Below are 214,865 nucleotides of genomic sequence, written 5' to 3'. Positions count from 1 at the left end.
GAAAAGCATTGATCAGTGGGTGGGAACAGATCGGTAGGTGGCTGTACTTGGCAGGACACTTCCCCAAGAGTTCTGGTTTCTCGATGGCTTTGTGAAGGGGGCACAGAGTAGTACTTTCAGTGATGCATCCTAGGTTGCAAGAGACACTGGTGGACCTCCTGCCTTATAACATACTTCCAGGTTTACATGCAGTTTCCTGATTTTTATTTTATTATTAGTCTGTTAGTAAAAATAAGAATGCCAGACCCTAAAGACTTTTCTCTTTGAAAAAACTGATACTTGGAGCACAAACTGGTAGCTTGTGGAGAAGATGCATGATAAAATTATCTTTTCAGGCCTGTTTTTAGTTAGAGAGCTCAGGAACAGTTAGTCTTCTGGATTTTTATAATCTTGTCAGCATCACAATGCCTTTCCTTGTTTTGCTCAGATTGCTTTTGTCACTTCACTGCTGTCTTTTTAATACCTGCTAAAAATACTACACTGCCTTCCTAATATGCTGCCTTTAAGGTGACCTGCTGAGGGAGGATGTAACAGACAGGAACAAAATCTTGCATTTGGGGAATCCCCAAAGCATGAACCCAGGATTTGCATTTGAAGCTATAGGGAGGAGGGAACTGCTGTCTTCTGTGCCAAAACCAGGTGGGAAACTTGAGGGAATGTGATGGTAGAAGGCAAGAGCAGAAGGAGCTGGCTTGAGGAAGAAGCTCTGGTCTTCCATTTGTTCAGAGCTACTATCAGGAATACTCATTAACTCTGTAGAGACAAACTTCCACTGTTTACATAGAGGAGTGAAAGAAGACTCATTAACTTGACAAGCTGGAGAAAATCTGATGGGATCTAAAAGAAAACACAAAGGTCCTGTCTCTCAGTAGGAATAACCTCATGCACCAGTGCAGGCTGCGGGCAGACTAGCTGGAGACTGCTTGGGCAGGAGAAGTGTTCCTGGTGGGCAAGCACCTGACTGTGAGTGAGCAGGGTGCCTTCACAGCAAAGCAAGCCAGCAGTGTCCTGGGGTGAACTAGGCAGAGCATTGCCAGCCGGTGGAGGGAGGTTGTCTCACCCCTCAGTGCTGGAGAGGCATATCTGGGCACTATGTCCAAGTCTGGGCTGACTAGTACAAGAGAGCTGAACTGTCGCGACGGAGGGGACACAGTCACTCAATATGAGTGATCAGCAGACTTCGTTTATTGTGCCTTACAGTCACCTTTTATGCCTTGTTATAATTAGCTCATACATATTACAAAAGTTAAGCTCATTATTGGTTAGTTGCCTAAATACCAAGCCCGCCCCTAGTTTCTCTTCTGTAGTTATCTGTTCCCACCTGCAACATTCTTTTCCCACCGCAACCTTCCTGTTACTGTGTAACAAGAACAGCCAAGGATAGTGTATTTTTGCTTTACTTCAGGTAAGCTGAGAGCGATGTGCATTTTTGTCCAGCCAGCTGGACTATGTCTATGTGACCCTTTTCAGCTAGCCAGTTATCCATTCCTGAACATTCTGGGATGACTCCAGGGAAGGGCCACAAAGGTGATGAAGAGCTTGGAGCACCTGTCTTGCAAGGATGGGCTGACAGAGCTGGCACCGTTCAGCCTGGAGAAAGCTTGGGGCAGGGGCTCAGGAGAATGTCATCCATGTGTCCACATTCCTGATGGGGTGGGTGGGGAGTAGAGGAGGCAGAGCTGGGCTCTTCTCAGTGGTGCCCTGTGCCAGAAGAGGCAATGGACATGAACTTGAACCACAGGAAAATATACTGAAATATTTAACTGTGAGGGTAGTGAGACACTGAACAGGTTGCCTGGAAGGTTGTGGAGTCTCAATCCTTTAGAAAAAACAGACCTGAATTTTTTTTTAGGTTTGCACTACAGGCTTCCAGAGTTGCCTACCAGTCTCAGTGGCTCTGTGGGGACAAGTGGCAGCCAGAAACCGCTGGGAGGAGCAGAGGCCGGATTTGCATGGTTACCAGAGTAGTTTAGAGGGACGTGTTCTACCATTTTTTTTTAGGTTTCAAGGTGTTTTCCTTTGGCATTCAAAGAGGGTCCCCCGTGGAGAGTCGGCCAAGTCACAACAATCACACCAATATGGCTACATGCCGTGCTCCCTCTATTAAGCAAACAGGTCATATTTATAACAAACCGACCGCTCACCCGACTTTACACAGAGGTGATTGGATAAAAGGTTCTGGTCACGCGGTCCGTGTCGCTGACGGGTGAGCATGCTGCAGGCGCCTGGTCAGAGTGTGCTGGTCAGAGTGTGTTGATTCCGCGGTTCCCAGGACTTGCCCTGCACCTGGCTTCTTGTTCGGGCATAGCTGGTTTTCTTTCTCACACTGCTTGTTCCAAGGACAATTTAAAGTTGCTCAGCAGCTTCCACTAACAGGCCTGGGTTGTCCAACCCAGACAATGGTAACATATGTCCTCGGTCCTTCAAAAATCCCTCTACATATCCCCCTTTTTCTTTTTGGACAACCCATGTCTGTTTCACAATAGATGAACTTTTTCGAGGACTGTTGGCTTCGGTGCCATGCAACCAGGATCGGAACGGTTGCAAATCATCGTTAGTGAGTCTCTTTGTGTGTCATCAGGGTGTAAGGGAATCGTGAAAAAGACAGAACAGTCTTTCAAGTCTATTACAACAATTTGCCAAATCTGAGGGACCGTCATAAAAGGTGGAAGAGCAGGTTGCAACACTCCCATCGCTAAAATCTGATCATTAACCTTCCATAAATCATGTGCCAGTTATGTGCATCAAGATTATTAATCAGTACCGGACAAGCTAACGAGCTGGTCACCTGCCAGTCACCCTCCAAAACAGCATCACGAACAATACTGAACCAATGCTGTAGCACTGGATCTTTGCTCGAGTTCAGCATCGGCGGGGTAGCTGGGCTAACTGGAGGAATTGCAGGTATTGAAGTAGTAGGCAGGTTCACTTCAACTCGCTTTTCCAGTTTTCTTAATTTATCCATTACCTCCTGTAAAGGTTTCTCTGTACTGTTACCACAAGGCTCCTCCCCGCCTTCCCCCTCAGGCCCGCCCGATGACGCTCAGGAAGAGGAGGGTGCGTCACCGCACGGCGCTGCGGCCCGCCCTGACGTGACTGGTGCCGCGTGACCCGCTGCCCCGCCCTCCTGGGGCGGCCCGGCCGCCTCTTCCGGGTTCGGCTCGGTTACCGCCGGCTGCCGAGGGGGAGCTTTCGGTTTGGCCGCTGTCTTATCTAAAAGCTCCGGCACTGTTGAACGCAGCGGCGGACATACCCTTCATAGGACGAGTATCCCCAACTCCGAAAAGTGTAGCCAAGAGAGAAGGCTTCGGTGAATCACCCTTCTGCTCCACCGGCTTTTCTACACATCTCTCCCCAACGCTTCTATGGCTGCCGCCGCTACTTTTTTTTTCTGCCTTCATAGTTTCCAGAGTGTTAATTATAGACCACCACGTAGCTCCTAATGCTTTAGCTTCTTCTCCTTCTTTACCTCCCTCAATCGTAGTATCCCTGAGGCAATTTCCCACTTCTCTCCATTCTGTAATACTAAACAATAATGCAGGCTCGGGAATCTTATCCTTTTTTCGTGCCCAGCGAACTAAAGCCTCCACTTCTGTTTCTTTATTGCTCTCGCCTCTCTTAAAGAGGATACTAGTTAAGAGTTTAATTGCTGCATCTAATTCTATTGCGGTCTTCCAGAGTGCTCCCCCCTCTCTCAGAGGTATCAGCGGAGAGCCCTGCCGTGTCTTATTCGTCAGGGCCTTACCACCGGCGGGGGTGCGATCTGCAGCTCTACACCAAACTCTGGACTCCGCTTTTCGCCTTCCAGGTTCCACCCGCCTCCGACCTCCAGCTCCCTAATCGGACAACTTCCCTTCGGGTCCAATGCACGGAGACTGCCGCATTTAAAAGCAAACAGCATTTAAGTGACCAAATGGGTCCCTGTTTGGGCGCCAGATGAAGAGGGTCCCCTTGGAGAGTCGGCCAAGTCACAACAATCACACCAATATGGCTACATGCCGTGCTCCCTCTATTAAGCAAACAGGTCATATTTATAACAAACCGACCGCTCACCCGACTTTACACAGAGGTGATTGGATAAAAGGTTCTGGTCACGCGGTCCGTGTCGCTGACGGGTGAGCATGCTGCAGGCGCCTGGTCAGAGTGTGCTGGTCAGAGTGTGTTGATTCCGCGGTTCCCAGGACTTGCCCTGCACCTGGCTTCTTGTTCGGGCATAGCTGGTTTTCTTTCTCACACTGCTTGTTCCAAGGACAATTTAAAGTTTGCGGCGAATGAAGAGACGGGACACAGCAAGCAAGTTGTCCATTTATTAGTGATTTTCTTACAATTATATACGTTTCTACCATCTACATATTACACACTGATTGGTTAAATCTTAAGCGTAAAAAACACTGATTGGTTGATATTTAAGGCACACCGTTAGAACAATAGGAACTTACTAGTTTACCTTGACATAGCAACAGTTTCTATTCCAAAGTAAGGGAGTTTCTTTCTACGCGGCTTTCTTGATTAACAAAGTTACATATCGGCGCCATCCGTTCCCTTACCTGGCTACTTGTTTCTCTGTCCGTCTGGTTGCCTCCTCAACTGTAGCGGCTCAGGGGTCTGCAGTTAGCTTGTTCCTTTGTTCCCAGGGCTTGTGCCCTACAAGTTCTAACAAGTCTCTATTCATCAGGCTATCAGTACTTGGACTCTTGTCATTGAGGCCTTGTCCTACAAAAGTTGCTCAGCAGCTTCAACTAACAGGCCTGGATTGTCCAACCCAGACAATGGTAACATATGTCCTCAGTCCTTTAAAAATCCCTCTACAGTCATTTTTTTCCTCCTTTTTTCCTGTAGTGTCATACCATCTGAATTCAGACTGTGCCAGTTTAAAACTGATTGTATTGGTCTTATGTGTGTTCTGTTTCTTTGGGTTGTTGGACTTCAGCAAAGCGTTTGACACGTTTCCCACAGCCTCCCCCTGGACACACTGTCAGGGTACAGCCTGGGTGGGTGATCTGTGAGATGGGCAGGCAGGTGTCCCACAGGCCACACTCAGGGTGCTGGTCAATGGCTTTTACTCAGGCTGGCAGCCTGTCACAAGTGGGGTCCCCCAGGGACCAGTACGGGGCCCTGTGTTAAACATAAACGATCTGGACAATGGCAGGGAGAGCATCCTCGCTGGGTTTGCTGGTGTCACTGAACCAGGTGGCAAGGTGGAGGTGTCAGAAAGCAGAACCATCCTTCAGAGAGCCCTGGAGAGGCCGGGAGGGTGGGCTCGCAGGAACTGTGTGAAGTTCGGCAAAGGCAAGTGCAGAGTCCTGCACCTGGGACAACAGAGCCCAGCACCGGCCATGAGCTGTGGCTGGGCAGCAGCATTGCTGAGGGGGACCTGGGGGTTCTGGAGGAAACAAGCTGAACAGGAGTCAGCAGAGTGCCATTGCGGCAACCAAGGCAAACAGGATCCCGAGCTGCATCCTCAAGGGCATTGCTAGCAGAGATAGAGATGTGATCGTCCCACTCAACACTTTTCTGGCTGCACGTGGAGTACTGGCTCCCGTTCTGGGCCCCGCAATTCAAGGTGCAGACTGGAGAGGGTCCAAAGGAAGCCATGAAGATGATCAAAGGGCAGGATAAAATGCCCCATGAGGAAAGACTGAAAGACTTGGGTCTTTTCACCCTGGAGAAAGCTCAGGGGAGATGTTATCCCATATTCAAAGCAGACAGAAGCCCTCTCTTTGAAAGGAACCACAGAAAGAAGACAAGGGGCAACAGGTACAAGTTGACCAGGAGAGGTGTCATTTCAATGGAAGAAATTTTACAGTGAGAATGATCAATCACCTGAACAACCTCCCCAGGGACACAGGTGATTCCACATCACCAGAGGTTTTCAAGACATGACTGTAGAGGGTACCAGATAATGTCATCTAGGCTCTCCTTCTCATGAAAGTTGGACCAGATGTCTTTCAAGGTCCCTTCCAACCCTTCTACAATTCCAAGACATGGTATACCCAATTTGCACTTGCAAACTGAGGACTGGAGAACAAAGCAGCACAGGAACCACAAAGGAAGATTCAAGAGAACAACTGATGGGAAGCAGTACAGCAAGGTTTTTGTTATTGGGGGTTAGGCTGTATTACTTCCTGGCTCTAACAAGGCCACACACTCTCACCCACAGCTTAACAAAAATAACCAGCAGCTCACCCGCTCTTCTTACCCACTAATACAACTGGGTATCAGTTGCACTGCTTTTAAAAAAGACTCATTAGTAGCCCATAGAGTAGGACATCTTTTTTAGGACACAGGTCTCTTTAGACACTTACATCAGTGCTTGGTGACCTTGACCAATGCAACTGCCTCTTAATTCCAAGTACCTTTTACTAGGATGCAAAACAGAAGGCTGCTGTGTTAAGGAATGAGTTGTGCATTTCTCTCCTGCATGTTCCTGTAAAATTTCCATCATTGTGAATTTAGCGAGTGCTAATCTCATGCTTAGATGTGACTCCCTTTTGCTTAACAGAGCCTGGTGATAAGACTTCTTTACTGTAAAGATTTGCAATGTAGGCAAGTTATTCAGTGAACGGGTTAGGATTGTCATATGAAGCATATCTGCCAGATGAAATGCAGATTTAATCTGTTTTCCACATCAATTTTTGCAGCTGAAAGACTAGCACTAGATTTTAAGTGGATCTGTGAAAGATACACTTCCTGTGTTAAGTGAACCTCAGGCTTAACAGGGCCTATATAGCTATCTTCACTACTAGAAGTGAAGAACCTCATGTTTAAGGTGAAACTGTACGTCTTTAACATGGCCTCCATACATTGGTGTGGTTTTTTGGAGGTAAATTTTGTTCATTTCCTGTAAAATGGTATCTTCTTAAAATTTTACAAAACTAGCCAGCATTCTTATTTAACTCATGCTGAACTGTTGCTGACTCTCTTTGCCTTTTCTCATTATGTAGTTGATTTGTCACTCAAAAATAATCTATTATTATTCCACCTGAACAGCTATGTTGTGAAAGGCCACTTAAAATGGAAGCCTGGAGTAACTGCTTCAGCCAATTCTCTTGGTCTGAGGCTTCTACTGCACATAGATGCTTCATAGCAAATTCTACCCTTGTCAGAGATCTGTATACCATCACCCTAACAAACCAAAAATCCAAGGATGGCAATTTGGTCATTCTGTGCCCAGCATCTACTGTCAGCAATTCTCATGGTTCTGCAACACAAATTCCATTCAGTGTGTTAAAAAATTGCTTCTAGCCAGTCAGGTGGGGGCCTGACGTGAAGAGCCTTGCCATGCACACAGGAAGGTAAAAATAAAAGCTTCCTTACTTCTTAGGCTGTGATAAAGCTGAATGTATTGAAGCGTTTATACTGGAAATAGAAGCACCTATCTTGACAAAAACTGAGGTGGATCCCAATTACTATTCTAAGAACAACTAAGACTAGCTGCAGATCATTCTAACGTGAAACACTTAACATGCATTCTCAAGTCAGAGCAGAACTCCCATCACCCTTACCTGGTACTAGATCTGCACAAAGTAGTCTGAATACATAAAGGGTACTGTAACGTTTCTGTCCTTAAGTGAAGTCAAACCTTTTAATTGCTGACTTACCCATGCTCACTATTCAGCACCAATTTCAAGAGCAGAATGCCAAAATACAGCACCACAGATTATCTAAAGTTGTAATGGGCCCATAAAAATCATTAAGTTCAACTCCCTGTTCCTTGCAGGGCTACTTAAACTAAATGATATGACACAGTTATGCAGACTCTCAAATTCTTGACAGACTTGGTGCTACGACCACTTCACTGGGAGCCTGACTGACTTAACTGCACTTAATTCTGCCAACCATCGGCTCAAGGCTTTGTTTTACAAATCTTACAATCAAGAGTGAAAGCAAGTGACATGATTCCTCATCTGGAAGACTATCCTGTACTCAAGATTAAACAAAGCCCAAACAAACCACGGAACAGTACTTAGTAAGTGAGTTCTACCCAGAGCTCCTGAAGATTAGCTTACATTCAGTTCTTGGGGACACTGTTGAACCATCACACAGGATTTTGCTGTTACAAGTAACTACTACTTGTAGAAAATTTAACATGCTTGCACAAGGCTATTATAAATCAGAACTTCTCACTGGAGACACGAGTATTTATTACATGTTCTCAAAACAGAACTCAATCGAGACTTAACTCTGTGATTGCAGTTTGGCCTGCATGATGCAGTTAGTCTAGACTACTATTTATTTTAAGAGACAGCCAGTAAAAATATGCACTGGTAAGTCTCACACAGAAAGTTAACCACAAAAAGGGTTTATTTTTAGTATCATGTACATCTTTACTTCTGACTTGACTCAGACTTAGATGTAGAAGCCCTCAATGAAGAAAGCCGGCGTCTCTTTGCAATCTGCTCCTGGCGCTTCTCTTTGGCTTCCTGAAAAGCAAAGCAGCACGAAATGAGTATGGAGATATTGTACATAATCAAGCACTTTGGAACATCTACAAAGTAAAAAACTAGAGAAAATACAACTTCAAGGAAGCTACCAGAAAGAACGGATTCCTTCAGTCAATAAAGCAAAATACAGTTTCCTCCTTCACAGATCAGAAGGAATTCTACAAGGATCATAACCTGTACAGACCCATGTCTTTAAACAATATGGACTGTATCCCCAAAAATACTAATGCAAAGTTTACAACATAGTAGAGGTCTATCTGCTCTCAGTTTCCATCTAGAAGTCACGGAACACTCAAGTACTATGCCAAATATTCCAACAGTATTTCTTTAGTAGTCACTGTGGTTTTAGGTGGAAGACCAAACTCATGTATTTGACTGGCAATGTTTATACTTACACTCAGGCACTGCTACTCAAAATGAGGCAAGTACACAGCAGCTGTAAGTGTACAGCCAAGTTTATCAATTCCCTTGATTCTGGGGTATGAGGTATTTGATACGTCTGAGTTACAGCGGCAAACACACCTTCATTCTCTTGGCCAAGAGCTTAGCGTATTCTGCTGCTTCCTCCTTATTCTTCTGAGTGCGCTGCTTCTTCAGAGCAATACGTCTGCGCTTATGTTGCAGAACTCGTGGGGTCACAAGTCGCTGGATCTTGGGAGCCTTGGTTCTGGGTTTCTTGCCTAAAAAAGGTATTATGAATTAGCATTAAGTGGCAGATTACCTTCCCAAGAGACCTCACGCCTCATGTGACAAACTTAAAAGCAAGTTCCATTCACTGTTATGGTAACATTATTTAGTGTACTACGCATTATAGCAACTTAACAAGAGTTCAACCTCGACAGGTTTTGCAGGAAAAGTGATCAACAACTGTCAGATGTAGCATTAACAAAATATAGTCTTAATGCTCATGATCTGTTATCGGCAATTAAGAGCAAGTAATACACCTCCAACTCCCTGCATTTTTTGTGGAAAGTTCTAGCTTCTTTGCAGTATAAATTTCCCCTAGATTTAAACACTTACGGAATATGGAAACTCATCACCTAGCTTTAGGAACAAATCATTTATGTTTTCAGTGTTAAAAAAGCTCTCTTGTACAAGTCTATACAGGCTTGTCATATGTATCCAAAAAACAGGTCTACATAGCCCATAATGAGTAAACAAAACACAACACCACAGACATCTGTACAATTTTGCTTTTCATTACTGCCTGACTTCAGAAGTCAAAAGAAACAGCCTGAGGTCCACCAGAATCACATTCTTCAATGGACAGAACAGTTCCTATGATGCAGAAAATAACAGTCTTTCACCCAACCAAGCTCTATCATGCGCTGTCTGCTAAAAATCCTCACCCTTTCCATTCCCTGATCAAATGCAAAAAACCCCAACTGAAACCTTACACTTCAAGAGACAGGCGGAAAAAAAAATAGCACGGTCCCAATAAAAGCTCATTTTGGAGACTGCCATAAGCAATGGGGAAAAATCTTAAGTGTCTTTATCATACTGCTTTTTACCTCCACCTCTCAAAAATGTTTTAGAAACGTTCCACCTCGTATTTAACTCTCCTTTATTAATAATTATTTTTGTATTATCCTTACAACCACTAGTAAATATTGTTCCAGATTCTATCAAACATTTTAAAACCAACTGTGCTACAGTAGACCATCAGGGAAGAGGTGGGTACCAGAAAGGGGCAACCAAGAAACCCCCACTTCTTATCTCTAAGTTACAGCTGACAAAGCTTAAATACCATGTGACAGTCAACTCCTGGATCTACTACTACAGTGTACTGAGTCTACTGCAGTAAGCTGGACACTTTGGTTTCACGGAATTATCAGCAGAGTTGTAAAATTTCAGTTCCTACCCTCTTTGTTCAGAGGCTTCCTCACAACATACTGGCGAACATCATCCTCCTTCGACAGGTTGAACAGCTTACGGATTCGGCTAGCTCTCTTGGGCCCAAGACGACGGGGCACAGTTGTGTCTGTCAGCCCAGGAATATCCTTTTCACCTTTAAGAACATAAGTTTAAACATGCCAATTAATTCATCATCTACTGAATGCCTGCTTTGTTGGTGATACTCAATTTTAGTTTTTAAAATGCATAAAAATGCATAAAAATGCATGATAGACAATCCCTGGGGTCCACCTGCCAACACTGCCACTGCTAGCTACTTTGCTAATTTAATGTGATCAGACTGCTGGCAACACGGAAAGCGTTTCAGTAACCATTTCTGGTTACAAGAACTTAACGCTTAGAGGGCATTTCAAGATACATTCACACTCTGAGGTTGGGACGACATTGGCATTCCACACAACTTCTCAGCCACTAGCAAGCAGTGTCTTTCCAGATGCCTACTTCTACCTATTGCTTGGTTCATCTAAACTCTTACCCTTTTTCACTATGACCAAGTTCAGAACACTCAAGTTGGCATCAACAATGCAACCACGGACAGATTTGCGCTTTCTTTCTCCAGTTCTTCTGGGGCGATAGCAGGAGTGGCCTTTGCTGAGCAGAAGGCGGACACGTCCATGAGTCAGGACACCCTGCTTCATGGGGAAGCCTTGCTTGTCATTTCCACCACTGATCCGGACAACATAGCCCTATGAAAACACAAAAATACACTTCTTAGTTGCTCACCAATCTCTACTACTTTAAGGAGAAGTGGTGGATATTACAATATACTGTTCAAGTAACAGGAACATGGTGTCTGTGATTTTGGAAAAGTCACCATTACTGCCACTGCAAACCCTGCCACTTGCAATGGTTCAGGAATTTTACTTAACAGAAATAGCTCTAGATACCACCAGAATTTACATTTATTTTACTTACCCTCCAATATACAAAAAAATTTATCAAATTTCTATCCATGCAAAGTTTCAATTAAGCTACACCTGACTAGATTTTTTTCCATTATTGTCTAGCTTTACTTTAATGCTAAAGTTAACCAAAGCCTGTTATCATCAAAAACTGGAAATCTGCACACAGCACAAGAGCAAAAGGAGTAGAGATACATGGGAAAGAAGGAAAAGTAAAGCTTTTATTGCCTTCTTTGTGGAGGCTGCAGTACAAAAGATAAATTTACCCAAATTCAGCTGGACTGTCCATATTAACACTCAAGTATTCCAAGCCCATACACCAGGCCCAACATGCTTTTCCCCATGCACTAACAGCAATTTAAACACAATGAAGGCCATTTTGAATTTGTTCAGTAAAGAAGGGATCAGCAGTTTTACGGTACAGATTTAACTTGTCCTGAAAAACAAGACAGCTCTCAAACAAGAACTACTGCAAAAAACAGTATGAAACTCAAAACACAAGGCTTAAAACCCCCCAAAACATTCAGACAAAACAAAGCAGCAGAACAGACTAGCCTCATCACCGAATTCAGTACATATAGCAAGAGAAGCTTCCAACATACCTGCCAAATGTACACCACACAGCAGGGGTCCTCAAACTTTTTAAACAGGGGGCTTGCGCACAGATTAAGTGGCAGGAAGTCATCTGCAGCTACTTGGTTTCCCCCCCGACCCCTGGCGGGGGGGTTCTGTAAATACCAGGGACCAGACTGAGGATCCTGGGGGACGGGGGCTGTAGTTTGAGGATCCCTGCCATACAGCATTCTAGTGTGACAACTGCATACTGAAGAAATTCTGTAATTTAAACTCCTTGAATACAGCTCTGACACACTTCTACACTTCTTACCTTCCACTCCTCACCAAGAGAATCGGCTGCGACCTCCGTGGCCATCCGTTTCTCATAGAATGTTCTCAGCTTGCGCTCATCATCCACTTCAATGAGCTTCTGGCAGCCAGTAGCTGGGAAAGAGATGTTCAGCTAACAATAATGAAAAAAGTTACATTTGGTTTACTTCTCATGAAGCACTGTAAAAGAAAATCAGTATTTATCTGCTTGCTTCATCTCAACATTTCAAAGCTGAAATCTCCCCATCTGATTACACGAATGCTTACTAGCTATAGCTTGTCACTACCACGCTTACAGGCAGTCAGGTCTGTCCTTGGCCACATTGGACTATTATTCGTTCAGTTACACAGCAAACAGGCTTTATCATAGCTGGAGCTAGATCACCTTCAAACAGGCCGCAATCAAGAAAGTCAAGGTGAGGGCAGCTGAAACTTGTTCCCTCTTCTTTTGCAAACCCGTCACAACACATGTTGCTGTACCAGAAAACTGTGTAAGCAACTTAAGGAGAGCAACACTTGCCGCTGGTGATTACCTGTGCTTCTTGGGGGCTGGTACAAACCCCAGAGCCTCGGAGACGCCTCCCGTCAATTCTCGCTCGAGTATGGCTTGGTAACAGCACAGGCCGAGCGCTCTATCACACGCGATGCATCCCTACTACACCCCGTGCCCCCAAAAGCCCTTCTCAACGGACTAACGACCACTAAAGGAATCCGGGTCCTAGCGGCGGCAGGGGCCCCCCTAAGAGAACGGGGCCCGCCCGGCCTCCATGTCGCGCCACCAACAATCCGCTGCCATCCGCCCCACAACGGCACTCCAGCCCCGCCATCAGGGAACACCGCCCCCCGCCAGAGGCCCCGCACGCAACGCCAAGGCCATCTGTGCCGGGGGAACCCGCACACTCGAGGGCAAAGCCCCGCGCCCCGACGCAGGGTTACCTTCATCCTCGCCGAACCGCGCCGCCACAGGAAAAGGCCGCACTTCCGCTCGTCGCCCCCACATACACGCGCCAACTCTCGCGAGAGCGGTGTCACCCGTGTCCCGCGTGGTCGGGGCTACCCAATGGCGAGCGAGGCGGCGCCAGCGGCGGGGCGGGGCGGGGCCGGCGCTGCCCCTTGGCGGCGGGTCGCTGCGGCCGGGCGGGCGGGTGGTGAGGTGTCCGTGTCACCCGCTGTGCAGTGCAAGGGGCGCGCTCCCAGGCAGCGCAGCACCTGCTGCCAGGGCTGGCGGCCGCGATAAGCTCCGGGCACCTGCCGTGCTCGTACAAGCCCCTCTGGCCGGGCTTTACCTCAGGCGGCCGCGCTGAGGAGCAGGCCGGGGCGCGGCCTCTGGCAGGAAAAAATGTTCCTGTTCCTGCCGGTTTCCCTCGCAGTGAGGAAGTGCCCCGGGTTTAGGGACGGGCAGTCCAGTCAGAGGCTGGCTGGGCTGGTGGATTCTCCTGGTTTCAGCTGGGATGGAGTTAAATTTTCTTCTCAGTAGCTGGTGCTGTGCTGTGTTTTGGATTTGGTGTGAGAACCATGTTGATGGCACATGGATGTTTCTAGTTGTTGCTGGGTGATGTTTGTACCAAGTCAAGGACTTTTCAGTTTCTCAGGCCCTGCCAGCTGGAGGGCTGGAGGGGCACGGGGAATGGGGAGGGGGCACAGCCAGGACAGCTGGCCCCAACTGGCCAAAGGGATATTCGACACCACGGGTGTCATGCTCAGTATATAAAGTGGGGGCGACGGGGGTGGTTGGGGGTGTTGCTGGAGCCTGTCGGTCGCTGCTGCAGGACTGGCTGGGCATCGGTCCATGGGTGGTGAGCGGTTGTGTTGTGCATCACCTTCTTTCTTCCTTTCCCTTTGGATTTCGTTCTTCTTCCCTTCTCCCTAATGCTTATCATCATCATCATCATCACCATTGTATTTCTGTTATTAAATTACTCTCAACCCTCCAGTTCTACCCTGCGCGGTACTCAGTTGCCGGCTGGCGTTAAACCACGACATGGATCTGCTCCAGAACTGAAAGTATCAACAGTTGGAATGGGAAACGCCATCAACGCGTGTCGCGTCCGCCCTGGATTTGCGGGGAAGACCCGGTGTTCCCGCAGCCTGAGCGGCTCCCCGGGGGTGTGCTTGCCGGGGGGCGGCGGGGCGGGGCGCGCACCCCCGGCGGGGCCGGCTGCCTGTGCCAGGCGCTGGGCCGGCCGGTGCAGGGCGCGGGGCACCGAAGAGCGCCCGTTCTCCGGGGAGGAGGGCCCTGGTACTTGGCAAAGAGAAAATGCAGCATTAGTCTCCCGCATGTCACAGAGCGCAACACGAGCACCCAGCTGCCGCCTTCGCCGGCCCATCTGCTCCCAGCCTGCATAAAAACATCCCCGGCGCACAGGCGCAGTGCCGGTGATGGCGGCGCTCCCCCTCCCGTGTCGCCTGCCATACGGGAGAATGCGAGAAGCTGCCACCTGTTTCCATCAAACTGTTTGATCAACTATTTTTTTAAGGCGTACAAAGAAGGAGGGAGGGAGGGAGGCGGGCCAGCTGGCCACCTGCGTGAGGAAGGCGACTCCTCAAAGCCGCCGGGGGAACAGGGTAGAAGCGCTTCAGCCCGCCCGGCTTGCGGGGTCCCGCCGGCCCCCGCGGACACCCTTGCTGCTCCGATCGCCGGGCGGCTCAGCCAGGCCAGGGGCTGCCCCAGGAGCGAGCAGGCCGCACCGCCCCTCCCGCAGGCCCGAGGCGCGGCGGGGGGGGTGGGGGGGGGGGTGGAAGGAAGGACGGGGCGGAGGGACCCGCCGCGCTGCGCAGGGGCCGGAGCGGCGGCCGGGCGGGCGCCATGGGCGCGCTGCTGTGGTGGGACCCGCTGCGGGCTGGCAGCTCGGAGGTGGACTGGTGCGAGGATAACTACACCATCGTGCCCGCCATCGCCGAGTTCTACAACACGGTGCGTGGCTCGGCGGGGCGCTCGCCGTGCGGGGGTACCAGCCGTGCTCGGCGGCTGCCGCGGTCGCGGAGCGGCGGGTGGGCGGGGGCTGCCGCTGGTGCCCTTGGGGCCGTCTCGTACGGGGGGTGTTCATGGGCCTGTCGAACGCCCTTCTGTCGCTGCCTACTTGTTCCTGCTCCCGACCCTGGTACGTGTACAATTAAAGCAACGTGAGCGGTTTGATTTTGCAGGTATGAAGGGGGCAGGTTTAGAGAGGGTCGTGGCAAGCTGTTGGTGCACGGTGTGCAGCGGGGCCCCCCCGCCGCGCCGAGCCTTGCGACGGCCGAGGGCAAAGCTCCAGGTGCCGGGCTGCCTGCGCCCGCTGCCGTGTGCACGGTTCCAGCCGCCTGACGGCGTGCAGGGTGGTGGTGCATCAATACAAAAACACACTTCGGCGTTTGGAGGCAAAATTGGGTTTCATCCAGGTACGTTTGGTACCAAGAAGGCAAAGCTTTCAAGAGGGTTTGTCTTGAGGTTGCAGGTTTAAGTCAGCGATATACTTTTAGGAGAAGAGCGGTCTGTCCGAGAAAGTAGTTGAAGAAAGGCAGGAGAGGGAAGAGCACTAATGCAATTATTCCTTCCTTCTAGTAAGCTGTGGTTCACCCCGGAGTCCTCTGGCGCCATCCCAATACGGCTCAGCTGCTGGGGACAACTTGTAGAGACACAGCCCCAGCAACAGAGCCAAACTGCCCTGTACCATGCATCTTGGAAGGGTAGCAATGCCTGTTACGTCCTATTGATGTAAAGAATTGCAATGACAAGTAGATCCACGAGAGTGAGACAGCGAATCAGGCTTTCTGGTAGTTTGCCTTTCCATGAAAAACACATGTCCAGGAGCGAACCTTGGAAATGCCCCATCTGTTTTCTGTTTTGTAGCAGGTGATGTGTGCACAAATGAGGAGCTGGGCGTTCTGCTTTGCCTCTTATGTACATTAAAATGGTCTTTCAGGTTTTTTTCCCAAATTCCATGCTTGCCTGAGCTCTTTCCCTTTCAAGCTATGTTTCTCTGATGGTTAACAACCAGTGGAAGAAAGAAGTAGGTGTCTGGCTTCACTCACTGGAGTGTATCATGGTGGGTGCTGCACATGACAGAGCAAATAATTCCAAGGCACATGCTGTACATTGCTAACCTGTTGTTTTTTCTTGTAGTTTTGCTGCCAAAGTCATCTGGGTGGTGGCTGGTCTGTGCCATTGGAGAACTTTCAGGGTGTGTGGGGAAACTGTCTGCTTTCTTTGTGTCTGATGTTGCTGTGCATGAACCAAAAACAAAGGGAGGAAAAGGTCAGGATAAACAAGTTTCTTGAAGACAGCAAGTGTGTTTTGGAGTCAGCTATGCAGGGGGATGGGTATCCTTCTGGATTTACTGATCTGATTAGCAGCGGTATAGAAGCTTGCAAAATGCTAGGAGGTGCAGGTATGTCCAGATGAATAACTAGGGTTCGAGGCAGGTTAACAAAGAGACACAGCAAAAAGTTTGCCCTGAAACCCACTATGTCGCGGCAGCTGTGTACAAATCAGTGACCTGTACACCGAAAGGAGAGGAAAAAAAGAGACTGCGTTGAGGATAACCATGTTTAGCCTCTCTTCAGTAGTAACAAGTCATTGTAAGGATTTGACTTCTGTGTTAGCAACTTCTGAAAATTAAGACAGTGACTTGCAATGGATTGATGGGGTTGTGCAACTGTGTCCCCCAAAAAGCCAGATGCTCACAGGACACCTGAGAAGGTTTGGCCCTTCTCTTAAAAGGCACCTTAAGTGGAGTCTAAATTTTATTCCTGCTAAGGTGGTTCAATTTTTACTATGACTCAAACCCTCTTGAAGTTTCAGCAAGGACTCTTCAGCATACCTGAATCTGGCATCTGCGTCTTTGTGCTGTAGATTAAGACTTTGCTAATCCATGTTTTAAACTGTCATGGCTGGAAACAGCATTGTAGTTGATGTCTCACGCAATAGCCATGTAAGCACAAAGCTGGAACAGCTTACCTGGAACTTTTTTTAAAAAATACCATTTATTTATTCTGCCTGGACTCAAATCTTCATCTGTTATGCCTAAATTTAACTTGATTAGTTAAAAAGCAAACTAAAGTGCTCAACAGGATTAAATCAGTAGGAGAGTATCTGTTCATCGGTTTTGTACAAATTGATCAGACTAATTTTTGAAAACGTGTGAACTAGACTAATGTGATTTTGTGTTCAGTTCTTACACTTCTTCAATAAAGAGGCCACAAAACACTTTGTAACTCAAATTGAAAGAAGAGTTACAGGAAAACTAGCTTTTTCTTTGGTTTTGGGGGTTTTTGTTCCCCCTGAAATGAATAATGTGTCCTGATGCAGTGTAACTCTACTCCAGAACATAAACAAATGCCTCCACATGGTTAAAAACACTACCCTGTGCAGAGGTATTTACAAGAAAAGCTGCTGTTCATGTTTTAAACACCTGAAAACAGTAACTTTTTTTTCCTGTTGCTAGCAAAGTCAGTACTTTGCAGTTCCACATGTTGCATTTTGTTGTGCACGTAATACATATTTCTTGCGAAATTTCCATTTCAAGGGGGAATTGCCAATGTTTTTATTACTTTTATTTTGTTCCCTAGTGGCATGTAGAAAAGAGTTTTAAAAAGCTATCAAGTAGTCTTAAGAGTGTGTGAGAATGCTCATACTCTTTCTACATCATCTTTTTCACTACAAAAGTCTTCTAGTGTACTCGAGTGGCATGCTTATGGATCAGGATATAGATTGTACAAACCCTCTGAACTCACCAAGAGCTACTTAGTTCATTTCTGCTTTCTCCTCACAAAGAATTAGTGTTCCTGTGGTTGTAGAATGCTATGTCTGCTGTCTGGGAAATGTACCAGGTAAAGAATACTAGAGATTTGGTAGGCCTGTGGGAAATATCCTGAGTGAGGACTATGGCAGATGTGAGTGAAGTTAAGAGGAAGCCCTTCACATTCCTTAGGTGGCCTTTGCCCTATATTCCTTTCATACAATTAAGTAGTTGGAAATTGAAACTAAATGTCCAGAGTTGTATGAAGCCAGAGGATGGACTGTTATTCTTGGGCTGTTTACCTTTTTTCCAGATTGTAACTTTTAATTGTATGTAATTTTGCAGGTAAAAAAGGAAATTTTCTGTACTCCTGTTACTAATTTTTGCACTAATCATAAGGATTTGATTTTTATATCATCAAACCATGCAGGCCAGCTGTGTATTACATAAAGAAATTGCATATGCAACATACTTTCTGAAGCCAGAGCCAAATGGATAGGTGCCTCGCTTGGAGAGGGTGGTGTTGGTAGTTGCAGTCTGTCTGAGGGTGGGGTCCTCTCAGGGAGCCAGGCTGATACCAGAGTGGAAACCAGCTGGGCACTTCTAATATTGATCTAGTTGACACTGAACTTGGAACTAAGAGAACTTAAGCAACATGTTTCAGAAAATGTTCTACAGTCTTGATTTGAATATAACTTGTGGAAAATACTGTTTGTAGAACATGAGAAACAGGACTAAACTATTGCATAAAAGAGATATATGATTATCACATTTTTTGTAAACTTAAAAAAGAATTTCAGCTTCTGCAACGTTAGGAAGTCCTCCTGGTGGCCATTGCAAAGAGTAACAAGTCATAGCCAAGGTCCAGGCTGCAAGGGCTTTCTTGCATTTGCAGGCAGGACATGAGCATGAACAGGGGGCTTCAGTGCCAAGAAGAGTGCTTCGGTAGGGCAGAACCACTCCTTTGTTGTCTAATCACTAGTATAAACTTGCATTGCTACAGATCTGGCAAATAGGTGTGTTTTCTTTGTCATCTTGTTCCCAGGTAGAATAAGGACTTTCTAGTCAGATTTTTGTAGACTGTGATTGCCTGATTTTCTTCATTGATCCATTGTAGCTGTAGAGGTGGAAAGGTTTTCTTCCAGCCACTTTGTTTATAACCCTCTATTTTTAACTCTTGACACGTGGCTTTGGCCTAACTGTGCTTAAAAGCCTGAAATGCTTAGAGCACTCTCAGGTCCCCAGAGGACTTGTTTGTGTTCTGTCATCTGGGCTGCCAGTCACTGTGTATGCTTCCTACCTGTTCTGGGGCGAGTGGAGCCCTCTTGCTCTGCGCTTGCATCAGCACATCATGCACTGGGATCCTGGTCCATGGCTGTATTCCCAGTGTTGCTAACAATCTCTACTGTGTAGAGCAAGTGTTCTTTTTATGAATGGAAGATGCTTGAGTGACCCTGTTAATTTAAATGTGTGGTCTGTTTTACGTGGATTAAGCAAACTGATTTGGCCCATAAAATCTGCTAAAATGGGGTATTACTTTATAAATAACTCTCTGGTCTTTACCTTGCCTCCCAAAGGTTGTGCAGCGTCCTGCGCTCTGACATTGTCAGGTGCCCGGGTTGTTAACCTTCCACCATCTTAAGTTGTGAATGATGAAGGCAAAATTTGCCACCTTGGTAGGGTGAAGGATTTCTGTAAGAAGAGTCCTTTTATTCCTGCTGAAGAGGTGCTTGTTCTATGGCACTGTTCATCAGTTGGGGCCCCCAGAGGTTTTTCACATCTGGTTTATGAAGATGGCTTCCTACTTGACAAAACACACCGGTAGGAGCTGGTCATTGGCAGAAGAACTGAACTCTTGCATCAGTTCAGAAAGGGCAGTGCAGCAGGAGGTGGCTGTCTGGCACATGTCCCTGGTGTGACTGTTGGTGCTGCCCTCTGCATTAGCAAGTCTTTCCCCAGGCTGTGTACTGTTACCAGGGTGCTGTTGGCAGAGATTAGCATAGTATTTGCAGCTGTAAGCTGTGTGTGTGGTGGCTCTTTCTAAGTATTCTGATGAAATCTAAAAGCCAAGATTTTGGAAGGAAACACGGCTTGTCTGTGAGGATGTACCTTTAGCATGAGGGAAGGTGTCAGGTGTGAAGTAGATGGTGCCAAGAAACTGCTTTTTGTGGTTATTGTCATTTTGAATGCCAGCCGAGGAGTATGTCCTGATGAGCCTTGCAAATGTTAGATGTGTCCATTTTAATCATTGTAACCTCTGTTCTCAGATGGTGTTGAGTGGTGGACAGTGGCAGCTGAACGAACAAATGCTGTCTTCATATGTCATTCTGAAATCCTTTTTCCACTAGATTTTCAGTAAAAAGTTTGTAAATCTCTGCAAAGAGGGGATCTGTCCCAAAGGAGCGCTCTTTTCCCAGAATTGTTTTCTGTGTCTCCTTTAGGAGAATGTTGCTGGGGATTATTTTCTCTTGTGCTTGGGCTAGGCAGGGAAACACAAGGAAGCTGAGGCTGGGAACTCATCCTGTCCCCTGTCCCGTCGTGAAGCAGCAGCAGTCTTTCCATAGCTGCTCAGTTAAAGTGCCATGACTGGCCTTCAGCACTGGCCACTGCTTTCAGGAAGAACCAAGTGATTGCTGCAGTGACAGCTCCTGCTAATTGCCAGTGAAGTGTTTTCAGCCTTTAAGTAGAGAATCATGCTTAACATTGTTGGTAAGCAAGAGAAAATATGTCTTTGTTCAACTCTTACATAGTAAATTAAAAAAACCTAGCAACCGTCTGAATGATCAGCCTTTTTACCTTCCTATAACTAGTTTTCAATCGTATTAAGTTGTACGTAAAAGAATAAATTGTCTGTAATGGAGAACCAAGAGCAAAAATGAAGTGTGAAAGAATTTACAGCTTCAGTCTTTCTTTACCCTGCACAAAACCAGTTCTAACTCTTTTAGCTTAGCTTTGTGTTTCAGACCTTCCAGGCAGTAGTTATTGCACAGTGAGTTGGCTTCCACAAAGCTTGACTAGCCCTGTCTAGTGCCAGTACTTCTAGTGCTTTTTCTATCCTAGGCTTGACAGCCATTGAGGGGGCAGGTCACTTGTCATGACATTCTGTTCCTCAGCTGCTTGCTCTCGTAGGCTTCCTGAATTGCAAGTCTTGACTACCTGTAGACTCTCAATAAGTTGCCTTTGGGAACAGACTTGAAAGGTAATTTAAAGATGCAACTAGCCACATTTTACATTCCTTAAAGTTTTTATGCTGTTATTAGCTTAATGATGTTAAGCAAAACGGGTTGATGCTTTGCAAAACAGCTCAGCTTTGGCAAAAGCTGAGGGCTGTAATTTGTTGAGCTGGGGCTTCACTGGATGACACAATGCTTTTCTGGATGTCTTAGGCAGTCTGTGAATATTTAAGGTTTGTTTATTTTTTGTCCTTGTGATACTGTTTTTTTTTCCCCTCTAGATAAGCAACGTCTTGTTTTTTGTTTTACCACCCATATGTATGTGCTTGTTCCGTCAATACGCAACCTGCTTCAACAGTGGAATATATTTAATATGGACTCTGCTAGTTGTGGTTGGTAAGTTGGTTAGTCTCTGTTAGCCTGCTCATGCATGAATGAGAGAGGAAATCAGTTTTTCCCGCTTGTGCTTGATTGTTTTGCAAAACAAAGCAATCCTGACATCTATGGAGGAGTTTGCTTGTACTTGCTTGAAGCTAAAGCAGCCATAGTTTCTGAAAGGAAAATGCCTTTTGCAATTTGAGGCTGGTAGGAACTTTGTCCTTAGTTCTGTTCCCTTCCTATCCTTGCTTTGTGTAACTTCTTTTATTTGTGTGTTCTCTGCAGTGGTGCTGGCCCTTCTTCCTCTGTTGTTGCTTAAACGAGAGCTCAAAGTGCCCAGCACAACTGAAGAGGGTAACAGGTTTTGCACTGGAGGGCCCAAAGGCTTAGCTATTTTGTAGCTGTGAGATTTCTTAAGCTTCTTCATTCCTTGAGGCTGTGGGATAATCAGAGCTCTGTGGGACGGTGTGATACTTTCCACCTGTAAACCTGTGTCATGAGATGCTGCTTTTCATCTTTGTCTTACCCATTCTTGTCCTATTGAGAAAATTCGGAAGCAGCATTTGGCTTTTATTCCTTAATTGGCTTTGCATTTAACTTTGACAGCTGATGTTTCTTAATGTAAATCTACTTTTCTGGTAGGAACTGGCATCTTTAGCTGCTGCTTGTGTGTTTGCTTCATAATTGATGAGCTGCTGATGATTTGGATTGCCTTCTTAGGAAAGCTGGTGTCTGTTTTCTGTTTTGTTTTGCATTTTTAACCTTCTCTAGAGCAAATGATATCCATCTTTCACAATGACATTCTGAACATGAGCATGTGTTTCAGTCTGTGCAGTACTGCAGCTATTCATATTGCCTTTTCATTGATTCTTCCAGGAATTGGATCTGTTTACTTTCACGCCACCCTCAGTTTCCTGGGCCAGATGCTGGATGAGCTGGCCATTCTCTGGGTCCTGATGTGTGCTCTCGCTATGTGGTTTCCTAGGAGATACCTGCCCAGAGTTTTTCGGAATGACAGGTAATCATAAAATCATACATGTACACTTTCATGTTTCTTGAAATTTCTTACGCTAACACCTAAACTTGCACATACTGGCACTGAATTATCATCCAACCTTATCACTGCCACCGCTATCTTTTCTCACTCCGTTCTCTTCCTGTGCTTGTATCTCAGACCATTTTGTTGAGAATTCCTGGGTCTGCAGTTGCTAATGGTGAGGTTTATGCCCTGTAACTTAAGATTTTGGGATGAGGTGACTTGCCTCTGGAAGTGGCTGTTCTTGTTGATTCTAGGGAGACCTTTACCTGAGTAGCGTATGTAAGTTGTGGCTAAAATAAAGTAAGAGAAACCTTTCGTATATCCTAAAGTGTACATACAAGTGGACCTATGGAAGTCAGCTGAATTTTCACCTGAATATTTAAGGCAGTGGTTAAGGATGGTGTTTAATTATTGAAAGGCTGAGTGTTTGTTTAGAGGCCTATTGTTGGTATAAAAGGATTTTTTTCTTTTTTGTTGCAGGATTAAAAAAAGTGTGTTGTAGCCAGTTTAAAGAATCCAGTTGTGGTTTGTCCCCCCCTAAAAAAAGTGTGCTATAATCTTTGTACATGTTGCCCTTTCATGCAATAAATAAGTTGAGGTAATGGAGGGGTTTGAACTGCAGCACCAATGTGCTTCTCTCTGAAGATTGCTAAGGCTGCTACCTCTTGCCTTCTTATACTGTTGCTGTCTGGGTTTTTTTGTGGTTTGTTTTCCTTGACATATGCCTGATGAGAAGTTGCTGTGGGGGGAAGGGGAGAGAAGGCTGGTGCTAGATTAACCATTCTTTAAAATAGCTTGCACTGAGGAAAGTGTATCTTGAATTACCGTGTACAGTGTATACAGTCTAATGGCTTTGCCATGTCGGTGTAAGTTTAGTACTTCTGCATATTGCAGCACAGTGCTATTACAGGACACCATCAACTTAAGAAGCAAACAGATTTTACTGGGGTGTTTTGGTCAATGACATGGCTTTTAGACATTTAGTTTGAGTGAAGAATAGTTCAGAGCTTTGAAGAATTTCTGTTAATGTAAATGTCTCCTCAGAAGCCTAAGGAGATCATTATATGTAATCTATCACTATCATCTGATATTGATAGTATGGGCCAAGAGGTTAAACTGTATCCTTCTTGAAAGGAATACTAACACTTTCTGGGTGAAATCCTGTTTTGATTGAACTTGGTGTTAAAACTATAAATAATCATCTCCCAGGTTATAACTGATTCATAAAAATATTGAGATGAGTTGAAGGATGTCCCCTATCCTAAATGCCTTAGAACACTTATTCCTGAGAATCTGCCAAGGCAGTTAAATGTTAAGGTCTTGATTCCTTTCTGAAGTGTGCAGAGGAAAGTATACTGGGCAAAAAACCTTAACCCAGAACAGATTTGGTTATATATGTGTATTTTTTTTTCTTTACCTAGCTAATGCTCCAATATTACATCTATCCTGTGCTCACTGCTTTGATCTTCACTTTCTTCATCCTCACCATGCTCTGGGTTTTCAGTGCTGCAAATGTTATTATCTACCATGACCAATTTGTGGTGTCTCCAGTCATTAAAGCATTCCCATCTGATTGGAACTTCCTACTTAATTAAGTTGTTGCTTCCAGTGCAACGAAAACTTCAAAGCAAATGGCAGATGGAATGAGCTAGGTAAGGTGATGATACTTGTGGCCAGGGAATGGTGCTGCACAGGTATACTGAGACCTTACTTCAAGCACAGAAATAAGGATGGAAGAGCCATGCTTGGACAGCAACTAGTTTTATAAAGCTATGGGTCAGTAGTTGAAGGGCAGTGTGATCATCCTCTGTCTGCCATAGTCCTGCCACAGACTGGAAATGGGTTTGTTAAAGTCCAGACTTGAAGTTTAAAAACCAGTTGTCATATGTTTAATTTGAAGGTTGTCAGGCTGTCTGTATAGAGCCCAATTGTGATTTAATTTATGCTAAGAATATACAAAATTGTAGTCTTTAAAAAGTGTGGGAATCTCTCACCTACTATTGAATTTTATTAAAAGAAATGCTTTTACTTACCTTGTAGTTTTCAGTATCTTTAAGGCTTAGGCGTGATAAAGGAAAATAAAACAGACTGTAACATGGCTCCAGAAGCTAGACATTAACTGTAACAAAATATCCTAAAAATCCACGTTAAAAGCATGAAGAATGATGACGCAGCACTGCTTTGAGGAAGTACAGAGCCGTGTGCAGAGGTGGTCTTGTTCCTGATTTACTGTGGGAGGAGGAAGATTGTAGTGTACCTTTGGATTTTGAAACCAGTGGTTATTACGTGTGTGCACACATAAGTATACATACACGTGGCTGCTTCAGAAGACCACAGTCTAGCCAAGGCATGTGTATATGATTAATTCTGCATGCACATGCAAATTTGTGCAAGATCCACATCCATTTTATGCACATTGTTATTGCACCTCATGGACACATCCAGAGAAACCTCAATTTTGTTACATTATTAAAATAATTTTCAGATTTCTGGTTTTAGTAATTAAAAGTTTTGAATTGAAAGCAGTTTTTCTCCCCCCCAAAACCCTATTCAGGAGCCGATTTAAAGCTGCTGTGGGTGTCCTGTCTGGTGTTACTACCTGCCTTGCCTTCATTAAGCCTGCCATCAACAACATCTCGCTAATGACTCTGGGTGTTCCCTGCACAGCTTTGCTCATTGCTGAACTGAAGAGGTGAGTGAGTACCTTTCTCCTGAATGCAGCGTCGCCTTCTGAGATCCTTAGGCTACCGTGTGATGCTGGATCTAGGTTCAGTGATTGTGGTAGCAGATCAGAAACGCTTCTCCCACATGCAAGTGCAGATCTGGTATAAACTTCAGTTGATACCAGACAAATGTCTGCCAGTTCAGACATTTTTGGCAAGGATTTTTTTTCCCCTAGGCCATTATACTGGATCAGATATTGTCTGTTTTCCTGCGACACGTCTGTTGCTGCAACCTGGTTAACTCAAATGTGTTTGTTGTGGAATCAGGGCAAGGGTTTCACTCCACTGACAGTGTTTCTGCTGTATAGTCTTTGCAAGGGTGAGGTGGTTGCCTGGTCACAGTCTGGGTACTAAATGGAATGTGGAGCGAGGCCCAAGCATGTGTGGAAGATGTTCCAACTCTGAAAGTTGTACTGTGAGTCTTACACCAATTTGTCTTCTGACATGGAGAATATGATGGAGTCAGACTGACAAAGATAAGGCTAATCACTAGGTTGTAGAGGATAGCTATCGGCCAGAGCCTTAGAAACGCTAAAACCAGAATGCAAATAGAGAAGAACCTGAGACTGATCTTAATATTTTAAAGGGTCCTACCACGATAGTGATACCAGAAGCTGTCCAGATGCTTTTTTTTTTTTTTTAATCTCTTCACCCGCTGTAAAAAGGACCAGACAAGTACCAGCATACAAACTTTCTCTGGTGTCTGAGAAGGATTTTACAACTTACATTGGCTCTCACATATTGCATATGTGCATCAAAAGGAACAAGAATAGGACCAAATGTCCTACGGCAGCATTCTGACTGCTCCTCTGAGAGCAGGGATTCTCCTGTCTGCTATCTTACCCTGTTCTGCTGCTGCTTCTCCATACAGTGGAAGCCTCTGCTAACAATGTTTTGTAAAGGTGTTCTTGAGTCTTTTCTCATTAGACATTGTGCTGAGCAGCGTTTATTTCTGTCGTCAAAGAAACTTGGGAAAGAGCACACAAGTTAGTTGCAGACAAGAAGGTCAGTCAGTGAAGAATGGTGGTATCTCATGTGAGCTGTCTACATAGGCATTTTCCAGGCGTGAGCTCCTGAGAAGCTTAAAAGGATGAATAGTTTGTGTCACATAAGTTTGAATACTATTGCGTCACATCTAGGATTGGTGTACAGATTTTGCTTTCTAGACCTCCTTCTGAAAGGTCATATCTTACTAAAATGTGTGGAGTTTCCCTGTCTGTTTTTTCAGAGAGAATTAAGGACACAGGTAAACTTTCTTTTGGATAGGTGATTAAAAAGAGACATAAAGTGACATGTAGCCCTCTTAATTGTTCGTTGAGATGATGTAATACCTATGATACTTTTTTATGAATTCTTAAGTGTAAAAGGCAAATAATTAAAGGTTTTATTTTAAGCTATGCTGATATCTAGGAGATTTAAATGAGATATATTCTTGTAAACCTAGAGGAGATGAGTAATCTCATCCCTTTTTGCAGGCTAAAAAATAATCTAAGCATTATTTAAAATGTCTGCGATTTTCCCATTCTCTACTACCACAGTCAGTAGAGGGCTACACATCTGAGTCCTGGCAGTCTGCAGCAGAAATTCATCCGTGAAACAGGTATTTGGGGAAGTAAGGAGAAGAGCCTTCAGAGTAGTTTCTTCTGTTCTGTGCTGAAGTTTGTGGCCTGTTAGACCAAAACGCCATTGTTGCTCCTGTTCTAGGCTGCCGTCAATTTTGTACAGAATGCTGGTGAATCAGAGCCACTGTGTTTTGAAACGAGAATTTTCTGTCTCTTGTTTGTCCTTGATGAGGAGATGATGTCACAAAAAAAGCATTATGTTCTGAAATGTGGAGCTGGTAGGGTGGACTGTATTGTGGGTGGGAGATGATCAAAAGAGCAAAGAGTAGTTAAATGCATACTTGTCCTTGAAAGACAGAGAAATTTAAAACTTTATTCTCATTCTGTTCAAAGAAATCACTTCATGTGTTCATTATGAAAAAAAACCCAAACCCAAAACAAAACTCCTAGGGGATGGTATCAGGGATAAAATGGATGAGGGTCCTTTGGTTTGCTGGTCCAAGCCAAATAATCATTGAAATTGCAACACCATTGAGTTAGTATGATTTAGTGAGTCATCATCAGGCATGTTACTATCTCCATGTGCAGATAGATACTAGAATGTTCTTGCTTAGCTGATATCTGAGCCTTGAGCAGTGAGGGTTTACCCTAGCTTCATGCCTGTCTGTTCATACTTGATTCTCCTACTAGAAACTGGGCTGTGAGGGAGCCCTGCTTCATTGTTGCAGGTTGCTCACAGCTCCCTTACTCCCTTGACTAAAAGTTTAAGCTAGTTAAAAATTTAAAATACTCCTTAGGGTATAAAAGGTTATACCTGTGTCAAAACAAATTAAGCAGTTAATCAACATCTAGCAACTTGCACTGGTTTGAAGAAAAACTGGTATGTTTTGTTGGGGGTGCCGTGACACTGGAAGATAAAGTTGCTGGAAGTGTGTACCAGCTCAGTCCCTCAGACAGCAAAATGGCTAGGGCACATCAGTGTTTGCAGAAACTCTGGTGTTCAGGTAACTGCTGTTTGTGTTAAACCCAGAACACTGTGTGTTGTGTAGGCAAAAGGTGCAAATGGAAATGTGAGCTTTGTGGGGTCCAGTTTCTTTCAGACGAGAGTAGGGTAAGGAGCATGTCACAGGTCTGCACACAACAGCACAAACAGCTCTTTCAGACCCTCAGCTAACAGGTTCTGTTTCAGTGGTACTTTGAATGACCATTGCCTGCGTCTATTGAGAAATAAAAGAAATGGGTTGTGTCCATGTCTCTTGCCAGTGTCCAGGTGTTATTTCCGTTACATCTTCTCATTGTGGTAAAAGCAGTGGTAGGTAGGAAGCTTTGCAGTCCCCTGCCTCCTCAGCAAGCATGTGCTCAGCCCATCCAAAGCACAGTCACTGCAGGAACTGAAGATGCTGTGGTGGGTGACCACAGAAAACTTGGGAGTATTACACAGATCAGCAAGCTGTGCTCTTACTGTGCTTGACTGCTTAGAGTAGTCTTTTGCAGTACATCCTGCAGCGTCTAGTTGTAAGTTTCTAAAATAAGTTGCAGTACCTAATGGTGGTGATGAGCAAACCTGTCATTATAATGTGTACCATTTCTATGGCTGATCTTGAACTGGAAAAATTTCTTCAAGTAAGTTTTCAGTTTTGCTTTGCAGTCTTGAAGTCTTTGAACCATGCGAGTTAATTGTCCTCTCTCCTTGGTATTCAAACCAGTCAGATACTGGTAGGCATGGCCACTAATGAAAGGAGCTGGATGTTTGAGGCCAAGCCTCTCACCTTAAATAGGATGCAGTTGCATGTTTATGTCCTTTAGACAAGTCCAGGAAAGCCTCCATGTTCTCAGTACACACCCTCTTTCCTCTGTCATGGTGCACAAGTACCCATGCAGCAGTCCAGTTTTACCTGTCAAATGTACAAGGTTGATCCAGGCATGTATCTACTTAAGTACATGGTTTAGCATCTTGCTCTTCCAAACAGTTATGCATCTCACTGAAGACTGTAAATCTGCCTTGGCATTAATAGGAGACTCAAGCATGGTATGCTTAATACAACAGTGTTTTTTGACCAGTACCAATTTTCCTTCTTCTTTATGAAGGTGTCCATGCTGTCTAGCCATTTGATAGAGGCATGAATCCTCCAGAATTAGGAGGATTCACCAGTATTAATTGTACTGATAAAACTGGGCCAAACATGGGATGTATTTCTTAATGGAGTGTCTCATAGAAGAGTGTAAAGAAGAATTTGTGTAGCTGCACGCTGCAGCTTGATAGGTAACTCAAAAATCTTACCCTTTCTTTTCTTCATGACCCTTGTAGCTTTTTTAAATGTAAAGATGCAATTTCAGAGAAACAAGCCTTTTAAAAAGTATTTAAATCACTAAAGATTGAAACTATCTTGAGCAAGCCCTGTCTCCTCTATGTCTTGGTGATTTGCTAAATGGATTGGAGGATTCAGACCTAAGAGCCATTTTGGTTTGTATGTTATGTGGAGTATTAATTTTTGTGGCAGTCATGTAGGTGTGTTTGTTTTGAAAAACAACTATTTTTATTGTATTTTAATTGTGAAGGAGATTATAGTTTAGCCAGTAGCTGAAGCACTTTTTTGAATCATAAAGATAGGTGTGATGATTTTGAATGCAACATTATTTATAGATGGCTTAAAAAAGAAATGCCAGATTCTAAAACCAACTTATGCAAAGGACACTGAAGAAAATCCTGTCACCATGATTAGGCAGTTGGTAGCTTTCCTGTCATTAATCCAGTAGCTATAAAGGTGCCTTCTGCTCCACTTTAGGAGTTTCTTAATCCCAGATGCCTGTTAAAATGTCAACTGAAATAGCATTTGAGTGAAAAAATATCCTGCAGGGAAAACTGTTATTAATTCTTCAGCTTGCAGTACACCAGAGCCAGGTATACTGCTGCTTCTGGGATGTATTCATATAAGTGTTCCTGGCAGAGCACCATGTATATGGTTTTAACTTTTTTTGTGTTAGTTGTCAAGGGCTGTCTTTTATAAAGAGGATCAGGGACCATAAATACTACTGCAGTGCACATAGTAAAATACATGTTTGCCTATTCTAGCTCCCTCCTCCAAGGACACACATTTTTAATTGCTTCTGAGTGTCACAAGGTGAAGTGTCCCTTTAAAGGACCTGTTTGCTAGGCATTGCTTACTTTCCAGATGCAGTGAATGAGCTCAGGAATTGTGTGGAAGACTGGTGATTCAGCGTCAAGTCTACTGGAGAAGAAGGGGCATGGAGACATTCCCAACAACTTTTTGGCGTAGATGTAAGGCACAGAAGATGTGTGTGGATTAGAGGAGCTCCTCTTGTAGACTTTGAGATAGAGGAAGGGATTGTGGGGCACTTGGCATTGACTTGTTCTCTTCCTAGGATGTGGAGGGAGAAGACAGGGGCTTTTAAACCTGATGAAAGCTGAGTATTCCTTGTTATACTGGCTAGAGATGTGCCTAATCAGCTTACTTTTGAGATGTAGCTCAAACAAGGCACTTTAAAGAGGTGATTCTCTCACCTTATTAGTAGGTTTGGGAGTGCTTTGGGAGGTTATATCAGTAACCTGAGAAGAGCAGTTCATTGAAGCAAGAGTTGTGCAAGAGCACTGAACGGTTCTTGGATCCCTGGGAGTTTCACAGAGTTAACAACAGCAAGAATAAAAAAAGGCAGCAAGGAAAATCCCTAATCATAGCTTTGTTCTTGCAGAAGGCAGGGAAGCTGAGCCGTGCCTTCCCTTGGCCACACAGGGCTGGTCAAGTCCTGGTCTAGCTTTAGTTTATAGATACCAGTAACAGCAGAGCTGTATCTACTGGCACCAAGAGGCCTAAACCCAAAATAGCAAGTGTAGGTAGACAGCAAATTACTGACTTTAATAGCATTTTGGGACCTGAAGATTATATCAGTGCTTCCCTTTTCCTGATTTTACTCTTTTGAACAAAGCATCATATAGGGAAATAAAATTGTGAGCTTTTGAGTAGACCTGCAACATGGGTAATGCTATGCCAGTGTCCTGGCATCTGCAGTTGTATTCAGTGATGGTTAGCTGTGGACCACACCACGTGTGAGCACAGCAGATGTTCTGTGCTTTCTTTCTCTCTGGTGTACCTTTATACGAACAAGTCAGGTTTCTTGTGGAGGAAGAGAACTGTAGCTTAGTCAGGAGGAGGAATTCTGTCTGAGATGTAGATGCCTGTGCTGTCTACTAAAGCATGCTTCTTGGGGCCCACTGGGCAGAGGGTTTACTACCTTAGAAGTTCTCTATAACTGTTACATTGTACAACACTAACCTGTAGGGGGGAAGAGTTAACTAACCAATTAAAAAAACCCCTTACCCAGTTCCTTTTTTAAACCAGTTTTTATATAGTGACAGATATGAACAAATCTGAGCACTTGCTGTGTGGCTGGTTGTTACCAGACAGCATGTATAAGTTGTCCTAGATATCCTTCCCTAGATATGGGAATGCTTTGATGTTTGCCCTCATTTGCACATTGGTGTTTAAGACAATACCCAAAACACAGCTTACTGATTAAAAGGTTTGTTTTGTTACTTCTCTACTGCCTTGCAAGTAACTAAAATTCCTCTGTCAAGGATATTTATGGTGGAGACATTTTAAAGATGCAGGCCTGGCACTATGAATTCTACCCTAAGACACATAGAGGCAAAAAGCATCAGGCTCCCATAACAAAGCAAATTTTGTCTTATTTTATAACAACTTCTTTGTGTTTCTCTCCTCAGGTGTGAAAACCTGCGTGTGTACAAACTGGGTCTTTTTTCAGGACTTTGGTGGATGCTAGCACTTTTCTGCTGGATCAGTGACAAAGCATTTTGTGAGATCTGGTCTTCATTTAACTTCCCCTATTTGCACTGTGTGTGGTAAGTGTTGTGCATAAACTGTACAGTTTGATTCAAATGTAATACATCTTCACCACATCACCTTTCTGTGCTGCCTGGTGGCTGTTTCTGGTTAGTGCTAGATAGAATTGCTGGTAAGATTATAAGCCCAGAGCAAGCTTCATACTATTGAAGGTGGCGGATTTAAGAGTCTCTTTGGCCTGACCAGATTCTTCAGACACTAAGTTCATTAATTGTAATAGAATTCCTTGCCCTACTGGTTACTAAAAATCCCACAGCGCTTCTCCACTGAAGCAGACTATGAAAGCTTAAACTTCCACTGTTACAGCTGAGGGTGAAGTGGGGGAGCAGGGAAGGGCTTTTGATGCCTTTTTTCTTTTACCACCCAGCAAATTGTGCTCTCTTATTCAAGATGCCATTATCTCAGCATTTCTACACAAATCAGGTGCAGAGAGGCCAAAAAGCTGCAACCAGTTTAGACCAAGGATAAGCTACAGTTTTGTAGTTTTCCTTATTCTCTGTGTTCTTTGCCTGCATGCAAAGGGCAGACAGCAGCCCAGTGGGGGGCTTGGAAGAAGGTGAAGGATAGGCTGATTTTAAAGCATGGTGATATATTTGATTGCTTTACTGAAGTCATGTTACTGATCTTTTTCTTTTTTTATTGGTGGGGGCTGTCTGTTCTCAGGCACATTTTGATTTGCCTTGCGGCATACCTGGGCTGTGTCTGCTTTGCTTACTTCGATGCTGCCTCTGAGATCCCTGAGCAGGGCCCTGTCATAAAGTTCTGGCCCAGTGAAAGATGGGCGTTCATTGGTGTTCCCTATGTCACCCTCCTCTGCGCACACAAGAAATCACCTGTGAAGATCACATGAAGTTGGCCATGGAACAGGATGGAGTTTCAACTTGCATTCCTGCACAGACAGTATTTAATAATGATAAATGGATAGGGTTGTATTTTATCTTCTTTCTAAGACATGTAGAACTTCAGGTGTCACAGAAAGAGAAGGCAAGTATGTTCTTTCCTCTTTCTGGAGAGGACAGAAGAAGCAGCAAGGTGGAGGATCTTGAAACTCTTAACCACTAACTTTTCTGGTTGGCTCTGTTTTGCACTGTTTTCAATGTAGCATTTCTCTCGGTAAAAGCTCTTTCCAAATACCAGGGTCAAGGAATTATGTTCCTGCAGTAGGTCACCACTGGTGCTTGATTCTGGTGCTTCTTTTGTAACTTCTGGCTTAAGGCCTTTCATGCAAAAGAAGCCAGTCCAAGATGCCTACATGCATCCTGTGCCCGTCTCTGATTTTGATGTGGTTCATTGGCCACAAGAGTGTGCTCGAAGCACGTGCTTCTCCCAGCCTGGCGGGTAGCACAGGCAGTCGCGCTGGGCATCACGCTGGATCACAGTATGTGGCTGCTTACCAAGTGCAGCAGGAGACCAGTGCAAAGTGATTGCAGCTGGGTAACTGGACCAGTGCAGTTAGGCAGTGTAAATGCAGGAATAGCTGACAGAAGATTCAGTCCCTAAAACTAAATAGGAGTTCAAGGGTTTTTAATGTTTCTGTATTGCCCCCCCAGTGACCTGTGGACATTTGTATGCTACGTATGTCCCTTTTACAGAAAGGTCACAGAAATCCTTCTCTACCTCTGCAGGCACGTTTGGTCTTGAATTTGGCGTTGAATTTCACACATAAGTGTGAATATTTCACTTCAGTAAGAGCTCAGGTCAGCGTGGATTAATAGTGGGATCAAACTATAAAAACTCGTAGGTACCTAGCTGTACGTCTGATTTGAGGGGTAACTTCTCACCAGTGCATTGCAAAGTGACATGAACAATAGTCCAGTGCTCCTCTAGTACTTAGGAAAAAAGTAAATCAACTGCTTAAAAACCAAGCTGAAGACTTAAATTTCAGTGAGCAATGAGATGTGACAATGAGTCTTGCATTCTTACAAAAGAATAGTAGATTCAAATTTCGTGTTTGTTTACAGCCTGTTTTGTAAAGAAAAGGGATGTCTAGATCCATTTAGTTTTAAGGTTATAATTCGGGGCTGAGGTTCAGAAATGGCTATGGTTCTTGCAAGCAATTCATGCTAGGTCTGTTTAAAAAATGATGCAAAGTACAGGCATGTTTGTCATGTATTAGCAACTGTAGCTTCTAATACCCGCAGTCTTGGAGAAAATAGGGTCTGTCTGCGTTCCACCTAATATCAGAACTAAGTGTGTTAAGGCTTTGGATGTGCACTTTTATTAATATGTGATATTTCCTTTTTTAATACTAGACCAGGAAATACCATTTCCTCTGTGCTTTGCTAAGATGTCTCATGTTGTACTATTTTTTTATCAATTTGAAAATGTACTGTATACAGTATCATCTTTAAGACAGTGGATTTTAACAAGAACTTTGGGGTTATTTATCTCTCAGGCATTGTAAAACAAGAGATAAGGTGTATGCTGTTACACTTAAAGTTGTTGGTGCTAGATGTAACTGTCATCTTGAGAACTTCAAAGTGGGTGGTAAGTAGCCTACTGTCAGATTAACTGACAGATCATAAAAGCAGCAACATCTGTCCAGTGGAACAATGAAGATTTATAGTACTTGCTAGTAGATTTGTCTGAGAGGAATGTGCTTTTTGGGCACACGGTCCTATAATTTTTGTATGAAACTTCTTTGTAAAAATTCATACAGTCATGTTTGTTACTCCTTGAAACACAGCTGCTTTTTCCTTTTCCTTCCTCTCTCCCCAGTTATGAAATGCTCAGTTTCAAACACTTATTGGGTATTAAGAATATCAGCTAAGGTTGCTGATGCCTGATGTGGCCCTACTTTGAGTAAGAATTTTTGATATTGCTTGCTGAATTATTATTTTATGGTAAATAAGTTATTATCAGCATTGCTTGGGGAATTAGTAACTGCAGACATAATGTACTATTCAAAATGACTGAGCCTTCCTACTTAATATTTTGTTTAAAAGCAACCTCTGACTCAAAGGGCTCTAATCAACCTGCTGTCAACTGCTTTCTTACACTCTTCAGAGTTTGATTGCTCACAGAGAAGTAATGTTATAAATTAAAAAATGGCAGTAGTACATTCAGCTATTGCAGAGGTGAATGGATGCAGGTACAGGGCAAGAATCAGATCCTGTATTTTTCCTAATCTCTAGCCTTCATACTCTTTGCGTGAAATTCTGTGAACAAAGATCACTACCTGATATACAAAGCTCCAGTGTAGAACTGGTCAAGAGTGTTCCACCATAACAGCAGCCCATCACTTTTAGGTGTAGCTACTGCACTTTATGTTAAATTAACTTGCATATTCTGACACAAACTACAGTTATTTCAAAAGAAAAAAAAATACACAGTTTTTACCAGATTCAGAGCTTTACAGATTGCACTTTGGGCTAAGCTCCAGTTCATGGTAACATTAGTATCCAAAGAAGTATGATTGACACACTGAGGGTCTGTACATTGCCCTGATCATGCTGATGAATAGACATGTGCACAAGTAGCTAGATTTTGTTGGAGTATAAAGTGATGTATATGTGCCCTCAGGTTTTAAAGCCCCAGAATGCTTTTTTCCCTTGCTGGCAGAAAGTGAGTGGGTTCCTAGTCTTTAAGTTCAATTGGTATTTTAGTTTAGTTAGTGGGATGCAATAATATGTTGAGCATAATGTAGATTCTGTGTGTTGGTAGGTGATATCCATCATTCCTTGAGTGTTAATCCTTAGGTTGTTTAAGAGAGGATGTTTAACTCTCAGTGATGGCAAACACTTGCCCAATTCACAGTCACTAAGAACTCAGTAAGTAGTAGCTAAGGAGTGATGTTGGGTTGGGGTTTTTTTCCTATCTCTATTGGAGAGTGTGTACTGAATGTTTGTGGAAAGCGTGTAATACTTTGCAACATTAAATTGCATTCAAAATAAATATTGTTTGCCTTTTCATACTTTGTGTTTGTGGAGAAGGATGCAGCTATCAGTGTAATGCCTTGAAGTACAGTAAGAGGAACTTCTCTTTCATGCAGATTAACAGCAGTTCTGACTCTTAGAGAAGGAGGGAGACCGCATTATATAGAAGAACACTAATTAATGAAATAGAGATTACTTTTCTGAAAAAACTGATCTTTTTGCAAGTAGAGCAAATACTTGGAAAACTACAAGCCCCTGAACCTACAAGGACAAGTAGCAAGAAATGGCCACAAATGAGTGGCCTGTGTTCCCACAAATGCAGGAAACTGAGTCAGAGTGAGTACATCTGGGAGAACATAGTATGAATCTTCAGCATTCCTTACCCAAGACTGTGCTCCTAACTTAGGGAGGGAGATGATGGTGGTGTAGTAGCCTTGCACCTGCCCCTCCCCTCCTGCTTCCCTTTCGCTACAGTCCTCTTGCTCCACATAAAAGACCTTTTTTGAGACATTTGTGGGTTCCCATAAGCCAGTGTGATCAGGCTTGAAATAACTGTTGTGTGAAAGTGTAGCTGTAATTCAAGAGTGTTACTCACTCAGAGTTAATGTCTGTAGTTGGCGAGATGTCAAAAACAGCTGGTGGGTTGGCTCATATATCATCCTGTCACTCAGCCAGGTCTATTTGGAGATTATTGACAAGGTTTCCCATGGAAACAAGGGAAATATCATCGTGCCACTACATTTCTGTGGGAACTTCAGAACTCCTGACTTACTTTGACAGAATCTGACAGAGGCAAGAACCTTAGAGATAATTTCCTACAAGTGCAAGACAGAAGGTCAGGTAGAGCAGCCAGGCCTCAGAGATAAGCTGTCTCAAGAACCATGTTGTTACAATAACAGAGGATTTACCCAGGAAGGAAACCCAAGCAGTGCTTATGTTCTGGGTGGGCTTTGATTGCAGCTTGCACCAGCTGCAGCATGAGGAGCCAGTTACATGTGGAAGGAGTTCCACTGGCTTGTGTTCCAGAGGTGGTGGAATTACTTCGCTGTAACACACACAAACCTGCCTTTCTCTCCAAACTTATGAGGCAGAAACTTGTCCTGGAGGGGCAGCTGGAAATCTGGTATACACCTGGCTGGCAGAAACTTGTCCTGGAGGGGCAGCTGGAAATCTGGTATACACCTGGCTGTCAGTTAAACACAGTGCGAGCTGAGAAAGACTGATGTTTTAAGGAGGCGACTTATGTGCCCACAAACTCGAACCATATAAACCTGTTTGTAAACTCCCAGCATATAATGAGGAGGCAAGTAGGAGTTTGTTGAGAGCAAGCTGTGTCTACCTAGTTCAGTTTTCTTGTACAATAGGGTATTTTCTATCCCTATGGCTATGGAAGAAACAGCATAGTTAGATTTTGACACTGATAAGATATCTAGCGCTGTCTGACAGGAATTATTAGAAAAGTGCTAGAAGACCTGGGTTTGGTAAAGATTCTGTGGATTAGTGTGAAATTGGATAGCTGCTCCTGAGCGGTTCTAGGTGGTCCACTGTAAAACCAGAAGGTGTCAGGTGGAGTTCGGCAGGGACTCTCTGCTGGGTCACCTTCTATTTAGCTACTCAGCAGTGTCCACATGGAAGGTATTAATGAGCTGAAGTCTGGGCAGGTTCACAAGTACCTTGAAAAAATAACTAAATAACTAAAATCCCAAAGTAGCTTGCTGAATTGTAGAAAATGGAACAAAATTGAGTAACAGCAAGGTTGTTACGCATTTATAGTCAACATTGACAGTGCTAAATGCAGAATAACAAAGAAAGGAGCAGTTTATTGTACAAGGAACAGAAGGGTTAGTGTAAATCAGGAGCCAAATATAATAAAATAAGGCATTACCACAATAAAAAGAAAAAAGACAACATCGTACTGAAAAAAAAATCTGTAAGACAAGAAGAAATCCTTTCCCGCTGAGAAGGGTAACAGTAAGGATTACCAGCAGTTGTAAAAAAAAATGGCCTGTGTGGACAAATAATCTTAGCTTTAAAAAGCAGCGTGAGATTTAAGTATGTAGAAGGAAGCACACAAAGATTCAGACAGGGCATTGGGAGAAGTGAGGTGCAGGAGGCAGCAGGGTGGACTGGCTGTGGAGGCTCAGGACCTCTCTCTCTTCAGGGAGATAGATAATTAAGGAGCAGTTGGAGAAGCTATAGGCATTTACACAGGCCGTGGGCATAGCTGATGCTGCCTTGGAACAGGAACACGGGGTAGCTGGTGGCAGTCCGTTGACTCAGACACAGAATTCTTTTCTTCTCATTTCTATGCTTATGCACATGGACTGGACACAGAATGGATTGTGGACAGAGCTGGAGATGACTTGGAGATGACTTGGCCTGACTGCCCTGACAGGGAAATACCAACTGTAAACAAGAGCATCTGTGCTCTCCAAAGAGACTGCACTTTGTAAATTATCAGTGTCCCAGCTTATTCCCCATAAGCATGATCATGGCTAGCTCTTTGTGTTCCTGGACCTTCCTAACTTAAGAGTCCACACAAATCACTATGGAAATTAGTTTCCAGTAATGCCCACAGTACCGACCATGGGGATGAGAGAAGGGTGGAACCCAGGGAAAATTCAGTGATGGAGCACTGTGGAGCACATATACTTTATCACCTTCCTAACCATATTCTATCTGGCTCACCCTCTCATTGCTGCTGTTACTGTCCTCAGCTGCAGAAAGTTACCTAGAGACATGCTGGCTACTCTGTGTCCAGCTTTCTCCAATATAAGAACCTTTCTTTTAAAATGTATGCATACCATTTCATTCCTGATGCAATAACCAATTCAAATAATATAAAGGCCTACACAGAGGCAGCCCAAAGCTTGGCTTTCTCAAAGTACAGGCAGAAAAAAACTTGTGTCTTCTTGCTTATGCTAACCCTCGAGCACACCGTGTCTTTTAAGCTTTCAGTAGCTGATCTGTCAGATGGACTGACATAGAATCACAGAATGGTGGGGGTTGGAAGGGATCTCAGGAGATCATCTAGTCCAACGCACTGCTAAAGCAGATTCACCTACAGCATGTTGCCCAGAATCATGTCCAGGTGGGTTTTGAATATCTCCAGAGAAGGAGACTCCACAGCCTCTCTGGGCAGCCTGTCCCAGTGCTCTTCACCCTTGAAGTAAAGAAGTTTTTCCTTATACTCAGATGGAATCTCCAGTGTTGCAGTTTGTGCCTGTTGCCCCTTGTCCTGTCACTGGGCACCACTGAAAATAGTCTGGTCCCATCTCTTTTCATTCACCCTAAAGATATTTCTATGCATTGGTGGGATGTATTACCTGAAGAAGCACAAGAGGGATATGACTGACATAGTATCAGAGCCTGTAGTGCCTGGATGCTGTCTGAAACTTAGCCTTGATAAGAAGTTGGTTGCTGGTTCCCTTTTTTATTAGCTGCCAGGACTTACTCGTACTGCGGGGCTTTCCCCTGCTGAGGAGACCTGACAGTCCTTTGTTCAATATTCTGATAATTCTAGGGGTCTCAAAGGTTCCCAGGTCCTGGATCACAATTTAATTTGTGAGAATTTGCCCCAGGAGACTCAGCAGTAAGACAAAGCATGGTATATGACATAGCTTGTTGTTGACTACAGTGTACTTGACTGCCAATTTAGAAACCAGATTGCATGTGTCATGTTATCATATACATTAATTTGTTCAATCTATTATTTACTAGAGTTACAGGATTTATCTTTCTGAAGCACTCTGTGTCAGGTCAGCTTTTGAAGTGTCAAAATACAGACTCTTTTTTCAAAGCATCTAGCTTACTACTGTGCATTGCTTCTGGAATTCAAAAAGAAGCTCTAAAATTTGCAATTTCTCTACATCACTATTAACTATTCACATTTCTTCTTCATATGCTTGACCAGAAAAAAGAAGAGATAACAAATGAGCAGAGAGTCCACACAGCATTTTTTGAGTTGAGCGGTTTTTACACCTACTTCTGCCAGAGTCTGGAATGGTCTACTGAAATAGTCCCAATTCTCTTTGAAAAACAAAGGAGCTACTCCTCCTCCATAGCTTCCTATAAAACATTGAGAAATACTGTGGTTGGTCTCTGTCCCCATTATCTGAAATGTTTTTGGTTATGTCAAGGTTCTTATCTCAATGCCAAGGTAAGTGTAACACCTTTATTTTGTTCCATGGATTCTGTTAAGTCAGTTAAACCTGTAAAATTTATTTTTAATTTACCTCTTAGACTATATGAAACATTCTTACAATTACAAAGTGATCAGTTTAATAAGTACTAAAAAAGAAAATACCTGCAACTCAAGAAAGCCAGAACAAAATTCTAAGCAAGCTGGTTTGCTGTTCATATACTGTATAAACTTGGTATCATCGGGGAACATGGAGAGTTCGAGGAATCTAAGGAGTCTACAAGTTCTTTTAGAATGACTTTCATGGGACTGGATAAAATGTAAAACATATTTTGGTCAAGAAAAAACGGTGCAATACAGTCAGGGCATGGAAAATACAAGTGTTAAAAGACACACTCAGTCACTACAGAAGTACAAAATGAAAACAAAACCAAATGGATAAAAAAGTAGACATTTAATGTAAAAAGATAACGGTTATTCTAAAATACTAGATAGATGAACTCAATATTTACATTATTGGCTGTAGGACTTCACTAGATTTGAAATGTATGATTTGTGTCCCGTTGTGTCAGGTCCTATTTTCATGACAAAAAGGAAGCTGTAAGCCCTTGCAGACGCTAGTTTCAAGTGAGAAGTGAGTGACATGGCCTGGAAGAAACTGTTTTCTGAGAGGGAAAAAAAAAAAGAAAAAAGTGCTATTTAAACTATGAACAAGAGGGCAAAATCTGCACAAGGCTGGTTATTTTGTGTGCACAGAAGTAATACCCATTATTGACATTTATGAGTATTTGGAGAAATGACATAAAAGCTGGGATGCAAAACAAGTGTCTTGCTAGACATCTGTAGGGGGGAAAAACGGGCTGTGGAGGAGGTGACTGTCAGTTTGGGGAAGGTGTTCCACTGACAAGAGGAAACTTTTAAGCTGCCTATGAGAGAAGTGGGAAGCAGGCTGTGAATGATAGCCTTACCGGCTGGTAAGAGGGAAGAAGTCATAAGCAGACAGCTGCTTAGGAAGAGACTTTGAAAGGAAGAACCTCAAACGAGAAGTGGGAATTGTAAGAGGACTTCAGAGAAGGGCAGATGACCTACTTTGCTGTAGAAACCCATCCAGCACTGTAACATGATTCTCCACATGAACATTTTGGAGTGGTGCACTCCTTATACTTTTGTCTACAGGGATGTAGTCTGCTGCTCTGCTGACAGTGACAGACCAATGGTTGCAGCACCAGATAATTTGCCACCTCTGTGAACAGAAGTGAAAGGGATGGGTTGGGCAAAAGGTGGGAAGATTCTAATTTAGATTTACTTTCTGAATTAAGCCATCAAAAAAACCCAAATCAAACCAAACCCAAATCAAAACAAAATGAAAAACCATAGCACAAAGGACTCACTAAATTAGCGGTGCCTATTACATCTTCCTGCAAAAACAGATTGGTGCAATCACAGAATGACTTTCAGTAATCCACTTTTGTAATCTGAATAAGCTGTGATCCAGAAAAAGGGATGACGTAATGGCTACTATCTTTGAACTCCCACAGAGGTAGTGATGTAAGCAGTAGATTAATTCAAAACTTTGAAGATATCTGTTTCCAGAATCTTCCCTTGGCAGTTTTATAAAACGGGACGATTTATCTTGGTTTCTGTAAACTCTTGGAAGTTATTAGGGCCACTGGAAGAATGAAATGTTAAACCCATGAGCAGGATCGTAACCTGCCCTGCCCTGCTCTTTGCCCCTCATTATATGCTCTGGATTTAATACTTCTGAAAAATTTCAGAAATGTTTAGCTTTGTAATTTGCAATGCCAATATACTGTGTCCCAAGCTCTCTATCTCCAAATACCCTGACTGGTGGCTTTTCTGGTATTTATGAAGCTGCAGTCTTACAAAGAGCTGCTGAACTGGTTTTTGTGGCTGTGTTGGTGTCCTGTCTTTGAAAGTCAATGTAAATCCTGCCTCTGCTGGCATGTCATCAGGTGGAAGTCTCCAATGCCTTTAAAAGCATACCACCAATGGGACTCCTCTGGCATATTCATGTATGTGTTTGTGTGCATCCCCTGAAATGCCAGATTCTATCATCACATTTCCATAGCCACATCCCGTATCTTCAGGGTCTTGCTGGTATGAGACCCTCAAATAAGGCTCTGGCTCACTGCTCACAGGTGATCAGGGAAATCCCCATCAAATTCAGTCATTCTTTCCTGTGCATTAGAAATCTGAGGACCAGGTATGAAGGTGAGGAAGGCAAGCTCTGGATGTGTTTTTGTGAGTCTTTCCACAAGATCATGAAAAAGTTTGTGCCAAAATGCTACACTGTTTTAAACTGTACAAAAGTAAGACTCCCTTGTGGTTTCAGGTCACACACACATGTAATCTCTCCATTCCTTGCTTTGAAATAAGCACTATGCCTTTGAGCCAGGTGTCAACAGTCCAGTTATTTCTATACAACCCTGAGGCAGAACATTAAGAAGCTTGAGTGACCAGTCCTTAATCCATTTAGGAAAGTGAAGTCCTCGCTGGCTTGTGTCTCCTGGTCTATGAACTGCAGCATGAAGTCAGTTCCCAGAGAGTGCATGTTTCTTTGCACATGGTAGGGTTGTGCCCTTGTCAAAATAAAGAGCATTTCTAAAACGTTTAAAGATAAATAAAAATCTTTGCATGAGGTTTCCACCACAGGAAGCCTTTGCTCTGCTGAGATCATAAGGAGCGGGCTGGGTGAGTGGCACCTGTCTCCTCCACAGGCACAAGGGAGAGGAAGAGGGTTAATGACACAGAGCAATGCCCCGCAGAGCATGATGCGAGGCACCCAGCGAAGGGAAGGCTGCACCTGCTGTCAGTCGAACAAGTGCTCGTTTCTTGCTTCATGCTCTGTGTTAATTCTGTGTCACTTTCTGAACTGTGATGGACAGCACTATGTATTTCCACTGAGGGAAAGGGGTAATTAGCCTGGGAAGGGAAGAAGCCTGGTGTGCCAGAAAAGAGCTGTGATGTGTGTTGCCAATACCAGTTTTAGCTCGCCTGGGGAAAGGCTCCAAGGAGGAAAAACACATAAGAAAGAACACCCCCACGCTATTTGATGTGTGGTAAATATGTGTGGTAACTGATGGTGAGAGCACTCGTGGTCTTTTGCAGTCAGAGATCACGTGGCCCAACAGCCTTGTCCTTTGGCCTCTCTGCTCAGTGCTTTTTCCTCAAATCTTTCCATGCTGGCCACCTATTTTGCTTGTGTGGTTGTCCAATTCAACATTTTGTCAAATTTTTCCTCTTTTCCTCTCTGTCTTGCTTTCTGCAGCAAATAAAACTGCTCCATGAAATGTCACTGAAGAGAACGGATGAACCTGGGAACTTGACCTTGCACGTGATAGAGACAGGCTGTGGAGGCCACAATGGTTTGGGTTCCTGAGTAAATGGCAGATGACCAGTGGAGGGTTACATCCAAGCAGCAAGGAGTTCATTAGGGCACTCTTGCCTGTTTAGCAACATCCATGAGTTTACCTGCACTAGATTTATTATCAGCTGTATGACTGTCATCTAGATGCTACTGTTCTTCAGAGAGTAAGAAGAACAGGGAACGGTGCAGTCTGATAGACAGTTCAGTTCTGTCCAAATCATGCAAATATTCTGTTTTTTGCTTTACATGAACCTTATCAGCACCAAATAGGATCTGCAAAAAGAATCTCTTCTCTATGCCTCCATCAGATAAGCTTTTAAAAGGAAGCAATAGTTCACAACAATAATTTTTCTTTCATGGTCTGGTTGGTACAGCCTGCAAATGAGTCAGCTGTATTTTGTGATCCATGACAGTAGTATTTGACAGTAGCATTTCCTGAAAAACGTAAACAGACCTAGCAGTATGATTGTCTCTAACTGGCTGAATAGGATACTTAAGAAATTTATTTCAATTTCAATGGGATTGCTTCTACAAAAAGAGTGGTGAACTACTAAGATACAGTTTGTGAGATTAGCTGGGTCTAGCAACAATTTCCTGAGCACCGTTGAGACTGCTTTGTTCTAGATGGTGGTAATTTTTACCTGAAAGGGTTGAGGATGTCTGGTTTTAAGTGTTATGGGTGTTCTTACCTTTCCCCCATTGCCAGAATGTACCCATGCCATCAAGTTTACAATCAGAAGAATCATGGGGAAGAATCTCAAAATCATTAGGCCTTGTCAGGGCAAGTCAGGAAACAGAAAATCTGTTTATTTGAGTTACATTTGGCATGTTGCCACCGTTGTCAAAATCAGTCTTGACAGCATGCAGGACAGGTTCTCTGTGAGCTAGATTGCTCATTCCTTGCTGCAAGAGGTGCTGGGCTTTAAAAGAAAATAAAACCTCCATGGGTGAGGATTCATGATGTAAACTCACTGGGCCGTTGCTCAGTGGATGCTAGGGGGAAGATCTGTTGCAAGGATTCTCCTGACTCCAGTCAGCACTGGGGTGGGGTCTCAGGTTATAATGAATGTCTTTTGAGTCTAGTTCTTTTGCTGCTAGAGATCCTTAAGAAAACCAAGGGTACTGGCAGATTACCACACATTTCTGTTGAAGTTAATTGCTAGAGAGAGAGAATTCATTTTTTTTTCCCCTCAAAACATGTTTAGCTGTATTTTAATCAGAAGACTAGGAGTTAATCCAACAAGCAAGAAAGAAGACTTTAGAAAAATGTCATCATCCATCAGTATTAGGCCTGCAATCTGGATACAACGGTCATCTTTTTTTCTGCATGTTTCCTTTCAGATATCTTCAACAGGAGAAATCAGACATCAAATTTCATTCTTAATATAAACCCTCTAGGCTTTTTAATAAAGAATGTGGAAATACTTTCTAAAATATAAGAAGTTGCTCAGCCCACTCAAATGAAGAAACTTGCCAGGTTAAGCAAATAAAGTTCTTCATAATTTTCATAACATAAATAAGTGTTAGCCTTTGGTAGTGTTTAAAAACCCCCAAATATATTCAGCCAGGATATACCTCAGAGGTGTATGTATCTAATACAGGTAGAGGAATGCCCAAATGTTAACGTGGTGCAATGGAGCGTGATGTGCAGGCTGGGTTTTTCTTGTCATTCAGAAGTTCTTACATTTTTTCCTCCCAGCAGACTGATTTTGTACTCAGCACTGCCAAACTGTTTGCCCTGCTGGGCAACGATCATCTGGGGTAGCTCAGTCCCCCTCCCTGCGCTGCCTGCTGATGGCTAGTGCCCCACCTGTGGGCTCTGGGCAGGAGCTTGTAGCAGGCAGCCTGTGTCTTCAGACCCATACCCCCCAATGCTCCACAGATATCCTAACCCCAACGCTACTTGCAGGACTGCTACTACAGAAGAGGCTTTAGTCACTATAAAAGCCAGCCAGCCAGCCAGGGAAAGCAAAGCGTGCATGGAGCTCCACAAACTGGTGGAGCTGGACTTATCACAGTTCTCTGCCTTACACACAAATTGAGAGACTTCATGTTGTTGAGGTATTTGTAAGGTCTTTGGCTTTCCCTCCCGTGACTTCTCTGTGTCTAATAGTGCAGAAGGTCATTCACCTCTTTTTAAGCAGAAGCGCTTGATAGCAACTATTATTTTCTCTGCCCTAAGGTGGCTACTTCCATGAAGCTCATGGGAAGGCACTGCCTTTGAGATCTTCACCTTTCTGTCAGATCTGAGTGAAACTAGTCAATGAGTAAAATACAAGAAAAAGTCTTGACTGTGAGAGGCATAGGGGCAGGCATCCTGCCATGTTTCATAAGGATATCATATCAGATTTTTGAAGGAAACAGGGACAACTGACATATTTGGGTAATGTGTTTGTTATTGATCCCCAATTATTTTGACTGCAGTAGGCTTCATACTTTCAGGATATTTCTTCATCACACCATGCAAGACTGAGGAAATTGTCTGAAATCAGCACTTACTGTGCTACAGGGTGCATTTTTATCTTTTTTTCCTTTTTTTGGCCTACAACAATATAATGAATTGGAACTCAATGTACTGTCTTCCCAGCCCTTTGGTTCATGTAGTACTGCACAAGTTGTACTCGTCTATGTGTGTTTTTAATCTTTTGTCTTTGCTAATGGATTTAGCTTGCTTTCCATTCTCTTGATACAATCTCTGAAAGCAGCAGTCCAACAACTAAGATGCAAAGTCACTCCTTCAGACTCACTTTTCATGCATCTTCATTTCCCACTGTGAAGCCAGTGGAGATTTTCCTACCACTGAGGGCCAGACCAGGCCTGTAGAGACTGCTTGGACTGAAACAAGCTAGCTTGATTGTTAACTCAGGGGTACAGTTAAAGGGGATAAAGAACTATAGTCTTGGCGGAAACAAGACAAGGGACAGCTTGTTCATGCAGAAATGGAAAGCCTTCCATCTCTCCTTCACTTGCTGTTGTACATTTCTCTTTTGTATTCTCTCCCTGACCTCTTCCATCTGTCACTATAGGACGATCATCACTCACGCAGCAGAGCTGTGCTGTCTGTGGCTTTGATCTGATGGCTTTAGAGAACCCTGTAATTCAGGTCTCCTGCCTGAACTTTCCCCCATTGTCCTCCAGACAAAGGCACTGAGGTAAAGTGAATAGATTGTTCTTCAGAGCTACTCAAGGGGCACTTTCTTCACCTCACCCCCCCACCCCCAGCTGTGAACCCTATCAGTCCCAGTATTGCCCTTGACCCAGATAATGTCCCACAGTTAAGGAAAGTCATGGCCTTTTTTCAGCCTCAAGGTCTGAACATTGTTTATCCGTGACAGAAAGTTTCCTGCAGACACAGCCATGTAAAAAGACTGGCAGTTACGGAAATGCACAAATGTATTGCTTTGCGTAGGTGTGTCAGGGATGAGAGATTATCATTCTTTATGGGTTCTCACCCATGCTTCCGTGCATAGAAAGCTGAAATGGACAGTGTGGTGTCAGATTAAAGAGAAGTTAGTAGCAGGAATGCTATAGTCAAGAGGTTTCTCCTACCTCAAACCTGTTTTAGCAGAAGAAGCTCTGTTACTTAGCATATGCTGCATTGGAAAATGAAATATGCACTGGTTTGCAGCACTTGATTTTTAAGGTGTAAGAAGTATCTCAGCCTCATAATGCATGTGGGAAACACGTGTGTTGTGCTAGATTTTCATCCGGTGTTAGCTAGTAGGGTGTCAGGGCAGAAAGGTGTTAACAAGGCCTGCCAATGCAAGGGAACAAAGTTTTCCTCTCCCATAGGTTTCTGTATCTCTTCATAGTCCAGAGGGAGCGGACAACTTATGCCAGAGGAGGGTTTTGCCCTAAAGAAATGCTCACAACTCATAAAGATAAGCATCGGCAGGATGACTTTCAGTAGAACAATACAAGTGATTAACCATTTCATAGGATGGAGGACAGAAGCAGATGAGAAGCTATAACCTCAGGAACTCAATGTGCTACTACTCATAGGTTAAAAAAAAGAGGTAAGACAGATGGTTACACCAGGAAAACGTTTAGGTCTACAGCAGCCTGATGAAGGTAATGCATGGGAAGCAACCTAAACACACCGAATACCTGACAATTGCAGCATAAACTACATTCCAACAGTGTATGTGAAACAAATTGTCAGACATCCAGTAACTACAGCATGTTCTATGTCATTTATATCATACAAGACAGGAGTAGGGGAGAAGGCTAAACTAAAGGGACACTGTTACATGACAGCAAGGCTTGCACCAAGGGAAGGACACTAAATACAACAAAGCACAGAAGTATTTTTAATACTTACTTTGTAATTCTGGTGGAATGAAACGTGCATTTTCAGTACTTAAAATATTCCACATAGCTGAGATCCTTGGTGCTGGTTTTGTTTGCAATTTCGGTATCACAAAGTGGATTGCATTTACCTTATCCCACAGCAAATACCTCCACATTAGCATGCAAAGCATACCTTCCCGGCAACAAACTCACATGCCCAGATGGTGTCTCCCAATTCCACGGAAAACTCCAGTTCACACACAGTCACTTGATTTCTCCTAGTTCTGGTTAGACAGGTTTTTACAGAGTCAAATAAAGGTATTATCTTCTCAGAATAATTTTGCCCACAGTAAATGAGAAGTCCAGGAAGAAGTGAAGCTTGGGCTAGAAAAATGACTTGTCCTATATGAATTTGACTTTCCTGGTTGCTAGTTCATTCAAATTGGCTGGATATTAACTAAGATTAAAGCTAGACTCTAACCTAGGGGAAAGAGAGAGAAGTTCATTAAGCCTCTTTCCTTTGCTGTTTCTAGCTCTTTGTAGGCTGACATAATCCCCTTTCCAGATTCTCAAAACATCAAAGCCTTTTTCACTCTGCTGCTGACTCACTGGTGGTCCACAGAGAAAAATCTGCATGTCCTGATGCCTTCAGATGCAAACCGTCTGGACAAATCACTCCCTGCAGCCTGCTGGCAGGTTCCAGATTGCATGGTGATTTGGATGCTGGGCAGATGTGTGCTTTCACCCAGAGCCCTCCTGCAGATGCATAGACCTTCACTGTCCCTTCCTCAGGAAATGATGGGATACATTTTGTCACTTGGTGTGCAATGGGACACAGTGAACAGGAGAAGGAAACCTGCTGAATTCTCAGCATAGAAGGAAAATACCATCTGTAGCTCATCACAGTCTTTTGGTGAGTGGTGAGGAGATTCATCCTGCGTAAGCCTAAGTGAGAAGCCACTCCTTACATGGTTGACAAAGAAAGGCAATGACCCATGTAAACCCAGGTGCTGTCTGACTTTCATGGGACTAGCGCAGGAGCCTAAAGAAACCTCAAGCTTTGTTTAGGCACTTACTCTGTATTGGCAGGTGTAGTCAGTATTTACTGCACTTTCTCTGTTATCTGTCACTGCCCTTATTCTGCAATATTGAGAATCAAAATCAATGTAGGGGATGATGCTTTTGTCACTAGGAAGGCCAGCAGGGATTCTGACTGGGGAGGAGAACAGCTGGCATAACACTAAGGGAAGTAGGTAGCTGGAGCAAGGACACAAGGAGGTGTACCACCCTGCTTACTGTGCTTGCCTTGGCTGCACATTGTTCTCTCCTGCATTAGGGGTTTTATTATTATCTCCTTGTTGTCAGCAGGGCTGATTGCCTGCAAATGTCTGCAAACACAGCTGCTTCTGGACACTTCGGTATTGATGTAATTCCAAGAAAGTGAGAGCTTCAGCAACCATGCTGGCACCAGTTATTAATCCAGATAAGCCACCTGTGCACTGAGGACCTGACCTGTTTGCATTGCAGTCCACGTACCTCCCTTGCCACTTCCCAAGACTCATGCCTCTCTGGGAGATCACCGTGCCCATCTCTTCCTGTGGCAGTTTGTGGCAGAGCTGGTGGCTGGCAGGTTTTAATTATTTTGCCCCTTCCCAGAAGTGTCTGCATACAAAGCCTACATGTTGGTGTCTGTGACTTCGGTCTGTGACTAGACAAGCTGGAGCAGGTGCCAAAGCACCATTATACCAATAAATATGCTTCTGTTTATTTCCCTCTGTAAGCCAGGAGTGGTAGAACTCACCAGGGCAGGTGAAGCAGTGGGTGCATGTACATAGTGTCATCTTGTTGTTGGTATGCAGACTTTGTCACAAACCCACTGTGAAAACAACTGAGGATGCCCTGCTTACGCCAGTTGCTCTCTGCTCCTTCCAGGATGCCTGGTGGTGCCTGGAGAGCTGGCTGACCCTTACCACTGTACTTTCAGCTGCCAAACGATACCAAAGACAACTAGAAGTAGTGTCAGGTGTGCTGTCATCTGCAGCAAACTGGTCTTGCCCAGAGGACAGCGGTGCCGGCAACATACCTGAAGAAGCATTGCATTGGCATCTGTCTCTTACACTGTCCTTTTCTGTAAGAAAAGCCCCATACTTCTTTTCAGGGATGCAATATAGTACAAAAGCACAAGTGGCCCACTGAGATACTAATTTAGGTGAAAAATGGTGAAAATTCCAGGTATAGATAAAATCAACCTTCAAGCAGAGAACCTGAGTTACACCCAGACTGTTTCATGCCGGTTCAGCCATGTGTGTGGATTTACTTCTAGATGGGTGTCCTTTCCACTGTCTTCCCTGACCCTTAGGAGGAGGAAAAAAGGCCTGAGCCCTTCACATGCTGAGCATCACTTCCCTCCATTTACTGGGGCACCTCTTGTCGCAGCATTTATTTTGGATGCTGGGCGGCTGGGGGAGCGGAGACAACAGCAGGGCTGTGAATGGGGCTGAGGACAGGGGAGGTTTCGCTCTACCATGCGTGCCCCTGCCAGGGGCAGGACACCACCATGGCAGTTTTTAAACAGGTTTTCAGCAGGACAGGTGGTGGTGGTGGGAGAGGTTGTCCAGTAAACTTTTGTTTTGGAAAAATTGTTTATTAACAATAATGAACCTTAAGGAATTTCTACTTTTCAGTTTTTGGTACAAGCTTTGCTGAAAATCATTTTTCTGAGTGGGAGTAAATTTTACTTCAGGAATTACTTTTTTATAATTAGGCTATAAAATATAACAGAAAATGGGTTTACTGACACTTTTGACAGAGGCACAAATGCTGAACAAAACAGCATGTTAGCCTAGAAGGAGCTAATGTTTCTGACACCCAAACTAATATTTCTGGAATAGTCCTGCATTTTGTGAGACACACAAGTAAAGCTCTTCAGAGCTATTTTTGGCTAGCAGTATCTCATAGCTACAAAGGATCAGGCTACAATCCCTTAGCCAAGAAAATGCAGATACCAAATGAGAAAGATTTGGTCGTTGCTGTGGGAGGCAAATTCTGAGCAGCAGCGTGACATGGTATCAAGGCAGGCAGGCAGTATGTGATGACAAGAGTAGGTCTAGATCTTCACAGGGACTTAGAAAATTCTGGGAGTAGTTTCCCTTTTCCTTCATCCTAGTTAGCAACTAAGAATAGGAACTAAGCAGGGAGATGTGTTGACAGGAAGGGAATTCCCTGTTTTAAAGGGAAGCTCTGAAGTCTTTCCAGAGGAGGGGTCAAATTCTCAGTTTTAGCAACACACGTTGCTTTTCTTCCTGTCAATAAACACCCCAAATATAACTACTTGTAAATGAAAAAGTAATAGTGAATGAACAGAGAATTTTTTTTCCCAGGCATTACAGAAAAGGGAGTGAAGTACTTGCTCATGGAAGGGGAAACACGTGGCAAGGAAACTTGCCATCATTCTCCCAGGCACGATTGCAGAGGATATTTAATATTTTTTTTCTCCTTCCTCTGCTCCCACCAGTCACATACCATCAAGGCCTGCTGTGGTAATGAAGGATTTGAAACCCCCTACTTCCTTTCAAAAGTGGCTGAAGTTGACAGGGATCTAGTGTTACCAAGCAGTGGGGTAAGACATCACACACCCACAGAGCACAGCTGTGAATGCCTCGGTGTGTGTGTATGTGTGTGTATTTGTATTCATTCTCAGATAAAGCCTCAGATGGTCTTTCTTTCAAATTCTCCATCTTCAACCTAAATGTCCCTCTGTGACTTGCAGCGTGCACCAACTTTGCTTTTTGTAGGATGTGCCTGACATTGTTTTTCCCATTTGGCAAGCATCACTGTCTCGGGACAATCACCACTCTAATTCTATTTATCTCTTAGTCTATTTGCAAATTTCTTTTGTTGTTTCCAGTCTTAAATTTTAAAGCTCTAGTATGATCAAAGATGAATCAAAAATCTCTGTCCTGAGCTCACACCTATAGGGGTTGGCACAATGCATCATAAAAATGTCTTGATTCACTGTGGAGGACAAATTCCTGGGGCTACTACGGGAAAAACTGTAACATCATCAACAGTAAGTAATGACATCTGTTGCCACCTTTTGTAACTTGTGAAGATGGAAAGTTTGATGATAGGAGATTTTTAACATTACTGATTTTCTTTTGCTGTTAATTATTCAAGATCATTCTTTTGTTTAAAAGTATCAGCCATCCAATGACAGCCTAAAAAAAGCCAGACATCCTAGAGCTGGCAAGGACAACAGATTGTGCAGCCCAAAGATTAAACAAGAAGGTGTCAAACTGAAGAATGGCATTCAAAATAACCTGCGAGCAAACATATCGGTAGAGAAAGATAGCGGAACTTGGCCCAAATGGGACCACAGGGCTCCAGATGTACACATCCCCAGGAAGTTATCATCTGGTGGATTCACATTGGGCTGTAGAAAAAAAAACCTTTTTAAACTAAATTTTAAGATCACTGGAACACAGATATTTTCCTTACTCTGTGTAAGCACAGCAGGTAGCACAGTGACATAGCATGAGGCAGTCAGTGCTGCTTGAACACCTGTGATGAAGGGCAGCACGGCAGATCATCATTCAACCCACTGCAGGCAGGTAAAATTCTGTTTTCAGAGCCACAGCACATCCAAGACAATTAAGACAGAAGATACCAAGCAAAATGATGCACTGTTAAGTCTTTTTATTAGTATTTATTGTTGTTACTGTTATACACACTTAGACAACTCAATTACATAAAGTGATTTATATGAAGTGCTCTGTATTTGTATCGTAAGGTTAGAAAGTGTACACGCCACAGTGAAACATTCTGCAGATACAGTGAAGATACCTTTGACAGAAGGGATTATTTCCAAGAGCCTACCTAAAAGTAAAGGTAACTTTCATACTATATACAAACTTACATTCACAAAGAATATACTGATTCAGAGATACAAGAGTTTCAGCTAGTGAATAATGATCCACACACAGAAACACATCAGAAACCCTGGAATTTTCAGGGGATTGCCTGGACCGGCTTCCATGGCAATGTTGGGTTTTTTTTTTTTTGAGTTTGAAATGAGTAAGATGGGGGCCTTCTTCAGATTCTTCTTGCAAAAAAAATTAAATGAGAGATGAAAGAGTATGAAACTACAAAGTGAAACAAATAAGCTAAAAAAGCTTTATTACAAAAATAGCATCTGATTGTCAATTATAACATGCTACTACTATCTTCACGTGACAATACAGTGACCTGATCTTGCCATCTTAAAGAGTGACAGAAATAATTTCTAAGCATGTGAGTCAACTCCCCAGAGTCAGGATTGCAAAATTAAAATTGTGTAACAGAGATCTTGATAATGGAAATGAACACAAAACCAAGTGAAATCCCTTTGGCATTACTTAATTTTCATGGGGGATTAAAAGAAGTGATTGATTTCTACTGGATAGCCTGACCCTGAAAACTTTAACTGTTTTGTAAAACAGATGTGATTGAAGTCACTCATCTCTTATAAACTTACTAAAATATGTGGAGCTTCCTTTACTGTGACCTCGGTGGGAGACAGCATTGGAGTAACAAGATGATTTAATTGCTTCACTGGGCCTGACTCTGCAAGCATTGTATTCCTTCTTCTGCGGTGAACAAGGATAGCAGGATTGAGCCCCTGCTGCAAAGGCAGTGTGCAGCATTTTGTACAGTCCCACAGGGAAGCTCAAGAGTATGAGCAAACTCCCCCTGACTTACTCACAGCTTCACTAAGGCAAAACCAGATCCTGCTTTATTGTACATATATTTGACAGTATTTTACATTATACCTTAAACAGAGACATGAAATGGACTCTTTACTTTAAAATTAATGATCCCCTTATTTAGAAACCCCATACTAGTCTTCTGGGTTTTTTATGGCTTCTTGCATTAAGACAACTATGTGACATAAAATAAAAGTAAAAAAAAATAGTAAAGTGCAAGGTCTTTAAAAACGCATACAAATTTCATTGTTTGGATTGGTTTTGTGTTTGATGAGCGGTGAATTTACAATAAATCCACATGAATGTACAGTTCATTTACCAATCTAGAATTACATTATTTCTTACTCAGTCTTGTCCTGGGTCACTTATGGCTCATGTAAGAACGATGTAGCCAGTTGTGCATCTGGTCTACCCATGCTCCGAGTGGTTACATGGCTTCTAGGCTGGGGTTGACCTGCATCTGGCTGGCTCTGAGCATGGGCTCATCACCATGCTAATGTGGATTACATGGCTTCTGGAGAAGACATGGCTTACATCCAGCCAGGCAGGAGCATGGGTAGGGGAACACACAAACTAGCTGCACTCACCCAGGCAAACAAGTCCTGAGATACCATACACTGACAACTAGCAACACACAGCAGATCTACAGGATGACTTCTCTGGACTACGGGGCTGTGATCCACATATGATTTCTGTATCAGATGGGTGCACTGAACTGCATAACTTCAATCTGGAAATTACTCTCCCCAGTCCCAACGGAAATGATGGATATCTCAATACTGATACTCTTGTAACTGACGGCAACAGATCCAAGAAGGATCATTTTAACATTGACCAGGAGTGAAACCTGCATCTGTTGGAGGGCTGGAGCAGGACTCTTCTTTGTTGAGTGCAAACTATCGCATTTGCTAATCTCAAAATCACTTTCTGCAGATATATTTCCAGATGCAAGTTCTTGCATCAAACTTTGCAGGACAGCAGGAAAACAAGAATCACCTGCTCAAAGTAACTAACCATGCCTATCTCTCTGTTAGTTGTGTCATTGGTATTTACAAGAGGTAAAATGGTTTCCAAGATTACAAGTGAGTGCAATTTTTCTCCTTGTACATAGCTACCAGGAAATTATATTTGTTACACAAGTGCTTTCTGTGAAATATGAGATCCTAAGATAAAAATCTGTGTCTTGCCCAAGTTAATGGCAGAAGTCTTCTGGATTTCAGTGGGGTAGTTTTTGGAGAAGGGATTATTTCTTTGTTAGAAATTAAATAAAGCCATCTGATACAGACTCATATTTGACTCAGAACATAAGATATATGGACCACAAGAACCTATTTTAAGGAATTACTGCTGAAAGAAGAATAATTAAAAACCATTGTATATCCCCTTTTTCGCAAAATATGTAATGAAGTAAAAGACAACCAGAGAAATAATCCCTTAAAAACCATCTAAACATTAAGAATATTTCTAAGCATCTATTTTTTACAGTACTTGGATTAATGACATGTTCAAACTACTGCTTTGTGGACCTTAAATCCACACACAACAGTACCATGAGTGACAATGACGATAAACTACCTCAGAGTAGTATATGTGGAAATTACATGGTAAATTCATTGCCATTACAAACATCAAATGACATCTAGATAAGCTTCTTTGTCACCCACTGTGCCTTATACTCCATGAAGGTTATGCAGCCATATCAATTGAATAAATAAGCAGAAACATACAGACACAGAGAGCCTGTCTGCACTACAAGAAAGCACTAGCTTTCAGTAAAATAGTTGAGAGTTTTGCTGAAAGATCTTTCCATGTCTACATGTAGCTCTTGAGGAGATCACCCTCATATCACAGTTTTTATCATGCTCTTACACCATTTACCCTACAGATTTGACCATGATGGCTTCTGAGAGAAGCCAGATTTTTTTTTTCCTGCCCCAGACTGATAGGCCCTATTCCTTTCTTTAATTCCAATGAAGTTAGTGCAGAAAATTTGGAAAATTTGTAAAGCAGGTTATAATCTGACCCACAATCCTGCTCAAGTGCTACTGGAAATCCCTTCCAAAAATAATGTCCAACATTGCTTCTGTTCAGTTGGCTATTTAACCTGAAGTTGTATTCTTACCTTAGTGTGTTGCCAACCTGACGTTGTCCTGAAAGCACTAAGCTAGAACAGGATCTTGATTAAAAAAAAAATAAAAAATGTATTCATTATTAATTTATGTTTCATAAGGACTATCCAGAAAGCAGCATCAAATGAATAAATGAGCACAGGCATACTGGCAGGTAGAAGAGGCTTTAACAACAACCAGCTTGCTACAGAATTTGGGCAGTTTGTGGGACGAGAACCCTAGTGAAGTCACTCAGAACTTTGAACAAAACAGAACTTTATTTTGATTTCTAGGTGTACAATGTTGAGAAATGTTCATGGATCCCACAGTGAAACAATTATGAACAATGAGAAACACTTCATGCTGGGAAGTTTGCTGCCACTGTAAAACAGGAGTGTCGCAGCAAGTGGTGTGTGTTTTCAGCTGTGCTGAGCCTGGACCACACATGGACATTCAGTCACTCGGTTGCAGCAGCTCCTGTTTGTTCTCTCAGCACTTCAGTTTAAGATTTTGAAACTCCTGCATGGGATAAGGGGCCACGCTTCCGCCTCCATCCCATTCCTCTCTTTTATATACCAGCAAAGCTGTTGCCTGTTAATCAAAGCGCACATCATGTGCAAGTATCCTGAAACAGGCTACTCCAGTAGTTATGTAGAAAGCTACCTTGGTACGTATAACTAGCTTTCATAGTCAGCCTCTGCAGAAAGTGCCACTCGGCTGAAATCTCTCCTATTACCTCTGGAGGTGAGCTGCCACTGACAACACAGTTATTCATCCATTTGAATAATGATCTGCCCAGCACATGCAAGGCAGTGGGAGCTGTGTGGTTTCTCATTCCTGAGGGGAAAAAATTACTTTTAATACCTTCCAAGATAAATATGTTGACAGAGGCAAGCAGACATAGGAAAGTAATGAGTCAGATATATTTTAAGATCGCATACAGATGCCTTTACAGGATACTAGGTTTTAACTCTACACATAAAATTCCTCCTTCAAGCAATTGATGCCAGCTTTGCACTGAAGTATTTCCAGTGTGTAGGGCTTTTGATCAGTTACTCCCTTCCCCCTACCTGCCCTCACTGGGGCAGCAGTCTCTGCTGCTGCTGCCCTCACTTTACAGACTGTACCGGAACGCTCTTACAGCTCTCAAGATCAGGCAGGGCTTTTTCCTTTCCAGTGTGGGAGTTACACCATACTGGCCATGAAGTCATCAAAAAAATAAAAATAAAAATGAGTAACATACTGAACAGAAATAAGACTCTTGCTTTTTGTTGGTTTCTTGATTTGAAATGTCAGACCAGTGAATATGGGCATCTTTGCGTATTTTAAGTGCCCATATACACAGACCTATCATGATCCCGCACAAGCTCCTTTAGATATCTGTGTCTTATTCTGCTAACTTGGGAAACGATTGCCTGTTTTGAGCACGGTCATCAGAAATAAAAGCATTTGGTGACTCCTCTGGGACACATTATACCGTGGAGTCAGCTCTGTATTTTGGGACACCTGTTCCATTTGAGCTCAGAATTTGGGTTATACATTTGCTTTTGCAGGATTGCTCTTCTTCTCAGTAGAGGGCATTGTAGGTATGTATATACCTATCCTTCCATTGTGTACACCCTGTAGCAACAAATGTTAAGAGGTGGGCAGCACTATCAGGTAGGTATTCTGGAACAATGAAGGATCTTAAACACACAGACAAATTTTTGCTCACAATGAGAGAAGCTCACACTAAAAAGCACTAAGAAGCAAGAGGTGTTGCAAATGTATGGTCAAGATAAAATATTCATTCTGAATGTAGCTAGGACTTAATACCTTAGGACAAGACATGAGTAGCAGACATTGTAATTCCTAGTTTTCATGCTTCTGTGCATTAGTAACTCACTCTTTTTCTTCATTATATGAATAATATTAACGTTTTAGTAATTTTTTAATATGTACTTTTAAATGTTTTCTCTGCCATTGTCTTCTGTCAAGTCCTTACTCTCTAATCAGATACTGTTACATACAAACACATATAACAGGAAAACAGTAAAGGACAAAGGGGATAAGTGAGAAGCAAACAGCATGGAACACAAGAAAACAGACAAGACAAGATGTGCTGAGCCTTCTGTTGCACAGCTGTGAGCATGACATTGCCATTGTGAGCATAATATAAATACAAAACAATGCTGAAACAGGTCACAGAAATGCGCTGAAATTTCATGAACTCTAACTGCACAAGAGACTCAAACAAACAAACCACAATTATCTGAAAAAATTTAACACCCATTCCAGTTCTTCCACTTATTTTTTTTAATCATCTAAACTACAGGAAAGAAGAACACTTCGTTGCTTTCTTTCTCCCTCCATATTTTTTTGAGGATTTCAGTAAAAGAACAGTGTTTTCACTCTTTCCTGGGCTTCTTTAGACATTCACACTTCCAGCAATACTGAAAAATTTTCATGTAGGTTTCTTGCAGCTCCACTATATTTAAATTGTTAGTTTCTCCTACCTAGTTTCAAGATTTATAAGAGCAAATATGAACTGCCCCAGCTTTGTACGTCAGCTGGGGATGTCTTCCAGCAATAGCTATATGTAGTTGTGAAGGTCCTTACACTGCAAGTAATAGTGAAAGATAGCCTGTAAAACATATATCCACTTCAACAATTAGGCTGTCACTTTACAACTACTGTTTTTCTGTATGAAATACTATGCATGAGCAAATTAGCCTTTTTCTTCTGACATGAAAAGGCAAACTCATAATGATAACAACATCTGAAAGCCATTGGTACTGTTGTTAGTATTGCTGCATTAGAAAAAATGTTGTGTTCACATAGTAGTTGCGTGATCTCTCTGCATGCTGTGTTGCTATTTGAGAAGAAAAGAGTATCCCCATTCTGGTCTTTGCATGTGAATGCAATGAAAATCTGCACCAGTCACGAAATGGCCAGCCAGTGTGGCCCCTTCAGTGCCAGACCAGGGTTTCTGGAATCTGAAGAGTTTTGCAAGATGTAATAAACCACTATTAACATCCTGCCAATTGCCTTTACAGACCTGTGATGCAGAGGATCAGAAGACTGATGAAGTCCCTGGCTTTGCTGAAATCACATCATATAAAGATCACATCATATATGAAGAGATATGCAAGGTCTTCCCTGTCTGTGACTCATGCACTCAGTGTATGCTTTCCACTCAGGAGTTTCAGTAGATCATCAGAAAAATCCCATACCACGGTGTGTGTGGGGTGATGCCTCCACAAAGTCAGTATTAGCATTTCTCTTAAAAGATGAGAGCTTTAAAAAATAAGCATATTGTGTGTCTGTGTATACTATGACAGAGAAAGAGAGGTCTGGGTATGTACCATAGGCATAGGAGAAGCAGTAGCTTTCACTGTTGCCGTGCGTATGCAGCATCTCCAGTACTGAGCAGCGAGCATGTTCTGCAGCAGATAAAGAAAACCTCAGCACATCTGGACTCCACCTTCATGTGTGTCTGCACTGTCCAGCAGCAGTCATTCTTCACCTTGAGATCCACCCTTTGTATCCTTTTCTTACTTTCTTTTAAAATTGAGGGAGAGGAAATTCACAAATCCATGTTTTCATAGAAGTTTTCCATTGTGGTTTTTTGCTGTTTCATTTTGAGATAAGTTTATTTTTGAATAAATATATTGGGGATTTTTTTTTTTTCTCTCAAGAAACAGCACTTTTCTCTAGATGGAGACAGGACACTGGATCACTTTGTCCTCTAGGAGGACACTGACAATCAGGAACACAAAATAAAGTCCAAACATGAGAAAGCCCAGAATTTTATTCATTCTCCACTTGCAGAAAGCAATGGAGAGGATGACGAACAGCAGCATGATGAAGAGGAGGACAATTGCACAGAACAGACCATTGCTGCTGACTGGCACTGGGATAAAGCTGTTAATCACTGCATACAGGAGCCACGGAAGAGGAAGGCTGTTAAGAAACAGAAAAAAAAAAAAAAAAGAATTGGGAACATTGCAGAAGTACAGAAAGGGGCACTACAAAGTTTCTGGAAGCACTTCAAAATACAACCAGAGGCTTCCAGCATAAAGTGAGGCAGGAAGAGTTTCCACTCTTCCAATATATACATCGATCTAATTTGTCAGCTTGCTTGGGGTTCTTGGGGATTTAGGCTCCTGACTCTTCCACCAGTTACATTTCCCTTGGCTGACAAATACCTGGTATCCTGTGAGCACTTTCATTTGTTTATGGATTTCAGACCATCACTGGAAGAACCTACTTCCATTCTCTTGCCAAGAGCTGGTATGACAGGGGAGTAGGTCACATAAAAACATGTCCTTGCCATAAAGAACTATCGCTGTGCAAGGCACTGCCCCGCAAATTTGGTCCTTAAAAGACTTGATCCGTATTTACTGTATAAACCTGTGTTAAAATATGAACTTCAACTGAACTCCAGCTTAATTTCTATTTATGTATTTGTATTTCACAGAATGAGACAACAACCTCTGGAAGATGTCAAGGAAATAAGTATTTAAGCCATTGATCAGAGTTCAGCAGGCTTAGAAAGCATGAAGAGAGTTGTCAGAAGCTCAAAACGTTCAAACTTCGAATAAGCAGCTGAAGAAAGAATAATTTATTACAGCCTCAGTACTAACTGCACCAGCCTACAGCTCAACTGTGCCATTTCTGTTGTAAACATACCAGGTCTAGCAGACTGGTATAGGACAAAACATTTCCATTGGCAGGAAGACTGAACATGTTAAGAATAGCAAGAAAAGTAAGAAAGCATTGCAAAAAGGAGATGTTTTGTAATGCACCCTACGTGCTTTAAGTTGAAGCACATGGTAGCGAACAATGTTTTCATGTATTTTACAGGTCTGCTGCTTATAGATGTTATTTCAAACTCTTCATGCTTCTGGATTAATAGGAAAAAGTGGCCCAGTTTTTCTGCTGTGTCTAAAGTACTGCCATTGGCTAAGAGATGGAGTAAAAAAGCCATTTATTATCCACTCTAACGTCAGGATCCCTTTTTGTACCTATGCAGTTGCTGATATATTTTCAGCAGTAAAAAACAGGATCTGTTGTGGGCTGTTTGGGACTATGACTAGACCTGTTCTTCTGTGTATGTGATAGCAAGTAACACCAAAGATGGAGAAACGGAGAGTATGGACATGATTCTTACTGCCTTTGTCCTGTGTTGAAGATGGAAATGTAGGAATAAAGACAGAGCTTGGTGGTATATTTCCTGCACATTTTTGAAACACAGAGGCATAGACTACAATATTTCTGGACATGATCTACTTTGGTCTCAAAAGGTCAAAAAGGAATTTGAATTCCAACCACGTGCCATGCATCATTATCCTAGAGCTGCCATGAAGCAGTGAAGTGTAAATAGCACATCTCTACAGTCTTATTTCGCTTCACATTGTAAGAGCTATAAAAAGGATCCTTTGTGTTAATAGAGAATTGGTTTGTAATTTGGGAATTCCCAGGTATATAAAAAAGTCGCATGTCAACAACAGCCTAAATGAGCAATACAAGACAATGACATTCTGTTTTTATTACAGCAAACACATTGAATACTGAAGAGGCAATGGATTGTTCCCGATCATCTTTTATAAAGAATGCTATAGTATAAGCACAATGAGTGGTAACATAAGCAAACAACAGCAACCTGACAAAATCATAAAAACCTTCAGACATTCTGTCTTGGAACAATGTTCTTGCATACTTTTTAAGTGCAATTCATTCGCCTAGGCAGCTCTGCAATGTATCAAAGGAGAATTACGCATAAATTTTTAATAATTCTGTCATAGGAATGTCTGTAAACTTAGGAGCACTTGACGTAGTAATATCCATTGCCTATTGGCATCATTCTCCTTTTTAAGTATCAACGGCAGAAAATTGCTGTAGACAACACCAGCAAAAACGCAGCAACATGCTAAGAGCAAAAGACTTGTTAATAGACAATTTTCTTGCTGTAGGACTTACCCCACTGTGATGTCAAATATGTTGCTTCCAACAGAACTGGATACAGCCATGTCCCCCAGCCCTTTGCGTGCTACAATAACACTGGTAATAAGGTCAGGAATGGATGTGCCAGCAGCTAGAATAGTCAATCCCATGATTTCTTCACTAATACCAATGGTCTCTCCAACCTAAAAGGGTTTAAGTAGAAACAGAAAAGAAGTCCTGTGGTGAAGAAATGCTTCCTGCTGTAAACCTGGTTAACCAGGGATCTTATCCTGGAGCTTGCTGACTAGCTTGGAGAACAAAGTCAAGACGGGAGAATTATTTGTTTTCATGATTTCCATGTTTCAGGAGAAAGGTAAGATTGTCAAATAGAACCAACAGGCATTGAAAAATGGTTGCTGATGGCTCTGATGTTACCAGAATGATCAAGTCCTGTGGTCAGGACAATGACAGTCTCTGAACTACTTTCTGTTTAGTGAGTAGTGATTTACCTCATCCATTGTTGCAGCTCCTAAAATAAAGCACCATTCAGCATGACACAGAAGATGGACTCCAATTCTAAATGATCTGTCACAGTGCAAACCAAAAATGTAGGGCTTGTATATTTTACCAGTATGACCTCCTTACCTGATGTGCCCACCAGACCATTAAGTAAGAAAAAAATGCAATCCAGCTGATTGAGCCAAAAAATGTGATAGGAAAAAATTTTCTTGAGCTCTGAAACAGAAACAAAGAGAAACAGTGAACACCTAAATTGAAGGCTGATAAACTGTACTCTCATTTGCTTCTCATTTTTTCTGATTACCTCTTCTGACCAACCATTTAGATGATTATCAGATGATCAACATAAATGTCAGGAACGGTAAGGAACTGACTCCTTAACACGTTCTTAACATAAGAACATAAGGAACTCCTATGCCTCATTCTTCCAACTGCTTCAGTTGTAAAATAACACCTCCTAACAACCTGCATGACAAACAGCAAATTTTGTCATTTGTATCATATTCTATTATGCTGCAGTTTGCACATGTGTTTAGCTGAATGGTGGCTTGACTTCTAAACTTATTAATAACTTCATGCCTGTTCAGAAAGAATGTTTTCAAATTGCTAAAACATATACCCATAGCTTTCATTCATACATCAGTAACTTTGTGTAATACTTTTCACAGTCAGTATAACAAAGGCTGACATACGACAGAGCTAGAAAACTACACATCTAAAATTTGTTAGGGCATTTACTTTTCTTGGGAAAACAACTTTGTTTCTCAATTAGAACAGAAGATACATTAAACACATTTGCCATGCTTTGTTTTTTAGGCTAGTTTATTATAAAACCATGTAAAACACACTTTGAGGCCCTTCAATTAATTAAAAACCTGTATAACACCAAAGTAACTTCATTTTCACATCTCTCTTACTAATGTCAAACTCCGAATAGACAGCATTCTTGCAGCCAATGAATGGGTTATATTCAGATTAATGACTTATTTTGGTTTCTGTTCTTTCCAGTCTTTTGCATCATCCGTATTTCCTATTGGCCAGCGAGACCTACGTAACCAAAAGACATCAAGTTAACTACTCAAGGAAGGAAACATGACTGTAGTATTGTACCAGGCAATCACTGTTTAAATCAAATTAGTGTTTAAAACGAAATTTGCACTGTGAATGAATGCTACCAGTCTTGAATGAAACCACAGCCTTTATGAGCATCAACCTTCTGAACACAGATTCTCACTCCAGATGACTTCTGATGTGCCACTAGCACGCTCCTACAAATTTTCATGAATAAAGAGTAGGACTGCTTGTGGAAGTAATCATATCTCTTTGAATACTTGTTCCAGCTGCTGCTCAATCCCGCAGTACATTTTTCTGTTAAGCCCTCACTAAATCCACTTTCACACTTTGCTCTGCAAGGGTGTCCAGAATTTTTGGGCAGCACACCTTGCCTGTACCCCTCTCCACTGCAGGACAGGCCCCTGCTGCACCAGGAGACTCATTGGCCTGTGGGTCATTCCTAGGTGTTTTGGGAGCAGACCAGACTGCAGAGCTTTCCCTGAACATGTCGTAGAGAAAATACAATTTGGATTCTGCCAATTCAGCTCAAGCCTCGATAAAGCCCTCTTTTTTAGGGAGCTTACAGGGCTGCACAGCCAGCTTTTCTTGTATAACAGGCACAAGAGGCATTTATATGGGACAGCCTTATGTTTAGGGATTGATCAGCATGGGTGGCTGTGGACTAAGAAGTGCTCATTAGGTGGACTAAGGGCTGGCCATCAGAGCTGGTCAGGTGGAAATAAAACTCTTTTGTCAGCTGAACCAGAAAAGAGCGAGGCTGGTCTGCAGCTCATTGAAATCATGTAGCCTCTTTCTGCTGATGTAAATGGAATGAGATCTGATCATTACCGATGGGGAAAAAGGTAAAGTCAGCAATGGCAATTGTGCACACTCATCTAAAGGACGGGACAATTAGAAGGTCCATATTGGCTTTAGGAGCAGGTGCAGCTGTAGGCTGTGCTACAGAACACTTACACACTCCCTGTGAGCACTCTGCATAATGCTAAATGCCTTCCTGAAAACTGAGCTTGTAAATGTTGACTAACACGACCTATACAACTCTACAATTGAACATACATAGGAACAGGCATTAAAGACAGTACAGATTTAACAACACTCCCCAATCCCCTCTTTAAATATAGGCATGAATCGCCTCAATGACACCTGGAAACATCCCTTTCACATTAATACCATTACTGTTAACAAGCCCTGTTTCTAGAACTGCCCAGGGTACTTTAAGTGATCTGCTTCTTAAATCTTTACAGAGCAAACGGAGTTACTTTTTCAAAAGAGAGTTCTACTTTTTTATCAAATTAGAAAATCTGATAATAAGTTTCCAATGTTTAAACCTACTCAGATGGACTTTTTAATTTTAGAATCAAAACTTTACGTGCAATGGGGGACAGAAGACCTTAGGTTGAAAAGGAACACAATTTGAAAGGAACACAAAGATGGCTGTTAAAATAGTGCTCTGACACCAGTGGGATCAGAACTGAGCCCAGAAGGGCTAAATGAATCTAACCATCAACTTCCTTTAATTAAATTAAACAGATAGCACTTCTTCTTCAGTATTCTCAGTAGCCAGATCTTTCAACTTTTAATATTTTTTGTCTTCCTTGTAAAAACTGGGATTTTCTGGCAACACATATGGTGAATGGGATGATGAAGCAATAAGCTTGTTGCAGCTGGTCACAAAAACTACACAGAGCACCTTGTAGCAACGCAATTTGAGTAATCACTATGCAACACTCAAGATGTAGGCATACATTTGCTTATGCAAAACTAATACAGCAAGAGCTGCACCAGATAGTAATAGCTCTCTGTCAGTGCAATTATATGTACAAAATGTTTCTTGCAAAATAACAAGACATTGCCTATTTGAGTCAGACGCCCCCAGAATTCAGATGGCTAAGAATTATGTCAGTAACTTTGCAACTTGTGTATTCCTTGTCTGTCTTAGCCAATCCTTTCCCAGTAAAATCAATTGATAAGCAGCAGTTCAAGAGTAAGACTACTTCCCCCCCCCCCCCCCCCCCCCAAAAGGAGAACATTTAAACTTAAAAAGGACAGAATTTAAAGCTTGTACATATTACAGGCAATGAAATCAAGAATGGACTCCATAGATGCTGCTATATAATTTGCACATAGATGACATTTTAAAAAAGCAGTAATGAGAGTGCTGATTCTTTTTCAGATGCTGGATTTTATTTCCAGACTATAATAATACTCATGCTTATTTTGTAACTAATTACAGCATTCTTTTGAGATTTATCTCATTGCAACTCCCTAGCTCTTGGAAATATAGAGAGCTGCCAGTTCCAAGCATCTTCCTAGAAGAATTAGTCAGAGACAGCAGACAGCAATACTTCTCTCCACCTTTTCTGGTAGCTGTTGTGACCGTTGCCTTGTAAAGACGGAGAGCTAAGTTTATTACCAATTGTTGTAATTGGTAATAATTGTTGTGGTCATGGTAACAGACAATTGAGAAAAGTCATGGCTCATGCAGTTCACATGCTGTTTTCTTTCAACAAAAGAGGAAGAATTTTGTAATTTCACTGTAGATCGGTTGGGTTGGTACTGTTCCTGTCTATCAGCAATCTTAAGGACATTTTTCTTGGTACACTTCTGTATTGATTTCATGCCAGTGTCTGAAAAACAGGACTTTAAGTGGCAAGAATGATCCAGGTATGAAGGTTTTTATTGTCTAAGAGCCTGATGCTGATGGATAGTGAGTACTAAATAATTTGCAAAGTAACTAGCTTAATTTTAGCCTGTATCATTACCAACATATTTACTTTACACTTAACCTGAATGAATCATATGTTTATCTTGTATATAAATTTATCTGCATTGCAAGCTTTGATTTTCCTTTCATACTTGACAGTGCTTAAATCTGATTACTCAGAACCTGCTCCTGTAACTGGATCTGTGCAGGAACATCCTGTCCTTGTCCCCTTGGTAACAGTGCATCTCTGTATGGCAACAAGAGTTCATGTAAGTTGTACCTCTTAATTGGTAATGGGAATTTGCAGAGAAACAACGAACTGCCCCATATGGGTCCAGTGACAGCAGGACTGGAGCCCTGAGAGCCATTTTTCTGGCCTGTAACACAGAGGGATGGACAGTACAGTACGGCTATAACAAAAGATGGTGTTCAATATCTGCCACTGACCCGCTGGGCCACCTTGGTCACGTCATTTTCCTTTCAGTCAGTCAATATCCCTTACTGCAGGAGCTGGACAGTTACATTTGTGGCCTTTACGGACACACTGGGGAAATAAGCTATTGGTACAGGAACAATACCCATTACTGTTCAAAACATCTGAACAAAAAGTCAGGTACAAAATTCCCCAAGGGCACACATACCTCTGGTGTACTGCCAGCAACGTTATTGATGTTACAGTAAGGATTTTAATATATACTGGCTTAATGTAAGCATGTATTATTAAGGCACTAAACACACATTAGAACATGTCAGCTATTGAATCAGCTGAAAGTTAGTTGGAGTAATGCATAATCTACCCTAAGTATATAAAAATCTGCATGTATGTACATCAGAGCATAAGACAGCAAGGATTTTTCTAACTTTATAAGCAGAGACCTTGGATATGAAATTTTTTTTCTAGGGCTTCTGAGTTTCATGTGGCTAAATATAGCTTGGTATAGTACAAATAAATGCAGTCAAACTGTCTTCATTATGTGGAGATAAAATATATTTCAGAAAAGAGACTCTAGGAGGAAAGCTGAACTAATTTTTGAAAAGTGGACACACAGAGGATGTCAAAGGCTCCATATGGTCTCTCAAATCAATAGCTAGCACACAAGTATTCATTTTATATACCCACATTCTGATCTGAGCATCCTGATGAAGAATTTGGGTTGCTGGCTAAAATTACCATACTTGCAAATCAAGCCCCTCATGACAGGCTTACCTACAAAAACTATTTAAGTATTATTTTAGGTTTGTTTTAATTTTTGCCTCACAGATTTAATGGAAAACTGTTTTCTGATGCACATGCTGAGCTGTGATATTGGGGTTTGGTTTTGTTAGGAAGGGACTATCAGGGATGGCACACAGACAAAAGTGAGGCAGTATTAGAGACAAACACACTAATAAAGAGTCCTTGCAAAGTAGACAGTTTATGCAGTCATCTGGTTAATTCTTTGACAGCAATGTTCAAGGTAAGCAGCTTGTCATAGTGACACAGCCTGGTACCTACTTTGTTATTACTACATGCAATTACAAACGACATTTCTTTTACTGCTGTATAAAAGCTACTCCTTTCAGCCAATGACTTTTTAAAACTCTGTTGCCTGTTGACATATCTGGCATATACAACTGTGCTTATCTTTTGGGTTACCACAGGGTATTTTAACTGCACGTTGTCAGTATGTCAGTTCTGTTGTGAACAATACTAGTGTTAATAACCATGCACATCACACAGTTGCATGCAACTTCTTGAGATACTTGCTTTCCAAACCCATTATTTTAACAACGCTTCTCATTTGTATAGTACAGAATACTGGATAAGGCTAGATGTCTGTTGATGTTAACTTCAGATTTCCAAAATTCAAAATAACGTACATACTTATTTCTTAGCAGTACTTGCTCATTCTGGGTCAAAAAATCAAAAAAATGACAGGGATAACTTTGAATGATAAAAGGAGGGTATAAATACAGAAATAAACAATCTTGAAATTCATGTAGTATGCTCTCTGTGTTAACAAACAAGTGTTTATCAGAGTTATCTGAAAAGTTAAAGCTTAAAGACTGGAAGGGAAAACATCAGTTTATATCCTTTGAAAGACAACTATCTAAAAAGAAATCAAGAGGTCTTATTTTAGCTTGTTTCTTGCTCCGAATTGCAGTTTTCCAATGCGTGGGATGGGAAAGTTTTTCAGTGTGTGTGAGGAGGAAAAAAGAATTCAGGATGTTGATTTATAACATTATAAGCTGTACATCCCTCTCACAGCAGTTTTAAATCTATTTTTGATCCAGAACAGAAAAGAGATTCAAACACTACTAAAGGATCTTTTCAGCTCTTGACTTTTTTTCTTTTACTTTCCATGAGCCTCCCCAGTCAGGTCTATTTTTATATGTGAATATGAAAGTGGTAAGATTTGATAACTTGTCACAGTAAGTCATTTGTATTAATAGCCTTACATCAAGCTGTGTTTGGGATGAAACTAGCAAGTATTTCACACATGGAAGGACTTAGGGATCTTGTTCTAATACAAAAATCAAAAGATGACAACTAGAAGACAAAGGTCTAGTAGAACATGCATTTAAGAGAAATGTGTATCATTACTTTTGAAACACAGAGAAAATTTAGACAGTCTAAAATCTTTCCAGTTGTACTCTTTAGGGCACTACAGATGAACAGACTTCCTCAGCACTTATGTGATATTCAGTGGAGATCTAGACATGCAGATGTGAAGGCCCCAAAGAAGTTCTAAAATCTTCCACTTTATGTTGTAAAATACTAGTGAATACAAATGGCAATCTTAACAGAGCTATTACCAACCAGTTGCCCATAAGCACCCATTCGAAGATTTGAAGACTGGTGCTGTGACCTTTTCTTCAAGAAGAAACTATTAAAGAAAATCATTAGCTCCATTTTTACATAAATCCACTACAGTACCCTTTTTGGCATTTAACTACAGAGCCACCCTGTTGTGCAAAACAAACTGACTTACAACAACAGTTACTTACAGGTTTTCTGACATCCGGGAGGGAAGCCCACAGTGGAAAAACAATGGGTAACACAAGAAGGTAGGTGAGCTGCTTGCGTGGGGTGTCAGGCCAGGCCAGGCTGAGAGGCTGGTCCTCATCCTCTTCGTTCTGTAAGAAAAGCCGCAGTAAGGAGGATATTGAAGTGGATGAATGAGGTTAGGGATTCTTCAAAGAGAAGTCCTGAGGACTGTGCTGTATTTTACTGAGAACCCATGGCGGATGAAAACACTGCATTAACACCACACCTACCTAGCAACATCAGCTAGGACAGAGCAAAAAGATTCTGGCCAGACTGAAGAATCCCTGCAGCACAGGCTGCCTGAGGGCATCCATTTGAGGCTATGCTGTCAGTGATGCTGGTGCCCAGGGAGCACGGAGCAGTTTGGTGCCTTCTGCCTGGAGGGGAATCTTGTGCCTCAGGTACATCTTGGGATGTGGGCTAGTCCAGTCAAGGATAAAAAGTGGTGTGGACTGCACCAGGCCTGGCCACATAGATAAAGACAGGGAGAGAGACAAAGATAGAGATCGGGGCAGGGGACAGAGAGATGGAGACAGAGAGAGGTGTGTGTGCGTGTGTGTGAACACACACACAAACATATATGTGCATATAAATAGAAATATCTGTATGTGCATATGTATGTATACATATATCTAACTTTTTAAGCTTTTCTGAGTAACGTAACAAGTTACAATTTAAGATATATCTATATATACACATGTGTATGTATATGTATATATATATGTACATGTACATGTATATGTATTTTCTTGTTCAGAGGACCATAGGGTAATTTAGGCTTGCAGGGTCCTGGGGAGCTCCACTGCCCAGCCAGAGGGAGTCAGACCAGGCTGCTCAGGGCTCTGACACTCAAACTGAGAAACCCCCAAGGATGGAGATGGCGCAGCCTTCCTGGGTGCCGGCTCCACCACTGGGCTGTCCCCGTGGAGAAAAGGCTTCCCCTTATCTCCAGCCTGAACTTCTTGTGTTTAGATCAGCCACAACGCAGCAGTCTTCTTAACAACTTGGTGCTAAAACTAAAGACATTCTTCTCCTGTTTGTGTAGCTGATTTTCATATCTATCTCTAGTCTCCTTTTTATGAGTATGCTGTGCGCCTGTCACCTCTACTTCAGAGTAGGGGTATGGGGACCTTCTCCAGCGACAGAAAACCTTTTGGCTGCCACAACACTTCTCTTCCGTTAGACTGCTCCTGCTAACGAAATGGAGCCCTCTCAGACTGCTACAGAAAGAAAGTGAGCATGATTCAGCCTTTTGGCTGTATGTATTAAAGTAACTTTTACACTTTTAATATAGGTAGGCAATGTCTCCAGAATTCCACATGGATCTAACTTGATATATCACAGAATAAGGCAATGGAAAAAATGGCCCGAATGGTTCTTTCACACAGATGGGTGTAATGCCTGTTAAGCCTGTGGAAAGTTTCCTAGGGAGTTCAGTGAAAGCTAAAGAAGTCCAAAAAAGAGTCCCTGGTGAAAACTCTGTTTGAGAGCATGAGTGGTATACAACTACTTCCTCACATAGTGTTCTTGTTTTCTTCTTTTGCAAAAAGATAGCAATTGAGAATTCAGTCCTCTCTGCAGTGTGCAAGTTACTCTTCTCATAAATTTACAATGCAGGTTTCTTGTCAGTTATTTCCCTGTCTTAAGATGGCTTACATAAACCTTATATCAATGCTGTAAGAAGCAGTCATTTGAACGGCCACGTCAGTTATTTTTTTCTAAGTATAAGAGTTATTGGTGAAATGTCACCATATGTTGGTATTGTTCATAACATTTGCTACTTACTGCTAATTTTGATTGAAGAGCCATTATGAACTCCTGAATTGTTCAACTACTCAGCTAGCTGAACTGATAGTACCTACAGAGGCAAGCTCAACTCTTAGCTCAGGCTCTTTCATCATGTCTGTATTACCTGACACTGGTGGACTGGAAGAAAATCACTATTTAACTCCTGACACATTGACAAGCTGCAGCTACTTTTACAGTTATGTGTTGATGTCAGCAGAAGACAGCATTTTGTTAACCCCTACCTACACTTTATGAAACTCCCACCTTGCATGATGGTAACTGTGCATTACTGTGAGATGGCAGTAAAGTGAACAGGTATAAAGTGAATAGGTATAATCATTAAAATATTTTTTTAAAAATACATAGGCACAATTTGACACAGTCCACACAGTACTTAAGAAGCTGCTGAGCAGCTTAGAAGGCTAGTTTTTGCCTTTAGCTTTCAGCTCTTTACCAAAGCGGGCAGATGATCTGTACTTCACTGCTGCAGTCTACCGAAGCCTGACTTCTGGGTGACTGGTCTGGTGCTGGAGTGTGTGGGGCTACTTCCTAAACACCAAATCCATTCCTTTTCCATTCTGGTAGATAGTGTTGGGATGGGGAAATCAATCAGAGACGGATGCTCAGCTGTGAAATACGACGACTGAGGTAAAATTTGAGTGCAAAGGGACCAACTGAAGGGTTGCCTAGGTAACTCTTTCTGAGTGGCCTGTGTATAATACAAGCAGTGGACTCAGCTGGAATAAAGCTCCATAAATGACTGCTTCATAAACAGCACTGAAGGACAAAGTACTTCCTCAATTGCCGTCTTTAGAAATTAGCCATGATTAAAAACTGTACTTAGTCACAACAAAGGCTTTACGTTAGTTTGAGCTTGCACGAGTCTGCAAAATGTACAGAAATCAATACCTAAGCTGGTTCATGCAGTACTATACTAGTACAGACGGTACATCAGCACTGGGCCTCATTCTGGTCTCATGTCTATGTCAAACAGCACTGGGCTAGCATGAGCCCACAAGCAACATAACTGGCTATAGCAAAGGACCACAAAGAATTACATATGGAGACTGCCAGATGTCTCCTGAGAAACCTTGATCTATCTGTTTGAGATATTTTCACCTTCAGGTTGTGCTGCTTTATCCATTTCCCCCAGGACAACTAACCCCGAAACATAAGGCCAGACTTGAGCTCACAGTGCTTTTTCTTGCTAGTGTAACTCCAGGATGCCTTACAGATGCTACAGTCTGGATCACCATTTCCTATTTCATAAATCAGAATCAGCATATGATTTTCAAATGCTGACCTTCTAAAAATCAGTGGAAATAAGGAAGTTCAATGTATTTGTAAATCTAGCTTCCATGAATTTCAAAGGAATTTTGAACTATACACTGAGGTTGAAGATAGGAAAGGGAAATAATTTTGGCAGCTATAAAACCACGCAAATGTGACTGTCATGCTCCAGACTAAGCATCAGTGATATAAAATAACTCAGCACAGATTTGTGGCAGAGATTGCACACACTGTCTATGGCCCCAGCCTATCTACAATGTACATACTGAATACACATTCTCACTCTTTGTAGAAACTAATACTAAAACAAGAGTTTTGTCTGTATAATGAAAACTCAGCACTTGCAATGTTCAGTATGGTTCTCTTCTGCAATGCTGAGAAAAAAACATAATGATAACATGATATATACATTGGAATTCAGTTGCCTAAACACACGTATGGTGGTGCCATTTTTGAAGCCTTCTGGTATCTCACTTGACCTCCACATGCCCCATAAGAAGTGGGAATATTCTGCTAGTTTATGACATACCTGCTATCATGATGTAAAAATCTCCATTTCTCTAGGCCAACTCAGGTGGTACCACCTACCCATCTATATGCAAATGAGTCCTACTTCAAAACTCACTCCCTGTTACGACTCTGTAGCTCATTAGCTTTAAAGATACTGGAGTGAACACATGGGAAAGCTGGATTAGTTGACATTATGAACTCCAATGATAATACAGTATCTACACAAAGTTTCATTAAATTCACACAAATTTAACTGCTGTCACAAAAGCACAGGTCATATTATAGTAAATACATAAATATAAAGTAAAACCTGAAGCTGTACAGACAATCACAGTTCTCCTACATTTCCAAATTAATTTTGGTGACTTGCCTGAAAGGATTGTCCAGAATACTAATGAACATAAAACTGAACAGTTTACTTATATTAATACAAATAGCGTTAATACCAAGTGTTCTACGTAGTCATTAAACACATCGGTACCATCCCTGGCAGAAATGACTGCCATCAGTATCGCTTTCTCTTAACTAGCATGAACATCTGAAGACCTTTTCCCAGGCTTCATTTAAAGGTTGATATCTGGTAGGCAATAAGTGTATTGGGGGAGGTAGAAGAAGATAAAGTAGTGTAAAATCTCTGCAGTTTTTTATAATATGCTAAGATTGACTGGACTAAAGAAGATAGAAACAGCCATATTAGAGAGTCAGACCAAAGGCCCATTTACACCATACCTTGCTCCTGGCAATGATCAGATAGGGGCACTCAGGGAATAAGCATTGGAATGGGGCATATTTTTTCATCATTCCACAAATAGAATTCATAGAAATTTTAGGTTGGAAAAGACTCTTACGATCATGAAGTCCAGTTGTAAACCTAACACTGCCAAGTCGCCCTAAACCATGTCCCTAAGTGCCACATCTGCATGCCTTTAAAGACCTTCAGGGATGGTCACTCAACCACCTCCCTGGGCAGCCTGTTCCAATGCTTGACAGCCCTTTCAGTGGAGAATTTTTTCCTAACATCCATTCTAAACCTCCCGTGGCACAACTTGAGGCTGTTTCCTCTTGTCCAATCACTTGTTACTTGGGAGAAGAGATGGACACTCATTCTACAGGCCTACAACCTCCTTTCAGGTAGCTGCAGGGTGTGATAAGGTCTCCCCTGAGCCTCCTCTTCTCCAGGCTAAACAGCCCCGGTTCCCTCAGCTGCTCCTCATAAGACTTGTTCTCTAGACCCTTGCACAGCTCCGTTGCCCTTCTCTGGCCACGCTCCAGCACCTCCATGGCCCTCTTGCAGTGAGGGGCCCAAACCTGAACACAGCGTTCGAGGTGCGGCCTCACCAGTGCCCAGGACAGGGGGACCATCGCTGCCCTGGTCCTGCTGGCCACACTGTGTCTGGTACCAGCCAGGGTGCTGCTGGCCGCCTTGGCCACCTGGGCACACTGCTGGCTCACGCTCAGCCGGCTGTGGACCAGCACCCCCAGGCCCTTTCCCACCAGGCCCTTTCCAGCCGCTCTGCCCCAGCCTGTAGCGTCGTGTGGGGCTGCTGTGACCCAAGGGCAGGACCCGGCACTGAGCCCTGTTGAACCTCACAGGAATGGCCTCGGCCCATCGCTCCAGCCTGCCCAGATCCCTCTGCACAGCCTGCCTGCCCTAAGGACAGCAACATTCCCCCCAGCCTGGTGTCACCTGCAAACTTACTGAGGGTGCACTCAGTCCCCTTGTCCAGACTGTTGATAAAGACATTAAACAGAACCGGCCCCAATACTAAGCCCTGAGGAACTCCACTTGTGACTGGCCACCAACAGCATTTAACTCCACTCACCACAACCCTTTCAGCCCAGCCATCCGGTCAGTTTTCCACTCGGTGAACAGCACAGCCATCCAAGCCATGAGAAGCCAGTTTCTCTATGACAATGTTGTGGGAAATGGTGTCAAAGACTTTACTGAAGTCTCGGCAGACCACGTCCACAGCCCTTCCCTCATCCACTAACCAGGTCATCTTGTCATAGAAGGAGAGCAGGTTAGTCAAGCAGGACCATGCTGACTCAGCCAGACCACCTGGCTGTCCTGTATGCGCCACGTGACAGCACTCAGGATGATCTGCTCCATAACCTTCCCCGGCACCAGTGCCAGGCTGACAGGCCTGTAGCTCCCCAGATCCTCCTTGCAGCCCGTCTTGTAGATGGGCATCAGACTGGCTAACCTCCAGTCAACTGGGACCTCCCCAGTTAGCCAGGACTGCTGATAAGTGATTGCAAGTGGCTTGGTGAACACTTCTGCCAGCTCCCTCAGTACCCTTGAGTGGATCCTTGTGTGTGTCTGAGTGGTGTAGCCTGCAGGTTGTTAACCGTTTCCCCTTGGATTATGGGGCTTCGTTCAGCTCCCCATCCCGGTCTTCCAGGTCAGGGGGCTGGGTAGCCTGAGAACAACGGGTCTTACTGAGACAAAGAAGGCATTAAGTACACCAAACTTTTTTCCTCATCCTTTATCATTATGTTTCCCCCCACATCCAATAAAGGATGGAGATTCTCCTTAGCCCTCTTTTTGTTGTAAATGTATTTATAGTAAGGGGTTTTTTTTGTCTTTTGCTGCGGTGGCCACATTAAGTTCTAGTTGGCTTTGGGCCTTCAATGTCCTCCCTGTACAACCTCACAACATCCTTGTAGCTTTCCTGACTTGCCTGCCCCTTCTTCCAATGTTCATAAATTAGTTTTTTCCTGAGTTCCAGCCAAAACTCTCTGTTCATTTAGATCTGTCTTCTTCCCTGCTGGCCCACCTTTTAGCACATGGGGACAGCCCACTCCTGCATCTTTAAGACTTCCTTCTTGAAGAATGTCCATCCATCCTGGACATCTTGGCTATTCAGGACTGTCTCCCAAGGGACTACATCAACCAGGCTCCTAAACAGGCCAAAGTTGGCCCTCCAGAAGTCTGAGGTAACAGTTCTGTTGACCCCCTCCTTACTTCTCCAAGAATCGAAAACTTACCATTTCATGATCTCTGTGCCCAAAATGGCCTCCAACCACCACGCCACCCACAACTCCTTCTCTGTTTGCAAACAACAGATCCAGCAGGGCACCTTGCCTAGCTGGCTCCCTCACCAGCTGCGTCAGGAACTCCAGGAACCTCCTAGACTGTTTCCTCTTTGCTACATTGTATTTCCAGCTGACATCTGGTAAATCAAAGTCCCCCATGAGCACTCAATTTAGTGATTGCGAGACTTGTCCTAGCTGCTTATGGAATATTTAATCTGTCCCTTCATCCTGGTTGGATTGTCAATAGCAGACTCCCATCATGGTACCTGCCTTCATGGCCTTCCCCCTGATCCTTACCCATAAACACTCGACCCTTTTATCATTTTTGTCAACCTCCAGACAGTTAAAACACTCCCTAACATATGGGGCTATCCACCACCTCTCCTTCCTTCTGAAGAGTTTGTAGACATGGATTGCAGCACTCCGGTTGTGTGAGTTGTCCCACCATATTTCTGATATTACAACTATATCATAATTTTCCAGCTGCCCATTGGCTTCCAGCTCCTCCTTTGGCTGCCCATGCTGTGTGCATTGGTGTAGATGAACTTCAGTTGGGCTGTTGATCCTGCCACCTTTTTTTGGGGGATGCCCTAATTCCTATGTGACTGTTCTCAGGTGCTTCTGTGGTTTCCAACACATCAACAACCCTTATGTCTTTGCTGCTGTTTGGATCTCCATCCCCTACATACAATGAGATGGCTAAGGTGCTGTGTGCATTAGCACAGGGACATTTCAAATGTGCTCTAGTGTACTCGGAGCATCATGGGGCACACTGTTCCTCAAACATGGGTGTGCCACCTTCAGGCTTCTCTCTAGCGAGCCTGGTTTTATCCCTTTCCCTCTTCAAAACTAGTTTAAAGCTCTTTCAATGAGCCCTGCTAACTTGCTGTGCAAAGATCCTCTTCCCTCTTTGAGACAGGTGTACCCCATCTCTCACCAGCAAGACTGCTGTTATGTAGATCAAACCCATGATCAATAAACCCCAAAGTCTGCCAGTGACACAGTCTCAGAGCTGGTTATTGATTTGCTGGGTCTTCCTGTTTCTTCCTTCGTCATTCGCTACAATTGGAAGGATAGAGGAGAACAATACTTGTGCTTCTAATCCCCTAACTAGTCATTAAAGGTTTAGACATAAGCTGCATTAGGTCTTCATATATAATAGTCATTAATGTGTTTCTATGAAACTCTCATTAGCTGTGATAATTATTTCTACTCTTTATTTATTGTATCCTTATTTTTCTTGCTTGTGTTTGGGACTGTCTTTTTTGTGACATATACATTTGCAGTGCTGAATATCATATGTATACTCATGCCTAGATGGGATGGATGTGGTACCCTAGTGCACATTAATCAATAATGATAACTGAATTAATTATCCAATAGGAAAATGCTCACTTTGCATATTCTACCAGGGTTAATGAGATACTTTTTTTTACACTACAAAAAATATAGTTATGATGCCCTATTTTCAAGCAATGAGATTAGAAGTATGGTTTTGCTCTGTGTTCTCTTTTACACATCTGTAACATTCTTTTCTTTTACACCACTCTATGTATACTCATAACCCTATTCTTTCCTATTTTTGCTACTTCAATTCTTCTATGTAACTCATTACAAATAATGAAAAAGGTACCAAATCTGTGGATGATTGATCTTTCACCAGTTCTTCATCCAAGAATGTCTATCTAATACTTGTCTGTAATTCCACAGAAGTCTCTTATTGGTTTGCTCTGGACTGGTCTGACAACTTTTCACAATTTCCCAAGAAAATTTTTGCAAGCAGAGGCAATGATGATATATATCATTATATAAACAATACAAACATATGGTGACACTTAATCAATAAGTATTTTGTTTATAAACAACAATTTATGGCAAACTCCATCTGCCAAAGTCACTGCTTCTAGCAAACATCAGAAAATCATTGTCTCCATGGATGCTTATGCTCACACTATCTTAGGAATAACAGTTGTTTTTCTGGCACAACATCAAACTGCATTTTTATACTTTTTTTCCTGACAGTAGAACAAAATGGAAAATAATTACAATGAACAAATTGAAACTTATCTAAAATACTGAATCTGTCACTATTTACCAACTAGTCTGTATTGTATAATAACTATAGCATATGAATTACAAATATTATACTCCGAGAGTTATTCTGTTAGCCCAACTAAGCTGAAAAGCTGAGCTATAAATTCTCATACTTGTACATCATGTGCATTTTGACTTGTGGTATCATTAATCAGTACAGAATTATCATTAGGACTCCACAAGAAAGGAAACTGCAGACAGGAGCTATTTGCAGTTCAACTTATGCTAAAGTATAGATATTGTACCACTTATAAAAAGGCAATTTCTTTCTTTGCCTGCTAGTGCTGCAAAAGTCTGCTGAGGTTTTTTTTTTTTTTCTTGGAAATGAAGAGCTCTGTACAACCCAACTTCTCAAAATAAGTGATTCAAGAAAAAAATATGGTGTCTTAAAATGTTACCTGTCTCAGAGGCAAGTACTGATTTTCAGAATTGAAACTGATTTTCTCCTTTAGAATAGCAAATCTCACATTAATTTATTTCACCAGAAAGGAAGAGGACAATGTCAGTTGGAGCCCTACTGTGAACTGCCTCATGTCTCTCCTTTCTGTTTCTTGTCTGTAACTTGAATCACTCATTTATGTTCTCCTACCTCTCATTTAGAAAAATAATATCTGAAAGAAGGTGAGATGCTAAGTCAGTACAGTAGTATGCAATTTCTATGGGGTAACTAAGACAGAAAACAACATCTTTCCTCATGAATTCTTGAGTAAAATTCAAGCAGGGAGTAAAATTAAATCCCTGCACTTTCAGAATACAGTCTGTATACATGGATGCTCTTCTCAGGGCAGCTAATTTGTATGAATCCTCTCTGCACTGTGAACTCACTGAGAAGAGCTACCTTTTCAGTGGAGCCTATGGGGAGAAGCAAGGCTCAGGTAGGTATTCACTCCAGACTGCTACTGCTGCTTGCATTCTCTTAGGCTCTTGCACAAATGAAAGCACTGCTCCTGGAGCTTACATGCAGTTTTTTATGTCCATGTTACTGTCAGCACACTTTGGGGAATCTGAACACAAATACTCAGAATGTAATAGTGAAAACTGCAGTCAGACCACCAGGAGAAGTAACAGCTACAGTGCGATGGAGATAGATCTGAAGAATAAGCCATTGTCTTCACACTGCTTTTCACTGTCCTAGTTTTCAAGTCAGTCAGACTGGTATACAGCAGACAAAAGTGTGGAATAGGCAACTGACTAGTCTTGGGAAAATAAAGATCAATCCCTTTTGATGGCACCGCAATTCCATCAAGTTACGAAGAGCTACACCAGCAAATAAGATGCAGGCATTTACTTCAGACTGAGTGTAGCAACTGAAAAAAAACGTTTGGGCTTTGGAGAATCTATTTTTAATGATCAATGAAACAAATACCAGAGATGCTGGAATATATCATGGCCTTACAACAAAGGCAGCTCTCATGTTCTCTACACTCTCTCTAGGACACAGAAATGTTTAATATAGCCCAGAATCATTGGCTGAGACAGAGAACACAATGAAATTCTTACTGAAATTCATATATGCTAATCTGATGTAAATGGAGTGTGTACTCCAGGGCAGCTGAGATCTGTACCTACGAGGGGCTCTGTCCTGAAACACAGCCCACCATGCTGAGCTCTTTGGTGGGGAGGGCAAAACATGCTTTATCACAGTGCTGCTCAGGCAGGCGGGCTAGGTCCAATGAAAACAATAGAGTATTTGCAGCATCTTCCTATGACATGCAAGTTGCCTTGTGTTTTCATGGAAAAGTTATCTCTGACATGGTTGGCATGTAAACATTTTCCAGTGGAGTTTCCATGGAAACAGGTAAAAGTGTGCGCATGTGTATGTGTGCGTGCGTGTATATGCGTGTGTGTGTGTGTGTGTGTGTGTAGGCGGGAGGAAAAGGTGTTATCTTCAGATTGGAAACTATTTTTAGGAAAGCCACAGGTTAAAACGACTACGACTGAACACACTTAATCAAATGCTTGTTAAGAAGGTGGGGGGGGGGAAGGGAGACAATTGGACTTCTCAGAAGGATCATGTCTCTGAAGGGCACCCTGTAAAACATTTAATGAGATAGTCAGTGTCCTTTTAGTCTTCTTTCATTTTCAGATACATGCTCAGTACCACTTTATGAAGCTTTATATAACAGTCTTCTCCTTTGTGGCAACCTGCTAAAGGTTGAGACAGAATGCTGTAAGCAGAGCAAAATCCCTGAGGAAGATGCAATATCCAGCAGGAGGGAAGGCAATTTCTGCCTGCAAATGAAGCAGGAACGTTGTACAGACCGTATGGTGGGAGGAGGTATTGTTCCCTGCTGTGCTGGTTAGGGGCTGGGAAGACCGCAGCCATCTGTCCTTCTCAGCTGAGGGTCCCTGTTTTATCAAAGTGTAGGACATCTGCTGCTGCTTACAGTGGCAGTGGGATTATGTGAGTCTTACTGTCTGGGACAAATAACTGGGTTGATGAGGACATTTTCTGGAAAGCCTTTTTGAATTTCAGCAGCATCAGGACATACTATCTTGTTGCTCAAGGGCTTGGGCTAGCAAAAGGACAGCAGAGTTCCCTCGAGGAGAGTGGACTGACAAGAATGGAGTTAAAGGCCTGTGAAAAAGGGAAAAACAAGACAAAGGAGTTTGGAAAAGACAAAGGAAGACAAAGGGGGGGGGGGGGGAGGGGGTGAGTGGGGGCTGTGGGGAAGGAAAGAAAAGTGAAATTCAGCCAGTTCATGAAACCTTGTGAAAGTTATTAACTGACAGTGTCTGTGACACTGTCTTGTGTAGTGTTTCAGCCCTGTGTAATTGAAAAAGGAACGGAGGAAAGAATAAGAGTCTGGAAAGCAAATAAAGATGACCAAAAAACCCCTAAAGAAACCAGAAGACGTATAAAGAAAACTAAAACACGGGCATTTGGAGTGTTATGCTTTCTTAAAAAGAACTTTAATTTACAAATATATGAAAATCAAAATACAACACAAAAGCCATCTTTTTCCCCTTTTCTTGCAGTCTTAGTCTGACGCCTGCCTTTCACAAGGGTCCTTTGCTCAACAGCATACTTTTAAAAGAACAGGGGTTTTATAAGTAAGATGGATTTATTTGCATATTCTCTTTGTTCTAGTGGAACATACAATTTTTAATGTACTTACTTTCAGACAATTTTAACTCCAGTACAGAACATCATATTACTGAAGTGCTTGCATCTAGGGATTTAGACCCAGACACCATTATCTGAACCAGTGAAAAGTAAGAAAAAACCGACAAATATGACTATGCTTGTTTTGCAAGAAGGAAAAGCATGAAGACCACAGTGGAACTTGGCAATGGAGAAGAAAGAATTAGAGCCTTATGCACATCTCCTGCATCCTCATTGCAAACACATTTTAGGAATACTTGATGATCTGCTATGTAATTACACCCATTTCTGAGCCCACAGTTTTCAGGACAACATTTGTTTCCCCAAAGGTGTATTTGAAGCTTGGTTCCTCAAGATGGACAGTGTCTCTAATTTTCTCAGTTCTAAATGATCATCATTGGGACATGGAGGCACTAAAGATAAGTTTTCTTAAAAGATTTTCTAAACAGCATTTATGGATCACAAAAACGTATCTCTGGACACAGACAAGTGGAAAATTGGAGAGAAGCAATTTTATACTCTATTTCCAAATTCTGACACTACAGCATTTCCTTTTGCATCAGAGTAAGGAAAAATCATCAAACATTCAAGCTTCCAGATTGAATTCTACCCAAGGAACAGAAGCAAATGATATCCTCAGTGTAAAATGGAGAATACTTGTTCACAAAAAGATCAAAATTCAAGAGTATTTGTAGGTCACGACTGAGCTGTAAAGGGTTTGTTCTTGTTGCTCAGCTTTAATGAGTTTTTGAAAGAGGAGAAACTGTTGATGAGGACTGGCTGCATACTATTCTGTGCCTTCAGTATTACTTCCCTGAACAGAGCTGCTTTTAGAACTGATACCGTTGTCTGTGAAGATACACTATTTTCTAAGGGTACGTAGCATCTGCATAAAGTTTGGAAGAGCTTGGGAGAACAATGACAGATTTCCCTTCCTCAGTTTCTAATCTTTGTCAAAGAAAAAGGTCATGTGAATGCATGTGTGACTTGTCACCCACACTTTATAAATCAGGAGTAATTCTATTAGTGTCAATATACAAAGCAGAAGGAAGCTGAATAGCCCAGTGTTAGTTTCAGAGTGATGCAACAGCTTGGAAGGGTGTATCAGGAAGCTGTGCACAAAAACCTAGGCAATACATTGAGGAAGGTTCCCTGTAGTACAGAGTAGGCACAGGACCTCATAGTGAAGTAGGGTCCCAAGTATCACAGAGACCTATTTATTTTTCATATGGATGAGTAGACTACTTTTATTACATCTTTTCAAAAATTCCAATATATACCTCTAAATTACAAAATAGGTTCCAGCATACCAATAACTGAAGGAGCCTGAGATAGCAGCAGATGTCAGGCTATCACTGGAAGAAGATAAAATTAGAAAGACCATTGGGGAGGATCCCAGCATGGGCAATCTCAAAATGTTATTAGGGGATTGCTATTTTTTATTGTGACAGCAGAAACCTGAAGTTCCTTCAGATTGATGGAAATAGTTCTGCAGAATCACTCCTCCACCAGTTACAAACCTCCCTGCTTGCTCTGTCTTGTCATTTGGATAAGGGTAAATAATGTATCCCACCTCTGGTACAGCACAATGGTTTTTCAGAGTGTGCTAATACTTGCTGAAATTAACATAGAAGTTCCACGCCCTCACTGAAAGTTTAAAATGTCTAAAGGGAGATGAGAGGAAGACATTGCTGAGTAATGTACTCTTGCAGTAATTTTCCCTTCTTACCCTGCAGTTGCTTGAAATTGAAACCATTGTCTTGAATGATGAGGCTGCTTGACCTTGTAGATTTGTGAACAAGTTCAGAAACTGCTTCATTACAATGCAAAATGATAGCATATGGACATTGCTGTGAGATGTGATTGCTTGAGATTGCTTTTCCTTCATTGTTTTCACTGAACATTCTCAGTGGAAAAAGTCTTACAATGCAGGAGCAGTTCCCCTCTTAAGCTACTGAACTCTAATGGAGTCTATTAGAGTTTTCATACATCCCATAGACTCATTTACATACATCTTAACAAGTTACACCAGGCTAAGTCATGCCTTAGTGACCTTTGAGAACAGAAGTCTAAAAGCCACTGTGCTTTGGATTTTGGTTGCTTTTCTGTTTTTAGGGTTTTTTTTTTAAGGTTAAAAAATAGTCTAAAGACATATTTTACTGCAGTGGTGAGATCGGACTCTCAGAACAGGATCCGAAAATTGATCTTTCCTTACCTTAAAATGTTAAGTGTTGAAGTGTGGTGCTGAGATTTTTTATTACATAAATTTTACTCATCTCCTTTATGTAAGAGTAATGCTTTGTTGGGCTGACAAGGATCTTTAAGTAGCATGTCAGTCTGAACAACTTAGATTAACAGAAAAGGTAATTTAATGTTCTACTATGCTCTCCTTTCCATGAGGACTCATTATCATTACTGGTCATTTAGGGTATCAAAACCCACCCGTCTCTTTAAGATCCTTCATTCTGATTCTCAATTTCTATTCCTAGAGACCAAAATTATCTTCTAACAGTGAAGAATTAAAGCTATCTGACAATATTTGGTGCACCAGCACACCAATTGGCCACAATCATCTTGTCATTTTTCCACCTTCATCTGTGTAAAGCAAACAGAATCTTTTCCCAAATACTCACCCTACTATACATCTCAGTGGTTTTTTTCAGTTTTACAGAAAAAATTTATAACCTCTCCCTGTTATAAGTATGTTTCAGTATAAATTATGCTCCTTGTGAGGGATTATTGTGTTTAGGAAGCAGCCAACAGACATAAACACACTCAATAACTTGCACACCACTTCTGTGGCTTGCAGAACCTTTCAAGGAAAGAATTTCACCTACTGTGATATTGCTCATGTCATGAAGAAGGCATGATGATCTCTGACTTGGACTAACAATTTTGTTAAATGATAAATAAGCAAAAGCAAATAAAATATCAAAACCTAAACCTGGGACAACTCAAACAAAACATGGCCATTGTCTTTTTCACATGCTTTTTCTGTATGTAAATGGAATGCAGCTCATCCCATTTTTAATGAAGGGAAGCTCATGTTATGGTATAGACCACTGCTCAGCCATCTTTTGCAGTACCTTTCTTGTCTCACTGTAGCCTAATGAGAAGACTAGTAAACTGCATAAACAAAGCCATCATAAAAGCTTCTGTGTCAAGGGTTATTTTTAAGAAGACTTTCTCTCTCCATGCAGGTTTTGCTGTTGCAGTCTAAACCAGCAGTGTCCAAGTTTAGCAAAATCTATTCACCAGCATTTTTCTACTTGTTTGCCTGCTTGGGATGCAGGTGGTAGTGATGAAATAAATTAAATATTAAAAGACAGTTAAAAAGGGCCTGGCAGGGCCAAAATTGGCAGTAAGCTATTCTTGAGAATTACAGCTTATTAAAAAAACCCAACAAACTAACTCAACTGTATAGCTATTTCAGTAGACATTGTGCAAGTTAAGTTACACAGTTACTTATTATCTACAAAAGGTGTATGTTAAAGTAAATACATTAAATACTTCTTTTTCAAATTTTAACCATATGCAATAAAAGTCATAGAAACACTAGTATACTACATCTCATTCAGCTTAATTTGTTATTTGTCTCAAGGTAATAGAAAGCAGGATGGAGAAAAAGTTTGCGCACTGCTCTTCTTTTATAAGTACTTTTTAATTATCCCATGAAGCAAAACATGACAGGTTACCCTCTTAAGAGAACAGCTTTTGTTCAGTGTGATGACAAGCAGACAAGCAATTTCCATTAGCTATATTTACGGCTGCGAACATCTTATCTGATTACACAAAAATACATTCCCTAAAAGAATACATTCCAGACTCCTACCTTACCTTACACTGAAGGGCAGAGAGGCACAAGGGAAGAGCTTTTATATAAGGCAAATCATACACTGGGTTCAGTTGTAAATGAAGACTAAATATATCATAGACAGTTCACATTAACAGTTTCTTGCTATTAAGATGTGTACTTCCAGTTAAATGCACAATCAAGCATCCAATATATTTACTAGCATTAAAAGAAAAAGAAGAATAAAAAATAAATTAACCTCTTCTTCAACGTTATGGGCGATTCCATTCTGTACCGGTCCTGAATCACTTGGTGGTGTTACTGCAACTTCCACTTTTGCACTTTTTTCTGTGGCATCATCCATAAACAAGAGTGAGAAAATAACAGAATAGAACATTAAGTAACAAATCTATTAGTGAAACTGCTGTTATATATTGAGTCTGAGAAAACCATCAAATACTGAAAGTGGATGAACATCTGCCTTTAAAACAGAGAGACAAAAATTCTGCCTTCTATTTGGCCAGTACACATTTTGAATAACATTCTTCTAAGTGGTGAGCTTGCATCTGAAGAAACTATTCTACTGGTGCTCATGACCTAGAAAAAATTACATTGTTTGCAGTATTCAGTGCTCTTTGTTTATGCTCAGCTCACTCAGCCTAACACTTCAGGTAAAAAATGACATACAGCATTGTCCTCAGACATTAAACATTGCAGTTTGTTGCATTTACAGGTGAGGGGATATATTCAACAAGATACAACTTTCATAACAGAGTAACCCCTGCAATTAGTAAAGTAACTTTCAAGCTGTAACCATGCTCTTTCTCATCCAAAAAAATGTGGGAAAAGAGTAGATGGGTGGTCTAATAAGATCCAATGATAGAGGATGATTTTTAAAACAGTATCCTGTAGTCCTTATGCTGAACTTTTACAGGAATTAAAAGGGATGAAACTGGGCCTTTGATTTCTGATGCCAAATTTACTCAAATTTATTCTTACTTTGACTACCTTGGAATTATCTAAACAGTAATTGCCACTTTAAGTATGTACTAGATAAAAATGTAAATGGCTAAACTTCCCTTGGACAATATAAAGTTAAGGGGAATAGTAACATGAAATGTCTAAGTCAAGTTCAACATGTCTTATGGTATGCTCTTGTGCACAGACGGAAATACAGCTGTCTAGTTACATTACCACTATCCTGAGATTCTTTTAAATTAAAAATCCGAGATCACAGCCACAGCAGAGGTGCCAGACTATCTGTAATTATTTCAGTGCCTGTGTGTTGTCTCTTAACCTTACAGCCAGCATTATGCTTTATTAACACTGTCCCATCCAACTGCTTGATTCTGGTAGCAAACAGAATCTAAACATAGCACAAGGTCAGAAAAAGTGTCAGATAATAAAATGATTCAGCTTTTATCAGCCACATTTGCATTTGGTTTTCTAATGCACAGAACATGCCAAGGTAAAGTAGAGAAAACAGGACATTGTACAGATTTTATTTTAGTATAGGAACTTTTGAACTGAAACACAAATTCTTACCCTTAATGGAAAAGAATAGTAAGCTAATTTTGCACAATTAGCACAGATGGGCCTACATGACTCCCAGTGAGTAGCAGATAGACAAATCAAATTTTATATATGACAGTTGTTTCTCTTGGTGACAAGGGTGTTTCCACATAAAAGACACATTGTCCTACAGCAGCTCAATAAATTCATTTAATTTCCACATATAAACTGTGAGTAAATTCTGTCTTTCTATTTCTGGCATTTCAACACATACAAAAAATCAGCATCACTTTTTTTCTTTTCAACCCTGCTGGGAGGCTTTCTAGATGCCTTAACTGACTTTCTGCTTGCACTTAACTCCTGTCCTGTCTGTAAGTTTCATACTTTTTTGTATAGGGAGCAAAAATATTTTTACTGAGATAGCAGTAAAATTAAGTAGAAGGAGAAATTAATCTCTAAGCATTTTCAAGCAAAATTAAACAGCTAAAAAGACCCTCAGGAACAGGTGATAAATCTGTGCTGCTGCACTCACCATGATTAGCAGCTCCATTCTGCCTTTCACTGTCTTCCACCTGGCACTTCTTTTTGGCAATCTTATGCAGAATTGAGGCCCTTTCCTTGAACTTTCCTAAAAGAAAGCATTTTCATTATTAAAATGCAGACATTTTGAGACACAAAGTGTATTTGCCATAGCTTAGGCTCCATGAATCACTGCCGATAATCCATTTCCATCCATCCTCAAACAGCAAACATGTTAATAAACGCTACCTGACATTCTCATACACACTTTTTATTTTTTAGTGGAAACAAAAATGTAATTTTTCTATTCTGAGAGCTTAGCAACAAATTGAACAAGAAACTGAAAACAAAAGCTATTATTTTTCTTCAGAAGCAGTCAGTAAAGTTCCACCTATAAGAGCGCTAGTGTAAGATTTCAGCCTAAAGAGAAGATGAACACATAAATAAAGCTATTATAAATAAACACAGTTTCAGATCTCAATTAGTAGTACAGTAAAACAGAATTTCAGATGAATCCATTTATTGAATCATGGTGACTGTGGTCACCTTTGTCACTTTGCACTCAGCTATGTGCCTGTGACTTCTGCAGATACTTCAGAAGGGGAAGAAGAAATGTCCTGAATACACAGTTCTTGTATCAGCTTCTCAAAGGTAAATTTTTTCTCGTGCCCTGTGTTTTTTGCTTCCCATGATGTCAACCATGCAGTTCATTATCTAGATGTCTCCAGGGCAACTCATCCTGTCTTAAGAGAGGTCCCAGGTCCTGTCACTCTTTATTGACCACTAAGTCCAAATGACACTTTCAAACTAGGTAATGTCAAAGATGGCAAATATTAAGTCAAATTCATTTAGTCCTTTCCCTACATTGGTTGATCTTTCTGTGTAAGGACTCTTTGGACAGCTCATGTCATGTAGAAAGATGACATATCTGCCTTTCTTTATTGTTATCTGCATTGTTATTGCTCTTTAGGTTTTCTTAAATCTTTTTAAAAATTATAACTGGTGGCTATAGCACAGTACACTTCTAATTAAGAACACTTTTACTATACAGGGCCCATAATTGTTTCAATACTTCATCTCCAGTTAAAAAAAAACAAAAAACAACAACAACAAAAACAAACATTGAAAACTTGTTGGTGTCCCTGTAGCAAAAACAGCGCAGGCTTTAAGACTAAAAGATATATCAATGGAATCACACAGTTGATTAACAGTGGAAAGTAAGAATGAGATGTCATGAATGAACTCAGTTGGATACAGTCACCGTTTCTAAGCTAAAATAAAAGACACATAAGAATAAATCATCAGTCAATAAAGAAATCCTCTCTTCCCTTCTCACAAATGGAAGATTCAAACCCCTGTACCAACACTTTTATATGTGAAGAAGCATATGCACAGTCCACAGGGAGTACCAGCTATCATTTGCTGGGAAGAGGAATTTGTCAACAGCAAATCATATGGAAAGTAATAAAAATATCACAAAGATTTAATAAACTGTACTGACCTTTCAGCAATCCCTATCTTTTCACAAACACATTATGCTCCAAAAAAATAATTAGCCATTCACAATGGCAAAGATTATCTTTTTTGGTACATGGCACCTAGAATAAGATTGCCTGCAGAAGAGTATCTAAGCCTAGAAAACAGTCATAAATAGCGAGCCATCTCATTATTTCAATGCACAGGGTCAGTGGCAGAGGTTTTAGTTAGATGGGGAAGAAGAAACAGATTTAAAGAAAAAGAAAAGCGAGAGAGAAAGGGAATTGCTTGGGATATCAGATTAGAGAAAGAAAAAACAAAGTAAAAAATGCAAAACATATTTCTAAATATTTTAAGCTGAAAGACTGAGTCAAGTCTGTTCCTAACTTTTGAAACACTAGAGGCATTTAAAAAGTGCTCATCCAGAAGCATGGCTAGATACAAAAAGATGCCTGCATAATTTTCATACAACAGGTACGTCAGTTTGCTAAGGGATCGCTTTAGGTTTCAGACTCCAACTCATGCTTCACGTTTCAGAATTTGGTTTGTGATATCCCAAATACTCGATCGCACTTTTTGCAAGTGATGCATATGATGTAACTGAGACATTTTCTGAGAATTATCTGTGGAACCATCCATGTCTTCACCTACTCCAGGATGGTGCAGGACTTTTTAATTTAAGGTTCCATTTTAAAAGTTTAATTGAAGTCATACAGAATTCTATAACAGTATTTTGTTTAAGACTGTTTTACATTGTTCAGGTTTCTTTTAATAGAGAAACTTGTGCCATTACTGAACTGAAAAGCCATGAGATTCACACTGCTTTAGATTAGCTTAACTGAGGTTATCTTAATTTTTTTTTTTACATTTCCAAAAGCCTCCTGCCATCTTTAGAAGGGGCTTTACGTTGACTTTTAACATTGTAACTTACATTACTTCATTCAGGAGACTGCTTCAGAGTTATGAGTCACTATCATGGAAATTAACCTCAACATTTAAAACAGAAACTGTATTTTGTTTTCTTTTTATTTCTCAGTACATGCACGGTTCAGTTTACATTGTTTTACATCATTACTTTCCAGTTGGTTACACTCAGTTACAACTGGTGTGAGTAAACTACGAAAAGACATTAATACCAATTATCAAATGCATGAAACTGAGGAAAGCAGTAGTACTAGTCTGCCTGAAGGCAGTGAGATGTAAAAAGGCAGCAGAACCTCCCTCCCCTTCCCTGAGATTTTCCTCCTCCAAACCAAACCAAAACTTGTTCCATGAAGGGGAAGCACAGAGCCACCAGGAAAAAGGATCAGCTCAGGATATTCCTGTCATCCAAATATACAGAAAGCCCAGAGTTTTCATCTTAGGCACAGATGTCCTCTCATGCTTTTTTTTCTCACCTTTAGGCGGCGTTACTAAAATAATTCATAGGAATTTTATGATGCTGATCTTATTTCTAGGAGAAGGTAGGAGCTTATGTTTCCTCTTTTAACAGTTCTATGTACTATGGATTTGACTACCTAAGAGTAATTTTCATGCCATCTGGTACCAACAGAGTTTAGGTGAATGAAAATGCTTGATTTCAAGGACCCAAAATAGGATAGTTTGTTTTAGAAAATTCTTAATTAATCTAGATTCACTGAAATCAGGCAGATTTTGCAGCTCATTTTAGTTTACAAAGGATGGGATACAGGAACAGGAGATCAAGACCAGGTGATTAGCAAAGAAGGTAGTTTGAAACTTATTTGATTTTATTTGGATATATGCAAACAAATTGGTATTGTATAACACAGATATGCCTTGATCTAACTCCATGAGTTAAAGACTTCAGCTGGCATCAGTTGGCAGAGATTATCCTGATCAAGGATATATTAAAAAAACAGTCCTTAAACTAAATCTAAACTGCAGAGTACAGATCCCCTGGGTCAGAAAAGCCTTTGATTTGATAGGAATAGAGTTTATCTTCAGGAATTCGCTCATTTAAAAAAATTCAAGACTCCGCCGTTTGTCTAGTTTTCAGTCTGTGATAAATGCAAACTACTACATCTATACAGCTACAGCCAAGCTTTCAAGAAGATACCAAATCTGTGACTGCTGAGCAGTCTGAACTATGCCTACCAGTCCTGCTCGTGGCCATTTGTGGAAGTCAGCTAGTGGGTCACAACTAAACAATTCCAGTAATCCACTTCACGTACTTTCTCCTTTAACTTTAAATTCCCACAGAAGTATCAAATAAAAATATATGCAGTTTTGTCATGTTGTAGGCTGTTGGTGGAGGTTACTTGACAGCACAAGATTACTGTGAAGGTCTCTTCCCATCTGGTAGGGTATATTTTCTCCCCTAGTTGGGCCTGATCAAGCTGCAGTTAGTTTAAAGTCACTTTTAGATCAAATAGGAGCAAACAAACAATAGAGATCAGTTTCTAAGACCTGGAGCACAATGGCTCTCTGGCCATGAGGCTATATCTGTTTGTGTATTGAGCCTAACCGTTACTTTCTGTTTCTTATTGTTCTGATGTAGCAGCAAGAACAGATGCGCTTGTGCTTCTCCAGTGGAAGACTGAAAGATTTGCTATCTCTGTCCACAGGTTTGAGGACCTGGAGATAAGGATGTATATTAGAAAAAATTCCATGGATTTGTAACTGGGTTTACACGTTCCTGTGACTAACTTTCTGTACAAAATGTATAAAAAGCTCAGTCAAAAAAGAGGAAAGAGGAAAATGGATAATGCAAATAAGTGTGATGCACAGTGATAGAGATTGTACTTTTGAAAATCCAAAAAGTAAGTTTGATGATGATGACCGTTGTATTTCAGAAGGTAAGCTGTATCATAGACTCTTGTCAGTGTTAATGCTCCTTAAGGACAAAGAGCTTCCCTTCTTATTTTTGCTACTGCAAGATTTTCGCTACTGCTACAGTGTGGTTCTGGATTATTTATTCATGAGGAGTGCTTTCTGGAATGACACTGAACATTAACCGCATTACTTCAGCACAGGCACAGTATTAATATATACACATATTCTATGTATCATACTGGCATGGGTGCTTTCCTACCACAAGTTACATTTAACCGTCAATAGAGTATTTATAAATATCAGAAGGCTACCAATGTAGTGAATACTTCAGCATAAAAAATAAAAACCTTCACACACGCAACTCGGAGGCTACAATGAGAAATTACCTTTGTGTCTTGATTGTAATGAATACTGTGATGAGCCACACCACAAAAGCTTTAGCTCTGATAACTGTACCTGAATGTCCTGGGTTAATAACTCATTTCAGGTGCTTGACAGATGTATTTAAATAACATAGACACCACTGTTTGCCTGGTAAAATCTCCTCTCAGATATCATTTCTTATATCAGTGCCACCCCTATGAATCAGATGGTGAATATGGGCAACAGAGTGGTGCAGAAGGCTGCCCTATGAGCTCATGCCTGCTACAGAAGAAAACAGCATCTTCCAACATCAGGCACAAGCTGGAAGGAATCACCTCCTGCAGCCAGCCCCAGAATAGCACAGTTATATTTGAGTACCAACAACAGGTACAGAAAATGGGAAATAATGATATCACCTTTTTTTTCCCCCGCTGGAGAAATGATCATGAGTAAGTCATAAAATTAAGGTTTTCTTAAAACCTTTTTTACTTCAAGATTAACCTAAACTAGAAAGTAACTGTGTTTTTTAAAACAAACAAACAAACAGAGAATTAAGGTATTTGCCTTATATTCCCAACATTGAAAATAAAGTAAGAATAGGCAGCTAACTTTTCTAATGGCCTCAAGCTTATTCCCATCCTCAAACACGCCAATGATTATTAAACTGAACATTCAAAGACAATCTGTCTGGCACTATATTCAGAGAGCTGGACAACAGGCCTTGATCCCACAGACAATCAGTTCTCAGTTCAATGAAACTTCCAAGTTACAGAAATGCTGACCACACTAGGACCAAAAGCTTGTGCTAGAAATTTACTATACAGTTAACTGCTTTCCTGAATTAGTATAATGAACTGCAACACTTTTGCATCAGCAGAAAAATTTCCCAAGATTTCATTGAGCCCTGATTCAGCCCCTAATTGCTTCCTTCTTGTATTGCTAGAATCAGGATTTTAAATTGCGTAAGTCTTGCATTGCAATTAAGCATACAATTAATACTCCAGGAATAGTCATGCCTAGTTCTTAAAGTTTATTCATAATATTTAAATAGTGATGGAAGTCACTTAATAATTGTTCTCAAACTGAATGATTTCAACATCAATAAATTAATTCATCTTCTTGAATGCATTGTAAAACTTGGCATAAAATAAGCATCTGCAATCTATGTTATACTGTGCTGTATAATCTCTGAGTGTTGTTTTGCAAGTATGTTCTTTAACAAAAGCATTCCATTGTATTTCCTTATCTGAAATAGCAAAACTGAAATGCTGAAAACAAAAACCTCAAAAAAGAGCCATAACTGATTGCGCCATCAATGAAGACATGCAAGAAGGAGTTATTTAAAAATGGAGAAACTGAAAATAGGACTAAAAAAAATGAAGGAAAAAGTAAACACATAAAAGGCGCTTAAGAGGCTTCAAAAAAAGCTGATACAAACAATTCTAAAATATTTCTTACCTTCTTCAGTCATTGTGTCATAATATTTTAGGTTTCCATATGATCCAAGCTCTACAACATCACAGTAAAAGACACAAAGATAAGGAAGCAGCAGACATTCAAGAAATGTACATGTTTTTGCATGTGCTTCATAAACTCGAATAGTGGCTATGCAAAATTTCTGCAGGACAGTGAGCCACGGACTACAGAAATGGCAGTGCCTTCCCCCCTAGAAATTTCACAAGTCACTGGCTTTAGGTAAGCAACTTGGTAAAGTGAGATGTAGGTGAAGCACTGAAATCTAAAATTCAGCTTTTTCAAGGTGATTGACAATTTGGTGCCTCTACATTTGGGAAAACATCATAAACTGTGACAGTACCTAATCAGCAGCACCTTTGGAAACTAAGCTCTTTTAACATTCCCCAGGTCAGACATTCATATACTTGGCATCCAGCTTAAACAAAATAACCCTCAAAACACATAATCCAAAGAACTGTTCATACCGCTGTCGCACAAACATTGTTTTGATACCTGTGCTGATGTTGACTTGCTTTAGAGGGGTTACTTAATTTAACCACTCTCTTGTCACTTGTGAAGTCAGAAAAAAAGTATTTACTCAATTCATCAGGTAGTATGATGCCTAACTTAGTTAAATCATTTAAATAGATCTGAATATATTGCATTACTATATTCTAACAGGGCAGAGAAAAGAACAGAATGTAGAGATCTAGATCTTTAGGGCTACTTTATTTTTCTATGTGACACAATCTTGCACGAAATCATTTTTTTCTCCAGCGGTTGCTTTACACTTAATTTCTTAAAGCACTTTTTTCTTAAAGTTTGGCATATATGTAAATATACATATATATAAAACCACAATAATTAATGTAGCTCTGCAAAACAGGACAGATTAAAATTACGCACAAGAAGGAATTTGTAAATGATTTGTCTGAGGAATTTGTGGATGATTTCACTCATTATTTTTATATAAATTTTTACAACTGAGCTTCCGAGCATCCAACCTTTGACAGAGTGTAATCATTAAAAAATGGGTACTTAACAGTTTGGTAGTGCTGTTTTCTTTGAAAATATTCTCTCTTCATGTTTATGAAACAGCTTAAGCAATTAAAAGTATAAATGCTGCCCAATTATTTTGGTTTTAGCTAATATACCTCATCATCTTTCAATATTTTTCCACATAGGTGGATTTCAATAGAGGTATGGCTATTAGTTTTTAACTGTAAAATACTGAGATGATATGTAAAACTGATACTTTGAAATATCCTTTAAAAAAACCCCTATTTGCAGGTACCTGAATCTGCCAAATGAACATTGCTTACATCATTTGCAGAGACAGAGAACACTTTATGCCATGGAACTAGAAAATACAGTATATTATCACTGTTTATTTTTTTAAATAATTATGAATGGATTGTAGTGATTTTTTTCATAGACATACTTTATCAAAACAAATCACAAGTACTAACATACTCTTGCTTGTACAATGCAGTGTCTTACTTGCACATAACTACGCCCAACAGAATACGACATTACTGTATTTCTTAAAGCAAAGAAAGGCATCATTTAAAGACAGAATTTATTATATTGTTTTATAATTATATAGAATGCATATACTGTTTTGTAAAAATGTACTTAGTGTTGCAACTTAATCTTTGTAGCTGCTTGCACATAAAAGAAGCTGCTGTCCTACCATCTTGATTTTAGTCCTAAAGATTTGAATTCCTTACCTGGGAAGAGGTCCCAATAACTTCAGTATAGACTTCCCTGCATACAGCATTTGGGACCATATATGCTGTTTAATTAGAGCTCATATCTGCTGACTCTATGCCCAGCAACTTTGATTAAATTTATTCTCACTGATCTCTTCCTTGATGTGTCTGGGGTCTGCTTTGCTGGAACCTGGGAATGAGGCATCCTCTGGAGGATGAGGACAGGAATGGAAGACGGAAGCCAAAAGTTGTTCAAGAGTAATCATAGAAATGGAAGTACATGCAGGAGACAACACTGCCCAAGGGGCTGCGCAAACTCATGTAGAAAAAAGAGTGACGATGGGGGTGCAGAAGGACAAAGTTGAGAAGAAAAAGTTTGTACCATAGCAACAAACTTAAGAATTGACAGAACAATGGTATGAGGTCTCTGACTTAATGGATGAAGCAGAATTGTTTCCAGAGGAAGCCAACAACAATGGTTAATTATGCTGTATCTTCAGAAGAAATAAAAGTGGCAGCAGAAAGGTAAGGCACTTGACACACTGACAATCCGGCTTAGACCTGTTTGCTTCCCATCTGAAGTGAGAGGTACAAGACAAGTAAGAAAGAAAAAAGGACACTCTGATTATACAGAGACTTAAAAGAAACAAGGAGATGCATACAGGCGCATGATGCTGATGATAATCATGTTCTGGGTGCTTCAGCAATTCAACACGCCAAGGATTAAACTAGGTTAATTCTTGCAGTTAGCAAAATTACTTCCAGGAAAACACTAATCTTGCTGGTGAGATTACGTTCCTGAATGCCTTTATAGTCCTATAACCAGAGCAGAATATTTTATACAATCACCAGCTCACTGATTGCAAGGTACAACAATGGTGGCAGAAAACATCAGCTGCATGTATTCACTGGATTATTTTATGGATTTTAAGATTAGTTGGGTCAGTTCTGCTCAGCAATAAAAAACGTCTGCCTCTATACAATTTGCCTCCAATATATCACACTAGCTTCTGCTGTGAAATTTGGACTAAATCTGCTCTTTGATATTTATTTTTTAATTTTCTTGTTATAATATGATTCTGTTCAATAAGACTCCAAATAAACTCAACCTCAATTGAGGCACTTTTTGAAAAAATATTGTATTGAAGAAAGTTCTCAGCTTTAAAGTTATTCTGAATGGAAACAGAAATACAGTATAAAGGCGACTTGAAAAAATACCCCAAAATCTAACAATATTAAAATTTGATAATTCCAGTTTCACGAACATGCCATGTGGTTCCCACAGGGAGGGACAGACTGGCTGACAGCCAGTACCTGCATCCCTGCTGGTCGCATGAAACAAAGAGAATGCAGAGATGCAGCTTAACAGCTGATCCTCGACAGTGACAGCCATTGAATTAATTTGTTGCTTTCTGCGTATTTTTATACCAGAGAACAGAGGGTTCCTGGTAATCCTGGCTGACATTCCTGAAGGATTACAACATTTTCCTTATTACCTGTTGTTCTCTACTGTGTCTGTAGGTGCTACACCATATAAAAGTAAACAGAAAGAACAATGTTGTTAGTCAACAGCACTAAATTATTTGAAATTTCAAATTCAAGACAGCCAGCATGGCTCCAACATGGGCAAGTCTTGCCTGACCTAGTGGCTTTCTGTGATGGGGTGACTACATCAGCGAACAAGAGAAGAGCTATGGATGTCATCTATCTGGGCTTCTGTAAGGCCACTGACATAGTCCCCCACAACATCCTTCTCTTTAAATTGGAGACATATGGATGTGATGGACAGACTATTTGGTGGATGAGGAATCGATTGGATGGTTGCATCCAGAGGGTAGTGGTCAACAGCTCAACATCCAGTGGAGATCAGTGACAAGTGGTGTCCCTCAGGTATCCATACTGAGACCAGTACTGTTTAATATCTTCATCAATGAAATAGAAAGTGCGATCAAGTGTACCCTCAGGAATTTTGCAGATGGCACCAAGCTGAGTGGGGCAGTGGACACGCCTGAGGGACAGGACACCATGCAAAGGGACCTGGACAGCCTGAGAAGTGGGCCCATGGGAACCTTATGAGGTTCAACAAGGCCAAGGGCAAGGTCCTGCATCTGGGTCCGGACAAACCCCAGTATCAATACAGGCTGGGGGATGAAGGGATTGAGAGCAGTGCTGTGGATGAAAAGCTGGACATGAGCTGGCAATGTGTGCTTGCAGCCCAGAAAGCTAACCATATCCTTGGCTACACAAAAGATGCATGGCCAGCAGGGCAAAGGAGGTAATTTTTCCCCTCTACTCTGCTCTGGTGAGACCCACCTGGAGTACTGCGTCCAGTTTTGGAGTCCTCAGCACAGGAATGACATGGACCTGTTGGAGTGGGTTCAGAGGAGGGCCACAAAAATGATCAGAGGGCTGGAACACTTCCATGAAGACAGGCTGAGAGAGTTGGGGTTGTTCAGCCTGGAGAAGAGAAGGCTCTGGGGAGACCTTATTGCAGCCTTTCAATACTTAAAGGAGGACTACAAGAAAGATGGGGACAAATTTTTTAGCAGGGCCTGTTGTAACAGGACAAGGGTTAATAGTTTTAAACTAAAAGAAGGTAGGTTTAGACAAGATATAAGGAAGAAATTTTTTATGATGAGGGTGGTGAGGTGCTGAAACAGGTTGCCCAGAGAGGTGGTAGATGCCCCATCCCTGGAAACATTCAAGGTCAGCTGGATGGTACTCTGAGCAACCTGATACAGTTGAAGATGTCCCCTCACATTGTGCGTGTGGGTTGGACTAGATGACCTCTGAGTGTCCTTTCCAACCCAAACTATTCTATGATTCTATGAAATAATATACCTAATCACTCAGTTAATTTTCAATGTTCTCTCACCAAGTATTGTAGGTACAGTTTATGGTAAAACACCCATTTTCTGCCTCTTTAGTGTAGTGCCCCAGGCTGCCACAGAAGAAAAGCACAGCCACTGTTCCTCTTTGCTCTCCTGCTATGAAGATCTCAGATACAGAATGCAAATGTCCCTAGTTATGCCAGAAATGAGCCCAGCTCAGAGTTTCTCAAAAAGCTCGTAAGACATACATATTCTAGAGATAGCAACCTGCATTGCTAAAGGTATGTACCACTTCATGAAAAATGTGACTCAGATTCTCAAACAAAAGTAATGTGTTTACAGGTTTCTTCGACAAGCATAGGACTTTTACCTCACATAAAAAACATATTTGTATGAAAGTTCATGTCACACTTCTCCAAGGTAATTAAGCAGTTTCAAAGTTGACATATATTTCATTCAAAACAGAACAAAGAGATATTGAAGGCAATCCCTGAATTTTTAGTGTAATTCCGCCATTGCATTCACTTGACCTTCCCTGTGTTTGACTTCCACAGTCATGAAGGCATAATCCTTTATCAGCATCAGTGGAAGCTAGACTTACAAGGGAATTGTGACGCATTCTGGAACAAGCATATGGAAAGCATATATTTTTCCTGAGTGTTCATACCCATAAATTCAACCTACCAAAAGGATGAATATGTAAGACATAAGGGAGAAATGAAACGAGAGAGTAAGGGCTCAAAACTTATAATAAAATTGAGAATGCATGCTATATTATAATAAAATTGAGCACGCAGCTCAGAACTGCAATGTAAAAGCAGGCAAATAAATACTAAAAAGATTGTAAACATGAAGCCTAACTGAGACTGGAGACAGAAGAGAATTTTTGTACAACAGGTTGGACACGTAATTCTGAAACTCAGCAAGTTCTTGACAGTCAGAGACATTACTTTGGTAATCCACTCTTCCCCTTCATGTCTTTCTGATACGACCTCTGATTTGCACTTATTGTTGTCTTCATGCTTGACAGAATCTCCTTTTTTTTTCATTTGCATTTTTTTAAAAGAAGGCTGAGGAGTTAGGCCAGAAGATTTAGAGGAATCAGTATTATAACAGCAAGGAGAACTAGGTTGTCTTTCCTTGATCTTCACTGTCATTTCTTCTAGCTGTCATGGTCTTGGGAAATTCAACTAGATGATCAGAAGCTCATCAATAAAATAAAAAAAAGAAGGCCACTTCAAAGGTCTTGCTAGGTAAGCTCTGGTGGTGGCTATTTAACCTAAATTGGACTCAAAGCTTGATTTGGTTTCATCAGTGTTACTAGATTAGGAACAAAGAACTCTCAGTGCTAAAAACTTGTGAAATATCTAGTGGAGGTTAGTATTACAGGTGTAAAATGAGAGTGCTAACCTCTAGCAGATCTTTAATAAAAGAGAATGCCTTTGTACATAGACTACTTGAGGCGAAACACAAAAAATCCCACCAACTGAAGGGTATCAGGCATTACAAATTTTAAAAAGGACAAATTCTTTCAAAATCTTTTTCTTTCTGTGAATCTCATCTCAATTTGACTCCCATCTTTTATGAACTCCATAAACCTCTTAACTTTCTTACAGAGCACTTATACTCCATCTGGGATAGACTGACTGCTGTGGGAGTTATGTATTATCACTGCAAAATGCAGAGGAGAGAAAACAAATGTTTCAAGAAGCAAAAGACTTCTACTACTATCTCCATATAATCCAAACTATGCAAGTTATAATTAAATGTTGTAGCCTACATTTTTACTTGTGGACCTTCAAGCTGCCAGTTCTTGCAAAATGAAGTCTTTGCCACTGAGCTGGTGCAATGGAAAACACAGAGAACTCTTTTTGATCTGAGCAATACTGTAAATAATAACAGTTGCATGCATTTTAGAACTACATCTTTTTGGATTATGCTGCTACCAGTGCTGCTTTATTAACACTCCTAAGCAAATAAAGAAAAATCATATAAATCAAAAGTTTTGGGTACTTGACCAGCAGGCAGCACATTGGGATCAACTAAATTATGTAATACTTTGTGCATCTGAGCTCTAAAAACATGTGGTCACCTTTCATCTTGTCTTTAAACTGCAAGCCTTCTAATCCCGTTCTCTCTCCTCATGTGTCCTTACTCTGGTTTTTAGCGTAGGTGGTTTTGTCTTGATAATAATCTCATTAAAGCTGACTGCTTTTATTATAGTTTACTGTGATTTTATCAAATTGGAGTACAAATAGAAATACAATTTAAAATTTATACAATCATATCAAGAGAGTTCTTGTCAGCTCAGGATAATCACAACACCCAAAAGCAAGACCTGCCTATTACTTTGCTCTTAGCACAGCATTTAAAATGAAGATTGAAAAGCCACTGTTCTTATAGCTCACACTGTCTAGCAAATCTGACTGTGGTGACCAAAGGGAATTTGTCAGAGTATTCACAGGTTTTTAACTGATATGGGTTAAAGACCAAATATTTATAAGGAGGTGATCAATGGCATGTTATTAACATATATATGCAACAAAGAAGAAAGTAATCTGAACTACTATTTTATGTCAGACACTGGTTTTGATATTTTTAGGTGTTTTTGGTTTTGTTTTTAATTTAAGAAAAGCATGAAGTTACTTGTTCCTAAGGTTTCCTTCTTTTTCCATCTTCTTTCCCTCATAAGTTACCTTCGTGCCATCTGCCACCAAACTCTCGAAGACAGGTGCCATACATTCTCTAGAACATAGTAATACCCAACAACAACTGATAAATATTAGAATTGACCTTGCCTGGATCAATCACAATTTCGACTTTGAAGGAGGTATTTGTCTCTGAAGAATTTTCAAATATTCATGAAAATGGGAATTCCAAGATGTAGAAGTGAAAACCCATCCTACTGATGATATTGGGAGATCTACCACTGATTTTGATGGGGTCAGGATTTCACTGAGTGTCTGTCTGGCCAGGCACTGTGGGTACTGGACACATAAAACTCCAACTGCAATAAATTCCAGCTGTTCTGGTTTTCAGCATGTCCAAGGAGAGCAATGCAAGGGGAGCACATGTTCCTCTCACTTTCCAGTCATAAAACCCAACCAACCTGTGGAGGCTGAAGTCATCAGCCAAGTGTAAACTGTACTAAAGGAAATCTTCTACTTTCAGCTTCAATAGAAAGTCCCTCCTAGCTACTATGATTCCCTGACCTGTACAGTTTTATATATTATTCATGTTTTCTGTTGCTTGTATTTTTAACATGGAAATTCAGAGTTAGGAAGAAACTTAAAAGAAGTTAAAGCCATTAAGCATGGAAATGCATAGTCAGGACAGCTGTACCCTGCTCTGGGATCACGCTTATATTTAAATACTCATGTCTTCCTTGCACAATCTGTAGGGAATCCCAAGAAGAATATGCTGTCTGAAAAACAGGGCATCTGGAAAATATCATGGAGATGAGAGAAGAATTTTGCCTGTAGCGAGCAGCTTGAGTAGATACTAATTGAAAGAATAAACCACAACATGCAGAAATAAATTGTTGTGAAAACTGATGCCTACCACAAAACAGACAAAAGGATTAAATTTCAGGTTTTTTAAAAAAAATTAAAGGCAACAGAAACCTTCCATTATTTAAAATTTGCTACCTACAAAGAGCAATACTGATTTTAAAGAGAGATCTGTTCTTCAATTCTGAAGTAGCTAGAAATTCTCTCAGTGAAACTAGCGAGGAGTGCTGCCTTATCTCTGCATTTTGAGACCATATGTAGTTAAGCAGACCTGACATTTACTGCTGCAGAGTCTGAGAGCATCACCACAAAGAGCTACATTTTGCCATTGAACTGCCCACTCTGAGAGAAACGTGTTAGGGTTTCTCTGCACCCCAAGTTATGTATAACAAAAACACACCAAAATTTTGATACATCACTAATTACAGACACGTTCTGTGGATAGGATAAAAGCTGCAAGCTCACCCTACATTCATGGAAGTGCAGCCATTGTCTTTAGAAAAAGCAAGACCAACATCCTCAAAATATGACAAGAATGAAGTGGTCCCTGCATGTATGCTAAACAAACCCACTCAGAAAATAATTTAGGCTTCAAAAGTGTGCAAGAAGAAGGATGCTGAGTTCCGCTGCAAGGCCACAGGTATGACTAAAGGACACTCAAGAATGCCAAAGGATCTAGAGCAGAGATAGTTAATAACATTTATAATTATTTTTATTAGTTTTGTCTAGATTTGCATATTTCCTCATGTTAGATAAAATTCTGTTGTGCTTATAAGCCACTGAAGGATTATTTCTTTCATCTCTGGCATGGTCCTGGGAAGTGCACTGAAGCATCCACACCCTGGGAATGAGTGAAGTGGAAGCACTCAGATTACTTCAGCAATGCAGGAGCTGAGCATTACCCATGAGTTGGTGTAAGCTGAGGTGCCTGGCCTTACTTCTCCAAGGACGTAACAAATAAACAGCTTCAGTCAAAAAAAGCTCACAATGGGAGTGAGCACAGACATGATGGTGCAGCTTACCTAGGCCAAGGGAAGAACAAGAGCATAAGGGTTTTGCAAAATGAGACCAAAGCTAGGACCCTGCCGGCTGACCAGGCAGGGAAAGGTTACCTAACCGTTGTCTTTGGGGTAAGCAGGCATTTTTTGTGACATCTCAGAAACAAACACGAGCAGCAAGAGCACATTAAGCAAAAGTTTGAGGTGAACAGAAAAGCTGTGAAATTGTTAAGATCAGTATCTAGGAGCAGAACAGGATATACTTATAAGTAATTCACTCCTATGTCAAAAACTTTTGAGGATCACATATTTCTTACATTTTCTTAGGAAGCATGAATGCAGGTTCCTGTTTTTTCTTTGTCAGAGCAGACAGTGACAGTACCGTATTTTTCTGTGTTCAGTGAAGGAAGTGACAGCATTGTGAACTCAGCTTTATGTAACAGAAGGTTACTTCTCTCACCAGTAACATGCACCATATTTATATTTAAAAAAAGTAAAGCATGTAAGACAAACTTCTGCAGAAGTATATCCTGTATTTTTCCACTTTGGAAACAGAACTAAAGATGGGAAGAGGAGAGAATTGCCAAAGATACCTACTTCTGACTGGAGACTGAGCCATGGCAGAGATTTATATCACACTCATTTTCATGCAGAGGATGCCATTAGTATATGAGTTATATCCTTGTCACATGGGAGCCAGGGAGTCAGCACCTAGCTAAATCCTCCCTTTCGGAAGATGTTTTGTTGGCCTGTGGCAGCTTATCAGCAGACAGAAAAGGGGTGGCATGATAAGGAAAAGATCTCATTCTTCCTGCACCATGCTAAAGCTGTGCAAGAAAAGCAAGGTACCCTCAAGTTGCACTGGTGCTCTGAATCCTCACTTCACCACTTTTATCTTCCCTTTACAACAGAGTACCAGTAGGAGCCTGCAGAGGGGAAAACCTCCCTCCACAATCCTGAAGGAATTACTCTTCAAAGCAGCCTGCAGCTTGCAGGGAGAAGGTAGGCTTATTATTCATGGCAAGATACTTGCCATTATTTTCCTTTCCCGGCTCCGACTGAAGAACAACAACTCTCTTCTACTAAAAAATGTAAAGGATCTTTGCAAATCCTACACTTTCATAACCCAGGAATGTTCATCTCAAAACAAGGACAATGTTGTCGGAGGTACAGGACTCAGAAGGAAAAAAAAAGCGACAAATAATCAATGATTGCTAAGATTTACTTTCAGGTTGCTTGCAGTTTGGACTGGGGCCTGACCAACACAGTAGGTGTGCTAATGTCATCCTTATTCATATGGGTAATGCCGTTATAAACAGTCCAGATCACTACTCGGTGACTAAGGGATTGGCAGACCAGCACTTAAGCAGATGCAAATATGGCACAGGATTTCCTGGAGATTAATGACTGGCTGGGAGTTGATGACAGCCTGATGCACAGGCAGACATTAATCTTAATCCTCAGAAAATGATCTGTACCAAGGTCATTATTTCTGTAATAAGATAATAACAAACAAAAACCTAAGTAAGATATTTGTATTTTTAATGAACGATGGGGTTTCAACTGCAATGTAAATTTCATGTCCCATTAACGGATACCTCACACATTCAGCTGTTAAGAGTGGCTGAACTTTTTGATCTTCTTAGAAGCTTTAGGCTGAGACAAAGATTTTGAAGAGGAGAAGCCTCCCGTGTCTGAGACTGTTAAATCCACAGCATGGCCACACACCTGCCTGAATGCAAAGTGCCAAATGTCCAGCAATTCCCACTGACCTCAGATGTTACTCATCTGTCAGAGGTGGGCTGAACACTTTGCAAGCCCACTGATTTCAGAGTTTACAAGCTGGATTTCACAAGACAGGCACAGGCCATGGCAGAACCACTTTTGTTGGAAAGGGAAAAGGAAGGACAGGTTCACAAGTGTGTAATTGCATATCAGGATTGCTCTGTTTATCTACATTTTGTGGAAAGTAAAAACTTCTTCAGGTCATTTCTCTCTCATTTCATATTTTTCTACTTAGAATCAAGTGCATTTTTAAGAGGCTCTCAATTAAAGTAGAGGTTGGTTCTGACTTCACAAATGAATTATTCAAGAGTAAATATGATGAGCTGGATTTCTATAAATACACTGCATGTTAATGTAACAATAACACTGTATAGGTCAAGCTGACCTTTAATAGTCACACAGCCTGTTTATGCATTCTATACTGCTTATGCTATCATGGCTTAGATGGAACTTCTTTTCTGTCAGCCTCTCAAAGCCCACACAAGTCCAAAGGACACAGTAGTGCGCATTTTCATACCCCCATTTTGCCCTGCAATTATTCAAGAGAATTTAACCATGAACTTTGTCATTGTAAAGTGAAAGAAAAGCTGCATCTTCCAGTAGCAGTGCAACGATTACAAATTTTACTTCAAATGGCAACATTTGGTCGGGAAGCTGTGAAGAGCCAAGCACAGAGCTCCCAGACCTTGTGAGCGCCTTTCCAGAGACCGAAAACCCAGTTCACTAGGCTGTGCCAGCTGCAGAACTGCTGGGGTCTGCTTGGGAAGCACTTTGACTGATGGACCCAGCAGTCCAGAAGGACAGCAAGCACTGAGGGAGCGATCTTACATGAAGATGCTGAAAGAAAGAGGGCACAGATGAATGAGGTGCAGTACAAGGAAAGGCAAAGGAAGTAAATAGTAGCAAAATGGGGAAAGAGGAAATGTGAGGGGAATGTGAGAGTATGCCCAAGTGCAGGGGGGGCAGAGTACCTGTGCAGGTGTCAGCTTTAATACATGCCTTTTGAACTCTTTTCCTTTGTGAATGGCACTTTGTAATGTTCTCATACACTGCTCTTTTGCTGCAAATACAACAAATACAGCTAATGATGCCGTGTTTCTGACCTACTGATCTAAGTCATCAGCTGGCTGTAATATTGAGGGTATCTAAGCTAACTAAAACGGGACAGAAAAATGCTCAGAACCTCTTTCTGCTGTTTCTTTGAGTCTGATCTACACTTGCATTAAATGATTTGGAAGAAATCCTTGGCCTCACAGGTCATGCACCAGGTCCATAATCTTCCATTACATGAGTGCAAGGGAGCTAACTCCCTATGCTTACACAAAACTCAAAACTAACAAGAATGACTTGTTTATTTCTTTATTATGTCTGGGTTTTTTTTGTAGTAGGAAAGGGCATGTGGAGAAAGCCATGTGGGCCAGAGAAGGCACCAGGTAATCCTTTACATTTCTACATTCACACAAATGATGGGTTTATAGAGCAAAGGATTGCACTTCTCAGATGCTTCTGACAAACACTACCCCTTCTTTGAACGCTTAACAATGAAATGCTCTCAGCTTAAAAAATTACTTAGCTAGCATGGTACAGGTCTGTGAAAGTACACATGATGCACCAGTTGACGGATGTTCGTTATAAACAGGAAGATTAAAACAAAAGAATGTGGTAAAGGTTTGGTAGGCAAAATTCATACAGAGCCAAAAGCCAAATAGATAATCAATACTGTATACAGCAGGTATCCCTATCTGTTATCACACCTATTTCTGAATTGAATGTAAGATTCAAGTACAATGCCATCCAAATTTATTAACTAGTATTACCTACCTTGGCTAGCCACAGTGTTTACATCAAACTAAAACAGCTTTTCTTTTGTGGAGGTTTGCAGAATTATATGAATACAGGATAACGAATACATACATTTAAAACCTCAAAATCTCAGGAAACAATATCAGTGTTCAGTGGAGACACTTAATACTCCCTGTGTCTACCTTCCAAACTGCCTGCAGCACAAAAGATCTTGCAAGCTACGTCTGCCTACAAATGAGGTGGTGCCTCAGAAAAGGTTAATGACCATAATGTGTGACAGAAAAGTGGGTGGATTTTTTTCACATTTCTCCTACACATCTGGACGTATTTCTAAAAATCTAAAACGAGAGTTCCACATGCAAATATAGGTATTGAATTGCACTCCTATATTGACATTTTCATGCTCTCACTAATTAAAATCTGAATTTTATAAAGGCAGTGGAAATTTGAAATCTTGGCTCCTTTGATATTAACACCAACTTAGATGTCTGCATGTATATGCGCTATTTTCCAGTGTCTTTTTGGCCACTTTTCAAGAAAGTTGTGCATTAAAAAACAGTATTTACTGCAAATGTAGGTAGATTTTTTTTTTATTCTCCTTTGTAAATCTTAACTCAGTGCGTCAGTTTTAATGAAATGTACAGGTGGTTACTGCTTTGCACTTATTTAAAGGTCACAATAATTTTATATTCCATTTTTTGAAGAATATTAATTCCAGGACAAATATAAGAGTCTGGAGAGGAAAAAAAACCAAACAAACAGTAAAGTATTATGAGTCAGAAACCTTGAAGAAAATTTTACTGGAGTAATTTATGTAAGATTTATCCATTGCAACCATCTCTATCAATCCACATTGATCTCAAGTGTTTTACTGCATAATGAAGAACAGTACTGAGTTACCTGATAAACTTCATTATAATAGCTAATTTTCAAAAGTGCTAGGCTTCTGTGTCTCCCAAGATGGATTTCATATTTCAAAACTATTTTTTCCTGTGCTGTAATGAATGGGGAAGCCTATGGATCACACTGCATGGCACAAGCTTGCTACAGGGCAAAAGTAGTGAGGAAAGGTCTGAACACTGAACAAGCCATATCTAGGAAAGAAGTGAAATAAGCTTCAGCAATGGAAAAATACCCGAGAGATGACTGTATTTCTGAATCTTTGTTAAGTCCAAATTGAACTCCAGTGAACATTTCTAGTTTTCCTGTGGTCTTCAATCTGTCATAAAAGTTCTGTCTCTGCTAATAAGCTCTTCCCAACCTGCTTCTGTTCTTTCTTGTTTTTAAAAAAACATTTGATGAAGTCTATTTACTCCTTCAAATGATTGTTATTTTTGTTTGTGTTAGCACTATTTGAGACAACACAGATGCACTCACAGCCCAGGAGCTTTGCTTTAAGGGACAATATTTGTGCAAAGAATTGTAACAAAAAAAATCACAATTTTTCATTAAAAAGTGAAAAATTGAGACTGGAAATCTTTTCTTCTAGCAGAGTGAAAAGCTTGGCTGCTGGGTAGGTAAAGATGAGACTTATTGGGTGCAGTAGTTAGAAAGCCTGCATACCTGCCATAGTGATGCGAACTAAGGAAGCCAAACATATAACTGCAATAAATTTATTATGTCCTTTTTCAGCATTGAATGGGAATGGATTGGGCATGGTCTGTTGATGACTCCACTCTTAACACACAACAGACTTTGGCAGTGAATAGTGCAGCATTAACCGAAGAGAGAAGTGATGCGAATCATGATGAGAGTAGAAATAGCAGTTTGGAGATTCCAAGGGATAAAATTGCCTGTGGGTTGACAAAATGAGTATCAGCTTCAGCTTTTGAAGAGGGAAATGGAAAACCAGATTTGCCTTGTCCAAGAGATACAAAGCAATTTACAAAGCTGTACACAATGTAATGAGAAACATAAAGGAACTTAAATGCAAGGAAGTGCTACATATACTTTTTGACCACTGAAGTTTGGAAGGTCCCACTGTCAGTAATACTTTAGGTCTCTAGTTCCTTGCAATTCCTTCACAAGTGCTATTTTTCAAGACATTTATTACTACAGCAAGAAAAGTCCTACAGACATACATTCACCAAATAAACACCTGGCCTGGAATTTTTTTGGAAGTCTACCAGAAGCTGAGATTCAAATCACCCCACAACTGCAAAGCAACCAGGGTTTTCCTGCCAAATTTTCAGACCAAAGCAATCATGGTCTTCCTGCTAACCTCTCAAAGGAAAAAATAATTATACCACACTTGGATAAAACAAACTTTTATCATGCATGTAATACAGAGGGATGTTTGTTGCATTTTTTCTAATATCAGTGTTAAACCACCCCAAGTCATACCAGCAGTCTCATTCTTTTCCATATTCCATATGACAAATTATCCACCATTTTGGATTTTTCTTCTGATGTACTGAAAGCAAAACCAGGAAAGAAAACAAACAAAAAATGTTTACAAAAGTACAAAAGGGTAGAGTTTTTGTAATTTTTAAATTGTTGCTGAAGCCAGAGGCGAAGTGATGATATGCATCATCCAAGTGATCAGTTTTAGTTAGCACCACAATGAACATATTTCCTAAGTTGCAAGCCTTGGTCTGAGTATGTATACCATGCTATAAAAGTGCAAAACTCTCTCAGAAAATTCAGACACATTCAGAAAAGACTGGTGAAAGCAATAGAAATGCAAAAAATAGGTTTCATGGGGAGAAAGGAAAAGGAAAATATTAATTTCCTTTTATAACAGAAAACCAAACAAATTAATTAGTAAGACTACCTTCAGCAAGTGGGTCAAGTGTGTGAATCATGAGCTGGAAGATGCTGTTCCTCATTAAACTGTTGTGGAGAGATGCAGAGCTTCCTCCCCGCTGAAGCCGTGGTTTGGTCTAGGTGGAAAAATAAGGGAAAGAATTTAGTTCTTTTTTGTCATTTGTGTGGAGACAGGTCTGAAACACTATGAATTAATCTCACATCTCACTACACAGTTAAACATTTCCAACCATCACATATAGCAGATTATGTTAAACTATATGCTGTATTAAACACTGCCATATATTTAGACAATTTCTCTGGAGGGGATGGACCATCAGATTAGTCATTAGTCTCCCAGGGGTCATGAAAAGAGCACAGAAAAAAAGGAATCTTTCTCTGTGAAAACTCTTAAAATGTTACGAACAAAAAACCTTCATACTTGCATCAGGAACAATTCATATTTTTTTTCTTTGGAGAACCTTGTGGTTGCATCCCTGAAGTAAGTTCTAATTTTTATTGCCCTGGTACATTGCAAACATGCATATTATAAAAATTACGGAGAAAAAAAAGCAGAGAGTACCCTGGTTTAATGGTAAGATTCTAAAGCTCAGTCAGAGTGAAACACACTCCTTGCTTTGGTTCAATCCATTAAGTATAGATTGCAAGAATAGACTGTGAGTGTGATAAGGCGCTGCAGACACCTACAGCAATGGCGCTTACATACAAACATCTTTCAATGTGCTTTTAAGAAATCTAAAGGAATTTAAAACATATGAGGTTCTTTCCCTCATGCCATTGTCTAGTACAATCATCAATGCATTTCATATATCCCATAGAGTGAGACTGCTTTGTGGATGGCTCTCTGCTTGTTTCGATAAAAAGGATAATCAGAGCCAACAGACTGCTGACTAATAAGACCCTGAAATCCAATTACAGGGAAAAAACAACCCTGAAGAAAATAGTATTTTGAAATAATACATGGTACATGGATTAATCTCTGGTGTCATATAAATATTAAATGAAAAATTATAGAAACTGAACAAGAAAATTTATTCACCATTTTACCTTTGGAAATAAATTATTTAAATTCTATAGCAGCATAGGAGAGGAAAAGAAATCCCAGAATTTAGAAAAATGCTGATGTGTACCAAACCAAAGTAAGGCTTGTCTCACCACCCTCCTGAGAAATAAATGCTCAGACACATACTAATTGCTGCCTACCGTCAGTGTTTGGTCATCCTTGTCGCCAGCATTAGATGACTGCGTGAATGGGAAACAGAACAAAAAGAAGAGTCAGATGGAGCATGCATAGAATGGAAAGGCAGTAGAACATCACAGATGTCTGATCCTATATATGCTGTTGTGACAGCTTTTTGAACCACTTGAATTGAAGATCCTAGTGATCAAATAAATTAGGAGTAAATTCACACTGTGATGTTGCAAGAGTCTTTCATTCTTGTCAGTTTCTTGGACAGGAACTGTTGTCATTTCAGGGCCTAGAACACAGCAGCTGAGCTGCAGATCACAGTGTTCACTTCACACAAATTATGCTGGGAGGCAAACTCCCTGTGTCAACCAGTTTGAGAGAGTGAGGACTGAAAACCTAAAAGCAGTACGATCCTCAGGATTGACCAACTGTTCAATGAAAAGCCTAAAAAGGAGTAACATTACTTTTGTATTTTGCAGGAAGGGACTAGGCAAGGCAATGAAGAGGATGTGTTTCAGTTTAACCACTGAATGCATGCGAACGGCCATTTAGCCCAAACAGGCAGCTCTAGTTAAGGGCAGGTACCATGGCACATACTGCTCTGCCGTGAAGGAAAATGAGACTCCAAATTGATTTTAAAGGCAATTAACGATTTCAGGTAAGTGACATATCCTGGAGATGATCTGTGATTCCTGTGTCTTATCCCTAGTACAACAGCACCAGAACACATCACCACGAGACACTTTCGAGGCAGAACAGAATTTACACTGAAAACAAGCAAATGCAAAAATTTTATCCATTTTGTAGTCCTGAGTTTTACTTGTTTATTTAATAAGACTTAATGGGAACAAAAATGAACCCAGAACTTTTGGAATGGAATATGTTTCCATGACATCTTGAAAGCTGTGTGATGCAGTAGTGCTATTTTTCTAGTCATTCTGCTTATCCTGATGAAGGAAAATTAACACCACAATACACAAAATACGAAACTCCAGTCATCAGATATGAAGTAAAATAGGACACAGTGCAGACTCCAGCTGCCTCACAGCCATTCTTATTTGATCACAAACCCTTCCCCACAAGCTGGCATATAAATACTTCCTCCATCTCAAAGCTCTTATTTGGTGCATTTCATAGAAAACTATGTCACAGCTGTTCTAAGGAACAACCTCCCCAGTGCAGTGAAACCCAGTTTTTGGACACATACCAATACCAACTCTCAGGACATCGCTTTTGAGTTAGTGAATTGACCTTGAAGGTTAAGTGGAAGGCAAGGAGTTATGAGCTAACACTGATTACAGAGCAGATCCTTTCTGTTCCATAGTAAGTGAAAGAACATCCAGAACTGAAGTCTTTGTCAAAAATGTACATGCACGTGCGTGCACACACACATCCACACATCCAGCTGTGAATTCTAACCTGAAGAAGAGACAGAGGCAAAGAAAAGATCTTTGTTCTGATAAAGGAATGATCTGTCACCTCTGAAATTAGACTGCTCTCATGTGAGAAGTGATTAGCAAAAAAAAGTTTTACGCCTTTATTGAAGACAACCATAATGGAAAGAACTTTTAATGCAGCAGAAAGAAAAGGAAAGAAAAAAAAATATACAAAATCTGTGTTCTAAATTTACATGAAAACAGTGGATGCATCTTACAAAATGTTTGCATAATGTGTATAATATAGATATATATAGTATACACATACACGACCTTTCAGATACAAATCCACACACACACACTTGCAAGTCCATGATTTATTCACGGATACTTTGAGGGACCTTCACAGGAGGGAAAATTTACCTTACAGCAAAATTTGCAACGAAGCAAAAAGCTCAAGCCAGGAAATGTTCTTGTCTCCAAGAAGTGATTTAGGACAGTCAAGTCCTAAAGATCAGTGGTTATAGTTACAGTAGTAGAGCTTGTGAGATGTGGATGAGTGTTCAGAATTGGAACTTTAATAAAAGTTTAAAAAATTATTATTTTGGGACTTTGAACTTTTGAAGATAGGATATTTGTTTCTTAATTTTAATACTGAAAGACATGAGAATATATAATTGATAAATCTGAGTAATTTGTCATTTCAACCTGGCAAAGGGCTAAAGGATGTCACTCTTCATAGGGCCAAGAGGAGCTGAGAGCATTCAGCATGCCTCAAAAAAACTGAGCAGGCTCTAGGCTTAATATGAGGGCATTCCTAACAAAAGAAGTAGTTCATACTTGAAATACTGTCATTTACTTGAAATGGAATGGGATGAAGCTGCATGAATATATAAAAACAACTAGATGTAATTTGTATCATATAATTTAATTTGTAGAAGATAATTATGTTATAAAGAGAAAGAATAATGAAATACATTTTGGATATACGTTAAGGAAATAAAAGTGAAAACTACATCTGAAATAATTTCATTCTTTATCAGTACAGAATGGGATGTAAGACCATGAAACAGATTTTTCTAATTGTTTTTTCCACACATGATTAGCAATGCAATTGTTTCTGAGCTTAACTTGCCAGTCCAGTTACATCCTAGAAGAAATGTTCAAGACTGGAATATGGATGGAGTTCTAATGCAGAAATCCCTCCACAGTTTTAAAAACGGGAATGCAAACAAAGGTTTGACATTTTGTTGATACTAAATACTTATAATGCCTGGATTATCTCCTGGATTAACAATAATATCACTAAAACAGTCTTTTAAACTATGGCAGTGAAAAATTCAGTTGTGGTGCTGCTGTTTACATTGTGTATTTGATGTCATTTTGTTCTCATTAGGATGGGAAATTAAACTATTTTCCTATTTTTTACAGTGAGTTTTGCATTAACACGTTCATTGCTATATAATTTGGGTATCACACACTGCATGGCAAAGTATTTGAAAGTATCACTTTCCCTTGTAGAAGCATTTAGTATTCAGACATTTTATACAACCTTTTAATTTAAAAGAACACTTGAAAACTGGTCCAAGGTTAAAATGGTTGTGTTTCTTTGCACCAGGAGTGAATACTGTATTTTTGGACATAGCCAACAGTGATTTCTTTAAAGAAAAGACACATTTTCTGCAAAGGTAAGTTTGCTTTTAAATCACGGAAACCATTGCATATTAGCTCCCTCAGGATCAGAAAGAGATGGAAGTTCTTACGTCATCTGTGCATTACGTATATTTCTGAAGGAATTAGTACCAAAAAATTAGCTTTTGAAATTACATGTTAAAATTTCTTTAAATCCATGAGTTTATTATAGTTCTGCAAAATGAAAATAATGCATTCTAGTATACTCTTTTATTCAAAAGTATCTGGGGCACAATCCCTTATTACGTTTTTATCAGAGTTACAAAAAGATTAATCATGAGACATTTCACTAATTTTTTTAGAAAATTCACCAAAATATTTGTAGGTTCCCCTGTATGCCATGGCAGTACACAAGAGTTTGTCCATCCTCCTGTCTCTGTTGGCATGTATTCAAGATTGCTCCACCTGTGCTAAAAGTCGTAAAACAATTTTATTTCAGGAATAATTAAAAAAAAAGTCTACTTGCTATGAAGAAATGGTCTATGGTATGCTTTTCACACATCTCTTTTCCTTAGTGACATAAGTGCGTCAGCAATTAAGCCTGACATCTTCCTTGCCTTGTCTGGGAATGCGTGTTCTTGAGAAACAGGGTCCTGAAGCAACTCATGCAGGAGTTGATGCCTCACTAACTACATGGCAAATTTCCTCATGCCTTTTTTTAAAAATAAAGTGCATCATGACAGTCAAAGGAGGAGAAGAACCTGTAAAAAGCTCTAAGTATTTGATACAGAATATCCTTGTTAAATAAAAGATGGTTCGTAATTGAATTATCTATTAGATCGTGTATTCCAAAACCAGAATCAGAGAGCTGATGGCCTGCAGCTCTAGAAGTTGCTGCTCTAGTTGAAGTTTCCATGTTACAGGTTCAAGTGCCTGAAACAACTAGCAAACTGGACTGCCCACCCCCTTCTCCTAATGTGAGGAAAGCAGGCTGTCAAATAACAGCAGGGGAAAATGTAACTGGATTTCAACACCCTTTCTACAGTATGGGTTCACATCTCTTTCCTGCTTGCTAAATCTTTTTGAACTATAATAACAAAAAAGCTATTTTTTTAAAAATCAGCTTTTACTGGAATAAAGAAAGTTCATTATGTTTGCTGGCTGGCAGTGCGATGCTGAATGCAGTAATTGTAGAATATGAGCCCTGACAGGGTTTTGATAAATTGACTCAAGATGTTTTATTATAGTGAAGGACTTCAGCTACTCTCTCTTTTTTTCTGTTTTCAAAAGTGGCATCTGGACTCTGCAATTTTATACCTGTCAGTGAGTCACTACTTGTCAGTCCTGAGGCAAATTACAGGTGATAGTTTTCTTGGTGCACAGGGTTCTCTAATCTTTGCAAGACACGCTGAAGGTCTGTGTGTTTTTTGTTCGGATGAACTGCAGAAAAACAGTATGCATTTCAGAGGCAGCCACTGAAGTCAATCTAGTTAACTTAAAAGGGTCTAGATAATTTCTAAAAATCAGTATCCTCAGGAGTGCTAGTAATGTACTTGGAATAGAACTGAAAAAACGAAATAAAAATTAAAAAATAATGATAAAACTAAAAAAATATATTAAACTAAATAAACTGCATTTATTTGAAATGGTAAATTAGGTTAACGCATAACTAAAATCCAAAGCAGCAAACTCAGCTAGACAGATTTCAGAAATAAACCTAATGAGCTCAGTTGAAGAAACAAAAAAATGAAGTAAAGTATTATTTTATCTGGTTCTCTTAATATGTACATCTTTGGATTTTACCAAATCATAATCCCTTAGACCTCCTTTCTGTGAACATCCTGAAACAATCCCATGTCATAACCTTTGCCTACTCGATGGTTAGGCTTTATATGGTTGGCAGGAATCTGAAAAGTGCAAGCTCCAGCGGTCTCAATATACTTAAACTAAAATTCTTCTAGATATCCATGGAAATAAAAGTTGACCATCACCACATAGTCCACAGAAGCTCTGTCAGATGGGGTCAGTACAGCTTACTAACTAAAGGTGATGCATGCCATCATGCCACTCTCTACATATTCATTATGTAGAAAGGCTGCAGGTAGCTGTAGGGGAGTATTTCTGTATTTAAGCTTACATATGGTAAAGGATTTTAACTTACGTATTACTGCTTAGTAGAACATTACTGTGAGCTAACACTGAGTACAGAACCTTGGACCTTACTTAAAAAAGAGGAGGAAAATCTTTATAAGCACACTGCAGAAACACTAACTAAAAATCCCTTTCTCCTTGCCTGCCTTCTTCCTCCCTTTCATCTTTCTCTTTCCTAGAAGTAAAGTAAAACAGGGAGCTCTACCTAAAGAAGCAGATTTCTGTATTGTTGAACAAAATCAATATGATTCACAAGAACCATATCCAAAATTAAATCGAGGTTGTAATCTTGCTTTACTCATCGAAACAAAGAATTTACTAGATTAGAGCTTGAACTTTCAAAGACATAGAGCTGGACCATCAAATTGGACTATATGGCTGCATTTACAACTGCTTATTTACAGGCGCCTACCTAGTGTGAAATTTGTAGCCCTAGGCCAAAAGGAATGGCTTTGTTCATTCAGATCAGTTGTCTCTCTTATGTCACTCTGTTCATGCAATTAGCCAATGTGCATACACACAGTGAATTCTCATAAATGTTCAAAAGAGATGCATCTCAGCTGACTCCAGCAATGGCAAATGGATGTTTTAAGGTTATCAGCTGTTAAATTACATGCTAATGTTAGGTCAACTGATTTAATTCCAGATTTTTATGCATACTGTTATATGAAACAGGACCCCTCCAGTTAGCCTGTAGGCCCAATCATGATACTTAGTTATTCAACATGTGTAAGAAAGTCAGTCTGCCCCGCATCTTTACCTTCTCTGAACTTGCTTAAAGTCAGGTATCTTTGGCTTAGATGGCAATGTAATAGCTCAAGCTTAAAGACTTGATGAGTTTTTAATCACCTTAGTGTCAGAAATAATTATGGAGTTTTAAGTTGTCCTCTTATCCTTATTTCAAGACTTGCCAATGAAGTCATCTTTTGCTATTTTTTAAATTACAAAAATTAGCACCACAGCTCTGTACGTCTGTAACTTTCCAGGGGACAAAAGAACCTTTAAAAAACCACAAACTCAAAAACTAAAGCTAGGTACTTATTGAGGTCATTAGATACTTGTGCACACAAAGCATTAGTTCACAAGTGACAGTTTAAGTACTTCAGTATGGATTTCTGTGGCTAGCTTTAAAATACCTGGATTAAATTGTTTAATGTCCTGCTACTTCATCAATAATATTACATGAGAATACATTAGTAAGTGTTGCAAGATTAAGTTATCAAAAATTTTTAAATGTCTGAATTAAAATCATCCATGAAACAAGCTCCAAAATCTGGGCAGGTGACTGGGAAGGTTTTCAGCTGAACTCCAACTGTACCATAGAGACTACTGGCAGAAGATGCCTTCTCTTAATTTCTTACAACTCAATCAGACATGGATGGCTTAGTAAGAAGACAGGAAAAAAAAAGATTTCCTAGGACTTCTGCTTACCTAAATACACAAAGGATCTGCTACAGATTATGGAGGTTTTAGAGTCTGCCTTAAAAGAAGACTGTAATTCCCAGAGAGGAAAGCGTTTGACAAATCTTATGTTTGCTGATGCTATGCTGACTTGCAACGAATAAATCTCATTGCAGTAATTGGCTGCAATTGGCTGTACATTGCAGAGGATTCATCACAAGGGCAAAAAAGCTGCAGTTTCACTGACTTTCTGCCTCCAGCACCCTGGAGATCCTGAAGAACATGGGCAGCTCCAGCTGCAGAGAAAACCCAGCCTGCATAGCCTGTAGGGAGGAAATGCTGAATCAGTGCATCCTCAGCTGCCCCGTCACGTCCCCTTTCCACCAAGCTCTGCTCCTTTCCCCTTCACTGCTGCCTTTCCCCTTCAGCTGACTTTTTGTCCCCAGGAGCAATGCTGACTTTTTTCAGCTGGCACAAACTCACACCCCATGTAGCTCTCAGGATAGCAGCCACAAGAAGAATGCAATCAAATGTGAGAGGGGCATATATAATACTGAATGATATGGACAAAGCTAGCTGACCATTGCTAACAGTTGATGTTTCCCACATTGTCAGAAGGGGACAGAGAACAGAAGGCAGAACGTTGGCCCGTAAATAAGACAAAGGGAAAACCCTGGCATGCTGTATTTATCTTGTGGGACTACCTTTTCCATGAAACAGTAATAACATTTAAAGTGATTTACTTCACGGATTTTAAAAAAAGAGGGAGCAGGGAGAGGGGAAAGCATCACCAAAACAGGACGATGCTTAAGGTACAAATGTTTAAATAACCGTGCTTCAAAACATAAAATCCTCATTCACTGGGAGGACATTGCCAGCTCTAGGTGGCAGGACTCTGGGTGTCAGTTTTACAGCAGTCCAATAGGCAGAATCTAGCAACTGGCTTCCATTCCTCCATTTCCCTTTCTGTAAACTAGGAATAAAGACACTGTAAACCTGTTCTGATGAAGAGGGCTGATTGCTTTAGGGGCAGGTTACTGGATACAACTGCTTTCTCTTCAGCAATTAACTGTGCTTTTCAGGTTTTGCATCTTCTACTGAGCACAACATGCATGTTCATTGCAATAAACTACAAAGCTGGACTTTTCTGAGAGCAGCACCTCCAACAGCTATAGGTAAAGGAACGAAGTGTACCTCTTGCAATGTTCTCTTAGGGAACAAACATCAAAGATTTTCTTTTTCTTGACTATTTATGTCTCTAACAGGTCTGAGACTATAGGATTGTAAGTTTATATGAGAATCAATGCAATGAAAGCACACGAAACACTCCTACTTTTTACATCCAGTAGGATATTAGACTGATTCTTCAGCACTATGAAAGGAAAACCAATGAAAATATGTTGCTTTTATTTTTTATTCACCCATTCACTGGATTATATTACACTTCCTCATTTTTATAATGGGAAACTAGACATTAAGTCTGAGGCAAAGAAAAATATTACTAAAAGCAAATACCTTAATTTTGCATATTTGACTCAACAGTATTTCAGGCTCATTGTCTTTAGAACTGACATTGAATACTATCTGCATCCATATTCATCCTTCAGATAACCATTTTTAGCTATTTTCACCACAGCCTCCTAGCTGTTTCTGATCACCTAAAACACGCAAATGCCATCTAAGGGTTTTTCTTGTACCTGGCAAGGGTGTAAGAAACGTTAGGGAGAAAAACTGTTAAGAAACAGAAAAGAAATTTTACATAACAACCTGCAGATAAGGCTCCAGCACTGTACTGCCAGTGAGCCTGACAGAGCTGTGGACAGAAAAGTCTGAAATTTCCAAACCTGTAACTATAAAGCAAAACACATTATTTTCTCCACATTAGTTGAACTAAAACAGGACCACATCAGATTCTGTCTTACTCTGATGCCTGCTGCCTTTTAACTATTTTTCTACAATGTTCTGCTTTGCATTAAGATGAAAGAGAAGATATGTGGCTCTGAAATCAAGAGTATGCTGGGATTCTGGAGACCACCAGGCACGTGGTCTGTGCCAGGTTACTTTTAACTCCTTTGGAGGCAAGAAATGACACTGAGGCAGAAAGACCTCAACGGCAGGCACTGTTTCTAAATGCAGAGTTACAACATTAAGAACTTAAATCAGACCTACCTTATTTTGGCTCAGTGCTTGGACACATCTTTAAGAGAATTATGTCCTACACGTTATATGCTCACCTTCCTGCATCAGTCTGCTGTTTCACACTACCTTTCATACTATTGATTTGCCTCTGCAGCTATGAACCAGGTAGCTGCAGGTAACCCATTGCCACATGTAAGGCAGAAGCAGTGGCTCTGTTCCTCTCCTTTGCAAAGCCCGGTCCTTCTAGAACAGCTTCCTAATACTAAGGTAAACCTACATCTCCAAGGAGAATTCCCACTGTGATCAAAAAGAATAAGGCACCAGGGAAACAGATGCTTTGGAGTTAGCGAGGACTAAATCATGAAAGGGCATAGTAGAGATCATAGCTACAAGAAAGCATGGCAGAGCTCATGGTGAAGTAGTGAGGGTGGCAGCCTAACAAGCTAGCAGCCCTAGCTCAGGCTCATAGTTGCCTTCTACCTCTCTTTCCCATTTACAGCCTAGGACAAAAGCATGCCTATATCTCCAACCTGCCAGGTGAGCTTCACTGCAAATCATGAGATTTCTCAGAGACTTTTGCTGAGATACGTTATTTTGGACACCACCCAAATTAACAATATGCAAGGCCTCTCAATTAGAAACTCACAGTAACTCCATCCATCTTTTATACAATCCCAGTCTGCTACAAAAAAACCTTGAGTTGGGTTTCTGTAAGCATTTCAGGAATCAAAAGCAGGAGACCATGCCATTATCCCCAGCTATAAGCCTCCTTTTAGCCAACATTTGCTCTCCAAATGCTGTCTGCCTCTGCCTTTTTCTCTGATTATTTTTCTCCATGCTTCTTTCATGCCTTAGACTTCCCTGCTGCCTTTTCCCCCTCCTATTTCTTCAGCAGGCACATCACACAATGCCCATGGAAACCCAGTCCACCATGAACACCTCTGTTCCAGGGACTGGCACGCTTCTTTTTCTGAGATGGATGCTCCTACTGTTTCAGCTATCTGCTTTCATTAAGTGCAATCATAACTATCTGCATTTACCAAGGAGAGGGCTGTTACACCCCACTGGTTTCAATACTGTGTGCTCAACTAAGCGTTCTTCAGTGTAAAATGTACAAGAAATGGAAAGATAGCGGAAGACTTTTAACAAAAACCTATACCCTTGCAGTAAGTGAAGTCACTTTGACAGAGGGGATATGAATAGAAGGCTTCGACTTAAGCCCAGCCCTCATAATGAAATACACTGGGTGCTGAATTCCATTAAAGCAAACAAGAACAACTCCTGAGCCTCAGTATAAATACTTGCTGATTATTTAATAGCCAAACGCCAGTTCCTGTGGCTACATTCCAGGTTTTGGCTTTAATGCCATCCCAGTAACAAATTCCTGTTTTCAGTTAGTGCACACACTGCCAGAACTACAAAAATCTGGTGTGTCAAAGAGGGAAAAAACTAGTTCCCTAGGATAAACCTTTAATACAACCAAATTAGTCATATAAAGAAAATTGTAAGGTAAGGTAAGGTAAGCCAGAAATCATTATGCACTTTACAGTCTTAAGCTGCCTGGAATTAATCCATAAACTAGATTTTGGTTCTACAGAAAATTCCCATTGCTATGAATCTACACATTTCTGTTTCAGCATGACTCTGCAATCATTTTGCAAGCATGTAAAAACTTCAGTAAACAATTCACATATGATTCTTTTCAAAATATTCACTTGAACTTCAGGAAACTGCAGTCTCTATCAAGCTAAATTGACAAAAAACATGGTTCTCTCATGTAGGAGTTTACGAGGCTTGAGTCAGGACTTTATGAATTTAAGCCACTTTTTATCATATTGTGTTCTATGCATGGTCTTTTCTCTTAACTAGCTTTTGTGCTTACGATGCTGACCAAGAGAGTCAGGGAGAACCAATGTATTTGATTCTTGAAATGTCATCTTTACACTTGTAAAACACTGTGGGGCCAAAATAAGAAGAAACACAGATTAAAACTCCCTTAGTCTGTCTGCCTCATGTTTGCTTAACTGGAGATTTTACAACTGTAGATATCTCTGTGCATATACATTTTCAATATGCTTCATAAACAGTATTCCTGCAGTCTGTCTGTGGATGTCTATAGCAATACTTGAAGAGTGTTTTTTTCCCCCTCTTAATTCAAAACTGTGCTTATTGAATGGGAAAGAATCATTAGGACTGTTATTGTCCACTCCTCTTAACTGTGTCTCATTTCTAAACCGAACTCCCTTACATACAGAGAAATCTCCTCTCAAACCGTTCACGCTTTTCAACATTCCAGTTAAATTTCAATTATCAAAATATTTTCATTCTGGTTCATAGAGATTTAGCAACTACATGACAAAAATTAATGTCAGGTAAAATCATGATCCTAATAGAAAGAAAGAAATAACAAGTACAGGGGACACTGGTCTGGAAAACCTCCAACAGATCAAAGAAACAGAAAAAAATAAAAAGGCCTAAAATCTGATTTCACACCACTGTGAATTAATTCCATGGGATTAGCATAAAACTACATAAATTGAGAGCAGGATCTGGTCGAGCATGCAGGAACAGAAGTGATACTTACTCCACAGCACATTGAAGCAAGGTGTCAGTATCATAATTTGTTGCATGTAAAGCAAAATACAGTGAAAATAAATGATTAATTTTGCAATATGAATGTTTTCTACCCTCAGAGGCTTACTGGCTAATACATCCTATGACATTTGCAGCTGTAAGAATCACTATCATATGCTACTGAATAAAAAGTCCCTCTCTCTGGATGTTACCACCTACTTATTAAGCTGTGGTTTGATGTGAGTTCATCGGCAGGTGCTCCTACTCACACCTTTGCCCAGACCTTGCCCAACAGGGGCTTTTCCAGTCACACAGCCAGGCTCTTCCTCCACCTTGTAGATGGTCAGGACTTTGCCAGCTCAGCCTGGAGACTTACCCAGCACACAGCCAGATGCAAACGTGTTGAGAACTTGGTGGAGTTTAAAGTCACATAATCCCTGCAACATACTGCAACACTGCAGTGACCAAAGCTGAGAAGGCTGGGGGCTCTAGTTCAGGTTGCTTACTCTGATGAGCAAGATCACACTGGGCTGGGGATCCACAGAGTTCAACTGCTCCAACAGTATCAATTGCCAGAATATTTTTGGAAAAAGTATTTAAGTAACTTCATGACCCACCTATGACAGTCAGCTCTCACAGCAGTAGCCTTTAAAAAAAACAAAACACCACCACAAAACCCCATGCTTAAAATTGTTTTCTTAATGCTATGGTAAAATATGGTGAGTTGTGCCACTGTTTCTTCCAGCTAAAAGACTGCCTGCCCACTCGCCTTAGCATCCATCACCCAGAGCAGCTTTATACAACACCAGAGCAGTCACGCTACGGCTCAGCCACCCTCCACAGCCCTCACTGCTTTCACTCCTGGCCTCCACTGCATTCAGTCACGGGCAAGCAAGGACAAGATTATAAGCTAGTCACCAAGCTCATTAAAGGATGGCAAAGCAGTAACAATAACAGGATGCAAACTTTTTCATGTCTCATTTCTAGCTGAAAGCTCATGCAGGTTGGGAATAAAGAGGAGCTGCTTCTGGATTAATAGTGCCGTCTGTGAAACAAGGCCTGCAGAATCAACCTGGGGGACAGCAGATATTGGTGTACTAACAGGATCTATTGCAACATGGCCAATGCCGAGCAATCTTCTGAGCACAGCTGGACAAAAGCAAAGTAGAGATTTGCATGGGGACAAACTGGTCATTTCACCAAAGTCCTTGGACCTAAAAGCCAGCACAAGCTGGAGAAACTGCTCTTCAGACTCCTACCATCCTCTGGAAGAGCTACATATATACATTCCTCTGACGGAAGTAACTTAGTTAACATGACTGTACTAACCTTATTTGCAATTGCATTAATACAGAAAAGGCTCATCCTTTGGTTTAGACCACAGAGAATGAAGAGGTATCTCGGATGAAAATCAGTCATGCGATACAAAACTAAAAAAAGAATGCTGCCAAAATACATAAAGAACACATTTTCGTGAGCTTGAAAAAAAGTCTTCTACCCAAAGAAGCAGGGGCGCTTTTCTCTTATCTATCCTTTTGTTAAATAAGGACATACACTGACAGCCTAAAAATTCTGTCTTACAAAGCCTTTCTCTTTTGCCCAAGAAGCAGCCACAGACGCAGGGGGCAGACTGAATTCTAACCATTGATTTCTGGGGCAGGGGGAGGTGCTGATTTTGTTGTTACTTAGCTCTCGGAAACATGGGACAGAAACCTTCCAGAGAAATGCAGACTCCTGGGTAAATCTTTCCAACCATGACTTGACACGGAAAATTAATCCTGAGATACAAGACTACATCTTTCTGTATAGAAATCACAGTGACAATGAAACATTTGTGGAGCAAGTTAACTATGACTCCCTGGACCATGAAAGAATACCTAGCAAAGGGACTTTTATATGTCTCTGATGAAAGTACAATGAAAAAACTTGTAATAGAAAGACACAGCATCTCTTATACCTAAAGACAAATAAATCAAAACAATAAACTGTAAGTAGCAATGTTCCAAACAAACAAAACCCAATCATTGAATCACAATTTCTGCAAAAAGTCAGGTTGCACATTGAGTTGTGAAAGTCTGATGTGGCAATTTGGATTCAACTTCCGTAAAATTTATTTAGAAAGACAAATTTATTCACTGTCATCACTGCATTATGAATTTCCTACAATAATACTCTGCTTGCTACTGAACTGAAACAGAGTGATTTAAAGCTTTTGCAGCAAATCTTTCAATTCTCATGTAATTATTCCGACTGGGAATTAAAGCACTATTTTGTTTAATTATTTCAGGCCTTTCATCTCTTGTAATATGAACTCCTATATAGAAATGAGGATTAGAATCACCTCTGCCCTTTTTTTTTGTCATTTAGGACCTCAGAGTTTATTGTGACGTGTGTATGCCTGACTTCTTTAGAAAAAATACATTAAATTTTTCCTAATTTATTTTCTCCATTCTTTCATTAGTTGAAGAGAAATCTGGCTCTGTGATCTAAATTCTATGAGTTGCTTTTTGCTGACAACAAAAACTGTTTCATCTGCTAGGTCACTTCCCTCCTCTAAATCTGCCTAATTTATCACTTATGCAAACTAATGTCTAGTGTCTAATACCTACAAATTTTTCTGATTTCAGGAGGAAACGAAACCATGAAGATGAATCTCAGTTTCATTTATAAAATTATATTTTTTGCTGCTTTATCCTTGTGAAGACAACCTTGTAAACATAAATTGGCATAAACCACTTACTGGGATTTAAACAAGTTAAAGCAAGCAAGTTTCATTTCTGCACTAAAAGGCTGAGAGTGGGGGTGTGGTCATATGCAAGAGCTAGTCTAGCACATGGTGAGAAGCAAACCTTCTTCTTATACATCATATACCATATTTTTGCATTTATATTCCCCAAGGTATCAGGAAAAATTTTCAGCAATGACTGCACCAAGATCAAGGGTTTCTTAAAAAAGCCACAGGTAGAAAGTATTGGCTTCTTAATAGCTGCTGTTTCTTACATTATTCTTAGAGAAACTTCAGCTGTGAGTAGTAGGTGACTCACTCTTGCAAATGAACAAAATTGAACATTTTCTATGACTTTTTAAAACCCTTTAAAGATAACAATTTTAGGATGTTAAACAGAAATCATCCCATTCCACACACTTAATGAAGAAGGTTTCAGAATCTTCTGCAAAAAAGGTTTAATTGAGGATTCTGTCTCGTTCTAGTCTGGTTTTCATACTGATATTCTTAGAATAAGGATTGTGGGGTTTTTTTCCTCAACACTTTCTGAATTAGTCTTGCTGTCTCTGGTTTTTTTTCTTCTTTTTTTCTTCCTTTTTTTTCTCTTTTTTTCCCCCTCCCCTGTTGATAAGGTCTATACCACTAACATTTAGCATCTTGTCTTGCATTTTTCTTTCAAACTGCCAGTTTTTCTTTAAGGTCTATCAATGACCTCAAGACTAAAAGTTACATATGACCTTTGCTGTGGTCAGAAATATCTGGAAGAACCAGAGTGGAAAATGCCATGCAGTGCAAATCTCACTTCTTTGCAAGAGACTGACAGGACTATTGAAGAAAATGCTGACAGGGGTGAATTCATCTGCTGCAGATTAAATAGGTTCAGTTTTGAGTAAGTGTCATTGAGAGATGCAATTATCACTACTGTCTGTTCATTCCAAATGTACACATTTATGCTACTTGAGCCAGAAAATCTCAGTGGTAGTTCATCATTATCTCTTCCCTGAACTACACCACTGAAGGCAAGTAACATCTGGAGGAAAAGCCTGTTGAAATATCCAAATAACAGACAGTTGTCAGTGTTAAAAAAAACCAATGTGGCCCATCAACAAGAGAGCCCTGGACACTAGGAATCAGGCTGCGCATAGTTTTCGTAAGTAACTCTTCATTACACCTTTTCAAATAACTCCGCAGATGTTTTCAGGGCTACAACTGTATTAGTTCCAGACAGAAATGTAGTCATATGGCAAAACTCCCATCAACATCAATTTTGGACCATGGATGACAGCATGAAGACAAACTAAGTGTCAGCTTAATGGTCAAGGAGACTTGGTCTAATATGAAAAGATCAACGTCACATGACAAAACAAAAAGCAAGGCTAGAAAATCTTGCAATACCAAAAGGTCAGGCAGCCGGCAGGTTTAGGGGATAGAAGCAGTGTAACTTAATCCCTGAGAAAGCTATGGCAAACTAGGGGAGATTTATCTTTTGAGTAGATTCCTGCCTGCCTGTGAGGGGCTGGTTTTCTAAATTCAAAAGCAGCTGAATAGACTTTGTAGCCTGACACTCCAACAGCAGAAGTAACTCCTGCATGGTGCCTGCTTTATGTGGGAACGCCTATTTATCATCAATACAGTTTTTGAATAAATATGGTTTCAAATAACATCTACCAAACAAAATCCATTTGGGTTTTGGTTAGCATGAATGCAAATGGGTTAAAAATCCTTGGGAAGGGATGAAGTGGAGTGGAACATGATAGCTTTACAAAGTAACTGGCTCCCCTTGGGAATTTCTTGCATTTACTTGGCCTCTACAGTATTTTTGCAAGCACAGGCTAGTGGTCATGCAGACCCTTAAAGATCAATGGCGCTAAATTAGGCAACTCACTGAGGGGCTCATGCAAGTAAGAGTTTTTGGGACTGAGCTCATAATTTCTAAGAACAAATACATTAGGATTTTGTAAGCTCAAAAAGACTTGTGAGAGTAATAATCCATAAAGCCTATTAAGCTATTAAGGTAACCAAATAAAGCATCAGCATTTTGATTTGTCTCCAAACTAAAAGCTCAGCATGAAGCCTTCTTAGTGACATAAAGAAGGCTGAAGAAATCATTCTCCATAAGGCAATTTTCTGTTTCAGCTTTATTAAAACAATATAAATCACAGAAACTTCTTCTACTTCAGCAACACCTGGTACCGGTGTTATGCTATCAATATTTGAAAATGTCTTCTCTGTTCAAAGGAGTTTTCATTCCTGAAAATAAAGGATAAAATACATGGGTTCCTCTAGCCTGTTTTTATTTTCACAGGTTTGCACTGTTTCACCGGCTGCAAAATCCATCAGCCACACCACTCAGTGGCCATCTCTGCTCCACTTACTACTTGTTACTACTGCTGGACACTACTGGCTGGATGTTCTCCACAAGCACTTGTTACTCTGTCATTCTTTCCACTTTCATTCAGAACCTGCTCAAAGACAAATGTATGTGCTGATCATAGCAGGCAAGTTCATGACCTAACAAAACTAAATTAGATGGAAAGTTTTACCTAATATTCTTTGGAGGTTGCCATTTTGCATGCCAGCTATTTTGCTTCTAACTCGGTGAAGTGGTAAGGTCCTTAGACTAGCTTACAACATATTTCTTAATTTTTTGTCTTGGGTGTCATGTGCTAACATTACAAGCAATAATCCTAGCCTTTCTGCCATAAGCAAATAGATGCATATTTGCTACCCTCAGCAGCAGTCTTGTTATTATACATTGTAAAACAGGCTTTCATCCTTCAGAATGAAAACGGTTTACAGTCTTGGTTTTATAATTGTGGAATTGTATTCTCAGGCATAAGATTTAATACACATATCCTGAAATATTCATAATCAAATGACAGGAAAAATGGTAATGCATTCATCACACTCTGCAACAGTGTTCACCAATTCATCCAGTATTAGTTGCAGAAATATGCTTGGCATTTCTAATCTCCAAAACTTTACAATTTCACAGTAAATGAAGAAATCTACATTTCTTGAAATGCCACAGAAATGCCATTCTTTTGTCTTTCTAGTGAATGTGGTGAAATTGAAGCCATTCAATAAGATAATGTACTGCTGCTCACTTAATAGCAAAGTCTCCATATTGCCAAACTATATATTTACATTTTCATTAATTTTAACATTCCTTCTTTTTTAATCCCTGGAAAGTTTTGCTTCCAAGACTATGTGCAATTATAATCCAAAAAATAAAGATTAGAAAGGCTTTACAGATAAGCCAACTGAACAATACTGATTATGATAGGGAATAAAAAGATGACTCTGTTTCCATGGTGAAATGTAACTACTATATTAGACACTGGCACTGCAGCAATAAACAGAACCTGCAGCAAAGACATCTTCTGCCTGAGTCCAACAACACGCCAGAGCTGATCTTCTTAAGTAATGCCGATTTTATTATTTTTCCCCTACTTTTTTCATGTCAGGTGGTATTTATTTACCACATACTATGACAAATGAAAATATGTGTGAGAAAGTCCTGGATGACAAAAACTGGTGGTTCATAAAATTTATTTGGAGGATGAACTGAGAGGACACAAATATTGCCTTCATCATGTTTATCATTTTTACTCTCACCAAAGAGTGTTCAGTCATTCAAGTAGTGAGCCCACAGAATGAGTGGGCATGGTGAGCTAGGATTTCCAGTGAAAGCACTTGTTAATGGTACATTAGATGATTTTTACATTTTTCCTCCACTACAGTCCGATACAGGTACCCCAACTTTAGTCTCAATGACACAAAATTAATAAAAATATTTGTACAGTGTAAGCTAAAATAAAGTATCCTTGTCCCGACACTGGGCCATTGCTTTGTTCAGTCAGATGGCTTGCAGAAGGAAAGACTGTAACATTGAAATTCCAGTAATTTCATTTATTCTAAGCCTCATGTACATAACTGTAATGACTGTGTATTTATTTTAAAAAAGCATTTTTCAAAAAGTGGACTGAAAACCACTAGGCCTGTTCCTGAAGCATTAAAACTAAACTTCTGATTTTAATGCCTGGAAGTCCCTCTGTCCATCAAATCACTTTATTTACCACTGAAGTATCTCTGGCTGAAAAGCAGCTACAGTTCACTGTAAAATGTTAGAATAATTTGAGACTGGGAGAGGCCAAGAAATCACTTGAGAAAACTGGATTTGCTCTATATTGGATATTTATTGAACAGTGTGATCTTTTTCATCATTTTTACTCAAATTGCCACACACTGCTGTAGCACCTGGCCACATGGCTCCTGTGTCCCACATGCATTTCACACATCTGTCAAGTGGCTTGTGAAGTACTCAGCATCTGTTTTACAGTATTCCTCATCCAGAATCTTTTTCTGGATAACATGTTACAGCAGCTGCTCCTTCTACTGTTTTATTATTAGAAGACATTATGTATAAATCGCAGAAAGGCTAACAAATCTCAACAGAGATCCAACATTTCCATGCTGTGATTAAAGAGGTTTCTTTCCTCGCTGTGTACTGCTCCTCATAGCATCCCTTGTACAGTTCCACACGGCAGGAGTCCCATCATTCCTAGGGACTTCTCATTGTTCTCTCCTGTCCCACATCTTAATATGATGAAAGCTTGTAGAAACCAGCAGATTAGACTAACATATCAGAAATTTTGCTTGGGTACTTGTACTGCAGTTGACTATAAACCACTGAAATGAGAACACAGGCAGTTGCCTGTGGATTACCCTGGGATTTGGGGCAAACACTGACCTGCCACTTCTCCCACACAGATAATAAGCACCAAAGTGGAATAGCAGGGTTAGTGGAGAAGACTGCAAGATGTCCCAACAGTCCCTTGAAGGATCCATAGAAACACTGATGAAAATCCACTTCCACCTGTATCTGGAGTTTGCCATGTCTGACAAGTTAGATAAGTAAGTTCAAAGTGTTTTTGCATAAATATATTTGCTTCAAATTGAGTAAAATTAGTAGCAGACTAAATTGCATTTAAATATAAGATCATTAGGCTATCCAAATCACTCCTGCCAGAGGTGCTTTACAGTCAGCTTACATCAGCTGTGCTGTCCCCTATGCAAACGGAAAGGCTAAGTAGGATCTGGCATTTGACCTGACAAATTTGTGACATCTCGTTCCTCTCTGTGAGCTGTTGGGACATAGCTGGGACATAACTTTCCCTGGCAGGAGAGAGAGAGAGAAAGACCTTGCTTGCACTTCTTCTATAGGAAAAACCACTTCATTCATTACTGGACACTTCCTGCTTGCACTGATGTGGCTCTCTGGGTACTCCAGCATTTTTCTCGTAAAAGGCTCAGAACTCTTCCACATACTTTTAAAAGACGTAAATCTATCCCCCCACTGTGTAAGAGTATCTATTTCTTACAGCCTTGTGGATCTAGATTCCTGCTCTGCTGGAAGTTAAAGGAGCCTAATCATAGCTCCACAAAAGAAAGGTCTCTTCCCCTCAATACATCCACATTTTTATTTAAACAATATTAATTCCCAAGTTTACTCTAGATGTCAGAAAGGTGGGCACCAGAGGAATGCCACCTCGGTAAAACAGCTCCAGATTTCCCATGTCATAGTTACAGAACCTGGCTCAGTACACTACATTTTATTAATATTTTCTTTCATGAGGGGTTACTAACCTGCCAATCTATATATTTCAGTCAGAGCTGTTTCTGAGTGAAGGCTGAGTCCCAGATTTATCACCTAGGGGAATGCCCAGATAAAGCTCTAAAGAGGCTGCAAGGAGAAGAGTGAGTAGCGCTTCACACCAGTGCTTTGTAAGATACAAATAGCTCTAGAGGATTTGACACAATCTTTGAAAGTTTTAGCATTTGCTGGTTTGGACAGGTAAGTGGTCTTGGTTATGCACAATAAGGCAGAGTTAGAAAGAAATGTGAGCCCTAATATGGAAGGAGTCAACTTCTTGAGCTAGATTTAGGCCCAGTTTTCCTGTTTCCAGACAGAAAATGGAACTGCATTTTTTATACTGCTGCTGAATTCTTGGTTTAAGTGCTGGTACAGACCTGCATGGCACCAACTACTGCTGCTGAATCCCATACATCCTATTGCTTCTCAACCTCTACGACCAGAGGCAGGGACAGGACTTGTCTTACAGGGCTGAGGGCAGGGAATGGTCCTATCAAGCTACTTGAAAGCTCCCATGTTTCAGTTTGGAAGTACCTAAGCAGATACCTATGTAGAACTTGTATAAGTTTATTTAATTATATAAAATACAAAAGGAAAGATGCCAATGATGAGCATTATTAGGTGCAGCAATGTTTATATTCCTGTAAGGCAGAAACTGATGTAAACTCTTCCTTATTTGCCAACGAATGGCAGGTTTAAATATGCTTTCAAGCCACTGGTTCTAGTCCTGCAAGTAGACCTAAAGTAGGAGGACCTCAGCTTTATCTCCAGCTTTATTGTTTAGTAAGACAAGTAAGACTTGGATGACTGGCAGTCCTCGCAGAGGTGGAGGAGGAAAGAGTACTAAGACGCTTATAAGCACTTTGTGATATAGCTAGCAAAAGATGGTAGAACATTAGGTTTGAGATACTACTGGAAATGTGCGTTGAAGCTAAATACTTCGTACTTGCGTACTCCTTCCCCTCTTTGCAGGCTCTGCAGCCATGCAGAATTCCTACATTTCCCCAGATGTCAAAAACTGCAGTGTCTATTCTGGAATAGAAAATCTGATTAAGTGTACCTTTGATCCCATTAAAATGTGTGCTCAAGAACCTTTGTGAAGCAGGTCCTTAGTTAATATTGTGGCTTTTTGATTAGTCACAGAAAATATGAAAACAGAGAGAGCAATCTGCCAAGACATAAATTTACCTTTTCTGTGATGATCTCCTTTCTAGAAGAAGTTGCACCATCACTATACATTTAGGACAAACTACAGAGTTTTGAATTCCTACAAATAAGCACTACTTACTCACACCAAACACTCAAAAGATTAAGACTTGGTTCCCCCTTTGATATATTGTATTGCTGTTTGTTTCCCCATCTGCAAAATCAAGGTAATACGGATTTTTGTGAAATGCTTTGCAAGTCACACATGGAAAATTCAATGATTGAGCTAAATATCTGGTTCAATCATCCACTACCTTCACTATTCCTTTGTCAATTGATACTTCTATTTCAATCTGCTTCTAGTTAAATCCCATGCATCTTGGGCAATGTTTTTTGTCAGTGATGAAAACAAACATTTGAAGAGACTTTCTGGCTGATGCTCAGTGCTTTTTGTTGTTGAAATCCATATATAAATTCAAATGAGATTCAAAGTACATCTCAGTCTAACCCTGAATCCTACATAACAGAAATATTTACTTCTGATTTTATGGAATTTACAAAAAAACCCATCCTTTCAACACTGTACTGGAAGTCTGCCTAGCAAAAAGCATGTACAAACATGTTAACCTGTTGTAAGCAGGGTCCAAACTGATGTAGGCAGAATGATCAGCACAGTGGTGAAATCCACAAGTAAAATTTTCCTTTCATATTTTCTAGGGTTCTGCTGCTATGGCCAATAAATTTTCCAGTTATTTCTCTAGGAGGCAGGAATCTTACGAGCAGAGCAAAAGGGAAGCCTGCTGAAGAGCTGGAGCTGAAAGCTCCTGAAAGCTGAAACCTCCTGAAAGCTGAAACCACCTGAAAGATCTTCTCTGGTGTACTTACTTCCACTGATCTAGATGGGTGCTTGTGTCAGCAAGGCTCTGTCAGTCACCCAGGCCAGGCACTTTATGCTGTTTCCATGCGAGCCCTCAGCTCCTACACTTTCTTATTCCATCCTCAGCCAGAACACTGTTGTTTGGACAATGGCAAAATCTAACAAGAAATGAGCAAGCCCTTCCAGTCAAAATGAAGGCATGAACTTGTTTTCTCTGGAATCAAGGGTAAAATAGCTATGGATGGCAACACAGACACACCGCTGCAACCTTTTGAGAATCCTGCAGAAGAGCCAGATCCTGTCCTTTGGGTGAGCACTTGCTGCTGCTGCTTCTGAAGTCTTGGAATGAGACAAAAACAAATTTCAAATTAAATCTTGCTGACGTAGCTACAAGGAGTTCTGACATTTAATAGCCTAAGAAGGCCAATGTAGCATTTTTGATGTTTTGTAAATCTCCGATTTAGTAGAAGTCACGTATCAGTTCCTTTAGAAGTATCAGTCTCTGTAGCTTATGCAGTTAATGATAATCAAGGAAATGAAACCACAGTAAATATTCTGGTTTAACTCAGCTACCAGTTTTCACTGTGGCAATCATTTAAACTGCATGACATCATCAGTTCTAAAAAAGCACTGCTTTAAGGTGTCTCTAGTCATTACAACAGCATTATCAACACATAAGCGCTTCTGGTATGGACCTGTCCTTTCAAAGAGGTTCCAGGCATTATGAGATATGAGGGAGGGATGTTGACATTGCATTAACCTTGGCATGAATAGCTTACATTTTCTTAGCTGCTGTACACATGGGGCCGGACTGTCAGAATAGCAGGTTCTATCAATCTCAGTTTAATATCTGTTCTGTTCTTGCTTTAGCTAAATCTTCCTCCTAGATCTGATGTTGCTGTATCAGCATTTTTAATGTTTACTGTTCAATGACTAGCTGCATGTGCATTGTCACAGCTGCTCCATGCTCTGCAGAAAATGGCTGTACTTTTTGGTGCATATTGGTGTACTTATATAGCGCATCTTCCAGTTGATCAAGTGGTTCTTGGCTTTATTTTACTGATTTCAAGTCAAGGACGCTCAAAATACAGTGCAAGGAAAAAGGAAGCCTTAATGTACACATTCTATGAATTTTCTTTTTGCTATAAAACCTACAGAGAAAGATCTGTTCAAAAGGGTTATAATCTTGTCATTTTTATATAGCCTTCCCATCCACTGTTTTTCTCCTTGATTCCAGTCCCTGTTGGTTGTATTATAATTGATGTAATGTTTTCTATGCATCAATTACAAGGAACGGATGGTCGTTAATTTTTGTTTTGGTTTGTTTTGATTGAGTATGTATTTTTGGCATTCACTAGAAACAGTGTAAGGCAGACTGATTTTCAGATTTTTTTCACCTGTTCTTGATCACCTTGTGATTTGTTGGACTTCATGAATAATGCTGAGGCTTAAATACCATGTCTGGCAATATCAATTACTTAACTGAAGAGTTCTTCGTACTAACAAGGCACTGGAAATCAGTCCATGTTCTTCTCTGCATGTGTCACAATATGGCTCTTCCTGTGCAGATAAGGCAGCCAGGCTGACAACACTGACTGCAGTCTGTTCTTCTTTGATGAAAACAGCACAGCTATTCCCCATCATACATGAAAAGGTCAAAGAAAGTGACTGAATTTTGCCTTAAAAGAAACATGCTCAGGCATTAGTATTTTTCACTTGGATTGTTTTGTGACTTAATGAAAAAAGGAGTGAGTGAGTTAACAGATTAGTTCAGCTTTTTTCTTTTTCTTTTTCTTTATTTTTTACCATTTGTAAAGCTTTCAAAGCATTTCATAGGACTGAATTTACAACCTTAGAATAAGTACCTGTTGATTGAGAAATAGACAGGAACAACAGGCTATGAGAAAAAAACAGAAAAGAAAAAAAGTCTACCATTCTGTGCACGCCATCCACCTTTAGACACCAGGGCAGAAAACTGCAAATCACAGTATATTATACCTATTCCACTTCCTAAGTGTTTTCACTCCCTTTAGTACTGGTGAAGCCAAACATGATGGCTAATCAAATCTATGAACTCAGTATTCTTGTTTTATTAAAACATTGTTCAAATTTAACAAAATGCCAATGGAATTCTTTAGTGTGATTTCTGATGAGTTTTTGGTCCATGGATGAACTTCATTGCTTTTGCCAGCTTGCTGTTAAAACAAGGATATCCATCTGCTTTCAGAAGTCACTTACTGTAATTGTACTGTGAAAATCATCAAAATTACATTGCTAAATAATAGCTTGTGTATTTTGGATAGGTCTCTACAATTACACCCATATAGAGAAAGGTGTTTTATAAAGACATTCCATTATCTCCATAACGTGGAACTGGTCAAAACCTAGAGAGTCACAGTTCAGTAAGTAATAACATAACTGTTCCATAGATTCTTCTATCAGCAAGGAGCTTATCAGTAAGAAATGATGGAAAAGGAGAAAGGTCATAATCTGTCACAGGATGATGATGAGCCATGTACATGTTTTCACTGTGGAAAAGCTAAATGCTAGGATCTGTCAAGAAAAGTATTTCCAGTAAAGACTGGCAGCTCTTCAAAAAGGCACTGTCAAAAGCTCAGGTATAAGACAGGGACCAGCTCTAGTCATATGCCAAGAGAAAATATGGCTTCTGACTAGGGCAGGTGCTGCTTGGAAGGACACAGAGGTGAACAGAAGACATGAGGAGACCTCAGAGCTTCAATCTTCTATATAGGAAAAATCGCAGAATGGGAACACAAAGGCATTTTAAAAATTTATCAGTGGGACAAAGACAAAACCAAAGGATATAAACTGGCCATGGAAACAATTAGCCTAGAAATGAGATGGGTTTCCCTATGTGGGAATGGTGAAATTCTGAGCACCAGCATTTTTATCTGCCTTTGTGTTGGGGTTTTTACAAGTGTATACAAAGGACAGCATAACATAATTGCTTCTGATTGCAAGCAACAGGACACAAAAGTCCACCTCAGTGTTACGTTGTCAGGTTTTGTAGTGAGTACTTGCAGCATGTCCTGATGAAAATCTAAGAGGGAATTCTATTTCTACTAGGTTTTATCAAAAGAGCATTTGATCCAATTGGTGATTATGTGCACATAACCAAATTCTTCTTCATTATAAAACGGAAACTGCTGATATTCGTAGCAGCAAATTCAACACACACACGCACACCCCTCACCCCCAAAATACTCCACTTTAGAATGAAGCAGAATTTGTTTGTTTGTTTGTTTGTTTTATTTAGGCATTTGATTTTAATACGCAAAACCTCCTGTTTTTTCTGAATTGCCTTCTAGCCAACATGATTCACAGGTGATTCATCACTTCAACAATTGTTGACAGACTTCTGCATAGTCAGTGTAGGATGGGATCTCATCATCTTCCACATAGTAACTGGGGAACAGAAGACTGGCAAAGTGGAGTAAATGGTTTCCCAGGAAGGAACTCCGGGCAGAAAGGATACTTAAGAAAGCTTTACAGTCATCTATGAAAATAATGCTCAGCTACAGAAAATAAGCAAATTTTTGCACCTCTTTGATGTGTATGTGTCACTTCCAAAAATCTGCTTATTTTCAGGATGGAAAAGCAAGAAGGATCATATAATTGCTTTCTCTGTGTACACTAAATTAAAATTTCAGAACAAACATCTCTGCCCTGAAGCAGGTTTTGAGTATAGTCAGAACTACTACAAGTGAACCAGAACTGCATGTGAAATGACAGAGTTAATTCAAGCTTATATGTTATTTCATAGCTATATAAAATTTTTGTTCATTCTGCTAGTAACTAGATGTGATATTTTGTGCTTAAGCCACAGAAGATAGCAACTAACTTCAAGGATTCAGCAGGGCACTATATTTATATAACTGCCTTTTATATCCTCCTATCCTGGCAATTGTAAAAGGCCATCTTTATTGTGCTATAATAGCACTTAATATTAAGGGCAGTATATATATTGCTAGATGCAACAGCATTATTTCCCTTGGAAATCATGTAGTTAACTAAGTCTAGTATGTAAATGTAATAGTATATTTAATCTATCCTATTTATATTTATTTAACCTATGCCCATTAAAATACTTTGCCATATTAATAAAATATTACCAAATAACATGAAAAATTAAAGGAGAAATCTGACTTACTTGAAAAATTATACTTTGAAAACATAGTACTGAATTACTGTGTTCACATAATAAACCCGCTCAGCACACTTAGTGAAATAATTGCACATGGCAGAACTAAAAATTGTATGATGGAAAGCCTGAATAAATATTACTGTAATGCTTCTGTTTAAAGCTTGGCTATTTAATTTGGGTTTTATAAAGGAGTTTAGTTCCTGTAATACTTTATAAGAATGCAGCTATTAATTTGGATGTAATATGATATGAAATAATGACCTTAAAATACAAATAAAACCAAAATATGTTCCTCAAACAGAAGGAGAGGCCACTTCCTTGAATACCCATATTTGCACATGAGAATATTTAGGTAACTCTTCTAAAAGCTGAAAATTTTTCAACCTCTTACTCTTCCCTTGCCCTAACACATGCATATGCTCACACGCACATACACACGCTGCTTATCCATGGTTTTGCAAAGGGATAGCAAAGCAAAAACAAACTCACAAACCATAAACCCCCATTTAGTTCTAATGACTTAATTTTTTCTAATGTTATTAATTCAAAACTTCAAAACCAGTAATGCTAAAGCATGCAAGGACCTACTTATGCTTAACTAAATATAAGGTACTTAGATTAAGTCAGAGTGACACTGAGAAAATGTACCTTAAAACAGTACTAAAAGATAGAGACATCATCATTTCTATAATTCCCCCTTCGTTAATAACCCCACTCCCCACCCCACCCCCAACCTAGATTTCCTATTTCAAAGTGAGTATTCAACACACCGTTCTGAGTCACATCACTGGGATCAGGCAAGCATGAAGCTGTGGAAACCAGATACCATTATAAACTTCAAACATAGCTTGGGTTCCTTAAAGAGTCTGGGTGGCTGAAGACACCTTAAACCCATTGTACCTTGGCATTATGCCTTGTGTAGCAGATATCTTAAACTCCTCCACAGCCATTTATGCAGCGTAATCCAAGGGTGCTCACGATTCAAGAGTAATCACAATGAAGGCCAGGAAACTGACTTAGAAACCTTCCTATCTCCCCAAAAACCTCATTCCATTTCCCCTCAAACTTCTGGTAAGGCAGAAGTTTAAACATTTGAAGTGGCATTTATGAAAGTTCAAGCAGATGTAGCTCTGGGAAGAACTGCACGTGTGACATGAAATTGCAGAAGAGAACACTCCTTCCTCCACTGGCCAAATGTTCTTCTCTCCTGTTTTCCACAGTCCACTTTTTCAGAGGCCTTGACTCTCAGACAAAAAAACCAAACAAACAAAAAAAAAAAAGGGCAAAAAAAAGCGCACAGTTTTTATCAAGAAAAACTAAGACTAAAATATTCCTTTTTTTTTTTCTTTTCCTCCTCCCCACGTGCCAGAAGGGAGCAAAAGTTCAACCCCTGCAGCTCAGAGATGAGGTGTTGCAAGGCTTCACTGTGTAGCAGTGTCTACCCCTTTTCTTCCAATTCTTCTGGTTTGTTTTTTGAAGAAGGAGGTTAGTTGCTAGAAAAAAAGCTTTTTTTTGATGATGGAATCTAGTCATTTGTTCACAGCATTCCTATGGAGTTATTTCAATGTATAATTCATTTCTTTTTAATCTTTGACTGAAAATTGCTTTAAGCAAGAATAGCAGCTAAATCCCTGCTTAAAATTTACATTTATAGTTTTGGGAAAAAAGCATTGCCAATTTACTTCTTTCACTACTTCTGCCTTTAGATTCTTTTGCCAGCAATAGCACTGCAATGTGACAATGTGACACTGTGGCACGACAACTTAAATATCTGGCTAAGCCAGAGACATGATGTCCTTCCCTTTCACCTTTCAAAATGCCAAAAAAAAATGTATCAAAGCTATTAGAGAGTTGGGAAAGAAGCTAGAACAGCTCGTAGCAGTGAACAAGTTCTGTCTCTAGAGCGAGGGGAAGGAAGGAATTAAATCCCCAAGGGAGAAATCATGGCCCATGAACATTTCTTTACACAAATAATGATTTAGAATTTCTGTCTATTGTTCTTTTTCAGGGACCGGAGAAAGAGATCCTGATTTCATATTTCATGACTTTCACAATGGGCTTCAGATACAACTATATTAGCCATTGTGCAACGGCTTTCTGATCGTGCCTGCTCTGCTTCCTTCCTATAGGACCTTCCATGGGATCAGGCAAAGAGACATTTTGGTGACTCAGTCCCATCTGTAGCAACCTCCTAATATTGTTATTCCACCACTACAATGTTGCATCACTGGTACAAATTGTTCATTAGTGTTATTTCACAAAAGGGATACAAAATGCACTAATGAAAACCACTGCATATTGATGCGTCTGAATACAAGAAAGCACAAATTGAGTTAAAATATGATCATTTCCAGCACTACCTGACACTGCACAGACCTAGCTTAGTCAGATAGGAAATCATTTCCACTCCTGTGGTTGTAACATGAAGGGCATCATATTCTTCCGCAAAGCCTAAGGCTTCAAGTAATCCTCAGCATGAATGCCTGGGTGCTAAAAAAGACATGCAAAGTGAGCAGAAAAGGGAGAGACCCTTTCATGTGGATACTCAAAAATTATTTCAGTTGTTGGCAAAAGTGGCATTTCACATTTTTACAAGAAAAAGTGAAACAGAGCATCAGCAGAGCTGTTAATGGGGAGCTCTGTAGTGAATAGGAGCTCACTATGCCCACCACAGAGAACGCAGGCACAAGGGGCTGCACTGCTAGGCAATCCTGTTCCTGTGGGATAGTACCACTTCATTTGCCAAGGGGGCCTCTGCAGCTGCAGAGAATTTTTTGTTTGATAGTACTGATATGTAAGTTAAAAGAACTGTCAGAGGACTAAACCACTTCAAAATGTACTTTGCTCATTTCACAATTGCAGCAGAATGTTAAATTACTCATAACATCGCACAATGCACTAACTGTATGCAACACATGTAAAAAGTACTGGTTTAGGAATTCTGGCTAGAGCAACCTGCTGTTAAGTCTTTCCTGAGCAGCAGGGAGACACAGCCAATTTTTTTGTGGATTAGCAATATGTGGATTATTGTGGGTATGCTGTGTTGTCATTTTTAAGTCATCAATTCAAATTCTTTTTAAACTAATCCCCTTGGTAAGGAGGTCCCAAAGAACATTTAATTTAAAAAGTCATAAATTAATCTTCAAAAATTAAATAGCTTACACAATTTGAGCAGCTGACTCATTTAGAATCAGTTTCTCATAATGAATATTTAGAATATTTATGAATATTCTTAGAATATTTAATTAAGAATATTGTTTATAAAAGAAATTAAACCTTAATCAGCAGTATTGCTGCATCCTATTGTCTAATAGAACAGACTGTAATTTTATTAATAGAAGAATGTTTTATGGCAAGTGTTTCAATAGCAGGACCAAATTCATTACTTGCATAAATCTGCTAGAGACAGTGAACATAAATTGGAAAATCACACGAAGCATTCTGTGTCTTATTATGGCAAAATAATTTTACCTTGAATAAATCATTTTACTTAACACCTACAACATTCTATAGGTAAAAAGTGAGTATGCACACAGTAACATTAGATAACTGACAACTTTTCCCTTGCAATTTTGAGTTCACGAATTACAAGTGACAACTCAAAGATCAAGGAAATAAAATAAACATCATAGAATTAGATAAATCATAACAATAAATGCAATACAAACATAGCTTTTTCCCATCTTACAAATGAGTTCTACTTACAATTTGGACATACAGAAATTACTTATAAATACATATATACTGGTAATTGTTGTTGGAATTCAGAAAATACTCAGTTAAAAACATCAACACAAGTGAGCCAAGAACTCCTGGAGTTAAACATGTCATCCTGTTCCTTTCTTGGAACAGGAGAGTATTAATTTAAACGAACCTGCACAGAACTAATTTGCCAGCAGCTGTGTAGCAGAAAATGACCTTGTGAACTACTTGAGGCCTGATTTAACCATCCTATTTGAAATTAATGAGGAACCAAAAAAAATTCTGTTCATTTGGCTTCTCTTCTGCAGGCTTATCAGTCATCAAAAGTAATGTCACTCGCAGTAACCTCTGTTTCTACAGCTTCCCTTACCAACATGTCAACAGTTCTTGCTTAGCGGGACACTGATTGCATAGGAAAGGAGCTGCATTCCAATATACACTGAGCAAAAACACAGCAGGGGCTCTGTAGACTTGGGGACAGCTCCAAGAAAAGTGTTCAGGCCAGCGACCACATTTTAGGTACATGAACCTGGAACCAAATTCCCAAGTGAGGCCCACAGGCTTCCCATTCAGTGCATGAAACAAATGCCTCAAAATGGGGTCCCGCTCAGCCCAGGACCCTGAGCAGGGAACCTCCTGAGACAGAGAGCAGGACATGGTGAGGCTGGGGACACAGGCAGAGGAAGGTTTTGGAACCTCACCTCAGGTGGCAAGAAGGTGCACCTTTTTGCTTATGTGCTCCAGCTCATGGCTATCTCCTGAATGTCACAAATTGCTCTGAGAGCTGGGCAGGGATTGCTTCTGCCTGCTGAAAGGCCACTTCTATTGCTGCTGCCCATGTTTCAGTGCAGAAGTGCCCACACTGCGGTGAAGCCAGCCACATTAGAACTTAAAGGCACCACACAGCCACACTGCTGCTGCTGTAGAGGTCCCCAGGAAGAATATGTGTGCAGCCCCTGGACCTTGTGTTCACCTCACTCATTTTCCCCCTCCTCTGCCTCTGCCTCTCCCTTGCCCAGGAACAGAGCAATCCAGGTCCATGAATATGAAGAATTCAAAATTTGTTGAAATATTCTTCACAGATAAGCATTAAGACATCTGTCATGCTGGAGCCCTCCCTAGCAGGCGGGGGCTCCTGGCTACAAGCGTGTGTCACACTCCCCCATGCTTCATCCCTGGATTGGTAAATTGATGGCAGACCATCCCCCTGGGATGCATCTGCCTGGCCCCAAGTGTTTGAGCCCACAGCCCGCTTGTTAAAATCCTCTCCTTGGAGCCAAGAGAGACTGCGCTGATCTCCTGCAGGCCAAACTGAAGTTAGATCTCCCACTTACTTGTTATGAACGCTGAATTTCAACAGTGTTACAGAGCCACTTGGGCCGGAAGGAGCCTGGGGAGGTTTCTCGGTGAAGCCCATGCTCGAAGAAAGCACAACACTGAGTTCAGCCCCAGGTGCTCAGGCTGTGTCCAGTCAGATCTTAAAAACGTGTGAGAAGCCCAGCCCAGCCCTCTTGGGTGTGCATCAGCTGACCATTAGAAGTCTTCCATAAGGAGATGCCTCAGGCACTATGTCAGAGGATGGCTGAATTTCTGCACTGTGTCTACACTGATCTACAAGCTAGCTGCTCATCTATGGAACGCTACCGACAGAGAAGAGTTACATAAGTTGTGCAGATCCACAGTTCATTAACACTGGTGTTAGGTCCTTCCAAGATTAGCAAACATTTTCAAAATCTTCAAAATGCTACACTTTTAGAACCTAATCCCCATTTGATGGGATGCAGCCATTTCTACCTGAACAACTCTCCTAACAACAGACACTTGAATTCAGAAATTCACTCTTGGCTAACATCACTTACCTAAGAATCACCAATGATATTAACGTTTTCAGAAAAATCAACTCACAAATACAAAGGAATCGTAGTGCTGTTATTGGCTTATCTGATGGCTAAAATCAGCACAGTAACCACATGAGATGACAGATACTGTAATGCAGCAATGTAATAATTACAAATTTAATTGTTTCTGTTGAGAGGCTCCGTAGTTACTCAAGAGTTGTTACACTTTGTCAAAGATACACCCTTGCCAGTTAACACTGCTGTCAAATACAGACTTTATTCAAAAACCAAGTAACCACTCCTCATGGTGGCAACAATTCCATTCCAAGCTAAATATACACAATGCTGCCCATGTTCAGATACCAGGAACTCTGGCTGCAGGCTGTGTAACCGAGCTCCGCTAAACAGAACGGGGTATAACAGAGTTTATATTAACAGTGCTGCCAAATGCTAAGTCTGTGTAAGGCGAAGAGTGGTTCCTAAAGTAGGAAAACAGTAAAATGATACTACATCAAGTATTTCTGCTTCCTGCTGGATGCCTGGAAGATACGGCGTTTCTACAGGAAGACATGGGCGTGTCTGTCACAAGACAGCTTTGCTTTTGATCACCAGGACCCACTGACCTGCTCAGAACTGAATGTTCTGTGAAATATGATTTTCTCTCCCTTCACAGTGCTGAACTGTTTTATTAAGCAGCAGGTACCTGACAGATATGTGGGTACCTGCTGGTTAACAAAACAGTTCAGCTCTGAATTTCTAGCTGTCATGTAGATACTCACTTGAAGTAATTACTAGGATTTCTAAGGTTTCAATATCACAGAGAAAACATTATCTTTGGTGGCTACCTTCCTTAAAATTATTTGGCCATTATTCACCATTGTTTCACATATTTTTGCAGAGAATAAGATGATGTAGGTTCTGAGGAGTGATTAAAACATCGGGGCTGGGCTGCGTCCTCAGACTTTGAGCAATGGCACTATGGAAGAACCACACACTACTCAGCAAAACTTGATCATAAAAGTACCTTTGACTCAGAAATAGGTTTACTCCGTTTCTTTCTTGCTCCATAATTTGTTAGGTTTGCTCCCACAGCAATTTGCAGACTGTTCACGTGAGGTCAGAGGTTTCAGCTCCCTTGTCTAACTTTGCTTCTCTAAACACACAGCCTTAGTGACCTGCTTTTCAGAAGAACTTCTGCAAACATTAACCATTCATGCTTCCACACACTAATCAGCATTCCAGGAAATCTTTTATTTTGTTAATATGTAAAGGAAGTCCTGCTTCATTTATCATCGTGTTTACTAGGGAATGTGACTCTGAGGAAGTGCATGGGCTCCATGCCCTGGCTGTTCATTCACTCTTGATTTGATGACTCAAATACCTTCTCCATAGAAAATTGTTTTCTTGTGCCAGGAGAGGAGGATTCCTTATGGACTTTTAAAATAAAAGTTGTCTTCACTGTTATATTTCTCTTCATGCTGTTCCCGAGCTATCACACACAAGTCTTAATAGCCTCCTGTAAGAACCTAAAAAGATTAAAGTCTAGGAGGGACTGTGATAGGGTCACAAATGGAAGATTTTGTACTATTGCTCTGAATGTCTTTGTTTTCTTATCACTTTTGCATATGTGGAGGATGCATATGTGGAGGATGGCAGATCACTCTCTGCCTGTGAGGACACAAAGGTTATCTTCTACCCAGAGAACCATCAAATAGCCAGCTGGATTTGTAAGAATCTTCTTCCCAGGTATTTTGAGTGCTTCCATGAAAGAAGAAATAAATACATGACTCAGCAAAACTTAGGCCTTGTCCAAGAACGGATTTTCCCCAGACATTTTCAGTCAGGTATCACATAGTCTTAGCTCACCATTACCATCATCCATTGCCTTTATCTTAGACACAAAGACAAAACGCCAAAGTATCCTCACATGCACACTGCTTTTGGGAGGGCTTCTACAGCAAGAAGCCTCTTTACAGCAAGTTGTAATGAGTGACTTTACACTGCTTATCAGCATGCATCAACCTCCCTTTGGCTGTACAAGCCACCAGAGTAGAAGGAACTGGTCTTACAAACAAGTATGCCTAGTTGTAAAGTGCTCCTGCTTCACAGCCCATATTATGACAGTGCATGGTAGAACAGATACGTTTCTGCTCCTGTTGTTGAATAACACCACCACACAGCCCTATTCAGTCCCACCATAATTTATGCAGAGTGCCTAGTTAATTGTGATTCAGTGAGGACTCCTACATACATCTCCTTGCAAGAAAAATTTAAATGTTACCACATCTGAACTTAGACAAGTACTTTAAAATTGCCCCTTGACTATTGAATGCAAAGAACACTGCAATGCCACAGCAGCTCCTGTAGATAACTGAAACCACTACAGTGCACTGAATATTTGTGTGACAGACATTACCAAACCACAGCTTTCACTGCCCTCTGCACCATGTCCTAGCGGTGAGGGAGTGTGCTGTGATTCCTATGGAAGTTTAAGCGTTGGTGTATCTTAAGAGGATTCATTATAAATACTTCTATGTTTAGCACATGAGCACAAAGCTATGAGTAGAAAAACCAGAAATAAGTACACTGTTGTGTGTGTCTATTTCAATCAAGCCCACAGCAGCCACTGCCAGTTCCTGCCTATTCCTATGCAACTCATTAAAAAATGCGATTAACCCTTTTGCTTGACAGCTGCCATTCATCCTGTTTAACTCTTTGGTAAACTAGATCTATTTTTTTTAAGATTTAGGGCATTTTTCTAACATTGGAGCATGGTAGATAGAAAATGGCAATGCTACAATGCCTGCCAGCTGATTTTTCTACTCCCTCTCCCTATTCTTGATCATTTACAGTGCATTTGGCAGTCACTCATTAAAATTAAATTGGTTTAATCCTTCCTACTCCTCCTGATGTGGTAACGTGCTTTCTGCTGGGGAAGGAAGGGGGTGGTAATCGAAATCCTCGTGACTCTGTGCTTTGGATTCTGAAGGTATTCACCAGTTTCTTGCAATAACTGAAATTCAGCCTGATTTAAGGCTTCATGGCAATGCCCTCCTAATACCTGCTACGGATTAGGCAAGAAACCATGTCCTACCTACCCATCATTGTTGCCAGCTAAAGGCTCCCAGACAGAGGTCAATCCCATATTAGTAACCTTGATCAGTCTTCTGAGGACTGTTCGTGCTGCTGTATGTAAGGAGTCTTGCTGGGATAGTGAACAAACCGGACCACAGAATGGTGGGTTGCAGGACCCCAGTGCACCTCACCTCATGTCTCACATACCTGCCCAGCTACTTGTCTCTTAAAAAAGATCTTCACATTTAGGGACTGTCAGACATGGTCCAGTAACTGGAAGGAAAGCAGCTGATGCTAGGGCTGTTTGTTTAGTTGATTATTTTGGTTTAGCCACCAAATCTAATGAAACAAAACAAAACAAAACAAGGTTTTCCTAGCAAATTTGCTGTGAAATTAGCCGTATATTGACTAAAACCCCATTCCTTACAGTGAGTAAAGAATTAAAAAAAAATATAAATTGTTCAGGTGCCTGAGATGGGGTGCATCTGTCTAAATATATCTGTCAGCCTCTCATTGAGTTCTATAGTTTCCCCCTCCACATAATAGAGAAAAAAAACAACATTTCCTTGGTGCAGTGCAGGAATTTTTGTCTTAGGACATCCACTGTAGATGCATCTACTTCTCTTTGTGAGCTACAGACCACAATGCTCATACTGGAGGAGTCTTATGCCAGACAAATCTCACCTTGCTTGATGTTCAAGCAAGCAGATCTGACCTTCTATGCATTTTTATTGCCCTCCAGACTGAAAATGCTGCTGTAACTGTAGGCAAATATAAGGGTGCCTTCTTTTCATCCTAAGAGAAAAAACGTCAAAAATCAGGCACACAGGATAAATGTGTTAAGGAAGAAACAGCTGGTAAAATCAAGGTGATAATAAACTTATTTTCATTTAACGAGAAAAAAAATACCAGTTGCTCAGAAACAGGCTCTATTAGTAGTTATTTAAGCAAAAAATGGGAGAGACAAATGAATTTGAATGCTGTTGAGAGTTTCTTGGAAGTCCAAGTTCTTGATGAGATGTATGGTAAATAGACTCATTCAGTTACTCCTAGTTAATACTTCAGAGATTGCTCACAGAGAAGGTGTGTGGCTTCCACAGTGACAAGTTAGTGTTGCCAGCTCATAATGGCAATCTAAAGCAATTAAACAACTCAGTTTTATCTTCTTTATGTTGTGCCTGAACAAAAGTTTGGCAGAGATTGGTATGTTTCTCAATATGACTTTAAAATTGTTTAAAGTAATTCCTAGAATGTAGTTAAAGAATTGTTTCAACTGTACCAAGGGGCAGGTACCAAGGTACAATTCTACAAGCCAAGTATTAAATTTGTTTTGGGTGTAAATATTTTTCAGATGGCTCATAGTTATCATTAAAACTGTATTTCCTTATGCCTCTTATGTGCTTTGATTTTTCACACAAGAGGATTCATAGGGATCAAGCAGCAATAAAATTGTATGCCAAAACTGCATGCAAAAAAGCAAGTTGTTACCAGAAAACGTGCCTGGGTATAGCTGCCTGTTTCTACTGGCAGATCACAAAGCTCCTACTGTGATGGACAATGCACCTACCCTGCTAAATAATGGCTACCAAAAGTTCTCAAAAACTTTCCCATTGTGTCAACAGTCTTTAAAAACTGAGTCTACAATTAAGAAAGCAAATTTCAGGTATGTTGATGCTAGGCTGCTTGGTTTTACATATAATCACACATAAAAAAAAAAAGTAGGTTTTGTCCCCATTAACCTTTCTTCTTCGTGACCTCAAGAATACATGACCAGGCTCACGCACCAACAGAAATCAGAGAGATGACAGGATTTCTGTAATGTACACCAACCCTGCAGAACTTGGCATTAGAGGTGGTTTAGGACACCTTGCTTTCTGTTCTGTACTGAATCTTTTCTGGCAGCTCTGCACTGCTCAGCGTTTTCTACAGCAAGAGGAAGCCATGGGGATGTCTCATGCAAGACAGCTAGACTGATTAAGGAATGGGTTCAAGCTATTAAAAACTGGCATATCTCAAGTGTTTTCAAAAACATCTTTTACTTTGTAGCACTGTAAGAAAAGTGGCCCCATTGCCCACTCATTCTTATTCCATCTACACCAGAAGGCCACATTACTCTCCTTTGACTTATGGCATGCTCTTCATGGACATCTGTCCTGGTTTCAGATGGGATAGAGTTAATTTTCTTCTCAGTAGCTGGTGCTGTGCTGTGTTTGGGATTTGGTGTGAGAACAATGTTCATGGCACATGGATGTTTTTAGTTGTTACTGGGTAATGTTTGTAGTAAGTCAACAACTTTTCAGTTTCTTAGGCCCTGCCAGCTGGAGGGCTGGAGGGGTACGGGACATTGGGAGGGGGCACAGCCAGGACAGCTGACCCCAAAGGGCCAAAGGGATATTCCATACCATATGACATCATGCTGAATATATAAACTGGGGGAAGAAGGAGGAAGGGGGGGACATTATGGCATTTGTCTTCCCGAGTAGCCGTTATGCGTGATTGAGCCCAGTTCCTCTGGATCTCCAGAGGCTGAGCACCTGCCTGACCACGTAGTGAATGAATTCCTTGCTTTGCTTTGCTTGCATGCACAGCTTTTGCCTTCCTTATTAAATTGGTCTTATCTCAACCCCTGAATTTTACATTCCTTTCTGATCCTCCTCCCCATCCCTCTGGGTAACAGGGGAGTGAGTGAGCCATTGCATGGTGCTTGGTTGCCAGCTAGGGTTAAACCACAACAACATCAGCTAATGAGTTCTTTTATCTCCTCTCCATATGCCCATTTTTTTTGTGTCTTCTCTAAAGTATCTTAAATAGGCAGCAGGGAGTCCAGAAAATCAATGTTAAAGCAACTCTCCCTATCACTCCCTCAAATCTAGTGCTGTGCAGAGCAAGGTTTCCCTTTCTGCACAGAATTTTGCCTGATGCTCAATTAGCTACCTTGATGCCAGGACTATGTATGTGACTCAGCTTAATTTAATTTCTTTCTGCCTTTTCATTTAATGTATGAAACAAATATGAGCGGGGTCTGTATAAAATTATTGGCTATCTGAGACAACCCACAGAAAATTAATAATCAGATACGAAAATAACAACCTAAAATATTGCCAGTTTTCAGTCTCAGGAAAGAAGCTGAATTCCTGAATTTGCCTATAGGAAAGAAAAATAGTTGCCTGTTTACCATTCCAGGTGTTCAGGGTAGTAAGCAGACCAAAGCATGTCCCAGGAGGACAGCCTGAGAGCCGGAGCTGGTCAGTCCAGAGGAGAACAGGCTCAGTGAGAGCTTATGCATGTGTGTAAATACCTGACAGGAGGGTGTAAAGGGGCCAGACACTTCTCAGTGGTCCAGAGAAAGGACAGAAAGCAATGGCATAGACAGAAATATGAAAAAAATTTTATTAAGCAGTGGAAGAAAATATTTCTTTACTGTGAGGGTTGTCAAACAGGTTTCCTGGGGGCAGCATGGAGTCTCCCTCCTTGGAGATATCCAAATTCGACCAGGTATGGCCCTGATTAACCTGTGCTAGCTGAGCCTGCCTGACAATCTCCAGAGGTCAGCCCTGATGTGATGCTAAATGCAGAACCTCATTAGCAATACTTTAATGAAAGCTGTTTATTTCAATGAGCTTGCTTACATTCTCTGTGCTCAGAGGAACAACATATACAATCAAGTTCCTTCAATAAAAAAGAAAGCTAAAAACTGAAATGATAATCGTCTTGTCATTCAAGCTCACAAAATACAACACAGGCATCTGACTTCTGGAATTTAAGATCCTGAATTGCAAAATACATTTGTTGGTGTGTGCCTTGCAGTATTTCTTTTTACTACTGCCAGAAACTAAAATCATAATATTTGTGAGTATAGTCTGACTGTTAAAGGTACTCATTTATTTGTATATTTATGTTTGTATCTGCAACTTCGGTGACTTACTGAAAATCATCCCACATACATCTGGGCCTTTATGTCAGCTTATTAGTTGTATGTGATGTACACGATGACTGATCTGTGCTGGGATTTATTACCTTCTGGCCTAAAGACTGGATAACTATCTACATCAGGGGTCCTCAATCTTTTTAACCAGGGGGCCGGCGCACGGATGCAGTGGCAGGCAGCCATCTGCGGCTGCTTGGTTTCCTCCCCCAACCCCCGGCAGCCGGGGGGGGGGGGGGTGGGTCTGTAAATACCGGGGGCCGGATTGAGGAGCCTGGGGGGCCGTATCTGGCCCGTGGGCCATAGTTTGAGGACCCCTGATCTACATAGTCAGAAGGTTTTTTCTTATTACAAGTCACTATAATTACTAGGAAGGAAATGTGATACCATATTTTACTGTAACTACAGTGCACCTGAACTAATTTTCTGTTACTTAGGTCTCAAACAAAAACTATTGCATCTACTTCCTCCCACCCTCCTAAAACCAAGGCGTAGAAAATGGGAATTTTATTTAGAAAATATTGTTTAAGATGATCTTTCATTATCTCAGCTGTTGTTGAGCAAGGCACATTATCAGGTTTCTTGTCTTCCCTGAGCAGGGCCAGGCAAGACACAAAGACAGATTTCCAAGCCATTCACCTGCAAAGCTAGGAGCCTGTATCTATATTTCACGGCTGCTCTTTTCAGCTGAGAAGTTGAACAGGATCTTAAACCCCATTAGCTAAGGATCAAGCAAGTGACTGTGTGCCATGGCGTGCAGCAGTGTGGAGAATCTGCTGCTCCCACAAGAGATCAAGCCCTATGACAAACGTCATGATGAAACAGCTCTAATCAACAACAGCAAGGCTGGCCTGTTACAAGAAGTGTCATTCCACTTGGTGCAGAAACAGTGGTTTAGTACTAATCTGATTTCATCATCAAACAGCCTGGGTATCACAGTTCTCAGCTGCATATGCCCATCAGGATATGTAAAAATTGTTCTGTTTTTTCCAGTATCAGTATCACCAGAGAAACAAACACCCTCCAGTGTTTTACACCCATGCTGAAACAGCACACCCTCAGCTATCTCCTGTGTGCTGACACAATATCCTCTCTTGGTAACTGTGAACTCTGAGGGAGTTTGAGACTAAAAAGTTAAGTTTAAAAGCTTTTTCTGTTCGTAAGTGAAATGCCTTACACTGAATCACACGTTCTCACTCCACAATCTGAAAGGAGGTCACCAGATGGCACTATTACACATTGTCTTTTTGATTTCAGTCTCAATACACACAAAAAGTTTTTAATTGTGGAGAACTGTAGTACTGTTACTGTTGCACTGTATTTATTTGGGGGCAAGTGTGTTGAGCAGCATCTCTCTTTTAATCTCTGAAACCTTAACAAACGCTTCCAGAGGTGTCCTCTGAGAACCAGATGCTCTTTCACAGATTTAAATACTGGCATAAAAAAGGAAAGGGGCTGTTCTGTTATTTATGACTCTCTCTGCTCAAGGACTAGCATGTATCTCTGTAATGGGAACACTTCACAGCAGGAATGCACACACATTTGGCTATGCTGACTTCTCCTTTTTGGTAAGCAGAAACCCTCTGCTGCCATTATACAGAGACTAAATGCCCTAGGCATACTGTAAATACGTACTTTTGTCAGTTGTGCCAGCATAACCAAGCTGCATCTTGGACCCAACTAAAATGCATCTGCACACCTATTAGCAAAACACTGAATGTATGACAGTGAAAGCTGACATTTGAACCTCTCTCTTGATTGTCCTCAGCTCTTCTTTTAACAACATGAGCAGAAATACTAACCCTAAGACTCCTAACTGACATGACAGTTAAAAATGGCCTGAGAAACTCTTGATACGTGTATTTTATCATATCAAACCATTGCTCATTTCTATGGCTACTACGTTATGGTCCACTCATATGTGAGTCATGACTAACTCCACAGCATGTTAGAGGAGTAATTTAGTGAATTACTAATGTGATTCTAGTGAATTTAGAGAATCTAGTGAATACACTAGTAATTTAGTGAATTACTAATGTGAACCATTACTAGTGAATTTAGAGAACAGAGATTTAGACTTGGTAATGCTTAAAAGTTGCAGAGTTCTTTTAGCTTGGTTCAGATATAGTTTTGTCAAAACCTTATCTAAGCTCCATATCATTTTTTCCTGACTCATAGGACAAAGAAATAGACTCTGTAAGTTATTATTTTGCTTTCCACATATCCCCTTATACACATTTTTTTGGTGAACTATATCTCACACTCCAACAAACTCAGTAACTGGTGAAACAATGAAAAAATATCAGGCCATGAACTTTGAAGCATGTGATGGGAAATAGCCAACTGTCACAAAAACTCCTGAATCACACGTGGTTGACTGGATCTGCCTCTGACAAAACATAGTCACTCCTCCTATACCTTGACTGGGGTTTATGTGATAGCAGCATTAATAAAAGAAGTTTACATCATGACAAGTATATCATTGGTATACATGCTGCATTGGAGACACTAGCAACCTTCGTAAAGAAAAAGATTGGAAAACATCAGAAACATGACTGTTTCTGCTGATAAGAAGCCTACTTCTTCAGAATTGCATCTGATCTTACCTTCTAATCCCAGTTAAACTTCTCCTAAGTTACAGTTTGGAGGGTTCATGCTGGACATAAAATACCCAAGTGAAACTAACCAAAACTAACAGGCCCAGGGGAGCACTGCCAGCTGTCACTACACACAGTTCAATCATATAAAAAACATTTTTCCTCTATTTCTTTTTTAAGCTTTTACACATTTTATGAGGAATAAATTCACCCACTAGACATACAACTTTGTCTATAGTAGCACCATATTTTGGAAGTACATTGAACAAAGCAGCAGAACTTTTCACACGAAATGGTGCTGCATTTTACCAAAAGTAAAATTCATGGACACAGATCTTCTGTATATATTTCTGCTCTTAGAAATTAGCAGTTCTGCTTGACACTGAGCTTTATGTTCATCTCATGTAGCTTCATGAACTTAAGTAAGTTTCTTACAATTAGGAGCACAGCATATACTCTATGGTGATCTGTTTTTCTCAAGCCTGGAAGAACTAGATTTTCAACAAATTCTCCTTGCTAGGGGAGTTAATACTGGGCAGTGGCGCTTCCTTCCAATAAAAAAGGTCAGCTGGGTACGGGATGGCACCAAGAGTCAGAAAATCCTTCTCTTTTCCATAGCATTTGCTGCCAAGCAGCATCTTAATGGTCATCACTTTCTGCACGGAGTATCTGCAATTACATGAAGTTCTTATAACACTCTGAATCTGTCCAAAACCCATTAAAACCAACCATGGTGATATCCATCTACTGCAAAAAGAAAGCCAGTTCCATGCGGCAGGTCAGCTCTCTGCAATGGACAATCCCTGGCTGACATTTGGAGCTGAAAGAACAGATTCTTCTGTTCTGGATGTCAGGAAGCACTTTGCTATGTGGTCTTTCACAGACTGCCAGAAAGCATTTCTTGGCCTGCTGGGAGACAGTGATGCAGCCGCCTCATCCCCTGACAGCACGTGGCAAACCTGACATGTCAGAACAAAAATGTCAATGTATTAGGAAAACAGGCAAGACATGGCTCCTTGTCCCAGACCTGCTGGTTTTCCTGACTCTCACACTAAAGAGGCTTAGTGAACAAATTGCAACCAGTGTTGGCCCTAGAAGAGGTCAGGGAGCACTGGCTGAGGCTTGGCATGGGCCAGTCCTCTGCCCCTCATCTCCTACACTAGGAAGAATATACTTGTGTCTGCAGGGTGTCCAGCAAAGGAAGGATTGTAAATTTCAGGTTTTCCATAGCAAATGGGCAGTGCTATGCATGGTACAAAACCTGTGGTTCATATGAAGTAACACATGCATGAGAATGAGGTATGACATCAAATCCTTAATGTAGCGGGAGGAAGTTTTCCTTTTAAAACACATCTGTTCCTCATTACCGATTTCCTATCCTTATGCCTTACTCTTTTATCCTTACGCTTATACAAGATGACACTATAATCACTGCTTTGACGATTTACTGATGATATCAAACAAGGGGGGTGGTCAGAAGACACTGCAACAGGAATAAACAGACAGTGCTCTACATTTCATGAGTGAAATGCCACTGTCTTCTTGCTACACAGAGATGTCGTAGCGCAATTTTAATGGGGTGACGTTGAAAAACATCCAGGTTTTCTTTGATGAAATAATAAGGCAGGCATATGATTTTCCAAGTCTGAGGGAATCTGAGACATAGTGAAAGAAATTATTTGCCCAAAGTCAACAAGAAGTCTCAATGAGCCACGGCTGCAACCCAATTTTCTTTTGTTCAGGGACTGTGGGCACACATGCTTCCTCATGGCAGGCTCTTTTCCCTCACTATATTGTAAAATATTTGAAAACAACAATTAGCACATAATTGTGAAGAACAAACTTCCAAAGGCAGTGAAAAGCAGATGGAGCAAGAACAATGTAATGTGAATTTTCATAAGTAACCACTCATTTTTCCTTTGGAACTGGAGTTGCAGAATCCTAACAACAGTTTCCTCATTATTTTAGGAGCTGTATATAATTTAATTTATTCATTGTAAATGCTCAGTCACCCACATTGAAGGGTAACGAAAATTAAATTAATTAAAGAATTAATTATTTAACCAGTATGTATTTTGCTGAAAGTTAAACTATATCTCCTTTTACATAAAAAAAATAAAAAAAAAAATCCAGAAAAATCTGCTATGAATCATGTATGTTAACAGTCTCTGTGGCTGTAGTGCCAGTGGCTTCTCTATAAATAACAGTAAGACTCACTTTATAGCTTATTTGCCTCTTTGGAAGCACATGTCCTGTCTACACACTGACCTGAATACCAAGGGAGCAAATGAAATGTTCACAGACGATTAATACCTAAGTAAGTATTTTATTTTTCTTAGTGGCAAAGAAAAACAGTAATGTTGAATCACCCCTATTTCAAAGCTGACCCTGTGCAAAATGACATCAGGTTGTCACCCTTACCACAACCCGATGCAATTTCAGGTGTTAGAAAAGGCACCACCATGATAATGTATTCAGGCTATTGCAATAAAAGCACAGCAGATGGCTCTTCAGATTTTACCAACCTACTGCTGTAGGTGACGGCCCAGATTAATTTTGCCCAATTTCAGGTCAGGAAAAGATTAATCCTTATAATAAAGATCCAAGTCACACTATTGGTGGGGTATTAGTTGATAGCTGGCTGAGTATGAGCCAGCAGTATGACCAGGTGACCAAGAAGGCCAAGAGCATCCTTGCTTGAAATAGTGTGGCCAGCAGGACTGGGGAAGTGATTGTGCCCCTGTGTTTCTATAAATACATTACCAACAAAAAGCAGAAGGAAGGCTAAGGGCAATCTCTGTCCTTTATTGCATGCGAGCGGTAAAACAGTGACAAAGGATGAGGAAAGACTGAGGCCTTCTTGCCTCACTCTTTAATAGTAAGACCCGTTGTTCTCAGGCTACCCAGCCCCCTGACCTGGAAGACCGGGATGGGGAGCTGAACGAAGCCCCATAATCCAAGGGGAAACGGTTAACAACCTGCAGGCTACACCACTCAGACACACACAAGGATCCACTCAAGGGTACTGAGGGAGCTGGCAGAAGTGTTCACCAAGCCACTTGCAATCACTTATCAGCAGTCCTGGCTAACTGGGGAGGTCCCAGTTGACTGGAGGTTAGCCAGTCTGATGCCCATCTACAAGACGGGCTGCAAGGAGGATCTGGGGAGCTACAGGCCTGTCAGCCTGGCACTGGTGCCGGGGAAGGTTATGGAGCAGATCATCCTGAGTGCTGTCACGTGGCGCATACAGGACAGCCAGGTGGTCTGGCTGAGTCAGCATGGTCCTGCTTGACTAACCTGCTCTCCTTCTATGACAAGATGACCTGCTTAGTGGATGAGGGAAGGGCTGTGGACGTGGTCTGCCGAGACTTCAGTAAAGCCTTTGACACCATTTCCCACAACATTGTCATAGAGAAACTGGCTTCTCATGGCTTGGATGGCTGTGCTGTTCACCGAGTGGAAAACTGACCGGATGGCTGGGCTGAAAGGGTTGTGGTGAGTGGAGTTAAATGCTGTTGGTGGCCAGTCACAAGTGGAGTTCCTCAGGGCTTAGTATTGGGGCCGGTTCTGTTTAATGTCTTTATCAACAGTCTGGACAAGGGGACTGAGTGCACCCTCAGTAAGTTTGCAGATGACACCAGTTTAGGGGGGAATGTTGCTGTCCTTAGGGCAGGCAGGCTGTGCAGAGGGATCTGGGCAGGCTGGAGCGATGGGCCGAGGCCATTCCTGTGAGGTTCAACAGGGCTCAGTGCCGGGTCCTGCCCTTGGGTCACAGCAGCCCCACACGGCGCTACAGGCTGGGGCAGAGCGGCTGGAAAGGGCCTGGTGGGAAAGGGCCTGGGGGTGCTGGTCCACAGCCGGCTGAGCGTGAGCCAGCAGTGTGCCCAGGTGGCCAAGGCGGCCAGCAGCACCCTGGCTGGTACCAGACACAGTGTGGCCAGCAGGACCAGGGCAGCGATGGTCCCCCTGTCCTGGGCACTGGTGAGGCCGCACCTCGAACGCTGTGTTCAGGTTTGGGCCCCTCACTGCAAGAGGGACATGGAGGTGCTGGAGCGTGGCCAGAGAAGGGCAATGAAGCTGGTGAAGGGTCTGGAGCACAAGTCTTATGAGGAGCAGCTGAGGGAACCGGGGCTGTTTAGCCTGGAGAAGAGGAGGCTCAGGGGAGACCTTATCACACCCTGCAGCTACCTGAAAGGAGGTTGTAGGCCTGTAGAATGAGTGTCCATCTCTTCTCCCAAGTAACAAGTGATTGGACAAGAGGAAACAGCCTCAAGCTGTGCCATGGGATGTTTAGAATGGATGTTAGGAAAAAATTCTCCATTGAAAGGGTTGTCAAGCATTGGAACAGGCTGCCCAGGGAGGTGGTTGAGTTACCATCCCTGGAGGTATTTGAAAGATACGTGGACATGGCACTTAGGGACTTGCTTTAGTGGTGAACTTGGCCGTGCTAGGTTAATGGTTGAACTTTATGATCTTAAAGGTATTTTCCAACCTAAATGATTATATGATTCTACAAAAATGCCTATTTCTCTCTACTGATCACAGAAGTAACCTGAGGTGCTATATTCAATAGGTCAGGGACCACTGCTAAACACATGATTCTTGGGCCAAGAGTTTCACTCTACAATTATCTGTCTTGAACTTCTCAATGGCAATTCTGAATGCAGATCAACTAAATATGAAAATTAGTTAGTCTGCCTTTTTATTTTTGCATACTATTTTTCCAAAGGAAGACCAGTTTATTTACAGCCACTGTATCACTCACAAAAATGTGCCTGTATGTGTACCAATTAAATAATTGTAGTGCAGTAGCTTTTCCTGTGTTTCAGAAAGTAATTTACCAACTTTACTCATATCCAGTATTCCCTTTAAAGAGATGGACCCCTAAAAATGATGAAAGCAGCAGTGATTTCCAGGGATGAAGTGTCTCAGAAAAGACTATTATGGGCACACCATATAGTAATTGCTTTGAAATTTATTGATAATCCAAAACCTACCCATATGACAGGACAGATCAGGCTGTGAAACAACGACTGGCCTTTTCCAATTTAAGACCAAGGGCACAGAATGCTGATAAAGCCTGTTTTGCTTGCTCTGAGTCCAAAAGAAATTGCTTTGTTTGTTTGCTAGTGGTGATTTAATATGGAAGGAGAGCAGCTCAGAGGCTTGGAATTGTACAGAGGCACAGAGAAATCAGCAAGATCATAATTCTCAATGCCCTGACTTGTGAGCCTAATTTCACTTTCATCAAAATCAACAGCAAAACTTGCCATCAACTTCAAATACCTTATATTCAGTGTTCTCCTTTCCATCACAAAACCAAAAAAAAAACCCCAAAAAAGAAACAAAAAAAAATATTTTTGGAATCATAAATATCTACACCTTCAGGTTTGTTCAAGTCCAATTTCATTTTTCCCCCCTACTATTTCTCCTAATATTTTTAAGGACGGACAACAATGTTAATGATGGGAAGAATTCTTAAGCAGGAAATATACTAACATTTAAAACTTTGGCAAAAAATGGATGCTAATAAGATTATGCTTGTTAAATGCCTCAAAGGTAACATGCCACTAAATAAAAGTCTCTTATATGGTATCTGGTTTGCCAGTTTCCACCAAGCCTCACCACTGCTTTATCTACGACTTTTCTCTCAGATGCCACATGTCCTGCCTTGCCTCAAGACCCCTCTGCTGTTGCTATGCTGACAATTGTTTTTCTTGCACACAATAATCCAACCAAGCAAGCAGAAATAAACCTTCCTATAGCACAACGTACAACATTCTACAAGGCTTGAAAGCCATAGGTTTCTAAGAAGATTAAATGAAAGAGAAAAGCACGTCTTGACCCTTAAATCCAAAACCAAGGCATGACTTTACAGTTCAGTTCATGCCTGTTAGTCAGCCTAGTGCTCTTAAGACGACAGTCTGCATTTCTTTATGCATGTCCATGTGTGAGATTATGAATCAACATTTATTTCCCACAGCCCTTACTGTGAAAGAAGAGGTTGCACGCGTTTTGGATACTAAATATATAGGCTATATTTTACATTCTAAATACCCCTTCCACAATTACTCACAAGCAACAAAGGACAATGGAAGTTAACCAAATAATTAGTAATTTCAATACTAATGTATTTTAAATACTGATTTTCAATATTTATATTTGCACATATTTACTAATATATTTGCAAATGTATGTGCTAACATATTTGCAAATACTTACGGAATGTGTCTGGCCACTTCGCTTAAGATGACTTATGCTTTCTGGGTAGATACTTTAAGTGATGAAAGCAATAGTTGAAATTCACATCCCAACTTACTGCACAGTTTCTTGCTTACATAACAAATTTTTAGTTACTGTCATTCCAGCTGTTGGCCTTTGAATAAGAAATCGCCTTTCCGCTGCATGAAATGTCATGTAGTAAAGAATAGTGCCCTGGGCCATTCCCATGATAGAAACAAGTCCCAATTACCTCACTGGAAAGCAAGAAATCATGCCCCTCCAGTGATGCAGGCCTCCTGTTTCTATCCCTGTATAGGCACAGGATAGCAGGAATTACTAGTATGACACATTACGGTATAATAAAATATGTCAATATCTCAGTACGTCATGTCCTTGGCCTGAGGCAGGAGTGATTTGTTGCTTGGAAGGCATCCAAATTTAAGGAGAAAACAGACATATTTCTCTGAAAAGCTAATCTGGAGAAGAACTATGAGAAATGGGTTGCTCAGAATTTTTAAATATGTGAATAGATCTTATAGAAATGGGTTACAAGGGAGAGGACAGGTGAAATGATGTAGGAAGCATGCAAGTTACTATCCTATGCATCTGCACTGTATATCATTGACCTTTTATATGGACTACATGGCATCTTTCACTCATTATGAGTGCATGCATGCATGCGTATAAACAGGTATGTCTATACACACACAGAGAAATGGTAAATGGGTCCAGTACAGACTGAAAACAAGACAATTAAAAGTTTAGAAAATTACTTCATTATAATGTGTATAGTAGGATTCTGAGTGGCAGCAAGTAGTGATTTTATTTCAGAAACTCAGAAAAACCAATGCCAATATTCCTCCAAAATTTAGTCCATGGTCATTCTCTGACTATATTTTAGAGGAATGTTGCCACTGGTTTTGAGTGAGAGGAGACTCAGGTACTGCCTATGACTTCTGTGAAGAAATCAGCATTGCTGTGCCTGCTTGAAAGACACATAAGAGTCAAAAAATCACTCTGAACTGGAAAACTTGACTGTTTTTCATGGTTTTCAGTATAGAGGAAATAATGATCACTTCTTAATCCAAACTCTGCAGAGTATTTCATAATTATTTGTCACAGCAGCATTTAAAAATCCAGCCAAGATAAAGCCTTCAAATAGGATATGTCTCTGCCCAGAAACATTCTAAATAAAACCAAACTGTAGTAAGTAAACACAACAAATATTAAGAGTAAAGCAGAAAAATAGGAATATTTAAATAGCAATAAAATATAGAAACAAAAAATAGCTGCTAGACAACAATGAAGCTTTTAAATTACTTCAGATGACTGCTTTAGAAGTATGTAAATAACTTAACAATAAAAACTATTTTTAACTGCTCCTCGATAGAGCAATTTCTGGAGTTTCAAGACCTGGGGTTTTTTTCCCCACTAAAACAAATGATTGCCATAAATTTTAGCTGAACGATAATTTGGCAATTGTGTCTGTTAGCAATAAAAGGGATTTAATTAGCAATTTCATAAAAGCTTGCATCACAAATCAAACAACAGAATTAGTATCTGATTAATCCCCAAAGAGGTGCTCATCCTCTAGCGTTACAAACCCTGCAAACTTCAGCCTTCTCCCTTAGGCAAAAATCTATGTAACGCAAAAATCAAATGAAGCCCTGAAGGTCACCAGCCACAGTAACAGCAGACATGGCTTTTCCTTAGTGCTCTATATCTGCTAGAGCTATTTTACAGAAATGTGAGAAGGTGAAAAGTTTACACTAGCTGGTTATGCAATAAATGTCACTGGTATTACCACTGACTTTAGACTAGACTCCTGGCAGTAAGCAGTTAAGAGGTGATAAAGCAGGATTAATTCCTGAGGAAAATTTATGATTAATTTGTTGGTGTAGTACACAGTACAAATTCCCTGCTATCTCTGTTCTTCCTCAAACAAGAAATTATTTTGCACCAATTTATTCATCCCTCAAGTGCAGCACTTCATAGTGGTGTTAATATCATTGCACACATACCTTTAAGCCTATTCTCACACACTCACCTTGAAAGAAGTCATCAAAGATCATTACTATTTAAGGCTGTTCATGTAAATGAATACAACTTCAATGATACAGAAGGCAGTGGAATAGCAACGTAATAGTGCAAAACACAGTAACTGAGCAGTAACTAGTCTTTCAACTGCCTTGATGAAATTGTATCTGACAGGGACAGTAAAATTACGCAAAGCGTGCCACTAAGGTAAAGCAGTAGTTATACCACCAGATAAAGCTGCTTTGGAGGCAACGTGAGCCCTGACCCCTCCAGCTGCAGAAACAGTACAAAATCAACACTTAGAACTCTCATTGCCCTCCCAAGCCATGAGACTCAATTCCTCTGCCAGCAAGGCAATGGCTGTTTCTCCAAGACTGCATTTTTTTCATTTCCTCTTTTCAGATAGGAACACACTTAAGCCAACAAACCACCAGTGACAGCAAATAGCAACTCTATTTCCTCAGTGTTAAAGGTACTGCCTGCAAAATAAAGAAATACATGGTAATGTACTACAGTATGTTTTCTGTCGGATGTAACAGCTTTGCTAAAAGTACGCCCTAAGGCTACTCTAACTTTGGATTTGCAGTTTGCCTGCAAGTGACCTGTGCTAAGAATACAATTGCAAGAATTTCACATGCATAAATTTACAACAAAACCAAACTAAACCCAAACAATCTGATCTTCCTGTTTTCCCAAAAAGCAAAATCGAGCACTAACACTACTCTTTTGACTTAGGTCCTGTTATACAAAAGATGCTGCCTTCTCTTAGATGCATCATTGACTAATACTCACAAATATCTATTGCTGGATCATATGAGAAATAAACTATTTATTTAAATTACCTCCTGGACATCTACTTGTAATAAATAATCAGCAGCTCAGTGACAGCTTGGATGATGAGGAAAAGACTGATGGTATGCTAACTATATAGAAGGGTAAGCATGTATCAATGTGCATAAAATTATATACATGATGAATCATACTCCTTTTACTAGGTACTTTGAACAGCATTTATCTTTTTCCACCACGAGCTACTGAGAAGAGGAACTGTGATTTCATACAACTATCTAAGCACCTAGTGTGACAAGAGACTGGATTATCATCTTGGTACTTTGGTATGAAAATTAATAATAGTTAACATTTGTGCCTGTGTTAGAACAATATGGACACAAGAGTGTTCTGTAAGAAGGAGTTCTTATTGACAGCCCAAATTTCCAGAATTTCGAAATGCACAGCTATGTATTACTAAGGCATTTGGATTGTGCTGATAAAGGAAGATAGTTATTTTCAAGAGAAGTACTTAAAGAGGGTTTATGGATTAAAATCACGAAACCAGTCACCTTTTTTTTTTCTAAACCACCTGTATCTCACCTTAGATGCAGAACAAATGATCTGTGCCTAATAAACTCATCACAATTATCTGATTTCGTTCTATCTTGTCATTGTAGGTTCTAAAAAAGTTGCCAGTGCCAAGAAAGAATTTGAATCTCTGGTTTGTGCCAATAGAACTCTTACTGCTGCACAGATTAATGGAAGCAGCCATTAAGTTAAACAACAAAAAGTGATACTTAAATAAGAGCTGGCTGAAATACAATGGAATATGGCTAATACAGGTTAAGGTAAAGGAAGCACCATGCTTTATTCTACAGAATTAGTAACACAACACTAGTCATTTGCAGGTTAGGGAAAACATTGTAGACGACTGGAGAGAAATTAAGAAGCCTTATTCTGTAATAATAATAATAATAATAAAATAAACTTATATTAAAGTTTATTTTATAAATAGCAAAAAAGGTCATTAAATAGATAAGAGATGTCAAACAATTGTTCTAGGTATTATGGCTGTTAACTTATACTCATCTCTAATACATCTTCCCATCTGTCCTACACTTCATGTATAAAACACTTTTAATACTCATTCATCTTTAAAAAAGGTATTTTAAAGTATAAAACTTCCAGAGTTGCTTTGTCATCCTGACCATTACACTTTTCCACTTCTACCTCACTTTTTCTATAGGACTTTCTTCAGTATGGCCATACTATACATTATGCAGTAACAAAACCAAATTTATTATAATCTTGTTCTACAGTTACAAAAGCAAAATGCCCGAATTCTGAGAAACGATTTCAGAAAGAGAAAGGACCCAAAAGGGGCTGCTTTCTCACCTCTACAGTTGGCAGTGGAAAACTTGACTCCTGCTAGTATAACCAACAAAACCCCAGACCATTAACAGGACAGAAACACTTCATCAAAACTAATTTTCTTGCTTGTGACCCTGGTGGTGTAGTGCTGGCTGCCTAGGGAGCGTCACCACTCAGAAAGGCCAAGGCCACCCTAAAGTCAGCAGTGCCCAAAACATTACTGCACTGTGGCACCTCAGTTCTGCAACAGGCACTACTGCCCTAGGGCTGTTTCTACCACCCACATCCCACACTTCAGAAAAGATAGGTACCTACACCTTACTTTAAAAATACAGTGTGGAAGGCTCACTATTGCCTTTTCAAACAATATCAGAAAAAGTAGGGGAGTCAGTTGTGCCTTACCACCCAAAACTTTTACATGATGAGTAAAAGTCCACATAAAGTGAGCACTGAATGTGAGACAGCTGTATATAATTGTGTAAAAGTTGAGCACTCTCATCACCAGAATCTGAAGAGCTTGTAAAAGCCACTGGATTTTGTTAAATATTAGTCTGAGAGGTAAATCTTGAGAACTAGCTTGGGGAAAAAAGTAGAGGAATGTGGGTTAGATGGAAAGCAGTACTCTGCTGCTCCACCTGGGTCTGGTATTTCTGTGCAAGCCTGGAAGCAAAACTATGGCATCTGAAGATCTCTGTTTAAAAGTCAAGCTGCCTCAGAGTTTAAGTACCCTCAAGCAGGCAGATATTTTGAGTCTGGTATACTGATCTGGGGATTGAAATTCCACCTGCAGTCTCCTGTAGCTCCCACATTCTGTCGAGGGTCTGGACCAAAGTACTCAAGACTGAGAGGAAAGAATGAAAAACTTTTATGAAGTCCTCAGACCTTGGGATTGCATAATCCTCTCTTTGTACACCTTCTAGCACAACAAATTTATTCATGTCTGGAGTTCTTCTGAAATACAGCATGGTGAACATTTGCCAACACAGCTGGTTTTGTGCAGCCTCTAAAAAGTATAATCTGACTTCTTTTTCATTACATATGTTTTCTATTTTTAAACATATTGATGGATATGTTGTCCCTTTGCTGATAATTAAAGGTAGCACAGTTTTAGCCACCTTCTTCCCAGCACAATTAGCAAGGGTTGCCTAATGAATCTTAGTGGATAGCCATGATTTAAGAGTATTTAATTTACACTGTATTTCCATGCCATCACTTTTGGTTTATTACTGTGTACACACACGCAAAACCAAGAGACTCAGTGGTGAAAATCACCATAATCATTGCTTTGTAGTCAATAAATTACTGACAGGCACTGAAATAAATTAAGAATAGTATCCATTTCACTGCACTAAGAATTGCATATACAAAGTATCAGCCTTCGGGTATGTCAGCAATAGCCCTAAACTGAAACAACAATGCTTGATACTCAAGGTGAATTAACTAGAAGTTACCACTACTGGAGTAACATTAACACAGAAGCAACCTGAAAGTTTTTGAGATAATAAAAGCAGGTGAGTTGTAACACAAACCCAGGTTTTTATCAAAACAAAACATGGTACAAGGACAGTGATGATGCTCATGTTCCAAACTTACTTAAAACACAATCATCTTGAGTATGTTGATATGCAAGATCCAGATATGCACAGCTCTACATTCACACACACCACAGCTGTGGAAAGTCTGCAGAATAAGGCACCAATCTCCCTATGCACTATGAAACACTGCTTTAAAGTATCTTGTGTTGACAGTGAGAGAAAGGGTATTCTATAGATAAAGTTGCAGTTACTACGTCTGTGAATTCAACATGAAGCAGCCCTGAAAAAGAATCATTCAGGTGTTCACACCAACTACAAACTCAGACCTTTTGCAGATTCATTTTTCCTGTATGCGTGCAGGTTGTGTTTTTCCTTAAACACACACATGTTAGATCACACAGTATAACAGCAACTGTGTGCGTGCCTGCAGTCTTAATACAGCCACCAAGAAGAGAAGTTCCTAAAAATACTGTTAACAGCCTTTCCACTAGAATGCAAATACTGCCATTAAATACAACATGGCAACACTTGGAATCAGTATAGAGCTTAAAATATCACACACAAGCTATTCAAGTTTCTTAACACAACAAAATTTGCAATAAAATAATGTCAAGCTATGTCTTGTTGGTAAAAATAGCTCATTTTCCAAATGCAGTTCTCTGTAAATGTAGAAAAACTGTAACTGTCTTGTATATACCATAAGCTATTTATCTAAAATGGTACTGTTACTGAAACAGATGTCATTGCACAATATCCCCTGTGCCACCCACATTCTGTTCTCCCAGTTGCCAAACAGAACTGTTTTGAGTTATTTACTGAGCGATCAGATTCTGCAATGATCTCCATGGTACATTAAAGAAAAAAAGTACTTAAAAATTTAAATGTAATTTCACAAGACGTTTCATCATGATGTAATACATTCAACATGCCTTCACCAGTACAGACTGTGAAGAAAAGACTAAAAACTTAGCAGAAGGTCAAGTCAGTCTTATTTCTAAGAACTTTGTACATAATTTTTTTTGCATTTTCCTCTTCCTGCCCATTATACTCAACTTCAAGCTTCTGCTTTTAAACATCTTCATTCAACCAAGGAAGATGCAGAATTAGTATAAAAGTTTCTTTCCCAGTCCTAAAAAAAATCTGTTCTTTGTAGGATAACTACATAAAACCTAACAATCATGCCACAGAATGTTAGGCTGGAAGGGACTTTCGGACGTATCTGCTGGTGGGATCACACTACCTACAGTAACGTCCATTCAAGACAGCCCATAGGGCTGGCTCAGTGTCACTTGTCAGTGACCCATCTTGGTCTGCATATGCCATATGCCACCATACATTGTAGAACTTAGCCATCTGTTTTTTATTCTGTCTTTTCATGATGTCTTGCTTTTTCATCTTTCCTCCCTTTTTCCATCATTGTCACAGTGATGTCTGGAATTTATCAGTATCAGATCACAGTCAGGCTTCCTTGATGGTGAGACAGGGCATGAGACTATCCACAGCTGAAACAGGACCTTGCCAACACACCCTGTGAACTCTAAAGGCAAAAAACTTGTAGTCTGTTCTCATTCGTGTCACAAAACTGTCACCAAAATTCAAGTTATCAGATTTGCTCAGCCTGTACCCTTTAAGAACCCAGACTGTATTTGTTTGAAAGCTTATGAAGGAAAATGGTGGGCACAATGAAATTTGTATCGAGAATTCTGTCTGCATTCACATTTGTACAAGTAACTGACACCCTAAAGAAAATAAGATCAGAAAATGTAGTTAAGTTTGAATATTCAGTTTTCTAGTCCAATGAAATGCTTTCATTCTTAAAAACGGGTAAGAGAGGAAGATCCAAAAGACATCTAGAGATATGTATGCATTCTAGCAACCCAGTGTATACAACTAGAGTGAATGACAGCTAAGCAGAAAAATAATTTCTTATCGAATAACTTTTTCTCATGGGAAATACTGTTCCTCTTGAGAATGCAGAACTTCCTTCAACCTTTCAAGATGACTGCTAATAAAAGTAGTGAAATTAACATTAAAATACATTTTAGTATCTTAAGAGGTTTTTAATCTGATTAGATTTTTACTCTTTGATACTTGTTTGCTAATAAGCCACCTAACCCTTCAACTATCCCGCTTTATGATGCCTTATTTAGACCTCTCCACTTTGTTGAGCTGCTTTCAGATTACTCACGAAGTCTTAAAGATAAATACAGCAGGCATGTTTTTCTAGCAGAACACTTGCCAGTTTGGCAACAGCAGAATCAACAGATAGGCAGAAGGAGTATCAGTTAGAGGGAAGAAAATAATTTTCTACACACTTCTGAAAAAGGTCTTTCAAGACACTCTTATCACACCAATTCCAGAGAGCTGCCTAGCAGTTCTCTGCCTTGGGGTGGGGGTGGGGGAGGAGCGGGAAGAGGGGAAAAATTTCCATTAGCAACAACTGAGATCACAAATTCTGCATTTGATATACTAATTCGATTATACACAATTTTATTTTGCATTGACATAGCACGATCTTGATGACTAGAAGCAATCTAGGCTGACAGCTAACATTGTAGAAATTAGGCACACTTTGGCACCAAAAGCCATTACTATCGCTTCTGCAATAGTTATAATCCCCACCGGTCAGGAAATAAGCACCCATGTGCACTGGATTCACTACTAGGCACCGGATCTCACACTACAAAAACATTTCATCCTTCACTTTAGGCAATAACTTTCAAGCTGAAAATCCTATTTCAATCAGGCTTGGGACTACATGTCATGGGGGGGGGAAGGGGCAGTTGGGTTTTTGTTTGTTTGTTTTAGGGTTTCTGTTTGGTTGTTGGGTTTTTTGTTATTTAAGAAGCAACAAAAACAATTATTTAACACCAGTCAGTAAATTAACACAACTTCAGCGAGATTCTTTCCAAAGAACATAATCTGTGACATTCCTACTATCAGAAAATCAGTTAATTCATCCTGCTAAATGATTGTTCAACTGAACAGTAAAGTATTTATTATGAATTATAAGTTCAAAGTGTTACCTGATTATTCAAAAACAGTTTTTCACAGCATTGGCTTATCGAAGAAATACATGGTCTGATACCTTCAGAAGTTATTTTCTCCAGGAAGCAGAAAATACATATTAGCTAAACTGCAACAAAATTAGAGTATCTCTTTCATCCCCCTCTACCCCCAATAATTTACAAATTCATTATTTTATAATTTTAATTAACTTCAAGTTAATTCAGGAAAAATATATTCATGCAACATATGATACACAGCTTGTGTTTTTAGGAAAAGTAGCCAGTTTTCTGATTTTTAAATCCCTGTCTGAATTCTGCACATCTATAGTATGAATAAACTTGAAGGAAAAGTAATTAATACATCAAACAATAAATGAGTGTTCCTAAAGGTGTCTTTTAAAACTCAAGTCAATTTAGAGTACTTTAAACATTTACTATGTTCAATATGACTCACAAATAATTTATTCTTCTATCCAGTTGAAAATAATTGAGCACTTACCCTGGTTGTGTGTGTGTATATATATATATATATATACATACTCTACTTTACCCTACAGCCTGGACAACCCAAGGCAGTTGCTTTTCACATTGACCATTGTTTAAGACCAGTTATAGATTCAGATCTTCAAATCCAGTTTATGAATAGATGAAGGTGCATTAAATGATTGTTTCATATACCATAGTCTCTTCCTATCACTACACACATTTAGCACAAACTGTCAATTACAATGCACTGTGAAATATTCCTTTATTTAGAGACCAACTAACGTAGTTAAAAAAGCCCTTAATTCACTAGTGCAACTACTTTGTTAGCATTGACCTTCTCTTCATTCACGTGCCAAAATCCCAATTATGCATTTTGAGAAAGATGAAGATGAGCATGCAGATTTTGGACAAGGAATAGAACAAAAAGGAAAATACAAAAGAGTGAGTAAGCGCATAGGTGTTAAGCTTGGCCAGAAAAGTAAAAAAACCTGAGAATTTTCTGGTTTTATTTTTGGTAGACTTTTTTGTGATTTGTTCTAAAACTGAAAACACATGTCCACACTGTTAAAGTATCAATCTCTCTCTTCAGTTAGGCATCAGTTCTCTGTAAATCCCAGGCAAGTAGCCCCTCTCTATAGTTACATGTGCTGCGTCTCTCTATCCTCCTGTTTATATGCCTGCACACTTAGAACAGTGGATTGTGTCTCTTCTGAACTACTCCTACAGGGCTATTAAATGAAAGAAACAAAACAGTGAATACTTCCCTCGTACTCTGAATAATTACTGGATAATAAAAACTTTTCTGATGAATAACCCTATTGTCGTATAAAGCCAGAAATTTCAATTTCAGTATTAAACATCCAATTAATACACTGCTACATACACAAGTCTTTATGGGTTCAGCTTCGTAAGTCCCTTAAATATAGCCTGCTTTAGTAAGAGAGCTGTTTAAAAGTTGGTAGTAACTGCTGAAGACCCACCAAGCCCTATGTGCAGAAACTCGCCTTCTCTACTTATGGCCAGGTATTAGGCCAAAAGTTGGGTTGCTTAGTTGCAAATACTGTGAATGGGAAACCATCCTGCTTAAACAGAGGACCTCTGCTTTTTCCTATTGTGGTCATTGTTTCTCTACAGATTTCTCTCATGCAACTGCCACTAATTGCAACTGGAAGTTAATACTGTATATCAGCATCAGTAGATGAAAAACATGTATAAAAATACCTTCGTATACTGTTCTGAGTGGTTTGCTCTTTTGAGGAAGAAAGTGCACTAAAAGTCTTTAAAAAGCCAAATGTTGTTACAAGATCCTCCCCAGATATTGTTACTGCTTAATCCAAAAACTTATGGAAAAAACAGCAGCTATATCTCAGGCCTCATTAATGTGCCAAAATGCTGAGTAAAGGTTTCTATCTTTTTGCTGGCATTTTTCCTTGCTTCCTGTGTGATTAGGATCATTCTGGAGTTAAAAGCTATTGATTTACAAGAATGCTACCTCATGTTTTATATTTTCGATCCTACCAGACTGATTAAACAAAAAGACGTTTTAGCAAAACATGGAACTTTTTTTATATTGCTTACTGTACTACACTAGGATCCTTATGATATAGGAGGGCTCAGCACTTACAAGGAGATTATTACACATACACTAATTAAAAATTGACCAACCTTTCCTTCAGCGTCTGCTGTTGTTACCTTCTCAACCTTGTTTCTGTTCAAAAATTTCTTCACCCATTCTTCTACTTGAACATTGAACTTCATGAAAGTCACATAGCAAAAATACGCTGTCAGGAGTACTAAGCTTTCCCACCACATGATGAAGTTATCCAGAAAAAAGATGATTAGCAAGATCAAATCAACAATGTAAAAGGACACATCTCGAAAAAGTGGCCACCAAGTAAGGTTCAAAATCTCTCTAGAAAATAAAGCACACATTCCAATAACAAACAGGATATTGAACACGGCAGATCCCACTATTGTACCAATGCCAACATTGCTGTGGGATATAAACACTCCTATTAAAGATGTGAAGAGTTCTGGGGCTGACCCACCAGCAGCCATGAAGGTTGCCCCTGCCACATCATCAGATATGGCCAGTTTTTCAGTGATGACAGTCAAGGAAGGAACAAAGAACTCATCGCAGACTATGGCTAAGGCTATAAACATGTAAATCATTCCAATTATATGGAGGATCACGGCTCCCTTTCTTCTTTCCTCAAGAGAGAAAAGGTCCTCTGGGTACTCTCCCTTGACATGATCATCTGTTGCATTTTTGTGCTCAGCTTCGTATTTCATAGTATGTGGGTCTGGAGTGCCATCTTCATTCTGTTCCGTGAAATCCAACAGAGTTCTTTGGTGCCCATGTACCAGCTTTTGGCTACCTAGGCTGCTGACCAATGCCACGCTATGTGGTTCCATCTTGAAAAAGGCACTAATTGAAAGAGAGAAAGTACTAATGGCCACTACACTGACAACAAGCCCTATAATTCGTATCAGTCTCATTTTTTTCCTAACATTCTGGTGCCGTCTGCAACCGAAGAGTGATTCCTCCAAACACCACTCTTCCAAGACACTAGCAACAGTTTTTTTCTGAAGAGCCATTTTGTGTTCTGTGTGAGATGCTGAGGGACTCAGATGGATTGTTCCTTCATACTTTTCTCCAGCTTTGAAGATAGAAGTGCTTTAAGAGTTTTCCCAGAATCAAGTACTTTTATTCTTCATAGTAAGTATTTTCTTCATTCATCTTAAAAGGACAAACAGGTATTATTAATATTAGTGAAACAGCCTGTGATTAGAACCTTCCAAATAGCATTTTACAGAACAAGTTAAATCTAGAATTTAAATCAGAATATTACCAACTCTAACACAAAACCCTGTCACATCCCATCAGCCACAGCAATGACATGTTTGTTTCAGCAGTAACCCTGCAGATAATAGTCTACCAATACTCAGATTATTTTACGCCTCTCACATGTCTCTGACCCACTGCTCTCCTCAGTTGCTGACATAAAGTCCCAGTGGAAGGTAAAAACTGTCCCCAAGTGTTGTGTGAAAATGAAGAAACTACTATTTCAATGGATACACCAAAGATCGTTACTATTACCTTCTGTAATTACTTTCCACCACGGTCATGTAATTTTCAAATCCCAAATGCAGGGGCAATAATATATGAAAAAGCAATCAAAGTGCTAACAAGAGTCTCATCAGACCTTTAGGCAGCTGAGGCAGTATTAATTGAAACATTACACATGCACAGAGCAACAGCCATTGATATGTACGTAAAACAATACACTGTTGGAACAGAATCGAAATGAAGATCTAACACATCCACAGTTTCTTTACCTCCTCTGCAAAATTGACTCAAGTTTACACAGAGAACTCAGTGTGCTTCTGATTAGACCTAGGACATCAGCTTGGACTAGCTAGGACAAAATTCTAATTTGCTTCAGGCTTTGTTTTGGTTTATGTCATGTATTCAGTTATAAATGTAGGAAGGTACTAAGAATACCTATGTGTTGCGTATCTTTTAAAAGTGCTCCTTTTACAGACCCTTAAGAAAACAGTTTAAATTTACACACAAGTTGGTTATGAAACAAATGAAACATTGGGAAATTAAGCTATGTGAGAAGAACTATGCATGTATGCCAGAGCTGAGCACATTAGATCAACAGCACTTCTAAAACAAGAAAAAAGCCCACTATGTAATAACAGGTGCTTTGGTTACTGAATTTGAAGAATATAAGTGATATAGAAATTAGTTACATATGCACTGTGGATAATGTTTCATGTCATATGACACAAAATATAGGACACTTTTAAAGTAAAATTGATTATTAGTCCTTACTATTACAGTCAAAAAATACTTAGTTTGTAGTAATAGCTGAGTACCAAACAATCCATTTACCAGCAGAATACTGATTGTACACATAACTATATTCTTAAATAGAGAATGGCAACTATTTACATAAAAGTTATTGTCATGTGCAGTTTCTCCTGATTTTTGCCAACAGCTTCTGTACTAAGAAGGTGTCACAGAGACATACTCCCTCTGCAAGATGCAGCACCACAGTGGAGGTATTTTATTTTCTACCTTACAGTCACTGCTCACCGGACTGCCATAAACACATCAAGCAGGAAAGATACCGGAAAGGCACGGTGCGGAACTAGAGGCGGATGGGCCGGTCACCCCGAAACCGTTACAAATCACGGGAACGGCACGAGCGCCCGGGCCGCCCTCTGCCCCGAAACTCCCGCAGCAGCGCCGGGCCAGACCGCTCCCGCCCGCCGCGCCGCACGGCGCCGCACCGCGCCGCGCCGCACCGCCTCCCCTGCCCGCCCGCCGCGGACCCCGTCCCCCGGCGGAGCGGAGCGGGGCGGGGCGCGGCGCAGCCCCGGCACCCCGTCCTCTCCACCCCCCCCGCGGAGGTGCGGCGGCGCCTCGCCTAACTCAGCCCAACGTCGCACCGCTCCGCTCCGCACCCCTCCGCACCGCACCAACTTTTTTCCTCTCTGCAGCGGGAGCGGGTCCAGCCCCTGAGGGTCCCCCATCCCCAACCGCGGACAGCCGCGGAGGGACCGCGGCCGGCTCGGCGCACGGGGCACCCCTTTGCAGCCGGGTGCCACGCACGGGGGCGGGCACTCGGGGAAGGGGGACTCCGCACCGCCGCCTCCCAACCCCCGCCCGCGAAAACCGGCGACGCTCACCCGGAGGCGCGTCGCGCTGCGCGCCGGACCGCGAGCGCTCGGCACGGGCACGGGCGAGGGAATGGGGACGGGAGGGGCGGCCACCGCCACGGCCCCACGCCGCGCCGCCTGCCGTGGGCGGTGGCACCCGCCCCGTCCCGCCCCTCGCAGGCGGGGCAGGCAGCGGCGCGGCCCCGCGCAGGGCGCCGCGGGGTCACCGCGCTCCCGCCGGCCGCTCGGTGCGCGGCAGGGCGCTGGGGGTGTGTCCCCTCTGTCCGGGGTTAGCTGGTGCAGATCCATCGAGGTAAAATTCTGACAAAGGTGGTAAGTCTCGAGGAGGGGGGTAGCCTTAAGAAGGAGAGGTCTTCTGGTCAAAATTTCCTTTATTCCGAATGTTTACCGAAGGGGAACTGGGAAATGAAGGAAAAGGATGTCACATTTTGGTTTTGATTTTGAGGAAGTCAGCGTGTCCACTCTAAAGTTATTAACCACCATGAATTTACCCATGAAGAGAAATTTCTTCAAACCACCTTTCTAAGTTGCCACAGAAAACAGTAAGGATGTGCTGAACACCCCAGGAAACAGGAAGTTCTTAGCCAGAACTGCCCCTTTTTGCTTTGGTCTCCATCTTTCAACATAAATATTTTCCCAATAAATTGTGCTTCATTAAGAAATTGCTTCATGGTTCAAATGCAACTGTTACAATGCAGCTCTTCCATAGCTAATTCTTCGTGCTACGTTCTGTAGATCCATCAGGTCAGCACTAGCAGGTGCCGATCTTTTGAAATGCCACTTACACTCCTACTCTGTGCCATTCGTTGTTAGAAAAACTCACGTGCCAATCTGTGGATAGACTGAAGTAATCTACCGTAGGTGGGCCAGCACCCCAGGAAGGCCCTCACTGGGTCTGGGCAGCTGGGGAAGACCTCCAAGTGGAAATCCCTGAAAAATGCAGAGCTCAGGTGAGAGCAGGGAGATTCAGATGAAATGGATGGGACAGTGCTTGAGATCTGGGAAGAATCTGGTAAAAAACTCACTAGCACTATTTCTTCTTTCAGTGTGTCCTGGTTTCGGCATTCACATTCCAAAAAAGTTTACTGCAAATGGTGAACTCTCAGTTTCTTTGGGCTAAAGAATAACTTCGGTTTTTATACCTTCTACTTTGTTTTGAACTGTTAGTGCTTGATGAAGAACACAAAAATGCAAAGTTTTTTATTAAGTGATAAACATGGACCTTGTAAGTATCTTCAAAATTATAATCAGGATATGACATGAAAAATAAGGATAGCCTGGGTAGGCCTGGGTTGCATAGTCTATTTGCATCTTCACGCCAGCTGTTTGCAGCATCTGGGCCATTTGAGTTGCCTCAGTGTTGATTTGAAACCCCTAAGTTCTTCTAAAGAGTTATAAAATGGCAAAACCAGATACACCGAAACACAATAGGTATCTTAAGAGACTATGTGGACATGCAAGGGATGCAAAAGGTTCAGAAGCTGTTTCCAAAATTTCAGCAGTTTCCAGTGAGAGCCATGGTTGCGTCAGACACACAAAGTGCCCTTCAAAGCCAGAGTTTGCACAGGTGGTTTACATTTATTTCACATTATACATTGAGAGGTTCTCGTTAGTGTCTGGCAGCTGATAGAGGGTGCCTGTTGATTACCCAGATTTGTATTGTTTAGGCTCAGGATGATGCAAAGAGGTGTGGAGATTGTTTTAACAATCTTTCTAGAGCCGCCACTTAGAAAAGAATTAGTTAAAATGCAGATTTACTGTCTGTATCTGTGCATGCAAGACAGATGAAAGTGGCTACATCTCAAATATCCTACCTGTGCCTGCTGTGCAGTGATTAAAGGTAAGTGGGCTTATGTGATTTCTTGTGCCTTGCAGTCTGTGAGAAGTCACCACTTGAGAAAGATACCTAAAAGATGCTTTCAGAGCTTCACAGTTGGCCAGAGGCAGGCAGGGAGGTGTGTGTAGTACCCCACCTTCTATCAATTTTTGAAAGACAAGTGTAAGCAGGTGATTTTTGCGAATGACCACAGGGAGAAAATGTAAAAAGTTCCCTATAATTATTTTATAATATCCCCCTATAATTACATTATCTAATAACCAAATGTCTATGTATCTCAATGATAATATCCGTTTCTCTGCACCTGAAATTATTTTTCTCCCAACTATAAGCATGTATTGCAAGTCGAGGACAATAAAACCTGTAACAAGAATGATGTGGCTCACAAATGGGTATCTCTACAATAACAAGCATTTTGAATCAGCCAACTTGTTCTCACGTACATGCTGCATAAAATGATGACAGGAACAAAAAAACCTTGGTTAAATTTGTATAAGGAGGATAACTAGTGATAAAATAAATTTCATATTCTTCTCACAAAATTAAACGTCAGAGCATATCCTGGTTAAATACAGAATAATTAGATTATTTGAACAGCCTTCGGCTTAGATCTGGTTCTATGTTTCTGTTCTTAAGTGGGGAGAGAAGAGGGCCGCTAAGTACTTGGATATTTGTACATACAGCTAGGTTTTCATTTCTATATATGCTTAATGTGTACTTTTTAATAGCTTATATGTAGTTTACTGCACTGTGTGTTATGAGCCCTCTGAAATTATAAGCCACTCTTCTTGACCACCTCCTATTTTCAGGAAGCTCCATGAAGTAGAACTTTTTTTTTTTTTTTTTTTTTTAACCAGTATTTACATTTGGCTCTTTTTCTGCTCTAAACCGACTTGGTAAAAACAAGCATAGAAGCGTCTTTTGTGAAGGAGAGGGAAAGAGAAGGGAGCCAAATGAAAAATCCTGCACAACATCTCTAAGCACCACAGCAGTACCTTATAAAGCTTGAAGATACAGTTGATGAGGAGGTTACCATGACTACAGAGGCGGCATATTTGAATGGAAATTGATGTTAAGCTTTTAAATGCTAATTGCAGCTGGGAAGAGGTGACATCTGAAGTATCAAAATTATTTCAACACTTTGCAGTGTATAACAAGTGAAAGACTGTGAAAGAGTCTTTCTATGACAACATAGAGTTAGATTAATACACAGTGGTTTTGGATGGGATGGAGTAAATTTTCTTCATAGTAGCTAGTATAGGAGTATATTGTGGATTTCTGCTAGAGACAGTGTTGGTAACGCAGAGATGTTTCAGCTGTTGCTGAGCAGGGCTTACCCTGACCCCAGGCCCTTTCTGGTCCTCACCCCACCCCACTGATGAGCAGGCGGGGGGTGCACGAGAAATTGGGAGGGGACACAGCCAGGACAGCTGGCCCCAGCTGACCAGAGGGATATTCCAGACCATATTATCTCATACTCAGCATATAAAGCTGGGGGAAGAATAAGGAAGGGGGCAATTTTTAGAGTGATGGCATTTTGTCTTCTCAAGTAACCATTACGAGTGATGGAGCCCGGCTTCCCTGGGGATGGCTGAGCACCTGCCTGCCCATGGGAAGTGGTGAGTGAATTCCTTGCTTTGCTTTGCTTGTGTGCACAGCTTTTGCTTTACTTGTTAAACTGGCTTTATCTCACCCATCAGTTTTCTCACTTTTACTTACTCTTCCAATCCTCTCCCCCATCCCACTGCGGGAGAGTGATAGAGTGTCTGTGTGGTCCTTAGTTGCTGGCTAGGGTTAAATAATGACAGTCCTCTTTGGTGCCCAACGTGGAGCTTGAAGGGTTCGAGATAACAACAGGTTTGATTGAAATGTGCTAGACTGAATTTATAGTTGTTAGTGCTGTTTAGCTATTGATGGGCAGGCTCCTGTGCTTGCTATGGGGCTTGCTTGCCCCACTCTATATTAAGTGCTTGAGTGGCTTCTTTTACTTTTGCTGTTTGCTGTACTGCTGCATCACTTATCATCTCACTGTGCTGTGCCTGGGATCATTTTGATAACAGCAATGGCGATGCACCTGAGCTGGCAGATGGCCAGGGCATCACAGCTGCTTCTGTGCTGCTGTACTGGACAGGCTGGAACCCCATTGTGAACTCAAGTCAAAGGGATTGTGACCTGTAGATGAGTCCACATGGGAACAGGACACCCCAGAGTGTCTGTGTTAGTGGTTATGTCCATGCCGCAGCAGGTATACCTCTGAAGGAATTGTGGTCCCAGGAAGTTTGTTGAAGGTACACCTTAGAGCATCAGTGGCTGTAAGTAAGTCCATGCTGCAGCAGTACACCTTGAGGTGATCCATGGCAATGCATGAAGTTGTTCTGCAGCACCTCAAAGCGCGTGGCCGTGAACAGGCCCATGAGAAAGCAGGTATACCCCTGAAGAGACTGCAGCCAGGGGTAAGGCCATGTTGGAGCAGGTTCACTCCTGGAGGGACTGTGGCTGTAGGTAAGGACCCTTTGCTTCTTCTTCCCCCAGCTTTATATGCTGATCATAACTTCATATGGTGTGAAGTATCCCTCTGGTCAGTTTGGGCCAGCTGTCCTGGCTGTGTTCCCTCTCACCTCCTTGTGTACCCCCAGCCTGCTCACTGGTGGGATGGGGTGAGGAGCAGAAAAAGCTTTTATTTGGGAAATAAAAGGTGAACATATACACAATGTTAGAGTCCTCACTAGAGTCAAAACTGTAAGTGAAAATGGAATATAGACCAGTATCACTGTGTAACTACTGCTATGCCACCAACATAAAATTAGACTTAGGGCTTTAGCTGCAAAAGATGCAACAGGTGAGCTTTACCTTCAACTGTAAGCATTGGCTTACTATTTAGCCTCAGAGATCATCTGTTTTTTCCTGTTTCATTTGCAGTGGGTTAAATTCTACTTGCTGACACATGCCTTTTAAAGCAGTCTTGATACCATTACCATATGCCATGACCAGTTGAGGTGCAAATTTACATTTTTTAACATATGATTGATTTGAAAAGCTTTGTGAGTTTTTGAGGGGTTTTGTTTTTTAATATGTAAGATGAGAAATGTAGATGCTTGATCTGTGTTCTGTGTGGTTACAACGAGCACTGTAAACACCTTTATTAAGGAGGCTAAAGCTAACTGCTTTTCTGATTCCAGTTTCTACTAGTGAACACAGTGATAGGAAGCTATAAATTCAGTCTATTTGTAAAAGACAAAAGCTTTTTTAGCCATGTTTGTAGAGCACTAAATAACATGTCTTTCTAATGTAATGCCTAAAATACTAGTTAGACATATGGCACCTGTAAATGTTGTCACCAAAGCATACCAGTCTATTTAAAGGACAGCTTCCTTCAATGAAAGTACACCTCTTCTTTATCTAGGCTTGAGAGGTCCAAGTCAGAGTAAAGCCACCACAGCCTAACAGCTAGTGATAAAACAGAAGAAAATACTATATAGGATATCATTACTGAAATCCACTTAAAATTCTGGGTATATTATATCCAGCTGTTTATTTTTACTTACAGGGTAATAGCACTTTCCAAAAAACAGCAGGATGGAGCAACATGACTTTCTCTGTCCTATGCCTTTCTCTTTCAGACATGATAATTTCTTCCTCTGCACTCCTTGTACCTAAGTGCTGTCATGTAACTGCAGTGAGCTGCCCTGAAGTCAACGGGAGTGCTTATTTTGCTGTGATCTGTGGGCTTATTTGTAAGAACACTTGCAAGCTGGCAAGTCAGCAGCCTTAGGAACAATTGCTGGTTTGGTAGATGAGCTTCAACACCCTTGCCAATTTCCCAGCAGTTTCATATATCAAGTTGCTTGGAGCCTCAGCTTGAAACCCTCTGCTCCCTGTGACTGGCAACACTTAGGAGTGTGTCAGGGATGGAGGTCAAACTCGGTGTTAGCTGCAACTCAGATTTCTTACACATTGTCCAGGCAGAGCTGGAGCAAAATGTCTCCCACAGACCATACTCCTCTCACAAATTAAAGTGTCTTTATTACTATACCACCACACAGTAATTACCTTTTTCTTCATTTTTTTCTATCCTTATGTTCAGCCTTCTCATATTCCTTGCACCTGATGAATTGCAAGATACTTGTCTTTGTCTCTGCAGTAATCTAGTTTTCAAGTAATCCCCACCCTCGTTGAATCTTTCAGGGAGGTAATGTAAATTAAAAACTGTCCTCAGTGAGATGTGAAATGGTGAGAATTTCTGAAATAAGAGTTACAATCTGTTGATTAAGTAACTACGCACAGAGCTGGTGTGCAGACAAGGCAGAATGAAAGAAAGAAAGATGACAAAAACAGTTTAGGACTGAAGTAAATGCTAACCCGTTGTCATTTCCAGTTAAAGGAAAGTCATGGAGTCATTTCCCTTTTACATTGCTAGGTCCTTCTGTGCATAGTACCAATTAGCATTGCTCAGTTAAAAAGTCCTGCACACGTGCACTGTAAGTGCTTATACTATAGATTAGACATGCCCAGGTCAACAGATCAGAGACCCCATGTGTCAGCAGTTTCAAAATTTTCAGTGGTTGCAATAGAAACAAAAATCTTCAAAGAATAGCTGACATATTGGACTTCGTATTTGGTAGTGGTCATGGCACTGAGTCATGCTATATTGAATTTTAGAGTAAGATCAAAAGAGTGGTTTAAAGCAGCACCACAAAATTAGTCCAATCAACTGAAAAAAACCCAGACCTTTCAAACTAAGAGAATATGGAGCCAGAACATAAAAGAAAAGTTGGATCTGAAATAAATAGATGTTTTGAGAAGCTTTCAAAAGACAAGATACCCAGTTTTTTTCAAATGGAAGACACTCTATCACAAAATAAATAATTAAAGTATATGTAATCTTCCTGCATTCGTTAAGAGATTTTTACAGAAATTCATCCCAAAGCCTAGCCAAATTTCCCAAGCTTACAAATTGTCATTCTGTAGGATAAGCCTGATCACAGAAGAAGTGAAACAATCTTTTTGGTGTACAGCGGTAGCCCATTCTTAAGGATCAGACAAATGAAACAGACCAACATAGCAGTTCAAGAGAAGCTGCAAAGAATGATTTTATACCATTGGGATTTAAGAGAAAATACAATAATGGCATCTGAAATTAACTGTATCAGGTAGTTGTGTTTTTTTAAATCCAACTTGATTATGATGCAGTTTAATGCACAGGCAAAAATAAGAATAAACAAATGAGACATAATTTGGAAGGTGGCTTAAATATTCAAAAAGCTGAAATGCATCACCCATTAGACGTTCTAAAGGTCACTGTAACATGTTCATTACATTAAGAACAATTTAAGAAGACAGATTAAATTACTTGATCTGTTTGGGTTTTTTTTTTCCAGATATATGACCCGTAATGCTGAGAACCTCTGCTCTATGTCAGATCTAAAAGATGTTGACTTTTGCAGCTGTCTCCAGCTTGGACCACCAGCATCAGTTCCTGCAGAATCTGAACATTTCCCTCCAAATACCAAATGGCCAGTGCCACCTTGAATACAATCACCACTGGTCAGTATTTGATGCTGATAGTGCTGGAAAGCTGCTGCTCAAACTTGCTTTTCCATTGCTTTCAGACAGATTTGGACTGTCTGATTGACTGTTACTGACTTGTGACAGCTGGCTTTATCTCTTTGTGTTTAAGAGGCATGAAATTACATATAAATAATATTGTAAACTTCTTAGTGTGTGACAAATTGTATTCCATTTAGCTCTATTTTAATGCCAAGAATGAGTAACACTCTTCACTGGTTTCTGCAATCACTGGAAAAGAGCAGATCTAACAGTAAGTGGTATGCACCATGCCCCAGGTCAGAGAAGATTTAATATGTACACACAGAGTTAAAATTAATACTATACTATAAAGATGGTATAAAATACAGGTTGGCTTCTATTTAAACTTAGTACTCAAGATTTGTATTTTTCAGCACCAGCAAGAGGAATAAAACTAAAGACACTCTTGTGGTTTATGAAGACTTTATCACATACGTCCATGATCACTTCTGCACATGGAAGTCCATTTCATAAGAAACAGGTATGACATCAGTCATTATCAGGTATTGACTATGCAGTATTTCTTTTGGTGAATGAATAGTTTTAAAGTTGATAGTGGACTATAACAACCTTAGGTCCATCATTTTAGCTAAACTTGAAAAAAGTCTGAGGAGATGAAGGTGGGACTGATCAGTGCTATCACGGGAACTAAGGTTCAAGCCAGGATTACACCGCAGTGGGAGAAAGGAGAGTGCCTTTACAGACTTTTTGACAGTGGTGATGTTGCAGCTGATGCTTCTAGGTCAGGCTCTCAACAAAGTAAGAGAAAAGTGATTCACAAAACTAGCAGACAACATTTTGCACGCAAGCTCTGGTTCAGGTTTGAAATAGCAGCTTTTCTTAATATGGTCTGTATAAAGAGTTTGAGTCACAAATGCTCAGGGTTAAGAGCATCTGCTTGCTTGCATCAGGACATAGAAGTCTGCCTCTGCAGACTGCCTGTGGGGCAACAAGGCAGGCAAGAAAGGGAAGCGGTGCCTTCTGGTACTCTCCACCTTCCCGAGGGTCCCTCTAACATGTCCAGGTAACGAGGGTCCATGCAACTTGTTGCTCTCCCTGAACATGCAGAGCAAATGATTGCCAACCCTTTGCGGGTCTGCAGATGGTTCCAGTCATCTTGCTGTCATAGAGCAAGAGAAGAACCTAAAATTTGACAGAACTTCTTCAGATCTACCACGGCATGTTTTAAGATGAAAGCTGTATCTATTTCCTGAAGCTTTCTTGCACACAATTTTGGCATTTCTTTAGGAAAAAGGGGTTGGGAATCAGTGTGGTGATACACAGATATTTAAGAACAGTGTTACTGATTGTCATGCCTCTACTGGGCAGATGTCAAGCAGGCCAGCCTATGACAGTATGTTTTTTTTTCCAGCAATTAGTTTATTGTCAGATCTTGGAAGAACCGTGAATGAACAGAATACCACATTAAGTGGCAGTTTTGCATGATTTGGGGAAAAGAGTGGCTGCGTGCCAAGATTTCGTGTGCCTCAGCTCAAGTGAAAGACTGAAAATCCCTCTGGGCAGAAGAAAGGCAAATTGCAAATCTACTTTTTTTGGACAAATTCCTTCCTTTTGTCCTTTAAGGGGACATCCTCATTCATTCACGTGTGGCAAGAACCTGTAGGGTCAAGCAGTTCAACACTGGCATTCAGGCATAAAGCACTGGGTCTGTCATTACTTGTAGCTGCCCAGCATGTGGATAAGAGATATGTATGGCCTTTGCTAGCATGAGCATTGAGGCTTCATGGTTTGCATAAAAAATTACTTCTCCAAACCTTATCTTTTGCATACAGGCTGCTTGTTGTGTTCTACCAATGTGCAATGTACAGACGCACCAATGCAAAAAGGTTTGGTACTGGCAGAAGCATTGTTTAGCAAAGGCTGTACCTTACTACAGGAACATTTTGGGGAGGAATGCTAGGTGTGAGACCTAAGCTCGTGCTGGAGACATGCAGTGCTGAAAGTCACTTGGGTCACTGGTCACTGCAGGAGTTTATACAGTAAATAAAGAATTAAAGAGGTTTAGGTGCCTTCAGGATGAATCCGGCTCCATTTGTGTGGGCTTGCTGGCAAAACTTAAAAGCCAAATCTACTTTGGCAAATTTTTTACCTCTGTGAGTGATTTCTACCACCTCATAGAGGACTCAGGAGATATGTTTTGTTTTATTTCATCTGTGCCCTAGCTAGTCCAATAGTTCAAACTGGATGAATCGGTCATGGGATTTACCTAAATTGTCAAGGTTTTGTGGGGTGTCTGAAATCCTGCCAACCTAGTTGTAACTCATTTTTATCCCAGCTTGATGTTTTATTGTTAAACTGCTGATCAATACATTTTAAAAACCAAAGTTAAATATGTAGACATGTTACACTCTTTGTCATGGAGGCATGCTATACTTATCTTTAAAGTTCATTTCCCAAAACTTTATAACAGAAATCAATGTTTTATCTTAATAAATCAACACACTTCAGTGCCAAACAGTCTCTCTCTGCTCTCCAACAAAATTACATTTCACATAAATAAGCACAGCACACGTGCCATGAGTCTCAGAGGGGAGTAAAAGCAAGTAAAAGCAAGGAGAGAGATAACGACCAGGGTGCTTCCCCTTTCACAGCAGTGCCACATGCGTAGAATGAAATGGAGACTGAAGCAGGAAATGCCCCATAGAAACTGCAGCTGAGCTGCCAGGAGGTCTTGCACAGCTCATCTTGGGACAGCCTTGTCAGACAGAGCTTCTGGGGCAGTCATGAGGATCCACAGGAGGCTGAGCACCCCCAGCTTGGTGCAGCCCACAGGTGCATGCCCTGCAGCAGGGAGGCAGGAGGCAGAGAGGACCCCTGCTCCCCAGTTGCTCCTTGCCGGTGTGGAGGAGCTGCCTGGCCCATGGGTGTTGCATGGCATGTTGGAGGCCCCCTTATGTGGATGGACATGGCTCTTATGACCTGTCCTGCTGCTATGAAGTCCTGGAGGTGGGGCTGCATGTTTTCGAACACCAGTGATGACAGATTGTTCCAGGCCCCAAAGCTCTGGAAGAACACTTGCTTTTCTAATCAATAGTTCAACCGTTACAGTGGACGTCCGTGGGATTTCCTAATTTCTTTAAAGCTTCAGCTCCCAACATCATACCTGTTTTTCCAAAGCATATTGCTACTAAAACATTTTATAGCATGCACTGTCAAATGCATATAGTCAGTTAACTAATTAAGCTTTCTAAACCTTTTCATTTGATCTCTAAGTATCTCATTCAGTTGCTGGCACTTTCAGGAGGTGAGCTACATTGATAGGGGTGTTGCTGAATTTGGGCTTTCCCATGGGCAATATCTTCATGTCTCTCCCATCTCTTCATGTCTCCTTTCCCTCTTCCTTCTGAAAGCAAGGGTATCAGCTATTCTATTGATCAGTCTGTGAAGCTCCTATGGTTTCCAACCACTAATTTCCATCATAAATATATAAACATGTGACAGCTCCTGTAACTCCAAATACAGGAGTTTTGTTTTTTCTTGGGTGCAGCTTTGTCCATTTTTCATAATGCTGTGAATTCCCACTTTCAAACTGCTGTCACCAAGTAACTCTGTAGTGGCAAACCATGATTTAGTGATGCTATCTTACCATTTGACAGTCCACACTATCTTCAAAGTCTGACATCAAATGCCATTTTAGGTGGCTGCTTTATTATTTTTTATTTCATTTTCCACTAACCTGTTGAATTATTTTCAGCGGGGTCTGACAATTACAAAATCTACCTTCTGTGGCAGTTACCTAAGCTGGTGACTATTATACAACATCCTGCTGTCAGGCATCATCAGTTGTATAGTATCTGGCAAGAAAGGCTTTGATAAACAATCATGTATAGTCTGTTATCTGTTTTCTAGCAAAGCAGTATTTGAGATGTTAAAATAATAGTGCAATTCCCAGTCAATAGAACACAAATTCTGTAAAGAGGCCAATTTTTTTCTGATCAATTTAAACATTTTTGGTGTTGGCTTAGCCTGTGCCTTTGACACAGAGGACAAATTTTAATGTTTTTGTTGAAAACGGCGTAGTTGGATGAGACCTTTCACTTTAGTAATAGTCGTGCGACATCAGCTGTGTTTCGAGTCTTGCTTTTACAGAATAGAGGTTTCTTTCTGTGAATATGAAAAGAAAAAAAGACTGTATTTGCTAACTTAAAAGAGCAGAAAGTTTATTTTTTCCTCCTAGCCAACAAAACTGCATTGCTTTACATAGCACACAGGAAGGAATCAAGAAAGGGAAATGACATCTAGGAAATAATTTCAGAGACAATGTTTAACACAGAATGCATCTTCAGCTCCTGATTATGAAGGTGATTACTGCTTTGGCCCTCTTAAAAATATTTGCCCTACATGTGTATGATGTTCCAGTGCTCATGTGCTTTTCTAGCTTCATGATTAAGAAAGCAAACTTTTGCCTATATGAGCATCACGGACAACAGGATGGTGACTGGGTATTCCTACCATTCACATAGTCATATACATTTAAAGGGAAAAACCAGAAAGAATATTTGTCAAGAATTCCATGAGACTTGTGGCATGAATTGGATACTATGAAATTTTAGCCACAAAATTACCTTGACAAGTTACAGCTCCATTTTCAGCCATGAGGATAGATCAAGAACCAATCATTCTAAGCAACTTAGGCTGCAGAATGATGTATTATTACATTAAACTACCGTCAGGCAGAAAATGGAATACGTTAGCTATGTAGCCTGCAAATCATGTTTTACAAAATGAGCATAGCAGGTCACCAAGACATTGTAAGGTTTGCTACTCAGTAACTATACTTTCCATTATCACACTAATTGCAGTAGTTGTATGATGCAATCTAATGGAGTAAGTGAATATTTCTGAGTGGTAGAAATTCTTTTATATAATGACATGGTGAATAAAGTAGCTTTGCACATTCTTATGACCTTTCAAAACCAGTGAAAAATAAATGTAAACATCTACATTGTTTACCATGCCAAAATTTCCGAGTAGTTACAAGTGACACAGGCAATCTTCAAGGAAAAGCTTTACATGCACTATAGCCAGAAAAAAATCAATTAACTGTTCTTTCTGATAGGGTGGGAATGCAAGGTAACTTCTCAGAGAGTGATGGGAAATTATTATAATGTGCTGATGAGTGCAATTATGTGGCTTTTTTATCTCACACAGTTGTATACTCTAAGGTTATCAATGACAAACTTGCTGATAAAATTGAAAATCTTAAATTTTATGGACTGATACTGATATCCTCACTGTCGTGGTTTAACCCTAGCTGGCAACCAAGCCCCACACAGCTACTGGTTCCCTCCCCTCACAGTGGGGTAGGGGAGAGAATCAGAAAGGTGAAAGTGAGAAAACTCTTGGGTTGAGGTAAGACAGTTTAATAGGGAAAGCAAAAGTTGCACATGTAAGCAAAGAAAAATAAGGAATTAATTCACCACTTCCCATGGGCAGGCAGGTGTTCAGCCATCCCCAGGAAAGCTGGGCTCCATCACGTGTAATGGTTACTTGGGAAGACAAATGCCATAATGCCAAATGTCCCCCCTTCCTCCTCCTTCCTCCATCTTTATATGCTGAGTATGACATAATACGATATGGAATATCCCCTTGCCCAGTTGGGGTCAGCTGTCCTGGCTGTGTCCCCTCCCAGTGTCCCATGCCCTTCCAGCCCTCTCACTGGAAACCGAAAAGTCCTTGACTTAGTACAAACATCACCCAGCAACAACTAAAAACATCCGTGTGCCATCAACATTGTTCTCACACCAAATCCCAAACACAGCACTGCACCAGCTATTAAGAAAATTGTCTCCATCCCAGCTGAAACCTGGACACTCACACATGCTCATTTGGTGAGATACCTCATACTTTCAACGGATGCATTGTCTCAAGTAAAAAGCATATAGGAGCTCATCCAATATGGTTTAGAAAATGTAATTGGACATATCAGTGGCAACTTTTTTTAAGAACTCAATCAACTCTTTAACGTGCACTTTTGTCTTTTAAGAGGGTTTTCTTTCACTCCGATACCCAAACAGGACCAAGACAAGCCTTAACTGCTAGAGAAGGTAAGGCTCTAACCTTGGTTATTGAATGATTCTCAGACTGCTGTTAGGAAGTAACATCACCCAAAAGGTACCCCCCTGTATCAGTGGAGTGAAATGGCCAAGGATCATGACAAAGCTGAGAGGTCCTGAAATTTACTTGCAGCATAACAAGGTATCATTGCTAGCACGGGCAGTAATGCAACCCAGGACAAGATCCTAAGTTTTCTTCTCAGTTGTAGTTCTGCACTTCGGTAGAGTTATTCCAGGTTCATACTGAGCTGGTCAGATTGACTTTGTTAATTTTAGCCACAGCATGACCCCACCTAGAGCAGACTGAAACCCAGGACAGCAGCCAAGCAGCCTCTCTGTGCAAAAATAGCACTTTCAGAACTCTCTCCCTGTAAAGCTTTTCTCTGCATGCTATCAGTGATATTTTAAATCATCCTCATCATTGACAATTTACCATTTTTGCATTTCATAGAGTCTTGATAATGAGAACACAATGACCAAATAATTTTGTTCTTTCTACTTCCACTTTTAGGCTCACATCACAATCTTATACTTCAACATAAAAATACTATGTCAAGATTGAAAATACTACAGAAGAATGGCTTTACTGAAAATGCTAGAGAAAAAACCCACAGAAGAGTACTATTAGTTTAATGTGGTTTTTAGCAATCTTTGTGCTTGGCTTCATTACAAATCAAATTTGAGATATATCACTTGGGGCATGTAGACATTCTTGTTTCTGTGATATCTATAATGTAGACACTGAACCATGGTAAACTGAAAACATCTTAGTTCTGAGTAATTAGCAGTCACATGTGTTTAAAGAAGTGAAAACATTTTAAAAGAAGCCTTGGTAATAAAACAGGTGAAGTTTTAAACACTTCATAACATGTACATCTTGACAGCTTCCAGTTATTTAAGTTCACTTTAGTTTTATTGCTGTCATAAACTGAAAATACATAGAGATGAAAGAGAAAAACTCCACCCATTCTGTATCTGTATTAATGTATTCCATATGTAGATTAACAACTTAGATCTGTCTTTGGGAAATAATATGCTCAGAGTTTGGTTTCAAAACTGTCACAGGGACATTAAAAAAAAAAATTGGCAAAAGCCTTATGTATATAGACATATAGGACCCACGGCCACTGCAAGACACTGTTTCCACCTAGTGATTTTTGCAAAAGTACAGTAGAAGAGTTCATCTGCAGAGGTTATTCTCCCAATCAGATGAGCTCTAATCCCATTTTAATCTCAGTGGGCTATATTAAACAAGAGCAGAAGGTCCTGATTTTAGGACAGATTAGCCTTGACCTCAGAGAGATCAGACTTACTAAGTAGCCAGGTGTACATAAATTGCCACCAGCCAGGGCTTGTAATGACGCGTGGTGGGTAGCAATATAGGAACAAAGTAAAACTTCCTTGTTCTACAAAGCAAGAGAGAAGAGTACAACAATCACTGCAGTGCTAAATTGTACCAAAGTGTACACAGTTTACAGTAAGATCCCCTCTGTCTATGAAATATTTTACTGCTCCTTAAGGAAGAAAAAAGAAAGATTGAGGAAAAAACTTTTGTTGTGAGCTAAAGAACTAAGTGTTTAAAGTTTGTGAAAACTTTACAATGCAATCAGTAAAGAACACAAACTACGTAAGAGATAATACTTTTTAGAAAGTCCCTAAACTGACCATGGTATTCAGCAGAAAGGCTCCCCAGCAGCCACTTATCATCTGGTTATCATTTATATCTTTACTGCTGCAAAACCTGCTACATATGACCACCGATAATGTCCAGGATTACATAGCCCAATACCCTGTGATATCACCAAATTTTGCATATAGGAGTATATTAAAGGCTTCAGAAAAAGTCTACTCACAGGAGTTCTACGAGATTTTACTTGTTTGGAAAACTTTAGGTACTCTGTCACACAAAGACACCGTGTTTTCATTTCAATTAGTTTGTGCAACTGATCTTTGTTTTGTTCCATTTGCATCTAAGTTTTAAACTCTTCTGTTGTTCAAAATTTGCTATGAAAACTTATGTGATATTAAGGTTATATTAGGCAGTGGTCATGTTATGGTAAATCCAGTTTCAAAGGACCAGTTCAAAACCTCATGCATGTAAAGCAGAGAACTGAATTGGTCTTACATTTCTCTGCCCGTTCAAAACTTTTCTAAGCTTTTTTTTTTTTGAGGGAGCTCAACAGATTTTATTCTAGATCAAGTATTATCTGTCTTCCTGCAGAGATTGTAAAGTTGACATAAACACAGTATCATGTATGCTGGCTATTCAATGGAAACATGAATCACACAACCCTCTGGTCCAGCTCAGCTTCCCTCTGCCAGATGATCTGCTACTGTGCAAATGTGGCCTTAATCATCATATGAACAGAGTGTAGTGGTTGGACCTCAATTTTCCTTTTTTTTTAAATACAGGTACTACTGATACTATTTTCTAGTTGCATGGTACCAACCTCAAAAAGCTTATTTTGTAAACAAATAATGCATACCTTCAAAAAGGTATTTAATTATTAAACACTCTGTATTTAGCCCTAATCTTGCTACTTGGTCTAGAATTTCCCTTCCCAAATCCTCATTTGTCTTCTCTGTTTCCATCTTCAACATCATAATTTTTGTTAAAAAATTAAGTAAAGACACTCATTTAATTTTTGAACATATGTAAGTTCACCTTAATCTTTACTTCAGCCTTGCAAAGAGCTGTCTCATCTCTTTGTTGCTGTTATTTTATTTCTGTGTGTAGCACTAGTGACTTCAAACTTTAATTTCCTTTAAAACTTCAAACTTACATTGAATTTTGATGATAATTTTATTCCTAACTGCACAGGCATAACTTCCTTGGCTGGCAGATAGTTCCCTTCCCTTTTCCATTTTCCCTTTTGTGTTCTCTGTTACTCTTAAAGACTTTTCCGTGTGTTTATCTTTTCAGTAAGGTCCTGAACCCTTTCCTACAAGCTTAGGCATAAGAAAATGTAAAGTTTGCCCTGTGTTCAGGTCCTTCAGAGCTGCTGATTTCATAGTTTAGTCCCTTTCATTTGTTCTACTGAGGATATCTCTGCACGTGGACATGCAAATTAATTAGCCAGTGTTTACAGCGATTACAGCTTTGAGAGACGTATTACTACTGAAAAAGCAACACAGAGACAGACAAAGGTGACTAAACTGACTGGAAGAAAAATTAACTTTGATATCTGTGAACCAGAATACAGTTTCCCATTTTTCCTATCAGCCTAGTATGTTAAAAGAATTTTCTCAGCCTCCTGTTTCTGAAGACACTCACCCAAGACAGATAGCACTTTTTTTGTCTCATCTACCTGTCTGCTCACATGCTTGTCTGACCTCTTATTCAACAGACTGTCGCCATACTGCCTTGCGATTCTGTCGGTGGTCTAGTGTTTAACTGCTAGCACTGTCCCAGCCTCGGCGTGTGTGCTCTGGAGTGGTGGGCTACAAGCTGCAACTAATGATGATAACCCAAAGCTTCTGGTACTTCTCTGAGCCTTTCAGAAGCTCAGAGCTTGTAACGGGTTTCTTGTTACCCCAGATGCCCTCTTTAGAATGACATTTCATCATTGGTGTCTGTGTTTTCTCATGCTGAGGGGTGCCTTGGGTACTCAGCCTTGTCCTGCCTCCAGTTCCCCCCGTCCGGGGCGTGCAGCACAGCCCCTTGCCTTGCAGGCAGTGACTCCGTTGCAGTTGGGAACGGCTCTGCTGACTATGTCTGTCAGCGGTGCAATGGGCAGTGTGGGCTTTGCAGGCTGGCATCCTCTGGGTCAGCGAGTGCAGGGTAAAGATGAGGAGGAAAAGGAGCATCGCACAGAGAGACGTTTCTCTTCCCTCTGGAGTGTTTCAGAAATGCAAAAAACAACCAGTAAAGCTCCTACTAGTGGTTGGATTCTTATTACTCCCTGTGACGGTAGGCTCTCATTGTTTTTCTGATACTATTGTGACAATGATTGTCAAGTTAGTAAGATAAATATTAAAAAGGAACAAGGAATTCAAGACAGAAACAGAAACCTGACCCAAATGTAGTTTTTTACTTTTTAAATGTTTTAATAGGACTCTGGTCCATACTAGGATATTTCTTTTACTGTTGTTGTTGGCTCTTTCCTTCTAAGCTCCAAACACAAAGGAAGAAAGCTGCATCTTCCCAGTTCCAAAACATGAATAGACTGCTTTACAATCTACATGTGCTACTGCTCCACTGCATTCTGATCAGTGGCTGGAGTCCATCTGCAACCAGACATGAGCAGCAGAAATGTCTCTAGCGAACCTCTTATTTTTAAATAGCACTATAAATAAACACTGAAATCTGGTTTCTTGCCAGGTTGATTCAGAAGACAGTAGAAGAGTTACAGTAGGTTTAATCAGGAATTCAGCTATAGAAAGGGGTCAGAACAAAGATTCAGATTCAGAGAACAGCAATGGCAGTCACAGAGGTTTTGTGCAGGTTTTGTGTAGGAAACTTCTAACCAGTACCTGGGACATGTTTGGGTCATGTTTTCGCCTGTCACACATAGGCATCACATAAATTGTATATATATACACACACACACATATAAAAAGAAAGTACTATTTTACTGCAGATTATTTTCTGAAAACACAAAGTGTTTTTCTAAATCAGGCCACCACAAGTAGCTGGGTTACATTAATTGTCCATGCTGGTACTCTTCACCCATTGCAGAGGTGAGGGAGGTTTCTTCCACAGGGCTGGCATGCTTTGCTGTAGGTTTTCTGCTGATAAACAGCTTGTAGTTATTGCAGCTCAGTGTGTGAATAGGAATTTCTTTAGCTACTCTATTCAGAGATAAACCTGTTCCCACTGGCATCTCTGGGAATGGCATTTTCCCCATCTCCTCCCAATATCAAGCAGAATTCTCAGGAGAGGACTCCCAGTTCTCTGTCCATCTGTTCAAAGCTTCGTAAAGCAACTAGAAAAAACATGTCTGTCCCCACTACTAGCCATGAGGTATCAGCAACTGCTCTGTGAAGTGTGCACTGTGAAGTACTCACTGAAATGCTCCTTGCACTGGAGGTGCTTTTGCGTGCTTATCCTTCTGTCTGCAAAGCATCAGATTTTCGTTCATTTGTGAGTGCAGGAAGCTCTGTGGGCAGCAGTACAGAACTGGTTCTCCTGAAGAGCATTTAAATGTAGGAGCTGTGGCTCACCACTCCCGCACACCGGAGAGGGTTGTAAGCTGCCTGCCAGAGTGGAAATAGGAATGTAACTACGGGAATAGGGATCTGTAAGTACGTATGTCTGGTTTTTAGGCTTTCTTATTTGCAAAAGGGAAAAATGACTCCACAACCTGCAGGAGACTTGCAGCCACAATGCTTTTGAAGGCTTTCCTGTGCCTGCTGGCATCCTTTGCCTAAAGGCTGTTTTACTTAAGCTTGATGCAGGATCTAGGATTTGTACCTTCTGAGAAATTTTTGAGAATTGCAGAGAAAACTGTCACCTTATTTTCTGTGTCTTTTACAAAGGAGCCCGTCAGTGCTCTCCTGCATGGAACCTGTCCCTGGATGAACTGTGCGGAAGACAGACAAACACTTTCCCCTCTGTTGGGAAGAGGAGCCTTACATAACTCCTCCTCACTGCTTGCACAGATGCATTCAAAAAGCCCTGTATAATTCATTCATCCTCTCATATACATGGCTCAGCACTGACATGACACAGCATTTTTGCAAGTGATGTGGAAGTTACAGTGGATTAATTTTCTTGGTGGTCAGGCTGGATTTTGAGCTGTCAGCCACCTTTACCCGGTTTCAGATCAGCACAGTGAACAGTGGTGTGAAGTAGTTATGCTTTTTAAGGTCTACTCCACTGTTTCATTGCTCTTTTTACTGCTGTTAGCTGAATGTTAGTTACTTGGAAAGGTGTTCACTGCATGCCTTTGAGTTGCTTTTAAAACAGGCTAATTCTTGGTGTTTCAGTCTTTACCGTTTACTGCCTAGTGGAGGTACCTGTCCCCATGGCCCACTGCTTCCTGCCATTCTCCTTGGAGCTACTTGGGCCCTTCAAGGAATCATAGAGCGGGCAGAGTGTGCAGGAGGGAGAGCAGAGCAAATGCCAGGCTGTAGTTGCTGTGGCATCTACACATCTGTGCCAGCTGTGCCACATGTGCTAGGGAATGGCTAACGCTGCGAGGCACAGGTTTTTGTCTGTCTTCCCTTCTCTTCACCCAGTATGCCTTAAGATCACTAGATCACGAATACCGCTAGTGATAGGGTATGCAGAGATGGTTTTGCAGTTTGTGTAGCTGAACATTTACTAAATGTTTTGCTGATCACTAGCAGCAGGTTTATGGTACCACATGTTTTAGCTCCTGGGTTCTCACTGAATGCATCTTGCACTGCTGTAGCTTTACTGCTTTCCAAGTGAGACAGGTACTTCTGTGAACAGCAGTCACGCCTTGGATCTGCACTGCGGACATACCTCTACTGTGAGAAGCACTAGAGTTATTAGCATTTCCATGCACTGCATGAATTAACATTACATTCTAGAAGAGCCTCTTAGGATAAAGAGAGCGAGCTTATAAAAAGGAAATTGACTTTCATGGCATTTGCCATCCTTATAATGATTCTTCCCATATTCAGAACTGGATCCTCATAAGATGAAAAACCTTTTATTTTTTAAATAACAACATATCTGTCTTCCACATACAAAAAAAGAGAGAGAAAATACTTCCTCCTTTTTCTAAAATATATCTTGTTCTTTTATACATGCAAGTCATTTTCATAACCGCTTTTTCTGTTGGTTAATGGCCTGGTACATACTATGTTCAATAATTTAAGACTGAGCTAAAAATTGGGTTGATCTACTTTCTTGGAATATCCTCTGGGAGTATGCAGAAGAGAACTGGAGAAGCAATTATTTCATGCCACAGCTGTATATTTAACTGCTTGCTTTCTCGCTCCAGTGGCATCTTGCTTTCTCACAGATGAGGTAATGGAGGAAATTGGGACTCTTAAGTGCATCAATGAGTCCTGGGAGGTGATTAGCACAGCATCCTGGAACTTACCTGCTTCACGCCAGGCAGTTCTTTGTGTGGACCATTTCTGAGGAAAGTGCTCAGCCTTCAACACACACCATCAGTTTACTCGGGTCTTGATTCAAAAGTTAACTAATTAATCAGTTGATGATGGCCCTGTCTATACATCCTCTTTTGACTCAGTGTGCATGAAGGTGAATCAGGCTCATTTTTATTCTGAGGGAAGAGGCTGCTGCAGTATTTGCCTCGTTTCTGCAGCACATCTGTGCAGGCTGGATAGCACAACATTGTCACAAGAGGCTGCTTCCAACTGAACAGTTCTCTCTTACACTCCATATCTCATCTACGGAACCAATAAATGACTCACATAATTTTTTGCCTCCTTAGCACCAGTTTTTAAATCCAGCCTGCTATGGTCTGGGTCGGTGGAAATGACGGAGGAAAGCACCCTTAGCAGCACAAACAAGGTGCATGATGCAGGATGCAAAAGACAAAGGAGATCAAAAAGACTCTTGGTCTAGCCTGATGTGTTCCCTGTTTATGGAAGAACATCCTACTTCCTTGTCAAGGCCTGGGCTGGCACTTCAGCCACTCACCTCTGAACACCAGGACAAGAGAAAACTAAGCGCTGCTTTCTGACACAGCCACGCAAAGTTGCACGAGGATCTTTAATCAGTAGTTGAGTCAGTTACTGAAAGCAAAATTGTGGGGCAATTGTGGCCCATGACAGATGACACCGAGGTTCTGACTCCTGCAGGACCTATATATTAAGTGTAGAATGAACTCGTCAGTGCCATCTCAAGGATGGCAGCTCAGCTCTCTTGAAGCCTCTACAGCTAACAGTACATACATACACAACATTTTTATAAGGCAGGCAGCCTTGTGCTGTGCAGGAAATAGGTAGAACAGATGCACTGCAGGTGGATGACCTTTGGCAAGGTGACCACTGTACATGGTTTCAAGGTAGAAACCCAAAATACACAAAGGCCTTCCAAAACGCTAAGGTTAAAGAAATGCAGAAAAATGCAGAGACTTTTTTGTACGTTTTCTCCCCAAGTGACTCAGAAAGTCCTTGTAGAAATGCAGGTAGGTAAAATATTTGCAGGTGGAAGGTTGATGTTTACAGCCTGTGCCTTTTCAAAGTTTGCCGGTAGAGTACTGCCAGGAAAAACATTTTGCAGTGCTAAGCAGCTGAACTCAGAAGGCCTAGTTCTCTTCCACTAGTAGGTAAAGTGTTGCTTTAAATTTTGCCAATTACTTTTTTATGATCATTGTTAATAAGTAATACTGCAAAGACATGATTGCAGGTGGCACACACTGCATCTAAGCTTTTAAACTATTATGAATGCTACAGAGACTCCGTCTCCTGTATCTTGTTCAGCACCTTAGGTTTGCCAGATGAAGCATCCTTCTATTTTATCTCAGTCTTCTGCTCCTCTTTCAAGCTTCAGAAACCTTACAAAGTACTCTTGCATTTCACCAATGGCAATAAATGCAAAAAACAGTTGTTCACAGAATACAGTGAGATTAATAATCACACAAATTTGCCAGAGAGGCAACTTAGAAGTCTCCAAAGATGGGCCAAAGTACATTTCTCCATGATACAGAAAACAACCACCACAGCATGAAAAATCAGTTTCATTGAGCCCAGCAGATGAAGGGGGCTGCTGAAGGAACGAATGGTCAGCTCACAGCAGCATTTTCGCAGTGTGGTCTCCCAGACTGCAACGTTTTCATGCTCAAAGACTTAACCAGAGGTGCTTTTTCCCTGCTTCCCATGTAAGGGCCTCACTGGGTTTTTCTTCCATGAACTTGTGCAGTCTCCCCTTAGCTGCATTAAAAAATGTCCCATGGCTGTGAGCTCCATAATGTTATCCATAAGGCAGGTGAAAAACCTGCTGAGTGAGGTTTCTGCCTCCTTTTCCATGGCTTCTTTTGACAGACAAGAAGTAGATACCTGCTTTCACATCACCCACAAGGATCCAGGCTCTGTCATAGTGTCCCCACTCATCTCTTTTTCAGGCTGAAGCACAGGATATGCTCTAGCCCTTCAACAGCCTAGCAGAAGGAAAGTTCCTTCTTGAAAATGCTAGGCAAAGTTGTCCTCAGTATTTCCTCAGTCTTGTTTCAAAAGGACAACCTCCAGAAGGCAGTTTCTTTCCTCTAAAGCCTTAGCTAAAGTGTGCCAGATGGGATTGTACTTCCCGAGGTGTTAACAAGGACATGGCTTGTCCTCTCCAACAGCACAGGCCCTACTGCTTTCAGATGGCAATGATTCAGTCTGTGCTATTGATCTGGAAGTGTCAGTTACAACACGGGGACAAGCTGTTTTATCCCAGGGATATAAATAACAATCTGAGCATACAGGGAAGAGAGTGCCTTTAGTCTAGAACCAGCCTCTTCTTTGCAAGCTTAATCTTTAACATCTGGTCCAGCTTACAGGGACCTGCAGTGTGTCCTGAAAATTACATATTGCTCCTTTTCATGTTCTTCTTCAGTCTCCCAATACTTAGCTGTTGTAGGGTTCAGCTTTGACCTTGTACTCTCACTCGAGGTGATGATCAGCCTTGCACCAATGTAGCGGTTAGAAAACATGGACCTTGGTTAACCTACAGTACTAAGTTACCTTGAGTAAAAGCAGAACAAATCTGGCCTCTGAGCTGAACTGAACTCATAAATGTTGTCATTTTAAAGTGCTTCTTTGTCAAATAAATTAACAACTACAAGCAGGAAACAAACCAGGCTGCTAACAAAAACTGCCATCAGCATTCAGCTACCCTGCATCTTGGGAGAGGGAATAAACTGGGGCCTTGTGGAAGTCTACAGCTAAAACGGTAAAATTTCAGGCACAAAATCCATAGTATACCCAAACCCTTAAGTAAAAGTACTTTGTGTCTCATAAGCAAATAAAGCTGTAACATAAATACTGACCACACATTGGTGCTTTCTTGCTGGGTCTTCTTTCATGCTGCATGCTTCTATCATTATTTCTTTGGACAAATGGTAACTTTCAGAGAGAGAGGCAGTATTGCTGTTGGTCTGCTTCTTTTTGGCTTGGTGTATTTGCACAGGGATGTGTGTTTATTATACGCATGGTATTCATACTCTAGTACCTACTGAACAGCCCGTTTCTTGGCATAGTACAAAAGCTTAGATTCCCAGGGATATCTGAAGTATCCAGGATGATGAAAATTTGGGAAACAGGTGAGGAAGGAGACAGTAAAAGTATGGTTTACAAATCTTTAAAACTTAAGGTTTTGGTTGGTATTGCTGAGAAATTCCCATTGTGTCAAAAGTACATGTTAAATCATCTTTCCACGGTCTGAGCTGTATCTAGATGATTCTCCATCTAACATTCTCAAACCTGTTAATATGTCCATTTTCAGGCCTGAAAGCTCTAAAGAAGTAGACTAAAACTACATTTGAATAATTTATTATGTATCCCACTGTCCTGGTTTTGGCTGGAATAGAGTTAAATTTTCTCCTCTGTAGCTGGTACAACACTGTGGTTTGGATTTAGTATGAGAATAATGTTGCTAACACCCTGATGTTTTCAGTTATTGCTCAGTAGTGCTTACTCTACATCAAGAACTTTTCAGTCTCCCATGCTCTGCCCGTGAGCAGGTGTACAAGAGACTGGGAGGGGACACAGCCAGGACAGCTGACCCCAACTAGCCAAAGGGATATTCTGTACAATAGAATGTCATGTTCAGTATATAAACTCGGGGTGGTGTGTGTGTGTTTGCCCAAGGCTGCTGATTGCTTCTGGGGGACTGGCTGGGCATTGGTCAGCGGGTGGCAAGCAGCTGTATTGCACATCACTTTCTTTTTTTCCCCTTTTAGATTTTATTCTTCTCTTCCTCTTTCTCCTTCTCATTACAATTGTTATTATTATCATTATTATTATATTTTATTTTAATGTCATTATAATTTTTTTTGTTCTGATCTCAGCCCACAAATTTTACCTTTTTCCCTGAATCCCCTCCTCATCCCTCAGGTGGGGTGGGGGCAGTGGGCGAGCAGCTGCGTGGTACTTCATTGCCAGCTGGGGTTAAACCATGACACCCACAATATACTTCAACTATAAGAGACGGCAGCCAGTATAGCAGCACTTCAAACGCTGCAGCATTTCTGCACATGAACAGCCTGCCTGGGCACGTCCGTCTCCTTTGATGGCAGGGTGGCAGCACGTGTAGCCCTTGGCACCACCAAAGGGCCGTTTCCTGCCACGTGTACCCACTGCATGGCTGCTTTGAGGCAGAGCATGGGGATGAAGGCCGTGCCAAGCTGGAAATCCCTTCTGCACCCACAGTTTTCTAGCAACACTTTGTCGAAGAAGGCGGCACCAAGTCTGAGTGCGTCCAGAAAGTACCCGCCACGGGTGTTTCGCTGGGTACGGAGCGGACGGCAGTTGTAGGCACGAAGGTCCTTTCGTCGGCAGGGGATAAGCAGATGAAGGGTGCCACCGCCAGCCGGCCCGCCGCACCGACCCGCCCGTGCTCTCCGCGGCCGCACGGGTTCCCCCCGACAGGCGCCCGCTCCCCGCGCCAGGGCGGCCGCGGCCGGATCCGCGGCGCGTTACCGCCATCCGGTGGCCGGCCCGGGGAGAGCGCCGACTCGGCGGCGTGGGGTGACCCTCCCCCGTAGCCCGGGGCCCCTCCCGCCTACCCCCGGGGCCCCGCCCACCCACCCGCGGGGTCCCGCCCACCCACCCGCGGGGTCCCGCCGACCCCGCCGGCGGTACGCGCGGCTGGCGTTGGTGTTAACGGGGCCGACACGCTGCACTCAAGAGAACGGGGTTCCTGTTAACAGTGAGTTTCCCCTTTGCCTTCCCCGTGTGCAGCAGCTGGTGATGCAAGTTTTGGTTGTTACGTTTTTTTAATGTACTTATTCCTAGAAAATAAAACCGGCCTTTGGAACTGCACGTTGTGAGTTGGGCTGGAGACAGATTTCTGAAATTTTCAGTGACTCAGCACTGAGTTCTACCACCACGTGTTCATTCTCTAGCTTCTTGGGCTAAGCTGTAGAAACGGGAAGCTACAACATCCCCACCTGGAAGCCATGTGTACTGAATGCAAACACAGCACTGTATTTTCTCAGTGGTTGCAATCCTTCTCTGGTGGTCAAGGCACTCACAACAGCTAGGTTGTTGCTCATTTGCTTTAGTAAACGGGGAAAATCAGTCGTGAGCTTGGGGCATCATGCGCACAGCTCCCACCATATTAAGTCTGCACAAAACTGCTGCCCCTTCACTTAAACGCCTCTGCTCTGAAAGCAAGAGGTGTATGGCCTTGCAGTAGGCTGCACCAAAGGCATTGCACTGGTCTCTGTGTAAAGCCGGTAGCCACAGTAATAAAAATTATATATTAGCCAAATTTCTCCTGGCTTCTTAAGAAGAAGCTAACAGGCATCCAACTGGACAGATGTTCTAGTAACATATGGAGACCATAAGGAAATAAGAATGGTCATATCATATCAGATCAAAGGTCTGTCTGGTTTAGCAATTCTTCCCAAGTGTAATCACTAGCAGATGCCTCAGGAAGACTATAACAAAGCAAGCATGTGCTGCTACTTTTCCGGATTGCTCACTCGCACTCCACAGATTTGGGGCTTACTGATCTCTGAACTTGGTGGGGTGTGTTGGCATTTTGTAGCCCTCTACTTCAGCTTCTCTTCCCTGTCAGGAGTAAACTTTTAATGTCCATTGCCATCTGAGACAAGGAGTACTAGTCTGATTGTATCCTGTTTGCTTTGAAGTCTTTCGTTCCTGTTTAATGCTCCCTCTGCTGCGTTATAAGAGACATTTAACAAGCTCCTTCTCCAGCCACAGAGGATGTTATAGATTTCTTTTATACTTTTCCTTCCCCTCGTGAATCACCTAAACAAAGAGTTTTCCACATACGGAAACCATCATACCTAAGGATCACTCTTGCTACGCTTTGTTTTACTTTTTCTAGCTCTCCTGTACCCTTCCTTGAGCTGGGGCTCAGAAATTTCATTAGGATTGTGGCTGAATGAATGAAATGCATGGAAAAAAACATGGAATCTATTCCTTTATGGAGGGATGTGCTGGGCTAAAACCAAAAAAAAAGCATCATGTGTGGGGCAAAATACAATGCTCCAGATACTAAACCACAGCCTAAGGAGAGTTAAAATGCGGGAGGTGCAGAAGTGGTTTAAAGCCTCCAGTTCACAAGCAAGTATAAGAGAAACACAGAATGCAGGTGGGCTTATTACAATGATTTCTATGCTGAAATATGAAGATAAAACACAGACAAAAACCATTTTCTGGGATTCTGTCTTTATGTCTCAAGCCTGCACTGTGGCACCACTTCAGGTTGTAGCAGGTTAGCACACCTATAGAGCTACTTCATACACACAGGTCCACCACATTTGACAGAAGATTGTTACACACAGTTGAACACACAGGAGCTACAGCTGACTCCAAATCTTCTTTCTTGTCATGTCATATTTTTGGCTTTAAATGGAACACCAGGGTTCTGAGATAAGTTTTTCTGTGCACAAATTGAAACCATTTCCCTGTAAGTGCTGGTTTCCAAAGATGTCTTTTTGTTTTCTTAGCAAGTACCAAGGAACCTAGCAATATCACACTTTGATGATTGAAATTACTGGGGTAGTTTCACTTACATTTATTCATTTGCTTCCTTTTATTTAATAAAGGAAAGGTCAGCTAAAACAGCAATACTCTGTTCTGACAAAGCAGGCCTCTGCCATCAAGGGAAAAAAGTAATTCTCTTGGACTGTAACTCAAGAGAGGCACCTTGTACATCTTAATTTTAGTTTCAGGAACCTGCATAATATTGCCAACACATAAGTGCTGTACTACATAATTAGGCCTTTTAGAAGGCATGTGCCATCCATGCCCTATTGCCAGTCGTAAGGGACGGACCTCATTTTTACAGTCACATGTGCAAATTTGGGGACTTTAAGGAAGGCTGTTATAAAAACATCCAAATATCAAGACTCCCCCTCTTCTCCTCCTGCTTGAGAAACATTTGATACTAGAAAATACTAGCTTCCTTCCTTAAATCCTATTGAACTGCTCCCTGCAGGATTATGCAAAACATTCCACCAAGAGCTGCCACTCAGAAAGGAATTATTTGAGCTCAGAGAGTTAATAAGGGGATGTATTTGAAATAAGACATTAAAGGCTTGAAGGAATAGGTATGACTCCTAACTATGGGATTTAAGGCAATGTGGAACAAACCAGGCACTTAACATCACTGGAAAAACTGATAAAAACTAGGCAACAGATAAAAACATCAGACAAGAAACATGGCACCTTCCAGAAAAAACCCCCACCTATTTCATAGAAGTAGATTGGAGAGATGAGCTAGACAACAAAATGATCTTAATATCATGTGCAAGGTCAAAACTAGCTCACATCTAATATCCAGGGTCATAATTTCAACTACCAGAAATTTCACAATGAGGATAATAAATTCTTGGTATTACCATCTTCCAAAAGAGTAATTGTAATTTAAAACTAAAAAAATAGGGGTAGAGGAGTGGGAAGAAAGATGTTTTTCTCTGCCAAACAAATACAGTATCAAAAAGAACAGAGGTATGAATGGAAAAGTGGTATTCCTGGGTATCTTTGGCTCAGTCTTTTCACTACATTTCCCTGAATGAAATATTTTTTTTTGAAAGAGACCATGCTGCCAAAGAGCTGTGATCTGTAGTGCAGCCAAGGGAGCACAGGCAGAGAACAGAAGGCGCTCACTTAGGGGGGGAACCAGGAGATGATAACTCCTGGAGATGATTTGTAACATTTGTGATCAGCTGCTGGGCTGGGAATGAAAAGATTCATTTTGCAAGCTCTGCAGCTGCAGGGAAGTATTAAGGAGTTGAAACTGATCTCTTCTGAAATTATACATTAATCTCTTACATCCAGGATCAGACTTCCTAACTCCAAAATACATTTTTCTTAGTCACATGTAAAGGCAGGAGAATTAGTAAAGTAAAAATGATGTGATGCTTACAGAACAATAAAAAGCACATAGGCAATTCAAGCCTGCAAGGTGTGAGAGGTCTGGCTCCCAGCCATTACCTATGCAAATTTATTCAATCCAATTGATAAGTTAAATGTATTTAAGGTAATATCACTTACATGCTTAAATCAGTAACTCTGTTAAACAGTGATTTTCAAGGAATGTAACATGTTATACTGAAACGGGACCACTCTGTCAAGGTACTCTCAGTACAGGCAAGGCATTTATTTCAGTTTTTTTGATTCATAATGAACGGTGTTTAGAGGCTTATTTCTCAAGCTCTGGATAAAAGGAATGTCAAAATGAGTCCAGGTATCAGTGCAATTGTGCTATGTGCCTTTCCTGCTCCATCCCTTATCTGGTGTTTAGAGAAGACTCGACACGTTTGAGGGGGCAGGAGGAAGGAGGAGGAAGAGCATTTATGTCGTCTGAGAGTCTACAGCCAAACAAATGTACACCCTGGCTGGTTTAAAAGGTAATTTAGTTTGGAGCTTTTCACTCAGCACCTGCCAAAACATAAACCAGAATAAGACATTAAAGAAAGTTCATTACGAGCACTTCAAAACTCTCCTCCTTCTCTGTGCTGTCTTCCTCTAGGACTTTTTGTATAATAAATGTCCTTATCTTTGTCTTTGAGGAGCTCCTGAAATGTTTTGCTTGTCTGAGACACAAACAAAATCTCCAGGGGTCTGTGAATGGCAGGCTGATCTTTCAGAATTGCTAGCTGGGGGAGGAGAAATGAACTCCACTGTAAACCAAGGACTCACTGTGACAGATTTGTTAATGCTGTTGCTTCTCTGAGACTGAAGCTAACACACAGTACACATCTGTAGCGACTACTGGGGGGCAGGTGAACCCTGGTGCTCAGTACCACCAACTGGTCTGGAATTAGGTAGACTTTTACAGAGTTCCACTCCCAGTGCAAGACATTTATCAGCCTTGATGTTGATAGCAAGAGTCATATTCAAGACAAAAGGCACGTATTGAGTGTTATTCATGTTACTCAGTGCACCCTACCAGGAGGCACTGCAGCACCGAAGAGACACAAGAAGTGATACAGGAGTCCCACATTGCTGTTACTGGCTCTGCAAGACAGTCGCCACCCGAGCAGGCTATTCTGGATGAAAGGAGAAAGCAGGATAAGAATCTGAGCTGTTAATGCCAGCTCAGATGCCCCCACGCTGTGTTTGCTGCGTGAGAGCTGAGCAAGGCAGAGGTATCTGCCTCAGACACACCTGTCACCAGAATAGCTGGGTGCTGGGACCCGGAGCTGCCCTTAGCACAGCTGTGCCATCTCCTCTGTGAAGCCTGGGAGATGTAGGCACACTGATTACAGCGTGCTGGCTTCAGAAAGCCTCGTAAAGCAGGTCTGCGCTGCCCAGAGGTATGCAGACCAGGCTAGACTGAAGTGCAAAGGTTAACGGTTTTGCTGATTAGAGCAGCTGTAATCGAGTTAAAGGCCATACTTGTTATTCACTTAAGGCTGTGCTTGACTTAAATCGCCTGCTAGTCAGTGTGTGGCTCTCTCCCCTTATCTCCACCGGAAGAAGGGTAAAAAGCTCCTGTTACCTTACCAGCACTTCTGAGTATCTTCCTGTTGTGAGCCATCCAAGCGTCACAAGGCCACCAGACCCGTCTGTCAGAGCACCTTCAGATAAGTCTTTTCAGATGTCTGCAGGGAAAGTGTTAAGGATAACGCAAACATGCACAAAATGGGCTTTCACAGAAGATGTGTGATCCAGCAGCAGGAGCCGTCAGGGTGGCTGGAGGAGGGGGCTGTTACAATCTCTAACGTGCAATGGCTTCTCCAAGGAAGAGGAAAAAGCTGCAGGCAGCCACGCAGTTCCCTGATGCAGTCACACCTATGAACCCAAAACTAAGAGTTTGTTTCTTATATGAAAGTTACAGAAGAGGGAGGTAGTAACACACTGCACCCATTGTGCTTGCTGCTGTCAGCTCCTGAATATCTCACTGTTTACACAACTAGGACCAAAACACCAGATTTTCTTTATTGCTGGTATAATTGGTAATAATGCTTTTAATTTTGAACTTTTTTAAAATGAAAAATCACTAAAGTTTCTTTAAAATGAAAAATCACTAAATTTTCTTAAAAATTGCCCATTTTGCTATCAGCTGGATTTTGGCAGTAGTTGAAAAAAACATATTTTTAAAGTAGCATTTTAAAAATGGGGATTTCACCACCTTCTCACATATCAGTTTTCATTCTGTGTGTGACTATATTTTATACATAAAGAGAGAGAATTAAGCTTTAACTATACTTAAGCACAGACATCCCTGAAGATACTGAAAGACAGGATCTTACTCTCTCCCATCGGTTTTAAGATGTTCTAAACCCAGAGATTTAAGGCAGGTTTTGGACTTAAATGAAAACGGACACAGACATTTATATACATACACACAGGTACAGAAATACATGTACACGTATCTCTGCCCACAAATACATAATACAGGTTAATAAGGTATTAAAATATGTATATTTCACATTGCTTGAAAACTATTGCCATGATAATAATAATTCAGCAGCTCCACTCGAAACTTCTCGCCTTCATCCTTCATGATTTGATATGACAGTTCAAACCTTTGCATGATTTCAGTGGTACAATTTTTTTTTTTGTTGTTCTGCTTTTATACACTTTTTAATCATTGTTCTCTTTCAAATTTTGCTTTGGCATCAAGGCACTCATGATCTAACCAGCTTTCTATTATGCTAGCAAACAAATTCTTAAATGACATTTTTTCCCCTAATTTATGAATAGTCTATTCCTGGCTAATTTATCTCCATCCTTTTGCCAATTGTCTGGAACACCCAACATGTACTTCACTACGCCTGTCTATGTTGTCTTTTGTTCTCAGCAGTACTGATTTCCTGAATGAAAGCTGAAACGGACTGAGAGTTGCTCCTTCAAGATGCCAGGTGATGACAGCTCTGGAGGATGTACATGAATCCCTGGGAAAGGGAAGACGGAAGCCATCAGGTAACATTTTAACTTGTGGTTCTGAAAAGGTAGTGGCATGTGTAGGGCTCCATCTATTTCAAACGTTTTAGAAAACCTCCACAGCAGATCTTACCTTCCAAAGGACTTTTTTGGTGATCTGCACATTACTACTGCCTACAATGGTTTTATGATACAGCTTATTTCTTCAAGAGCACTGTAGCAAGCAGCCTACACTGCCAGTAGTGTTATTATTTAAGTAGATCATCAGCAAAGTAGTGACTGTCTAATCAGTGAGTTCAAAGCCCTCCTTTATATGTATGTTGATCCCTTATGTTATCTTCTTGCAAAGCCCAGCAATGCAAAAGGAAACTAGCTCCAGGTTTTATGGTGGTCCTGGTCATTCTAAGAGTCATTTCCTTCTCTTTCAGGGACATGAAGAGGCATATATTATGTGGGCAGAAGATTCTGTGTTCTGGTCAATAACATAGGCCAAAGAGGTCAATGGCATTCAGGCAAGCCTGCCTGAAAGCCCCTATAAATTTTCAAAGGTGGGTGAGGAAGATTTAGAGACTGGATGTGTTCTGCCCATGCAGGAGGAAAGATAAAATGCCACTCTGTAAAGGGGAACATAAAAACCTTAAGAGGCTATACAGTCTCCTTAATGGGGGAAGAATTTTGCCCACCCAGGTTTTATTTTACTGCAGGGACACATCAAAAGGGCACTTGAAATTGATGCTTAGAGAAAACTGATCCACCAAGGCAACAGCTAAAGCTTTCTTTCCGCCTTCTCTTCTGCCCCCGTTCCTCTTTTGTCACCACCTATTTTGATGCAACACCTTCAGAAGAGGCAGCTTGTCACTGACACAGTGATGAACACCCCCACCATCCTTCCTTTCCAGATGTTTCTTGCTTCCTGCTTCCAAGTCAAAGTTGGCACAGGCCCAAAGAAATACACATATTTTCACTCTGCTTAGGAATAAAAGTACTATTTTATAAGCTATGAATCCAGCTTATGTTATTCCCTATGTTTTATAAAAACTATTCTTGTCAGTAAACTCTCTGGGACTCTTCTACAGTTGTATAGTAAGGGTGGCCATGAAACATCTTATCTAACTCAGCTGGTTATACAAGGAATAAAATATCCCTCTCTTTTTTCCTACATATGGAATAACACTGGGTATTTAAAATCAATTCAAATATATGTATGTAATTATATATATGCTGAAATAGTGCAATGAAAACAGAAATCTTTTGCATGCAAGGAAACTGAAAGCTCCTTTTTTACTTTACTGTGCTTTGGAGCATGCCCAATCCATTTTCACCCACATATCCTGAAGTATTAGCCACTGCAATAGTTTTGTTGCCATTTTTCACAGTGAAACTGTGAGTCTGAGAGAGAGAATTAGGAGATGTTGCAAAACTGAATCAAGCAAAACACAGAACAAGAAATCGCACTCAGGTTTTTGGGTTCCCAAACAGTTTAATCCCACTAGACTTTGTCCCATATTTTGATAATTTTGATTTTCCTGTGTTACCTGTGATCTCTTTAAAAAGTATTTATGTCACTGCCAGCTCATAAGCCAGTCCTGCAATCTTGTGCAAAAGCCCCTTTATAATCAATTACAGTCAAAGAAGCATCCAACAAATCCTAGGAACTGCTCAGTATCTTTTCTAAGATCCAGCTTACAAGAAAATGCATGGCATTGATCTGTATTTTCTGTGGCTTTTTAGGGAGCTGGTAAGTGTAAAATTTCCATCAGTAGCAGCAATAACAGGAACATGTTCCTACAAGGGAGCATCCAAGCCGTTTTATACTTGCTAAACCTATTGACTTGTCATTTTTTCTTTGCTTCTTTTATTTATTCCTCAACACATACAAGGACCAATGCTTGTTGCTTCCTGATCAGCCACAATATTTTGAAATGTTTGGCATTGCTCTCTGACAAGATAAGGCATGGGCTGCAGAGATGCAGCAAGAGTGAGGGAATGATGAATGAGACAGGGAAAACCACAGAATGACAGATGGAACATTTGGTGCACACTTTAAAAAATCCATAGTTTCCAGGACCTTGCTGGGAGACAGAGCTGAGGAGTTTCTGAGCAGAAGGGAAGGGCCTGTGCACATGGCACTCATCTACTGTAAGTTAAGACAGTTCTCACAGACTTTTTGTTGGGGAAAATGAGGACTATTTGGAGGTGGTCAGTGTTTATTTTTCCCATGGTTCTGTGGCTGTGCACAGGGTGAGACTATTTGGATACCACTGGCTCCCAGTACATCTTTGAGCCTACTTTTGGAGCATTGATGGACAGAAGCTATGTCACAAATGAAAGCATTTGCTATCTTATCAAACTTTGTCATTTTAAATGGAGAGAAAAGTAGCAATGCAGAAAAAAGAAGGCCTCTTTTTCTTGCCCTGGGGAATGATGGCTGCGGTACATGCTACGCATACATCTGGCCAAAGTAAACTACCCAGAGGGTCACTTTCTATTGGCAGACCATTATGTGTTTGGGATGTTAGCCGAGGGTTAAACCAAGAGATAAAAAAAGGAGTAGAGAATCGAGATAAAACAAGGAGTAGAGAATCAGGGTCAGAGGGAAGAGTAGGGTAAGAAAGAGACATAGGATTTTCACATTTGTTTTATCTTGTAAATAAACTGTTTTAGGATGATAATGTCCTATACACAAATACATGTGTCATAGGTAAAATACAGACAGAGTGGCACAGGATATCTTGGTTCAGTTTCCCCTGAGCTTTTGAATATTATTTACAGTTGTGAATTTGAGATAAATATTTAAGATGTAAACCCCCACACACATTTTGGAGAAAGGGAGACATACAGCTGGATGCCCTTTCTCCCAGCTGCTTTTCTTTGACTTAGGGAATCAGAATACCACCAGAGAAACATTTTGTTCAGTAGAGTATGCATTTGGCAGAAACAAGCAAGAGGGACAGTAAATTGCAAAGCAAGGTCAGAACAATTTTGCTTCCAATTTTTTTTTGTTTTGTAAAAAGAAAGAAGGAAACATTTTTCTTCAAAAAAATACAGACAGCAAGGCACAGCAGTATTTCTGTGGGGGTGAGCTGTCAGAAAACAAGAATGATCCATTCATATTGCTCTTTGAAGAGCTGAAATATTTGTATGCATTTAAATTAAAGGGATTATGCACTTGGAGGATTCTTAGTTCTCTGTCTTCAGGACACTCACACTTTTCTTCTGTTCCTTCCAATTGGTAGGTAATAGTAACCTAGCTTCCCTAGGTGGGATGAACTCAACCAAACATGCATGGCATACATCTCCACTTGAAACAGTTCAGGCTTCCTGGTTTGAAAAGACAGACAGAAAGACAGACTGAAAGAAACACTCTTGCAGGCAACATAGTATTTTATTATTTATTATTTTGCATTAACTATTCTGATAGGTTATAAATGGTGCCTTACTGGCATCTGTTTCTCTCAAGTCTATGAAGTCAGTATGGGGTGACATACCAGAAAGCAGGTATCCAAGGCTGGATAAGATGGATCTGAGCTCTCTGGAATGAAATTTGTTCTCTCCACTCTCGGATCCTTCCTTGTACAGTGCCAAGGTGGCCTGAAGAAATTTTAGAGAGGGTTGGCTACCATAGCATGACTGGATAATTTCTATTGTCCAAGCTTCATGAATGTTAAGTTCTACTGGGGTCCTATCACCTGTTTATAAAATTTCACATCTAATGGACTGTGCTTCTGTAAAGAGAGTAGGAGCTTAGGTTAGGAGAATCTGCCATGTTGGTGAGTCATTTTAGCTTGTAGAATCCCTCACACAGAATCTACTTGCTAATCTAAAATATATCTAAATTCGAAAATTAACCAAAATTCTAGAATGAATCTGAATTAATCCCATTAACAACTTCTGGTGATCCATCCGCCTACTTGTAAAAAAAATGTTTTGTCACAACTCCTGAACTCAAAATTATTTCTGAACCTACTTCAAATAATCTGCACATTGAATAATTAAATGCAAAAAGGTCTTTTTACTTCAACACGCATCTTTCCAATTTTGCTGCATAACAAACTGAAAAACACAGTTTTCCAGAACACAGCACAATTATGGCAAGATTTGAGGCTTGTTATTTGGGACATCTTTTCAGGAAATGTCTTCTGAGCACTAGAGAAATCATCAGGAGTGAACAGTTCACCCATGCTCTGGGAAACATGACAGTAAGGTGTGTAACCAGACAGAATTCAGTTCATTGATCTCCTGTAGCATACACAGATTAAAGTGTCCCACATTGCTTTTTTGTTTGTTTGTTTCTCTTTCACTATAACTCAGGATAACATTAATTTCAAATCAGCATTTCAAATTTGGGGACAGAAACAACTAAGTATAATTTCCTATGCAAGCCTGGAAGCAAGGTGAAAAGCAGTCAACAACGTCAAAGTCTGTCTGTATCCACCTGTGACTGTGTCCCAAGAGCTCTAAAGAGCATGGGCATTATTCCACAACTAGTGAATCCGTCACTGGTGGATTTTTTTCAGCCTGAACAATACTAACATCAGGATTCATGGCTACAAACATAAGGGACACCATAAAAATCCCACAGTTCTACACAGTCCTGAACTGACTTGAGCAATGCTTGCTCAGGCACCTCATGCTGCATCACACGATCTGAATGCTCCTGTCTTTGATAAATCATCTCCTGAAGCTGGTGGCTGAGATTGTTTTCATGTAACAATGCTGGCTCTGAATACTGCAAGCATGGTTATTAGAAATGATATTAAGCAATGCCATAGCTTTATGTTTTTTACAAAGTATTTTGCATTCTCTGCTAGGAAAAACCCATGAGGCTACATTTCTGAACACTTCAGTATGATGACTATATGTGCACCGTACAACCATTCACTTACATGTGACAGCTGAAAACCGCATAAAGTCTAACACAGGTGATTTTCTGCCAAAATACATCCAAGCAAATACTTGTCTCTTCTGGAGTTTTTAACAGATGAGCAACTCCAGCCAGGGTGACGTAACAGTTGAGCAAATATAAACAAAATGTGGGGACCTGAGAAAACGATTCATGATTTTGAACAGAAAACAGCAAAAAGCAATACCTTACCCAGCTGTGCTCCAGGATGCACTAGCAGGGCTCAATTCCAGATCCCCACTTGCCCAGCTGATTTCAACAATGGTTTGGTTTGGTGTGGCACAGCAACAAAACAAAGCTCAATATAAGCCCTTCTCTATCAAGACAGTAGGTGTTAGAGATCTCAAAAATCCATGTACTCTGACTGTAAACAATGCAAGCACACATGCAAAACAAACTAGCAATGGCATACTGCACAGAGATAACTGTATCACTAATCTCAGTCCCATTCCCAGTGGAAAAATGTTTGTCACAAAAAAACCTCACTACAATTCTTACTAAATGGTGCCTTTGTTGCTTGTTTCTGGAGATTGAACAAACCCCACATGGACGTTGATACTTTCCCCAGACCAGCACTGAAGTGTAAAACCTTCCACTGAAGTGGAAACTGTTCTCCTGTACCTTGAATTTGGACTTTGCTTTTGTCCCACAACCCATTGTGGGTTGCGTTTTCTTTCAAAAATTAGCTACGCAAAGCTACTCTTTTCAGTGACCTCAGCACGTGATTATGTATATGCAGAATCAGAAATGCAGGAGACAAGGTTCCCACTGTTTCCAGGCTCTTCGTTGCGTCCTGTTGTGTAAAAAGCCAAGCAAATGTTGCCTCCTTTTCACCAGCAGAGGACGGTGCCTCCTCTACTTAAAGACTCACTGCCGTGGCAATCACTAAGGTTTCCCTTGCAAGCCAGAGATACGTGCGCTGCGTTCTAGAGGCTGAGGGAAAAGAAACAGCAAGATTATCTCGTATCGCTTCTGCTGCATTCAGTCATACACAATGTGGATGTCAGACAGCTGCTGGATTGCCCATCGCCTCAATCCCTGGAGCCCCCAAAACTCCCACAGCTGTGGGATGATGCGGTGACACAGGGATCTTGGCCCATAAAATCACTTACTTAATTGCTTTCTTTTTAGAGGATTTTATTTATTGGAGAGTTTTCCTTTGTGAATTTAGTGCGTGAAGGGATACTAGGCAGCATGGAGGCTAACGTCTCTAAAGAGCAGTGACATGCAGTCTGTGCTGTAGGGTCCAGTTCTGAGGAAGCACTTGCGTGGACTACCACGTGAGCTGCGACCTCAACAGCGGTAGGAGCAATTGTGTCCCATGAATAGTTATTGGGCAGTTTTTTATTTTGTACATATTATACATCACTTTGTCCAGCCATTTTGCACTCAGATGATCATTCTCAGATTGTCATAGCTATATGGCTCATCTTTATGTATTTGACATGCCTCTTGGCACACATGTGTGACCAACGTGCTGTTATTGTTGCCTGGGAGCTGACTCAGGCTGAACTAAAAGTAGGATTCACCTTACATTAGCTGTTAAAAAATTAGGGTTGTCATACTTCAGTGAAAGCAATGCCAGTATTTTCAGGTGTCAATTCATCCTAATGATAGGAAGCATTTGTTCTGTAGAAGTAATTCCCCTCTGAAGCTTCTTCTCACCCTCTTTGCATTGAAAACCAAGCCAAGAGAGCTCACTCAGACCAGACATTTCCCTTTGAAACACATAAAATATGCAGCATTAATCCTACCATAATTGCCTTGTCCAGCATCTCAGAGGAAGCTGATCATGCCACAGTCAGCCTGAGGTTTCTTGAGTCCCAGCCCAGAGGCATATCCACTGAGCTATCCCAAACATTGCCTTAGTAATTGCCTGATACATACAAGTTGCCTCAGACAATCAAGCCAAATGATATAGTATGGGAATATATTACAAATCATGTGCAAGGAAAGCTGCTGAGGTAGATGCATTTAAATAAAATTTACAAACTCGGAGCTCCTTGGTATTCTTTCTTTCCTCATTAGTGCTGTTGAAGGTACTAAGACTTGTTTCTGAATAAAGGATGTAGATTGTGCCTTTAGAATAGCATGACATAAAAATCACATTTCCTTCCCATTTCCACTGTACATACTTTCAGTGTGTTTGTAAAAGCTACTGAATTTATAGGCCCAGAGTTTCACTTTACCTATGCATCAAATAGAAACCTAAATGCTTCCACAGTTTTAGTTCACTTCATTGCTAGTCTGGGGAGAACATCAAAGTCCATTCAGGGTCTCCAGTTTCCTGAAACTAGCAACAAAGGTGCCAGTTAGTGAGACTTGTAGTGTTTTTTTTGTGACAAACATATTTTTCCACTGGGAATGAGACTGACACCAAACAGCTTGTGTGTGGGGAATTTTGGAGGCATCAAAACACAGCAACTTTTCCGAGTGGTTTTGAACATAGAAATAAGAAGATGGATGGCACTATTGCCAATCTCCTTAGCTTGCAATTTCTTTCTAAAACACATGTCATCACAATACCCCATCACAATTTGTTGTGGGGTTTTTATTTTCATACTATAATTGCCAAAATACAGATCTGTCAAATGCTGACAACTAGCACTGCAATTGCTAAACATGGAAACTATTTTAATGAGCACAGTCTAAATAACATTAAGTTAGGCAGTGACCAATTTCTTCCCAAAACTGTGTTGTTGCAGATGGTTTGGTGGGTGAGTACAAGCAGAATCCTTTCTATGAGGTGTCTAACACCCTCACTGTAAAACCATAACAGGACATGCTGGAATCCCTCCTTTCTTTGTAATAAAACCAAATTAAACCAGCCATGGCTAGATTATAAGGGCGAGCAATCATAATGAAAACTCAGGAAAACCGAAGGATGGTGGCGAGAACAAGTAGAAGTCCAGACACTCACACCCACCCACCCATAGAACTACAGCACTTCACAGACAGCAATGTGAGAGATGTGGCACCTTGCCAGTCACTGTTGTTCAAAATTGGGATGGAGACACTTCGGTATTTCTCACACTGGAAGTTTTCAAATAAATTTGTAAATTAAAAAAAAAACTTTCCAGCCCTGACTCAGATGTCTGTGATTGGCGAGCTGTATTTGTGAAACACAGTTTTCCTACTTAAATTCATTAGCCTTGCTGAGGGAGGAACAGTGTAAGCTGTGTTCAGCTTGACTAGTACAGACCAACTAAACCAGGGGTCCTCAAACTTTTTAACCAGGGGGCCGGCGCGCGGATAAAGTGGCAGGCAGCCATCTGCGGCTGCTTGGTTTCCCCCCCCAACCCCCGGCAGGGGGGGGGCAGGGGGAGTCTGTAAATACTGGGGGGCAGATTGAGGACCCTGGGGGCCGTATCCGGCCCGTGGGCTGTGGTTTGAGGACCCCTGAACTAGAGGGTCAAGAGGACATTTATAGCATTGATTAAAACCCCAAAGATACCACCTCGTCTTTAAAACTAATGGAAAGACTACCTTTGGGTAGTAGAAAATTAGGCCACCTAAGAAATTCTGCCACTTCAGGCTTCTTAGCAGTACAGGAAAGATTGAAATTCAAAAACAGAAAGCCTGGGGCATTCCTGCCATGGGAACAGGAAGGTAAGTGTAGGTGAAAGGAGGAGGAGAGACAGAAGAGCTTTGGAGGCTGGGATGAGTGTCCTGATGCTTGGGGAAGACTAATCCTGTGAGACAGGGACAGCTATGCATCAAACAGTTTCTTGCTATGGACAGCATCTATATTACTGTCCTGTCCTGAGGGATGAACATTACCTGAGGCAGATCTAGAAGTATACATCATACTTACAATCCCTATAAAATTTTGTTACAGCTCTGTTTCGATGAGTCTAGACCATCTGGCATTAACTGGGATGTCTGGCCACCTTGTGAAAAACACAACTCATGAACCTGTTTACACATCAGAAGTGCTTCCAAGCCTGGTGAGTAGCAGCAGGTTTTCCTGTTAACCTGGACAAACAGAGATGCCCTTTGGTGAGTTTATTTGTGTTTTCTTAAAATTCCAATGACATTTGTTAACTGGACCTTTTCTGTTCCAGGACTCTCTCGTCTCAGGTTCCCTCACCTACAGTTTCCTAACAGGACGAGTACAGCAGTCATGCAGATATTCAAAAGGCAACATGAAAAGGTAAGGGCTGGCTATGAAATACTCAGAAATAAATGAACATTGAGCTTTGCTAGCCTGATTCAGCAAGGCATTTATATTCATATTCTGTGCAGGGAAGTTGCATACTTGTAAGGACACCTATCCTTGTACAATATTATTAAGTGCTTTCTAATTTCCTTAATAATTTCCTTCCTTACCAAAAGAAAAAAAACTTTGTCCAAAGTTGTATTTGGTTTTGAATACATTGCATAATTTCCTCTTTGCCAACAAAAATTCTTGTTGAAAATTAAATTTCTGAGGAAGGTTGGCATCAGCAAACAGATGATAACTTAGATTAAAAAAAAAAAAAGAAAAAAAAAGGATGTAACAATTCAAATTGTTTTCAGAATTTTCAAGGAGTGAGGATGAAGTTGTCTCTTCTCAATTGGAAGGAGTCAGTAGGGACAACATGCTAAATTGATGAAAAGTCATTTGAGAAATACAAATTAGCACAACCTGAAACAAAACTTGTAAAATAGCAAGGATATATGTCTATAATTTGTCTGTAGGGGAAGTTTTTCACTCAATGAGACATTCAACTCTGAATTTTCCCAGATAATCAGACACTAGAAATGTTAATCTACAGAAGCCAAAATTCTAAGGTTCTTTGTGCTTTTACCAAGATTATCTTTCTGACAAAATCTAGCAAGGAGCACTGGTCAGCATATTGACCTAACAGTAATGTCACCAGAAAGGATGCTGAGAGTGGAACAAGAGTCTCAAAATTATATAGACTATCCCTTAATGCACAATCTCATAATAATTTTATTTTGCTACAGGCCAGCACTTTCCTGATATCCAGGTGCACAAGTAAAGCATTTGTCTGTGGGGTGCTTGCCAGCCAGCTGGCTTACCTGATGTGATCTGGCCTGCCCTCCACACCTGGGAAGTGCTGGTGGGATACACATTGACGGAGCTGGGGAGGAAGCAAGCTGTCTCCGACTGAGCTTTCTAAACAGACCAGTTCCTATACTCAGAGATGGCCCTCTTTTCCCCCAGGCCATTTCTTCTCCACTCCATGTTCTGCAACATGATTGTACTCAGCCTGACACAAAAAGCCTATGAGTTGCTTTGCTGTTTACCTAATAATCTGTGTGGAGAACACTTTTCTTTCAAACCCTGCAGGCACATTGCTTGATGCCAACAGTTTAAGAAAATTGGTCTGATTATTCCGGCTGGTAATTGTACTTGAGGATAGATGAGTTTGCTTTGTCTAATTTTGAAAAGCTTATTACAAATCAGGATTTGAAAGATGGACTTAGGTTCAAAAATTTTGAGTTTGTATGCTTGGGATTAATTGCACTAAAATGGGATAGAGAGAGGGAAGAAAAGTTAACGTGCAACGGAACAGGCAGGGTGAAAAATACAGAAAGGTACTGTGAAAGCTGGAAGAAAGATGAAGAGAGGGTCAGATTTTAATGTTGAACATGGATGCCAGGGAGGGATTTTCATTCAATAGTAAGTGGATGAAACCCAGATCTAAGCAGCACTGTTGTTACTACTACCACCAATATGCTTCCCTGCCCTGAGTCAAACATTAGGTCTGTTGATACAAAGTTCAGTGGAAGAGAATGGGAGGGAAAAGGGGGGGGGGGGGGGGGGGCGGGCAGAGAAGGGGAATGCAAAGTCTCTGTTGTAGGGCATGCTTTACAAACTTACTTGTATCTAAGCTGACCACTGTAGTCCTAAGCGAAGACAAACGATACTGACAATTTGCAGCCCCTGAGCCCGCACCTGTCAAGCTAAGTCTGCTCCTGAAGTACTCCATAAAAGAGCTTATACCAGCTACTGGCAACCCCTGCTCCCACCAAACGAACCTCTCCTCCTGCTCCTGCGTTCAGAGGCTCGGTCTGCACTCTGAGCCTCCACGCTGCATTGCTTCATCGCACACCAACAGCCCCTCAGTCCTCTGGCATTCACCCCTTACTTCTACAACAAAATACCTTGCTCTTTGTTACCTTTTTTGTGTTGCAGCGTATGTTGTTCATGAAACATAGTTTACAGTGGTAAGTATCAATGAAACCATGTTTAGAATTTTGTACACAATCTGGGTCTGCTGAGGGGAACTCGCACTGGAAAAGGTTCAGAGGGCTCTAACAGAGCTAGACAAGAATGTCAGAGCAAGGCTGGGAGGGATGTAGATAGCCTATACATAATCTGAGGGAGAGCAGAAGAGTTATTTCTAGTGAATAACTCCAGCTCAGGGAAAAAAGATGATATGAGCTAGTCATTTCCCACGTGTCATCTAGGTATTAGAATAGTCCTAATAATCAGAGTAACAAGCCTCTGGGAACAGCCTACCCATTAGAGCTGTGGAGACCAAAACCTAACAAATCTACATCTGAAGCTTGATAAATTTATGCAAAAGAGAGAAATAAGAAACAACAGTTACAGAGAAATTGCTTCATCATAGCAAACTTTATGTTGGTGTGATCTTCAAAATTTAAAAGTGATGCTTTTTGCATTTTCTTCCACAAGACTTACAAATGACAAAACATTTGCAAATAATTTTCAAAATATATCAGTAGATTTCTTAAATATCTATATAATAGACTGCATTTTTTCAGCATAGTTCTTTTATTTTCATGAATCTCATGTAGGATGACATGATCTTGTGTATGCATTAAAGCAAGCTTATTTTTGCAACCAACAATGCACTCTTATGCAAACTTTCCAGTTTGCCAGATGAGACTTTCCATAAAATCACTTTATTGCCCTCAGTAATTGCACAAGATGTAAATTAATTGCTAATACAGTCCTGTCTGAGGTTTTTCATAATTTTATGCAAGACTCTTAGACACATTTTACATACTGGTGAAACACTGGCTTTTTTTCCACCGTACTCTCTGAAACTTCCCTAATGACTGAAAATGCATTGCATCATCAGTGGATTAGACAGCTCCTCAGCAACATTGCTTCGAACCTCACGGGACTAAACCAGTTAACTCCTGCACACATAAAGAAGTTGCTGTTGAATATCCTCTTGGATTAGTGCTGGAAATGGAAAGATTTTATTGTCACTTGAAGAAGCAAGTAAATAATCCAGCTGGATTCCAAATGCAGAACCCAGAATTCCACATGGATTGAAACCTGAGTGTCTCAGCCGACCCATCCTGTGAGTCTGCCATTACACTCACAGCTATGACAAACAATAGACCAGAAAATCCTGATATTCTTAAATGAATACCCAACACATCCCAAGTGTTAGGGTTTGCCAGAAGTTCAGGAAGAGATATTGAACCCAGTGTATTTCCACTACTCCCTGTGCTTGCAGGCATATTTCTTCTTGACATCACAACTGTTGGGAAGTGCTATAAAATAAATCAGTAATTAGAAAGGAAAGGAGAGGTGTATTCACCATTAAGGGCTATTTGTTTACTGATGGGAGTGGAGTTCTGTTAGTGTCCTCCTTTTACACTATCCTGAAACCTATACATGCCACTTTCTGTCTTTGGTGAGGTTCACCGGACAGCAGCTCCCGGAAAAGTTTTCCTTTTTCTAATTTAATTACTTTTCCCTGTTTCCCTTTTTGTCTTTGTAGTTGATTTAGTGCCATGCAGTGTCCCAGATGGTCAGTCTGGGAAGCAGACATGGACATTTTCAAAGAGACTATGTTGATTCCCTTTGGACCCAGAACGACCTCCTCCTCCCACCACCCCCATCACCACTCATTCACAGATTTTAATCCCCAGTAAACATGGTATGTAAATATGGGAAGAAAAGTGGGCCACAACTTGAAACCAACTAAGGGGACAGGGAACCATGGCTGGCATTGGCAGAGTATCATTTAGCAGAGGCTGGTGCCATTGTTTGCAGCATGGATAAAACCAGCTGGCCATGTTATGCTTGACTGAGAACTAGACAATGGAGGGGAGGATCACATGTGAATAGGAAGTGATATGAGAGGAGATGAAGAAAGAAAGCTGACATGCTCAAGACAAGGTCTGAGAAAGAGAAAAGTGATGAAAACCTTCCTGGATATTTTAATCCGTGCCAATAACAGCAAAATTCACTACCTTTTTCTGCCCTTGCACAAAATACAGACACAAAAGAAGTGTTTTGGTATAAACTTCCTGCAGAGGAAATACAGGTGCTGTATACTGTGAAGTATTAACCTGCTTGACTGTGCACAACTCTGTCTTATGGATGTTTTTTTAAAAAACAGATATACACCAGTGGGAAGTTTACCTGCATGATTTTGTCACTCTTCTGCCTTCATAACTTCAGTATGACATCAATTAGTAGGTATCTGCATTTAATTTACACTCCTGAAGCTGAGAAAAATGAAAGGTAGGGAGAATTGAGCTCAAAACCAGTTATTTTGCAGCAATATCAAAACTGAAGTGTTGTTAGTTCTGGAAGTGTAATTAATTTTCCATAACTTCTAGTCACTTCTTCCCACCACTGAACAAAAGCAAAATAGTGTACTAAGTGAAATTCTTTGATCGCTTATGTAAGACAATTACTAAATCACTGCACCTGAGGGTTGGAATTACA

The 214,865-nt window shown here is 40.8% G+C and overlaps 3 protein-coding genes and 2 long non-coding RNA genes across 16 annotated transcripts; 3 read left to right on the top strand and 2 right to left on the bottom strand.

Moving 5' to 3' along the window:
• Nucleotides 1-8,288: 8,288 nt before the first annotated feature.
• Nucleotides 8,289-13,199, bottom strand: RPS6 (ribosomal protein S6). Its single transcript, XM_005242167.3, has 6 exons — nucleotides 13,082-13,199; nucleotides 12,147-12,278; nucleotides 10,834-11,044; nucleotides 10,306-10,452; nucleotides 8,967-9,124; nucleotides 8,289-8,423 (listed from the first exon to the last, which is right to left on the bottom strand). The coding sequence occupies exons 1-6, from the start codon at nucleotides 13,085-13,087 to the stop codon at nucleotides 8,328-8,330; spliced, it is 750 nt and encodes a 249-aa protein (XP_005242224.1). The 5' UTR covers nucleotides 13,088-13,199; the 3' UTR covers nucleotides 8,289-8,327.
• A 1,132-nt stretch (nucleotides 13,200-14,331) lies between these two features.
• ACER2 (alkaline ceramidase 2) lies at nucleotides 14,332-35,511 on the top strand. Of its 6 annotated transcripts, XM_055791031.1 has the most exons (7): nucleotides 14,940-15,059; nucleotides 15,687-15,811; nucleotides 21,317-21,431; nucleotides 22,290-22,431; nucleotides 25,007-25,144; nucleotides 31,479-31,616; nucleotides 32,281-35,511. In XM_055791031.1, exons 2-7 carry the CDS (start codon nucleotides 15,797-15,799, stop codon nucleotides 32,465-32,467), a joined length of 735 nt encoding a protein of 244 aa, XP_055647006.1. In that variant the 5' UTR covers nucleotides 14,940-15,059; nucleotides 15,687-15,796; the 3' UTR covers nucleotides 32,468-35,511. The 6 variants fall into 6 exon arrangements, with proteins under 6 accessions (XP_055647005.1, XP_055647006.1, XP_013158506.1 ...); XM_055791030.1 differs by lacking the exon at nucleotides 15,687-15,811 and having other exon boundaries at nucleotides 14,332-15,059; XM_013303052.3 differs by lacking the exons at nucleotides 14,940-15,059; nucleotides 15,687-15,811 and adding an exon at nucleotides 15,175-15,246.
• A 23,262-nt stretch (nucleotides 35,512-58,773) lies between these two features.
• Nucleotides 58,774-169,991, bottom strand: SLC24A2 (solute carrier family 24 member 2). Of its 5 annotated transcripts, none has more exons than XM_055791188.1 (11): nucleotides 169,849-169,991; nucleotides 166,813-167,887; nucleotides 108,753-108,791; nucleotides 107,557-107,665; nucleotides 92,149-92,199; nucleotides 86,072-86,167; nucleotides 84,287-84,375; nucleotides 68,371-68,499; nucleotides 61,731-61,820; nucleotides 61,122-61,288; nucleotides 58,774-59,102 (listed from the first exon to the last, which is right to left on the bottom strand). In XM_055791188.1, the coding sequence occupies exons 2-11, from the start codon at nucleotides 167,743-167,745 to the stop codon at nucleotides 58,853-58,855; spliced, it is 1,953 nt and encodes a 650-aa protein (XP_055647163.1). In that variant the 5' UTR covers nucleotides 167,746-167,887; nucleotides 169,849-169,991; the 3' UTR covers nucleotides 58,774-58,852. The 5 variants fall into 5 exon arrangements, with proteins under 5 accessions (XP_055647163.1, XP_055647165.1, XP_055647167.1 ...); XM_055791190.1 differs by lacking the exon at nucleotides 169,849-169,991 and adding an exon at nucleotides 169,639-169,723; XM_055791192.1 differs by lacking the exon at nucleotides 92,149-92,199.
• A 41-nt stretch (nucleotides 169,992-170,032) lies between these two features.
• LOC114013495 (uncharacterized) lies at nucleotides 170,033-180,447 on the top strand. Its single transcript, XR_003556504.2, has 4 exons — nucleotides 170,033-170,151; nucleotides 177,055-177,220; nucleotides 177,637-177,743; nucleotides 179,875-180,447. It is a non-coding gene; the product is annotated as an uncharacterized LOC114013495 (long non-coding RNA).
• A 14,600-nt stretch (nucleotides 180,448-195,047) lies between these two features.
• LOC114013501 (uncharacterized) lies at nucleotides 195,048-210,138 on the top strand. 3 transcript variants are annotated; one of them, XR_003556516.2, is made up of 3 exons: nucleotides 195,048-195,136; nucleotides 201,212-201,333; nucleotides 210,036-210,138. It is a non-coding gene; the product is annotated as an uncharacterized LOC114013501 (long non-coding RNA). The 3 variants fall into 3 exon arrangements; XR_003556518.2 differs by having other exon boundaries at nucleotides 195,049-195,136; nucleotides 201,215-201,333; XR_008744831.1 differs by lacking the exon at nucleotides 210,036-210,138 and adding an exon at nucleotides 201,723-202,294 and having other exon boundaries at nucleotides 195,049-195,136; nucleotides 201,215-201,333.
• The last annotated feature ends 4,727 nt before the right edge of the window (nucleotides 210,139-214,865 follow it).

The sequence above is a fragment of the Falco peregrinus genome, chromosome Z, assembly GCF_023634155.1.
Source record: "Falco peregrinus isolate bFalPer1 chromosome Z, bFalPer1.pri, whole genome shotgun sequence".
Lineage (NCBI taxonomy): Eukaryota > Metazoa > Chordata > Aves > Falconiformes > Falconidae > Falco > Falco peregrinus.
This window is presented reverse-complemented; position numbering and strand designations above follow the sequence as displayed.

Coding starts and splice junctions, on each gene's coding strand:
- RPS6 (XM_005242167.3), bottom strand. Junction 9,125..10,305: donor GAAGCCTCTGAACAAAGAGG/GTAGGAACTGAA, acceptor TACCTTTTTTAG/GCAAGAAACCCAGAACCAAG. Junction 8,424..8,966: donor TCTTGGCCAAGAGAATGAAG/GTGTGTTTGCCG, acceptor TTTGCTTTTCAG/GAAGCCAAAGAGAAGCGCCA.
- ACER2 (XM_055791030.1), top strand. CDS start 14,952: ATGGGCGCGCTGCTGTGGTGGGACCCGCTGCGGGCTGGCAGCTCGGAG. Junction 21,432..22,289: donor GACTCTGCTAGTTGTGGTTG/GTAAGTTGGTTA, acceptor TGATTCTTCCAG/GAATTGGATCTGTTTACTTT. Junction 22,432..25,006: donor AGAGTTTTTCGGAATGACAG/GTAATCATAAAA, acceptor AACCCTATTCAG/GAGCCGATTTAAAGCTGCTG.
- SLC24A2 (XM_055791188.1), bottom strand. CDS start 167,745: ATGGCTCTTCAGAAAAAAACTGTTGCTAGTGTCTTGGAAGAGTGGTGT. Junction 107,666..108,752: donor AGGATGACCAAACACTGACG/GTAGGCAGCAAT, acceptor TTTTCCACCTAG/ACCAAACCACGGCTTCAGCG. Junction 84,376..86,071: donor GAATGGAGCTGCTAATCATG/GTGAGTGCAGCA, acceptor ATGATGCCACAG/AAAAAAGTGCAAAAGTGGAA.